This window comes from Schistocerca gregaria, chromosome X (assembly GCF_023897955.1).
Source record: "Schistocerca gregaria isolate iqSchGreg1 chromosome X, iqSchGreg1.2, whole genome shotgun sequence".
In the NCBI taxonomy this organism is placed as follows: Eukaryota; Metazoa; Arthropoda; class Insecta; order Orthoptera; family Acrididae; genus Schistocerca; species Schistocerca gregaria.
In genome coordinates this window covers 635,045,209-635,333,566 of record NC_064931.1, presented here as the reverse complement: position 1 = coordinate 635,333,566, position 288,358 = coordinate 635,045,209, and the positions used below count along the sequence as shown (strand labels likewise).

Here is a 288,358-nt window from a genome sequence, read left to right as displayed (position 1 = left end):
AGGTATCAGTACACAATACTAATTATCATCAGAATTATGCAGGCAGCTGATGTGTCAATTCCAGTGGCAGTGTTTGCACTGATAGGTTTTCACCTGATTGAGCAGGTGTTCCACTGTCATGTGACCATTTTCAGTGGCAATCATGTGATTGAAGAAAGGAAGAAGGGTCAGGTCTAGCATGCCATTTAAGTAGGGAGAGTTTTTGTTATGTAGGATTTTGAAGTGTGGGTCTGGCAGGTTGATTAACAAATAATTGGTGTTTAGGTTTGTGGTTCTGGTGATGGGGGCGTGTAACCAGAAAACAGACCTTGATATGTCTCATCATCTACTGCCCCTGCAGTTCTATTCACTGTGTGTCACCGAAATGACCTCATTCATAGGAGGTGCTAATGATGACAACTGGTTTGGCTCTGTGAACAGCCAGTGTGACACTGTTTTTTGAAAGAACTCAGTTTCACTTGTAATGATCTCTGTGGGGCACTTAGTCACATGATGCTGGTAATGAAACAGTGTGTACTCACATCACTAAGACAATGTGTGTGTCTGTTTTGTGGAGCAAAAAGTAATTTTCCCAGTTTGGTACTGCAATAATTCCATGGTGGAGGATAATACTCCTACAAATCCCCCACCATATTAAATGCCTGAACTGATCTACAAGATATCCATTATAAAGAATCATAATCTTAAAATTACATGCCAAAGTGTATCACATATACACACACTCATTCTCAGTTGCTAACCTACTTCCTATTGCAGTTCTGCACAACTACTTCTACATAAACTCCACACTTAGCAAAACAACAAATATACTACACCAGGTAACATTCATGTTTTCCTTCTAAACTGAAATATACACACAAAGGTGATAGTAACACTGCAAATCAAATTTCACCTGACAGTTATTGGAAGCTATTACCTAAATGAGAAGGTTTCCTTTACATTTATTTGTGAGCCCCTTTCCTGTAGGTAACACAAACACAGACATAGCAGTAATCTGTATAGACAAATGTTCCTAATTCCTCTTTTTTTTTTTTTTTGAGAGGATTGACAATCTGTCACATTGACCACTCCGCTACTGGAGCTGTTTAGCTCACAAGACCACTTCATAATGTTAAGGCATAGGGGTGTGTTGGAACAGCTGAAGGTGGCTTCACTTGGCTAGTTCTCTTATTTTCTCCAATCACTTCCTATCTCCTTCATAAGGAGCTAGCAGAAATTTAGGCAGTGCTTCTGGCTCACCCTTAACTCGACAAATTCTTCCTAAATCAACAATTGTGCTTCTTGTTGGAAGCTGTTGCTTGATGTTAACTGAATACGTCATCTTGGATACCTGATAAGGTCCTTGGTAATATGAGTTGAACTTCTTAGTTTTTCCTTTCAGCATATAAGGATTAGATAGCACAACCCACTGCCTGAAATGGCACTTAGGCAATTTTGCTTTCCTCTTGTTGGTGCCTTCCTGCCTTTATAGAGCATATTCATCTTTTTCAGCTGATGCCAGATACTTTTTAATGTTTTAATGAAGTTTGGAATGGGGATATATCTTCTCCCAGGGTAGGTTGCTATAATTTGAAATGGGAGATTATTTTTAGGGTAAAACCAACCCCATGACATGATAAGCCTTCATTTTCATAGATTTTCAAGTTATATGCTGCTACAGCATATGGTAGTAGAGCATCCCAATCATTATGGCCACTATTTACATAGTCTGTGTACTCTTCTAGTTCTGCCTTTCACTTGTTGATATAGTACACAAGTTCATAACTTCTTTATGCATCACAGTTGGCATAATTGCTTCAATAACTTGGACCTAAAGTTAGTGCCTTGGTCTGTATTATGGTTTCAGATGTTCTGAATTTCATTATCCATTGGTTAAACATATCCTGTGTCACCATTTCTGCCTGTTAATTTGGTATGCAATCATGACCAACAAACATGAGAAATGATCAACTACAGAGAATACAAATCAATTTCCTGCTGGTGTTTGTGCAAAAGAACCAAGAATGTACAGTCTGAACATTTGGAATGATATATCTGTCTCAGATAATCTTTTTAATGGGATTCGCTGGGGACTTATCTGGGCTCTTTGAACAACAGGAATGTAGATTTTTACATAATGTTCTAGATCTTGCTTCCTTTTTGGACACCAAAAATTTTCCACGACCTGGTGTTCTATGGCACACTGTGCCCTATGCCGTCCTAAGATGGGATAGTGAGCCTGCCTCAGTACTTCATTTTGCAAACTTGTTGACACAGCTATGTGGTTGCTGCATCTTGTTTGCTTGTGGAGCACTCTGTTATCAGAGCTAAACTGTGCTTTTCTCATAAACTGCTGACAAACTGGGCCTGAGCTCTGTGCCATTCTTCCATTCTTATCCTAATACACTCTGTGGCACATATTTTGTGACTAAGTCCATCTATGTTCCCACCAGATGATGCACAACCTCAAAATCAAATTCACTTAGCCAGAAAGGCCAGTGGGTGGGTCAAATGATTTGTTGGGTCTTTTAACTCCAGAACCCATTTCAATGCTGCATGATCTGTTATGACCTTAAAATGTCTCCCATACAGATAACAATGAAAACAGGTGGTGCCAAAAATTACTGTGAGCCTTTCTTTTTTCTTAGTTGATTAGTTCTTCTCCTTCTTATTGAGCTGACTAGAAGCATAAGCTATTGGATGTTCTTTCCCACCTATATCTTGACTCAAAAAACAACCTAGAGCATGATTACTGGTGTCACACAAAAATGTAAACCATTTCGGGTAGTCATGAAAAGCAGTGATGACACCAGTGGCCAGTAAATCCTTCAGTTGCTGAAATGCTGTTTCACAGTCTGGACTCCAGTGGAACTTAACTCACTTCTTTAACAAATATGAAATCTGTAAATTTTGCAACAACTTTTCTATAAAAACTAGCGATCCCAAAATATGACTAATTTCTTTACTGTGCTAAATGTTAGAAACCCTTTATGGCTTGTGGGTGGTTGATTTGTAGCTGTCATGGCCAATAATATAGTCGAACTCCTGTAATATAAAGTGGCACTTTCCTGAACTGAAGGTCAGTCATGTTACACATAACCAATCAAAGAACTTTCACAGATACACCACATGCTCCTGGATGTCCTTGGAGAATTTCATTGTTTCAGTTTCTGACTCATAACAAGTGTTGCAAAGTGGTCAGTGTATTTTTCATATCGAATTCCATCTAATAATAGTACTGGCCAAATTGAACCAAAAAGGTGTTTCAGTCAGTACTACCCTCTAATTGGTGGTACCCACTTTATAAATCTATGGTGCTAAAGTAATAGCATTGTCCCAGATAGTCTGTAATAATTGGCATGGGGTAGGCATCAGTTGTGGTCTGTTAATAGCTATATATTAACATCAGAATCTCTAAGCCTTCTTATCATCTGAGGACTTCTTTGGAATGGTGATGATGGGTTCTGACCAATGACTGGTGCTTTTCTCTATAATTCCACCCTTGAGCAGTTGATCAATGAACTCTTCCATTACTGGTTGTAGATGGTGTCAAACTTGATATTGCAGTGCAATAGTGGCATAGCCAGTAACACTCCAGGCCAGTTAAATAATTCTGTGTATTCCTCTAATAATCCCTCCATGTCTGCACTAGCTTTCAGATGCAGCTTCTTTCTCCTTAGTGCAGTTAAATGGACAGACTGCCCTGACTTCATGTATTCTACACCAAAATTGTTATTCAACTCACATTCCTCAGTGCCTTTTGATAGCCTCACCTCTTCCAAGCCAAAACTGTCACTACTTGGCTTCCGTCAATTTCCTGCACAAAGGAAAAACTTTGTCATAAGAAATGTTGTACCTGATCCAGTTCCTCATTCTCTGCAAGGTCTGTACTACACACAAAGTATTAATTGGTACATCAGCTCCTACATTCATATAAAGCAGCCTTCCTAGACCTTTCAATATTATTTCCTGTGAGCAAAGTCTAAGAGACTTTGTACACAGTTTAATTGGCTTACCTGGTGTCTCAGGTGTTCCTTCTGACAGTTTGGTTCTCTCAGCAGTAAAGCTGAAATGTAATAATGTCCCCTCCTGCTCCATTTCATGCAGTTGTAGACTGACTGGCATGATGCTTAGCTAGTAAGTCCTGCCCAAGAACAATGTCATAGCTTATAGCCACACTAGTTTTGGGGCCAAACACGCTCCGGCTAGCAATGATAACCTGTGATCCTGTATCCAACAAAATCTTAACACAACCAGATAAACAAATGTCTGCCACTGATTTACCACAAGGGTATTCTGTGGTCACACTTATTGGGAGCGTTGCGCAGTGATGACACCACTCCTGTCTCATTTAACCTAGGGGTGGAGTATTACCCTGATTCCATGTTCCACATGCCTGCAGGGTTTTTTGTATGAAGTGACCCCCTGTTTTGCACCTTTGACACTATGGCTTCCTACAAAACCACTGAATGTAGCCAAGAGAGCCACATATATAAACTATGTTCTCTGTATTAAAAACTCCTCACTTTTCTCTTGGCCTAGACAATGAGTCAGTATCAGACAAAACTATCATAGTTTCTGCTGCTTTGTCCAGGGTTTTTGGTTATTTCATGTGCACTTTTTGTGATACTGCTGCTGGTAGTCCCCACAAAAAGACTTCAAGTGCCCATTGTTCTGGTTTTTGCAGAATGGCCTTATGGCACGATTGTCATCCATCAGTTCATATGTACCAGTATTGATTTTCCTAATATAGTCTACAAAAATTTCTACCAGTTCCCAAAGTTTTTTAAATATACCATTAACTCATTCCTAATAATACCTCACAGAATTCTTTCTTCTGTAGTGATTTACTAACTCTTCCTGAAAGACACTGAAGGACTGAGCATCCTCCAACTTCTCACTGCACAATACATATGATCACTACTCCAGTTCCCTAACTTCACTGTAATATACAAATTATAAACAAAGATAAAAACATTTTCACTAGATCTACCTGAAAATGGGGCCATCAATGAGTCAGTACCAGCGTAAAGCATTGGAAGAGACATGCTGGAAGTTGACCATTCCCCCTCTTTCACCCTTTAAACTAATCAGCTCTTTATGTAATTTCACATTATTTGTCTGAAACTTTTCTATTTTATCATGCAACTCAGTGTTATCTATTTCTCTCCAAGACGAGTCACCTCACTCATAGTACTTGATGCCATGTTGCTCACTAACCACTACCACCACAAGCCTGCAATAAACACAAAAAGAAGAGAAAGGAAAGCAAAAAAAAATCACCCATCATGACTCGCCCAAAAGTCAGTACTTTTTTCAGTGATAGCCATTGCTGCTGCATCCTCTTCATTTACTTCCTTAGTTAATCTATTATTGCAGCCTCCAACATTTCTTCTGATACCAAGCATAAAGGGGTACAACAGGAAGGTGTGGGTGAGTGGCTCCTTGTTGGAGGTGGGTGGGGGTGCAAATGATGTAGGCAACCAGTCTGTTACCAAAACTCTTTATTAACAATCATACTCATACATAGAGCAGTGTATCTGCAGCAGGCAGACAATGTCCCTTGTACTGGAACAAGCTGGTATGAACACACTGGCAGCTTGAGAATGGACAACAGGCAGCAATGAGACAGCTGATAGCCAAGGTTAAGTGGGCATGCCCAGCAGGATTACCTGGTTGATGAACATGGAACTGCAGTTCAGAGTCTGCAGAGGACAGTGGCAGTCACCCATGGCATGATGGTGACTAGAGTGCACTGTGTGGCCCAGACTGTGAAGCAGAGGCTGCCCAGGCCCAGACAGCAGTCATTGGTTCATGGCCCAGACAGCAGTCGTGACTGTGTCGGAAGCACAAAGATGACTGGCGCAAGCTGTGTTTCATAGTATGACACAGCTGCACCATGGTGGTGGGCTGGGCCTGGGGATTTAAATACTGCTGTCCAGGGCTGGCTTTGCAGAAGGAACTGTGTTTTTGTGTCACATGGAAATGTCAGGAACAGAGGCCAATGACTGGTTTCAAGATGTTGTCATGTGGCATTTTGTCACTGTCCCAGACTCAGCTGATGGTATGCAGAAGTGGAAAGCATGAAAGAGGCAGCTTCTGATGATGGTGCTATGTAGGCTGGAGTGTTGACTGTTTGGCAGGCTGTGGCTGTGGCCTGACTACAGCTATAGGCTGTGTTCCATGCTACTACAGTTCTGTGTTGCTACACAGCATTTAAAATGAGAAAATGGTATTGAAATAATGAAAGCTGACACTATGGAAAGCCAAAGAAAAAGTCAATGAGACAGACAAATGAAATAATAGCAATTAGTGAAATACAAATGTGAAAAAAATAATTTGAAGTTTCTGTACTTTGGTTTACATTAATGAAAATGGGAAACATCCACAGCAACACTTCGTGGCATTCAAGGTAACAGATGCTGCCTCCATTAAAGCTCTTTTTCTGTCATGCATCTCTCCCCAGATGTGTCACTTGTTGTGGAAGCTAGCCCTATTTCAGGATTATTTGTCTGAGTCATTTGACGATGTATTGTTTAGTTCATATTATCAAAAACATACCTATGTAGTTTCCATGAGAATGGAGTTCTATCAGTACAGAAATCAACCCCATCAACTGTATCATATTTAGGGAGTGAAGCTGCAGGAGTTAAGTTTCAAGTGTCATTTCATTACTACACAATCTCAGGAATCTTACACAGACTCCTTCGTGTGGGATTCTATCATTTGGTCTGCCCCCAATAAGGAAGTCTGCCAAATGGCACAGCAATTCGAGCACCCCTCTTTAGAATTACTCATGACAGTGCAAGCATTTTGCATGACACTAGCAGACAATTGAATTCTTGGGCTGACATAGCCACAGTCAACTCCAGCAGCAACAGTCAAATCTGTTCTGAAAATAACTTCAAAAGTGGAGGTCATGGCAGTGCAAAATATTTGGCTGCCATGCTCCACATAAACATGGCCACGGCAGAAAACTCATACTTCTTGGTTCTGCTCCAGTCTTGCACTATTTTGTCATTTACAATAGACAGCAGATTCCTGTTCTTGGCCAGTTTACTGCAGAACTAACATAAAAGGCAGTGGTTTGGCCAGTTACATTTCTGGTAGTGGACAGCACATTTACAGAAAATTTGTTTGGTTTGGATACTTTCCAGACTTTTGGCTTTATAGTCTCTAGTTATGTTCATTTAATGATGGATTTTCTATGCTATCAAGAGTTGGATGATTTGCACAAGCAATATTTGGCCCTTTTTTCACCATGATGCATCAAGCCTACTGATTACATTGTGTTCATCACTCTCAAATCTGCACCTCGTCCCTGTTTTCTCTGTGCCGGGCATACACTACCCTCACTTCATGCTCAAGTGAAGGAAACATTGGACATATTGTCAGCATTAGTCATCATGGCACACATTTTGTCCAGTCAATGGGCTACACTATTAGTCATTATTAAGAAGTCAATGGGCAAACCCCATGGTTGATACATATCCTATTTGTCGGCTAGATGAACTTACATTGAAACTGGTGCAGAGACAATATTTTTCAAAACTTGATTTGTCAGAAGTGTATTTACAGTTGCCACGTCATGATGAATCATGTCAGCTTCTTGTCCTTAAAACACCATACAGCCACTACAGGTACCACAGAATAATTTTTTTTTATGTTGAAAGCATGTCTGTCATTTTTCAGCATTACTTGGAACAACTTACTCAGTGCATTCATTGTTGTAGAGAAGGCAACTGTTGCTGTTATTTGTGCTATTAAGGAGTTTTGTGTGCTTCTATGTGGTGTTAAGTTTCATTTGCTGAGTGATCACAAGCCAGTAGTGTGTCGCAGCCCACCTGCTTGACTAGAGAGCCCACAGATTGCAACAGTGGGCCCTGTTTCTTATTAGATACAATTATGAGATTCATTTCTGCCCTATGACTCAACATTCAAACAGAGATGCTGTTTTGTATCTGCTGATGTGGCCTGACCCTACTTGTGATCAACAGGAAGTGATTTGTTTTTAACTCAACAAGTAAGCTCACCAGACAATGGATGGATTTTCTATTACTAGTTCTCACATCACACAGACCATTGAATCTGACTCTGTTCTTGGAAAAATACAGTGATATGTTCATCAGCGGTGGCTCAAGCAACCTCCAGCTTGTGTATTGGACCCAATATGCAATTTTTTTTATTTTTTGCTGAGGCACAAACTCATGCTTGTTGATGGTATTCTCTTATTGTCTACAGAAAATGCTATTCCAAGGGTGGCTGTTCTGGCGGCTCTCCAGCGCGACACTGAAGATGCTACCTTGTCGCCCTCTCTATTGTCTTGTACTTAATTGTGGAATTGAACTTAATGAGCACTTGCTCTAAACGTGCAGCTCATCATGCCTCTCTTGGCAATTTTATTCACCTTGGCCATGTGAGTGGATCCATGTCAACTTTACTGACACCTTCTTGGATGCTCATGGTTGGTGCTCATTGACACCTACTCCCTGTTTTTTATATTGTCAACTGTCACTCCTCCACAATTGGTGCAACATGGCAAACTCTCATTTGGATCTTCTTAATCAGAGTCCTGCCCCGCACCCTGGTAATTGTCACTGTCCCTCAGTTCATCCCTGAGAGTTTTCATGATTTTTGTGCACACCAAGGTATTCAACATGTTTAGGCACCAAAATTACACCCTCAGTTGAATAGGGAGGCAGGATGTCTTGTCTGAACTTTCAAGATGCAAATGAAGAAGAATATTGGTAACAGATGAGGCACTCACATGCTTTCTAAAGGTTTTCCTACAGGTTCAGTTCTATCGGTGAAAAGAGCTCAGTGGATATCTTACACAGTTGTCAGCCATGTACAGTGCTGAATTTCCTACCTCCCACTCCAAGGCAACCCAGTGCCCCTCTGAAGTGCAGCTACATGCCTGGGATCCTAGTCTGGGCTCATGAATTTGGTTGTTGTGGAGGCAGTATGGAGGTTTGGGAGCAGCACACAGCAAACTTGGCTGTTGTCATGTAAGTGTACCTGGTGCCACTACTACTTGGTCAAGTAGCTCCTCAATTGGCATCATGAGGCTGAGTGCATCACTTTACAGTCTTCCCACCAAGGAAAAATCACTGGCAGTACCGGGTACCGGGAATTGAACCCAGGTCTTCCATATAATAATCAGCCATACTGACCACTCAGCTGTCCAGGAGAACATATTACAAACTAAGAAAGAGTAAGAAGTCTGAATTAGCAGTATAACCCTCCATCATTAGTGGAATTATACATAGCTTCTGATCAGAGGCACAAACTAAACTAAACCCCATCCAGACAGGCCGTGAATGCCCAAAGGTACTGACTGCAGTGTCATTTTCAGCCCACAGGCATCACTGGATGCGGATGTGGAGGGACATGTGGTCAGCACACCACTCTCTCAGCCACTGTCAGTTTTCCTAATTGGAGCCGCTACTTCCCCATCAAGTAGCTCCTCAATTGGCCTCACAAGGCTGAGCGCACCCTACGTGCCAACAGCGCTCAGCAATCTAGACCAGGGGTTCCCAACAAAATTTTCTCGAGGACCCCCCTCACCTTGTCATATCACAGTATCAAGTACCTAAAAAAGCCAAATTAAGAGTCTCTTTACGTGTTTTCTATTTTTGGTACTTACAAAAAACATTGGCATATTCATTATTGAAAAAAATATTGAGCTTAAAACTTTTTCAATTTAGCCATCATTGTTAGTGTTAAATTTTTGATTATTGCTCAAAATCTTTGTCTTCAAATCTGGGTGTTTAGTATAACAAACTCCCAAAAATAAATAAATAAATCAGTATGAACTGAAAATGACAGGAAAAACTTAAAACTGAGTGTACTGGTCTTTCAAGTGTACTACACTTGAGATTGCATTGAGTAGATGTGTGTGAAAAATAAGAAAACACTAATTTCATACACGGTAATATTAATTTGAAAAAATACAGTTACAACAGAGTACTCCATCAGTATAAAGATAGTTTTAATTTTCAGTTCTTAATGAAATGAGTTTAATCTGACCTTTGAGCCCATTATTTCTGACATATTAGGTTCCAAACTTGAAACTTTCACTCTGAAATCTGACCACATGTTGAGCTGATTCCTATATTTGTTTTCCATGAAACATATGGAAGAAAATGCTTGCTCACACCAATATGTGGTTGCAAATGGAAGGATGTTTTTCACTGCCTTATCTCCAAGTTTCTTGTAAGTCCTTGCGTGCTTATGCCCAGAAGTCTGTAATTTTATCACCGATGAAAATGTTTACCATCGTACCACAGCTGGACAGATCCACAAGTTGATCTTGCTCTTCTTCAGTGGGACCTTGGATTTTGTCTATTTCTTCACAGCTGAAGGGATTTTGAGTCCATTTCTCATCACGGTCAGATTCAGGGAAATGCTCTCTAAAAGTGATGGCTAGGCTGCGTAGATGCTCGGCTACATTGATCTTTATCTGGTCAGGCAAATTCTGCTCTGATGACTACAAGAACTGTTTCAAAGTAGAAAAGTTAGTTAGTGACTCATTTTCTGTCCTTGACATCCAGATCTGACACTTTTTGATCATAGCACTAATCTTATCCTCAACTTTGAACATGTCTACATTTTTTCCTTGTAAACTCAAGTTTAACACATTCAAGTGTTCAAACACATCAGCTAAGTAAGCAAGTGAGCAAAGCCAAGAGAAGTTAGTGAGAAAATCTGCATACTTTGTGTCAAGAAGGAAGACACAAACATCATCTCTAAGTTCAAAAAATCTTGACAAGATCCTACCTCGAGAAAGCCATCTTACAGCCATATGAATAAGAAGTTGCTCATGCTCACTGCCGATCTCTTTACACTCTAGGAAGACGCTAAACACAGAAGTTAGCATTCGCTAAAGCTCTGCTCATGCAGGCAGTGGCCTGAACAAAAAACCTGTTATCATATGAAATATATTTAATATGTTTTTTATTCTAATAGCATCTTGTGGACCCCTATGGCATAGCTCGTGAACCCCTGGGGGTCTGCAGACCACCTGCTGGGAACCACTGGACAGTCATCCATCCAAGTGCGTGCCAAGCCTGGAAGTGTTTAACTTCAGTGAGATAACAGGAATCAGTGTTACCGCAGCTGCAAGGCCACTGATGACCAGAGGCACAAAATGTAGGAAAATTATTTTCAAAATTATACAGAAGAAGATAAAATAAGGAATAAAAAATGATAGAATTCACATTGAGCTGGGCTCTACCAAAACTACAGTCTCATAATTTTGGTACACTACATAAATGATATAGTCAACGGTAGGATTGCTGGCCGCTGTGGCCGAGCAGTTCTAGGTGCTTCAGTCCAGAACCGTGTGACTGCTATGGTCGCTGGTTCAAATCCTGCCTCGGACATGGATGTGTGTGCTGTCTTTAGGTTAGTTAGGTTTAAGAAGTTCTAAGTTCTAGGCGACTGATGACCTCAGATGTTATGTCCCTTAGTGCTCAGAGCCATATGAACCATTTCTGAAATGGTAGGATTACTGGTAGTATTAGTAGCATTGGTGAACAGAGAAACATAAATGAATGTGTGAGGGAGGAACTAAGAGCCAAAAACTTCTCTTTGTATTTTGTTTGCTCATTTTTCACAAAATTAGAACAGCAAATCATTCAGTGTTAATCCATTTTGAATTTCATAGCCTTACAAAATGTAAACTGCATTTTATAGTAGCTGATCATGTAACTTCTCTGCTTTTATATAACCAAAGCTATTACTTTTGATGCAAGTACAATTTACACACACAAAGATAAAAAAATCTATATGATTACTGTTGTTATTTTGCACTCAATAGAATGTTCTTCATCATGTTCAAAGGCAAGAGTTTCCTGTTATTTTTGATAAGAGTGAAAGTAGTTTAGAAATAACAAAAACATTTTATATGAGCTTGACAAAGTGGTGAAGCAATGTTTGATATGTGTTTTTTATTTTTTATTTTTTAGGATATTGCGTTTTCTAGCACTAATGATAAACCAGCTTTTTAATTTTTACTACAACATCCTTCTGTTTCAAGTTACAAATCAATAATTTTTCAATAAAACCTGAATTAAACACTAAAAAATTCAATTTTCTTATAAATACTGTTTATTTTTAAATAACAGACAGGAGGATAACTATGTAGAACAAAAATGTTCCATAGGTTAGGCAGCCATTTTTATATACCCTCACTCAATTTCTAGATGGTCACGGCATCCTATTTCTAGGTGAATCTGGTAAGACATTGATCTCATACACAAACAAAGCAATCAAAATTAGGTAATGCCTTATAGGCACACAACACACCTAATGTACAGGTAATGCAGCTACAATCTTAGTTGACCAAAGCTACTAGCAAAACTACCATAGCCTATGCTTACTTATGATAGTTTACAGTAGCCTACTGTAGTCTTACAACTCAACATACACAAGAAAGGAGATTATTACTTGACAGATGATCTGCTCAGGTATCCATAATGGTTACATGCATTATTGCCCATTGACAAACATTCACCGGCAGGCCTACTGTGATGATTAGTGAGTGCACACTTCATCAAAATGATGATAGAGAAGGATAACTTGCATAGCAACTTTACAACAACATATCTGCTCCTGGCAAGACATCAGACAATGAAGCTACCTGCCAGCACCATGATGGAGGAGGATCTCTTGTGTTCAACAGGGACAACACAACAGTCAGGTGCCCAACAAATATTTGTAAAGTATCATGCACCTAAATTCAGGGGCCCATATGGAATATTTATTGGACACTTTATCTCCCACTCTGGGGAAGAGCCTCTGAGATGTACCACATAATTGTTTAATTTTCTAGTTTCACAAAAAATGCAAATTAATAACTTATTTGTGTGGTTTATTGCAGATGATCCTTCATGAGCCATTTTTCCTTCATGTGATCTGTTACCAGTCTGATACCTAACAATAACACAAATAGCTGGTAGAGCAAGAGAGTTATTATGTAATCTGAAGCCCAATGTAAGGCCTGCCTAGGCAAACCAATACATAATTTGGCACTCACCATATGGCTAAAAAAAGCAACCACTTTACTATATACAGGAATGAATCAATATTGACCAAATAAAAGGTTGCTGTGTAGCTTCGAAAAAAAGTCATTCCTCAGAAAACACACACACACACACACACACACACACACACAGAGAGAGAGAGAGAGAGAGAGAGAGAGAGAGAGAGAGAGAGAGAGAGTACTGTTATCTCTAGATGCTGCTGCCTAACCAGAGTGATAGTGGAGTAAGTGGTAAGTAAATGAATGATGTGTGGAGTGCAAAGAGGGAATAATGTGGCATGATAGAGGAAGGATAGATTGTGCTAGATTGTAAGATGTAGGTGGATACAGAAGCACATAACAGGATCAATAGGAATGACATTGAGAGAAAAAGAAAGCATACATGACACGATTGAGGATTCAGAGTAGTAGTAGTAGTAGTAGAAATAGTAGTATTTTTATTCATCTATAGACTACTCTTCCAAGGATATTGGACATGTCATGGTATTACAATTTAAGAAGAACAAAAATAAAGTAATTCACATGTACAGACATTTAAATACTTAGAGGTCTAGTAAGACCATGATGAGACAGGTAGTTGGCCTTGGCCTTATAACAGGAAGCATCCCAGCATTTGCCTGAAGTAATTTAGGGAAACCACAGAAAACCTGAATCATGATGACCAATTGCAGATTCAAGCCTTCTCCCTCCCAAATACAATTCCACTGTGTTTAAAACAATGTTACCTCACTGGGTTTATCCCTACTGTATAACACCATTTTACAAAGTGTAGCTAAAATTTTTGTTGTATTGCATTCCATTGAGTGTCCCAGGGAAATACCATGTTCTGCTACTGCTGATTTTAACTATTGCTGGAGATGGCTGTATCTTTCATGTTCTGTACAATGCTCCTGGGCAGTTGGTAGTGTCTGGTCTACATATGCAGCACCACACTCACAGGGAATTTTGTAAATGCCTCTTTTTTTTTCAATTCTGAGCCATCTTTAACACATCCAAACATGCCCAAGCTCTTTGCTGCTGGACAGAAGATAACCTTGATTTTATTTTTCCTAAACAAGGGTGAGGGAGTTCTCATCACTACAGATGCATCTGCCATAGTTGCCCAGGCTATATAGGAGGGATTTTTTGGTGTGGAAGGGGTGACAGCTGTCAAAGTGCAGGCACTGTTGGTGATTTGTGGGTTTGATGTGGACTGAGGTGTGGATGGAGCCATCTGAGAGGGGGAGATCAGCATCTAGGAAGGCGGCCTGATGGGTGAAGGAGGACCTGATGAGATGTTACTCCATTGAGGTGCACATTTCAAGTATGGTGTCCCACTATGATTAATAATGATTAATATTGGTATCTTGACCTGTTCTGCTGTAAACCATCTGGCCTCTCTACTCAAGCCATTTGTAGGTAAGTGTTCTCACCATATATGTAGTTATGTGTATTTTGCCAATGGCTCGAAGACAGTTCAGCTTAGCAGCTCAGATTTACTAATTAGCTTTGATATGGTCTCGTTATTTACCAAATTTTATTGCTAACTTATTCATTGCTGACCTGATGACCTTGTTTGAACATAGTCTCTCCTCAACCTACTTCTTATTTAATAATGAATTCTTTGAACAAACAGATGACATCGCCATGGGCAACCCTTTGTGCCCTATGGTGGTTAATCTTTTTATGAAGGACTTTGAGGAGAAAGCACTTGAGTCTGCTGTTTTAAAGCCAACAGTTTACTGGCATTATGTAGATGATACATTTGATATATGGCCTTATTGCATACAAGAACTGGAGAAATTCCTTTGTCACTTAAACTCATTACAAGAGAACATCAAGTCTATGATGGACCAGCACCACCTGCCCCAATCCCATCACAGGCCTGTCCTACACCATCAGAGGCCAGGTCACCTGAGAAAGCAGCTGGGTTATATACCAGCTCTGCTGCAGCTATTGCACAGAATTTTACATTGGAATGACAACCAACCAGAAAAATGTGAATTTACTCTTTCTAGACATGCTAGTATGCCATAAGTATGGTGGATCATTGCAACATCCTGTGTACAGAAAACCCATACACACAGATTTATATCTCCAAATGTCTAGCTGCCACCACCCCACACAAATCATTGGTGTTCTTTGAACTTTAATACATCAGGTGCATGTAATATTAGATGATGAAAACCTCCAAGCAGAATTAGAGCACTTGGAAAAGGTTTCTAAAGGTAATGGTTCCACGTCTCACCAAATAAGGAAGGCCATACACAACTATTATAACAAGAAGCAACACACTGATGATACTGATGATGACTATAAATCAACTGATTTTCTTCCATATGGCCTTCACAGACAGACAATACTCTCCAGACCTACTTCACGAACAGATTTCCACACACCATATCCTCACACACACATCTGATCCTCATATCCATCCCAAGAACCAACTACAAAGAAGTGCTCCCCTTGTCAACCAGTATAACCCCAAACTGGAACAACTGAAGCACATCCTTCATCAGGGATTAGATTATCTACCATCATGCCCTGAAATGAAGGACATCCCACCTAAGATACTTCAACCCCTTTCAAATTGGAGTTCCACTGCCCACCCAACCTCCACAACATCGTAGGCCGTCCCTATGTCACTCCAACCCTCATAATCCCCCACCACAGGGAGCATAACTCTGTGGAAGACTCAGATGCAAGACCTGCCCAATCCACCCAACCAGCACTACCTGCCCCAATCCCGTCACAGGCCTGTCCTACACCATCAGAGGCCAGGTCACCTGAGAAAGCATCTGGGTTATATACCAGCTCTGCTGCAGCTATTGCACAGAATTTTACATTGGAATGACAACCAACCAGCTGTCAACTAAAATAAATTGCCACTGCCAAACTGTTGACAAAAACAAGGTGGTCTACCCAGTGGCATAACATGCAGCAGAGCACAACACCTGGATCCTCCCCACCACTACCAGCTTTTTTGAGCTGTGCAGACAGGAGCTATCCTTACAGAACATCCTACGCTCTCGTAACCTTTGGTCTAAACCTAAAGTAACTCACTGTCCCCTCCACCCCCTCAACCCCTGTGCACCCAATAGTGAGTGTTTGTGTGCATGTGTTTGTGTGTAGGTGGGTGGGTGGGTTTTTGTGTGTGTGCATGTATGTGTGTGTGTGTGTGTGTGTGTGTGTGTGTGTGTGTGTGTGTGTGTGTGTACAATCCCCTGTCCCAGTACACAGGCCAATTTGTGCTCCTACCCCAGCTAGGTGTGTGCTGTTATGCCTTAGCTGGCCGGAGTGGCCGAGCCGTTCTAGGCGCTGCAGTCTGGAACCGCGCGACTGCTACGGTCACAGGTTCAAATCCTGCCTTGGTCATGGATATGTGTGATGTCCTTAGGTTAGTTAGGTTTAAATAGTTTTAAGTTCTAGGGGACTGATGACCTCAGCAGTTAAGTCCCACAGTGCTCAGAGCCATTTTTTGTTATGCCTTAGTCTTTGAAATTGCATGCCCAGCCATCTGACACATGCCCCTCCATCTGCACCCCTAGTTAGTCCACAGATGGCTCCCCACTTTCTCACAAGACACTAGATGTTTCCCCCAAGCCCCTCTCTGCTGCCTGCCTCTCTCTATCCCTCACTCCACCCCAATCCACATCCCCATCTCACCCCAGTACACTCAATGGGTGCCAATATAGAGCTGACAGTTGACTGAGCACAATGTAGGGAAACAGGCATGTGCATGTGAATGAGTGTGTGTGTGTGTGTGTGTGTGTGTGTGTGTGTGTGTGTGTGTGTGTGTGTGTGTGTGTGTGTGTGAGTGTGTGTGCGTGTTTTTCTTATAGCTTGCAAAAGAAAGTGCATTCCAAAAACTAGCCAAGCTCCACACCTTTAGGTTGTGCACCTATCAACGATGCAATGCTTCTGCCTTTTGGTAAGTTATTTTCTTTATTCATAAACAATTCATAATTTTTGAGCAGAACTTAAACACACGCACACACACACACACACACACACACACAGAGTTTCAGTATTATTTAAATATATGATTTTTTAATATTATTTCCCTATGCTTTCTAATCACTAAGGATCTTAGCACCACATTTTCCATTGAAATAAAAGAGTGATTACAATACCTTGCAGCATATCTATGAGCAGCAACTACAGCCCTGTTATTGTGTTCACCAAGGGCCAAAAGCATGTTGGGAAATACAGAGTTTGGATAACTCATACTACTGCCAACGCTGTTTTATGACAAACACAAGAAGAAAGTATGATTTGTGTATGGTTGTACAACGCAGTACATTATCTGTGTATTATTTTGTTCTCTGTCCATGGAAAATTGTTCCCAATGCACATCAACTCCTTACAGAATATCTGTAGTGGCATATTTGTATACAAAGTTATAGATATCAACTATGATTTTTTAAACTGAAATTTTAGTAGCAGTGCATACCTAGACAAAATAAATGATGTAAAAATTTTCAGTATATTTTGGCAGTGCTTTGATGATGAATAATTAATGGTTCACAAAATGGGTTGCATAGCCTATGGTGATCTGAGCCATAATGTCAAAAGTTCAGCTGTGTGTGATCAACAACTTATATAAGCATAAGTTTTGTTCTATGTAATTCAACAAAACACTGTCACTAAAGAAAGGTGTAATATTCCAGTTATATTGTTTTCCTAGCACCCCTATACAAGATTTCCCAAATATCCACCAATGTAGCCAATGATAATAAGAACTATAATAATAATAATAATAATAATAATAATAATAATAGTAAGTCACTACTTGATGACACTAAAAATGGTAATAGAGTTTCATAAGCTGTGAAGGAAACTGGGCTCAAATGTAGTAGAGGTAGGACAAAAAAGTACACTTAGATCATGTGGATATATGATCTGCTTAGTTGCAAGGGAACTACTTAAAATAAAAGAGAAAACTAAGAAGGAGAGTTATGGAGACTTTTTAAACTGTGGTAGGTGTGTAATTAAAGAAAGAAAGAAAAAAAGGCCAGTGCTGACAATGGACCAGAAAGCATGGAGTGGCATAGTGCATAGGAGTGAACAGTATAAATGTTTAAAAGCAAAAAAGTCCTTGAAAGTGGAATAATACTAATGACTGTACTCTCACTTTTGTGTTAGTATCAAATAATTGCACTATTTTGTAGAATACCTGTTGTAATTGCTGTATCACGGTCCAGAAGCCAGCTACAACATCACATAGTCTAAAATTAGAAAATAAAAAAATTGCCTCTAGACCCAGTAGTGAAATCTTGAAACTGAGCATTCTAATGAGAAACTCTACCACTGCACCAGCTGTGCACCACAAATATGGTGTGTTACATGAAGATACTTGCCATACATGTGTTGTTTGTTTGGCTTTCATTGACATCTATTTTCTACTAAAAATGTGCACTAGATGAAATTTTGTTACAGACCTTTTTCTATTGTTAGTATGCAAGGAACTGCACTGTGGCATCCAAGTGCCCAAATTTTGCTTCACCTTGTACATAAATTATGATACTATGAAATGGAGTTATACATACAACTAATAAGAATGAAGAAAGGTGTTAGCAGAGATGTCAATAACTACCAACCTGGTTCACTACTGACATCATTTTCCAAAATTTTTGAAGTGATACATTTTAAAATAGAATCTCTCCTGAGCACCAATAATACACTACTGGCCATTAAAATTGCTACACCAAGAAGAAATGCAGATGATAAATGGGTATTCATTGGACAAATATATTATACTACAACTGACATGTGATTACATTTTCACACAATTTGGGTGCACAGATTCTGAGAAATCAGTAACCAGAACAACCACCTCAGGCCTTAATAATGGCCTTGATATGCCTGAGCATTGAGTGGCATTGGCATTGAGTCAAACAGAGCTTGGATGGTATGTACAGGTACAGCTGCCCATGCAGCTTCAACACGATGCCACAGTTCATCAAGAGTAGTGACTGGCGTATTGTGAATAGCCAGTTGCTCGGCCACCATTGACCAGATGTTTTCAATTGATGAGAGATCTGGAGAATGTGCTGGCCAGGGCAGCAGTCAAATATTTTTTGTATCCAGAAAGGCCTGTACAGGACCTGCAACATGCGGTTGTGCATTATCCTGCTGAAATATTGGGTTTTGCAGGGATCGAATGAAGGGTAGAGCCACGGGTCATAACACATCTGAAATGTAACATTTACTGTTCAAAGTGCTGTCAATGTGAACAAGATGTGACCGAGACTTGTAACCAATGGCACCCCATACCATCACACTGGGTAATATGCCAGAATGGCAATGAGAAATACATGCTTCTAATGTGTGTTCACCACGATGTTGCCAAACACGGATGCAACCATCAAGATGCTGTAAACAGAACTTGGATTCATCCAAAAAAATGATGTTTTGCCATTTGTGCACCCAGGTTTATTGTTGAGTATACCATTGCAGGCTCTCCTGTCTGTGATGCAGTGTCAAGGGTAACCGCAGCCACGGTCTCCAAGCTGATAGTCCATGCTGTTGCAAATGTCATCGAACTGTTCGTGGAGATGGTTGTTGTCTTGCAAACGTCCCCATTTGTTGACTCAGGGATCCAGACGTCGCTGCACGATGCATCACAGCCATGGGGATAAGATGCCTGTCATCTCGACTGCTAGTGATACGAGGCCATTGGGATTCACCACTGTGTTGCGTATTGCCCTCCTGAACCCACCGATTCCATATTCTGCTAACATTCATTGGATCTCGACCAACGTGAGTAGCAATGTTGTGATAGGCTACAATCTAACCTTTCTCAAAGTCAGAAACATGATGGTATGCATTTCTCATCCTTACACGAGGGATCGCAACAATGTTTCACCAGGCAGCACCGGTCAACAGCTGTTTGTGTATGAGAAATCAGTTGGAAACTTTCCTCATGTCAGCACGTTGTAGGTATCGCTACTGGCACCAATCTTGTGTGAATGCTCTGAAAAGCTAATCATTTGCATATCACAGCATCTTATTCCTGTTGGTTAAATTTCGCGACTGTAGCACGTCATCTTCGTGATGTAGCAATTTTAATGGCCAGTAGTTTATCTTCAGAAAATTGCAGTTCTCCTAGATAAACTGAAGTTTGGGGGACTGATGGTATAGCCAACCAATGAATAATGCCATATCTAACCAAAAGAATGCAGAGTTGTTCTTAGTAATTCAACCAATGTAGTCCAAAGACACTATTCTGACAAGGGAGAAATCACGTACAGGATTTCCCAAGGCTCAGTCATAGGTTTGCTATTGTTCCTCACATATGTAAATGATCTTCCATGTAATACAGGGTGATTATAATTAAAGTTAAACTTTCAAACTGCTGTAGAAATAACACCACTGGTCAGAATGATGTAAAATTGCAATGGAATATTATCAGAGAAAGGGAAAAACATGTGGCAGAATAAAAATAAAGTTACAAAATGTAGCAATAAATCATGCTGTAAGGGTCATAATTTAATAGTGGTCAACTAAAAATTACAAACGAACCATACAAAAATGCCTAAGGTATACGTTTACATTAAACAAGCTGTACTACTCAGTGTGCATTAGTGTAAAGGTGTAATACTGTTAGTACCATCCACCACAGCCAGATCATATCACATCTGATGGGAAGAATCACTTTTTAATTGTCCTGAGGCCAAAAACCACATAAAAAGCATCACTCCCATCGATTTTTAATTGTCCTGAAGCCAAAAACCACATAGAAAGCATCAGCCAAAATCAAATTGCATTATTAATTTCAGTGTGACTGGTGCAAAACATGTTCAATATGCTGTCCACCATTATCTGCAAGAAGTTGAAATTGAGAAACAGCCTGTTTCACAACTGATCTAAGTGTTTCCAGAGTCACATTCAGAATGTGTTGCACAATGTGTGCTAAGTTTGCAATTGGAACACTGAATACAACATCTTTCACATAGCCCCACATCCAGAAGTCACATGGATTAAGATCAGGTGATAAGGGTGGCCAGGCTGTAGGGAAATGGTGGCTGATAATTCTAGCATTTCCAAAATGGCATTTCAGCAGCAGCTCAACTGGATTTGCAATGTGTGGAGGTGCGCCATCGTGCATAGAAATGATCCCACCCACACATCTACGCTGTTGAAGAACTGGAATGATGTGGTTGTGCAAAAGACACTCATAGTGCTTACCAGTTATGGTAGAAGTAACATGAACGGTAGCACCCATTTCTTCGAAAAAATGATAGTCAATGCCGTAAACCTGCACCACACAGTGACCTTTTCAGGATGAAGTTGTACTGGTTGATTTGCATGTGGATTTGGGCCATATTCAGCAATTCTGTGTATTGACATATCCTGTCGGATGGAAGTAGGCTTCGTCTGTCCACAAAATCATCCATGACCAATCATTGTCCACTCACATGTGAGTAAGAAATTCTAAGGCAACGGTCTCTTGTTCTGGCAGGTCAACAGAAAGCAACTCATGCACATAGGTAATTTTGAATGAATAGCAAAGAAGGATGTTTCATAGCATTTTATGTACCGTGCTCATGGGTACGTGAAATGTTCGGGCAGTTCTCCGTGCACTACACGTTTGCACACCCCCACTCATTTCCTCCTGCATTGCTGTGGCCACTGCTTCCACTGGCATTGAATCAATTCATTTCCTCCCTCTACCAGGCTGTACATGAAAAGAACCTGTCTGTTTTAATTTCTGAATAATTTTCTCCAGACTCACGACAGTCATCGGACCAACGCCTTTTTTCAAACCCTTCAGTGTCCGGAACTTCTGCAGAGTGCCATGTGCACAGCCATCATTCTTGTAATACAGCTTTACAAGCAGAGCATGATCCTCCATTGAGACAGTCATGGCAAATGTCGCAGATGCAAAAGGAGGAAAAGTCATGTGCCCGGCATGTTTATACCAACTTCAATGGGTCGTGCACATAACAGGTGTTTCCATTTACATATTCTGACACATACAGCACCAGCTATTGATCAGTTTTCACACTATTTTCTTTCTTCTGCCATTCATTTTCCCCCCTCTCTGATAATATTTCGTTGCAATTTGATGTCATTCCGACCAGTGGTGTAATTTCTACAGTGCTTTGAAAGTTTAACTTTAATTATAATCACCCTGTACTAGTAAGTATAATTGACTGGTTTTCAGTGAATGATTTCACCCTCAGTTTTAAAGAGACACAACATATTCAGTTCTGCACACCTAGGGGTACTACACCAATGATTAGTGCAACACATGGTGAGGAAATGATAAGGAGGGGAAAACTTCAAAATTCTTAAGTGTCAGTATTGATGAGAAGTTAAACAGGAAACTGCACATATTGGAGCTTCTAAAACAACTTCTTTCAGCCACATTTGCACTTAGTATTATTGCCAATCTTGGGGAGAAACAAATCCATAAGTCAAGATATTTTGCATATTTTCATGTTCTAATGTCATGTAGAATAATGTTCTGAATAAGTCATCTGATGCTCACCCATGATCATCTTATAGATAGCTGTGTAAGAAGTTGGGCTTTCTGACTACTGCATTGGAGTATATTTATTCCCTCATGAAGTTTGTTGTAACTTATCCAGTGGTACAAATGTCTGACAGATAGCAAAGAAATTTTTGTAAACAAACTCCTCCTATTCTGTATGAGAATTTCTATTATTGTAGTGTGCAAAATTTAGTAGGTAGGAATTACTAACTCACATTTATGTATTTAATAATAGTGATAATAATAATAGTAAAGGGTGGGGGATAGGAATTATTAACTCAAATCTCTATGTTTAATAATAATAATAATAATAATAATAACAACAAAATAAAAATTTAAATAACTTATAAATGTTCAGCATGTAGCAATATTTACAAATTAATTTGTGATATGCATGTAAAATTACTCATTTCACATCTTTATGATTTATCATGCAAATGATCCATGGAACATGAAGCTAACAAATTAACTATTAATAAACATGAATTTGAAGAAACGCACATGAGCACTAACAAAGGGAGAGTCTTCACCAGGTTAAAATCTTAGAGTGAAATCATCAGTATATTACAGTGTAACACCTGCCATCATAATGAAGATGGACAATGTTATCCTTCTAGAAACAATATCTTAGTCATTATGAAATTATATTGACTCAGATTTTCTGCAAGGCAAAGGGGAAGGAACAAAATACATGTAGATGACAATACACTGGTGATAGTGAGAGATTTTTTCCAACATGTATTTTTATTTTGTGAAATTAAATTATTACATAATTACACTCCTCTAAATGGAAAAAAGAACACATTGACACCGGTGTGTCAGACCCACCATACTTGCTCCGGACACTGCGAGAGGGCTGTACAAGCAATGATCACACGCACGGCACAGCGGACACACCAGGAACCGCGGTGTTGGCCGTTGAATGGTGCTAGCTGCGCAGTATTCGTGCACCGCCGCCGTCAGTGTCAGCCAGTTTGCCGTGGCATAAGGAGCTCCATCGCAGTCTTTAACACTGGTAGCATGCCGCAACAGCGTGGACGTGAACCGTATGTGCAGTTTACGGACTTTGAGGGAGGGCGTATAGTGGGCATGCGGGAGGCTGGGTGGACGTACCGCCGAATTGCTCAACATGTGGGGCGTGAGGTCTCCACAGTACATCGATGTTGTCGCCAGTGGTCGGCGGAAGGTGCACGTGCCCATCGACCTGGGAACGGACCGCAGCGACGCACGCATGCATGCCAAGACCGTAGGATCCTACGCAGTGCCATAGGGGACCGCACCGCCACTTCCCAGCAAATTAGGGACACTGTTGCTCCTGGGGTATCAGCGAGGACCATTCGCAACCATTTCCATGAAGCTGGGCGACGGTCCCGCACACCGTTAGGCCGTCTTCCACTCACGCCCCAACATCGTGCAGCCCGCCTCCAGTGGTGTCGTGACAGGCGTGAATGGAGGGACGAATGGAGACGTGTCGTCTTCAGCGATAAGAGTCGCTTCTGCCTTGGTGCCAATGATGGTCGTATGCGTGTTTGGCGCCGTGCAGGTGAGCGCCACAATCAGGACTGCATACGACCGAGGCACACAGGGCCAACACCCGGCATCATGGTGTGGGGAGCGATCTCCTACACTGGCCGTACACCTCTGGTGATCGTCGAGGGGACACTGAATAGTGCACGGTACATCCAAACCGTCATCGAACCCATCGTTCTACCATTCCTAGACCAGCAAGGGAACTTGCTGTTCCAACAGGACAATGCACGTCCGCATGTATCCCGTGCCACCCAACGTGCTCTAGAAGGTGTAAGTCAACTACCGTGGCCAGCAAGATCTCCGGATCTGTCCCCCATTGAGCATGTTTGGGACTGGATGAAGCGTCGTCTCACGCGGTCTGCACGTCCAGCACGAACGCTGGTCCAACTGAGGCGCCAGGTGGAAATGGCATGGCAAGCCGTTCCACAGGACTACATCCAGCATCTCTACGATCGTCTCCATGGGAGAATAGCAGCCTGCATTGCTGCGAAAGGTGGATATACACTGTACTAGTGCCGACATTGTGCATGCTCTGTTGCCTGTGTCTATGTGCCTGTGGTTCTGTCAGTGTGATCATGTGATGTATCTGACCCCAGGAATGTGTCAATAAAGTTTCCCCTTCCTGGGACAATGAATTCACGGTGTTCTTATTTCAATTTCCAGGAGTCTATTTATAATTCTGTCATAATAAATGTGTGTAATTACTTTTATACTTTACATTAATACTTGTAAAAATTGCAATAGCCAGAAAATCTGGTCTAAATTAATTGAAACTAAAAAAAACAGTAATAAGTAATTAATATTACAAAGAGCTGACAAAAACACAGGCCCAATGGCACCCTTTCATGACAAGAAGGCTCCAGGCTCATCCAGTAACAGATGTGAAACAGAGTGGAAATGTGAAAGACAGAGACATAAGGAGGCCTAGTGTCAGCATGTGAATGAACGCAAAGAAGGCAGAAAGTGTAGTGTCCTCACCAATGGATGAAACTGGAGCTGGCAGGTTGAGACAATTTCTGACTGGTGCCACATGCAGTCCTTTGAAGTTAACCACCAACCACAAGCACGGGCCAATCAGCAACCTCTGTGCCATCACCAATGAGATGGAGTTCTGCAGACAAGTGTTTACTACAGTGATTGACAGTGATGATTTTCAGGACGGACATAGTTTTGTATTCAGTAACACATGCCTTGACAGGCCACTGCTTAGTCATACCTGTCCATAAGCACAAACAATGAGTTGCTGCACAACTTTAGTTAAGTATTGTAGCACAAAAAGGGTATATTTATGTCACTAATTTGTCTGCACTGTCACAGTTTCTCTGTCCACCTTGGGGCACCTAAACCTAATGCAAAATATGTGCAAGCCATTTGTCCCAAATGACCCATACGCATTAGAAAGTTAATCTTAGGTAAATATGTTTGCCATGTCATGAAATTTTGGTCATTTTGGATGTGCTGCTATGACAGTCACACATGTGTGCAACTGGTGCATGAAAATATATTAAATACAACTACAAGCAGACTGTAAGGATTTGTTCAAAATGTTAGCTCATTGCTGGGCCATTTACTTATTGGTATAGATGATTTGAAACTGACTGCAGTAGACTGAGCTGGTCGCATGCATGTCAATCCACCAGTTTTGGCTCCTCTAAAACTGCAAACATCTCAGATTGATGTGGACACATGAATGTCATTATTCTTTTTCAGGGCTCAAAGTACTACCCCTCCTTCAGATAATTCTACATTCCTCATTTCAACAGAGCAGTATGTAATCATATGTGATGAGGTGTATGTAACCCTTCATTGAAGAATGACAGGTATCACTGTTTCCTTGACACAGATGTTCATGTGACATGTTACACATGGAACATGTCTGGGGTACAGTTAATTGGTGTGTTCTTTATAATAGTCCTGCAGCACTGATATTTTATTTTTTAACATATAATCTAAATCAAGGAAGATACACTAAGAACATAATTAGGTCCTCTTTTATTCTATGCCGTATGCAGTGGTACTTATAAGCTCTTACTACAAACCATACTGAATTTCTAAATTTGGAAACTGTGGTGTGCAATTCTATACATCTAATTATCTTGTCTGTTGTCATGTATGCCATCTGTTCATTTTAACCACTAGTATGTTTCTTGGTGTTACTATTTTCATAAATGCTAGTGTACACTTTTATTTACAACTTAAAAAATGTAAGGAAAGCAGACTGGTGTTAAACAGAATTTTCTCACAGTTCCAGCCACATCTAGTGATTCAAACTTTTTGAATTTTTGGTCAAGTACTCTCCAACCATTTGTAAATGGTACCTACTGACTGCTGAGAAGTTTACTACATAGATCTTATGTAGATATAGGGCATCAATGGTGCCCAGTTTAGTATCATGTAAAGCAATGTTTTCTTTCTCTGTCTGCTTCACCTGATGTAACCATCCTTATTGACTGAGTTTCCTGCTATCTTAACTTCTATACCTTTTTTATTGAATTATCTACAAAGCTGCTCATCTGTGTGATGGTTGTATAGCTGTATATAGCCAGACATCCATTTTCTATAATGTGTCATCTACAGTTATTTTTAAGGATAGTGTGTATGTGACAAGCCACCAGACTGAGAGAAAAACCCAAGAATTGAGGAATTTTTCTTCAGAATTTTATAACAGTATATTTTATGTTTCCAGTATTGCATTCTTTGATGAGACAATGGATGGACACGAGCAGGAGTGTACTGAATGTTACTCAATGTGCCCCTGCCCATGCCAGGTTCCTTTGGGTATTATTCCCAATGTGGGTGAAGATGACTGAAGATGTTATTACATGGTATTGCTGGACATAGGACACCTTGTGGTACTCTTCTGCCAGCCAATAAGAAAGTCAGAAATTGTCATGTGAGGGACATGGAGCAGAGCAGTGAGAAATACTTTGGACAGGTTGTTGCTCTCTCATCTGCCACCTCTCCTCCAAGTTAGAAGCATTTTTAGCTCCCCTTTTAGGGCACAATGCTCTCACTCTGGCTGTGGCAGCCTCCTGACACCATAGCTCATCTCTCTTGTTGTATAACTGTGTCAAAAGTTCAAATGGCTCTGAGCACTATGGGACTTAACTTCTGAGGTCATCAGTCCCTAGCACATATAACTACTTAAACCTAACTAACCTAAGGAGATCACACACACCCACGCCCGACGCAGGATTCAAACCTGTGACCATACTGGTCGCACGGTTCCAGATTGTAGCGTTTAGAACCCCTCGGCCACTCCGGCCGGCTATAACTTAGTAATAGGGCTCAGAGCAATAAACTCCAAATGTGGCACTGAAGTCCTTGTATTGTTTCTGATTTCAAGATATTCCCTAGCACGACCAGGCACCTTCATCATGCCTCCTATCCTGACTCAGTCTGCCCTGCACAATTTGGTGGGATAGAACTCACCATTTTACCCAGGTTAATGTGTATTTTGCAGATAGTCACCACTTAGTTTAGGGAGAGAGAGTGGGTAGGCAGCAAAATTCTTAGTGCTTGATGAGCTCTGTTGTGCCATGCTGCACATGAGTGCACATGGGCCATGTGGGCCGCTGGTACTGCCAAGCATCCGGTATTACCAGGCCCTTTCTTGCCACAATGATGGCTTCTTAGGCCTATCAGTTGCTGCCTGTGCACAGCCCACACCACACGCCATGCTGTTGTGGTAACAGGCACAGCACAGCCCTCACTGACTCCAGCAGCATCAAGGGAAGATGCCACATTTCCTCGTCACTGTGTGGAATACTGAAGGTGCATGCTGATACTGGCACCACTGTCTCCATTGTCACCAATGACATGTACTGTATTGCTGACGTGCTGAAGCTGCCACTGTCACTTCTTTCCACCTGACACTGGAAAGACTAATGTAAGTCTCGCACACTTGCTTCATACTGCATCTTTTCAGTGAGCTGCTACTGCTGGATGTCATTCTGATAGAGTTTTTTTTCGTGAATTAAATGCTGAGACCTTCTTTTCAATTTTAACACCTTTGGTCTCTAGAAATTTGTCCTAAAATTTTCTAACCATGCCTTACACATGTTCTGGAGTGAGTTGACCACAGGAATGGCAAGAAGCTGCTGCTGCTGCCAGTATTTCTCAGGTAGATAATGTCACTCTCATCCAATTGTTATGTTATTATAGAAGATAGAGTTAAAGGAACAGAATATTGACCTAGTAAATTGGTGTGAACCTGAAAGTAGACACGCAGTAAGTCAAACTACTGCAAATACCATGGCTAGCATCCTTCCTGTAGTTTCATTTGTCTCTTCTTTTTTTAGAAAACCCCATGAGAGTATTACCATCTTTCTGCAGAACTTCCATGACAGGGCTGTACTTGCTCCTTACCAGACAGTTTTCTCTGGAATGTAATCAATGATAAACTTTCAGGCAATGCTAATAGTGTTGTAGTCTATTGATGCCCTATGTGATGCTACGAGTTTTGATGTTCTGGTGAAAGATTTACCAGAGGTCTACTCCAATAAAAGAAGCATCAGATATTACTGAAATTGGTTGTCCACTTTGTGCCAGAAAAAATGGCAAGGATTTTGAGAGTTTCGCAGATAGAATACACACTGTGTCTTGCCTTACATACATGCTGGGCAAAGATGCCATATGAAATGAGATTCTAATTGAAGAAGCAAAACTGAAAGCTATTGATGTATTTATTCAGGGAATAAATCCACATTTAGATACTGAAGTTTAGACAGCATGACCCACCTCATTATATGAAACCATTAGATTGACTCTGTTACATGAGGAAGCAGGTCAATTTGTTTCCACTCCTGTGAGCAGCAGTGAACCATATCACATTTCTGTAAATGATGCAAATTCTCAGCAGCGTGGGGACCAAACTACACAGGGCTGCTACACTTCTTGTTATACAGAATGTCATACATCAGGGCATGGAATTGATAGCTGCTCACAAAAGCAGAGGCAGAGTTTTCCACGGAGGAACACATCACTAAGCTATAGACGAAATGAGAGGACACAGTGGGGAAACACAAATTAACAGTGGGGGAAACAACCGTGGCACAGGTCCTACCATGCACCCATGGCCCCTACAAGAAGAGTGAACCCAGTAAGAAAGGGAAAACTTAATGAGGTGGTGAATGTAGTCTTAGAAGGCAAGCTCAGAAGAAATACTGTCAAACTGCTAGTAGAAACAGGAGATCAGATTAGTATTTTATTTGTTTTACGAAGTGACAAGTGTGTGCTTAAACCACTATGCCACAACATCAGTGGATTAGGTGAAGAAATTATCAGTTCTGTAGGTACTTGTCTAGTAGACTCACAGACTGATAGGAGAAAGTATGAGTTTGACATGTAAGTGATTAGAAAACACTTACAGTATTTCAGTGACATTTTAGGGATCCTAATCTGTTTTCAGTTGGTGGAAGATTACTAGATATGGACTGTGGATTTCAGTGAGGCAATTGACCGTTTTGACAGAAAGAATGCACCTCAGGTGGGAGGAACCTGTGATGTGAGGCCTCCTCCACACATTCTTATACAACCATGCATGTGGACATTAAAAACTAGCATCCCCCTTTAGAATCAGTGGAGGAATAAGGAAAGTTCTCTGAACTGATGTCAAAACTCAGATACTCCAGAGATCACACTTTCTGGTTGATCCACTCAGCCAGAATGATGTTCTCAAACAATTACAAATCCATGTAAAAAATGAGCAAAAGTAAAACAGAAGCAGTAGGAAAGAAGATACAAGTACCTGTGTGTTGATAATGTTAGTCAGAGAGATGTGGAGATTCCACATGGAACTATATTGTCCAATGGAAAGGAAGTGATTGAAGAAGTGGTCCAATGCAAAAAACAGTTTAAGTAGGAAGGAGCAGTTGCCAGTGAGAAAGGTTTGCATAATTACACCTTTGCTAAGGAATCAGTTACAAGGGAAATTAGCACATTTGTCTGAGTCAGAGCAGAAACTTTTGTAGCCAATTCTGGAGGAATATGTGTGGTTATTCAAAGAACTGCAGTATATGCCAGCAACTGACCTTATACAGCACAAAATACCCATGGGAGACATTACACAAATCACCCAGAGACATACAGACTGCCATTTCATCTACAATCTGTAGTTGAAGAAACTATTCAACAGCTGCTTGATGCATGGATAATTCAACTCCCCATAAATCCTTGGTTGCTGTCTATTGTCATGAGCCCTAAGAGGTCAGTCAATGGAAAATTGACAGTGGCAACCAAGGTTACAACCTCTGATTTATACCCTCTACTCTGCAGAGTCTCTTTTTATTTCTTTCTTGTTATTCTTATTATTTGTCAGGCATGGAGAGCTGGGCTTCATGGGTTCTTCCCTTGGCTCAGAGGATGAGGTACAATAAAACATCCCTTACTCCAAGAGTTATTTATTGACAAACATTTCCTTGACAACAGTGCATTCAGCGGACTTCAACCGGTTTACTTTACTCGCTTGGTTCAGTGCTTCCGTAGCAACACGGCGAAGTGGCCTCGGTGCTGGCGGCGGTGGGAGATGCTAACGTGGACTGCAAGGAATGCCCCAGAAACAGCAGCTGACGATGGCCGCACGCGGCGAGCGCTGCTTACGCGGCAAGACTGTGTGCGGCGAGTGTACTGGCTTGCAATTCCGGGCGGCTGGCTGGCCACTGCGATGACGAAAGTTGCCCCATGCTAGGAGGGAACCCGTGTTCTCAGATTCGGCGGCTCTGGGCGGCGTCCATAGAACTGGAGTTCTTCCCAATTCACGGGTGACTTCACTGGTTCGGCCGCATACCTTCGTCCGAACCAGTCACCCGGGTTATTCACTATACGTCTTCCTCCGTTGCTATTGGTGAGACTTCGACTTTAATGACTTGGCTCATAACGAAGACTCGACTTCTGTGACTTACTGGCGAAGGGACGACATCTTCTTCTTTCTTCGTAAGTTGTGGTAACTAGACGCTGCTATCAGGTTTGATGCTGTCCTATGACCTCCATAGCTGCCGCTTCTTCTTCATGCGCACCGTCGGGAGTACATCAGCACGCCGAGCAAACGTCACGAGGCTTCCGGAACATGACAAGCGTACTCCATAAGTTGACCAGCACTTCCAGCAGACTTCGAGCAGACTCCGAGTAGACTTCAGAAGAAGCTGCAAACTTCGAGGGTGAGCTGCCTCTTTCCGGGGTATTTATTTCATGTTCTTGCTGACGGCGTGACGTTTGTAGCACAGTGACTGACCTCTGTGGTTCGATGCTAGAAGGTTCCCTCATGTATCGTACACGTGACTTATGCTGGCTGCTGATCCATCTGCCCTGCTTTCCTGCGGGGCGGGCAATGTCCTCCGGACGACGCCCCCAATAAACTGCTGACTGCTTGGTTCGCATACTCGATCGGACGATTACCTCTCCGCGGTCCTGCTCCACTTACGTGTATCTGCTAGCGTGCTTGAGTCCCAGTAACTTGCTTCAGATTAGAGATTAGATTAGATTAATACTTGTTCCATAGATCATGAATACGACACTTCGTAATGATGTGGAACGTGTCAGGTTAATAAAAGATGTCTGTACAAGAAATTACATTACACAAAATATTGCATGACACTAATGATTAAGTTTTTTTTTTTTTTTTTATTTTTTTTTTTTTTTTTTTTACTTACTTTATATCTAAAAATTCAGCCAATGAGTAGAAGGAGTTGTCATCTAGAAATTCTTTTAATTTATTTTTAAATGTTAGTTGGCTATCTGTCAGGCTTTTGATGCTGTTTGGTAGGTGCCCAAAGACTTTTGTGGCAGCATAATTTACCCCTTTCTGTGCCAAAGTCAGATTTAACCCTGCATAGTGAAGATCATCCTTTCTCCTGGTGTTATAGGTATGCACACTGCTATTACTTTTGAATTGGGTTGGATTATTATCAACAAATTTCATAAGGGAATATATATACTGTGAGGTTACTGTGAGGATCCCTAGATCCTTAAATAGATGTCTGCAGGATGACCGTGGGTGGGCTCCAGCAATTATTCTGATTACACGTTTTTGTGCAATGAATACTTTTCTACTCAACGATGAATTACCCCAGAATATGATGCCATACGAAAGCAGAGAATGAAAGTAGGCATAGTAAGCTAATTTACTGAGATTCTTATCACCAAAATTTGCAATAACCCTAATAGCATACGTAGCTGAACTCAGACGTTTCAGCAGACCATCAATGTGTTGCTTCCAGTTTAACCTCTCATCAATGGACACACCTAAAAATTTTGAAAATTCTACCTTAGCTACAGACTTCTGTTCAAATTCTATATTTATTACTGGAGTTGTGCCATTTACTGTACGGAACTGTATATACTGTGTTTTATCAAAATTTAAAGAGAGTCCGTTTGCTGAGAACCACTTAATAATTTTGTGAAAAACATCATTTACAATTACATCACTTAGTTCTTGGTTTTTGGATGTTATTACTATACTTGTATCATCAGCAAAAAGAACTAACTTTGCATCTTCATCAATGTGGAATGGTAAGTCATTAATGTATATCAAGAACAGTAAAGGACCTAAGACCGAACCCTGTGGGACCCCGTGCTTGATAGCACCCCAGTTTGAGGAATCAGCTGTTTTAACATTACACGAACCACTTATTTCAACTTTCTGCATTCTTCCAGTTAAGTATGAATTAAACCATTTGTGCACTGCCCCACTCAAACCATAATGATTTAGCTTATCTAAAAGAATTCCATGATTTACACAATCAAAGGCCTTTGAGAGATCACAAAAAATACCAATGGGTGATGTCCGGTTATTCAGAGCATTTAATATTTGATCAGTGAAAGCATATATAGCATTTTCTGTTGAAAAGCCTTTCTGAAAACCAAACTGACATTTTGTTAGTACTTTATTTTTACAAATATGGGAGGCTACTCTTGAATACATTACTTTCTCAAAAATTTTTGATAGAGCTGTCAGAAGAGAGATTGGGCGGTAGTTGTTGACATCCGACATATCCCCCTTTTTATGCAATGGTTTTACAATGGCATATTTCAGTCTATCAGGGAAAACACCCTGCTCCAAAGAGCTATTACATACGTGGCTGAGAATTCTACTTATCTGTGGGGAACAAGCTTTAAGTACTTTGCTGGAAATGCCATCAATTCCGTAAGAGCTTTTACTTTTCAGTGAGTTTATTATTTTACTGATTTCAGAGGGAGAGGTTGGTGGAATTACAGCTGTTTCAAACTGTGCAGGTATGGCCTCTTCTATTAATAGCCTTGCCTCTTCTAGTGAAGATCTAGATCCTATTTTCTCCACAACATTTAAAAAATGATTATTCAAAATATTTTCAATTTCTGATTGTTTGTTAGTGCACTTGTCATTCAGTTTTATTGCACTAAAGTCTTCCTGTGCTCTTGGTTGCCCTGTTTCCCTTTCAATAATATTCCAAATTGCTTTAATTTTATTATCAGAGTTACTGATCTCCGACATGATACACATGCTTCTGGACTTTTTAATAACTTTTCTTAGTACCGCACAATAGTTTTTATAATATTGAACAATTTCGGGGTCAGTACTCCATCTTGCTGTTAGATACAGTTCTCTTTTGCGGTTGCAAGATATTCTTATTCCTTTAGTTAGCCAAGGTTTTTTATATGTTTTCTTGGAATTATGTTTAACTATTTTCTTGGGAAAACAATTTTCAAATACCCTTAAAAATGTATTGTGAAATAAGTTATATTTCAAGTTTGCATCGGGTTCCTTATACACTTCATCCCAGTCTAGCTGCTGTAGGCTTTCCCTAAAGTTTGCAATATTTATATTGTTAATTGAACGCACTGCTTTGAAAGTCTGATTTATTATACTGCGTGGAGCTATGTCATGTACTATAACAAGCTGTGCACTATGATCTGAAAGACCATTCTCAACAGGATAAGCATTTATGTCCTTAAACTTATCTTGGTCTATAAAAAAGTTATCTATCAATGTACTGCTGTTCTTTGTTATCCGAGTAGGAAAATCAATGACGGAGCTCAAATTGAAAGAACTGAGTAATACTAAAAGGTCATTCTTCCTATCACCAAGTCTTTACTTAATTTTATAACTAATATTTACACATACGGTCACTACACCTATTACACTCATCCAACGTTCGTAAAAATTCGTCCTCGAATTTACACTATGTCCACCGTTTGGGAAATTCATCCTCCACAACACATCTATTTACTCACAACACTTTGTTCTTGGTTATTATTTTCGCAATACATTTTCACAATACTGTGACTACTGTACCTATGACATTCCTCCCTCTCCAAGAAATTCGTCCCGAATTTTTATCCTTAGCTAGCACAACAAAAGAGGAAATTACAAATAGAAGTACATAATGATAACCTTACTATAATATAATAATGTCATGTAATACATTTTTGTTCTAACAGAATGTAAGTAAAAGGGTAAGAAAAATTACAATTGTGGGCATTGTGTAGGTTTCAGCCATTCTGCCGGTATTTGATGTAGGACTACATTAGGGTTTGTTTTAATTTTATATTTGATGTACAGGAAAATAATACAAAGTATAACTATAACCAAGAAGCTTCCAGAAATACCTGTGCTCACAGTGATAAGTCGTATTTTATGTTGCTGCTGTAACTCTAACACATGCTGCATTATAGCATTGGTGTTAATTTTGCCTTGTTGTGCATTAATGAAAACGTCTAGGGATTGTAAGATAGAAGTATCTAGGGAATTATTTAGATATGACAGGTTTTGAGGAGGCAATAGTTGCATTGTTGTTTCTGGCCAATAGATTAGTGAGAAGTTTGAGGAAACAATAGTTGAACCGGTTACAGTTGCTGGTAAACAAAATTTTGAGCTGGAGAAGAAACAAAATGTACCATTTACTAACAATCCGCTATCTCGAAGTTCAATGTGCTGACTTACAGTAACTACTCCGTTATTGTAACATTGCGTAACCACGCTGTTTGGATGGTGTACTGCAGAAAGCCAATGATTTCCTATTTGTTCGAAAAAGAACGGTGTATCAGTTAGTACATCGCGTGCGCAATTTGAGGCGTTATTTCGTCGGAAGAATAACTGAGATCCACAACTGTCGGCGTTTACTTCTGTGGCACGTGATGGGCATATGATGAATTCCTCATGTATGCACTTATTCAATTCTGCAGTAGTCATTACTGCGGTTTGGTTCGATGCTTTCGAAACTAACAATACCTGGTTTGTGCGGAATTGTACAAATTTATTGATTTTACTCCACTTAACTGGAAATGGCTGTATTGTGTAACCATCAAATATATCAGTTTTACCAGTTACTGGCAAGGAAATATGGATTCTTAATTTTACATCGTCTGTATCGACAAGGATTTTTGCTAAGTGGTAATATTGCGGTAAATATTCCTTGCGTGGAGGAAAAATTAATTGGAGTGAATCTGATAGTTGTTTACGGATCTGGATCAAGGTTACTATGAATTTTTTTGGTGATATTAAAGTTGGTGATAAATGTCCTTGTATTGCATGTTGTACAGCTTCTTTGAGATCTCCTATTGCTAACCGCGCATCTATTAACTTATCTGTGAGTAACCGAAGTAACTTTGCTACTAAAATTTTCCGGTCCGCCCAATCTAGCCTGGTTTCGACGATCCGTAAATCCGTATTTAGTACCGCTGACGTAGTTTGGATATATTTATTTAATTCTTGCGTGACATTTCGAATGATCTTTGTGTTATTAAGTATTGATCGTTCTAAATCGTTCAGCCTTGTGGTATGCCACGCCATGCTAGCTCTATTGTGACTTACTGTTTCCATAATATCTTGCAAAGTATTATTTAATTGAATGATGTCATCATCGTCGGCTGTACCAAAAAGAGTTTTTAACACTTTCCCTCCAGCGATCCTCGCTTGACCCGTCTAACTGCATGAGGTACTAATTCTTCCAGTTGATGTAATTGATCTCGTAGTTGGTTATAAAAGTTTTGTAGATTTCTATACTAAATTTCTGTCTCGTTAAATATCTCTGCTTTTCGTGCCGTTGTGTTTAATGTACTGAACTCTACGTCTAGCTTCCTTAATTCATTGCGTATTTGCCATAGATTATATTCTAACACTATCGTCCACTGGTGATTGATTAATATTACCGGATTTTGGTGAACAAAAATGACGCCACTTGTCAACTGATGAATCTGCAACCCATCGGTCATGCATGTTACAAGTAATATTAGTACTGCTGCATGGTAGTATTCCATTGTAGTGGAAGGCGATACCTGTAAAAATATGGTTACTAAGTAAATTGGTATAAGTGATTAATGTATGTGAAGACCATGAGAAGAAAGGAGAAAGAGAAAAAAAATAATAAATCAATGGTTCTCAAGGCTGTAAAACCTTCATATCCGTGAGTAACCTTCAGGCTTACCTACTTCCAGTCCAATACATATTATCTATTGCTATACCAATAATCCATAACAATTAATTAGTATTTAGTATTGTATTTACACTCTTCCTTTCTTGCTATAAGATCCTTATCGCTACAAAACCTATATACAGTTTCATCAATAGTCTGATGGCCTGTGCAGTGGATGCTTATTTCACTGTGCGCGGTCGAAGACGATATGGTGCTGTATGTATTTTTTGTGCAGATGTGTCTGTTGTTTGTCGTTGTCTTGGTGCTACACGTTTATGTTGTATTGGTGGAGGTGTCGTATCTCCTTTGTAGGGTTTTACTCTGCTAGCATGTACTACAGTTGTTTTAGTTGGTAATTGCAACTTAACATTCACTGGTGATGTTATTTCTACTACTTGGTACGGACCCTGGTAATTTGTAACGAACTTCTTAGTTTTTCCTTTCGGAACGTAAGGTGTTGATAGCAGAACCCATTGTCCAATTTTAAAATTCGGATACTTGGCGTGTACGTTGGTTGCCTTTTCCTGTCGTTCCAAAGCTTTTGTGTTCGATTTTTGCACCTTTCTCCATACGTCTTTAATTATTCTAGCAAACTTCCTAACTGATTCTCCATTCTTTCCTTCTTTGGGCTTAATGACGTCGAAAGGTGATGGATGGCATCTTTCTGCCAAAGACTACTTCATAAGGAGACATGCCCGTTCCTTCGTGAATTTTGGTGTTGTACGCGGAAGTGCAGTAGGGTAAATAGACGTTCGAGTTTGTGTGTTCCTTATTTATATAGTGACTAAGCATTTTCCCTATAGCGCAGTGTACTCTCTCCGTTCGTCCGTTAGCCTGTGGGTGTAAAGGAGTGGTTCGTAACTTCCGTACTCTTAAGAGGTGACAAAGTTGCTGCATGATATCAGACATGAAGTTTCGCCCTTGGTCAGTTATGATAGCTTCCGGCACACCGAACTTCAAAATCCAATAATTTACTAGAGCCTGTGCAATAGTGTTCGCCTGCTGATCAGGTAGAGCGACCATCGTGAGATATCTTGAAAAATGGTCCAAAATAGTTAATACGTATTTATTTCCTGCTGCTGTTTTGTTAAAAGGGCCATAGACGTCTGTGCCGACGATTTGGAAGGGTTTTGAAGCTTCAGGGAGTCTTTGTAAAGGTATACGTTGACGGCAAACATCCGCTCGTTGTGCACAAGGTATGCAATTACGTACGTAGTGCGCGACGTCCAACTTTCTCGTCTGCCACCAAAAACGTTCGGCTACTCGTCGTTCCGTAGCTCTCTGACCTCCATGTCCTGATAGAATGTGTTCATGCGCCTCCCGCATGACTTCCTGTCTAAGGTGTTCGGGCACTACTATTCCAAAATTGTCTTTGTTTAGCATATTTTTTACATTCACCGTCTGATGACTGAGCTCTTTGCCATTCTTCTGCATTCCGACCTACGGCTTTTATCAGTGCAATCTTTCGACTAAGACAGTCAGCATTTAAATGATTTTTGCCTGATTTGTGAATGACTTCAAAGTCCATTTCTGATAAGCACAGGGACCAGCACATTAACCGACTCAAAGGGTCTTTTAATCCAAGTAGCCATTTAAGGGCTGCGTGATCTGTTATTACTTTGAATTTATTACCATATAAGTAATACCTGAAATATTTAATACCGTAAATGACACTTAGAAATTCCTTTTCTGTGGTTGAATAATTCTTTTCTGCTGTATTCAACTGTCTTGACGCATACGCTACTGGATGTTCTGCACCATTAATGTTTTGACCCAGCACCACACCAATCGCGTGACCAGATGCATCGCACGATAGAATGAATTCGTTACTGAAGTCCAGATAGATCAATGCTGGGCTGTGTATTAATTTGTTCTTTAAAGTTTGAAAAGATTCCTTGCATTCCGTAGTTCATTGAAATTTACTACCTTTCTTTAGTAACTGTGTGAGTGGTCGTGCTATTTCTGCATAATCCTTTACATACCTATGATAATAATTCGAAAGTCCCAGGAATTGTTGATATTAATCGAGGCTCTGTTTTCACTCCTTCTTCACTTATAACGTGGCCTAAATATGTAACTTCTTTCAGAGCAAATTGACATTTTTCTAAATTTACCGTGAGCTTGGCATCCCTCAGGCGTTGGAAAAGTTCTCGCAAACAAATCGCATGCTTGTTGATATCATTCGAGAAAATAATTACGTCATCTAAATACACGAGACAGTGTCGAGGTTTTAATCCACGTACCACACCATCTAACAATCTTTGAAATGTTGCAGGGGCATGTTTGAGGCCAAAAGGCATTCTTTTAAATTACCAGTGTCCACTAGGGGTAGAGAACGCGGTTTTGTGTCTGTCCTCTGGGGCTACTTCTATTTGATGGTAACCACTGCGTAGATCTATGGTGGAAAAATACCTACTGTTACCGAGATGGTCAATGGTGTCAGTAATGTGTGGTAATGGGTAAACGTCTGAAATGGTTTTGCTATTTAGGTGCCTGTAATCGCAGCAGAATCTGTATCGCTTCGTGCCGTCACCCGATTTTTTCGGAACAATGACAATGTTCGTGTTATACGGGGAGTCCGAATATTCTATGATACCGTCTTTTAGCTGTTGATCTATGAACTCATCGAGTAATGACTGTAATTTATGTGGAACTCTGTACGGTTTTCTGTAAACTGGGGCACTATTTCCTGTAGGAATTCGGTGTTGGGTTATATTTGTAGCTGGTAGTGGTCCTTGTGAATTAAAACGATCTTGAAATTCGTTTAACACTGTTTCTATTGCCTCTCGTTCGCTTCCTTTCAAATGAGAAATCCGCTGGCGCAATGCAGAGCTGTAGGCGGCTGGCTCAGTACTTCAATCTGACCAACCAAAATCATCCGCTTCCAGTGTACTTATATTAGCTATTAGCATTCCCTTCCTTAATCCTTTATCCTCAGACCCAAAATTATCTACATGTATCGGTACCTTCTGTACTCCGTCAATTTCTGTAACATGAACTACACTCCTGCGCACAAAACAATGTGCTGCGTCTAATTCGTCATTTTCTTCCAAAGGTTCCACTATGCATAGTGCGTTTGTGGGTGCGGCAGTATGAATGTCTACCCAAAGTATTTTTCCCGAACCAACCGGTATTGTATCCCGCGAATCTACCTTCAAGGAAATAGCGTGCAGTTTTGGTGATTCCTCATTCCGTGGTAGGAATCTTGCAGCTGAATTTCCTTGGCAACGGTTTCACATAGTCGAAACACGGTTCCACTAAGTTCCACGGTTTGTTGCCCGAGGTTGATTATGGCGTGATGTTTGTGCAGGAAATCTAACCCTAGGATAGCATCGTACTCGTCGCTCACCCTCGATACTACCTCCATAACTTCTTGGAATTTTACTCCATTTATGTGAAAGGACAGTGACGTACAGCCTGCTGAACGTATGTCGCTTCCGCCAATACTACTCAACTTATACCTTGGAGGGTCGTATTTCTTATTTACTGTACATTTCTTATAACAACTGACACAAAAGCTCCGGTGTCCACCAATAGACTACTTTCTTTACCATTAATAATGCCAGATAACCAGCATTCCGCCTTTGCATGCGCTTTGATATCATGGAATTTTACTGGGAACGCCGGGCGGCGGTTCCAGGGTTCCCTGATTCGTTTAAATATCCCCTATTCTCTGATCTCCTTACACTTCCACATTCCCGAAATTTGTGACCTATTCTGTGGCAAACTGTGCACTGTGGCTGCCTGCAATTTTTTGCAATGTGTCCCTGTCTGTCGCATCGACAACAGCGAACTCCTGTGGCGAATACATTTTTCTTTTCTTTGTATTTTGTCACAACATCGATTTCCTCGAAAGCGGTAGCAATGCTAAGTGCTTCGTTTAAGTTTTTCGGAAATTCTGCAAGGACACGGCGTGAAGATTCGGGTGGCAAACCACGTAAAAAAGTATCTAAAGCTCTATTTTCTGCTTCCATAAAAATGTACTTATTTGCTTCGTCGCTCGCTGTCAACTGGTATGTGTGACTATTGACTTACCGTATCATATCCACAAAACTTTCAAGTGTTTCATTATGTCTCTGAGACATGGTGTTTAGTTGTTCTCTGTAAAAACGGCAACTGTTCTGTTTTTTATATCTTTTTAACAAGCCTTGCTTCAATTCCTCAAATGTTAATGCATTCCGCAATTCCTCTTGGTATAAGTCGTGTGTCTTTGCTTCTCCAATTAATCGCAATTTTGTCATTTGTAGTAGCTGTTCATCAGTCCAAAACCCTAGTTTAGCTGCTGCTAATAAATCTGCAAAAAATGCTTCTATGTCCTCACCCGGCTTGCCAGAAAATGGGGCCACTAAGGTTGCTGCTGATGGGTCTAACATGGTTGAAGTTGCTTTGGAAGATGAACTACTCTGGGGTAATCTGTTTAGCAAGTCATTGTTATCTTGTTTTAACTGAGCAACTTGATTAACTAAGCTTTGTATAGCTTCGGTTGCGGAAACTGTTCTCGGATTCGGCGGCTCTGGGCGGCGTCCATTGAACTGGAGCTCTTCCCAATTCACGGGTGACTTCACTGGTTCAGCCGCATCCCTTCATCCGAACCAGTCACCCGGGGTATTCACTATACGTCTTCCTCCGTTGCTATTGGTGAGACTTCGACTTTAATGACTTGACTCAGAACGAAGACTCGACTTCTGTGACTTACTGGCGAAGGGACGACACATTCTTCTTTCTTCGTAAGTCGTCAGGTTATTACACAGACAACAAATAGAAATTTTGCAGAGAGATTACACCTACTTTGTGAACAGTTAAGGAACCAGAAAAGATAAGTTCTGCCTTCCATATCATCGATAAGTGCTACCTTCAATGGAAAGAGTATAAATGAAATACAGTTAACAAGAGAAACATTTGTGCTATATTGTGTAAAACCTTTTGATGCCACCCACCAGGAACTAAGTGTGGGGTTATGAGCTGAAAATTTTATTACATTAGCGACATGACTCAGCAGTATTATATTAGTTAGACTGACAGTTCACACCATGTAGGGATGAGAAGCTGACTATGGCCATTATAAGAGCTCAACCAACCGGAGTGGACCAGATAATGCACATCCTGACTTGGCCCACCACCTACCACCATACACCACATACACAGTGAAGAATTTTTTGAGTAATGCTATCAGCCAAGCTGGTGTTCAATCTTTGTGGTATTAGCCCAAATGGGAGAGTATAGTTTTGATTCCAGTGATATACATGATGAAGACTAGCTGAATAACATTACATGTTGTGAGAATGAGAATTGTCAAAAGCAATGCTGGTCTTTTCTGATTACCTGCCAATGTGAATGTAATAATTCATGTACACTACCTTCCAACTAACTACATACTCCTACCCGTTCTTTGTGGATTGTTCAGTGCTAAGGTTATACAGATCCTGGGGATATGTGTAATGCTAGTAATTGGTTTTTGCCTGCAATGGAATAAAGTGACTGATTCCTGGATGTACAATACTTTCTGACATCCCATCTGATTCCATCTAGTTATGATTCACTGTGTAGAAGCCATATGAGTCCACCAATACCTGAGTAATGGGTGCACCTGAAAACATGAAGTTATTTCCTTAATGTGTGTTTGGAGCATGAGTCAATTTTGACTAACCCTCTGAATACATGAGATATTGCCCCAACATTTTCGTAACAACATTGGCATTTCTGTCACCCCTTTTTCGACCATAAGCTGTCAACAACCTCACAGGTTCAAAGTGCTTTATGTATCATCCATAGCAGGATAAATTAGCTGAGGTTCATATGTTAGCAAGGCACCACTAGGATATGCATTTTCACATCTAGCCTGTTACATGGGAAGAGGAGCAAATTTCTACCCTTGAGTTCCTGAGCCTTATATGAAGTTGTTGATGCTACTCAGACTTCTATTAAACCCCAGCCATCTTTCCATCTTTACAAAAAAACATAAAGCCTGATACAGTACTTGCAATTGAAATCTGTTCCATGATTGTCATTTAACTGATGATCAATAAGGAAGTTGCCATACCACGGACAGACCACCAAAGATAGGCATGTTCTGATTGATATATTTCCAATGGAAGAACCATGTAATTGAAAGCAGTGCAATTCGGATACCAATTTTGATGCACTGAGCACCCAGAAACAGACACTGTTTTACTGTTGCCATGATCACCACTAATTAGTAGTTAACGAATTATTGAATTTTGGTATTGTACTCATATGCACAATTGTGCTAAGATGACCAACCTTAACATGTTACCATGAGCCATTTTTATAAGCCCCAAATGAGTGTTGCATTTTTTGATTTCAGGCAGATATGACTATTTGTCCACAGTTGAGTGCCACATCACATACTACCAGCTGAGTGCTGCCTAGTGTGGGCAAATTGCTGAAGCCACATACCTGAGCTCTGATAAGAACGTCTACTGTGTGACAGCTGCTCATTGCCTGTCACCATGGTGATGTATGCTTCATTTACAAACTCTTGCTATTATATCTGCGTGACTAAATTAGTGAACAACCCTTGTAATATTCCATAGTAATACACCTGTCCTCAAGTAGCCTCCACAGTCTCTTGCCTAACTGATGAAAAGAACTTTGTTGGCAACTATAAAATGGCTGTACAAAATCCTTAACCCAGATAACTCCCCCCCCCCCCCACCCCCACCCTTGCTGTTTGTATTTGTTCAGAAAATGCAGAAAATGTTTCAGACCACACAACTGAAGATGTAACACTAACCTGATGCCTCCCTTTGTGAGAAAGATTCCTGATGTGTTTTTCTGTTGCCACACCCTCTAGCCCAAGAAGATCTCACCAAGCCATGAGACACCATGCTGCATAAGGCTATCTGCTGAACCATACAACACTAGGAAAACTTTTTTTCCTACAAATAAGGTCTTAGCTTTAAACTCAAGATGCAATGACACCTGCTGTAGATTAGACCCAAAATATTCACATTTACAAATCTCCTCTTGCTACATGACACAAGAAATGCTAAAAAGCTTGCACAGCATAATCAAGCATATTATGTTAGTTTATGAGTAAGTATGCCACTGCCACAAGGCAAGCATGTGATAGCATTGAAGAACGGACTTTAGTCACCTAGCTCAGCAAGAATTTTAGCTGTTTCTCTGTTGTGTGTGCATAAAGTGCTGCTTACTCAGACACAACTCATATACTCATGACAGGCACAATTTCAATCCAACCACTAAAACAACAAGTTGTCCACTATATTCCCTCCTAAGAAAGGTACCACCTTTTTCAGAAGTTACCATTATGCAATTAAGAACTACTGCATTGTATCTAGGACTAAGAGTACCACAGGTAAGTATGACACAGAAGATGCTGCTGATGCTGTGTACCAAGATCACCAACCCAGTGTAGGGCCTAAAAGGTAGGTAAGAAAAATATGGGCAGGAAATGTACAAAACTAATCTGTTATGATTGAGAAATGGGACCTAATTAATTGTAGAGACGATATGCTATGCACCAATTCAGTAGCATCAATAACCCCACCCATTACTTACAGGAAGCACACGAGGGAAACCCTTGAGAGATATAGATAGCTCAAGACAGTGTCTTGGTAGCAACCTGAAAGAAGCAACCAGACACCAGTGTGAAGTCTGTTTTTGGTTAAATCTCTTTCTGTTGAGCCACTCATCCATCTGTTTCTCTCCTGCTCTTCACTCTTATCACCTGCAATTATGTGCATTTGGAATTATGACTCTAATGATTTTTCTTCTTTTTCATAAAATATTTTATTTCCTTCTCAGAGTGGTGTGTCTATGCTGGGTGTAGCCTTCTGCACTTTCATGATCTTTAATATATTGTTAATGCCTTGTTCTGCATCTTTGATTCTTTATTCCCAGTGGTGGCCTTGGTGCTCTTGTAATTTTTTTCTTCACCTGACATATGGGCCACCTAAGAAAATGAAAATTGGGGAGATTATGGTAACATTGCCTCCTCAAGTGTTGCTTAGAGGTAATCAGGTCACAGGAACCAGATGTCATGGGGCAGGTCCCTAGGACCAGGTTCAGTATTCTGAGCACAGTTCTGGAGGACAGTTGTAAAATACTCAGCTGCCGAGACCACCTCTCATTTGTAATGTTTCCATATGTTGAGGTTCAACAGCCATAAAGTATTTTATAACATGCATTTTCACCATCAGCTGTTTATTGTCCCATTAGTCATCTACCGGTTTTGGTTATTAACCATAATCCAGGACGTAGATTACAACAGATTAGTTCATCTTGTTTCTCCTGTGATGTTTGTATGTTTCACATAAAATATGACTGTCAGTATTCTAACAAATTGGTTTTACATTTGTGGGCAATTTCGATGCGGTTCAGCTTAAAAAAATATGAGATTTCTTAATTAATCTGTTGTGCACTACATCTTGGAAGATGGTTAATAAGCAAAACAGGTAGATGACTAATGGGGCAATAAACAGCTGATAGTTAAATTGAATTTTATAAAATACCTCTCATTTGTTCTGCATCTGTGGTATGTCCTCCAGGTGATGTATTATCAGGGTGTTATATTGCTCTCAGGTAGTGCTAGATGTTGTATTTGCATTGTCCTGTTTGGCTCTTCAGCATCAGCACATTCCAGGTCAATTGGGCTGCAGTCAGAGTCCAATTCATAAGAAACTGTGGGTGCACTTCTCCATGGCAGGCCCTTGGACAGGATATATCTAGGATATCCAGCCTGAACTGGGCATAGTAGGGAACAAGAACAGACTCTCCAGAAGAAATTACCCTCAGGGAGGGATCACCCCTGACAAACTGCCTCAGTCTTTTCCCAATGGCATTTATGGATGTTGCAACATCAGTCACCATATTTGGCATACAGGTCTCCTGCTACTATTACATGCTCAAAATTGCCAGTCAGTGGCTGGAGATCCTGTGCTACAATGTAGCTATGTGGAGGGTTGTATGCTGAAACTATTGTGAGGACATGGTTTTCTATTTTTAATTCTATACCAGCAGTATCGACTGTGGTCAGATTTCATGTATCAATTGTTCAGTGGCAAATCCTCTGATGCACAAGGATGTCTACTCCACCACCACAGTGCTGATGGTCAAACCTAAGCGTCCTGTGGATACAATATTTGTGCACCTTAAATTGATCAGTCAGTAATAGATGCATCTCTGTATTGCAGGTGACATCTACAGCATGCCAGTCTGGAAACGACTGCAGTTGTTTGTTTTAATTAGGAATGCTGTTGCCAGTCCAGTACAGGATCCCAAAGTTCCTGTGTTTAAGGTCCCTCAAAGAATTACATAGTGGCCTCTGCAATTAATATCACCTTGGCAAATTTATCTGGCTCAGTGCAGACCACTGTCATGGTTTCTTTGATATTTTTGATTATGCTGCTGAGGTTGAAACCAACAAATAGTGACCTAATCTCTTTGAGTTCTTGCATCAGGCTCACAAGCTCACTTACTGCACTTTGCAACTCCTGTTCGTTGTCATTGTATATTATGGGGTGACACTGTCAGCATCGCTGTCAGTAGATGGCTCCTGAGGTGGTGGGGGTTCCAGCAAGTTTATCTCCAGCACTGCTGGAGGCGACACCATTGCAGCAGAGTGGAGAGAAGAGGTCCATGGGTTCTATCTGGCCAGGAGTTCTGGAAAGTGCAGATGTAGTAGTAGCAGATGCCTCTGGTTGTGCACCACTTTTTGTTACACCTCACAACCTTGGTAACTGACTGAGTGTTTACCATTGTAGTTCACATAAATGGAATAGAATAGAATACTTTTACACCTCACAACCTTGGTAATTGACTGAGTGTTTACCATTGTAGTTCACATAAATGGAATAGAATAGAATACTTTTATTGTCATTAGGCCATTAAGGCAAAAGACAAATTCATACATATAATACAATATAATTCATGTTGCAATAGAACAATAGGTTTGTTATTACAGTGTAATATTACAATTGATGAAATCCTACAAAGTCATACTTATAACACAATATAATTCCTGTTGCAAAAGAGCACTGGATTTGTTATTACAGTATCATATTACAACTGACAAGGTCATACATATAATACAATATAATTCATGTTGCAAAAGAACAATAAGTATGTTATTACAGCATAATATTATTATTGGTGAAATCCTACAAAGTCATGCTTATAATATTATATAATTCCTGTTGCAAAAGAGTAATCAGTTTGTTATTACAGATAATATTACAACTGATGAAATCTTTAATGTTGTAGAATGGGTGGGTGACTAACCAGTCATACAGTGTTTGATTGAATTGTTGCTCTGGTAAATCTTGCCTAGCTAGTGGAAGTTTATTAAATAATTTGTGTCCCATTCGTTCATAACTGTTTAGTGATTTTGAGAGTTTGTGGAGTGGAGTATAAATACATCTATTTGTCCTAGTGTTGTAGCAATTTATATTTTCTCTGAATTTCGCTTTGGGTAGCTTCTTTTTCATATAGATTAAGACATAGTATATATATAGGTTTACTACTGTCATAATTTTTTGCTCAGAAAACAAAGGTTTACAGCATGCCTTATATGATGAGCCTGTAATTACCCTAGAGCTTTCTTGTGCAATATAAGGATGTCACACACACAACTGGAGTTTCCCCATAAAATGATACTATAGGTTATCATGCTTTGGAAGAATGAGATATAGGATATTCTAACATAATTTTTAGGTACAAAATGCATTAGTTGCTTTAACAGATAGATTACCCTAGACAACTTACCACTAAGATACTTGATATGTTGACCCCAAGATAATTTGTCATCCAAATATACTGCTAAAAACTTAACATAACTAGGATCATCAGATGGTAGCTTGTCTTTTAGAATAAATACTATCTGTTGAGTTTTATTTTCATTAAGCTAAAATCCATTTGCATTAAACCAGTATGATGTTTGAGCAATTGTCTCTGTAACACAAATTTGAAGGCTATTGTGGTCATTACTGCTGTTCACGAAAATTGTATCATCTGCATATAGTACAGTTTTTGATTTAATACATGACAGCAGGTCATTAATCATTATTAGGAACAGGAAAGGGCCCAGTACAGATCCCTGTGGGACACTTACCTTAACTAGTTCTACACTGGACAATTCTTTGTCAAAACAGACAGCGGGCTTACGGTTCTGTAAAAATGATCTTAATAGTTTAAGGCTATTACCTCTAAGACCATAGAAGTCCAATTTTTCAAGTAGTAGTGTATGTTATACACAGTCAAAGGCTTTACTTATGTCACAAAAAGTGACTTGAGTAAAGTCTTTATCCTCAAATACTCGATGGATGTATTTTACAACAGCGTCTATCACATCAATTGTTGACATGTTTTTCCTAAAACCATATCGAGATCCACTAATAATTCCTATATTATCAAAGTAATCAGATAATTGTTTGTAAATTCTGCATTCCAGAACTTTAGAGAAAGATGGGACTATGGAAATTGGCTGGTAACTTGAGGCACAGTGTTTATCCCCTTTTATATAAACTTAAACTACCCTAGACAGTTTAAGCTCATCATGAAAATATCCTTCAGCTAGACATTTGTTTATACAATGTGTTAAGGGGTACACTATACTGCCTATGACTTTCTTCAGTATGTTACAAGATAAGTCATATATGTCTACACTGTCTGCACCAAAAATACTTTAAAAACCTATCAAATAGTATATTTGCTGGCAAATTGTTACTTACAGTACTAGGTGCGTCTCCATAACACTGGGCAAACCAATCTCTGCCAGCAAGGGAATTACAATGAATTTTTTCATCTGAGACAGGTCTGGTGATCACAATTGTTGGGACAGGCTTAGTTATAGCAGTCTTATCAGGAGGGAGCCTACTCTTGTATAATTTAAGGTTACAGAACTATGATCAGAAAATGCAAACTCTGACACATCACATGATTCATCTGTTGTTTTAAAATTCACAAAATTATTGTCAAGACATGTTTGTTCTTTTGTGGGCCTATTATTCACACAGTGTAAGTTGGATTGTCTTAGTAGATTTTGAAGTTCAGTGACACTAAGTTTGTGTGTGGTTACATCAAAATCTGAATTCAGATCACCACCTATTAAAATATGATAATTTATCCATCTAGTTTTGCCAAGTACATGTAACAGATGGTCAATTTTCTCTAGAAATACACTGATGATGCCCTTATGTGATCTGTACAGAGATATTACCAATAACCTAAAACTGTCTAAAACTATACCAGCAGCTTCAAAGTTCAGTTCACATGCAGTAGCTATTGGCTACATTATAATTATCAAATTTAACAAATGTTAGGTCACTCTCAGTAGCCCACTGTTCACTCAAACACAAAATATATAACCCATTTCTATTCCAAGGTTATTGACAATAAGTTCCTTATCCCTCATTCCTTGAATGTTAAGATAGCATATTTTAAGATCAAACTTTTCTTTCCTCACAGATGTACCGTTATGATAAGGGGCTATTAATTCTACTGTATTATTTACCTTATGGGCTTCTCCTCCTTGCTGCCTTCAACTAAAAAATCATTTAGATCCTGTTCTCCCTGCATGATTTTTGCAAACTGGGCCTATACACTTCATACATCTTGACTTAAACTACAGTTTTTGCTGGTGTGGTTAAACCTCTGACAGCAATATCACTGCCCAGGACCAACAGGCTTATTGTGGTTTTATGTTCTGATCCAGAATCCTACTATATACCTGACTTACAAAACTCTCTGAATCACATCATTACTTAGAAGTACTGGTGGAAACTTCAACTCTTTCTTGTAGCTGTTTTCATCTTTCCCTTGCATAGCTGGTTTTGTGAACTGATGAATTATTACCTCAAAACCCTCTGCAACTAATCTGTCCTTTAATTCGTCAGGCTTGGTACCAATTGATAGATAATTGATAACCACCTGTTAAAGCAGTTCAGGTTCCACAGAATACAGATGGAACTCAACCTCATGCTTTTCCAACTTGCCCTTGACTTGTGGTAGTCTTATACCAATTCCACCTGCAATGTAGTTGTTCTTGTGTGGCACACTGTCGTGAGGCAGCCTTTTATTCCCCAATAATTCCTTAACCGGAGTAGACATCCTGTAAGTCATATAGGTTATACTGATGGTACATACTCCTTCTTGCATCTCACTAACAGCATCTCCCCTTTGACTTCTGCACCTGTACTTTCCAGGGCAGAAAATGAATTAGCAGTCAGTACATGAATTACTTCTTCCTGGTTGTGCTTTCCCCTTCTCCTGCGTCTTCCTTTCTCTCATCAGAAACAAATCTACCCTCAACCACTGAATTGTCGTTCTCCTCACACACAGACGTCAAACTCACCTTGTCAATGTCCTCTGCTGTTTTTGTAGGTCTACTCAGGTACTCTGATGGGTACTACAAAGGCATGTGGCTAAAGGTATCCTCATTGAATTCATCAAAGCCATGACTTCTGTCTGATGTTTGGATGCGTGTCTGGATTACAAATACACTAACACCAATGGAGGAGCAAAGAGGATGTCTCACGGTAGCAAGGAATGAAACAGGCATTGCAAGTGCAATGCCAAAATTAGCTCCTCAGTTATGCAAATCTTGGCTGCACTTCCACAGTTGTCAAGACACAAAAACTACTAATCATAGTTGTATTGTATTGTATTGTTTGTTAACCAGGAACCTAGAAACGACGGGGAGGCTACGACCACACCGCAGCCGCAGTGGTCCACAACCCCACGACGACTACCGCAGTCCACTTCACCCCTCCGCCGCCTCACACCGAACCCAGGGTTATTGTGTGGTTTGGCCCCTTTTGGACTCCCCAGGAAACATCTCACACCAGACAAGTGTAACCCTTATGTTTGCGTGGTAGAGTAATGGTGGTGTATGCGTACATGGAGAACTTGCTTGCGCAACAATCGCCGATGTAGTGTAACTGAGGCAGAATAAGGGGAACCAGCCTGCATTCACCGAGGCAGATGGGGAACCACCTAAAAACCATCAACAGGCTGGCCGGTCCACCGGACCTCGCAGACTGGCCGGTCCACCGGACCTCGACAAAAATCCACTGAGCGGATTCGTGCCGGGGACCAGGTGCTCCTTCCCACCCCGAAAGACCGCATGGCCAACCGGGTGAGCTAATCATAGTTAACTTTCATCACATACATTCATTTACCAAGGAAAAACCACCAACTCATCAATCAAACAGTTAATTATAAAAATCGTAACTTGCTGAGATGATCATGCAGTAATGTGTCAAGACTGTCCAGTCATCGAGAATAGGTTGTTTTGATCCAACTACTGGTGGGCAGAAGAAGCATTTCTGTCTTAGTTTCACTTTATATAAACAGAAAGCCTATGAAATACCATGTCTTCATTAGGGTATTAATACACAGATAAATTTCAGTAACATTTCATCCATCTGTAGATTTAACTAACATTCATCCTGTTTAGACATAACACATGCAGGAGAACTTCTAAGCAATAAAAAGGAATATTTCATATTATTTGTCTTTGCTGTTATTGTCACATTTATCACCACTCTGACAAAGAATTAGCCCCTCCTTTCAAGTAGTGCCATATCATGCTGCTACTGCTCACTCAGATCACTTCAAGAAAGGAACATTTAAAGCCATATGTTGAACAGGCTTTCATATCATACATACGCCAAATTATATTAAATGAAAATTCATAAACCAACATAAAGCAGCACTCCCTGTTGATAATGCTGTGACACACAGTTTTAGTAATTCACAGTGTACCATAGTAGAACAAAACTCATAGATGACAATAAAATGCTGCTTACAATTTTTAATATGTGAAATGTGGTATAATGAAGTAGAATAGTGACAAATGTATACTTGAAAAGTTTGAAACAACATGCAATGACCTATTACTTCCAGTATTTTAAAAATGTAGCAACGTCAAGTGTGTTTAAGCTGCAACAGTATTATTATTTTCAGTTCAGTATTGCTAACCCTCAAAATGCCCCACAAATACTGAGCAGTGCAGTCAAATGGCCCCTACATCTACATACATACATATTACATAAGCCACCTATAGTGCATGGTGAAGGGTACCCTGTACCACCACTAGTCATTTCCTTTCCTGTTCCACTTACAAATAGAGTGAGGGAAAAATGACTGTCTATATACCTCCATACAAGCACCAATCCCTCTAATCTTATCGTTGCTCAGATACACAAGATCTCCAACTTGATACTGTGGCACTGCTGCTTGACAGTCGTATTGTCTTGCTTCCTGAAGAAAGGATTGATGATTCTGCTGTTTCACTCCCCTCCATACTTCCTTTAGCTTGCATGCTAGATGCCTTACATGTTCATTGCTGCCTCTAGCAGTTGATCATGCAAAGTCCAAGGGTGAATGCATTCTTCTTCCATAGACGATCTCATATGGACTTGGGCCAGTTGAGCTGTGCATTTTGACATTGTAACAACTTACCAAGTACAGTAAACAGACATCCCAGTTGTCATGTTGGCTGCTCACATAATGGCTAACCATTTTAATAATATTTCTGTGGACACGCTTGCCTCTTCCATTTCCTTCAGGGTGTGTTGGTTTATCCCTTAACTGAGTCATTTGCATGAGCTTACAAGTCTGTTTAAGTAACTCACTCATAAAATTCGTTCCTTGATCACTAATTATACATAATGGTGATTTGAACTTAAGAATCCATTCTTTCACAAAAACTTTAGCTATAGTCTCAGTGCTCTGATCAGGTATTGGTATCATGAGAAGGTATCTACAAAAATGCTCTTACATTGTCAATATGTATTATTTTCCATCTTTAGTCTCAGGCAACAGTCCTACAACATCTAGTCCTACTCGTTCAAATGGTTCACTTGTTCCTGGCAATTCTTGCAATGGCACTCTACTTTTTCCTACATCGTTCCATCTGTTACAGGAATCACATTATGAAACAAACTCAACTTGGCCACCAAAACATTTGAACTATTTTAATGTTCGTTGCTTTTTTACCGCAATGTCCTGATAATAAAGAATCATGTTGCTCTCTCTCATGATCTGCTCTTTCATGCTTTCTGGGATAACTAGGCGGTTTCCTTTACTAGTGATTTTGTACAATAATCCATCTATTTTGACAAAATGTTGATCATTTTTAAATAATCTGCATTGTGGATCTTCTTCTTGAGCTGCCTTTAACTCTTCTTCTTGACTTATTGTAACACAAACATTGACTTTTCGACTCATTGCATCAGCATTCACATGTTGTTTACCAGGTTGGTGAATAACCTTAAATCGGTACTCACTCAGTCTTAATGCCCATCTTGTTAATCTGGAACTTGGATCCTTCAAGCTCAATAACCATTTAAGTGCTGCATGATCTGTAATAACTGTAAATTCTCTTCCTGTTAAGAAACATCTGTATGTGTTATACCAAAAACCAAAGAACAAAGCTCCTTCTCAGTAGTAGTATAATTACATTCTTCTTTGTTTAATTGTCTGGAAGCAAATGAGATTGGATGTTCATGACCATAAACTTCTTGAGACAAGATTGCACCTATGAAAAAATTGGATGCATCAGTTGAAAGAATAAAAGGTTTCCTGTAATCCGGATAGGCTAACACTTAGGCTGGATGCATCGGTTGATATATCGGTTGAAAGAATAAAAGGTTTACTGAAGTCCAGATAGGCTAACACTGCGGCTGTGGTTAGATCAGTTTTAAGCTCTTCCATTGCCTTTTTGCATTCTGTTGATCAATTAAATGTGGCTCCTTTCTTCAGTAGCTGTGTCACTGGACATGCTATATTCGCATAACTGGCTGTGAATTGTCTGTAGAAATTTGTCAATCTCAAGAATGATTGTAGTTCTTTCGAATTCTGTGGTTCATGAAAATTCTTTACATCTTCAATTAATTTTGGATCAGGTCAAACACCTTCACTGGTTATAACGTGATCAAGGTAGTTAACTTTACTTTGTGCAAAATGACATTTATCTATTGATAAAGACAGGTTTGCACTTCTTATACACTCAAAAACAGCTTGTAGCCTCTCAGTATGCTGCTTCATGTTTTCACCAAAAATTATTACATCATCAAGGTAAACAAGTGTTTGTGTTGGTGTGAGCCCTCATAAAACTGAATCAATCAGGCGTTGAAATGTAGCTGGAGGATTACGAAGTCCAAACGGCATATGAACATACTTGCATACTCCTGTTGCTGTTACAAATAAAGTTTTTGCTTGATCATCTGGATGCACTGTTAACTGGTGATAACCACTTGTTAAATCACATACTGAAAAAAATTCGACATCTGCCCAAGTAATCCAAGGTTTCCACTAAATTTGGTAAGGGGTAAATGTTGGGTGTGGTCACAGCATTCAAAGATCAGTAATCAACACAAAAATGGAACTGTGGTTCTCCTGAAACTGATTCCTCTTTACAATTACAACAGGGGAACACCACGCTGGGTCTGAAGGATCTCTTGGTTTTATAATTCCAGCTTCTAATTGTTCTTTAACCATGTCTTCTATCAACTCTCTTTGACTAAATGGTATTTGGTAAGGTTTCTGTGTGATTGGGGCTTCATTCCCTGTATGAATACGATGCTGAACTAAATGAGTGATAGGTAAATTGGCATGTTCTTGGAATAAATCTGCATACTCCAGCAAAACAGACATTAAAATCTTCTGTTCATCAACTGTCAAATGTTCTATCTTTTCCCAAATCTTGCACTTCAGTTGATTATTAAATTCGTCTCCTCGTTGCAATTTTGCGGTACTGTTACAAAAATCTGTGTTTATAACTGCAGCATTTGTTACCTCATCTGGAATCTGTATTATCTCATTTTTATATATGCTCGACACTTCAGCAATTTTTGTTCCTCATGGCAAAACAACATCCTCATTGCTCATATTCGTTATTGTAACCGGGCCTTTTGCGACATTCTGTCTCACCATTGTAGCAACACTACACTTCTAGCAACATAACAATGCATTGTATCCAATAACTCACTTTTCTTGGATCACTCAATTAATAACAAAGTTCCTTCCTTGCATTGGAGTGACTTAACTTCAATGTAGAATATCTTTCCTGCTCCCTTGGGAATTTGCTGAGGCTGATCAATTTGAACGTCGACTGGGACGGTTTGAACTGATGCATCGTTTGGGTGGTCCATTCCCATGACGTCAGTATTGCTGCTCCTTTGAGTACAATCTGAAGAACAATTTCCTAGGTTGTAGTTACTAAGGCCTAGTCTGATCTTTCTTTTTGCGACAAATATCTCTGCCTCATTAGCGGACAAGAAATCAAATCCAAGTACACCGTCATAACGTGTTTTGTTATTTGAAACTACTTGCACCCTTGCTGTGTATTTATCTTTATTTTCATCTTCATCTTGGTCTTGACCAAGAATTAATTCCATTTCAACTTCTCCATAGTTACATAGCTTTCCTCCATTTAAACCTAATAGCGGCAGCTTCAATTTATCCCGTTTATCTATGCAACACTACATTAATAAGGTCTGTGCTCCTGTGTCAATAAGTAGCTTGATGTCTCTCCCAGGATATACAGCACCTATCATGAGGTCATTTTCGGTCTTATTTTCGCTGCCACTAACAGGAGTCACTGTCTCTGGCAAGAGGCGGATGGAGCGGTGGCCTGTATGTCCCCGTACACATTTAAAGATCTGGCAGATTGTCTGTAGTTCACATTACCTTCCTTTTTGTTGCAACAATCTCTTGAAACATAACCCTGCATCCCACAATGATACAGACTCGATTCTCTTTACAATCCTTACAGTTGTGACCCAGCTTATTGCATCTGTAGCATTGTACTGTTGTATTGAAAACTATGCGTTCTTGTTTCTGCATCTCATTCGGTCGTCTTAGTGCTTCAAAGAAACCAACAGCTGATTATACTGCTTCCTGAAACGTTTACATCACCCCTATCTAACAGCTTTCCTTACTTCCTCTCCATGCAACCCATGAATGAATGTCTCCAAGGCACTCTGGTTCGCTTTGAAAAGCTGAATTTGATTTTCATTATCATCCTCTACTAACTCATACGTTTGAGCATTGATGTTTTGAATTCTGTTGGTGAACTGCTCAATAGATTTGTCTTGTCACTTTTGAAAACTGTGAAGCTGCTCTCTGTAATACTGATCGCATTTTTACGTTTAATTCTCTGAACAACAATCATTCTAAACTCATTGTAATCTTCTGCTTTCATGCAAGTAGGCTCCGTGCTAATGAAATCTTGTGCTGCTCCCTGAATTCTTATTTTGCAACCACTAGCTTATCATAATCTGTCAATGATCGTAAGAGGGCAGCGCCTTCAAGTTTATGAAAAAACACTTTCACATCATCTTCGGGTTTCCTGCTAAACACTGGTACTAATGGCAATAATGAAAAATTCTTCATTGTAGTTGTACCTGTACAGTATGAACTATCATTTAACATGTCTCTCAGAATGTTATGCATGCTTATTTCTGCTTTTAACTGCCAAATCTCTTCTTGCAGTTCATTAATAACAGTTTGTAGATCAACAACAATACTCTGACTGGATTGCGACAGTTCGTATAATTTAACACCAATGAGTCACTCAAATGTAAAATAAAAATCCATCACTGCCTTTCATATTCTAGCTAAACTGGAGTAGACCAACCTGGATTCCAGCGTTGGATGTCCCTGTGTAGTCGCAAGATGTTCACGCTGCTGCTGCTGACACCACTTCTATAAGGAGGTTAGTCTGTGTTGTTGGCCCAGATGTTGATTAAATGCATATTTTGTCAGGATTTGTAAGCGGTGGTCCTTGAGGTACAGCAATACGCGAACACGAGAAGTAAGTTTAAACAGTTTTATTAACAAAGGCGGATTACGAAACACGCACGCTACATGCACCCATCATCACTGTGTCTGACATCCTAACACTGGCTAATTACAGTTGTATCGAAAGGCTCCATGGTGAGCTAATAAAAGAGACATATTTGTTACCAAGGCCATGCTAGTTAATGCTGCCCACTGCACACAGTGGCCAGGCGCATACTCTCCATCACAGTGTGGCTGGACACGTGTCTACTGACCAAGTGAATCATTAGCATTCCAGACAGGTCGGCTGGCAAGCACACGTTAACATACCACACATAAACCCATACAATGACATTTTAAGCTGAAGAAAACCATATTGAATGCATTAAAGAAAATATGAAGAATGGTGTGGATATAAAAAAGAAGAATTCCAATCCAAAATTAAGATGTTATGAGTGCTCTTACATTTAAGGTGAAATCACTAAACACATTTGATAAAGAACTGTCTTGAAATCTAGAGATAATGAAATGGACTATGAGAAGAATACTGTGCTTCTTAGCTGCTATAATCAGAATTTGATGCAGTCAAGGTTAACATCATAGCTGTCATGCAAGGCAGAAACGTGGCAGTATGTGAATGGAAGCAACTCATATGTCCATACATCACAGAAAGCATGTTTTTCAGAGGTTATAATGGTGAAAAGACATGTTTCAAATTTTGAAGGTAACTAAAATCTGTAGCAGGGGAATATGGAGCACAATGGGCTCATTTTTTATTTTAGAATATTTTGTGATGAAATTTGATCATATTTCATGTAATGTAAGAAGCCTATATCATCTACTATCTATATTAATATTCATGGTTGTTATGATAAAACTTGACAAACAGGATAAATGGCAGCAAAGTCAGGTGAAAATGGCCACTCTACTCCTGTCATGGGGCACTTGGAGCATTGGAATGGGGCACAGTGAGCAACAGTGAAAAAAGAAAATCGTCTGACAAACTGGATATAAATTACCAAAGCTGCAATACAAGCACATAAAAGAGAATTCAAAGCCACAAAAGTAGGTATTCTATTAAAATATGTCTACTTTGCAATAAAAACTGTAAAGTCATATTTGTGCCTGCAAAGCATGCCTGTGTAGCGCTACATATAGGGTGGTCAGAAAATATGTGAAATAATTGTAGGGATGTTACAGGGCAGGTTGTGCAGAGACATAAATGTTAAGAAAGATATTCGATACGTTGCGCCATTTCCAAGTTATTTAGCATTGAAGTTAGCCAATCAGATCGTCGCGCGCGTAAATTCAAGTTTCAACTAAGGAGACAAAGCACTCATTGGGCAACACCGCACCTGGCAGGCCGCTTGAATGCGAGCACGCGACGCCCTGATTGGCTAAATTCTATGCTAAATAACTCGGAAATGGAGCAACGTATAGAATTTCTTTCTTAACATTTATGTCTCAGTACAACCTGCCCTGTAACATCCCTACAAGCATTTCACACATTCTTACCACCCTGTGTATTTGGCGGCAGAAGTTAGTTGTGGCGGCACCTACCAACATTTTTCGGAACTTCCGCCTACTTTGCACTCGATTCTAAGCTGCAGGCGGTTTTTTGGATTACAAAAACCGGAAAGAATTGCGGCTTAGATTCGAGTAAATATGGTAAAATCGTAGGTCAAAGGCCAGAATCAATACAAAAAAGACAAACATTTAGATTAAGTGATAAAAAGCCCCCTGCACAAATAAAATGGAAAACTAAGCCTGCCATAGCAGTGTCATCTTTTAAAAGGGCAGGGAGCGTATGAGGCTGTGCAAACGTCTGCCTGAACACAGTTAAAAGGAGACAGGCCAACAAAATGTGGACCACTGTCAAAGCTGACCCGCAGCGACATAGAGGCGGGTCCTCATGGCACAGTAAATGGCTGTGTGTCAAGCGGGTGTGGCCAATGCGGAGCCAACAAAGGACTACTGAGTCCCTGCGAGTGGCTTGCATGGATGACTGCCACATATCCGTCGTCTTCTTGATAGGACGGAGTTTGTTCGGCATGGTCAGGTTGCGCCATTCGGTGTCCCAAAGTTTGAAAACTTTGGGGCGCAAGATTGCTCACAAATCAGTCTCCAGGAGGCCAATGTCCAGAGATGGTTTACTGGTGGTCACAAGGACTTAAGTCCAGGGAGTATGGTGGATGGTACAGTACTTCCCAGTCCCATCGACCGAACAGAGCAGCCCCAGCTTGCGCTGTATGCGCCTGCACATTTTTGTGCAAAATGATGGGTGTGTTGCATTCCTCCATGGCAGACTGTCAATGCACACTATTAATGTTCATTTTTGGAGCATCACCTGTGACCAGCTTTTCGAAAGAAGCTGCGACACATTCTGTGCAACCCACCTATCATTATGCATGGCAATGTGTGGGTGCATCCAGCGAAGCTGTGGTTGCTCTGTTGGGTCGATGGCACTGGGAAGCACTGTACCATCCACCATACTCCCCAGACTTAAGTCCTTGTGACTTTGATTTGATTCCAAAGATGAAGAAACCACATCATGGCATTTGATTCAGAACTGTTCCAGCGATTCGACAGGCAGTAGACCACTCCATTCGCACCATCAACAGAACAGGCTCTGCTAATGGTATACTACACCTTCCACATTGCTGGCAATGGGTTCTACACAATGCTGGTGACTACTTTGAAGGACAGTAACAGGTGCAAACATGTAACTCTTTTGTATCGGTTGTGAATAAATAATTGCCCATATATAAGTTCCAACCCTCATATATACAAACACTTTTATCTCTAGAGGAATTGAAATAAGCTTCATTTGAGGCAAGTAGTACAGTTTTGAACTGGACTCAATTCCAAATGGAATGATGAGGCACCAGTGCACCCAACTGAAGGAAATCTTTAATTTTTAATAATACACTTGTGGCGACTATCGACCAGGTCGCGTGTAGTATCGTTGTTTTTGGCAAGATCTTTGCACCAGTCTGTGGTCGTGCGCGAAAGAGTACAGATGACGTGTACCGAGAATTCAGAATGTAAACAACTGTATATGTGTGCTTACGAGAAATAAAATAGTGTTTATTACATGTGGCGTAACGTGCATCATTCGATTCAGCAATCCTACAACGCTAAACCCATACTGGTGACCCCGAATTTTGTTCGCGAGTGCTACAACGAAATCTTATACTGTCGAGCAGTACACAATGGATCGCTTGCCGCCTGCTACACCGAACACGTGCCAACTAAGTGTTCCAAGGGACGCTTCGGCATGGTTTTCCAATTATCCACCTAGTGTCCGCAATAGTTCTACGCAGTTTCCGAACACATCGACTAGCTGTACTCAACAGGACAGTGTTTACACAATTCCACAGCCACGTGTGCCGGCATCATGTACGAATAATAACTTTCCATTACCGTACATGTGTCAGCCGTCGTGTGACAGCGTTCTGTACCATCAGAACGTTTTTTGCGCACAAAACTTTGAATATGAACGTATTACATCCAATATGAACTTTGCACGTGTTCCGAGTGCTCAACAGCCGACACAATGTGCTCAAACCCCAGTGACTATGTTTACAGGTTTCCCAAGTACAAGTGTGAATTTTCCACCCGAATCAGTGACTGTACAAATCGAGCCGGATGCTCAAGACAGGAGAGTTCATATTTCTGCCGGAACTCCGGATTTTGTGTTTCCGATGGCACACACCGTTCCTGCCTCGTGTGTTTCACAAACATTAGGTGATTTTAACTATTTTACTGCACCTGTAGGGGAGGGGCCCGGAAACGCACATGGTTTGCCTTGGTCGACCACGTCCTGCAGCTACACAGCGTCGCCGACGACAATTCAAAGTTCCTATGCTTACTGTGTCACCTCCATGACGAACTGGATCTGATCTGCGACATTGTGGCTTCGCCCCCCCGCTACGGACAAATATGCGTTCGCCCGACGCACCATCCTCGAGCGACTATCCACATCGACAGAGGAAGCTATCTGCCTTATCAGTCAGGAATCGCTGGGATTCAGGTCCCCGTCGCAACTCTGGCGTCATCTCCGCGCCATGATTGACTCGCATCACATGCCGGACATTACACTTTGGACCATCTGGTTGCTGAAACTTCCCCCGCAAGTTCAACTTCACCTTCTACATGTAACTTCGGCCCCACTAGATGCCAATCTGAAGATCGCAGACCAGGTTTACAACATTCTGCCCCCCCCCCCCCCCCCCGCATTCCCCTCCAGGGTGCCCTCAGGCCTCAGGGGTTGGCAAACCTGCGCGGCAGTTTCCAGTACAGAGTGCGCACGACTCGCTCCACGCATGCGTGCGGAGCCAACGCCGCCTGGCAACTGCCGCAGTAACTCCTCTCCTACCAGCACTACTGCAGCGCCGCCATCTGAGGGAACTACAAACAAGTCCCCCTCCACTGCCACTTTGACCTCAACCAGTGCGACGGACGACGCCACGCGCCGCCCCGCTTGGTGTTATTTCCACTCCTGCTTTGGCAACGCGGCTAAGAAATGTCGTTCTCCATGTGCGTTACCAAACTAATAACGCGACCCAATTCAGGCGCTACGGGCCGCGTTGCACCGCATAGACGCCTATCACTAAATACTTCTTCTCCTCACGCGCCAGGACACTTGTACGTGAAAGATGTAGTGTCTTGCCTTTCATTTCTAGGGGCCAAGGTTAGTGTGATACCTTTGTCAGCAGGTATTAAATTCGAGCTTCAGCCTTGCCCCCCGCTTCGAGCCGCCAATAATTCCCTGATCCGCTCTCATGGAATAACGAATTTAAGCCTTAAACTGCAGGACATTAATACGCCCTTACAGTGGACTTTCGTTATCGCGGATGTGGATGAACCTGTGCTTGGGGTAGATTTTCTCTTAGCCCACGCACTGTCACCCAACCTACAACGAGGTACACTAACCTTTAACTCGGGAGACTGTACCACCGGTTCAGATATCTTACCCTTCTCATCCGAAAGCGCCATTCTGCTGTGTGAGCTAGCGGAAACTGCTGTTGCAGTGATTTCTCTTAGATCACACAACGACGAACTTCGGGACAGCAATGAGGCCCTCTGCTTACGCATCGCCGCCGTGCAAGCCAAGCTCACGGACGCGCGTAAGCAGACCGCCCAGCTGTCGCACACGGCCACGCCCCCTACCCCCGCACCACTTCCTCGCACCTGCAGCCGACACCGCGTGACATTTCTACTGCCGGACGGAAGCTGTACCCGCGATGCTACCAGGTACCCCACCAAGCTCTTCAACAAGAACTACCAGTGGATCATCGCCACTGCTACTGAACTGCCGGCCTTGGACACACACACGTGTGCATTACAGGTTAGTCACAGTGCATCGGGTGCTCGTCCAGCATCCCCATCGGTGTTCGCAATCAATAACAGTACGGTCCACAGAATAAATACCACAGAAGGCCCACCGGTACGTGCAAAGGCTAGGCATTTAAATCCGGAAAAACTTAAACACGCCAAAGCTATTGTTCAGGAACTTTTAGATAATAAGACTATCCGCCCTTCTTCTAGTTGTTGTTCGTCACCCATTCATTTGGTGCCCAAGAAAGATGACACTTTCCGCCTCTGCGGTGACTATCGGGCGCTTAACGCCAGAACAATTTTAGATAATTATCCCATCCCAAATATTCAAGACTTTGCTTCCCAGCTGCATGGGGCACAAATTTTCAGCGTAGTCGATTGTCATAAGGCGTACCACCAACTGCCAATGGCACCTGAGGACGTTGAAAAGACCGCTATCATCACCCCGTTCGGGTTGTTCGAGTATTTATTTATGCCATTCGGCCTTAAAAATGCTGCACAGTCGTGGCAACGGTTCATCGACTCGCTGGTTGGAAAACTGCACTTTGCATATGTGTACCTGGACGACTTGTTAATCTTTTCTTCCTCCCTCGAGGAACATGAACTCCATTTAAATACAGTGTTCCAACTATTAAAAGCAAACGGTATCGCAGTGAACAATACTAAGTCACAACTCCGCCGCACCAGTGTCACTTTTCTGGGCCACGGAGTTTCTGGCGACGGCATCCGCCCCCTAACTGAATGGGTCGAGGCCATTAGTATGGTGCCTTTGCCCAAAGATTTTCAGGGCCTCCGCTGCTTCCTTGGACGCCACCGACATACAAGCCCCACTGACGGATGACCTCGCAAGAAAAAACACATCAGGGTCTCGGGTGGTCACATGGACTCCAGATATGCATCGCGCATTTGATAATCTAAAGTCAGCCTTCCAGATGGCTGTTACGCTTGCTCACCCCATTCCTGATGCTCCCATCTCGCTTACTACAGACGCAAGTGATACAGCAGTGGGGGCAGTACTTCAGCAATCCGTGGGTTCTGTTGTACAGCTGCTCAGATTTTTCTCCCACAAACTGACCGCTTCCCAACGTAAATGGTCAACCTTCGACCAGGAACTGTTTGCTATTTACACTGCTATCAAATATTTCCAAGACAATATCGAAGGTCGCCATCTCGTGGTATTTACCGACCACGAGCCATTGGTTTACGCTTTCCGTCACCCAGGTAAGGACTCATACCCAAGACGTTTTATGCATATGGACCTTATATGTCGGTTTATGAACGACATACATTACGCCAGAGGCGCAGACAATGTCGTCGCTGATTTTCTGTCTCGTGTGTCGGTTTTATCTTCACAACTGGACCTCAGTGACCTCCCTAAATTGCAGACAGAGGATACTGAACTCGCAGCATTGCATTCCGATATCAAAACAGGATTCAAACTAGAGTTACGGACACTTCCTGGGTTTTCATCACCCATCTGGTGCGACATTTCAACAGGACGCATACGCCCGGTGATTCCTGCACCTCTCCGCCGAAACATATTTAATAGTATCCACGACTTGGCACACCCTGGCATTCGTGCCTCCGCACGTCTGGTATCTGAACATTTTGTTTGGCCCGGGGTGATAAAACAGTGTCGCAGTTGGGTACGAGCATGTGTGGCTTGTCAGTGCGCAAAAGTAGGACGTCATGCACAGCCCCCCATGGGTACGTTCAATGTGGCAAAAAGAAGATTCCAGCACATACACATCGATATCGTCGGGCCCTTACCTCCCTCAGGCCCCTTCCGTTACATACTGTCCGCAATTGACAGGTTTACCTGCTGGGTAGAGGTAATTCTTCTCACTACTATCACAGCCGATGCAGTGGCCCGAGCCCTGTTGTTAATGTGGATCTTGCGCTTCGGCTGCCCAGTCACTGTCACCACCGACCAGGGCTGCCAGTTCGAGTCTGCGCTCTTCCAACAGCTTTGTGAACTGTGTGGGGTGAAACGATTTAGGACTACAGCATACCACCCCCAGAGCAATGGGCTTGTGGAACGCTGGCACCGAACGCTTAAAGCTTCCCTGATGTGCCACGGAGGTGAGTGGGCTGATGCCTTACCATGGGTAATGTTAGGCGTTCAGGCCACGTACAAAGAGGACCTTGGCACATCCCTGGAAGAGGTACTGTATGGAGAACCCCTCATACTCCCAGCAGAGTTAGTTGAGCCTTCACTTCCTCCAGATCAAATCTGCGACTCGACATTCGTCGGGCAGGTCAAGGAGCTAATCGCTAACATCCGCGTGCCTCCTCTTCGACCACACACGCCCCGTCCCGTATTTCTGCATAAGGACTTGGTGTCGTGCACTCATGTCATGGTGCGTGATGACACCGTCCGACCGGCACTCAGACCTCCATATACGCGCCCGCACAGACTCATATCACTAATGGCACGCCTCAAACGGTATCCGTCTGCCGCCTCAAACCTGCATGGTCTCTGGGAGAACTGCCCGATACCCCACCCAGTCAGACCCCATCCCCTGCTGCACCCACCTTGCACGAGGCATCTACCGACAGTCCATGGATGAGCAACGCCCATTCTCGCACGTGTGACGTTCCCCACTCCCAGTCGTGTGACAGTGCTACAGGTGCGTGTGACATTCCTATGCAGAGTGATGCGTGTGATGACTTACCCTCCTACAGACAGCCCCTCACCTCTCCCCTGTTAGGATTCAGTGATGTATCAGGGACCAGCCTCAGAGCGTGTGATGTCACCGATGACGACTCATGTGGAGATTCTGTCAACCTGTATAAGGAAGTGGTAGTGAATGTCAACACAGATTTTATTTGCAGCTCTAATGTGTTTTGTGTTATGCAGCCGGATAATGTGTACATCTTCTATCAACAAGCCAGCTCCCCCAATGAAAATTTAACTCACATTCATCTCCTCCAGTCTGTCCCCTTGCCTGTTGGTACTGACCCATCAACAGTCAAAGTCCTACGTACCGCCACAGGCATTCAGATCTGCTATCCCGGCCCCTCACAACCCACCATCCCCTCCCCAGATCCCTCAACTGCTGTACGAGGATTCACCCGGTCAGGCAGGACCATTCGCCCCCCTCGCTGGCTCGAAGACTTCAATTACTAATGTAGTGTAATGTAATATAAGGTATGGTTTCAGATTAAACATCCTCTCCCTCCCCCCTGGGTGTTCCCTTTACATGTATGCCCCAATATTTATGTTTGTGCTCCACACTTGGGAGGGGGGATCTAATGTGGCGACTATCGACCAGGTTGCGTGTAGTATCTTTGTTTTTGTCAAGATCTTTGCACCAGTCTGTGGTCGCGCGCAAAAGAGTACGGACGTGTACCGAGAATTCAGAATGTAAACAACTGTATATGTGTGCTTACGAGAAATAAAATAGTGTTTATTACATGTGGCGTAGCGTGCATCATTGGATTCGGCAATCCTACAACGCTAAACCCATACACTGTTTGATGATTTATATTCAGACTTATAGTAAGAGGCTAGAACAGTACCCACATATAATAGAGCAGTAGATGTCATAGGGTTGCATCAACTACTAAAGCAGAGACCTTCCAATGCATGTTGTTCCAATGCTAACCCATTGGCCGTAGGCAATTGTAAGTGCTCTTGCCTTGCTGTCACGCAGGCACAGCTAGCAGAGACAACCTCCCATAAAGTCTTATTGAGCATATACTGTGGGTGTACATGCGCTTGTTGGCTATTTGCCCCTCCTGTCCCATGGGCACCCTGCTGTCCACCGGTGGTCACTCGAGCTGGAGCGATGTGCTATAATGGAACAACAGCTGCTTGGGTCCTTGAAATAAAGAATTTTGCGAACTGCTCCAGCCAGGATGACTCAGTTTGAGAACATTAACTGGACAAAATTTTTAATGCAGGAGACAGTTTTATGCAAGCAGCACCTTGGAAAATGCCAGTGATACAATAGAGATGCACCATTCCAACACTTACACAAGTGTCATTCTGTAAGTCATATCTCAACTTTAATATGATCCACTGCTACAGAGTCATTCACACATTCTCAAGTGAGGCCCATTGGGGAAGTGTTTCATATACAATTGATTCTGATTTACTATTGAAAAATTAGAGTCCTGTTCATGGAGGATTTCATTACTTTTATTAAAACTTCAAGGTTCACAAGTACTACTTATCACCTGCAGCTGATGATAAAAACGCTGGGGGGAATTATATTCTCTGAAAAAAACATGTTTGTAAAGTTGTATGGATTTTTAAGTATTCTTAAGTTGCCTGAAAGACACTGTTGTCAATTTAATACATTCTTGGACTTCATGTAATATATTACAAAGCGCTGATCTGGTGGCTAAAAGAAAGATAACTGAAAGGACATACTTTTGGATTAAAGGAGAACACTCACCAAAAACCAGAAGCATTGAGCCATCAATTGACACACACAAAAAGAAAGCACAAAAGAAAACTTGCTAACTTATGGAGTAATCCTTTTTTGAGCTAGGGTGAAATAAATGTGTGTGCTGCATGTGTGTGTGTGGAAGGTTGGAGAGGGGGAGCTCAGAAAAGGATTAAATTGAAATCTAGCAAGTTTTCTTTTTTTCTTTCTTTTTGTGTGTGCATATCAACGACTCAACGCTTCCAACAACATTTATAATTGAAAGTACTGAATATTTTTAAATAACATACTGGCCGGAATGGAGTTAATGCCAAAAGAAGGGACTGCAAGGGGGGGGGGGGGGGTGTTTAAGAGGGAGCAGGAGAGAGGTGTGGAGGTGTGGAGGGGGGGAGGGGGGGAGGGGGGGAGGGGGGAGAGAGAGAGAGAGAGAGAGAGAGAGAGAGAGAGAGAGAGAGAGAGAGAGAGATATCTGACACTTATATTTGTATTTAGAATTAGTACGGATGATGGCCATAACATACCCTAATTAAGACAACAACTGTAACATATACATTTGATCCATAGTAATACCGTTGAAAATGGTGTCAGATGTCGAAACAGCCAAAAACAGCAGTTCATGTTTATATAACGATTTTTCCATTGCAATACTGTCATGATTTTTTGCAGAGATGGGAGCTTATCTACATCCACTCTTCATCTAGATGTGGACAGGGCAGTTGTCAAGCTAGACACCAAGTTAAAACATATCAGAGAACAAACCAGAATGCTATTTGCTTTTGGTCGCTGCAGTTTCACGTCATTATTGGAGCAGACACTACTGGTTTACATAATTATGAGGGGAGTTTTACGAAGGAAAGTGTGGATAGTTTTGGTTGATTTTCAGACCTGGTTCTGCTTCACACTATGATGCATTTGGACTGCTCTCTGCTACCTATTCTGATGGGCTGTGAGCAAGAAGTAACAGTTATGTCTAACTGTAATTATAGTCACATACAAAATAAGAAGACAGCTGCACAGAAAGAGGTAAAATACTTTGTGGAATTTCCGGTGTGTTCTCTATCTTCATCCCACGGCATAAACGCCAACAATTGCCTACCCTGGTAAATGGCAATTCTGAGGTAAACACCACATGGGGCCTTTTTTCTGCTTCTGGCTATCCCTACAAAAATGTATATGTTTGGAAGACTATCACTGTCATTTGTTAACATAATACTTGACTTGTTCACTTTAATGACACCCATAATAAACAGTACAGTGGCTAAGGAACTTCAGCAACTGAAACTAACATGAGAATCAGCTTTAGATGTTTCATGTGCACCCCCATGTGCATGGCACAACAGATTTGCGGTATTGGCTGGTGTGTCATGTGGTACACTGCCCCTTGCTACTATGTACAGTTCCATGATTCACCTTCTTACATGCAAAGCAGTCTAGTTATGGACAACCTGGATCATATCTTCCCTGAATAACTACAGCTTTTTAAAATTTTATAGCCCATAAATTATGCTTTGAGACACACTAATGGCAAATGCTACCTTAAACTGTAAATGACTAGTCATTATCCTAATTTATCATGTCAAAATCCAGTAAATGACACTGCTCAAACATTACTAATTTTAACTTAATTAAACAAACTCTGTTTTTTTTCCTTGTTCCACAAATTTTATTTTGGTTACTGCACAACTTATATTTTGAGTTTTAAATCCGTCTTAATGCAAAAACAGTGTTCACTTAATTAATTTGCAATGTTTCACCAAGAATGCACAGTTGATTTGATAAAATGATTACTGATTTTTTCCAATCACAGTGAAATTTGCACTGAACATGTATTATTTTTAAATATCAGTACTTGAGCAATGGCCCATTCTTCTCTTTCACACTAACATAATAGAAAAAACCCTCTTCTTGCTTTTCCTGTAGTAAAACTATGTGGTATTACTCAAAGTATCAGGGTATCTTCATTGTCAATCCTCCTCCACCCATACTGTGCTGATTGATATATGAATCTGTGTTGTTAAGCTCATCACTGACTGACAAAATTAAAAACTGTGTCCTTCCATTCATGTAAAAGATTTTTATTCTTATTTCAAACTACCAGTAATGAACACAAGACAACTTTAACTCAACAAGAATGACTAACTCTGAAACTCATCAAAGTAATAGAAACTGCCACTGAATCATAACAATGTACAGGGTTCAAATAAAGTTAGATGGCAGTTAAAAATTGACAGCAATGCTACTGCCCTTTGGATGTGGCTTATTTCTTTGATTCAACAGTGGCAGGAGGATAAGTACAAGCATTATACATCAATATATCAGCATTAATGACAGATTTTTATTTCCAGTGTACAATTGTGAAAGAGTGAAGGAAAGAACTACTTGGTTGTTCATCTAACTCCATTTAGGCAAAGTATTAAAAAAATTGGAATGGTTAGACAAAGACCTGAATCCACTTTTCACATGCACAAGTCCAATGTCAATTACTATTTTGTTTCAGTCAACATGTTTCAAAGAACATGTCCAAAGTTAAAAAAGCTTTTTTTAAGATTTGGTATATATTGGGAATTATTTTAATTTTATGCATGCAAAAAAGGATAGAATAAAGTGAAAGCCCCGAGTTGAAACTTTTTTCTTTTTTTAAAAAAAGAGAAAAATTACAATTTTTCACATTTACACAACACCTAATTAACTTAACTTCACAAAATGTTTCATAGTGACAGCAAAATACAGACAAACAGATTTAATCATTACAACCATCATAAACATGTGTCAAAAATATGAATACAAGCAAAATCATTTAGCAACATAGCTTAAGGCACCAAACAAATGGGTTATCGGCTGGAGATCAGTGTTTTACATACCACACCGGAAAACACAAACAACAATTACAAATTTATGAAACCAATCCTGTTTAAATATTTATAACATATTAATTTTTATTCACAATATAACACAAATTTGCCAATGTTCATCACTAGAACAGCTGGTAGAATTCTTCAGTTTAGTAATATTACTATTAATGTAGACTCAATGTCATTTTTTCTGCAGACTCAAATTTTTGTGTGTTTAAATGACACAGAGGGGTGTCATGGCAATTTCATTCTTTGATAATGTGTCCCACTGAATTCAGGTATCACAAATTTGTGTTATGATACAAATGTCACCTATTATTAACATATGCCACATGCAACTTCTCATTTATTTTCCACATTTTAAAAATTCTACCAGTATTCATTTAATTAACAATTCAATTCATAGCAAGGAAATGTTTGCAAATTAAATTTTCTAAGAGGTCATGATTTCTATTCTTCTTCTGTGACATTAAAACTGAGTTGTGTACCTTAAGAAAAGAACAATAATCTGGCTCCACATAGCGAGAGAGAATTCAAAGAAAACCACCTACAGTGATAAAAAGCTTTTTTTGAATACATCATCTGAGGTTTATTGATAAACTACACAACTCCTTCATATGTTTAGTTTTCTCATGACAAATGTTTTAAAAATGGATTTACAGCATGCAAAATACAAATAATATCTTTATGTTATAAATTTAGCAGCAACAATTACATTTACAGATGAGGTGACATAACTACTTGGTGAATGAACAAGCCAATCAAATAATGACACTTTCCTACTGATTAGCAATTAAAAATGTAACCAGGGTTTTAGGACATATTGAATTTTTCTGGTGATATGTATGGAAGCCAAAAAATATGTCATATCTATATACTCTTCATCACACACACACACACACACACACACACACACACACACACACACACACACACACAAGCATTTTGTACATCTTAGATATCAAGGAGCTCTTAACTAATGTCTTTACAAAAATAATCAGCAGAACATGTCGAGCACAACTTTTGTGTTCCTGACATAATAGATTGCTATCTTGATCGATTTTGTATAAAAGAGAACGAGAAATATAACAGATATGATGGTCTGAATTTGATAAAATATAACCTGCCAGTACCCTTGTGGCTGTTAATTGTGGTGCTGCTATATATTTTGATCTCATGTGTAACTAGGGTATTTCTCAATATTTCACTAGTATGCATTTTAAGAATTGTTTTCCCAAATAAATGGCAGAAATTCCCTACACTACTGATAGTACAGATTGGTCGAACCATCTGATGCTGGACTTTAGCTTTGACCCATGACATAATCATATGATGTGTGATGTTATACAGACACAAACAGAACATGGCAATATTTATTTTGCTTCAATATTATTTTTTGGAAAGTAGGCTCTGGTAATACAGTGGTCCATAGCATAGCCCAAGGGCAAGATTAGGTTAGAAGGTAACAGTTTGGACACAAGTTGCTGAAATCAATGATGTCATGAGAATAACTATAACTCTTGACATGGCATGTATTTCAGACATACTGGATTTTGATGAGTGGTTTATGTTCATTGTTTGTAGCTGCCATGAGTCAGAGCAGATGGGTGCTACTGGCAGGTTCAGTATTTCTTAAGGCAATGCTAACAAGGCCACAGGCAAGGTGACAATCTTCCTCCTTAAAGATCATGATCATCATCATTCTCATTTTCCTTCTTTCTGGGACTAGACCCTTCAGCCTCAATCCAACTTTTTCCTGGATCTCATCAGCAAATATGCCTGTATGACAGTATCACTTTCAGAATCCTTGTATTGCCCATTCTTTCTAAATGCTCTTCCAACCTGTTTCTGTGTTCATCTTTTTATCCTGTATTGCATGTATCTGTAACTGATTCCATACATTCTGGTTTTTCATTTTATCAAGGCGCATGGGTCCCAGTAGTGCCATGAGGAATAACATTTCTGTGACTTTTCTGTGGCTATATTCTTTCTGTCTTAATGTATGCTTTTCACTGCTGTATAGAATAACTGGCACTGCCATCATCTTGTACAGTTTCAGCTGTGCTTTGTTCTATGCTGTTTTCAGTGTTCTGTTTATTTGCTGCATAAGCTTTGTATTTAAAATTTATACCTCAAAATCAGAACCATGGTATTCCAGGGCTAACATCTAACAAGAGCAAAGATTATTTTTGTTGCTAAAATTTTAGAACAGGTTCAACATTTTAATTATTTAGGCTGCAATATCTGGTATGATTATGACAGAGATATAAATAATAAATTAGGAAACTACCAGGCAAGGTGTGGAACAACTCCTCATTAAGTATGGTGTTTAGAACCCTTTTAATAGTTCCAGAACAAAATCTATCAAGATAATCCTGAAAACACTGAAATTGTGCCCCATTCATATTTTTGATTTTACTTTCACAACCAATACATTTAACAAATGTTCTGCTCAAAAAGAAACTCTGCCTCTATGTGTGAACATGTGTGCATGCATATACGCAACCCCCCCCCCCCCCCCCCCTACACACAGTCACACACAGAGCAGGGGTAGGAGCAGGGGTAGAGGGAGTGGAAGGGGGTGGCAGAGGGGAGGGGGGAAGAGAGAGAAAGAGAAAGAAGAGAGAGAGAGAGAGAGAGAGAGAGAGAGAGAGAGAGAGAGAGAGAGAGAGAGAGCACACTTAAGCTTACAAGTGAAATTCGCAGCACCATAGAAAACACATTGACAGCTCATTTGAGCTGATTCAGTCCAATAATACACACACACAAGAGTTGTTATTAATCTTCATAAAATACATATACATATAATCACTGTGATATGAAAAGTTTTTCCATTTGTACATATAAATCTTCCAGTAACAGGACACAAGGAAAATTGCAGAGCAATAAAATCATGTTCACCTAGAAGAAGACAATAAAGTTGGTAACTACAAGGTGATACACAGTCAAATGGGCTTTGCAAACATTAACAGATACCTTTGTTTTGACTGGGAAAACAATAAATTTTCTTGGACCATTCTTCCATAAATTTAACATTGTAATTTAAGTTTCACAACTGATACAGTATTGCCTACTTGTGCAGTACTAGCAAACATCATAGTTGCTACTGGCAACACCAAACAAGACCAACATGATTTATATTTTCTTGGTACATTACAGATATGCTTGGTTATATGCCTCATAAAACAGCAACATTAATGAATGTGAAGTACAAAACAGATTGTGATTCACTATGGAACCAGAGCTAAAATATGTACTTACATACATACATACATACATACATCACAACAACCGGTTACACTTTAAATACTTGGAAGACACAAAATATTCTTCACAATGTCCACTATTAATTTGTTTTCCCAACCATAATTACAGCCGCAGTGTGCTACTGTATAATTTCTGTCTCTGTTATCAAAAGTCTTTTGAAGAGAATTTTTCTTAACACTATGTATATATACAACATGAGACTTTGTTGCATGACATGATACATTTTATCCTTTTGGAACAGATCTACACAGTAAAATTTGTTAATTAGACTTCAGTCACCAAAACTAAAATAATTTTATGAGGTTTTAAGTATTCTTTGTACATAAATGAACACGGTAAAGATAACATCATCACACAGCAATGGTCCTCCTGAAGTAAAAACAAATGGTAAGATTGGTCCTGCACACATTAAGTAAGATGTAGCAAACATTGCTTTCAAGAATTTGCAACAATCATCAGTTTTGAATTTTAACACATATTTTAATATTAATCAAGACTCTTGTAGGTCATCAGTTACAAGAGTTTAGTTGCTTCTGTGGCATTATCAATATGATAATAGATTTTCAAAACCAGGAAAAAGACTCAAAAATGCAGTGGCATCTACATACTTTATGTGTCTGATGGGAAGAGAACAGCTTTCTATAGAGTGTAAATACACTAATGTAGGTAAAACAGGGTACAGAGCACACAGTTTCACCTTCCAACCAGATATTCAGTTTTTTACATCCTCTTTTAGTTCAGAGGGAGTACATTCTGCTAGATTCTCATAGGAAACTTCACCTTTAAAAAAAAATCAGACGCAGTATTTTTCTGGTTTTAAGCTATTCACACAAATTCAAATATAATTTTTTACTGAAGTGGTGTACTGAGTTTATCCTGATATTATGGACAGCAGAAGTTCAAAACCAAAAAACAATAAGTACAGCTCCAAGGATTTACAGAGCCATCATCTGCAAAGTACTTCTGTTTTGCTTAAAAGACAATTTACAGCAACATAAGAAGTCAAATAATTTTTTTAAAAAAACCTTTCTTGAATTCAACTGTACATTGAAATCCTCTCAAAATGTAACACATAGGACTACTGTTATTAATTTTTGCCAGCTTTATGGTCTTGCAACATGCATTAAATAGTGGTGCTTTTATGTTTCATGTGTTTCTCTTACAGTGAACATCTGGTTTCAGATTTGTTGAATTTCTTATTACCACTGCTCTAATCAATATTGCCAGAATCATTACATAAAGATGTTGATGGTCAACTATTTTCTTAATCACTAATTGCACTAATCTAAAACAATTATTTGCAATTTATTTCTCACTTTCGAGAAAGCAAAAGCAGATAAAAGGAACTTACGGCAGTAGAATGCATTAGTATTATCACTTGCTAACAGAAATTACAGTGACGATGATGGTAAACAAACATCTTAATGAGGCAACAACAGGAAGAAGACTAATGAGGCAGCAAGAATAAAGGTTATGTGGAGAGAGATGAATTATACAAATGAAGTGCATATAAAGAATAGAAGTTCAAAAGATTAAAAACTGACATGAATGTGTCTTCAGTACTTATTTTGATTGGTTTAACTTATGAAAGGTACTAGTAATATTGTGTGTTCTCCAGTTTAACAACTTCAGGATGAAAACAAAATACAGAAATATCTCTATTACATTCAATCAGGGTAACTTTGTACTACTTTTACTATTTTTTGGAAAATACTGGACACAAGATAAATTACACAATGCAACACACATTGCAGCACTTTACATCTGTAGTTACTGAGTGCTTAGAAAATAGAAAATGTGTACTAATATGATCTATTTGAGTAAAATTTCAATTTTAATGTTGGTACAAAGTTACACTATCATTCAGGATAACTTTAGTCCAGTCTAAAAAAACTAAGAATTTTTCCTTTATCCAATGCTCTCAATAACACCAGAATGAAATCAGGTGTTAATAAGAAGTAAAAACACTGTTAACTCAGTACTGCAGGTTTACACCAAAATATTGAGATATTTTATCAACTTAAAACACTATCACCAGAAGGTTTCTTCACAGCCAGAGCAATTAAAGGATGATCACAAGCCCAAGAGCTTGCACAAAGTGGGACAGATAACTGAGACACTAACTAGAAATCACAGAAGCAATAAAAAATTACTTTTAGTAAAAAATAATGGCATTAGGTACAGCAGTAGCCACATCAAACAAAAGTGGTAAGTGGTACAAATATACCCTGATTGGTAAAAAGTTACCCTGATTGACTGTAACAAGAAGTGAATCTGTTTCTGTTACTCTAGAAAGCAGTGTGTACAATTTCCATAGCTCCAGTATCATGTCTGATATCAATTTAATAAGCAGCGATACCAAGTGAAATGCCCTTCTCTTTGATATATTACCTACTTCTTTAGCTTCAACTGTAGGAAATAGTGTTTCAAAAGCTTCAAAAGAGTGTAATTTTGACTATGATATACAGGGTGGTTATAATTAAAGTTAAACTTTCAAAATGCTGTAGAAATAACACCACTGGTCAGAATAATGTCAAATTGCAACGGAATATTATCAGAGAATGAGGAAAACATATGAGAGAAGAAAAAAAATTGTGTGAAAATTGATCAGTAGATGGCACTGTATGTGTTAGAATACGTAAATGAAAACACCTGTAATTTGCGTGACCCAATGAAGAGGTATAAACATGCCAGGTACATGCCTTTTCCTCCTTTTGCGTCTGCGACATTCGCCATGACTGCCTCAATGCAGGATCACACTCTGCTTGTATAGCTGCATTATAAGAATAATGACTGTGTACACTTTGCTCTGCAGAAGTTCTGGACACTGAAGGGTTTGAAAAAAGGCATTGGACTGATGACTCCTGTAGGTCTGGAAAAAATGATTCAGAAATTCGAAAAGACGGGTTCTTTTGGTGTGCAACCTGGTAGAGGGAGAAAACAAATTGATTTGACATCAGTGGAAGCAGTGGCCACAGCAATGAAGGAGGAGATGAGTGGTGGTGTGCAAATGTGTAGTGCACGGAGAGTTAGCCGAACATTGGACATACCCGTGAGCACGGTGTGTAAAACATCCTTCTTTGCTATCCATTCAAAATTATCTATGTGCATGAGTTGCTTCCTGTTGACCTAGCGGCAAGTGAGAACTTTGCTTTAGAATTTCTTGTTCAGATTGAAGTGGACAATGATTAGCCGTGGAAGATTTTGTGGACAGATGAAACCCACTTCCATCTGACAGGATATATCAATACACAGATGTGTTGAATATGGGCAATGGAAAATCCACACACAAATCAACCAGTACCACTTCATCCTGAAAAGGTCACTGTGTGGTGCGGATTTACGGCATCATTTATCATATGGCTATATTTTTTTGAAGAGGCAGGTGCTTCTGGTCCTGTTACATGTACTGTCATTGGTAAGTGCTATGAGTGTCTTTTGCGCAAGCATGTCATTCCAGCTCTCCAACAGTGCGAATGTGTGGATGGGATCATTGCAAGGTGGCGCACCTCCACACATTGCGAATCCAGTTAAGCAGCTGCTGAAGCACTATTTCGGAAATGCTAGAATCATCAGCCACCATTTCCCTACAGCCTGGCCATCTTGATCACCTGATCTTAAATTGTGTGACTTCTGGCTGTGTGGCTATCTGAAAGAGGTTGTGTTCAGTGTTCTGAGTGCAAACTTAACTGCATTGAAGGCAGGCACCGCGCAACACATTCTGAGCATGGCCCCGGAAACACTTCAATAAGTTGCAGAACATGCTGTTTCTTGATTTCAACTTCTTGCTGAAAACAGTGGACAGCATATTGAACACGTTTTGCACCTGTCACACACAAATTAATAATATGATTTGATTTTGACTGATGCCTTTTATGCAGTTTTTGGCCTCAGGACACTTCAAAACTGATTTTTCCCATCCGATATGACCTTGCCTTACATAACTAACAGTATCACACCTGTACACCCATGCAGACTGAGTAGTACAGTTTAACATCAAACATACAGCTTAAGCATTGTTTTATGTTTTATTTGTCATTTGTAGTTAACCACTATTAAATTATGATGCTAACGTCACCATCTATTGCTACATTTTGTAATTTATTTTTCTTCTGCCATATGTTTTCCCCCTTCTCTGATAATATTCCGTTGCAATTTGACATCATTCTGACCAGTGGTGTTATTTCTACAGTGATATGAAAGTTTAACTTTAATTATAATCACCCTGTATATAAAGGAGACTCAATTCTAGCATAATAATGCACCAAAAAGTTCCAGTATATTGATCAGAAATTCACCAAGGGTGCTGCTAAATGTAGAACTTTAGCACATATAAAAATTCATTTGGAAAGTTGTAAGCACTGAAAATGATAAATTATAACTCAAGTTTTGGTTTTTTTTATATGATTACTGTCCATTGAAAGTGATACAGTATAAAAGTATTAGATATACATTGTGTGTGAGTATGTAGCTTTACAGATATGGAGCAAATAGGATAATCTCATGATGGCTCCTAAATTTATTAAATTTGTACTTTTGTCATTTCCTCATGGCATTTTCAGAATGGTTTCCATCTTTCTCTTTTATCACTTATACTGAATATTTCTATAAAAATTTTGGATGATTCATACTTCACTAATTCTGAATTACAGCTTGGTGTTATTTCAGCAAGTCAATGACCTTGCCACAGTGGTAACACTGGTTCCTGTCAGGTCACCAAGCTTAAGAACTGTCAGGCTTGGTGAGCACTTGGATGGGTGACTGTCTGGGATTGTTAAGCCTTGTTGGCAAGTGGGGTGCATTCAGCCTTTGTGAGGCCAATTGAGGAGCTACTTGACTGAGAAGTAGCAGCACCAGTCATGAAAACTGACAACATCTGGGAGAGCAGTGTGCTGACCACATGCCACTACATACCTGCATCCAGCAATAACTGTTGGCTGAGGATGACACGGCAGCTGGTCAGTACCATTCGGCCTTCCGAGGCCCGTTTGAATGGAGACACTAGACAGAGTTATTTCAACACTGTTTGGATGATGGTGGTGGTGGTTAGTGTTTAACGTCCCGTCGACAACGAGGTCATTAGAGACGGAGCGCAAGCTCGGGTTAGGGAAGGATTGGGAAGGAAATCGGCCGTGCCCTTTCAAAGGAACCATCCCGGCATTTGCCTGAAGCGATTTAGGGAAATCACGGAAAACCTAAATCAGGATGGCCGGAGACGGGATTGAACCGTCGTCCTCCCGAATGCGAGTCCAGTGTGCTAACCACTGCGCCACCTCGCTCGGTGCTAACACTGTTTGGACGTATCCCGATTGGATACTATGAATATACCCAGAGGAGTCAGAGAAAAAAGCAAGTTATAAAATAATAAAACAAATAAAGGCAGAACAAGGTTACTGAATGTTTCAGATCTGAATCCCTGTCTCCTGGAAGGAAATGAGATAGTAATCCATTGAGACTCATAATTATTAAATTTGTAGTTATAGTAATAATGTAGCAACAATGCTTAGTAATAACAACTGTTGCAGTAGTGCAATAATTTGCAGACTATCAGTGGAAAACAGATACTCAATTTGACAAATAAGTACTGTAACTTCCATTTGTCCCCTAATTTTTGGAATTCTTACTGCATGAGTTACCTGGTAATGCAATAATAATTAAAACAACAACAAATTAAGAATACTGTTTTTCAAAATAGGTTCAGGACAGTGAAATAAACAAACTTTCAAAAAGATTGCTGCAAAATATGAAGGAAAGCTTTGTGAAGTTTGGAATGTAAGTAACAGAAGAAGTGAGGTGGTGTCTGTGAACTGCATGTTGTGCCTAGGAAGCTCAGTCTGTGAAACTGAGTGTTCTTAATGAGAGTCCAGCACAGAGTTTTAATCTCTTATGAAATTTCAGAACAGCACACACACTGCTGTAGAGTGAAAAAATAATTTCAGTGAAATAAATTATTTTATACAATTGTTCCTGCTGCATGGAAATTATATGTTACTGAACAAGAGAATCTATTCAAAATGATATTTATTCACTCACTACTACACCCCTTCCTTCTGCCAAGAGAATATAACTGTCTGTTCAACACATCTTTATCTGAATGGTGGGCTCCATGTGGCTCCCAAGTTGTGCAGTCACCGTAAACCATAAAATTACCAAATAAGCAGCAACCAGTCGCAAAATCATGTTTAAACATGATTTTGTGAGTGGTTGCTGCTTATTTGGTAATTTACATCTTTACCTGTCACTCCTTCTGTGTGTATAAAGACACTTGCTATAGAGGGGATACTTTCTTGAAATCAAAATGACTGTATACAGTTAAATAACTTGATTCCTTTTCAAAGAAGTATTCTAATGTGGTGAATTATTACACCAAAATATCTATTTTGGTGGATGTTGTAAACAGTAAAACATAATCCCACATGCATATTTCCTGCTGTAAAGGTAATTAATCTCATAAATTTAATAATTTGTCAAGTAGGAATCTTTGGAGCCTTCTTATGGGTAGCTGGATTATATCTGTGACTAGCAGGAACTTTAAGTTATACCTAGGTACCAACAGAATGTATGAGAAGCTGTGGCTCTGGATCCGAAACATAAAATTAACGGCCAAGTTAATAGCATGCTGACCACATGCTCCACCAATACTGCTGTTCAATGACACATGTTCCACAGTGATTACTTTAGCATTTCAGTTTAACTTCCCCACAAGGATTCTTTCTGATTATTTATTTGGCTTTATAAGTGGCTCAAAAGCTTGTAAAAGTTCTTTACTGGATGTAACACTACTAAGAAGAACTTGTTGTACTCTTATTTCTTTTTTCAGTGTTAAGATTTCTTTAGTCATGTCATTTAACATACTGTTTTACATGTTGTCATTTATAGTCTTCTCATTTAAACAACCTGAATTTTAATTTCTCTCATTACTTTCTCTAGCATTTTCAACCTTTTACACTCTCAAAAACACCCCTTATTACGTTTTGGTGACCAAAAATTCCTATTATATCTGTTCCCTCCTCCTTTTCCTTCCCACTCCTTACTGCCCTTGAGAAGTATAAATGGTACCTCAGTCTAAGGCAAGTCAGTGATACAACAACTTGAGCAGTACAACCTGGGCCTCACATAATACCTTTATGCAGGGTATTCCAGGAGGAGTGGTCAATATTCAGGGGTATGACAGAAACAATCATTTGAAGCACCAAAGTCTAGTAAACTTGGGCTCTAAAATACAGAACTTTAGAGCTATGAGCACTTGTTCATCTTCTCTACTATGATACACATCTCTTCTATTGAACAAGTGCCATAGCTCTTAAGGTACGCATATTGGAACCCATGTGTACTATAATTTTTTTCCCTTCTTATTTTGGTCTGTACTACCTTCTCCAAAAATATTAAAAGTAAGGAGTTGGCAGTAAAAGAGATTTGTTTCACAGTATCAAAGATGAAGAAGTGGACATAGTTCTTAAGGCATGTTTGCTAGACTTTTTTTTGCTTCCAATGATCATTCTTGTTATACCTCTGAATATTGACCATTCCACCTGGGATACCCTGTATAAAGTTTCTTTGTACAATAAAGTTGAAATTAAAAAAAATATTATTTCCACTTAATTATATTTTCCAAGCGAGAAGGATTGGAAAGAGAGACACTTAGCATCATGAGGCCACTTGAGAAATTATTTACAGCATGCGTATTGCCTCTGGTTTTGAGTGTCACTACCAATAATGTAGACAACAGTGTGTTCATCTCCTAACCCTCCAATGATATCACTCAAAGATACCTTATTTTGGGTATGATGTAGTGATTGATCAGGCGGCCAATATTCTGCAGGATGACAATGCCACAGAGATTAGTTGAAAAGGAAGGAACATTAGGATTTAATGTGTGCCATGACAAGATTAATAGAGAAGATTAATAGGTGAAGCAGGAAATGGCTCATGGGATTACTGAAGGAACAATCCAGGCATTTACCAGAAGTCATTTAGGAGAAGCATGGAAAACCTAAATCAGTATAGAGAGACAGACATTTGAAACCTGGGCATTTTTATTGCAAGTCATTTAAATTCACTTTTCTAAAAAGTTTACCTGCTCCATTTTACTATAGAGTCTACAATTAAATTACAAGCCATTGTTTCTAGTTAAATCACAATGGTCAAATGATACTATACACCATGCTGTACATTTCAGTAATGGTTATAAATTTTGTTCACAATACACAATAGAAAACACCACTGTGATATTTTTTCATGTTTTCTGCTTTTCCTGTTCTTTTCTGCTTCTTTGTTCTGTTTTATTTCTCAGTGATCCGACTCCAGCTTCCTCATTTCAGATTCCTTATAAGTTTCTTCCCTGAGGGTTTATGTATCACTGCATTCACTTACAGGCCCTGAAGCATCAGTTTCCCATTTCAAGTGACACTGGGTGATGCTTTATAGTTGACCAATTTCATAACCACACTCTTGTTTTATATCTCTTCAACCACGTGAAGGAGATTTACTCTGAGAATTTACTTCATAATTTTTAATGTGTCTATGCTGATCACACTCTATGTCATTATGTTCAATACACACACACATACACACACAAACATATTGAACTATATTCTGAGACACACAGTTGGCCAAAGCCCTGGACACAAACACCACTCTATAGTGTGATTAGTTGAAGCAAACATTCCCTGAACATTTCAGCTTTTTAAAAGTTAGGCAGTCACTCAGGCCATAGGTACACTTATCTGACTTATATGATTGATCAAAAATATATTCAATCACCAAAATTCATCATTCTGTTTTTCACTAGCCTTTCCAATGAGTTCCCTGTTAGGCCTTGTTCATTCACATCTATAAATACACTGGCATAACATAACACTGACATTAATACACACAAAATGCACTAAGTCTCTTTTTTAGTTATGTGGTTTTTCATAATACTTTCCAGCAATCAACTATTTCAGATGATTTTGTGATAACTGTACTTTGAATTACTTCAAAAACTGGACATACTTCCAACCAATTGCAAGCTTAATATGGGTTCTAGTAGATAACTAGAAATCTTGGCTCACTGATCTGATATACTTGATTCCAGAAACATAATGAAACAGTTTTCCACACAGTACAGTACTGTGGCTCAGTTACACTATACACAAACTTTTTTCTCTTTTACCACTGCACAATAAATTTAAGAACATGAGATATGTTCAGATGCTGACTGGAAGAAACACCGAAGTGAAACTTGACTATGAATAACTACAATTAATGCAGGCTGATAATTGTACACTCATTTTCTACACACAGAACAACATCTAATGGGTTTAATTTACAATGGTCTAGTCCTGAACAAATAAAAGTAGAAGAAGCAAAATGCATACAGTGATACATGTCAAATTTCACTTCCTCCTAGGTAGTTACTTGCATCATACACCATGCACATAAAATGTCTCATTTGATGCTACTGTTAGGACAGTCAACACATAAAAAAATTACCTTTTTTAACTTACTTCTACATTAAAAAGAGTGTTGGACAGATAAACATCTCATTCACTGTTGCTCTCACATTTGATGTAGGCAAGCTTGTTGGTCTAAATGGTAAACACAGGGACCAGCTAAAACTATAACTCCATGTTGCACACACAGAGCTATTTAAGTTTTGGAAGAAATACAGAAAGAGTAACATTCATAACATACAATTACATTCACACACACAATAATTTCAATCTACAAAAATGGTAGGATTTGTGAAATAAAATAATTATTTTCTTCAAGCCTCTTATGGACTCACAGACACTGGAGAGATTTTCAAGGCACCATTATTATCAGTTTACCAAGAGAGATTGCATTCCTCCAATGAGTCACATTTAATGTGCTTCTCTAGTCAGTGAGGCACAGTAGAAGTTTTGGAAGATTACAAACTTTGTACTGAAACAGATCAAGACACCATCAGCTCACTTTCAACACAGCCTTCAGATCCTCAGGTAGTGTACACATTATCTCAGACATTCTGTACCGCAGCTGTTCTTGTACATCATCACTTAGAGGAAGATCATTCGCTTTACACTGTTCTAGCTTCTGGCGAATCCTCAAGATCATATCAACAATTTCCACTTCTTGTCTGCCTTTCACCCACATCTTCAGATCCTAAAAACATTGATCACATATTTTGTGTAACAGATTTCATTTACTAATACGAGGGCTATCCACAAAGTATATTACGTTTTGGAATTAAAAATAAATAAACTATTGGAATTTTTTTTATTATATACAGATGAAAGCCACACTTAAATACTACTTTTCTACATAGTTGCCATTTCAATTAAGGCACTTATCATAGCGATGGACGAGCTTGGAAATTCCTTCGTCGTAAAATTCGGCCACCTGTGCCTTCAGCCACGTGGTTACCTCTTCTTGAAGCTGTGCGTCGCCATCAAAACGCTGCATAGCCAACCACTTCTTCATTGGTGGGAATAAGTGGAAGTTGCTCGGTGCCAGGTCAGGACTGTACGGCAGATGAGGAAACAACTCCCACTTAAAAGATTCGAGAACTTCATGAGTGGCATTTGCCGTGTGGGCCCGGGCGTTGTAAATCAGCAAGATCTTTGAGCCCAACTTTCCCCTTGTTTTGTATTGCTCTTCTGAGGTTGTGCAGAGTTTGGCAATACCTTTGAGAGTTTATTGTAGTGCCTCTTTCCAGGAAACCCACAAAAATCACACCTTTTCTGTTCCAAAAGAGGTAACCACGTGGTTGAAGGCGCAGGTGGCCGAATTTTATGACAAAGGAATTTCCAAGCTTGTTCATCGCTATGATAAGTGTAGAAAAGCAGTATTTAAGTGTGGCTTTCATCTGTATATAATAAAAAAATATTTCCAATATTTTATTTATTTTTAATTCCAAAACATAATATACTTTGTCGATAGCCCTCGTATAAATATACACTTAAATATTTCAGTTTAACACAGCATCAGCAGAAGAGTTAAAGAATATACTATTTGTTATTTCATGGCAATGAAAAGTTGTGTAGAATGTAAATCATTTAGAAGTAAGGGTGATGACTTTCACTGGGATTTAAAAATATTAGTTGTTATCTACATGTTATCTTTCACACGTGTCATTACTGAATTTCACATTGTCAAATTTTACATTTCCCAATAGTATATGAAGAATTTGTTTAATCTCATCCCATTACCAGACAAATAATTAGAGTACTTTCCAAATGTTTGTGCACAATGAAACTGAAATGTTGGCAATCTAGGGCACAATACATTAGTGTAGGAGTTTTACTTTGCTGTCAATGAAGACACATGGATATTTTAAATAGTAATAACAAAGGATTAGAGTTTCATCTTCCACATCACATCACTCTATAATTCATAAAACTTCTATACTATTGCCCATTAAGTCCCCATTCTCCCTTACCTCTTTAGACTGCAATCATTCAAGAGCAAAATTCAAAATATAGAATTAAGGGTGTAACATAATAGCAGTGGAAAGAACCTCAGACATCAGCTGAAGTTACTTACCCAAAATTATTACTTAGTACATAAACTACATATCACTTTCATGAGAAACATAAAGGCTAGCTGTAACATCGATAAAGAATAAAGAGTGACTGTGTAGCCAAGCCAACATAATTTCAAATGGTAAATTCTTATATTTAAATTTATTTTCCTCTTTTTACCTCTACTGGTCAGCTGCCTGTCTGGAAATTTGCATATGTAAAAATATGATTGTGAATTTCACAAAAATTCACAATTATACTTTACAAAACATCATGGTAAAAAGAAAAAAACCAACTCTAAAACCTAAAACTGATTTTTTCTTTCATAAAATCTCAATATAAGGATCAAACTGAAGTAAAAATATGTATAAAAGAAGACACACCACCTCACCCTATATGAAACTTCAGACAAGTGATGACTCGCAAATAGTTTTCAGCTGTAAGATGTGTCATGTTGATGATAGACAATGGAAATCCCGTAACTCCATCTGTCTGTGAAAACATCATAATTCCAACAACCATTAACTCTATTATCAAAGAGAGATTCGAAAGTGCATGGATTTCTCTAATCTGTCAATAACTAAGCTTCTACTATACAGTTATGCATGTAGTTACTTTAGCTGTATCACTTTATATTTTGTTAAGAAACCATTTTGTTTCTCCTTTAAAATGAAACAAAATGGAGTTACGGGATTTTTGTTGCTTACCATTGATATATGAAATTGTCATTGGAACTGTAATAATTTTAAAATACCAGATATCCAACAAAATGTGATACAAATATATCTAAAATAACATACAAAATACACAGGATGAGGGGAAACTGGGAGTGTAACATAAACAGAACCCACATTTTTCACAACATAAAATACGATGGGGGGGGGGGGGGGGGGGCATTTGATTGAAGATCCAAAAACAAAGAAAGAAGATAATCAAAGAAAGCAGATATATCAGCTGAATAATATTTTAATAACACTGAATAATACAATGCACAGAAGCACTGCAATACTTACACAAAGTCTCTGTGAAAACAGAGAAGATGCAATACATGGAAAGAAAGAACTACAACCACCAAGACATGTACACGAAATACGGAAAGGTTAACAGAAAGGAAAAATTCTAATATCTTGAGGAATATATACAAATAGGAGGATCAAACAAAGCATCTAACATGTCCAGAACAGAAAAACTTCAGAAAGCATACAAACTGGCATGGACACACTACAATGAAAGAAATATTTCAGGACAGGATCAATTCAAGCACTACAGTACAGTTGTACTACCAGAAGCACTCAACACATCAGAAATGACCACAGCTGAAGCATCAGGCACCACAGAGACAGAAAAATGAAAACATAAAACACACAGAAAAAATTTTTGGAGCAGTGCAAGGAGATGGTATATGGATGAGAAGACCATCCAAAGAATTATGTTAACACACAGACAGGACCGCAGACATGGTTACAACATGCCAACTAACATTATAGGGACACATACATAGAATGAAGAACAACAGACTCACAAAGAGGATTTTTGATGCAGTAAACAGTTCAATAAAAAAATGGCTTTGAGAAATAGAAGAAGACCTACAACAAGCAGACATCAGTACTTAAATGACAAATGAAAGATAGAAATTCAGAAACAAAATTATTAACATGAAATTTGAAGTAAGGCAAAGGAAGAAAATAGGCAAAATATGCATAGAGCAAAGGAAACAGGAACACATCCACAGAATGAAGACGTTTTGGGAAGAGAAAAAGAAGAAGGAAACAAAGAAAAAAATGAATAATGATGTAACATTCAAGTTTATCACTGTCCTGGAGACAAAAATGTGTAATACTGATAATGATGATGATAATAATAATAATAATAATAATAATAATAATAATAATAATAATAATAAATAATACACCTCAAATCAGTTGAAGTTAAAGTTAACAAGGCATTTTAGTCATTCAAAAACAGTAAAAAGTTTGTAAGGATGATAGGAGTAGGTGGGAAATACAGTTACTGTTTAGGAAATCAACATTTATGCATAAAACTGCTTGTAAGGCTAGCAATTCTAGACCATATCATGGAAAAAAATACTGTTGAGTTTAAAACTGTATGATGTGCTGCTGGTAAACTTTTCAGGATGTGAGGTCGTGGTCCAAGGAACTGTTCCATTCCTGACATTTCATCCAGGACTGTGCTGGACATCTTCTGAGGTGCTCCTCTGCTGAGTCTTGCTGGGAGAGTTTCTTGGACCATGACCTTACCAGCAGCTATGTCATCTGGTCAGAAAGCCTTCATTCTATGTATGAAGTGCATCAATAATGATATAAAAGGAGTCCAATATGTGCAAGGCCACAGAAACAGATAAATGTAATGTGCATTGACGGTTCTGATACAGAAATAGAAGACTGTATAAAAACATTGCAGAATAAAGCCTGATTAATGCCAAGAGTATGTAAATAAAGTTAAACTTTGATTCAAAATTTTAAAGAAGTTAATCAGGCAGTGACACTCAAGAATAGTTAGCAGTACTCAGAACAGCCATCACAAATAGACTTATACTTCAGTGCACAGAGCTCCTATCACTCAGTCTAGAAGAGAGCAGTATTATATGCTTTGATACACTCCGCCAAAAATTATTCCTAGTAAGGACTACATGGAATCCCAAATTGGATATCTCAGGACAGGGTTCCAAAGAATGGCTATGGTGTATGTGATATTAATATAATGCTCTTCAACTAACATAAAACAATCTATCTATGGAATTGTTCACTGCAAAATAATATATAGCAAAATAGGCCTAATTCTTGTGAGACAAAGGGTTATCAAACTGACTCGGTACATTAGGCAGCTTCTGCACACAGCTACAGACAATAATCACCATCAAAATACCTGTAATTCATACTACTCTTAGACACTGAGATAGCAGCAACATTGGACAATCCATGTGCAGTGTATCAGAGTGCTGTGTAGAACAGTAATGGAACACTGGCTACACAACCAAAATAACTGACAATTTAGCCAAATAAATATGCAAATACATCTACATGACTACTCTCCAATTCACACTTATGTGGTTGACAAAGGGTTCACAGAACCACCTCCAGTCTATATCTATACTATACCACTCTCAAACAGTGCATGGGAAAGTGAACACTTAAATGTTTCTGTGCAAGCTCTGATTCTCTCATTTTATTATGATGATCATGCATTGCTGTGGAGGTGGATGTCAACCAAATATTTTTGTAAGCAGAAGAGAAAGCTGGTAACTGAAATTTCATGAGAAAAGTTCCCACTGCAATGAAAGCCACAATGATTGCCACCCCAACTTGTGTATCATACTGGTGAAATTCTCTCCACTATTTTGTGATAATAAAAACAAGCTACCCTTCTTTGAACTTTTTTGACATACCCTATCAATCCTAGCTGGTAGCACTCTCACATCACAGAGCAATGCTCTTGCAGTTGAAAGACAACCATGGTGCAGGTAGTCTCTTTAGTAGATCACTTCCATCTTCTTAGTATTCTGCCAATAAAATGCAGTCTCTGGTTCACCTCCCAAACAACATTTTCTATTTAATCATTCCAATTTAAGTTGCTTTTAACTGTAATCCCTCGGCATTGAGCTCCATTGTCTGCCTTGAAACTCACATGATTTGCTGTGTAACTGATATTTAATGAATTCATTTTAGTACTCATGTGAATGACCTCAGGTTTTTATTGTTTACAGTTAATTGCTACTTTTTGCACCATACAGATATGTTGTAAAAATTATTTTGCAATTGGTTTTGATCTTCTGATGACTTTACTAGACAGTAAACAACAGAGGTGGGGGTTTGTAATTCAGTGGATTACTTCTATTTCGTTTCTAATATATTGGTGTGACCTATGCAACTTTCAAATACAAATTGCAACGCCCTCAAATACGAATCTTTCATTGAGCAAGCAGCTTTATGTATATGATTAATAAGTATGGAGTTCTTCTATCAGCGTACTCTGAAATGAATGTCACTGGTATATATGTTGAAGTCTGTACTAAAATTCAAGTTTCTGTAGAACATTACCAATCTTGAAGATTTTTTTTTTTTAAGTACAACAACAATAAAGAGACAAACTGTAATACAGAAAAGGAAGTGAAAATATATGCCAGCATCCCCTGTCTGGGACTCATCTCACAAAAAATTGCTAACCTGTAAAAAAAAGAAAGAAAGAAAGAAACAATACTTCAAAGGAATACCAGTTGTAGGAAGCATATAGGTACTCATTGTTAAAGGAATAGAGGTGATGCATTTAGGGTCAGCTGAACATTGGGGCAGGTGGTATTCAATGTAGGCAACATGTCAGGCAATGGAAATGATGGTGTATAAGGAAAGTGGTATAAATAGTGACATAGATGTGTTGGTAAAGAAACAAGAACTATGAAAAGCTGGTAGAAAAAGTCATTCATAGTAAGTAGCCTCGATGGGGCAACCTCAGTGGTTGGGCATGTGAATTTCAAAAAACATACAGGGTGAAGCGAAATTCATACACTCAGGCTTCGCAGTGCGACACCTCACATGCCAGCGATAAAAAAATGTCTGTTACAAAATTTCGTCCGAAGAGTACATCCAGCAGAAAAAGGACATTTAAAGAGTGGCAATCTGGCAACACTGTAACTACATGTATGGTAACTACCTCTGACAGCACATATTATATATGCTGTACAGTTGGTGCTGTGGATAGAGTTTCAGGTTAGCGTGCAGGAGGTCGATCGTTTGATCCTGGGTTGGTGTACATTTTTTTATTTGCTAATTTTTTTCTGATGTTTCGTACTGTAATACAGGGTACGTTCCGAAAGTAATGCAATTGAATTTCCCGCGCCGCTCCTAGTAGTCGGAGTGGGAGCGGGCCACATGGAGTAGGTGGGGGGGACGCTAAGCTTTGCCGCGAAACCAGTTTCAGTGCTCTCCGAGCTGTGGAAGCGGCAGGACATCTGTTATTGTAAACCTCTGCGCGCCGACCGTGTCACGGAAAAAATGGAATCGACGATCGAGCAACGTTACGCGATTAAGTTTTGTGCTAAACTGAACAAATCTTTTGAGGACACTAACAAAATGATTCGTGAGGCTTACGGAGACTCTGCTCTGTCCTACTCACAAGTTTCGAGGTGGTTAAAGGCCTTTAAGGAAGGCCGGGAAGAGGTTCACGACGAACAACGCTCTGGGCGGCCGTCAACCAGCAAAACCGACAACAATGTGGCTCGTGTGCGACAACTGTTGGACTCTGACCGTCGATTGAGTATCAGGATGGTTGCCAATGAACTGAACTTGTCGTCTACTGTTGTTTTTCGCATTGTTACTGAAGATTTAGCAATGAGGAAAGTGTGCGCCAAGCTGGTGCCCAAGGTGTTGTCAGACGACGAAAAGACCAACCGAGCGGAAATTTCAAGTGAACTTTTGCAACGTGTTGAAATTGACCTGATTATTTGGACAACGTCATCACTGGTGATGAAACCTGGGTTTTTGAATACGGCCCAGAAACAAAACGCCAAAGCTCTGAGTGGCACACTGATCAGTCCCCCAAGCCCAAAAAGGCAAGAATGAGCAAATCAAAAGTGAAAACAATGCTCATTGTCTTTTTCGACAGCAAAGGAGTGGTCCATAAGGAGTTTGTTCCTCAAGGACAGACAGTTAACGCTGCCTACTACGTGGATGTGCTGGAAAGACTCCGCAAAAGGGTCGTCAGGACGAGAAAGGACATCTCCGCTACCTGGCAACTCCATCACGACAACGCGCCTTGCCACAACGCGCTACGAGTCCGTGAGTTCCTGGCCAAACACCAGGTGCCAACGCTGCCCCCCCCCCCCCCCCCCCCTATAGTCCTGACCTCGCCCCAGCTGACTTCTTTTTGTTTCCTAGGATTAAGTCAGCCCTGAAAGAAACCCGTTTTTCGTCCATAGACGAGATCCAATCCGCCGTGACGAAGACCTTGCGAGAGGTCCCAGAAGACGCCTTCCAGGGCACGTACCGGTCATGGCAGAGTCGCTGGAAAAAATGTGTAGAAGCCCAAGGACAGTACTTTGAAGAATTTTAAGTGTTTGTGCAAATCTGTTCAATAAATTACTTTAAAAAAAAATAATTGCATTACTTTCGGAACGCACCCTTACATGCCGTTTCTTAGGTCACATGTTTCATAAATTTACAGCATTTTGTAACGCTGACAAATAAGAAGTAGAGAGTTGAAACAAATGACTTGTCAAAGGAGAGAGTAACTACAAAAACAATATCAATTTTGAGATGCTAAAGATGATAGCACTGTACAATAACACGACATCTATTTGTCATTTCTATTATGTATCATATGAGCACTCAGATGTTGCACATTAGCAACCAGTGACAATAATAATGTCCATATTAATGACTGCATGGCCTTCACAACAGAATACGTTGTCCTCAGAACAGCAGATGCTCAAAGTGACCTCCCTGCACACCCAAATATTGCGCAATCTGTCGGATCATACAGCTCTGGACCATTCGCTGCAAAGCTCCTAACCATTCTTCCACACTCATTGGCAGAGTAGAGTACACGTGCGCCTTCAGGTGTCCCCACAGGAAGAAATCCGGGACAGTTCTGTCAGGTAAACACAGTGGCCATACAACTGGACCTCCACATCCAAGCCAATTCCCCAGAAATTTTCTGTCCAAATACTGTCGCACATTAATTCCAGAGTGTGGAGGTACACTATCATATTGCAAGCATATCCTCTGGCGAACATGTAGTGGAATGTCTTTCAGCAGATCAGGCAGATAGTTTGAGAGGAATGCATGGTACCTTTGTGCAGTCAACCGGTAAGGCAACATGTGGGGGTCCAAACAACTGTTACCCAATAAGATGTCAGATACCGTACCACCTGGACTACATTTACCAAATAAAAAACATATGCCTCAATCCAGGATCGAACCATCGACCTCCTGCATGCTAACCCAAAACTCTTCCCACTGCATTAACTGTGCAGCAGAATTAATACGTACATACAGAGGTAGTTACCATATATGTGGTTACAGTGTTGCCAGATTACCACTCCTTGATGCCCTTTTTCTACAGGATGTGCTTGCTGGACCAAATTTTGAGAGAGAGATTTTTTTTATCACTGGCATGTGAGAAGCAAGAGTGCGTGAATTATGCTTCACCCTGTATAAAATATGAACTTACATATAAAAGCAGAATCATCATCTAACCTACCAACTTTGGAACAGTCACTGTATAGCAATCTACCTGAGTATTGTCATGAACCAGTTATCCACCCAGCTGGCCACTGCCAAATCATACTTGCAGTCAAGAGGCCCCTAGACTATACATTTGTATGACATGCTGTTAAGCAAATTTTTAATGGCTGCTTCACAACCAGTGTCACTTGGATCCTACCTTATCCCTTTCTCCACTCTTCAAATCAATACACAATTTCAAGAATGACACAAGTAGATGTGGGACCTTTCCCTCCAAGATATAATTCATGCCCCCCGCCCTATTGCTCTCAACTTCATTAGTTCCTTTCCTTCCCTGGAATCTGCCCCCAATAAGGAGTGGGGGTAGTGAGGAGGATCTATATGGCATAGTTCATGAAGCACTTGCTGAAGTCACCTACTTCATGCTGAGCAGCAGGTTTCAGCCAGTTGGGCTAGTTGGTCCTCGGCCACAGTTTGGCAATGCCATTCAGCAACAGTAAGATAACCTAATTCGGTGGTCGAAGTCCTCACACCAACCCCTGGTGCTTTTCTACTCTTCCTTCAAACACTAAATTTTCACTCCTTACTTCATGTGGATCCTTGTTGCATTATATTACTGTTGTTTCTCCTTGTGATCTGCTATAATAACACTGATTCACTGTGTAGGTTTAGCCATCTGTCCACTGTGCACCTACATCTTTCACACTCACATGATTTATCCTATCATCTTCCCCTGTAGTTTTTCCACCTCTCCATCCCACGCCTCTAGCACCTTCTCATGACACTCTCCAGTTCAGACTGCAGTGTGCCTCAGTTGGTTCATATAACTGAAAAAAGTGAGTAGCTGTGTGGACAAGTTTCTGTCTGTTAGATCGCTGACTTCATCTAAAAAGCTCAGTTCATAACCATTCTTCTGAGAAGGAAAACATGGTCCAAGTAGGCTGTATTATGCTTATTATCCATGCAACTGACCAATTTCAACCTTGGGTCATTTTAGATAATAAACAGAAAACAGTCTACTTGGACCATGTTTCCATTCTCAAAACACAATGAGGCTGTGGATGCCCCAAAAATAAAATTTTAAAAAGATTACTAGATATGACATGGAGTAAAATTACATACTATCAGTGGGTATTTACAAAAATGGTACAGTTGAATAAATATATCTGATTCAACAAGAAATGCCTACAGTTTGCAGTCATCCATTGGTGCTTGAAAATGACCCACAGTTAAAACTGCCAATTGAAAATAAACAGAATACAGCTACTTAGATGATGTTTTCGTTCCCAAAATATGTTAAGGGTGTGGACTCCCACAAAAATAAAATTTTAGATGGTAACCATTCTTTTCCATATCCCTCTTTATTTCTTAATACCACTTCTATTGGTGAATTGTGACCTATTCTCATACAGATATTTCCAGTTCACCCTGGATCTCCATTGATTTCTGTTAAGAGGTTCATTTAATTTTAAAATTATATAAATTTTGCACTTATTTACTCAATGATATACTAATCATATAACTACAAAGATTAAAGAAAATTTTGTAGGATACTCTTCCCACATCCAAGAAAGCTTACTGACACATTTCCAGGATTTCAAAATTAATAATCAGAAAACAGCAACTTTATTCCTGTCACTCTGACACAACTAGCATTTCATGGCAGCATTAGAAATATAATGTTGAGATACCGCTGGAGTACAGAATTTTTAAATTACGGTGTACTTACCACGCGAAAAAGATATATATGTAAAATAACTACCGCTCATAATTCATTACATTACTTACATCTTGACATACAAAGAGTGAAGCAATTGAGGAGCATATACTGCTTTTTAAATATTTCTGCAGAGCCATTACTTACAATACTTATAAATTTATTTAAGCCATAAGCAAGGTTTTGGTGGATTATACAAAGTAGAGCATTGAGAACTGATGTGACTGTGGTGTCTGGGGTCACTGTAAGGGTGGAAATGTTTATGAAACAGACTGAAAGGAAACATGGGAAGATTAGGGATTAGTATCTTGATAAAGATGAGGTCATTCCAGACAAGAGTGCGGCCTTCAGCATGGCAAGGGAGGGGGGAGGAAATCTACCATTTCCTCTTCAAAGGAACCACCATGCAATCAACAGAAAACATCCAGTAATTTGCAAAACCCATATAAAACCAAAATCTGCATTTCCAGTGTGGAATTTGAATGTAGCTCCTCCTCAATGCAGGTCTGGTGTCTCAACCATGTCACCACACGACACGTGATAATAGGCTGGAAAAGAGGGAATGTGAGTAAAACCCATACACCTGTGGCGAGAAGTATTTGACGACTATTATTTCAGCTCATCAAAAATGATAAGCAAGCAACAAACAACCACTTAGATATGGATACATTAGACAAAAAATTAGCTGGTGTAAGAGCCACTTGGGGATCACTGTTATTGTGGTTAATGGAGAGAAGTAGTACAACACAATATGTTATGATATTATGATGCCTTAAAAAAAGCTGTGTAAGTGTAGTTGGTAACACAATAAAGTGTCAAAGGCCACTGAGTAGGCAGCAAGATGAGGGAAGGTAGCTGTAATTGGCATGACATGCAGACAACTGTAGAAAAAAATAAGATAATGGGTGAGGCCAAAGCTAATGCTGGGCATATACAGAAAATTGTATCTACATGTACACTTAAAAAACACAACTGTTCACGTGTCTTGATAAGCTTGAGAACCTTTGGTTTTGTACAGCACACACCAGTGGGAACATAACAGCCACTGGCAATAGTGGCAACACCACATGTAACACACTTTTAACAGCATATTTCTTTTCTTATTATTTTAACGATTTCTATTGCAAAACTTTTTTGATTTTTGTGAGTGTGTACAATTACTGTATTTTGTTTTACATATGCACTATAAACACTTGCTTTTATCTGTTTGAAATTCTGAGAAGTTTTTGCTTTGAACAGATAAATAAGAGCAGAGCAGGATAGGTGTACGATAGCTGTATGGCACCATTTTAGGATCTGTATTTCCACAGAATTAATTTACATTTGCTTCCCTTAAATATCATATTTGTTTTTACATAGTATTGATTTGACACAATTGTAGGTTAGTTAATTGGGAATATATGTGAAATCATTGTAGTTTACATTTTATTTATTGAATTCATGTTACTTAACACTTAATACATGTAAATTTGAAAAAAGCTCAAATTCATCAATTTGAATAGAAATATAAATGGTGTCCTAATATGAGAAATGGCAACAGTGCATGGCGGCCTGGATGGTCACCCATCCAAGTGCCGACCATGCCCGACAGCGCTTAACTTCGGTGATCTCATGGGAACCGGTGTATCCACTGTGGCAAGGCCGACAATAATAATAATAATAATAATAATAATAATAATAATCTCTCCCTGACTGCCTCTTCAACATTTCCTGCATTAATTGTGCAAAAGAAGTGCAGTTAGGACACACAAAAGCTATTTTTAAAGTTGACATTCTTCAGGAGCCCAAGGATAGCATTCCATGCCCTGTGCCCAGTTCTCTCTGTTAGTCTTCAGAGAAATGACCACTGCAAAATATGCACTCAGTGTCTTCTCCTTCAGATTGCACAACTGACACATTGTCCTCAATTGAATCTGTATCCGACTATGGATGACTGGAAGATTATTTCCTACATTTTTCTATTTTTATTTGTCATAAATAAAATTTTTGCATCTCCTTTGATTCTGCTACAGCTCTCATCTCCTTGAATTGTTTTAAATGTTCCTCATATGGTGATAAAGTTAGTTACTTAACAGATTCATAATATGCTTATTTTACTAGAGCAGGTGGCTCTTGGTGTGGCTTGCGGATTTTGGGAGCTGGAGAGATACCAATTGGACTCACATTTACTCTGTTGTTTGCATATTTTATGTCAAATTCCTGGTGTTTTGCAAAGCTATTGCCTCTAAGTATATACCTGTTACATTGAAAGAGTACCATTTCCCAGAGGCCATTTATAACATTTTCCATTGTTACTGCTCTCAAGTAGTCCACACCAAATAATCTCCTAATAAAAATGAGGCTGCTACTTAACCTGGGTTATTTGCCCATCAGGTTTCTACACTCCTGGAAATGGAAAAAAGAACACATTGACACCGGTGTGTCAGACCCAACCATACTTGCTCCGGACACTGCGAGAGGGCTGTACAAGCTATGATCACACGCACGGCACAGCGGACACACCAGGAACCGCGGTGTTGGCCGTCGAATGGCGCTAGCTGCACAGCATTTGTGCACCGCCGCCGTCAGTGTCAGCCAGTTTGCCGTGGCATACGGAGCTCCATCGCAATATTTAACACTGGTAGCATGCCGCGACAGCGTGGACGTGAACCGTATGTGCAGTTGACGGACTTTGAGCGAGGGCGTATAGTGGGCATGCGGGAGGTCGGGTGGACGTACCGCCGAATTGCTCAACACGTGGGGCGTGAGGTCTCCACAATACATCGATGTTCTCGCCAGTGGTCGGCGGAAGGTCCACGTGCTCGTCGACCTGGGACCGGACCGCAGCAACGCACGGATGCAAGCCAAGACCGTAGGATCCTACGCAGTGCCGTAGGGGACCGCACCGCCACATCCCAGCAAATTAGGGACACTGTTGCTCCTGGGGTATCGGCGAGGACCATTCGCAACCGCCTCCATGAAGCTGGGCTACGGTCCCCCACACCGTTAGGCCGTCTTCCACTCACGCCCCAACATCGTGCAGCCCGCCTCCAGTGGTGTCCCGACAGGCGTCAATGGAGGGACGAATGGAGACGTGTCGTCTTCAGCGATGAGAGTCGCTTCTGCCTTGGTGCCAATGATGGTCGTATGCGTGTTTGGCGCCGTGCAGGTGAGCGCCACAATCAGGACTGCATACGACCGAGGCACACAGGGCCAACACCCGGCATCATGGTGTGGGGAGCGATCTCCTACACTGGCCGTATACCTCTGGTGATCGTCGAGGGGACACTGAATAGTGCACAGTACATCCAAACCGTCATCGAACCCATCGTTCTACCATTCCTAGACCGGCAAGGGAACTTGCTGTTCCAACAGGACAATGCACGTCCGCATGTATCCTGTGCCACCCAACGTGCTCTAGAAGGTGTAAGTCAACTACCCTGGCCAGCAAGATCTCCGGATCTGTCCCCCATTGAGCATGTTTGGGACTGGATGAAGCATCGTCTCACGCGGTCTGCACGTCCAGCACGAACGCTGGTCCAACTGAGGCGCCAGGTGGAAATGGCATGGCAAGCCGTTCCACAGGACTACATCCAGCATCTCTACGATCGTCTCCATGGGAGAATAGCAGCCTGCATTGCTGCAAAAGGTGGATATACACTGTACTAGTGCCGACATTGTGCATGCTCTGTTGCCTGTGTCTATGTGCCTGTGGTTCTATCAGTGTGATCATGTGATGTATCTGACCCCAGGAATGTGTCAATAAAGCTTCCCCTTCCTGGGACAATGAATTCACGGTGTTCTTATTTCAATTTCCAGGAGTGTATTTCTTGGGGATAATGCATTTTAAACAGTCTCATAAATTCCACCCAAGAGGCTGTATTTTATGAATGGATTGGGTGATAAACATATAATGTGCATGTGGTTTTATCTTGCTTTGTCTACCAACTTAAAGTCTGCTACTGTAGCCAAGTGGACGGCACACCAGCTTGTCATGCTGGGGACACAAGTTCGATTCCTGGCTGCGTTAGAGATTTTCTCCGCTCAGGAACTGGGTGTTTGTGTTGCCATCATCATCATTTCATCCTCATTGATGCACAAGCTGCCAAAGTGATGTCACCTCAAAAGATTTGCACCAGGCGATCAGATCTACCCACCGGGAGGCCCTTGCCACATGATATTTCATTTATCACTTTAAAGTCGATATGATACACATCAAGTATTAGCACAACCATATCATCATTAGACAGTTTCACAAAGTTCACAAATTGTTAGACCACTTAGTGAAAATACGAGTCTGATTAAAGCTACTAGGGTGGCAAGATAAAGTTACCCTAACATGAGACACCATGTCCTAATATGCAATATTGTCATGTATTATGCTACCCTGGTATCATGCATTAGAAATAAATAATTTTGCACTAAAAACTTAGCCTCACAAATATGCTGCTGGACTTTAAGGACAATTCATTATAGTGTGAGAAAGAGTAGTTTTTGAAGAATATAATGATATGAATGTAGTTGCAACAACTACTTAGCTTCAGATATTAAAGCACTGTAAGTGCACGCACTCAAAAAAACTTAAAAGTCAACATTATACAATCAGGGTCTCTTGACACTATCCGGCTTTCTAATGGTTTTATTTTCACTGCCCTACAACTCGGGCACTAGGTTCCGACTCCTCCCAACAGAGCTGAGCACTCACTCTAGTCAGCATCTAGCTTTTTCACATTAGCAAACTCTCCCATAATAGGCACTTATGCTCTATATTAAAAATAATTAGCAATAATGAATATATTTTATGAAAATTAAAAATAATGTCAAATCAGAACATAAATAGTGATTTTCTCAAATTTAATTCTTTTCGCAGTAAGACAAAGAGTAGTGCATTCAGTTACCTGATGTCTGCAGTTTCATACCCGCAGACCACTAAGATCATTGAATTCTATTTTACACGAGATTTATGGAGAAAGAAACCATACTTTTCTGCTGGAAAACCATATTGTACACTTGTCCTGTCAACTGGATGGTCGTGAAATTTTATACCTGCTTCTCTCTTTCAGATCATTCTACATGTCTGGCAGAATTTAAACATTTTACTCAGACCTGTTACAGTAAATAGATGGACTTACATTTCTCAGCATATTTGTAAATTGACTTGAACAAAATCTATGTGCTCATCACTACGCATTTATTCTCTATTACTGAATTTCATCTTAGTGGCTATTTCTGCTGCACTTACTTTCCCATTCTCTCTGCAACTCCTATGAATAGTTTTGTGTGTACAAATAAAACTCTTTTTGGCAACTTAGTTTGGCCCTGATTGGTTTTGAAATTGAGTGCGACAGTAAATTTTAATGTTCCCAAATAAAAGGAAAAAAGGATTTCTGTTGGGCTTGGTGCTAACATTTGATTGTTTAATTTGATGAAAAGTGCATCATTTCCAATTTCAAGAATTAAGGTTAGGGTTTAGCATCCCATTGACATCAAGGTCATTAGATGGATGGGGAAGGAAATTGGTTGTGCCCTTTCAAAGGAACCATACTGGCATTTGCCAGCAATGACTTAGGGAAATCACAGAAAACCTAAATCTAGATGGCTGATGTAGATTTGAATCATCATCCTCCCGAATGTGTGTCCAGTCATTTTCAGTTTCCTTCGTGTGAAAGAAATGAACAAATATTTGATTAGTTACTCTCTCCTACATTTCAAATATGAGCTTTGTAAAACATAAAATTTTGTTGGAAGGATGATTGGTTTAAAATTCACAGCCTAATAATATTCTCTCACTCCTACAAAACAAATGCCCATAAAATAACTTGAGTGAATTTTGTTTGAAATTTAGTGAGTTTTGTGTTACAGATTTTGTTAGCTCATACAATCATAACTCTTTTAAAGAGTACAAATGATATACACCAGTGTCATACTCATAAGGATGACAGAAGCTACCACAGAAAGTCTATTGGCACCTTCCACAGTCAGAACATAAAAAATATATAATGGCCACATAGTAGAACCAAACTCTTATTTGAGTGATGAGCAGGCACTTTGACTGTGAGCTACTTGCAGAGCAACACTTACACTTCCTTCACACAGCATCTAGTGCTGCTAGTCAAATCACTATGTATTTCGTTATCACTGTCAATGTCTTATGCTTCTGTATGTTATTTTTCATTGGTATTAATTTCCAAAGTGGTCTATAGTAGGTCTCATTGGTACGATAAAATGTTGCCGTCACAATGCAACATGGGCATTAATGAGGGAAAGTGTTGCTGTAAATTGTGACATGACTGTACGTCCTGAGAATGCCCTTAAGAATACTTAGCTGTTTTATACATGAACAGTTTTGTTTTGTCAACTGTATACATGACTACTCTGCAATTCACATTTAAGTGTTTGGCAGAAGGTTTGTACAATGACTTTCAGATTATTTCTTGACTATTCCACTCTTGAATGACATGTGGAAAAAAAAAGAACACCTATATGTTTCTGTGAGAACTCTGATGTGTCTTATTTTATTATGATGATCACAATGTTGATGGCAATCAACAAAATATTCTGGCATCAGAGAGGAAAGTTGGTGATTAAAATTTCATGATTAGATTTCTCCATAACGAAAAAAACCTTTGTTTCCATCCAAAAGTGCTTGTTGTATCCATGACTCTCTCTCCCTTATTACCCAGAAAAAAATGCTGTTCTGGCACGTTTTTTTAATGTTCTGGAAATTTGCAAGTTTCAGAAGTGCAGTCAAACAATAATGTAAGACCTAGCCAGTAGGTATTAAGAAATTCATTGGGTAGCACTGATGCCAAGCATTATTAGCAACAGAACAAAAAACTCTGGAAGCAAATGATATTCAGCTCACAGATGACAGTACTAAATTGGGCCTCTAAATTCCACAAATTCTTCCTAACAGTAGCTAAAACCACAGGAAGAAAAAATAGTCTATTGAAGTCACAGCCACTTCATTCACTTAGACAGACATTGCATACCCCACCACCAGACATCAGATGTATCAAAGCATCTTCAGAGGAATCAAAAAATCATTAGATCACTAAAAATCAGTAGCACTTCTGGCTATTTTGGTATCAACTAAAGTATGAAGAATCTGTGTTTACTTGGTACCATCCTCTTGAGTTACCTTTGTAACCAGTAAGACAAGTCATTGAGTATTTCATGTAGTAATAACATCCATTTATAAAAATGGAGATAGGCAACTGACCTCTCATTATAGACCTACATTCCACCTCCCTGAGAATAACCTTTTAACAGCAGCACAGTCTGCCAGGAATAACACTAAATTCAAAGTGGGAAAACATTTAGCATAACATTCCACAGAGAAAGCCACCTTAGCCTTCAGATTAGCTCATAAACTTGTGACTCTCATGTCACATAGTAGCAGCCGAGAGGTGCAACAGGGGAAGAGCCCCTGATAGACATTTGGCACAATGAGCCTCAGAGTTCCCACTGTGATCATAGTGCTCATAAGACTCATTGATAATCAAATGCTGTTTGTCACAGTGCTGTGAATATGAAGGATGGTTTTCTATTAAAGTTATGAGTTCAGGCATTCATTCCGATAGATAGATTCGACATAAGACAGGGTATTTTCAACGAGGATAATTTGTAGCTACTAGTTGTTTAATTTTATTGGAAATTTACACCATTTAATGTCAGATGAATTTTCTTGAATTTTCCTTATTTACTCATACCATAATTTGAAATGAGAATATCAAAGTTTATTTTCACACCTCTTGTGCACATATGGTAATGGTGTTGTGATGTCAATTCAAGTTTGTTTGCATTCTTTGAACTTAATTATGATGATTTTGAATTGAAACGTTATGAAATATAGTTTTAATCTAAAAGTACAGTCAACATACATATACTAAAAATCATATTTAGAAACATTATACTGCAAAACCTGTTTGTTATTTCCATTCAGATTAATTGAATGACTTAAGAAACATGTTTGCAATATAATCCTTTCAGCAATTAAAAATATATTAAGTTTTTTAAAACTTATGTATTATAGTAAAACTACAATTTCTGTGTTTTGGCAAAGTAAAAAATATTATTTCAACCTGTTTATTATTCTGAAATACTAGTAATGATTTATACATTTAAATTTTGTAATTTATACTGAAGAACTGTTTAACTTTTAATTGAAATCCCCAAACTAACTATGTTAAACAATGTAAACAGCTATGGTCCAGTTGTGAGAATGTATATAAAACCTCAGTGCCAACAGTCATAGTGGGGCGGTTTTAGATTACGATTTTGTGAGAGTCAATTTGATAACAGATTCTGAGACATTACTGCATCAGATTTTCAGTCATGTGTGAGGTTATGTTGTGATGCAATAAAAGCATTGTAAAACAGATGTGTGTGTTTTGGCTGCATACTTTAGGAGAAGAGTGATTACGCACAGATTGCCAGGCTAAATGGAGAATCCAGGATCTAATTTTCAGGTGGAGCAAGCTGCAGTGAACATAGACCCCAAATAATCACATCAAGAATCTACACTCTGATGGGAATAATCAGCATGATATTTTCATCTTTGCTCTTTTCTTGCCCTTGCAATCAAACAGTTGGGTGGTGGGCACTTCCAATTGACTTTGCCAGTATATTGACAGCTGATATTGGTCTATAGAAAGTAAATGCTTTGTCTGAAGAATTAGATAAAAACAGAAACTGAATAGTATTAGAAAAGCAATGGATATTTCCAAATAGTGTTTTTCTCCTAACCTACAGATATAAAACAATCTAAGGGTGGTGGCCAAAATTATCAATGTGAGGAGATTAGCATAGGTCATAATTTGTTGTTAGTATATGTTACAGAAGTGGGCAGCAGGGTCTGCTTCTACCTATTAGTGTATAACAAATATCTGAAGGTTCTGTTTCCTTCAAGATGGGAGTTATGGAACTCAAAGCATGAATGAAAGAGTGAATGAATGAATGAATGAATGAATGAATGAATCAACAAATCGATCAATCATTAAAAATGTGTGTGTGGTGAAAACAAGAATAGATTTAAATAGCTAGCACAGTTATGGAACTAGAAGGTGTATCACACCACCACTTCATACCACTACATACAAATTAGCTGGAATGTTCTGATAAAGTATTATGCTGAACTCTACAGTCTATGCGTATCTCCATAAGTAATATGGCTGACGTCAGCCTGCAGATGCCAATGCAAGTATGACTATTTGTAACAACATATCAAAAAACTGCACCACAACAACATTTCAATATGTATTTTGTTAATGACAGTAAAGTTTAGTGGCACAGAAGGCTCATTTGTAAGTCACTGACAGAAATAAAATTATTTTTTTCTTGTTTATTTCAGAGAGCTAAGAACAAATACCTTATCAGCAGACATCCGTGTAAGAAAAGTGTCTGCAATTCATACAACTGTGATCTTGATGAAATTTTGTACACTTTACCTTCAAGACAAGAGGTAGCTCATAGTTTGCATAACATTTCATAAACTGACTTGAAACATATATGTATGTAATGTACAAAAGGGAAAGGTTGTTACTAAAAATCTCTTAAAGTTCTTGGCCAATTTACTTCAAATTTTTTACACAATCCCCTAATGAATACTTGGGAGGATATAGGATATCTTTTTTTAATACATGCAATACATACATATATAATCACAAAGGAGAAATGTTGTTAGCAAACATCTCGGAAAGTACTCGAGTGATTTACTTCAAAGTTCTTGGCTGATTTACTTCAAATTTCTGCATTCAGATGAATCAATGAAGAAAAAAAAATAATGAAAAGTTGAATGCATAACAAATGAAATATATCATGATAAACTGACTGTATTTCTCATCACAAGAATAAATTACAGTGGCAACAGCTGTCTTAGAGATAGTACCATCAGACATCACTAGATCACAGGATGAGTGAAAGCTCAAGAATTTGACAGACACACAATTTCAAACTCTTATTCATTGATTAGTTGCCATTGTTACATATGAAATACACCCTATAAGACATTTTTGTCTGTGTTTTACAGTCATTTTTATTATTAAAATCAACAATGCCACACAAACACTAAGAAACGTCATGGATTTAGTACGGACAAAAATCACTAGGTCGTGGCAAGATCAAGAGATCTAACAGAACCTGGCATTTCCCAACTGTGACATAAACCGTTTGAGTAATTTGAGTCTTGCTCTGAGATAGCGCTACTCAAAACAGTGAAAAGTGAGATGAAACAATCGAAGACAAATTCTCCAGAAACACTATTGGATACTTATCACCAAATGTAACAACTAGTGGTACAATTAATCACATTTATAAACTTCGCAAATATTTGCTTGAAGAAATAAATTAAAAATACTAATACAAATTAGTTACTATCAAATATTGTCAGAAATATCAAAGTTCTGTTTATCAAATACTGATAACAAAGCACAACTGAATTTTCTCCAGAAGCAAAAGTTTTAAAGTGATTTACATCACCACTTCTTATTTGACTATTGCTTGGTGTGGTCATTAGGAAGTGTGTGTGTGTGTGTGTGTGTGTGTGTGTGTGTGTGGGCGCGCGCGTTAGCTTGGATTAATGTGTATCAGCTATGCTTACTTCATGCTAATTTTTAGCAGTGCTAATTTATTTATATAAGCTAGAACAACAAGAATATAAATTTAGTTAAGGTAGGTATCAATTCTTACCCATCGAAATGCCACCAAGGAAAAGAAGGTGTATTGGTCTGAAAAAAACCCTGCAGCTAAAAGACAAACACATGCATTGGAAACATATGAGCTATGGGAACTTTGTCTACACTATGAGCATATGAGAGCTTCTACATATAGGGCAAGGGAGACTTATGGGGCGGGGGGGGGGGGGGGGGGGAGAGAGAGAGAGAGAGAGAGAGAGAGAGAGAGAGAGAGAGAGAGAGAGAGCAGATATTAACCACTACAGGAAATGCCACACACTACAGCTAGTATCTAATAATATTTACTCACAGCACGTGATAATGCTTGAAGTTGCAGTGCTTGTAGTTTCTGACTCACTTCTCGATGTCGCATATTATACCAGCCATTGAAATTTGGTGAGCGGAAGAACCGGCGATACAGGCCTACCCAGTCTCCTTTGATGATGGAGGTAAGTTGAGGTCCTGAAGTCCCAAGGGTTGCCAGAAACTCTTCCTGGTTGAAAGGTCTCGGTGTGGGTGCAGCCTGCAAAATAGCAACATAGAATAACATAAAGTAAAAGCAATGCAAATAATAATTTGCAAGAAATCTCGCATATATTTTTACTTTGAAACAACAAAGAGCTGTATTACATCTGAACACAACACTGACCAAGGGGTATAAAGTCTTTCTGTTTTATTATCAATTAAACATTATGCGTCCTGTATTCCAAATACGACATTAAAGTCAGAAAAACAAAGCTATTTTGAAGCTTGATGTTGCAAGGTATAGTTCATCACATTTCATAACCATAAAAGAGAATTTCAGAGTGAAAATCAGTAGTGGCAGATGTAAACAAAATAACAATCTGTGTTTCAAAAAAAATATTTCTGAATGTTGGATTACATCATGATGTGATAAAATCACCAATACTTCAGTTACTACTGCAGGCAGCTTTCATAACGTATTATCACATTGTGACTGAAGCACACACGCAAAATAATTTTGTTGGAATGAACTCTGGTTATGAAGACTTTCGCTGCTGTATAACAATTCAGGGCATTTGTTTGAACTTGGAATAACTAGATATCTTGAAATATATACATCATATGGGAAAAAAGTTTCAGGTGCAAAGTAAATATTTTCAAAGCAGGCATCTGTGCTGAAACTACCATCCCCAACCCCCCCCCCCCCTCCCCCACACACACACACAGTCCTATGGGAGAGGGAGGGCCAACCTTTTATTTTCAAATGTGAACCACCCAGTTTTATTGCAGATTTAAATTCAACGCCAAAAAATACATAGGGTTTATCTGAAACATTCTTTTTTCCATTTGTTGTAGCTGGTGCTGTAATCAGCGTGAGAGTTATAGCAGTTGGATGGAAGAACACACTGAAATCAACCACCCTAATAGTGAGGTTCAAGGGGACTCACCAAAATCAAACACAACAATGCTGTGGAAACTCTCAGAAACCAATCCCAAAGGGAACAGAAAACTATGTTAGATTAAAAGTCACTTATTTGCCAGACTTCCAAATGTCTAATTGTGAAAGTTTTATTGTGGAACCAAATTTCAAAACTAAATTAAATTTTCAACACTAATATAAACTATTTACAATAAAAAAGTTTATTTTTTATCGAAAATGTGATATAGAATCAAATGAGATGGTTCTTAATTGCAAAAACCAGAAAACTTGAATTTTATTGATTACAGCATTATCTAACAGAAATAGAAAAGAAGTTTTGGGTAAACCTTTGGCATGTGTTTGCTGTATAATTTAAATCTGCAATGAAAATGGTTCTTAACACATTGTTACACCACATGCAAGATGCTTTAGATAGGGATATAAAATGTCATGATCTTTCACTGAATACTGTTACCTAGAAATGGAGGAGAACTTCATCATATCAGATTTATGATTTGCAGAATAGTATTCAACTACATATACGTCCAGACTGAAATGACCACACAAGATACCGCGTTAAAGGTCATATTTTGAAAACTGTTATTTCTCAGAAACAGATGAGCATATGAAAGATATCGAGTACACATATTCCTGTACTGCGTTGCTGAGATGTATAAACTAGTTTGAGCTGACCCAATTGTCTCCCTCTTCTAGCCACTTGGTATGTATTAAAGTAACAAAACAACTGCATACAGTTTATGATGTAACTTAAAATACATTATACTCCAGAAAACTTTATTTTAATATCCTTAAAGCCAGTATTCATAAATATAAAGCCTGGAATGATATTTACATAGATCTATTAACAGGCCCACAAAATTTATGTTTATTGAACCCAAATGTGACTCCTACTAATGCAAAACATTCTACCTAAAATATGTTATATATGGAAAGTAGCACAGAGTTGGACTTCTATGAATGTTACATGAACAATCTACTACAAGCACACATTTATCAACATGGCAGTTACTAAAAGTTAGGCTGTCACTATCAGAAAATGTCTAACAAAGCATTACATAGATTCATTTGTAGCTACTGAATTCTAAATACACACATAATAAAATTGCTGAAGTTGACAAAAATGATTTAAATTCCTTCCATATGGTCTACTGCAACAGAACTTGTTGCCATTTTCATAAGACTGTTTATGGATGCTGTGTTGCTCCAGTAAGGCCTTTTATAAAGCAAGCTTGGGGACTGTGCTCTTGTCGCCCAGTTACTGCTGCTTCATCACAGTGTTCTTATCTTACTTCATGCTGCACCTTCATTACCTCATATGTACAGTCTCATACCTTCGGAATATATAATTAACTACTGTTGTTTATCAGTTTCCTGTCAAGTCAGATTTTTAATGCTTCTTTATGTTGACAGCCCCCAAGGAAAGATGACATTCAGAATATTTTCATTTTTTATAGGCTATGGCATGTCTGGCTTCCAAGCTAATTTGGTGGATTGGTCGAGTACTGTATAGTTTTTATGGAATCTCTGCTTAATTGTGTATTCTGTCTCTCCAATACATACTTAGGCAGTGTCAGGGGATATGGTAAAATCATGCCTTGCAGAGGCCCAGATTGTGTTTCACAGGCCTGAATAAAGAAGAGGTCTTAATTGGTGAGTGGAGAACACACTTGATGTATTGCATTAGGATCGTGCTAGTCGTCTTTGGCACAGTTCCCATATGAGATGATCACTGTTGGCTGTGGGTAGGAGTGCCACAGAGTATAAGATGATACTCAAACGAGCCATCCTGCATTCATTAGTAGTTATTTGAAGATTACAGCTAGTCTCATTGCCAAAAATTGCAGAACCAATGACACAAACCAGCAGAAGTAGTATTTAAATTATAAATTCAAGAGGATCTTTGAGTAAAGAAAATCTAAATAAAGAAATCTAAATACATGGGGTTCATTTACTATACCTATTGCAAGAAACTGTGCATAAAGGAAACAAGTCAACAATATTACAGCAACAGACAGTGCACATCCCAAATCTAATCTAGATAAACAACGTTTAGATGTAAGAGGAAGATATGGTTACTCACCTTGAACGGAGAAATATTTTTCTGAAGTGGCATGAGGCTGGCCATATATCTCTCTAAAGGGATCATGAAACTTTGTGTAACTTCGAGCAGATGTCTTTTAAGCAAAGCTGTTTGTACCTCCCCGGGTCGTTTTGTCTGAATACCTTTCATAAGCTTCTTCAGAATCAACTTATCTTTGTGGAGAAATGGTCGATAGTGGGTATAAACACCAGGCTTTGAATCCAGCATCTTTATATTGCCTCCTTTTTTCAACTTGTGTTTCTGCACTGTCTCTAAGTAAAGAAAGTTACAATATTCATTGTACTCACAGAAATACTGAAGAAATATTTTAAACATACTGTACCAGAGAGAGAGAGAGAGAGAGAGAGAGAGAGAGAGAGAGAGAGAGAGAGAGAGAGAGAGATTTCAATTAATTCTGTGGACATTTATCTCACAGTTTTAATCATTACAGCAGTTGCTTCCATCAGGACCACAATACCAAAGAGCAGTCATATTCAGTTTTATAATAAAATAGAATTTCCACTTTGGCTATCAAATAATTGATAAATAAGTACACAAGTTTTCTTTTACATGCCTCAGCATTACGACTAAACATTGGCATGCATATTAGTGAACAGCTTTGATAGGGACAGTCATTTAGGAAGTATAAAAATTTCAGTGAGTGCTACATTTATCTTTCACTGTAAAACATCATGTAAATTTTTGGATTAACCCAAATGAGAGCAGGCAGGTATTTTACAACTTAATACTCACATCACATGAATAGGGATGGATAATCAGCCAAATAGCCAATTACAGTTACTTTGCTTAACATTTTACATTTCCATTTTTGCATATTCATTTATCGATTTCACTCTTTTACTGCACAGTCCTATGTGATATCGTTCACAGGCTTCGTTACACAGTTCACATACACATGTTGTGGTTGGGTCATGACAAGTTTTGTTTTTGTAAATTATATGATGAAATCTGTGAATTTGATACTTGGTTAAATTGTAGGGTTTTACTGAATACTTTACATCTCAGTCTTTAATGCTCATAATATCCAATTACCGTACAGTTTGGCTTCATGCAAAGAGTATCATAATTTGTATCTAAAAGAATGCTTGGGTCTCCACAGTATACGGTTTACCCATTAACAGGATCATGCTAAAAGCATTAACATGGCTAATGTTAATCCAACTCATTAGGTCTCACATCACCCATCACTAGGATGACTTAGAATTATTCTTAAGAAATACGGAATTTTTTCTTCCTAATTTTATCACAAGAATGGCATAAAACATGTATGTTAATGACTGCCAACTTATTTATTTAATTTATCAGAAAAAAATACATCATGAAATCAGAAAAATGTACAGATAATTTCAGTCTGGTATTACAAGCATTGCCAGATTTATACAAACAAATGCACATAGTAGCACACATTTTAAATGCTGTATGACCAATATTTAGCCTTCACAGGCTTTTCATGAGTAGCTGCCATCAATTCTTTTAGGAAGCATGTAGTTGGGCACAGCTTTCAGATATAGAGATGACCAACAGTTTGCTCTCCTCTAAGTTTGCACAGGGCAGAGTCACCAGAAAATCCCCACTTCTTCAGTTTGGTCTTACACTTGCCGACTCCAGATCATAGCCTGTTGTCCATATCAGCCAGCTTTCTTCTTGTTGTCTCAGTTACATCAGGAATTTAGCCTGAATGCTGAATGTTGTTCAGTGAGTTTCTGTAGTATAGAGGAAATTTTATCTTGATTTAAGTTGGGCAGTTGATGATGAGTACCCATACACAGAATGTGTCTCTAGCTTTATTGCTTTATCTCCTTCTAGTCGAGCATTAGATTTGCAGTGGGTGTCTGAGGAAGAGATACCTGCTAGACAGTAGACCTTTTGGAGTGGAATTGATCTCAGGCAGCCTGTGATGATTCTGTAAGCCTTGTTTAGGGCAACGGCAACCTGTCTGGTAGCTGTACCAGACATGACAGGAAAATTTTGCTGCACATTAATAGAGGGCTAAGGCTGATGTTCTCATAACATGAGGCTGTGTCCTTTGTTATAAGTACAGAAGGCTAAGTTTTATGTTCTCTTAACAACAGGCTGTGTCCCCCCCAGTTGTACCAGCTATTTTCTGGAGGATGTCATTTCTTGCTGATAGCTTCCTTTTGGTGTTCAAGCAATGGGTTCTGTAAGTTAGTGTTCAATCAAGCATGACTCCAGAAATATTTGGGTGTAGCACTGTGTTCTAATTTAGTGTCTTCCTAGGTCACCAGCAATTTTTTTTCTTGCTTGTTTGTTTGTTATGTGGAAGGCAAATATAGTGTTTCTGATGGATTGGATTTTTGGTTTGTCGTCTTGGTAGTAACTACTGAGGTCTTTTAGAGATTGAGACAGCTTCCTTTCAACATGTTTGATACTTGTCTGTCATACTGTTATTGCACCATCATCTGCATAGATAAAACTCCTTGTTCCTTCTGTGCAGGGTTGGTCATTGGTGTAGATGTTAAATAAGATGGGAGCTACGATCCTTGTGGGAGGCCATTTTTCTGGCTCTTCCGCCTACTTCTATGGCCTTGAAATTCAACAAAAAATCTTCAGTTCAGCAGCAGGCATTCTAATACCTGAGATAGTTTGTAATCCTTTGTTATTTCATACAGCTTCTTTAGTAGTAGCCGGTGGTTGACTGTGTCACATGGTGCTGTCATTTCAAAGGTTAGAAGTGTGCTTGTTCTCCTATAAGTACTAGTTCTATTATTTTGGGCAGTCTGTCTAATATCATTCACTCAAGAACTTTGTGTAGATGAGAAAACAAGGAGATCAGTCTGTAGTTCTCTGTATCATTCGCATCTTTACCAGGCTTCAAAACTACAATGACTATGACCTTTCCCCAAAGTTTTTGAATTTTACAGTTCCTTATGCAATATGAGAATTACCTAAGATCCATAAAGATAATGTCCCTTTAAGACCCATCATTAGTGCCATTGGATCTTCTACATACAGGCTAGCGAAATTCTTGGCTAATTTAATGACTCCCATAGTTGACCATTGTGAACACCACATCAAAAACTCTCAAATGTTTATTGAGTTGGTCCAAATGATATTTTAGTTAGCCTAGATGTGGTCTCGCTTTTTACCAAGGTTCCTATTGAGGACACATTGCAATTTCTGACAGAACACTTTCCTCCGGAAACTGTACAGTTGTTTCGACATGTCATGACGACCACCTACTTTCTGTATGGCTTGAAATTTTATGAAATGAGAGATGGAATGGCCATGGGTTCTCCGTTATCCCCTGTATTAGCTAACTATTTCATGGAACAATTTGAGGAACATGCACTAAATTCGGCTCCACTCCGTCCATCTATTTTTTATCGTTATGCGGATGATACGTTTTTGGTTTGGCTGCATGGCGCAGGAGCCCTCGAGAATTTTCTGGAACATATGAATAGTGTGCACCCGAATATTCAGTTCACTGCCGAGATAGAGAGAGAGGGAAAACTGCCATTTCTAGATGTACTGGTGCAAAGAAAAGCAGATGGGCGGCTTGGCCACTCTGTGCACCGCAAACCAACACACACAGATCTATATCTCGACGCAAAGAGTTTCCATCATCCAGCTCAGAAGAAAGCCGCTCTAACTACATTGATATATAGAGCAAGAACTGTGTCTGACAAAGACCATTGAAAATTCTGAAATTAATCACCTTAAATACGTGTTTCGTAGGAACAGCTATGGTTCACGGGATGTAAAGTCAGCGTTCTGCAAGAGAAAGAAATGTGAAAATAATGATTATTCACATGATAAACAACCTATCGTATTTCTTCCTTTCTTCGGTTCTATTTCCAGTAAAATAGGCAGGATCCTTCGTAGACGAGGTTTAAGACCAATCTTTCTACCTCCAAGGAAAATCAAGGGGATGTTGCATCCTGTGAAGGACTGCCTCGGTCTCAGGATTTACAAAATTCCTTGTGAATGTGGAAGTAGTTACATCGGTCAGTCAGTCCAGACCATTTCCGATCGCTGTACAGAACATCAACGTCACATTAAAAATAGGGAGCTGGAAAAATCGGCAATTGCAGAGCATAGCTTCACTAGGAAACATAAAATTTTGTTCGGTGAAACAAAAGTTCTGTCTCAGGTCTCCACATACTGGGACTCGGTAATTAAAGAGGCCATAGAAATTAGAATGTGCGATAACAATTTTAATTGTGACAATGGTTACAATCTTAGTGGTGCATGGAAGCGAGCGCTCAATATGGACAAGCGTCAGAGAGATTCGCCGCGGGTCTTCGATATTCCGGGAGCGACGGCGTCACCAGTGCAGGCGTCGACAACATCTGCGACACAGTGACGTATTCGCCGTCAAATCAGGAGCCGTCCAATCACAAGCCGTCCTGGGGCTACATAAGGTCCACCACAGCTGCTGTTTAGCCAGTCAGTTTCCTGACGATGACGACGGTGGTGAATATCGTCGAAAGGTCGAGGTTTTACCAAGATTTAACACGGCAAGAAGTCCGAGAATATTTTATTCAACAGTTCCTTATGCAGTTGGTTAGTAAATCTAAGAGCCATTGTTGGCTAATGGGACCAAATCTTATGAGTTGTCCAATGCAGACTTCATATAGGCCTGATGCTTTGCCATTTTTGCATTTATTATGGGTAGAAGGAGTGAATTTTTTTTTTATCAGATAATCAATTTTTGAGAAAATGCATTTTTGAAACATTTACAGTTTCCTTTTAAAAACTGTGTATAATATATTGATATGAAATACATAGAAGTATTTGAAATCATTGTTTGAAAATTGTAGCACATGATGGTTTTCACCTAGTTTGAGAGACTCTAAACAGGCCTGACACAGCTTGTCTTGCCAGAGATATAATTGAGCACAATACAGTTATTTTTTCTTTTTGCTACACTGCAAGAGAGTTGACCATCGATTTTGCACCATTTTTATTGTTTCCTCTGTGAGTATTTTCTTCCCTTCAATATGCAAAGGCCCAGAAAGCATGTACATCAATGTAAGTAAGTAATGGGTATTCAAAATTTATCTTGTGCATTGTCTACATCAGTATTTGATGTCCCAGAAGTGTCTAACTACTGCACTGGTAGTGATACATTGTGTGATATTGATGCCACTAAACCTGAAAGTGCTTCAAAGAGAGAACTAGCTATAATTCAAGAACAATACAAGAAACTAAATGCTGGGACTATAAAATATGAGAGAATTAGTGTGTCTATTATCAGGTGGTTTGGAGAACAATGTGTGATGCAAACAATGTGGAGAATGTGGTGTTTCACTAAAAACATTCACATATATAGGATTTGTTTGTTAATTAGAGTTGATATTATATTTTTCAATTCCTTGCATGTTACTGCAGATGCTGATAACCTATAGGATATAAACATTATACTGGTTTCTGGATTACAGTCTATAGGTAAGGGCAGGGCTGGAGGTGCCATGTTATGTGGTGTGATGTACCTCCCTACTCCACACTTAAATTTTGACAAATACTTCATTGCAATAGACTCTGCTATTGAAGAGGTATCACAGGAAAATATGAAAAATGCTGTTGAGGAAGCTGCTGTTGAAAATAATAATAACAGGCATCTGTCCATAGCTTTTGATGGGAACTGGCAGAGGAGAGGACACACATATCTAAATGGTGTTGTAACAGCTGCAAATGTGGACACTAGCAATGTAGTTAATTTGCCAATACTTTCCAAGCATTAAAAATAAACATTAAGAAGCGTGTACAGCAAGTTATTGTGGTTCAGATGGTAGTATGGAAGTTGCTGGAATGATAAGTATTTATCAGCATTCAGTAAAATAGTACAATGTTACGTACATAAATTACCTTGGAGATGGTGACTCAAAGGCATTCAAAAACTTGAGGAATTAAGGTCTTATGGAAACAATGTGAAAATTTGCAGACTAGAATGTGCTGGTTGCATTCAGAAAAGGATGGACTCAAGACTTTAAAACCTCTAGGCTAGCATGAAAGGCAAGGAAGTGACAGATGGAAAAACTTAATAGGAAAAACAGACTGACAAATGCTGCTATGGACTGCATTCAGAGGTGCCAGGATTTAGCAATTAGGTAGAATACAGCAGATGCAGAATTGATCAGAAGAGAAGTCTGGGCACCTTTTTTCACACAGCTCCATGCAATGAGAATCCTCAAATGGGCTATGTCTAAAAGGTGAAGGTAGCTGGTGCAAGCACAAAAGAGGCACGGCAACTGAACAACAATACAGTCACCATCACCATTTGCCACTTGCCGTAATGAACAACATAAAACCAAAATTCTGAGACCTTGCAGATATTAGTCAACTAAAGATTTGTCTTCATGGCTGGACTCAAAATCCAAAGAGTTAGTGAACCATATGAAATGGAACAGACAACCTAAAATGCTGTTTGTGGATATAAACATTCTTCGCTTTAACATTTATGATGCTGTTTCACAATTCAGTCAGGGCAATATAACAAAGTGCAAAGTTTTTGCATGGGATTATGAACTGCAGCAGCTATACTTTGTTTAGACAAGGAACACCTCAAGTCTTCAGATAATACAGTAAATATATATTCAAAGATGGCTAGACAACTTAGGAGAGCCATGAACAGGAAGCTGTTGGACAATTCTGATGATACTAGCTATGGAGCAGAGATACATTGAAGCATGCACTTTGAAGATCCTTACCTATAACTTTAGTTTTTTGGTATATAAGGGATATTTTCTCATAGTCTATTTATAGCAGAAAGATGAAATTTTCATGAGTTGTTCCTTAAGGCCTTCTATTACATTTGAATTAAAAGATTTGTGAAATTATTTTGTATTAAGAGATTTGTATTCTAAAATACTTGTTAAAATATATAATTTTTTAACAAAAATTAGGTAAATATAATATCACAAAAACTAAACTTTCTTTTTCCAAAGTGATTAATCCAGTAGAAAAGCAGACCATATGCCCACATTCTGTAGAATTCAAGAGTGTAGTCATAATAAATGTTCGCAATTTTTGGCTCAGTATAACATTATAAGCACAGGGCATTCCACATACCCTTAAATGCTCTATTAAGATCATTCATTATGAAAGGATCATGCAGAATGCTACTGATATGTTCATTAAATATTTCTATTTTTTTTCTCTCTTTTTCAGAAGTTTTGATTGGTTTGGCACTTTCAGTGAACTAATTTGCTATTTGGTTCACAGATATGTTCCTGTGGATTTTGCTCTTAGAAGGATCATTACTTTGGCATTTCAATAGCCTTATGTCTATTTTTACCTAAGTCTACCGCCTCCATTAACTGCGTGCATTTTGACTCGGAAATAAAGGAAATGACACATTGATTGATTCTGATAGTTTCAGTACTAAATGTGTTCATTTTGAAATGGTCTTTATATTTGTTCAATGCAGTGGATGTTTCTGGAGCAAGTCCCAGTATGTATATATATCTGCAGCCTCTAGGAATAGCTTTGTGGATGCAGAACCTTACCGTGTTTGCAAACTCTTCACATGTTCCAGACTAGGTTGAATAGTTTTTTCTGCACATCTAACATAGTGATTATTAAATTGGTAGGCATACTGATTTGATGCTTTGTTATGACAGGTTTTCACTATAACAAAAATAAGGCCAGGTTTGTAACCACAATGCCATGTGCCACAACTGAAAGATGGGGAGGGGGGGTAGTTTGTTGTCAATGAGAAGTGACAGCTCACAATGTCCTATCCATTCTAGAATGGCCCCTCCATTTACATTGCCTTCAGTGTATCCCCAAGCAGTGCTGTGGCTGCTGAAACCACCAATGAAAACAGAAGTTTTCAGAGAGTTGAAATTAGGAGCAGGATTGAAAGAACTGTACTAATATAATCCAGTGGCATTTTCTCCAGTATACAGTTTTTCGAGAATGAAGATGGGCTCCCCAGTATTTATATTTGCACAACTATATATGTCAGCGAGTTGTTTAATGTAAATATTAACATACGATGGGACACTACTTTTGAAATCAAATTTTTTAAGCTATTTTCTCATGATGCAGTCTCTCTGTGAACAATCCTAACATACATAAATGGTCTCAAACTTACCAATGATGGCCACTATATCATTTCTGCCCATTTACAACTGCAGAATCCTTGTTTCTGACACAGAAATTACTACATCCTATGGTCTCTACGAAAACATTAAAATACTCGCTGTTGAAGTGTGACACGTTTAGAAGCAGAGTGGCTACCTTAAGCATTGCCATCCTGTACAACTGTGTGTTGTGTTGCTTTTTCTTTTCCCCAAACCTTTTCAGTAACAATGAAACATTAACAGCCTCTGCTTTACTCACTTCTTAATTTCCTTATGCTGTTTCACATTTTCTATCTACATTTAATGTAATTGTGCATGACATTGCACAAACTATCTGCTAATCATGTATGTTTGTACTAATGATTCTAGTTTTCACAAATTTACATACAGGTAATGAATGAGAAACTGATTAATCTAGTCATGAACAACATTGAACTATGTGGAGGATTAAGAATTTGGTGCACTATACCCTTTGTATTTTCTGATAGCTATGTACAATAAGTAACTCCAATGGGAATTTTTAGTTGAAGCTGAACTGTATATTATCAGTTTTGCTGAGGTTTACTAACAGTGAGTTTGCTTCATATCACATCAGGAGTCCTCAAAGTAATTTTTTGGGATCAGCCTCCAGATCAGTGGACTCTTGTTATTTACTGCAATGCTAGTATTGTCAGCAACTTAGTGAACTTCTTCTTCTTCTTCTTCTTCTTTTTTTTTTTTTTTTACGAGAAAGGTAAATCATTTACATATATGAGAAATAGCAGCAAGCCAAGGACAGGTGTTTAAGGAAATTCTTGGAGTACAGTATGTCAGTCAGACTCTACTCCCTCACCTGCTTTGCTCCTCTCACCCAAAACCACCTTCTGCTTCCTTTCTTGGAGGTAGGATTCACCAGTTTGTAACAGAACAAGGTAGGAGCATTCTACTTGCTCTTATACCAATCCTGATTCCAATTTTATTGCTTAGTTTCCTTTTCCGATATATTTTTGTTAGTAGTGTTTATATGCTAATTACATGAAATAAGTAATTTCTTACTAATGCTGTATTTCACAAAACTTTATTATTCAGACTGCTGAGGCACATTTAGTTCCTATGGAAACATTTTATTTACAGAAATGGTCATAATTGACGATACATGTAGACCATGTACATTTCAAAATTCCATACTGCTAAAAACTGTTCATTTCAACTTTGCCATGGGTCACTTAAAAGTTCCTCATTCTCCACTTTTCAACAAACATTTGATTTTCTCAAAACCATGATATTTCCAGAGTTCTTAATGTTTAAAATTTTCATGTTCCAGAATGTTTGAATCTTAAAGTGTAATTCTTCCCAAAATCCAGTGACATAGTTTTGCAGCCCTGATTTTTCTGTCTCTAAAAATGTGTACTTTCAGTCAAATGACCTATACGTTTTTAAATTATCCAGATTATAATATTTCACTTTCACACAACTTGTTGGTGAAATTTGGGAATCCTTTGCACATTAAATTGCTCTCCCATAAAATAGTAGCAATAATTTTTCCATTTTTAACTATACAGCTTCACTTGCTTCACTTCATATTGTATTTTTATCCCTTCTAATTTTCCTGGATTTTATATTGATGTCTAAAATATAACAACTTAGTATATCACCAATTTGTAATTTTCTGTAATATTCATATTTAAAAATAGACATCATGCACAAAAGCCTGAGTCGGTTCAGGGCCAGTAGCTACAAAGTTCACAATCTACATTTCCATGAAGCAATTCTGATGAATTCACGTCTGCTAGTCAGACTGTACAGTCACTGTGTAATTGGTCAGTCTGCATCTAACTATTACGATGTAAAGTTCCTAACTCAGTTATCTATGCATTCACTTGGAAAATTCTTTTAAACCACCCAGAAGTGCAGATTTGTTACATATTAATTGTTAAAATTACTAAATAAAAGCTGATCATCTTAGGTTTAAAGCTATAAATGCAATGCATGAAATAAGAGAACTTGACTGTGTTGTGGTATTAAATCATTACTTACTTTGAAAGAACCTATTAGTTAGCAGAAGAAGGTTGGTGAAGATGGACATCCATGAGACTTATCAGGTCAAGTAACAGACTAGTAACGTTACAAGTTTGCCACTGCCTCTCTGACACCATAGTGGAATGCTCTATGAGAAAACCCAACTGGCTTCATTTTTTTAACTACGAGATCCCAGTACATTGTTCACTGATGATGTCAAACTTTTCAGAATGTCTCACCATTCTGTGATACAGTACTTTCTTGAGGACTCTCATCAACGTGTTAAAGAATTATCCAAAGTGACCCTGATTTTAACAAGATTTGGTTCATGCAATAAGGAGCTTGACCCCCTTAAAGCAGGAGAGCATTTGATGTCCTGGAGGAGCACTTTGGGGACCGTATTCTGGCTCCGGGGTACCCAGATGCCCCTGGCATGTGCTTCAATTGGCCACCAAATTCTCCGGATCTGAACACATGGGACTCCTTATTGTAGGGCTATATTAAAGACAAGGTGTACAGCAATAACCTGAAAACCATTGCTGAGCTGAAAACAGTCATTTGGGACGTCATCGACAGCATTAATATTCCAACACTTCAGCGGGTCATGCAGAATTTCACTATTTGACTGTACAACATCATTGCCAATGATGGCAGGCATACCGAACATATCATAACCTAAATCTGAATATCTGTAATGACATTTACATATTGAAGAAAGTGTGTGCACACTGTAGTTTGTAACTAGTTCACATTTTGTTTCATATAGTTCAATAATTGTCCTCCTGTACATTCTCCTGTACTAAATGAACAGACTTTTTTTTTCACTACTCAAACTACCTTTCAAAACTATTACTGTCATTAAAAACACTTAAAATAAAAAATCATAATTGAAGGTTTCAGAACTACAGGTTGTTCTTCATGGAAGAAAGAGGGCTAAATTAACTTCTCCCTCTCCCTCTCCCCTCTCCTCCCTCTCATCCCGTTTTTGCAACCTTTCTCACTCAGATTTTATGTTGAAGAGGAGCCACCTGTTGAAAGAATGAATAGGGACAAAGGTGAAGGAGAATGTATCAGAGAGAGTAAAGGAGTAGGGGGTCATAGACATAGTTCATTGGTAAGCACTGGAAACTTTAGATCAAAGATGATAGTAAGAACAGATTGAAAAGTACAGATGGATTACAAGAGGAATATAATTCAACAACAGAACAATAGAAAGAATAATGCAACTATGAAACCAAAAGAAATGGGGAAAAGAATGAGGAAATGTGTATGTGTGGGTGGGAGAGCAGGGGGCAGGGAGGTAGTACATGTAGACACTTGGGTGTGCATGCAACGAGTCTTTGAGGTACATGAGATGTGCACTATACTTTGATAAAATGGCAAAGGGGTCAAAAATGATTTTAAGTGGTCATATTTCCCTAAACATATGTTCTTTCAATGGGACTTCCACAATGAAGTTAAGAATTCAGCACAAATCCATATAGAAGAGTTTGCCAATGTTGGGTCCCCTTGTGTATGTTATTAACTGAGATTAATATTATGCATCAACAGGTGAAAAGGGAAACATATTACAACAAATCCCCCATTAACCTGATTTGATACATTAAAAATAAATTTTTCATTCCAGAATACAATGAATGATCATAAAAGTTCCTCTTGGATAAAAGCTGAAAATTCATTCAATATATGGCATAGGGTACCATTTTCAAGGAGGGAAGGGCAAAAAGGATGAGATTATAAGACATTTTCACAACAAGGTAAAAATAAAATAGACAATAAATATCCAGCAAAAATAAATATTGCTTACAGAGAAAAGTTTGGGAACATTAACACAAAAGAAATAATTAGAGCAGAAAAAAAAATTGTAGACAGGAGACTGATATATCCAGAATATAAAACAAAGTGATAGCTGATAGTGATAAATAGCCATCTGTCCATCTGATGAAGGCAATCTGTTGAAATGTGTATCTTTGTATCTCCTTGAAATTTTGACACATTTCTCAATCAAATTTCACTTTTAATGCTGTTGTAGCTGCATACTGTGAGCATGCACAATTAAATAGCACATGCCTACATGGTCGGCCTAAAGCTGCCAGTGCACATTGGCACAGAAAGCGCTGCCCCATGTGGTACACAATCATATATAAGGCAGCACAGTGTGGCCTTCAACAGACTGATGTTTATGTGATAGATGTATGCTCGATGTTAGACTGTGTGTTACTGTTCATCTTGGTTAAATATTTTAGTACAAAGTACTACTTAATTCAGTGTCTTAGAATCTCCCTGCATGTGGAAACAGAGTAAAGTTGGTTGGTTGGAATTGTGATATTGTGTTTGTGCAACATTAAAATAAATGCAGTTGCAATACTATTACTTCAGTACCAGACACTAAATATATTTCATTTACAAAGTCAGAATTGTCTCCTTTTTCATTCCAATAGCATATTCTCACAACTGGCCACTACGATAGGTTTAGAGACAAGACACTCAACATCACACATGCTAGAGAAATATACATATATAGAAACCATACCTGTATTGGATGGCTCACATATTCTAATTATGTGTGGCCAATGCTGCAGTGTTTTGGCAAAGAATGGATTTGTCACACCAAGAATGACATATGGAGGAGCATGAGCTTTAGTAGTATATTCTTTGAACTCACTGTCATGGATAGTGAAGTATGGTCGATAATCACCACAATATGTCAGTGGTGCAATCATGCTATAACCAGACAAAAATGTGAAAACAATTAGAATGCAAGTAAAGAACTTATTGTGTCTAACAATAATTTATAAAATATTCAATAATTAATTTAATGAATGTCAAACACTATGTAATTTATATTCAGAAACTATTACCCTGGGCTTTATTTCTCAACTGCACCAATAAGAAATAAATCTAAAATCATGAATCAGAGGTCCCACATAAAAGCAGATGATGCACTGTATATGGTTGTAATCACATAGTCATACACTTATGGAAACATTGGCTGGGAAAACAATTTTTGTATGATGTGTATCCCCCTTTATCTACAATTCAGCCCAGCAAACATGTAAAGAATCTTTCATATCTGGGTTTACAGTGTTTCACAACAAAAGCAACACAAGTAAAAGTAAAATTTATAGATATATATGTATGTATGTGTGAAGGAAAGCTGCCTAGCTGTTTACCTGATGAAGCACAAATTAACTTTTACAGATGCATGTTTCAGACTCGCTATTGTTCATATTTTGTATTGCACATTATTTCATGTACAGAATATGACAATTTTGTGACTGTAAGTGGACGAAAGTTAGCCTTTGCCCAGCTGTGACAGCATTCTTTTACAATGACAAGGTCAATATAATTTGCTACAGCAGCTGCAGAAAATGCCCAGTTGGCAAGCCAAGAACTCATGTTGGGTTGGAAGTGAACCCAATTTAACTGGTCTGATGCTGTTAATCAGGTGGTGTGTCAAACCGAATCTGTAGAAGCCATGGACCTCCACCCCAAATGTATAGACAGTAATAACGCCATAGACCCCAACACCATGATGCTTTGCACATCAGTGTATTTAATATTCCCTATCAGCAGCTACTCTCCTGGTTGACTTCACACAAGTAAATAAGCATCACCGATGCCAAGTCAGAGTCTTCTCTTATCATTAACCACAGTTTTGAATTATCCATCCCCACCACCTCCCAACCCACATGTGTGTGTTTAAGTACACTATAACAGGAGAGCTACACAGCAGCAAGTGTGAGAAAAAGTCTGGTGAGTGGCACTCTTCTTTTCAGCCCCACTTTCGGTAAGCAGTTCCTAGTGGTCCTCTCATTGCTATATTGGTGCTACTTTGTGTTTTAGCTGACATTTGATCAACAATGACTACTTGTACAACACTTCAAGCAAGAAAGTGTACGGTGCCACTACCAGAAATATAGCAATAAGATGGACATCCAGTCTCCCATAAGCCCACATATATGTCATCACTAAAGTTCAATTAATTACACAAATTGTGCTTTTGTATGTCATCCTGGCATATCTTCAATATTCACTAACCCAGTAGGATGTCAAATAGAGTCTCTGGAGGGTCACATTTTTCACACTCGGGACATGTTTCCTACTCAGTCCATAGCATGGTGGTTTGAATCATTCATTGCCTTCACAGCCCTTACTCCACGTAAATAAGGGAACTTCAGAAGTGCTCATTTTCCATTTCTCGCTACTTTGCAAAAGTAACACATCAATAGAAGAAATCACTAGCACATGTTACTGATAAATATCATTACAACTTGTCAGTAGTGTATACAAGCATTTTTTTTTTTTCTTCGAAAGGCCTCTCATAAATGGTTTACTGTTTGCAAAATATTTCAATTTGTGCTGCACATACATATCTATTTACAAAATACATTTTTCTCGGTTTAACATAACAATATTTAACAAAATTGGCAAAACAAGAATTAACAACAAATTCTAACAAATACCACAAACCACAGTTTCTCAGGATGTTCATCAGTAAATAACCGCCGTCTGCTTCACGTCTGCTGTGCAGCGAGCTACCTTAATTTAAGTATTAACTATATTTTTCTTACTTGTTACTTCTTCTTCCGTGTGTTTTTGCTTTTAGGAAGCTTTAATTTTCGAGTGCTACTAATAGTGTTCCATAGATTTCGTGTTTGTTTTGAATACAGTCAGAGAGAGTCCCTTTAGTCAGTCATAGTGCTAGTAGTGCTAGTGTTTGTTTTGAATACAGGTCAGAGACAGGTAGTGCTATTTTCATTGTTTTCTACAAGAAGTGGTTAGCAATCACAGTTTAGTCAATAATCAGCCGCCTTTAGTGAATTAGCAGTCTAGTTAAAAGTTGATTAAGTCTCTTCAGTAAATTGATTCCTTAGGATGGATAGGATGTGTGACTGCTGTGTACGGACGCAGGAGGAGCTCGCCACTCTTCGCGAACAGCTGAGCGTATTGATGGCCACGGTCAGCCATCTTCAGGCTGCTGCCTCGGAGTGTAGCGGCAGTGGGGAGTCTGGTGCGTCGCAAGGTACACCCCAGGTGTTACATGCTTCACCCACTGTCCCTGCTGTCGAGACATCTTCGTGGGTAGCGGGCGCGGTTGGGCCACCCTCTCCCCAAGGGGAGTGGCGGGTTCAGCGGTGTTCACGGCGCACGAGGCGGAGGGTCAATGTGGAGGCTGGCCGTGTGGCGTCGCCCGCTCTGCCTGTGAGTGGACATGTGGCTGCTCCTTCAGCAAGGTCCGAGCATGCACACGGGGGGAGGGGTTTATTAGTTATTGGTAGCTCCAACGTTAGGCGGGTGATGGAGCCCCTTAGGGAAATAGCGGAAAGGTCGGGGAAGAAGGCCAGTGATCACTCTGTCTGCTTGCCGGGGGGGGGGGGGGGGGGGGGGGGTCTCATCCGAGATGTGGAGGAGGCCCTACCAGCGGCGATAGAGAGCACTAGATGCACCCGACTGCAAATTGTTGCTCATGTCGGCACCAATGACTCCTGCCGTCTGGGTTCAGAGGTCATCCTCAGTTCGTACAGGCGGTTGGCGGAGTTGGTGAAGACGGAAAGCCTCTCTCGCGGGGTGGAATCAGAGCTAACTATTTGTAGTATCGTTCCCAGAACCGATCGCGGTCCTCTGGTTTGGAGCAGAGTGGAAGGCTTAAACCAGAGGCTCAGACGATTCTGCGGAGAGCTAGGGTGCAAATTTCTCGACCTCCGCTATCGGGTGGAGAAATGTAGGGTCCCCCTGAATAGGTCAGGCGTGCACTACACGCCGGAAGCGGCTACAAGGGTAGCGGAGTACGTGTGGAGTGCACATGGGGTTTTTTTAGGTTAGAGAATTCCCTCCCTAGGCCCGAAAAGACGCCTCCTGAGACGCGGCAAGGCAGGAGCAGACAAAATGCAACAGGGAATAACAATATTAATGTGCTAATAGTAAACTGCAGGAGCGTCTATAGAAAGGTCCCAGAACTGCTCTCATTAATAAACGGTCACAACGCCGATATAGTACTAGGGACAGAAAGTTGGCTGAAACCACATGTAAACAGTAATGAAATCCTAAACTCAGATTGGAATGTATACCGCAGAGACAGGCTGGACAGTGAAAGGGGGAGGCGTGTTTATAGCGATAAGAAGTGCAATAGTATCGAAGGAAATTGACAGAGATTCGAATTGTGAAATGATTTGGGTGAAGGTCACGGTTAAAGCAGGCTCAGACATGGTAATTGGATGTCTCTATAGGCCCCCAGGCTCAGCAGCTGTTGTGGCTCAGCACCTGAAGAATAATTTGGAAAATATTTCGAGTAGATTTCCCCACCATGCTATAGTTCTGGGTGGAGATTTTAATTTGCCGGATATAGACTGGGAGACTCAAACATTCATAACGGGTGGCAGGGACAAAGAATCCACTGAAATATTTTTAAGGGCTTTATCTGAAAACTACCTTGAGCAGTTAAACAGAGAACTGACTCGTGGCGATAACATATTAGGCCTTCTGGTGACAAACAGACCCGAACTATTTGAATCAGTTAATGCAGAACAGGGAATCAGCGATCATAAAGCGGTTACTGCATCGATGATTTCAGCCGTAAATAGAAATATTAAAAAAGGTAGGAAGATTTTTCTGTTTAGCAAAAGTGACAAAAAGCAGATTTCAGAGTACTTGATGGCTCAACACAAAAGTTTTGTCTCAAGTACAGATAGTGTTGAGGATCAGTGGACAAAGTTCAAAACCATCGTACAATATGCGTTAGTTGAGTATGTGCCAAGCAAGATCGTAAGAGATGGAAAAGAGCCACCGTAGTACAACAACTGAGTTAAAAAACTGCTGTGGAAGCAAAGGGAACTTCACAGCAAACATAAACATAGCCAAAGCCTTGCACACAAACAAAAATTACGCGAAGCGAAATTTAGTGTGAGGAGGGCTATGTGAGAGGCTTTCAATGAATTCGAAAGTAAAGTTATATGTACTGACTTGGCAGAAAATCCTAAGAAATTTTGGTCCTATGTCAAAGCGGTAGGTGGATCAAAACAAAATGTCCAGACACTCTGTGACCAAAATGGTACTGAAACAGAGGATGACGGACTAAAGGCCGAAATACTAAATGTCTTCTTCCAAAGCTGTTTCACAGAGGAAGACTGCACTGTGCTTCCTTCTCTAGATTGTCACACAGTTGACAAAATGGTAGATATCGAAATAGATGACAGAGGGATAGAGAAACAATTAAAATCGCTCAAAAGAGGAAAGGCCGCTGGTCCTGATGGGATACCAGTTCGATTTTACACAGAGTATGCGTAGGAACTTGCCCCCCTTCTTGCAGCGGTGTACCGTAGGTCTCTAGAAGAGCGAAGCGTTCCAAAGGACTGGAAAACGGCACAGGTCATCCCCGTTTTCAAGAAGGGACGTCGAACAGATGTGCAGAACTATAACCTATATCTCTAACGTCGATCAGTTGTAGAATTTTGGAACACGTATTATGTTCGAGTATAATGTCTTTTCTGGAGACTGGAAATCTACTCTGTAGGAATCAGCATGGGTTGCGAAAAAGACGGTCATGTGAAACCCAGCTCGCGCTATTCGTCCACGAGACTCAGAGGGCCTTAGACACGGGTTCCCAGGTAGATGCCGTGTTTCTTGACTTCCGCAAGGCGTTTGACACAGTTCCCCACAGTCGTTTAATGAACAAAGTAAGAGCATACGGACTATCAGATCAATTGTGTGATTGGATTGAGGAGTTCCTAGATAACAGAACGCAGCATGTTATTCTCAATGGAGAGAAGTCTTCCGAAGTAAGAGTGATTTCAGGTGTGCCGCAGGGGAGTGTCATAGGACCGTTGCTATTCACAATATACTGACCTGGTGGATGACATCGGAAGTTCACTGAGGCTTTTTGCAGATGATGCTGTGGTGTATTGAGAGGTTGCAACAATGGAAAATTGTTCTGAAATGCAGGAGGATCTGCAGCGAATTGACGCATGGTGCACGGAATGGCAATTGAATCTCAATGTAGACAAGTGCAATGTGATGCGAATACATAGAAAGATAGGTCCCTTATCATTTAGCTACAAAATAGCAGGTCAGCAACTGGAAGCAGTTAATTCCATAAATTATCTGGGAGTACGCATTAGGAGTGATTTAAAATGGAATGATCATATAAAGTTGATCGTCGGTAAAGCAGATGCCAGACTGAGATTCATTGGAAGAATCCTAAGGAAATGCAATCCTACAACAAAGGAAGTAGGTTACAGTACGCTTGTTCGCCCACTGCTTGAATACTGCTCAGCAGTGTGGGATCCGCACCAGATAGGATTGATAGAAGAGATAGAGATGATCCAACGGAGAGCAGCGCGCTTCGTTACAGGATCATTTAGTAATCGCGAAAGCGTTACGGAGATGATAGATAAACTCCAGTAGAAGACTCTGCAGGAGAGACGCTCAGTAGCTCGGTACGGGCTTTTGTTAAAGCTCCGAGAACATACCTTCACCGAAGAGTCAAGCAGTATATTGCTCCCTCCCACGTATATCTCGCGAAGAGACCATGAGGATAAAATCAGAGAGATTACAGCCCACACAGAAGCATACCGACAATCCTTCTTTCCACGTACAATAAGAGACTGGAATAGAAGGGAGAACCGATAGAGGTACTCAGGGTACCCTCCACCACACACCGTCAGGTGGCTTGCGGAGTATGGATGTAGATGTAGATGTAGAAAAACTCGGGGAGTCCATAGAGGCAATACCACCAAAGCTTACTAAATAAAAATTAACTACATAAAAGAGTTGAGATGATTACAGACAGAATAATAGGAAATGCATATAAGAGAAAGCTCGTTGACAACCTCTCCAGAAAAATCAAGATCATGGCAGTACCAACAGAAAATTGCAGCAATAAAATAATTAATACAGTTGATTTTAGCCTATTCCATTAGACTTTTACATAAACACACAACACAATCTTTTTTTTAAAAAATTGAATATTCACACATCTATACAAAAAATATTATAAGAGATACTACAAAATATTAGTATATGTCTAACATATATAAAATCAAAATAGAAGACTTTCATGTCAGCATACTATAGTTGAAAGATGTATCTGCCAGTAAAATACAATGAGCAATGTTCCTGAAACTGAAAGTAGCCTTGTTAGAGAATTGGGCTTCACCAGGGAAGACGAATGGAATATTCCAGAATTTGAAACACAAAGAGCTGCTAGCATGAGCTTCTTAGAAGCAGATACCTTAGGGGTTGTGAAGCAACTCAAATTGCTTGATACGGGCAAGTCTTCAGGTCCAGATTGTATACCGATTAGTTTCCTTTCAGATTACGCTGATACAATAACTCCCTACTTAGCAATCATGTACAACCACTCGCTCACCAACAGATCTGTATCTACAGATTGGAAAATTGTGCAGGTCGCACCAGTGTTTAAGAAGGGTAGTAGGAGTAATCCATCGAACTACAGACCTATATCATTGATGTCAGTTTGCAGTAGGGTTTTGGAGCATATACTGTATTCAAACATTATGAATCACCTCGAAGGGAACGATCTATTGATACGTAATCAGTATGGTTTCAGAAAACATCATTCTTGTGCAACACAGCTAGCTTTTTATTCACACAAAGTAATGGCCACTATCAACAGGGGATCTCAAGTTGATTCCGTGTTTCTGGATTTCCGGAAGACTTTTGACACCGTTCCTCACAAGTAAATTCTAATCAAGCTGCAGGCCTATGGAGTATCGTCTCAGTTGTGCGACTGGATTCGTGATTTCCTGTCAGGAAGGTCGCAGTTCATAGTAATAGACAGCACATCATCGAGTAAAACTGAAGTGATATCAGGTGTTCCCCAGGGAAGCATCCTGGGACTTCTGCTGTTCCTGATCTATATAAATGACCTGGGTGACAATCTGAGCAGTTCTCTTAGGTTGTTTACAGACGATGCTGTAATTTACTGTCTAGTAAGGTCATCCAAAGACCAGTATCAGTTGCAAAGTGAATTAGAAAAGATTGCTGTATGGTGTGGCAGGTGGCAGTTGACGCTTAGTAACGAAAAGTGTGAGGTGATCCACATGAGTTCCAAAAGAAATCCGTTGGAATTCGATTACTCGATAAATAGTACAATTCTCAAGGCTGTCAATTCAACTAAGTACCTGGGTGTAAAAATCATGAACAACATCAGTTGGAAAGACCGCATAGATAATATTGTGGGGAAGGTGAGCTAAAGGTTGCGTTCCATTGGCAGGACACTTAGAGAACATGCCTTACACTACACTCGTTCGTCCTCTGTTAGAATATTGCTGCGTGGTGTGGGATCCTTACCAGGTGGAATTGACGAAGGACATCGAAAGGGTGCAAAAAAGGGCAGGTCGTTTTGTATTATCATGTAATAGGGGAAAGAGTGTAGCAGATATTATACGTGAGCTGGGATGGAAGTCATTAAAGCAAAGACGTTTTTCGTCGTGGCAAGATCTATTTATGAAATTTCAGTAACCAACTTTCTCTTCCGAATGCGAAAATATTTTGTTGAGCCCAACCTACATAGGTAAGAATGATCATCAAAATAAAATAAGAGAAATCAGAGCTTGAACAGAAAGGTTTAAGTGTTCGTTTTCACCGCGCGCTGTTCGGGAGTGGAATGGTAGGTAGATAGTATGATTGTGATTTGATGAACCCTCTGCCAAGCACTTAAATGTGAATTGCAGAGTAATCATGTAGATGTAGATGTAGGTATGGCACATAGAAAGGGACAAACATATGTTGACACCAAAACTGAACTACAGTTCAAGAAGTTGTTGGAAATGGATACTGCAATGCTACATAAAAATTGTTATCAATCAAAGGGCAAACATGAAGAAGGCATACAAAATAGACAACTGATTTCCGGTTCTATTGTCTTAGAGATTTTGCATCATACCTCAAATCATTAATAAGTCTACACAGGCCTCCTTAAGAGTCCACTGAGCTCCAGGAGAAATGAAATTTAATTCAGAGGAGTCTAAATTATACGACGAAGTTGTCCATTCATCCTATCAGTAACAGTGGAACTTCGACAATCTCCAAGCAGTTCCACTGAAATGGAACATAGTGACAATTGCTTTGTGTTTGTTATCTGTCAGGAAGATGAACAACATATTTTGTACTTTCAAGTCACTGAAAATCATTTAAGACAACAGTAATATTCAGAAAGAGGGCATGTGACCATCCACAGAAGCATCAGACCTGAGGGTACAGTCGTGGATGGAGCCCTGTTGTTAATTACCAACTGGCAGAATGTTAATGAGTCTCATTCAGTTTCCTGAACAGAAATGATGCACCTACCTTTTGTAAACATCTCAACACATAAAAGATTGGTGAGAAGTAGTCAGTAAAATCAGTGACAATGCAGAGCCTACATTCAGATAATATTGTAAGAATATTTAAAATATGCAGAGCAATAGATAAATGAGACTCTGAGTCATGGACATAGTTTCACACGTCATCAGTCCAGAGAAATAAACAAATGAGGAACATCTACAAGCAGATATCAATGTTGCAGCTTCTGTGTTGACATAGGAATTGTGTAATAGATGGTGGAGCCAACACACAATCCTAATGAACTTCACAGTGCTTTATATTCTTTGTGATTTATTTGTGACTTATACAGTGTCATAAATTTAACACAAGTCATAAAGAACATATTAAGAGTTCTCACGAATGTTTCAGAATTATTACAAAATTATATTAATTGTGGTTCAGTAAAGAACTCCTGATTTTTACGTTATATATCAAAATAAAAGGGTGCTAAGAAAACCAATAATTAGTCTGTACTAAATGAAAGAGCATTTACACAATAATCACATTATCTTTAAAAAAGGAGGGGGGGGGGGGGGGGGGTGAGGTTCCCCTGACAACGGCTCTTAATTTTATGAGAGAAGGAGAAATTTATGGGGAATTAATTTATATCTTGAGAATTTTAATATAGGCAGTGTTAGTGTTTTGAAAGCTAGATCTGAAAAACACAACAGTTATAAACTGAGGATATCAAATACACTTTGTATCTAATAAGACAAATAAGAAAACATATTAATACTAATTAATCCACATTCCAATCATATATTATAGCAGCAAAAGTCTATGCAATTGAGAATTCACTATCAAATAATTTCTTAGTGAGTATATCAGGATTTCCGCTACATTACACAATACCAAATTACACCAGTAGTATTATAAGCAAACTTTATTTGTTTAACATACAAACAAAACACAGTGCGCTACTTTAACTGCATTAAAAAATACATACCTTACAAGAGCTTGCACCATTTCTGAACATGTAGAGGGAGATGAAGCCATTACCACAATTGGCTCACCAGTAAGTACTAATTCCCATAAGAGGAGTACATGTGAGACAACAGGTGAAAAACATCGGAATAAGTTTACTTCATGAATAGAGCGGAGGACAGTCGGTGGTGGCTGCACTAATGAATTCATTCTTGGAGGTGAGCCTGATGGAACTACACTGCATGGCTTTTTGCTTTGAACAGGAATATAAGCCTGAAAGGTCCAAAAATTTGAATTAACAGCATATACTATGTTACTGGTTAATAAACTCAGTTTCTACAAACAACATGTTTCCACTATAGCAATACCCACACAGAAAGTTTAAAATGACAGTGGGAAAGTTAACACAATACATTATTAAGTAAGAGGTTGGTGACAGAAATAATTCTTATGTATTGAACTGTATTTTCTTCCATACAATATTATTCTATTAACTGACACTATCAAATGAACTTAGCAGGTCATTCTGAAAGCATTGCTTGTGATCGGTTTCTGGCTCATTGACACACATTCAATAAAACTGTACAATAATAGCAAACATAATATATTATTGATACAAGTTTCAGCAATATGGCATCATTGGAAGAGATGTAGTGGCGGCCCTTAATGTTGTGCTCTAAATGATATTCAGTTCACAGTCAGCCACAAAGATGAGTTCAGAGCATTTGCAGGACATGACTTTTAATTTCAAAATGAGTTTGAGTATCAAGATCAGCCAAGTCTTGCGCAGAGGATCCATCCTGTCTGTGCAATTTAAGTAATTTATGGAAACCATTAAAACATAAATCTGAATTACCAAACAGGTATTGGAACCTCACATTTAGACCTGAAACATTTCCTACAAAAGAAAAGTTATTACCAATCAAGTAATTTAGGCAAGCGTTAGATCTTCCGCATGCCATAACCATTATGCTTGTTTGCAAACTCGACAGTGATTCCCCTGCAACTTTTTGCACATATTTGCTTGTTGTGTTACTTCAGGCACTGAAACCATCAGAAATGCAGTCTTTAAGTGTTTTATGTTTTGACTGATCCTCCGTAAGTAATCCCAAGGAGATTTTATTTGGATACAATTTGTACTTCCCTATGAGTCTGTCTAATATTTCTGAAAGATACATGAAACGGAAAGAGAAACATTCGTATAAATTTTTCTTCTTCTTTAACCTCTTTGTTTTTTGATTTTTTTCCCTTTAAAATTCTGATAGTACATTTCATTCAGTAGACTGAAATGTTAAAAAAATTAACTCAAAATTTAATTTGATAAACTTTACTGCTCCATATACTGTTTTACAATGCTTCACACTTTAGGTCTCAAGCAAAAAAACTTACTACAGTACTTGTAACAGTCAGTCAACATAAAAAAAGAAATATAGGGATGGGACTGCAAGAAACTGTAGTTCTCATATTAATAGTGTGTCAGCTTCTATATTTGTCAATTGAAGCATCCACTTACAGCAGATGGCAAATACAATCATACCATCTGGCAATTCTTTCAAATTATTTCACTGACTGTAATCTACTACATGACACTGCAGGCTAAAAATTGAACAAACTATAGCACATAGATGTTAACTGATATTTTATCATTATATATTATGATTCACAGACAAAAGTAAATGCCCCAATGCACTCATTCATTGTCATACCTGAAGCACTGTTCCAAACAGTGGCAGATTAACGTTTTCTCCAGGGACAGGACTTGGCCACTGGTCTATATCATGGCATGCAGCTTCTATACTTGGCTCACCATTTTCAAAATATTCAGGGGCGATCAGAGAACACACTTCAGTGAAGAGGCTCAAGAATGACAGACGCGACACAATAACCACACTCTGAAATACATATTACACAATTAATACAAAATGATAATACTGCATTCGTAATATAGAAAATGAAATAGTATTTCAAATTGTGTAAATTAATGTATTTTGCAAACAAAGAAAATGGACTGTGACATCAGAGCCAACAGATAATAAAATTACGTCTTCTTCTTCTCCTCCTCCTCCTCCTCCCCCCCCCCCCTCTCTCTCTCTCTCTCTCCCCCTCTCTCTCTCTCTCTCTCTCTCTCTCTCTCTCTCTCTCTTCTCCATTAATTTTATTCAGTTTTACAATGAGTGGATTTTTATACATCAATGGACATTTTATGCATTTCAGCTAAGACTCATTATTTCTTAAAGCAAAATTCAAAAATTTTGACAAATGCACCACACCAATAGTTAAAGCAAGTTGGCAATCATCATTTTGAGTTGTACTATTACCGAAATTAGATCAAAGGTTTCAGTAATGGTACTGACCTTCATTTATGTACATCATAAGGTTATAAACAGTGTTATCATACAAATCATTACTGCACATCATCACACAAATCATTACTGCACATCATCACACAAATCATTACTGCACATCATGATCACAAGACAATGCCCAATGACAGATGTCCATTATGTTGCTGTCTTCTTGTCAATACAACTAAAAAAGTACTTACTACTCTGATCTGCTTTTCATAATATATGTTGTTCTCTGTTCCGCATTTGTGTGACAATAGTATTTAGCAATAAAATTTTGACTTTCACAGCTATGCAAGTTGTATCTTAGAAACATCATAAATGTATCTCTAATCTGATACTGTGACCCACAATAGCTCTTTTTTCAGTTCAAGGCATGTTCTGGAAATATTGATTACATGGCAGTCATGCATTTTAAATTGGCAGATTAAAATAATTTACTTATGTTATTGTCAGGCATACACAGCATCCACTTTGTGCTCATTTCATGATGTTTTCATACTTCTGTACATTTCTGTGCTGCAAAAGCCAACAACACAATAGTCTTCACCCCAAGATACACAATACCCATTAACACTGCCCATGGATTGAGAAAGACTTTGAAAATTTATTGATATTGTATGTGCTGAGCTCAAAACTGAGTCTGGTAGTAAAGTTATCTGGACATGAGTAGCAGCCCTAGGGGTCACTTTATTCTGCCATAAGAATTGTACATAGTTAACGTTGAGCAGATATGCTTATCTAGAAGTGGCTACATTTGCACTGATTACATAACACATTAACATGCCATTTGCTTGTGCAGTGTGTTCCAATCATCATTTTATAGTCCTCCTCTGCAAGTATAAATTGTGAAGATTCATTGTGCTCAGTAGTGTGGAAATATCTAGATCATGCAGTATTATTTGGAGAGAACTTTAACCTACTGAGTATAGACTGGGAATTCTATGATTTCACTGTAAGTTGTACTGATAGACAGCATTGTGAAGTACTTTTGAACAAGTTTTCCCAAAACTGCCTTAAACAATTATTTAAACAACTCACATACAATGGAAATATGTGATACCTTGTAGCTGCAAACAGGCCTGAACTTATTGACAGTGTCATTACAGAGACAGATATTAGTGATCATGTCATCATGATAGAGATGATGATTACTAAAGTTAATAAATCCTTCAAGAAGGCTAGGTCAGTATTTTTACTAGAAAGAGTAGCTAAGCAGCATCCCATTCAGAAAATGAATAGACATCATTTAGTTACAATAAGTTTAAACTGACTGTAAATCATACTCTGGAGATGTATCAGCACAGCACGTGGATGAAGGATGGAAAATACTCTCCATGTTTTAATAACCAAATTCTGAAAACAATGAAAAATCAGAGACTGTTGCACTCTCACATAAAAAAAGAACGCAAAAATGTCTAAAGACAAAAGTTTGTAGAAATTCATGTGTCCCTAAGAAGATCAATGTGTGAAGCATACAACAACTTCCACCTTCATACCTTGGCAAAAGATCTCGCAGAGAACCCAAGAAAGTTCTGGTCATACGTGAAATCACTAAACGGATCAAAGGCTTCTATCCAGTCACTCTTCGACCATCCTAGGGTGACAATAGAAGACAGCAAAAGGAAAACTGAAGTTTTAAATTTCACATTTAAGAGAGCTTTCACACAGGATGATCATACAAACATACTACAATCTGACTGTCGGACAGATTCCCACATAAAGCACATAGAAATAGGCATCCCTGGCATAGAAAAGGCAACTGAAAAAAGTGAAAAAATAAATTGCCAGATCCAGATGGATTTAAACTTGGTTTTACAGAGAGCATTCTACAGTATGGGTCCCTTAATTAGCTCACATTTATAAAGGACCTCTTGCCCAGCACAACTGGAAAAAAATGCAGGTGATTATACATATGAGAAAGGTAAAAGAATGGACCTGCATAATTACAGACCAATATCCTTAACATCAGTTTGCTGCAAGATCCTTGAATGCATTCTGAGTTTGAATAAAAAAAAAAATAAAAAATAAAAAAAAAAATCTTGAGACAGGAAAGCTTGTGTCCACAGATTGGTACAGTTTAGAAAGCAGTGCTCCTGTGAAACTCAGCTTGCCCTTTTGTCACACAATGTCCTACACATCATGGACGAAAGACAATGGACAGATACCATACTCCTAGATTCCCAGAAAGTGTATGACATGGGGCGTAACTGTACACTGCTGACAAGGTCCAAGTGTATGCAAGTTGCTCAAAGACTTTTTAAGTAATAAAACTCAGTACACTGTCTTCAACAAAGGTACTGGTACCTGTATTGACAATATAGTTGTATCAAATGAGTTAATGCATCTCAAGTCAGAGGTAATTAAGACCTGGGTATCTGACCACTGGCCACTACTTCTTACAACAGATATAACAAGAAATTGTAACACTGACTCAGTGCACATGGCAGGAAAGAAAGTATGTGTTGTCAATTATGATAATCTAAATATGTTTAAGTCTCATATTGATAAAAGTAATTGGTTGCAGGTTTATTGAGAACATGCAATAGGTAGAAAGGTGGAAGAACTCATATCTACTCTTTCTGTATATGCTAAGATGTCCCTTCCCATTAAGTTACTAAATAATAAAAAGGCACTTAGAGTAAATAAGGTCAAGGATGAAAAGGTGTTGAAGATCAAGAGGGAGTGCGGTCAATATTATGACTGGTATAGAAGTACAGGTTCTCAAGTATTTAAAGACATGCTCACAGTGAAAAAGAAAAGTGTAAGACAGACCTTAAAGGAAGCTACGTGTAAAAAAAAAAAAAAAAAAAAAAAAAAAATGAAGATATAATACTAACATCTGAAAATAAGACACATGCAATGTAGAATATCAATAACAGTCAGTGCAACAGGAACATGACTTCACAAGCTGAAAGCGGTAATCTGAATGCTGCACAGTTAAATACATTCTTCACTGAGAAGGTGCAAGAAATAATAAAGGTTATTGGCACTTCCAATATAGCCACTGACCATAAATACTAACTGAGAAACACCACAAAGCCTGAAAGTACATTTAGCTTTAAGCTGGTCAAGGTACAGGATGTTACTAATATACTGAGGAAAATGAAGAACAGTTTTAGTAATGACGTTTATGGTTTAAGTTCAGCCATGTTAAAGTGTGAGTCAGTTCAATTGCCAGAATTGATAACAGATGTAGTAAATACATGTATTTTGGAAGCTCAGTTCCCAAAGGCACTAAAGTTTGTTAAAGTCACTCCAATACACAAAAAAGGCAGCCTCTCAAGTTGTGATAATTTTAGGCCTTTTTGAATAGTGCCAATCTTGTCTAAAGTGATAGAAGCTATATTAAATAATCAAATAGTAAAATATGAATATAATAGAGGGAAACATTCCACGTGGGAAGTAAAATACTTTGAAGAAAACAAAATCTTCACTGATAGTCAATTTGGCTTCAGAACAGGTTTAGGACCTGTTAAATCTGCCTTATCACTTTTAGCACAGTGTGTGAAGTAACTAGAAAGCAAGCTAGTGGTTTATCAAAAGCTTTCGACACTGTGTCTCATGAAATCTTATGGAACAAACTGCAATTCTACGGCTTTACAGGAAGTGCTCTGGAATTGATAAAATCTTATCTAAGTAATAGAGTGCAGAAGGTGGTTTTTAATGGTGCAGAATCAGATTACTTACCTGTGGGCATGGGTGCCCCACAAGGTTCTGTACTTGGCCCAATTCTATTTATTATTTATATAAATGACTTACCATGTAACATAGTTGGGCCATCAGCTAGGACTTACTTATTTGCAGATGATCTTGCAGTCTGTATAACTGCAGAAACAGCTCAGAAGGTGAAATATGAAGCAGACCAGTGCACTGTCAAAGTTGAAAATTGGTGTAAAGCTAATTCCCTTTGTGTCAAACGAAAAAAAATACAAGACCTGTATGTATCGTGGAATAATAACACCGAACTTGAGCAGAGCTCAAATGCTGTTAATTTCCCTGGAATCTCAACTGATTCAAAATTATCCTGGGGTAGCCATATAGAAAAAGTGGGAAACAGCATTAGCAAAGGAATATTTGCTCTAAGGAATCTGCGGCTTAGTCTAAATGTGCTAGTACTTAAAGTGGTTTATTTTGCTTTAATACACAGTCACATTTCCTATGGTACAATACGGTGGGGACATCAGAGCAAGGCAGCTAATGTCTTCAAACTACAAAAGAAGGCAGTAAGACTGATATGTAGCTTGGCAACCAGAGCTCACTGTAGGCCAAGCTTAAAAAAATTACAGATTATGACCCTGCCATCAATATTTGTACTACAGTGTGTAATGCATATTAAGGAAAACTATCTGAGTTATCAACAGTATGACATGTGACATAATTATAACACAAGAAACAAGCAGGACCTAGTTTCTTTCTGATGTAACAATAAAAAAAGAAACACAAAAGTGCTTCTTATACAAGTCGATAAAAATTTTTAGTGCCATACCCCAACATATCAGGGATCTTCCAATCCAGCAATTAAAAAAAAAGTTCTTCTTGAACTCAGCATTTATGAAACAGATGAATTTTTAAGGGAGGCAAAGAATATGGTATGGCTACACTTTGTGATCAGTTTTTACATGCTTCTATATATGAGTAAGTCTGTAATTGGCTAAATTTACTATGCTATATCAATTTGTACCATAAGTTTCTCTGTTTTGTATTTGTGTGAAGGTACCATAATTAGTTGTGTAATATTTATATTGTGTAATATTTTTCTTGTTTTTTGTAATTATTTGTGTAACATTTATACTGTGTAATATTGACTTTTGTAATGCCTCAGATGATCTCTGAGGTCTCTACAACAATAAAAATCAATCAATCAATCAATAGTGAGTGATCATCAGAGACAAGGGTACGATCAGGAGTGCCCCCAGGAAGAGTGATATGACCACTCTTATTCCTTATGTACATAAATGATCTGATGGACAGGATGAGCAGCAATATATGACTGTCTCCTGATGATGTTACAGTCTACAGGAAGGTATCATTGACTGACTTAGGAGGACACAAGATGACTTGCTGTTTCCAGAGGATGTGATGAATGGCAGCTTGCTCTACATGTAGAGAAATTTAAGTTAATGTGGATGAGCACGAAAAACAATCCTGTAATGTTCAAATACAGCATTAGTAGTGTGCTGCTCTACACAATCACAGTCACACTACAGCATGATATGAAATGGAATGAGCATGACAGGTTGACAGCAGAGAAGACAATTGCCCAACTTTATTTTATTGGGAGAATTTTGCGAATGTGTAGCTCATCTATAAAGAAGACAGTGTTTAGAATGCTAGTGCAACCCATTTTGAGTGCTGCTTGAGTGCGTAGGATCCCAACCAGACATGATTAAAGGAAGACATCAAGGCAATTCAGAGGCATGCTGCTAGATTTGTTACTAGTAGGTTCAATCAGCACGTAAGTATTATGGAGATGCTTCACAAACTCAAATGGGAATAGCTGGAGGGCAGACGGTGCTCTTTTTGCAAGGCACTATTTTAGAAATTTAGAGAACTGGCATTTGAGGCTGACTGCAGAACCATTCTATTGCCAGCAAAGTGCATATCATGTAAGGACAACAAAGATAAGATGAGGGAAATTAAGACTTGTACAGAAGCTTATATACAGTCATTTTTCCCTTGCTCTATTTGTGAGTAGAACAAGAAAGGAAAAGACTAGTATTTGTACATGGTACCCTCTGCCATGCACTGTACAGTGGCTTGTGGAGTAAGCTTGTAGGTGTGTGTGTGTGTGTGTGTGTGTGTGTGTGTGTGTGTGTGTGTGTGTGTGTGTGAGCAAATCAAACATTTCACATAATCTCAAAACTTGCACCACAACTATTACAGTGACAGCTAGAATAGAGAGCATATTTGCAGGTAAGTAGTGTCTGGCTTCTGGCCTGAATATAAAAACCAGTCAATTAAAATGGGTACCGAAGATGATAGTGCTGTTCTCTTACGTCTTAAAGTGGAGCATTATAACACAAAGAAGAAGTCTTTCTAAAATTTTTAATTACTGTGTACTGAAACTGAAAAACTTGTACTTTTCATTGTTAATATCTTTTCTTTCTCTACATCTGACAGTGTTATCAGTACTGATATAATTGTAACCTCAAGGCACACAAAATAAATCACACAGATTTGTCTGCAGTGATGGCTTCACAATGGAGAACAGCAATATTTGTGAGTCTATCTATGTTGACAGTTCAATGTCATCTGCAATGGGATGTATTCTGGGTACACATGCCATTCCATCAGTTTCCACTGCTTCTGAAACCACAATTGCCTCAGACTGCAATGAGCACATGAATGCCGCTGTTGGCATACTGAATGGCAAAATATAATGTTTTTTTCCAGTAAGTTCCCTCAACATTTCCTAAACTGATGGCCACATATGTGTCATCTATTACCATGGAAGCCTGCATTCATGAGCAGTACAACAGACAAATGTGATGGAGTCTCACTGGATAAAATATATGATTTTAACTCATGCATTAAGGACAATCTGAACAACACTGATTACATCTGGGAAGCTTTAGTGCCCCAGGAACATCCCCTCATTCAGATAATTCCAGATTCCACATTTTAACACAACAGCGTCAGGCCAGATTATTCAAAAGACACAATGCACATGGTAAGGAATGTGATTACTGTAAAGAATGATGTGTACCAGTATTTCATTATCTAGCAAAATTCACCTGACATGCCACACATAAAACTACTCTGAGATGTGGTCAGTTGGCAATGAGTTGTCACAGTCCTTCAGCATCTACTATGGATGTTTTGTGGAACTGTGTCCAGACATTATGCAGGGATATTCCCCACAACCACATAAATGCCAGTTTTAACTTAATGCTACAACATTTCTTTTCATTTCGTTATCTATATAAACGATTTGAGACAATGTGAGCAGCCGTGTTAAGTTCTTTGCAGATGACGCTGTCGTTTATTGACTAATAAAGTCATCAGAAGATGAAAACAAACTGCAAAACGATTTATATAAGGTATCTGAATGGTGCGAAAACTGGAAGTTGAACCTAAAAAATGAAAAGTGAGGTCATCGACAGGAGTGCTAAAAGGAATCCGTTAAACTTCGGCTACACAATAAATCAGTCTAATCTAAAGGCTGTAAATTAAACTAAATACCTTGGTATTACAATTATGAACAACTTAAATTGGAAGGAACTCACAGAAAATGTTGTGGGGAAGGCTAACCAAAGACTGCATTTTATTGGCAAGACACTTAGAAAATGTAGCAGATCTACTAAGGAGACTGCCTACACTATGCTTGTCCGTTCTCTTTTAGAATACTGCTGCGCAGTGTGGGATCCTTACGAGATAGGACTGGTGGAGTATGTCAAGAAAGTTCAAAGAAGGGCAGCGCGTTTTGTGTTATCACAAAATATGGGAGAGAGTGTCACAGAAATGATGTAGGATTTGGGCAGGACATAATTAGAAGAAAGGCGTTTTTCATTGCGACGGGATCTTCTCATGAAATTCAATGATCAACTTTCTCCTCCAAAAGTGAAAATATTTTGTCGACACCGACCTACATAGGGAAAAATGATTAACATGATAAAATAAGGGAAACCAGAGCTCGTACAGAAAGATATATGTGTTCGTTCTTTCCGCATGCTATACGAAATTGAAATAATAGAGAATTGTGAAGGTGGTTCGATGAACCCTCTGCCAGGCACTTAAATGTGATTTGCAGAGTATCCATGTAGATGTAGATGTAGATTTATGAGGGTACAGCAATGAAAAACAGCAATTTACATCAATAATACATATATTTTTCTATTTAGTAGCCTTTTAGGTAAATTAACTTTAATTAATATTTTTACAATTACTGGATTACATCCCCAATGTACAATTTTGCACATTCTGACACACATGTTCACCCCTACAAATGACATAAGCTCCTAATTGGACTGAGAACTTGTGCCAGCTGAGTATTTATTGAGATGTGGGAGATAATGGAAGTCAGAGAGTGCGCAATCTGGTAAATACACTCCTGGAAATTGAAATAAGAACACCGTGAATTCATTGTCCCAGGAAGGGGAAACTTTATTGACACATTCCTGGGGTCAGATACATCACATGATCACACTGACAGAACCACAGGCACATAGACACAGGCAACAGAGCATGCACAATGTCGGCACTAGTACAGTGTATATCCACCTTTCGCAGCAATGCAGGCTGCTATTCTCCCATGGAGACGATCGTAGAGATGCTGGATGTAGTCCTGTGGAACGGCTTGCCATGCCATTTCCACCTGGCACCTCAGTTGGACCAGCGTTCGTGCTGGATGTGCAGACCGCGTGAGACGACGCTTCACCCAGTCCCAAACATGTTCAATGGGGGACAGATCCGGAGATCTTGCTGGCCAGGGTAGTTGACTTACACCTTCTAGAGCACGTTGGGTGGCACGGGATACATGCGGACGTGCATTGTCCTGTTGGAACAGCAAGTTCCCTTGCCGGTCTAGGAATGGTAGAACGATGGGTTCGATGACGGTTTGGATGTACCGTGCACTATTCAGTGTCCCCTCGACGATCACCAGAGGTCTACGGCCAGTGTAGGAGATCGCTCCCCACACCATGATGCCGGGTGTTGGCCCTGTGTGCCTCGGTCGTATGCAGTCCTGATCGTGGCGCTCACCTGCACGGTGCCAAACACGCATACGACCATCATTGGCACCAAGGCAGAAGCGACTCTCATCGCTGAAGACGACACGGCGTGAGCGGAAGACGGCCTAACGGTGTGTGGGACCGTAGCCCAGCTTCATGGAGACGGTTGCGAATGGCCCTCGCCGATACCCCAGGAACAGTGTCCCTAATTTGCTGGGAAGTGGCGGTGCGGTCCCCTACGGCACTGCGTAGGATCCTACGGTCTTGGCGTGCATCCGTGCGTCGCTGCGGTCCGGTCCCAGGTCGACGGGCACGTGCACCTTCCGCCGACCACTGGCGACAACATCGATGTACTGTGGAGACCTCACGCCCCACGTGTTGAGCAATTCGGCGGTACATCCACCCGGCCTCCCGCATGCTCACTATACCCCCTCGCTGAAAGTCCGTCAACTGCACATACGGTTCACATCCACGCTATCGCGGCATGCTACCAGTGTTAAAGACTGCGATGGAGCTCCGTATGCCACGGCAAACTGGCTGACACTGATGGCGGCGGTGCACAAATGCTGCGCAGCTAGCGCCATTCGACGGCCAACACCGCGGTTCCTGGTGTGTCCGCTGTGCCGTGCGTGTGATCATTGCTTGTACAGCCCTCTCGCAGTGTCCGGAGCAAGTATGGTGGGTCTGACACACAGTGTCAATGTGTTCTTTTTTCCATTTCCAGGAGTGTAGAATGGATGTTCCAACAATTCATTCTTCTAAGCCCACAGATTTCCATTTCCAAACCACCCATCTGGGCAGGTGCATTGGCCAGAAGAAATGCAACTGTTTTCATTTCTTGATAAATGAAATTCTCTTTTCTATCATTCTTAATTAAGTTTGTCTATAATGTTTTCATATTATTAGTGAGATATGGTTTTACTGTTTGCATGATTATCAATATGAAGAATCCCTTTTCAACTATAAAATTCAGCTTTGGCTTCTACTCGGCACCTATTTTCACAGTTTTAAATTAAATGTAGTTTTTTTCACTTATAACTGATAAATAATTCGTTTTTTATTTATTACAGTCATAGCGTTGCATTATTACTACTCATCGTCCTGCAGAAGTGAGAAATAAAAGTATCCACACAGGCATAATTATAGGCAATAGTTCACCAAGTGAGGTGGTGCAGCAGTTAGCAAACTAGACTCACATTCGGGAGGATGACGGTTCAATCCTGCGTCCGACCATCCTGATTAAGGTTTCTTTGATTTCCGTAAATGATTCCAGGCTAATGATCGGATGGTTCTTTTGAAAGCTCACAGCAGACTTCCTTCCCTGCCCTTCCCTAATCAGATGAGACCGGTCTCCTCCCCCAAAACCAACAACAACAATAGGCAATGGTTCAAACAGTAAGCAAGTCTGAATGTTGTCCCTGTTATAAAGTACACAAATAATAATAAAACCACACAAAAACCATGATGGTAGCGTTTTTTATGGTTGTATGGTACTGTTTTCAATGATTATTTGTTCCTGGAATGATGTGAGAGATCTACTTGTATCTCACCCACAGTAATAAATTAGCACATAAAATCAGTTGCATTCCTCTTGAAATGATTCAAACATTTCTTAGAAATTCCTTCTGCATTTACTTATGGTCAGCATTCATCAAATGTGGAAACCATCTTGCACAGATCTTCCTCATACTGGATTCTTTATGTGAAACATGCCATACTTTCTCTTCTGATATTGCATAATTATGGTACTGCTAATGATTGCTTATCATCCTCACTATTTCATGGACTTTCTCAATATTTTCATTAGTGGTTGCAGCTTTGGGACATCATTCACATAGATCATCTTCATGATAAGTAGGGCTTCATTTCAATTCAGTCAGCAGTTTCTTAGTTATTGAACACTTTTGAATGAATTTCTGTTTGTGATAAATCAACCACATCAAAGAATTTTATAACTGCACAGTAATTTGTTTCATCCATCTGGGTAAGAAGGCACACTCACAACATGAATATTTTTAAGAGTTACATAAATAGAGTATAAACTTGACTCACATTACTGCACAACCTGTACCTACATAGTGAAAACAAAATTTGTTATATACCAATATTATCTCTGTAGAAGATCAAGAAGCTTTCTCTTATGTCTCATGGAGGTGCCCAAATGCAGACTGTGGGGACCATATTAAATTATGAAAGTCTGAGATTGTATGCGGTTCTGCAATCTTAATCATTTGACTGCTCAAAATTTGTCACACATTTCATGTCACACTGACTCTGTGGGAATACATGATAGCCGAAGTAAAGGTGACTCAGAAACTGTTTGGAAGACTGACACTAAATAAGTTACTTCAGTTAATGTACATACTGATCTCATGGTCAACTTTTTATCATATCATTGTTGGTTCAGATTTGACAAGTGTTAAGAGTCATTCTTTGATTCAAATTTCAATGAGACTGGAATTTTAAACTTCCTTTGTATCTGGCATCATAAACAACCGTACCTGAGAAACAAGATGTTAGCTGTTATCAATGCAAGACTCTCGAGTCCAGTGCAGCTTTGATGAGCCCGTGGACCAGTAATTTGGCTTCATCACCATCTGGAGCTGATTGTTTTGTTTTTCTGTAATCTGTAAAGTGTTCTAGAGAGGTACACACTATACATGCTGAAGGTTGTGATCAACATCTGCTAGGCTCATTGAATGGTTAGAGACTTTCTGGTGATGTTGATTTTTAGATCTCCCAGCGATTCCCCAAAGCTGTTGAAACATTGAGTTCTTTTAGTCAGTCAGTCCTCAGGAGTGGAATTGCACTGATTAAATAGGAAATAACCTTTGAGAAGTGTCAGTAGGAAGCAGCAGTGATATTATCTTGTGATGGAGATAATCAATTCTACTCCTGAGGACTGACTGCCTGAAAGATCTCAATGTTTAAACAGCTTTGGGGAATCGCTGGGAGACTGAAAAATCAAGGAGTGCTCCAGTAGCCCTCCTGGGTATAAGAGTCAAGTGGTGGGCATTGCAGAGTGGATGTTACACTTAAAAAAATTTATATTCCAAATTGGAAATTGGTGATCCCTGTAATTGACAAAATTATTCTTCAAAAACTGAAAGTTTAAAAGAATCCACAAATGCATTCCCACCATAGGTGATAAAGGAATTATTGATCATTTGTATCATTTAAATACTGCTGTCTGTAATTATGAGTGCAATTTTTATTTATTAGTGAATACAAAACCTTGTCTCGTGGGTCACTGCGAAGCTGGCGACGCTTATTGAGCCTGTTTCAAAATAGTAGCAGTGCCGAGTAGTGAAATACGTCACTAAATACGATTCTTTGGGAATCAGCGGTACCGGTAGCATTGTTATTAGCAAGTTTCATACGCTTCACTGCTGCTTTGCAATGTAACGCTACCACGGCATTTTAACTTTCCAATTTACCACGTGTAAGTTTTTAATATCTTCTCTGATGATTTCGAAGTAGAGTAATTTGTCTCGCGCGTCGCACGCTGCCGGAACTTCGTGCATTCCGGCCGCGAGAAAGATTTCGTGCAATGCCACGGCACTTCTCCGCGGAACGTTTCACTTGGTGAAACGTGACAGCACCACAATGTATCGCACAGAACTTCATTAACAGCAATTGGACGCGTTGACTGTAGGCTAAACGACGTAGTTTCGCGCAGTTTTAAACCTTGTTTTGGCTGTTTTCTCTTTAGGACTGCAGGTTTCTGGAATTATTACCGCGAGTTTACCGCTTGGTGGGGGAAGGTTTGAATAGGTAGCTAGCCGATTTTGTATGTGTATTTCAGTCGAGTTTTCGGAAGAGTAAGACAAGCAAATGACCACCGGCGTGATGCAAATATTGTATGGTGAGGGGGGGGGGGGGGGGAGAGAGAGAGATAGGGAGAGGAAGAGAGACGGAAAGAGGAGAGAAATAAGAGAGAAACTGGTAAAGAACCGATATGAACGAGAGACAGATGAGAGGAATAAAAGAAAGAGGACATTAAAAATATGAGGGTAAAGGAGTAAGTAAGGGAAGAAAACAACAGAAAATGATACAGCTAAATAGGAAAAACAGAAAATGCTGGAAGGGAGAGACTAGAGAACAAAAAATATAAGAAAGGAAAGTGAAGAGCAGAAAAACATAGAAGAATATACGTGGTTAGAAATAAAGCTGAGGATTAAGGCCGTAGGTCATCTCAATGACGATAAGTTGAAGGACCTGCGCAGTGTAACCAAGTAAAATAACAAGAAACCGATGAATGTAAAAGAATCTAGACCATCCTCTATTGGGACAAGTCAAGATTTTAATGAAAAGTCCAGACAGGAGAAGACAAACTACATATTTTGTGACTGTGATGCAGATGTAGACGAATATACTTCAGAAGCAGTATAGGACTACTCTTGAAAACCTTGTGGGAAAGGTATTCATCCAAATGTGAGTTACAAATACAGAAGTATAACACAGTATGAGTTTTGATGAGGAGTCTTACACAAAAGCTAGAACAGAATAAGAAGATTAATCTAAAGAAGCGAGGACATAATTTGAAATTGCGGGACATGTAGGATAATCAGCGCTAGATAATAGGGAGCTTTCAGGTATATGACCTTTTGCCATACCAGAGCTAGGGAAAGTGAATGGAATCGTGTCTATGTTACATCTTTCCCAACATGATCCCTGTGTATGCTGCCCGTATCATTAAGCTATTCGACAGAATCTGGAGAGGAATCGGAGGTTTTGGGTGAATAAAACTGTTAGCCAGATGTCAAGAGCGGAAGACGTTTGTGGAAATGTTCCATAATGAAAGGCAAGCATGATAATGAAACGAAGAAAATGAGTTGAATGGCACTGAGAATGGAGGGGGCAGAGCATACCACAATTAACATAGTCGTTACAATTCTAGCCGGACAGCGCTATTGAGAAAGACCCAGCAGCACGTGCAGTCGTTGGTACAAGCGCGACTTATTGAAATTTTTGCGCGGTTACGAAGCAAACGTCACACAGGTCGGAAATCGCAACCAAAAGCTGTTGCGAAGCTAAGACGACGCTGGATGAGGACCAAATTTCCATCGGAGCCGAATGGAACGAGCAAACCGCATGACGAAATTTCGAATCTTGCCCTACGATCTCTCCATACTCCAATACGCCAGAAGCGTCCTACCGATTGCCCGCAGTGATTCTTCTACGTGCGCCGAATATGCTATGCTGAAAATAATGTGAAAAATAAAGAGATGAGTGAATTGTCAGAGAAAGCGCATGTAAATGAGGAATGCCTTGTTTGTACAGGTGGTAGGTGCTACGCCGAGGGAGGTGGTTGGTGAATAATATTAACTAAAAAACGTAGATTTATTTTCTTTTGCTGCAATGATACACTCAATTGTTTCTACATGAGTTTACAGCAATAGCACCCACTTTTGTACGAATAAGTAGCTGTTTTTAATTTTCATCATTTTTTTTTAGTTACAGTAGCCTATGGATCTCAGGAGAATTCACAATTCTATGTTTGCTTTAGTAATGTTTCTTTGCTTTGTTATGGCGATTGTAATTTACCGGTACTGTTGCGAGAGGCAGTTTTAGATCTTCCTGTTAAGATACTTATTTCAGCTATCTACATATTTATACACATTTATAATCAACAGCATTCCAGAATTTCAAGCAGCAAGACGTGCTTGGTTTTATTATTATTGAATCTCGTGACTAACAGTATGTTGCGTCTTTAAAATATTTTAATCTGTTTCGTCTGACGCTGAACCTTTGAAAGTCAATTTCATGAATATCTGGGTATTTTAAACGATGAAAGCTGGAGATTTATGAGCGTTGTATAATTTCATATTCTCTTTGTTTCTGTAGCGAAATGGGATTTCTTATAGCGTGCTGTGATTTCATTTTCATTCACTTATTGCTAATTGCTTGACTTTAGAAGCAATAAAACAGAGTTTAATTATCCTGGCGTAATAGATGATCGTTCTTAGAAATTACTACAAATTTTTCTTTACAAGTATCTCGATTTTTGAGGAGGGTAGGACGTCAAACGGGCCGACTTGGAGCAGGAGAGTCACCACAGGACATTTTAATTTCTACTGTCTATACTTTTACAAATAAATACATAAAACTTTGTCACCATGACCAGGAAGGATTGAGGACTCACACTTATCGCAGTGGAAGTTCAAAAACGTAGCAAATTTTTTTTTTTTACATGCGAAATTTCATCATTAGTTCAATTATTACTGGCTGCATTTGTTGCTATAGGTACACTTTTCTTCCTAAGAGAGATTCTTCGATGAATTTTTCATAGCACACAAACAGTAGTTACAGGTGCATTTTCCAAATCTATTAAAAAACTATGGAAAAATCGACATAATTAACTATAAAACTTGAGTTTTTACTAAACATGAAGTTTAAAATGGAAAAATTCATTCATTTTTCATAAATTAAATAACTTCTAGAGTTTCATGCACCTGTAACTATGGTTTGCATACTTTGCAAAAGCCATCGAAGAATCTCTCTTACTTAGGAAGAAAAGTGCACCTATAGCAACAAATGCAGCCAGTAGTAAGTGAAAAAAATGATTAAATTTAACATGAAAAAAATGTGTTTTGTTACTTTTCAGCTTCCACTGCTATGAGTATGAATCCTGAATCCTCCTTGGTCATGCTGTCAAGGTTTTATGAATATATTTGTAAAAGAATAGACAGTGTAAATTAAAATATCCTGTGGTGCCTCTCCTGCTCCAAGTCAGCCCGTTTGACGTCCTACCCCCCCCCCCCCCGCCCCGCCCTTTTAATATATTTTATCATATTTGGTTCATAAAGTCATGATATCTGTATGCTAAACGCAATACCGAAGTGCATTTTAGGCGTTATTTTCTGTAAATGTTGATTTTCCTAAATCACGAAACAAGTGTGCTGTAGAACAGATACACCAGCATAGTTGCCTACTGAAGCACACTGGATACAACTGCTACTGGCGGGAGAATGGAATACCCAATGAAAACGCCAGTAGTCTGATGCGCAGGCCTTATTGGCTGAAGGGCCTCAAAGTTTAAACAATTTTCAGAAGTTGCTGGAAGACAACGGAAGCAACGAGACTGTTGGCAGACTTCGTAGGTATGTATTTCCAGTTTCATACGCACAAATGATTGTTCTCAACATGCTTCATTATCAAATAATGGACTAGTTAGCTAGCTGGAGGATGTGTTTGGTGAAAGAGATAAAACTGCGGAAAATTGATGAAAGTTTTCAACTCTTGTAGAGTTTTGTGCTTGAGAAGATGGCTGCGGATGTTGAAATAAGTGAATTTCGAGAAACCAGACAGGTAAATATTCAAAAATAAAAAATAAAAGCTTGTCGTATCTTGCTATATTTTACGTAACTAATGTTGGAATATTAAAGCCGAAGAATTATCAAATAATGGACTAGTTAGTTATAGGTTGTTTTCGACGAAAGAGAGAAAACTGCGCAAAGTTAATTAGAGTTCTTCAACTGGTATCAGAGTTTTGCATCCGTGAAGATGGTTGTGGACGCTGCAACACACCAGTTTCGTGACATTAGACAGGTTAATATTCAAAATTTTAAAAAAGGCCGGTCTCTCTCTTGCAATATTTTACGTAACCAATGCTGAAATTTTAAAACCGAAGGAAACTTATTACTAAAGTGATATTCTTGCTATAGAATAGAGGTACGTATTACACATAAAGCATAAATGACTTATGTCCAAAGATATTTGGACGAGACATAGCAGTGCCTATCTGCACACTGTTTAGCAGTGGATCACGCATTATGGAAAGGAACGAGAGCGCGTGTGTACCATACAAATTCAAAGAGTACACTTCTGCATTAAAGATTTTATCATTGTTTATTTTAGGCCTCATATTACTCTCAGTACCTAATATTAAAACTGTTTTAGCAATTCTCGAACATGAGAGCTCTGGTTTTGGCCCCATTGTCCACAAACAGTTATCCATCATGCTGGATATAGTACATTGTGTGCCGTTCTAGTAACATTTGTACCCGATCCTACTCCATTGATCGATGTACAGAGAAAATAAGTGCCTATATGCTTTCGTGGATCCCCGTCTATGATCTCAGAAACATTTGTTAAGATAAATTCTCACAATTTTAGATTTTGCCTTTGAAGTGGTTATTGTCTTTCTTATGGGATTTTCCTGAGTATCTTGATAATTATCATGTAAACGTGTCAAAATTCACAAGTTTTCATTTAATTTCTTTTTTCAATTTGTTCAGCCATGCTGTACTTTATGATAATCCCAAACACATAAGCAATACTAAACAATCAGTGAGAGAAATTTAGCACGGATAAAATCTTTTGCGGGAACGATGCACATCGTGGAAGTGTTTCGCGATTATATCAGATTGATACTTGTTCCATAGATAATTAATATGACACTTCATAACGATGTAGATCCTGTCAGTTCAACAACAGTTTCTTTACTTGTCATAATTGTCCATGTTTTTTAATAACTGTGTGATTACCAATTTATATCTAAAAATCATCTACAAGGCTTAGACATATTTAACTTGTTTTTGAATGGTTGTTGGCTATCTGTAGACTTTTGATGCTATTTGGTAAGTGACCAAATACTTTTGTGGCAGCATAATTCACCCCTTTCTGTGTCAAAGTTAGATTTAACCCAGTTTAGTAAAGATTGGCCTTTCTCCTAGTGGTGTAGCTATGCAGATTGCTATTGTTTTGTATTGGGATTGGTTATTAATAACAAATTTCATAAGTGAAGTAAGCTACTGTGAATATCCATGGTTACTAAAATAAATGTCTGCAAAATGATCTTGGGTGGGTTAAAGCTTTTATTGCGATTACACATTTTTATGCAATGAATAACTTTTTTCTTTAATTATGAATTACTCAAAAATATGATGCCATAAGAAAGCAGTGAATGAACATATGAATTTTAAGCTAATTTACTGATATGTTTATCACCGAAATTATCAATAACCCTAATAGCACAAGTAGCTGAAATCAAACATTTCAGTAGATTACCAATGTGTTTCTTCCAATTCAATCTCTTATCAATGCACACACATAAAAAAATTGTAATATTGTGCCTTAGCTACAGACTTATGTTTAAAGTCTGTATTTATTAATGGTGTTATACCATTTACTGTTCAGATCTGTATATACTGTGTTTTATCAAAACTTAATCAGGGTCCATTTGAAAGCCACTTACTAAATTTATTTACAATTTCTTAAGCTAAATCTTATTTCTTAGGTGTGATCAATATAATTGTATTATCAGCAAAAATAACTAGCTTTCCACCTTTGTGAATACAGAACGGCAGTTCATTAACATATAGTATGAACAAGAATGGACCCAAGACTGAACCCTGTGGGACCACATTCTTGATAGCTAACCAGTTTCAGGATTTTGCTGATTTTTGCACATTATGTAAACTGTTTATTTCGGTCCTATGTACTCTTCCACTTAATTACAAATTAAACCATGTGTGCACTGTCCCACTCATACCATAATATTTAAGCTTATTGAGAATTATTCCATGGTTCACACGATCAAAAGCCTTTAAGAGCTCACAAAAAAACCCAATGAATGATGTTCAGTTATTTACAGCATTTACTATTTGATCAGTGATAGTATATATTGCATTTACTGTTGATAAGCCTTTCTGAAAACCAAGTTGATATTTTGTTAGTAGTTTACTTTTATAAATATGTGTAGCTACTTTTGAATACATTATTTTTTCAAGACTTTTGGATAAAGCTGCTAGAAGTGAAACTGGGTAGTAGTTGTTGGCATCAGATCTATCAACCGTTTTTTATGCAATGATTTAACAACAGCATATTTCAGTCAATAAAGAAAAGCCCAGTTTCAGTTAGCCTTCACATATATGGCTGAGAATCCTTATCTGTCAGGAACAAGCCTTTAGTACTCTTTTGCAAATGCCTTCAATTCCATGCGAGCTTTTACTATTGAGTGATTTTTATTACCTTCCTAATTTCAGAAGGACAAGTGGCTAGAATTTCAATAATATCAAACTGTATAGATGTTGCTTTTCCCTACAGAGCCTTGCCTTTCCTAATGAATATCTGGATCCTATTTTCTCTACAACATTTAAGAAAATATTATTAAAGCTATTTTCATCTTTCTTTTTGTTAGTAAACGTTTCATTCAGTTTGATGGCAATACATTCTTCCTGTGCTCTTGGCTGCTCAGTTTTCCTTACAACAAATTGCTGATTTTACTATCAGAGGTGCTAATCTCAGACATAATACACATAATTCTGGACTTTTTAATAGCTTTCCTTAATACAGTACAGTATTTTTTGTTAAATTTGACTGTTTTCTGTCATTACTCTTTCTTGCTATTAGATACATTTCCCTTTTCCAGTTACAAGATTCCTAAAATTTGTGAAATGATAATTAAATGGACATCCTAGCTGCAAACAGGCGTTGATGTACTTCATTAGGGACATGTTTCCAGCTAGGGTGTCCATTTAATTACCATTTCATTTCTAGCAAAGCTGCATGGTCATCTACGGTAACTGTTCTTTCGGGAACAGATACTATCGTCATGTATATCTAAAATTTGTAACTGTTAAACTGTTAATTGAACACACATTTTGTAGAACTGTTTTTCGTTGCTGTATGGAGCTGTATCATATACTGTGAATAAATGTGAATCATGATCAGTAGGAACATTGTTAATCTATGAAAATATAATCTATCAGTGTGGTGCTTTTCTGTACTACCTGAGTAGGAAAATCAATAACTGATTTGAAACTGAAATATTAAAGTAACAATTCAAGATTATTCTTCAGACTCTATCAGAAAATATACTTTGAAAACCCCAGAAATAATAAATTCCTACCCTCTGTCTAACAGATCGCACAACAAAGAATCCAAGTTTTTCAGATATAGCTGAAAACTTCCCATTGGAAACCTGTACACAGTTACTGTTATAAAAGCATCATTATTTCATTTAAGCTCAAAAAGCACATTCTCTGTATGTTGCACCAAACAAAAATATTTAGTTTTTTAGATTTTTCACACTACGATAACTTTCAACACATATAGTAACCCCTCCTTTCTACATATTGCCTCTACTTACATGTTCTGCAAGGTTATATTCACTTACTTTTACCTTGTCCATATCTGTGACTGTATCTGTTCAGACAGGCATAATATATCTATAACATCCTCAGTTCTTAAATCTTCCAAACAAACAAAAAGCACATGTTCTTTGTTTTTTAATCTCCTGATAGCCTGATACAATATAATAACATTATTTTTTACTGTACTGTATGAGAATCTTGTGATACTGTAACATATTTAGTATCTATCTGTCTGAGTGTCTTATAAACTTAATTCTTTTCAATGATGAATCACTGGATACCAATCTCCACATATAAAAAGAGGTACTTCCATGAGTTGCATTGTCCCCCTCTCTCGTCCCCCTTCTAAGGGCTTTGCTATCAACCCAGCCAATGTTCCATTTCCTACCGATATGCAAGTGATGCTTGGTGAAATCTCATTGCCTATAGCATCAACAGGAACCAAAGGCATGTCTGATCCAGTAGCCACCCAAAGTAGGCAGTCCAACTCCATTTTTACTCTTCTTACAGGGCTGTTCAACTGGGCCCAATCATACCACATGAAAACAAGTACCAATCCAATATGTGTATGGTTTGTTGCAGAAGCAGTTTTTTACCAAGTCACTCTCAATATCGTAGCCCCCATCCATATCAATACAGTTTCCTGCTCCACTCACTATCACAATATGATCCTGTTTTGTGAAGCCCTTGCACAAGGATCCTACATCCTCTACCATTTGGCTAAGGCATACAGTGAACTTCTGTCTTTCATTGTGTTAGTAACTTCAGTGATCTGGCACTGATGATAAAGGGATAAACTACTGATGATACCTTCCCACAAACTTACCTGACCAGACCTAACAACTAAAAAAATTATAATAGTAATAGTAATTTTATTGTCATTTGGCCATTACAGCAATAGACAACGTAAGGCATATAATACAATATAACAGTCAATTGAAAGAAAACAAGAGGCATGTTATTAATACTACAAAATTATATTCCATTGGAAATAATCCTGTATGTCATAGAATGGGTGAGCAACTTGCCATTTTTACAGTTTTTGTTTGTATGCTTGTTCAGGTAGTTCTTGTACATATTACTGTAGCTTATTAAATAATTTGTGCCCCATCAGTTCATAGCTGTTAAGTGACTTCGACAGTGTGTAGTAAGGAGTATAAATGCATCTGCTCCTTCTCGTGTTGTAGAAATGTATATTTTCTCTATGGTTTGCTTTTGGTAACTTCTGTTTGGTGTGGAGTAAAATATAGTAAAGATATAGGTTTATTACAGTCATTTTTTTCACAGAACAATGGTTTACAGTGTGTGTTATATGGAGAACCAGTAACTACCCTAATGGTTTTCTTTTGTAGTATTAGGATGTCACACATTGAACTTGAGTTCTCACACAAAATAATAGCATATGTTAGGGTGCTTTGGAAAAATGCAAAAGTATGACGTTCTAACATAATTATGAGGTACACAGTCCATATGTTGCTGCAGCAAATACTTCACTCTTACTAGCAATAAATTGTACATGTTGACTCCTGGTAATTTTTGATCTATATATACCCCAAAAAAGTTAACACAATTAGGATCATCTGATGGAGGCCTGTCTTGTAGACTAAAAACCATCTGCTGCGTTTTATCATCATACGGTAGGAAGCCATTTGCTTTCAATCAGTAGGATGCTTGAGCCATTGTCTCTGCAAAACAAGCTTTGAGGCCACTGAAATCATTACTACAATGAAGGAAAGTTGTATCAACTGCTGCATATAGTACTGTCATGGACTCGATGAATCATGGTACATCATTAACCATTATTAGGAACATAAAATGGCCCGGTACATATCACTGTGATACACTTATTTTAACTAATTCAATACTGGACTTTTTTTTACTTACACGAACAGCTTGCTTGCGATCCTGTAGGTATGATTTTAATACTTTAAGGCTGTTACTTTGAATGCCGTAGTACTCCATTTTTTCTAGGAGTATTTTATGCTCTATACAGTCAAAAGCATTACTTAGATCACAAAAGGTGACTTCACCAAATTCTTTATCCTCAAACACTTGATGTATGTGTTTGACTACTGAGTCTATAGCATCAACAGTTGACAAGTTTTTCGTAAAGCCATAGTGTGACTCACTAGTTATTCCTGCATTTGCAAAGTACATGGTTAACTGTTGGTATATAACACATTCAAACACTTTAGAGAGAGCTGGGACTATGGAAATCGGTCTGTAACTTGAGAGTGAGTCAGTATCTCCATTTTTGTATATTGGGACTATCCTCGACACGTTTTACTCATCAGGAAAATATCCCTCATACATACATTTTATGCAGTATGTTAAAGGATGTACAATACAATCAACTACTTTAGAATGTTACAAGAAATGTCATGTAATGTCTACACTCTCAGATGATTTCAGATGTTTAACATTTTTAGGATGAGACTAGGTGGGACCTCAGAGAAGGTAAAGATACTTGTATCTACTAGTGGTTTATAGACATTTTTGAAAGAATCTCAGATGAGCTAATGACAGGTTTAGTGATAGCATTTCCTACTTCTTGTACTGATTTAATAAAGAAATCATTCAATTTCTGAGGGCATATACTGATTTTTTTATTTCTTTCATCTTTAGTAACACTATTAGTTTCCACATAGCTGTGCATTTATTCATGGAATTCTTAATACTGCTGAAGTTGTGTGCTGTTTTGGCTTCCACAGTGGCTTTTTTGTACTTATTCCTGCATTGAACATAGGCTGATCTGGCATGGTTGGTCTTCAGATTTTTATGTGTACTGTGCAACAACATAACTTGGTTTTTCAGATTTGTTAGTTGTGCAGTATACCATGAGTTTTGTCTGTTTATGTTCTTTCCTTTGGATGCTTTGCTGATTACTTTGCATTTCTTTATCATAATGCAGTCATTAAATTGTGTCATAAATGCTTTGAAAAACCTTTCAAATATTAGTTTTGCTGACAGATCTTTACATAGACTATAATTTGTGTCACCAGACCATTGGCCAAGCCAGTCTCTGTTAGTAAGGGACTTACAAAACCTGTCAATCTTCATTTGTGACCAATATAGTGACTACCATTTTTGGCAGAGACTTATCAGTGTTACTCTTATCAGCACAGAACCTACTTATGTAATTTAAAGATCCAGTATCATGATCTGAGGATGAGAATACTGTCCCATCACATGATTCTTCTGTAGTATCGAAATTGACAAAGATATTGTCAAGATATGCTTCATCTTTTGTGGGTATATTATTGATAAAGTGCAGATTGTACTGTCTTAGAAGATTTTTGAGCTCAGTGACACTATGTTTGGCTGTTGTTACATCAAAGTCTGCATTCAAGTCTCCACCTATTACAATGTCATAATGTAACAATTTTGTCTTTCTAAATACATCTAACAGCATATCCAGTTTTTCTAAAAATACACTAATGTTACCCTCAGGTCATCTGTATAAAGCTATTATCACTAATTTAAAACTGACACTAGCTATACCAGTGGCTTCAAAATTCTTCTCATCACACAAATAGTATAGATCCAACCTATTGATGCAGTGGCTGAGTGACTGGTTAGTATACAATGACACACCATCCTTTTTATGCACTTTTCTACAGTAACAATTTGCTATTTTATAGTTATCAAATTTGATAGCTTTAAGTTCACTCTCTGTTGCCCAGTGTTCACTCAGACATAAAATATCAAATTTATTCTCTAGTCCAAAATTATTTACAGTAAATTCTTTATGGTTCAAATGGCTCTGAGCACTATAGGACTTACCATCTGTGGTCATCAGTCCCCTAGAACTTAGAACTAATTAAACCTAACCAATCTAAGGACATCACTCACATCCATGCTCGAGGCAGGATTCGAACCTGCGACCGTAGCAGTAGCGTGGATCCGGACTCAGCGCCTAGAACCGCTAGACCACCGCGGCCGGCTAAATTCTTTATCTTTTAATCCTTGAATATTCAGGTATCAAATTTTAAGATAATAATCGTTACTGTCTTTAGAATGAACACTTTGGTTAGGACCTATAATACCTTTTACACTACTACGAATCTGTATCAAGAACAAAACTTAATTTGTTTATTAAGTGTAATATATGATAATTGGGTAATACGGTAGATAATTCAGAGACATCGCTGTCTGAAACACATCAGCATAAACTTCCAAAAGGTTGTAGTTCCTAATTAAAAAATAACAATATATTGATTTAAGCTGCGTTATGCGATACAGTTTATTTGTACTCCTAGTCAGACTGTGTACAACACAATGTTTTTGCATAAATCAAGCTCCAGCAAAGCCCCAGAACTTTAAACATTTCAAGTGCTAATAAGTCATATTACTACCATAACCCAAATGGTCTTACTGTGAATCTGCTGCCGGTAAAACTCAGGTTCCAGCATTCACTCGAGCTGTAAGAGAGCTGTACTCAGACCAACATTAGCAGTGCAGTAAAAAATTTTCCATTACTTTTATAATAATGTCTCCAGCTTGGTCAGTGTTTCTTTTGTGAATACTACTTTTCCGTAAAGGTAGTGGACACCTACTACAAAGTTCTTCCATATATGGGGATTATCTCCTTGCAGTGTATGAGAGTGTATAGGAGCAAACAAAGATCATGTTAAGAAACTTCCTGGCAGATTAAAACTGTGTGCCCGACCGAGACTCGAACTCAGGACCTTTGCCTTTCGCGGGAAAGTGCTCTACCATCTGAGCTACCGAAGCACGGCTCACGCCCGGTACTCACAGCTTTACTTCTGCCAGTATCCGTCTCCTACCTTCCAAACTTTACAGAAGCTCTTCTGCGAAACATGCAGAACTAGCACTCCTGAAAGAAAGGATACTGTGGAGACATGGCTTAGCCACAGCGCACACTCCGCTGCAGAGTGAAAATCTCATTCTGGAAACATCCCCCAGGCTGTGGCTAAGCCATGTCTCCGCAATATCCTTTCTTTCAGGAGTGCTAGTTCTGCAAGTTTCGCAGAAGAGCTTCTGTAAAGTTTGGAAGGTAGGAGACGAGGTACTGGCAGAAGTAAAGCTGTGAGTACCGGGCGTGAGTCGTGCTTCGGTAGCTCAGATGGTAGAGCACTTGCCCGCGAAAGGCAAAGGTCCCGAGTCCGAGTCTCGGTCGGGCACACAGTTTTAATCTGCCAGGAAGTTTCATATCAGCGCACACTCCGCTGCAGAGTGAAAATCTCATTCTGGAAAGATCATGCTGTTTTTGTTGTTGTTGTCTTCAGTCCAGATACTGGTTTGATGCAGCTCTACATGCTACTCTATCCTGTGCAAGCTGCTTCATCTCTGAGTAACTACTGTAACCTACATCCTTCTGAATCTGCTTAGTGTATTCATCTCTTGGTCTCAATCTACATTTTTTACTCTGCACACTTCCCTCCAATACTAAATTGGTGATCTGTTGATACCTCATAACGTTTCCTACTAACTGATCCCTTCTATTAGTCAGGTTGTGTTGATAATTCTTCTTCTCTCCAATTCTGTTCAGTACCTCCTCATCAGTTACATGATCTACCCATCTAATCTTCAGTATTCTTCTGTAGCATCACATTTCAAAAGCTTCTATTCTCTTCTTGTCTTAAACTATTTATCATCCATGTTTTGCTTGCATACATGGCTACACTCAGTGCAATTTATGTTCTCTCCACTTCGACCATCATCAGTTATTTTGCTTCCAAGATAGCAAGACTCATCTACTACTTTAAGTGTCTAATTTCCTAATCTAATTCCCTCAGCATCACCTGATTTAATTAGACTATATTCCAGTATCCTCATTTTACATTTGTTAATGTTCATCTTACATCCTGCTTTCAAGGCACTGTCCTTTCTGTTCAATTGCTCTTACAGGTCCTTTCCTACCTCTGACAGTATTACAATGTCATCGGCATATCTCAAAGTCTTTATTTCTTCTCCACGGATTTTGATTTCTACTCCAAATTTTTGTTTTGTTTGCTTTACTGCTTGCTCAGTATATGGATTGAACAACATTGGGGATAGGCTACAACTCTATCTCACTCCCTTTTCAATCACTGCTTCACTTTCATGACCCTTGACTCATATAACTGCCATGTGGTTTCTAATCATATAACAGAAATAAAGTGTATCACATTTCTGTTCATAAGTCATAACTTTATCATCAAGAAGCTCTACAAAGCTTGGCCTCTTGGATAAGATGTGAAACCACATAACATATTGTGGGTATTCAAGTCTCCTAGGAGTAGATCCATGTGAGGGAGTTGTGCTAAGAGATCTACATGTGTATTAAACTCATGAAATAATAAAAGAAAGTGAAATGTTGTGGCCTTGGATAAGTATACTATGAAGCAACGGTATTACTATTTCAACATGACAAACAGGCCAAAGTAGCTGGCTGTTTATCATTTTGAAATAATATAACAGGTTACTGACTATTCAACATCCCAGCATGCTGGAAATCTGTGTTACTATTTGTTGCAAAAAATACGTGTAAGGAGTGCTACCTGTTATTCTGATAGACATCCACTTCATTTTAGTCCTGTCCCAATGACATCTTTCCAGTGAATATTACGACCTCTAATAATGTAGGTGACAGAACGTTTAAAATGTTCTTCTTGTACTCATAAACAAGGTATTGCTTGTAATGTTGTTACTCAGTTAGAATCTTGACATCATTTAAATTGTTTTGCTGTGTGGGTGGCCATTTGTTGGTGAGTTATTTGCTTCACATTTCTTCAGCCTGAGGTGAGGAATCAAGGACAGAAGATCCCACCAATTACAGCGTAAGTCCCATTTCAGTTTCATCTTCTCCAAACGATGAGCATGTTTTCTGGATGCTGTTGAAAACTCCTATTTGCATATCTGTTGTGGTTTAATCTTCATGCTTTTCTCTTCTACTTTCAAGTTGGTACAGAAACGTGGAGCTTTTTTTTTTTCCTTAGAGAGAGAGAGAGAGAGAGAGAGAGAGAGAGAGAGAGAGAGAGAGAGAGAGAGAGAGAGAGAGAGTGTGTGTGTGTGTGTGTGTGTGTGTGTGTGTGTGCTTGTTGTGATTTAGATACCACATTAATGCAAATGATAGCAAACATCATGGACAATGCAAGTTCTTGATCATCATTTGACCTTAGCTTATGATTTGTATGTTGCTGCCTCCAATTTAGTTTCTTCCCCCCCCCCCCTTTTTTTTTTAAGATTCCTTTCTTTTAATGGTTCTAGTTAATTCACACACAGAACCAATTAGTAAATGTTATATGGAAAAGGATACATGCTGCTTCAACATAATACATTGTATCCCTAGATTTCCTACACATCATATTGCATATCCATCGTACTGTGGTGTGCCAAGCCTGTGGCAATTAAGACAATGCTTTTGTGCCTTGATAAAGTTTAGCAGTGCCAGTCCATGAACACTCACTTGTTTTCTCACAGGCCTCTGGGTTTCTGCTGTTTGATAAAAATAAAGCCACAATGCATAGTCATTCCTCTGCTGTAATTAAAACTGTTTGACTAAATTCAATGTGGTATCTCATTAAGCATGTCAAAGCAATCAAGCAGCAGGTGTCTCAGGGTTTACATGTTGCTGAATGGTGCACTTTGACACACAGATGTTGCTAGCCTTGAGGCTCAGGAGTGCTTTGTATAGAGCTCCCAGTATGCCAACATCACACTCAACAGTAACTGTTGAAAAGAAAGTGAAGTTTACAACTTGAAAGAACTCCCACCAATGACCAGTTTCTACATAAACATCAAAATATGACATATCTTTACAAAACCATTAACTGCATTTTTCCCTTTGGTGGTAACCCTGTAGCACCCTCTGTGGAGTACCTATTGCTTCAGACACATTATAGATATGGTGAGCATTATGCCACCCAAGGCTACTAATTTCCTGCAGTCATCTGCACAGCACATAGGACAAAAATGTCCATCACTATTCATCTCCCTGATACTCATCATCATCAACAACAACAACAACAACAACATCAAATGTTTTCTGCTCTGTTGCTAGGTCCTTTGCAACTTCATTTATGGTATTCTATCAGTTTCTTATTATTGCTGCTGTATGTACCGCAGTGTGTAACACATCATCAAGGATCTAAGATCATTTTCTCCCTTGCCACCAATTCACATGTTTGTCCCCTACCAAGAGTGTATTATAAGGACCTCTTTGTTCCTTTACATGTCTTATCTAGTTTCTCTTCCTTCTTTGAATTGCATTCAGTAACTCTCTCTCTCCTCTCACACTCCTCTCAGTATCTCCTCATTTTTTATGTCCTCTGTCACATCCACCACTTAAGAGACTCCACCCTTCATCCATCGTCCTGTTTCAGTGCCCACATTTCAGAACTGAATATGACACTGCGTAAGAATATTTTATCAATCTTTTCCTCAAATCTTTGTCCATAATGCTGCAGAACCCCCCCCCCCCTTTTTTTTTCCTTACAAAATGCCTCTTCTGGTACTGCTATCCGGGTCTGAATTTCCGTGCTGCATTTCCAGTCTGCTTCCTAAGTAGACGGTGTCTTATAATTAAAGTTCCAGTTTCTACCACTGCTCAGAATGACATCATATTTGAAATTTGAACAGCATGTTATTGACGCAGGAAGAAATGTCATGGGAAAAACGAACGAAAATTTGATCAATAGATGTTTCTGTAAGCGTTTTAACGTAAATAGAATCGGCTACAAATGACAGGTGAATCGCAATACGATGTCTGTTGTTTGGGTTGCACATTACACCATCCGTAGTGTTCAATGTGCATAACTGCACAAGTTCGGCAGAAACAGTTGTGGCATTGTTAGTTACGTAAGCCCCCGTCCACTTTTAGTTAGGCAGGCCCATCCATCACGTCAAAGTCGTTCCACATCGGATGAGAAAAATTGTTTTTTAATTCTTGTGAGGCCAAAAACCGCATAGAAAGCAAAATGACATACGTTTTTAATTTTCCTAGGGCCAAAACCCGCATAAAAAGCAAAGTGACATCTGCCCAAATGGCGCAAGACATGTTCCATATGCTGTCCACCGTTTTCTACCACAAGTTGAAATCAGGAAATTGCATGTTCCACAAAAGATCGCAGCGTCTCGGTTGTCACATTCAGAATAAATTGGGCAGTGCGTGCCTACGATTCAGTTACGTTCGGAATTGGAGCATTGAACACATCTTTCAGGTAAGCCCACAGGATGAAGTGCGGCGGATTAAAATCAGGTGATCTGGACGCCCATGCTGTGGGGAAATGACGGCTAATAATTCTAGTATTTTCAAAATGCCAAAGCAAAAACTGCTCCGCTGACTGTGCAGTGCGTGGCGGAGCGCCATCTTGAATAAAAATATTCCTACCCACAGATCCACGCCGTTGAAAGGTTGGAATGCCGTTGGTGTACTCTTGTCGCTTACAAGTGACGATACAGGTAACAACAGAGCTCCTATATAACATGCTGAATCGGCCGCCATGTTTTCTTCATCTCTGAAGATTGTGCAGTATTTAACTTGTGGGTGGTTAACCTATTCACGCAACTTTTCACGAGATTTCTTATAAAATATTTGACATTGCATGTACGAAATGAACCAAACAGTAATGCATGTTTATAGAGATATTAAGAATCCCCTTTTCATATAACAGAAAGATTGAAACGTAATATTACACGGCTACAGGTCTTCAAATACGGGTGTCAGGCCGTAAAAACCTGCGGCTGTTTATTAGTTTTGACTGTACATAGCCACTTGTAAAACATGTTTTGTTTTTTATTCAAAAGGAAGTACTTCAAGAAATGCCGTATCTTTATTGTGCAGAGATGGGAGAAAGTATAGTTTCGTCTTATAGTGAAACAAACGTTTATTAATAGTTTCAGCCATTATTTAACCAGTACTTGATGATAGGTTTGTTGCTTTTTGAGTTATGGTAAAAACTTTATTGTTTGAACGTTATGTCACAATAATCTGCTGTAAGAAATCTGAATTATCACGCGTTCTACGAAGTCTATATAAGAAATTGGGTTAAGTATTATTCAGTTTGTGTATATATGCTTATGATAATACGTATAAATACATCACAAACATTCCGCTCCACTTTCCCACTTGCGAAAATATGACAGGAATCGAAAAATTTTGAGACGAACTGCTTAAGTACAGAATGAGATTTTCACTCTGCAGCGGAGTGTGCGCTGATATGAAACTTCCTGGCAGATTAAAACTGTGTGCCCGACCGAGACTCTAACTCGGGACCTTTGCCTTTCGCGGGCAAGTGCTCTACCAACTGAGCTACCGAAGCACGACTCGCGTCCGGTACTCACAGCTTTACTTCTGCAAGTATCCGTCTCCTACCTTCCAAACTTTACTCAGTTGGTAGAGCACTTGCCCGCGAAAGGCAAAGGTCCCGAGTTCGAGTCTCGGTCGGGCACACAGTTTTAATCTGCCAGGAAGTTTCATACCAGCGCACACTCCGCTGCAGAGTGAAAATCTCATTCTGGAAACATCCCCCAGGCTGTGGCTAAGCCATGTCTCCGCAGTATCCTTTCTTTCAGGAGTGCTAGTTCTGCAAGGTTCGCAGAAGAGCTTCTGTAAAGTTTGGAAGGTAGGAGACGGATACTGGCAGAAGTAAAGCTGTGAGTACCGGACGCGAGTCGTGCTTCGGCAGCTCAGTTGGTAGAGCACTTGCCCGCGAAAGGCAAAGGTCCCGAGTTCGAGTCTCGGTCGGGCACACAGTTTTAATCTGCCAGGAAGTTTTGCTTACGTACAGTTTTCGACTAGGCAGAAACGCAATTGCATACAACTTGTTTCATGTTTACAACTACTTTCATTAACGTATATTTACAATACACAACTGAGCGCCCAGTGGTTCCCAATTGTTTATCTGGCGCCGGCCGGTGTGGCCGAGTCGTTCTAGGCGCTTCAGCCTGGAACCGCGCGACCGCTACGGTCGCAGGTTCGAATCCTGCCGCGGGTATGGATGTGTGTGATGTCCTTAGGTTAGTTAGGTTTAAGTAGTTCTAAGTTCTAGGGCACTGATGACCTCAGATGTTGAGTCCCATAGCGCTCAGAGCCATTTGAACCATTTGTTTCTCTGTCATTTTTTTCTTCATTCAGGGTTACTAGGAAATCCAAACATGCGGAAACCATTTTTGCAATAGTTAGTGCAGTTCACAGCTGAACAGTGATCCATATTTATGAGGAATTCTTCAATACGTTTAATTTGAAATCTCCACTCGCATGTAAACAAGTATGAATATCCTGTACGTTGCCTCAAATATGGCGGACAGTTCAGCTCAGGTTAAAGGAGTCTTAGGTAACAGGGCTCGCAGTACTCATCTCCTCGGGGGGGGGGGGGGGGGGGGGGGGGAATACGCCTCTACGTTAAACGATGCCGTCAACCCGCACCAGTGTCACCTTTGCAGAATGAAGTAGTACCGGTTGATGTGTGTGTGGATTTTCCGTTGCCCATATTCTGCAATTCTGCGAAGTGACATGTCTTTGAGAATGGAAATGAGCTTCGTCTCTCCACAGAATGTTCCGTGGTCATTCATTGTCCACTTCCGTGGGAGCAAGGAATGCTGGGAGGTCAGCAGGAAGCAACTCCTGAACATGGATGATTTTATATGGACAGCAATGTAGGATTTTATGCACCGTGCTCTCAGGCATGTCCAACGTTAGGGCAATTCCCCGTGCACAGAACCGCTCGACCCCTCCTGCAATGCTGTGGCCACATCTTCGACAGACGTCGGATCAACTGCTTTCCTCCTCCTGTCATATTATACTTCAACAGACCCGATCTTTTTGAATTTTGTAATCATTTTCTTTACGCCCTTATCAGAAGTCGGATCAATTCCTTTTTTCATATCCTTAAGTGGCCGAAACTACTCCAGGGCTACAGGCGCACAGTCACCATTCTAGTAAAAGCTTTTACCAGCAGCGCGCATCCTTCATGGAGAGAGTCATGTGAGGCATCTCGGACGCAAGCTGGGGAACAGCTGTGCGGTGTGAGTCTGTTGGTGTGCACATTCTGATGCTTACAGCACCATCTGTTGGTCAAATTTTCGCTAATTTTTTTCATTTAATAACGTTTCCCCCTGCGTCAATAACATGCTGTTCAAATTGAACGTCATCCAGAGCAGAGGTTCTCTTTCTACAGCGTTTTAAAACTAGAACATTAATTATGGACACCATACATTTAAAGCTTTGCTCATGTTCTAACGTTTCCCAATCAGCATTAATTTTGTTTCCTTTGCATTGACTTTTATTCCATAGCTCTTACATTAATGTAGAATGACATACACTATTTCCTGTAACTCATGTTCATCCGTTGCTAGAAGGACCATGTTGTCTTCAAACCCCAAACACCATGAAACTTCCTGTCAGATTAAAACTATGTGCCGGACCGAGACTCGAACTCGGGACCTTCACCTTTCGCGGACAAGTGCTCTACCAACTGAGCTACCCAAGCAGGACTCACGAGCCGTCCTCACAGCTCCAATTCTGCCAGTACTTACTCGCGAAAGGCAAAGGTCCCGAGTTCGTGTCTCGGTCAGACACACAGTTTTAAACTGCCAGGAAGTTTCATATCAGCGCACACTCCGCTGCAGAGTGAAAATTTCATTTCCAAACATCACATTTTCCTCCTTCCAATTGTTGCCCCCTTATCACCTAGTGGGCAGTTCTCCCAACAATTTATCAAACTGAAAAGGGCAGGAGACATTGCCTTATTTCTTTTTCTATTTCAGTCCCATTGCTACTTTCCCTCTCGCTTTCATTGACACTTATTGATATATTAGTTTATAAATCGCCAGTCCACTCTCTTTCCGGTCGTTATTGCTGCAAGCTTTCCAAGCCACATTGGCCTTTTCCAGGACTATAGCGCACATGCACACTGTTGTGAAAACTGAATAACGAAAGTAACTTCCGCAAGATCTGTCACTGTCAAGAAACATGGCGAGATGAAACTTGAATCAGACATGAAAAGAACTGCTCCAGTATAGTACACACGATAATTGAAAGATGAGATGAACAGAAATCACACTTTTATTCAAAGACACTAATTACGTTGAAGTCACAGCTACGTAGGATGGTCCTCTGGACCAAAAGCGGAACATGGTTCTTAATATGGCGTGTGATCACCGCGGACGGCAACGCATGCTCTGCACCGTGCTCCCATCCAGGCCAAATGGTTGTAAGAAGTTATCGTGGTAGAGCATTCCATTCCTCCACCAGCGCGGTTGACAAATGCTAGACGATCATTGGTGCACGTGGACGAGCTGTAGTATGTCGCCCCATCGTATCCCACACGTGCTCGATAGCATTTAAGTCAGGGGAACTGGTAGGCCGATCCATTTGCTGAGTATTCTGTCGTTCCAAGAGCTCCTTCACCTGTGCTGCCCTATTTGGTTGCGCATTGTCATCCATAAAATCGAATTTAGGGCCAAATACGCTCGAGAAAAGATATGGAGAAGGAGTACAGTGTCGCAGTAAGGTTTACCGATGAGTGTACAGTGTTCAAAGATCTGGAGGTCAGTAAATCCATGCAACAAAGATTCCATTCTTCGTTGGTTCAATCCCTATGCTCATGGCACCACCGCAAATGGTGCCGCTGATGTTCGGATATCAACGGAACTTAAAAGTACTGGTCATTCGAAAGAAACAACCCACATGTCTTCACAGTGCACTGTGGAGCGATATTGTGTGCCTTGTAGTCCTATTAAATGTGGTTGGTATTGCACCCGCTGTGTGACGAGGATCCTTTCTTGCCTGTTGTACAATATAGTGGTCATCTGCTGCTGTAATTGACCGTTGCCGAACCACATCCTCTCCTTCGAGCAGCTTTGCTTCTAGTTCGGAACGCTCCCCATGCACGTGAAACACTGCTGTTAGAAATACCAGACTCCTGGGCTACACTCGTCACACTTCGCTCTTCTGCCAGTTTCCCAATGACTCCTCCTCTTCTGATATCATGCGAATGTTTCCGTGTCATGTTGTATTGAACACCGCCAAAGTGCACCGTAACTGCTCGCTTATTTACACAGACTGTCTTTTCCCTTTCCTTCAACTGCATCATGTTGCGGGGCCTCGGCGCTGTAGTCAGCTTATCGTGGACATGTGATGTCCAGTTTTCTGCGCACAAGTGGGACTCATATGGAAACATGCTCCCGCACTTTCATTCATTTCTACCAACTTGGCCGGCCGCTGTGACCGAGCTGTTCTAGGCCCTTCACTCCGGACCCACGCTGCTGCTGCGGTCGCAGGTTCGAATCCAGCCTCGGGCATGGATGTGTGTGATGTCCTTGGGTTAGTTAGGATTAAGTAGTTTTAAGTGTAGGAGACTGATGATCTCAGATGTTAAGTCCCATGGTGCTCGGAGCCATTTGAACCATTTTTCCTATCAACTCGTCAATATGCTATGATACTTTATTTTTCTCATCCTTAAGGTTTGCTCCTCGATAAACGTCTCTCCCAAAAACTGCAAGAGTCCTATTGCATCTCCTGTGCCTGTATTCCTTCTAAAACCAATTCGGCCTTCAACCAAATTCCCGTCCATCACATTTCTCAGCCGACTCATGATTCTTAACGTAACTTCGGTTGATGTGCAATGGTGCTGGCTGTTGTGTGCTCAGTACAATACATGGTTCCCTGTGTTTTTGACACGGGAATCATCATCATTGTAAAAAAAAGTCCTCTGGCCATTAGCCACTGTCATGCATCATCTAACACAGGGCTTCCCAACCTTTTCAGCTGGCGGACTCCTTCTTCAGTCGAAAATCCATGGCGGACCCCTAGTCAGTCAAGAGCACAGTAACTTCACATTTCAAAGCTAAACCCATGGGAACTGAAAGCTTCTTAATGCAGGTGCCATGTTCACAATGATCCCCCCTCCGAAGTATCAATAGTCTTTGGTTTAGAGATGAATGAAAACAACTTGAAATTAACGATCCAATTTGAATTGCCACTGTATCCAGACACTTACTAGTGGATTTACTCCCTTTGTTCAACACACTATAGCCTGATTAAAATTACTTGGTAATTGAAATTTCACACGATGGAGCTTTCTTCCTCCAAGAGCAATCAACTTCACGACCAAACTGTTCGCTGTTGACAAGCTGTTGCTTATGGTCTGTTAATTTCCACTATTTGGCGACTGTTGTGTAAGGAGCATGCATATTTCGTAACAGTCTCGTGTGTGTGTGTGTGTGTGTGTGTGTGTGGTTTTTCGTGAAATCCGAAGAAAAATGCTCAAATGTATATCTAAAGTCTTCCTTTGGTCGTCCTCCCTCCTCATTCATTTCAACTGCGCTCCACACATGCGTAAAAGGTTTCAGCGCATCTAGCGCCGTGAGCCAGCGCACAAACGTCCCCTGTATTGTTGCTAAACAGTCGATCAGAGAAGCCGCATTCTCCGGGCACTAAACTGTGTATACGTTCTCACTTAGGAACCGCAAAGGATGCTTGGGGATACGACCTGAAGTAAAAGTACACATGTTCTTCACATGAAAAAAATAGCGATGAATTTGATTTTTACATTTTTATTCAATAATTTTACTGATTATTTTACACGATTTGGTGAAAGATGGTCGCGGACCCCCTAGAAAGAGCCGGCGGACACCTAAGGGGTCCGCGGACCACAGGCTGGGAAGCCCTGATCTAACATATTATACAGGAGTACCCAAAAGTCCGTTAACATTTGAAAAATCCATAGTTCACGGAAAAATATAGGTACAGAGGTAAAAATTGACACGCATGCTTGAAATGAGATAGAGCTTTATTGAAAACAAAAGAGTGAAAAAAATTACCGACAGATGGCGCTTCATACGAAACAAAAACAATAATTGGCGTAGTGTTGTTATGTTGCGGTCTTTAGTCAGAAGAATGGTTTGACGCAGCTCTCTATACTATTCTATCCCACGCGCGCCTCTTCACCTCCGAATGACTGCTACAATCTACACCCTTCTCATTCTGCTTACTGTATTCATCTCCTGGTCTCCCTCTACGATTTTGACACTTCCCTCCAATACTACATTGGCGATGCCTCAAATGTGTCCTATCGACCGATTCCTTCCTTTGGTCAAGTTGTACCACACATTTCTCGTCTCACGAATTCTGTTTAGTATCTCTTCGTTAGTTACGTGATCTATCCATCAAATCTTCAACATTCTTATGTAGCACCACATTTCGAAAGCTTCTATTCTCTTTTTTTCTAAACCGTTTACCGTCCATGCTTCACTTTCATACATGGCTACATTCCTGACAAATATTTTCAGAAACTACATCCTAACACTTAAATCTATATTCGATGTTAACAAATTTCCCTTTTTCAGAAATGCTTTTTATACCGTTGCCAGTCTACTTCGGCCATCATCAGTTATTTTGCTGTCCAGATAGCAAAACTCGTGTGATACTTTAAATGTCTCGTTTCCTAGTCGCTTCAGCATCACCTGATTTAAATCGACTACATTTTTGATGAAGTTCGTCTTATATACTTCTTTCAAAACAATGTCCATTCCGTTCATCTGCTCTTCCAAACCCTTTCCTGCCTGTGACAGAATTACAATGTCACCTGCAAACCTCTGGGCTTTTATTTCTTTTCCTTGAACTTTAATACCTATTCCAAATCTTTCTTTGTTTTCCTTTACTGCTTTTTCAATGTACAGATTGAACAACTGCGGGGATAAGCTACAACCCTGCCTCACTCCCTTCTCAACCACTGCTTCCCTTTCATGCTCACCGACCCTTTATAACTGCCGTCTGGTTTCTGTACAAGTTGTAAATAGCGTTTCGCTCCCTGTATTTTACCCATGCTACCTTCAGAATGTCACAAGCAATATTCCAGTCAACACTGTCAAAAGCTTTTTTTAAGTCTGCAAACACTATAAAAGTAGGTTTGACTTTCCTTAACCTATCTTCTAAGATAAGCCATAGGGTCAGTACTGTCTTGCAGGTTCCTATATTTCTCCGGAATACAAACTAATCTTCCACAAGATCGGCTTCTACAAGTTTTTTCACTCTTCTGTATAGAATTGGTGTCAGTATTTTGCAACCATAAACTGATAGTTCGGTAATTTTCTCACCTGTCAGCAACTGCTTTTCCTTTGGGACTGGAATTATTACATTCTATTTGAAGTGTGAGTGTATTTCGCCTGCCTCATACATCATTCATACCAGATGGAAGATTTTATCACAGCGGGCTCTTCCAAGGCTATCAGTAGTTCTGACGGAACATCGTTTACTCCGTGGGCCTTGTTTCAACTTATATCTATCAGAGCTGTGTCAACTTTTTTTTGCAGTATCGTATCTTCCATCTCATCTTGATCTACGTCCACTTTCCTCTCTACAATATTGCCTAAAAGTTTTATCTCCTTTCTATAGACCCTCTATATACTCCTTTCAGCTTTCCCTTCTTTGCTTAGAACTGATTTTCCACCTGAGCTCTTGCTATTCATACAGCTTCCTGCCTTTTCCTCAAAGGCCTCTTTAATTTTCTGTAGACGGTATCTACCTTTCCCCTACTGAAATATGTTAAATCCTTACGTTTGTCCTCTAGCCTTTCATGCTTAGCACTTTTGCATTTCCTGTCAATCAGATTTTTTAAATGTTTATATTCCCCTTCACTTGCTTCATTTGCTGCATTTTTATATTTTCTCCTTTCATCCGTCAAATTCAGTACTTCTCGTTATTCAACAGTTTCTAGTAGGACTTGTCTTTATATCCATTTGATCCTCTGCAGCGTTCACTATTTCACCTCGTAAAGCTACCCATTCGTTTTCTATTGTATTCCTTTCCCCTGTTCTAGTCAGCTGTTGCCTAATACTCCTTTTGAAACTCTTAACAACCTCTGGTTCTTTCAACTCCTTAATTTCCTATCTTTTCCAATTTCTTCACTTTTAATCTACAGTTCACAACCAACAAATTGTAGCCAGAGTCTACATCTGCCCCTGAAAAAGGTTTACAATTTAAAATGTGGTAATTAAATCTCTGTCTTACTGTTGTATAATCAACCTGAAACCTTCTGGTGTCTCCAGGTCTCCACGATGATTGACTTATGCTCTGTGCAAAACTCTACCAGTGGATTTATAACAAATGCACAATATGGCGGCCATAATTCATCAACAATACCTGTAGTCCACGGATAATGTTGTAAACAGCACTGTATAGCATATGTGTAGTATGGTAAGAAATTGCCGTCGGATGTCGTCTTTTAACATCCCTAATGAGGTCGGACGATCTCAGTAAACTTGCGACTTCATCAACCCTACCAACGGCGTCCATACGATAGACTGTGGGGGCGGGGGGGCTAGACTTGTGGGTATGAGATGATGTTAATATTTTGAAAGACGAATGGCGACTTGTAAGTAGCCATAAAAAAGTTCCAGTTCGACTCTCTTAGAAACTTACGTAATACCTGCCCCCCCCCCCCCTCCCCGTTGTATGGGCGCCCTTAAATCCTACAATCAATAACCACATGGACTAAGATTTGAGGACCTGTTAAGTAAAGCATGGTGGCAGTGGCGGCTCAGCGCGCGATCCAAAACATGTGCGCAAGACATCTTTCACATGTGTAAAAATATGGGTTGGAGCGCCATCTTGCATAAAAGTCGTGCCTTACAACAGGGATTTATTAGCCAGGCTAGGAATGATGCGATTCTTTAACACATTGGCGCACCTCGCACCCGTCACGCTGACAGTTTGAAAAGCAGCATCAGCATTTCCTCGAAGAAAGCACCATCTGCTGGCCGGTTATTGCACTCGTTTTAGGTTTCAGTAAAAACCCCATGTCACTTCTGGCGCGTGTATCAAGTTTTAACTCTCTACCAACGTTATTCCGTGAATTGGTGCATTTTCATATGTTAACGGATTTCAGGGTCACAGTGTGTAGGTCATACATTATATCAAACACTAATTCCAATTAAAACTCTGATTCATAAGCACTCATCTACGCAGTAGACTCTTTAATTGAGTGAGGGGTGTTCCTCATAGGTATCTGATACAGCCTATTGATATTATAGACACTCATACGACATAACTTATAGCACTTACCTTTTGGAAATAACCACGCGGAAGAGTTTTATCTTTCACTTGTCGGAAGTAAACATAACCGTAATAATATCCAGGATCGATTTGTAAATATACAGGGCATTTTTGATTGTAGTACTGATGCTCTGGCATCAATTCAGCATTGCCAGCAGATCTTCGTATACGAACGTGGAACTGAGTATCACCCATACATCCTGAATTTGAGTCAGGAAATGCTAAATAGCAAATATTAGATTTTTCTTGCTCCGAGAGATTTATGTGCCCTGGGTAAATTATCTGCAAATAAATCATAAAACAAAACCGTTAGTACAAAATAGTCACTACTGTAAATATCAAAATAAAAAGATATAGACGTATTTTCATGAATTCAATAAAATAAATGTTTAGAAAACTAACAAGGGGCATCATCAAGTTTCGGTAGGCGTTAGATCAGTTGGTGAATCGAAGCGGAAACTTTCGACACAACTTTCTTTTTTTTTACTTTGATAAACTTTAATTCAACAAAATTCATTCAGCAGCTTCACAGATGCAAATACAGTGGTCGCGGAATTAATTGTCTTCATTTCAGAAAGGTTTCCATTAGTATTCCCTACTGCCGTTCAATAAATGTCATACGCATTCTCCTATAACATATGCGACTGGATTGAGGAATTCTTGCCAGATAACCTATGTAACGTTCTGGACGTAGACTTCTCACCAGAAGACAATTAAGCATCAAATGTGTGTGTGCATGCACGAATCCACAGTTCCGCTCTTAGATAGGTCACATGTTACAATCATACTCTCCCCTACCCTCTTTCCGAGTTTAACTTTACGTAACCTCAACTTTTACTGTGACACAGGCGCCTGCGACGACGAAACTTGCGTTGGCCGCGACTGCGTCGACAAAGACTGCACCGACGGCACCAATGTCGGTGCCTTTCGCTATGCCGCCGGCAATGACGGCACCCACGATGCTGATGCCGCCCATGCTGCCGTGGACTTCGATGCCGCCGACAACGCCACCGCCGCCTCTACTGCCAATGCCCATGCCCATGCCGACGTTTGTAGAGATGAATATGGTTTCGACACCGTTGGTGTCTATGATGCCGCCGCCGATAGCACCAACGCCCCCGGCGATGATGATACCGATGCTGCAAATGGTAATGCCTATAACGGCAATGCCTATAACGGCAATGCCTATAACGGCAATGCCTATAACGGCAATGCCTATAACGGCAATGCCTATAACGGCAATGCCTATAACGGCAATGCCTATAACGGCAATGCCTATAACGGCAATGCCTATAACGGTAATGCCTATAATGTCGACGCCGCCAATGTGGATGCAGACGCCGTCGATGTCGGGCGTCGACGCCGACGCCGTCGATGTCGGGCGTCGATGTCGACGCCGAGGCCGAGGCCGGCGATGTCGGGCGTCGATGTCGACGCCGAGGCAGGCGATGTCGGGCGTCGATGTCGACGCCGACGCCGCCGATGTCGGGCGTCGATGTCGACGCCGAGGCCGGCGAAGTCGGATGTCGACGCCGAGGCCGGCGAAGTCGGATGTCGACGCCGACGCCGGCGATGTCGGGCGTCGATGTCGACGCCGACGCCAGCGATGTCGGGCGTCGACGCCGACGCCAGCGATGTCGGGCGTCGAAACCGACGCCAGCGATGTCGGGCGTCGACGCCGACGCCAGCGATGTCGGGCGTCGACGCCGACGCCGTCGATGTCGGGCGTCGATGCCGACGCCGACGCCGAGGCCGGGGATGTCGGGCGTCGATGTCGACGCCGACGCCGGCGATGTCGGGCGTCGATGTCGACGTCGACGCCACCGATGTCGGGCGTCGATGTCGACGTCGACGCCACCGATGTCGGGCGTCGATGTCGACGTCGACGCCACCGATGTCGGGCGTCGATGTCGACGTCGACGCTGCGTCTGATACCAATGACGCCGCCGCCTATGATGATGCCGCCCATGACGACGATGATGACGCCGCCGATAACGACAGTGTCTATTATGCAACGGCCGCGGCGACGACGACGACATCGACAACAGAGAAGACGTTTTCCCGTTGCCGCCAGTGATGGTGATGGTGAGTACTTGCTACATATTTTTATAATAAGTTTTAATAAATTGCAGTTCATAGAAATACAGCATTTTAAAAATAACTGCCCGAAAATTGGTAAGTACATTATTAGAGCTATTATAGGAAAGCGGTCACAACTTTGACAACCTCAAAGTTTACACGCCGTAAAACACCTTGTTGCTTTGGGATGTTGGGCAGTCATTAGTACACAGATGCCAGTTGTGCATCAATGTATACGGCAGACATTTTCAGCACCATCTGTAAACCAATATTTATAACCGTCCGTACACATAACTAGCGTCAAAATCTTCAAAGACCCCTACTGGAGAAACTATGCCCCTGTGCCATTTTATCCTCATAAAAGGGTCTCTCTATCTCCTCCAAACACTAAAACTTTTTACGTGTATATATATTTACACGCTGTATTTCACTTAGCTGTACGATTGTGAACACAGATGTACACACTATGGCTATGCGAACGTGTAAATGAGGGGACTTTCTGATAATTTTGAGAGGGGGTTACTGGCATTCCAACTGCTACGCCCCTATTACACTCATTGGACGTGGTAGATCTTAGGCTAGGCGCAAATTGAGAAGCGTATAGCACGTGCGACGTGACACGACACTACAGCGCGACACGCACAGGTCGCGCGGGTCCAGCGCATATTGCGACGCGTACACCATATTTCGCACGCGCCGACTGGCGATGCTCTGCGCTGACTGAACCCTAAGCGCGCGCAACCTCTCATCTTTCTCAAACGATTTTACAGAAACTATTCTCTGAAAATATATGACAATTCTTCTTGTGATGTACACATTTTAGTAAGACACTACGCAAAACTCAAAAAGTTTGCAACGAAAATTAGGGGTCGCTATGATTTTGCGTTTGGTGCGTAATACACCGTATGTTGCTGCGTATGAAATTTAGCTAGCATGCTGAATTTTTGTTTAGACTTGGGAGGAGATCTCTATCTGCCTCCGATCTCGAGAAAATGGATCCCATGTAGCGCACTCACTTTGATCTCACGCCCTTGAGAATGAAATACTCGCAACATCTCTCGTATCTCCTAAACCACTCGAGACATCGAAACGAAAGTTTGGCGAATTATAGCACACAAGGAGGAGTGTGTTTTGCCAATTATTAAACACACGGAACTTTCTTGTGTATGGCGATATATCACTACTTATACTTCTTTTTTTATTTATTTCACTCCAGTGACTAATTTTTTAAGAGTTATCGACAGCTAGCGAAACAAGAGCCTCCTAGTATGAAAGTAAACATGAAATTCCTTCTGTTATGTTACTGCAAACCGATACTATGAGGTTTTTCGTAAGCTATTGAACTCTGTGATTGCCAATTACTTGTTTAATGAGGCCCTCCGTTTCGGAATTCTGTCTCAATAGCTGCTGTGAGATGAGTTGGGCAAATTACATTGTGACAAAGGAAGTACAATTAAACCAGTCACCAAGAGAAATGGGGCCTTTACTCATAAATGGTGATGCTTCTTCGAATGAGAAAAGGTTAACAACTCACACAAAAACAGATTGGCAATTCTGTTGGAATTTTGGTGGAATCCCCGTAACCCATCGTATTTTTAACACTGAGCGACTGGAATGGAAATTTACCAAAGGATTTTATTCCCTCTCTTAATCTGAGCAGTATTAAAATAATGACGATCGTTCCTTCAGGCGGAATGATAGGCACATGCCAGATACTGGTTACTCACCTAGGGCTTTCCAAACTGACAATGCGTGATCGCGAATAAAATAGTTGTTATTGAGAAAAATAAACAATTGGTCTGTCGCACGACACAATGGGCAGTCTATTGTCAGCAGCGAAGGATAATGCACGCGACAGGAATGCACAAGCTAGCCATGTGTGCCTTGTGAGATGGAGTTCGAAAAACATTGTCATGAAAGTAGATCTGCCTTTGTCAGCAGCACATTTCAACAAATTAAATATATCTAATCATAACACTCTTTTAGGATATTCCAACTTTCGTAATAATACCGACCATTTTCTTCATTTGTGTAGCCTGTTGTATAATTAGTTTATCAGCATTAATAATGTCCATGCAACAATTGAAATGCTTTTTCTCATAAAGACGAACCAATTAAAACATCGTTATTTGTGACTGCTTTTCGAATGTTTCTAGCTTGCAGTGGAAATATGTTGTTCACATGCATGTAGTACAGTGTGTCGTATTACATTATTACATCCATATCAGATTAATCACAGTGAAACTTCTATACCACAAGCACAAAGGGATCACACCTGTGGAGATGATCCCTTTCTAAGATTTTGTAACAGATCTTACAGATACGCTAACTTACTAGGCAGCGGAAACATAACCTTGCCTTACTTCCCTGCCTTGATTCTTAATCACATGATTTTATAACATTCCTTGCTTCCTTATTCACTACCTTCTTGCGATCTGAAAACATCGCGGAGGCATATCGTGCAATTCCAGCGGCCAATGGCTCATCTGTTACTGAAGTATACATTTTTCTTGAAAGAAGAAAAACAAAACAAAACTATGCAGATATAAATAACAGAAAAGTATAACGTGCTAACGAAGAAAGCTGGAGCGTTTAAATGGCGAAAAACGAATCACTACCCAAAGGCAATAAAATTCAGTACACAGTAAGGCAAAATTTATCGTATTGGCAATACTAGCACTCCTGATATGGCCGGGCCACTTTTCCGCTCCCCGCCTCAAATTTCCCACGGTGCTAGCGAGGCAAGCGCGACGTGCGGCGCGAGAAACTGTGCCTCAACCACAACGCCGCGCGACCTGGCGCAGGCGCGTGTCGAGTCCCAGTTGCGTCGCGTCGCAACTTACGCGGTCCCATTTGAACCTGTGATGTTACAAAACACGCGCTGCGCTGCGTCACGCCACACGCGCTATACGCGTCTCAATTTGCGCCTAGCCTTACTGTACTCGTGACGCGTCAACGACGGAGAATTTTGTTAGCACCATAAAGTAGCAGGGCAGTGGAAGGAATTATTACCGCTAGAATTTTGCCGACAAAGGAAAGAGAAAAAACAGTGCTCAGATCCTGTTCGTGAGACTACATCTAATATAGTTTCACTTCACAGGGTCTTATGGTTTTTCGATTCGCTGTTGACGGATACGCGACGGTCGAACGGGAGCTACTTGTTCTGCGGCCACTTCAGTGCTATTCCAGGCCTGTGCCATGCGCAGGTTCCAGATTTATTTGTCATTTTCAGAATCATCCACAACACTGCACTACACTACACTGTACTGCAAGAATCACTCATTCAGATCATAAAACTACTCACAAATAGGAGAACGTTAAAAGAAAATCACAAGGAAATGTCACTACCTGACCCATTTTAAGGAGTATAAATGCACACTAACAATGTATCAGCCCCACCAATCAACCTCACGCGAACATTTGGACCATGATCCCGATAGTCTGCAGTTATATCTACATCGTTGCTCTGCATTTCACACTTAAATGCCTGGCAAAGGATTCATGGAACCATTTTCATATTACTTCTCTACCATTCCACTCTCGAATAGCGCGTTCGAAAAAGGAACATCTAAATCTTTCCGTTCGAGCTCTGAGTTCTCTTATTTTTATTATAATGATCATTACTCCCTACGTAGGTGGGTGTCAACAATATTTTTTCGCATTCGGAAGAGAAAGTTGGTGATTGAAATTTCGTAAATAGATCTCGCCGCAAAGAAAACCGCCTTTGTTTCAGTGACTGTCATCCCAACTGGCGTATCATATTAGTGACACTCTCACCTCTATTGCGCGACAACACGAAACGATCTGCCCTTCTTTGCACTTTTTCGATGTCCTCTGTCAATTATACCTGGTAAGGATCCCATACTGCGCAGCAATATTTCTGCAGAGGACGGACACGTGTATTGTAGGCAGTTTATTTAGCGGTTTTGTCGCACGCATCTTCTAACAAGGGAACCTCTCCATTGCACCACCCTCAGATTTAATTATAAGTTGGCACAATGGATAGCCCTTGAAAAAATGAACACAGATCAATCGAGAAACAGGAAGAAGCTGTCTTGAACTATGAAAAAAATAAGCAAAATATACAAACTGAGTAGTCCATGTGCAAGATAGGCAACATCAAGGTTAGTATGAGCTCAGGAGCGCCGTGGTCCCGTGGTTAGCTTGAGCAGCTGCGGAACGAGAGATCCTCGATTCAAGTTTTCCCTCGAGTGGAAAGTTTATTTTTTTTTATTTTCGCAAAGTTATGATCTGTCCGTTCGTTCATTGACGTCTCTGTTCACTGTAATAAGTTTAGTGTCTGTGTTTTGTGACCGCACCGCAAAACCGTGCGATTAGTAAACGAAAGGACGTGCCTCTCTAATGGGAACGGAAAAAATTTGATCGCAAGGTCATAGGTCAAGCGATTCCTCCACAGGAAAACACGTCTGATATATTCTATACGACACTGGTGACGGCATGTGCGTCACGTGACAGGAATATGTTGTCGACCCACCTAACTTGCACACTTGGCGAATGGGTAAAATGATTCTTCTACCTTGCCCGATTTAGGTTTTCTTGTGGATGTGATAATCACTCCCAAAAAAGTGATGAAAACATAAGAGTTTGATACATAAACTGCAACAAATGAATGCTCTGTCAAAACATATGTTTTTAACGTTTTCAAATTTTTCCGTGTGTAGACCGTCAAATCCTACATATGTTCAAGCAAATCTGAACATGTCCTGGAATTTTGGAGAGCGAAGTTGATTATGTGTGAGTGCCTGAACTTTGATAATTGTCTGAAAATAAAAAAAATTAACTTTTCACACGAGGGTAGACTTGAACCAAGGACCTCTCGTTCTGCAGCTGCTCACACTAACCATAGGACCACGGCGCTCCTGAGCGCACACTATCCTTGTTGTTGCCTATCTTTCACATGGACTACTCAATTTGTTTATTTTGCTTATTTTTTCATAGTTCCACACAACTTCCTCCAGTTTTCTCGATTGATCTGTGTTCAGTTTTTCAAGGCCTGTCCACTGTGCCAACTTATAACTAAATCTGAGGGGAGTGCTATGGGGAGGATCCCTTGTAAGTGTTCTGCTAACAAAGCGCAGTCTTTGTTTCGCCTCCCGCAATATTATCTATGTGGTCTTTCCAGTTTAAGTTGCTCGTAATTGTAATTCCTAGGTAATTAGCCGAATTGACAGCCCTTAGATTTGTGCGATTTATCGTATACCCAAAATTTATAGGATTTCTTTTAGTACCCATGTGGATTACCTCGCACTTTTCACCGAGCGAGGTGGCGCAGTGGTTAGCACACTGGACTCGCATTCGGGAGGACGACGGTTCAATCCCGTCTCCAGCCATCCTGATTGAGGTTTTTCGTGATTTCCTTCCCCATCCTTCCCTACCCCGAGCTTGCGCTCCGTCTCTCATGACCTCGTTGTCGACGGGACATTAAACACTAACCGCCTCCTCCTCCTCCTCCTCCTCCTCCTCCTCTCGCACTTTTCTTTGTTTAGTGCCAATTGCCACTTTTCGCACCGTAATTGGAATTGATCGTCTGATGATTTTACTAGATGGTAAATTGCAGCGTCATCTGCAAACAATCTAAGGGGGCTACTCAGATAATCATCTAGATAATTTATGTAAATCAGGAACAGCACGGGGCCTATGACACTACCTTGCAGAACGCCAGATATCACTTCTGTTCTACTGATGATTTACCGTCTATCACTGCGAAGTGGGACGGAATCACGAATCCAGTCACACAACTGAGACGATACTCCGCATGCACGCAATTTGATTAATAGTCGCTTGTGAGGAACGGTATCAAAAGCTTTCCGGAAATCTAGGAATGTGGAATCGATCTGAGATCCATTGTCTACAGCATTCTTTACTCCATGGGAATAAAGAGCTAGCTGTGTTGCACATGAGCGATATTTTCTGTATCCGTGTAGGTTATGTATCCATAAGTCATTTTCTTCAAGGTGATTCATAATGTTCGAGTACAGTATATGCTCCAAAATCCTACTGCAAATTGAGGTCAGTGACATGGGTCAGTAATTCAATGGGTTACTCCTATTTCCTTTCTTGAATATTTGTGTGACCTGTGCTACTTTCCAGTCTTTAGGAACAGACCTTTCGTCAAGTGAACGGTTGTATATGATTGCTAAGAAAGGCGCTATTGTTTCTGCATACTCTGAAAGAAACCTGATTGGTATACCATCCGGCCCGGAAGACTTTCCTTTCTTAAGTGATTTGAGTTGTTTCGCAACACCTAAGATGTCACTCATGCTAACAGCTGTTCTGGTTTCGAGTTCTGGAATATTTACTTCGCCTTCTTTCGTGAAGGAATTACGGAAAACTGTATTTAGTAACTCCGCTTTAGTGACACCATCATCGGTAACATTTCCATCGCTATCGCGCAGTGACGGTATTGACTGTTTTTTGCTACTGGTGTACTTTACATACGATCAGAATTTCTTTGGGTTTTCTACCATATTTTGAGACAATGTGTCATTGTGGAAATTATTAAAAGCATCTCGCATTGACGTCCGCACTAAATTTCGTGCTTCCGTGAAACTTAGCCAGTCTTGGGGATTTTGCGTTCTTCTAAGTTTGGCATGCTTTTTTCGTTGCTTCTGCAACAGTGTTCTGACATGTTTTGTGTACCATGGTGGATCAGTCCCGTCTCTTATTAACTTAGGCGGTATGAATCTATGAATTGCAGTCGATACTGTATCTTGTAATTTGAGCCATATCTGGTCTACACTTACATAATTAGCTTGGAAGGAATGGAGACTCTCTCTTAGGAAGGCATCAAGCGAATTTTTATCTGCTGTTTTAAATAGATATATTTTGCGTTTACTTTTAGTGGTTTTGGTTGATATGGTTTTAAATCTCTCTACAATTACCTTTTGTTCACTAATTCCTGTATCCGTCATGACGCTCTCTATTAGATCAGCATTATTTGTGGCTTAGAGCTCAAGTGTGTTTTCGCAACCATTTACAATCTTCTGAAAGTACAGCTTTCGAACTTTCGCACGTTCTGGTTGTTTGTCGCTCGGTCCGCCCCACTGCATTGCCCTACTGCTCGGCCGCGAAGTACTGTCCAATGTCATAGGTTTGTGAATTACTGTTCTCACATCGGTAACATGCTTTGTTTATAGTGCCAAAATGCGCCAATTCTAACCTGTACTGTTACTGATGTCAGAAAGATCTCTCTGCTTTGAACAATTTTATGTTGCAATTCGCAAATGCAGTGTAAATGAAAGAAACGAATTACATGCAGTTTTCGTTCCGTAGACACAAAAATGAGATGAGTTCCGTGGGTGTTGAACATGTCAGAAAGTATAACATAAGAACAACATAGAACATTTGAATATAATACTCATTCCCTGATCATCTGTCAGTAGATTTTCAAGATATGTGGATACAGTACAGTAAACTGGAACTGCTAATATTTACAGAATAAACATAGCTGCCCGCTTTTAATCAATTTATCATACACGACATACCTAATGCTGACTGTTCTGACCAAGTGCTGTCGAAATTGAAATTTAACAGACATTTTTACTTAAACTGGTCTAACAGTCCCTGTTAAGTTATTCATCTATAAAGCGGGAGGAGATGCCTTAAAGAAAAGTCTTTAAAATTCAGTTTGAACTGTGCTTTATCTGAAACCAAGTTTTTAATGGTTGCTGGCAATTTATTGAAAATGTGTGGACCTAAATGCTGGACCCCTTTTTTTTTTACCAAGGTAAGTGATTTTAGGTCTTTATGTACACTCCTGGAAATTGAAATAAGAACACCGTGAATTCATTGTCCCAGGAAGGGGAAACTTTATTAACACATTCCTGGGGTCGGATACATCACATGATCACACTGACAGAACCACAGGCACATAGACACAGGCAACAGAGCATGCACAATGTCGGCACAAGTACAGTGTGTATCCACCTTTCGCAGCAATGCAGGCTGCTATTCTCCCATGGAGACGATCGTAGAGATGCTGGATGTAGTCCTGTGGAACGGCTTGCCATGACATTTCCACCTGGCGCCTCAGTTGGACCAGCGTTCGTGCTGGACGTGCAGACCGCGTGAGACGACGCTTCACCCAGTCCCAAACATGCTCAATGGGGGACAGATCCGGAGATCTTGCTGGCCAGGGTAGTTGACTTACACCTTCTAGAGCACGTTGGGTGGCACGGAATACATGCGGACGTGCATTGTCCTGTTGGAACAGCAAGTTCCCTTGCCGGTCTAGGAATGGTAGAACGATGGGTTCGATGACGGTTTGGATGTACCGTGCACTATTCAGTGTCCCCTCGACGATCACCAGAGGTGTACGGCCAGTGTAGGAGATCGCTCCCCACACCATGATGCCGGGTGTTGGCCCTGTGTGCCTCGGTCGTATGCAGTCCTGATTGTGGCGCTCACCTGCACGGCGCCAAACACGCATACGACCATCATTGGCACCAAGGCAGAAGCGACTCTCATCGCTGAAGACGACACGTCTCCATTCGTCCCTCCATTCACGCCTGTCGCGACACCACTGGAGGCGGGCTGCACGATGTTGGGGCGTGAGCGGAAGACGGCCTAACGGTGTGCGGGACCGTAGCCCAGCTTCATGGAGACGGTTGCGAATGGTCCTCGCCGATACCCCAGGAGCAACAGTGTACCTAATTTGCTGGCAAGTGGCGGTGCGGTCCCCTACGGCACTGCGTAGGATCCTACGGTCTTGGCTTGCATCCGTGCGTCGCTGCGGTCCGGTCCCAGGTCGACGGGCACGTGCACCTTCCGCGACCACTGGCGACAACATCGATGTACTGTGGAGACCTCACGCCCCACGTGTTGAGCAATTCGGCGGTACGTCCACCCGGCCTCCCGCATACCCACTATACGCCCTCGCTCAAAGTCCGTCAACTGCACATACGGTTCACGTCCACGCTGTCGCGGCATGCTACCAGTGTTAAAGACTGCGATGGAGCTCCGTATGCCACGGCACACTGGCTGACACTGACGGCGGCGGTGCACAAATGCTGCGCAGCTAGCGCCATTCGACGGCCAACACCGCGGTTCCTGGTGTGCGCGCTGTGCCGTGCGTGTGATCATTGCTTGTACAGCCCTCTCGCAGTGTCCGGAGCAAGTATGGTGGGTCTGACACACCGGTGTCAATGTGTTCTTTTTTCCATTTCCAGGAGTGTAGATTGTTCTTATTCCTAGTATTGTTACAATGTATTGAACTATTGGCTGGAAATAGAGACATATTTGCAAGAAATTTCTTCACTGAGAAGCAGTGGTTATTATACCCAGTTCTCTGGAACAGGTTTCTATATGATGTTCTTGAATTTACACCACAAGTGAGCCATCTTACATGCGTTTGCACTCAAAAAATTTTTGCTGAGGTTGATGATTTACCCTAGAATAAGATTCCGTGCGACATAATAGAACGAAAGTAATCAAAGTATGCAAGTTTTTTTTTTTTTTTTATATCTTCTGTATCTGACATCATGCGCACTTGTTTTGGCGCTTCAGCAATTCTGCCGTATGCCCTTCCCAACTGAATTTATAATCGAATTGTAATCCAGAAATTTGACCGCTGCCAACCTTCATATGTTACACACATGCTAAAGATATAGCGTATCGCTGTCTTAATTATTAACATCGCTGTTGTGCGTTACTTTCTTTGGATTTTTGAGCTGACGCAGTTAAAGACAAATACATCTGCAGAAGACGTGCTTTTAACCAACGTGATTGGCATGACTGAATTCTACGTCGAAAATCATTAACTTCATTTCCAAATAGTTCTTCAGTTATTTAGGTACATTCATTTTGATTTTAAGGTGTATACACAGTTGCAAAAAATCAGTCGAGATTATTGTTAAAATAATATTGTACATATATGTTCATCAGGTTGATGTATTAAACACTCAAACTAATTGCAGTACTATACTTCGTCTACAGTAGTGTGTCCTCGAAAGAGATTTAAAAAAAGCTTGGGCAGATATGTCCACCTCCCGCCTCTCCTTTTTGTGATAACAAAGCACGTGACTCGAACGCAGCCTTGGTCGGCTAGTGCTCTTGAATGGTGTTCGCTGGGATCGTAAAATTTTCAACTTAGATTTCTGTAAAGCGCTTGAGAAGTCCGTCGTACTTCATCATCTGTTATATCTACACTACTGGCCATTAAAGTTGCTACACCACGAAGATGACGTGCTACAGACACGAAATTAAACTGACAGGAAGAAGACGCTGTGATATGCAAATGATTAGCTTTTCAGAGCATTCACACAAGGTTGGCGCCGGTGGCGACACCTACAACGTGCTGACATGAGGAAAGTTTCCAACCGATTTCTCATACACAAACAGCAGTTGACTGGCGTTGCCTGGTGAAACGTTGTGATGCCTCGTGCAAGGAGGAGAAATGCGTACCATCACGTTTCCGACTTTGATAGAGGTCAGATTGTAGCCTATCGCGGTTGCGGTTTATCGTATCGCGACAATGCTTCTCGCGTTGGTCGAGATCCAATGACTGTTACCAGAACATGGAACCGCTGGGTTCAGGAGGGTAATACGGAACGCCGTCCCGGATCCCAATGGCCACGTATCAGTAGCAGTCGAGATGACAGGCATCTTATCCGCATGGCTGTAGCGAATCGTGCACCCACGTCTCGATCCCTGAATCAACAGATTGGGACGTTTGCAAGACAATAACCATCTGCACCAACAGTTCGACGACGTTTGCAGCAACTCTGAGACCATGGCTGCGGTTACCCTTGACGCTGAATCACAGACAGGAGAGCCTGCGATGGTGTACTCAACGACGAACATGAGTGCACGAATGGCAAAACGTCATTTTTTCGGATGAATCCAGGATCTGTTTACAGCATCATGATGGTCGCATCCGTGTTTAGCGACATCGCGGTGAACGCACACTGTAAGCGTGTATTCGTTATCGCCATACTGGCGTATCACTGGCCTGCTGGTATAGAGTGCTATTGGTTACACGTGTCGGTCACCTCTTGTTCGCATTGATGGCAGTTTCAACATTGGACGTTACATTTAAGATGTGTTACGACTCGTGGCTCTACCCTTCATTCGATTCCTGCGAAACCCTACATTTCAGCAGGATAATGCACGACCGCGTGTTGCTGGATACAGAAAATGTTCGAGATGTCTCACCAATTGAAAACGTCTGGTGAATGGTGGCCGAACAACTGGCTCGTCACAATACGCCAGTCACTACTCTTTATGAACCGTGGGATCGTGTTAAAGCTGCATGGGCAGCTGTACATGTACACGCCATCCAAGGTCTGTTTGAGTCAATGCCCAGGCGTATCAAGGCCGTTATTACGGCCAGAGGAGGTTGTTCTGGGTACTGATTTCTCAGGATCTATGCACCAAATTGCGTGAAAATGTAAGTACATGTCAGTTCTAGTATAATATATTTGTCCAATGAATACCCGTTTATCATCTGCATTTCTTCTTGGTGTAGCAATTTTACTGGCCAGTAGTGTAAGTACGTACTATAATCGTGGAGCAAAATGGGTGCGCTGTTGGCTGCATGCTCCCGTTGTAAGTCGCTGAGTGTACAGATTCAGTAAGAGGGGCTGCGCCGCTCACTATACTGAAATTTCATACCCACTATCTGATTCAAAGAATCTAGACACCTATCATTGGACATTAGTAATGGACATGTTCACCCTTCGCTGTTATAACGACTTTAACTCTGTTGGGAGTAGTTTCAATGAAGTGTTCGAATGCCTGTGGAGGAATGGCAGTCCATCATCTTCGGATGATGTTGGACGCTGAGGTATGGGGCGAAGACGACGTCCAAACTCACCCCAAAGGTGTTACATTCGCAACTCTGGGCAGGTCAGCCCATTTCAGGAATATTATTGTCCACAACCCATTGCCTCACAGATGGTGCTTTATTCAAAGTGCACTGTCATGCTGATACAACCATCGTTTCAGAGCTCCTTCTCTACCGTACCCAGTACACAGTCCTGTAAAGTGTCTCCATATCCTTCCACATTTAGCGTTTTCTTAAGCACAGAAATGGAACCACACCTTAACAACGAAAAACATTCCCATGCCCTAACACCGCATCCTCTGTACTTCACAGTTTGCCGGCCGGTGTGGCCGAGCGGTTCTAGGCGCTTCAGTCTGGAACCGCGAGACCGCTACGGTCGCAGGTTCGAATCCTGCTTCGGGCATGGATGTGTGTGATGGCCTTAGGTTAGTTAGATTTAAGTAGTTCTAAGTTCTAGGGGACTGATGACCTCAGAAGTTAAGTCCCATAGTGCTCAGAGCCATTTTTGAACTTCACAGTTTACACTACACATGACGGCATTCGCCAAACCCAGACTCTGCCATCGAATTGCCACAAGGTACAGAGTGATTCTTGACTCCAAATCTCTGTGCAGTACCATTGATCTTTACACCACCTCCAGCATTGCTCAGCAGTGACTTCAGAAATTGTGCCTTATGAGCTGCTTGACCATTGTACACCATCCTTGTTAACTCCCTATATGCACAGTCATTGTGCCAGCTGGACTGCTGGCACCACTTTGGAACTCACGGATGATATCTTCCGCTGATTTCGTGAGATTTTTTACAACCCTCCTCAATGCTCGACAGTCTCTGTCTATCAGTACATGAGGCCTGCCTGTTCTTGGTTTACCTCTGATTGGTCTTTCGCGTCTGCACGTAACAGTCACATCACCAACAGTCAACTTGGGCTACTTTATAAGGTTGAAATGCCCCTGATTGATTTGTTACTCATTGTAATGTGACAACGAATGACTAGCCCACGATCAAAGTCACTGAGTTCTACCGACCGAGCCATTCTGCTGTTACGGCATCTCTACTGACAACACAATACTCGCCGCCTCTGGTGATGACATCTAGTGGATAATTTCGCATTACATAGCGGTGTCTGGATAACCCGCCAGGTTAGACGAGCGCGATGACGCGCTGCTTCCTAGACTTGGGTAGCCGCGCCGCCCCCGGATCGAATTCGCCCGGCGGATTAACGACGAGGGCTGGTGTGCCAGCCAGCCTGGATGTGGTTTTTAGGCGATTTTCCACATCCCCTAGGTGAATACCGGACTGGTCCCCACGTCCCGCCTCAGTTACATGGCTCGCAGACATCTGAACACTTTCGCACTATTCCATGGATTACACTGGTCGCAGATGGTTGGGGTACACTAATTCCTTCCCGGGGGATACGGGGTGGCGTTAGGAAGGGCATCCGGCCACCCCTTCAACTAACATTTCCACATCCGATTAACCATGCCGATCCTGTATATCCGCGGAACAAACGGCACACGCGATAGAAAGAAAGGGGTGTCTGGATACTTTTGATCCTATAGTGTACATCGACAAATAAGGAACACAAATTACTACTGTGTATATCCTTGCTTGTACTTGCGGGTCTAGACAGACCAAATTTCAATTTTAGACTCATTGGAAATACATAAAATTTTTATTACGCAGCAATAAATAACACTGTAAACCGTCTCAGTGACAATAACATGCAGAAAAAAAACGAAAATGATAGACAAATGGCTCAGAGCTATTCCCAGTGACTGCATGTTAAAGTCGCTGAGATAAGGGAAGAAACTGAATTGGGGATCAAACTTGACATAAGAATAGAGTGACATAACAGATAGAGGAAACGCCGAAAGACTTCAAAATTCGAATATGTTGCGTTGTAAAACTGGAATATATTATTACCTAGTGCGTTAATAAAAACACTTTCTACAATAGAAAAGATCAGTGTTTACCCTCATGACAGGTGGTACGAAAAGGTAAATATTGAAAACTTATATAAAGTTTGCCATTCTTCCGTGTGTGCTATGACTGTTTGACAAGTGTAAACAAGTTAGTTGGCTAATGATCAGAAACGTTACCAGTTGTTAGGATAAGCAACAACTGGAATAGCAGTTCCTGAGGTGGTGAAGAATCCACAGAGATGAAGTGCCCTATCGTATTTATATGTTCGTGTTAAGTGTAGTACGATGCAAACATTAACAGTTGTATTCCAAAGGATCTCGTATTCTGAACATTTTTCCAGACAGGTCTACGAGAGATACAACACAACTTCATCTCCGTCTTAGTACTAAACTTGTAACCCGCCAACATATATAATCGTCATACTCCAGACGCAGTTACACACACTCAGACAAAAGAAGAAGAAAAAACGCACCATAAAGGAGTTATCCAAATGAGACGGAAATAGTTCAGATGTGGTGTACATGTACAGACAAACAAATCATTACAATTTCAGAAAAATTGGATGATTTACTCAAGAGAAGGAGCTTCACAAATTGAGCAGGTCAATAACTTGTTGGTCCGATTCTGATGCTTCTGTAAGCAGTTATTCGGCTTGGCTTTGACTGATAAAGTTTTTGGATGTCCTCCTGAGGAATATCGTGCGAAATTCTGTCCAACTGGCTCGTTGGATTATTTGAGGGCCCGCCCATAATGCTCCAGACGTTCTCAACGGGGTAGGGTTTAGAGAGCACAAAGGCAAACAGTAGACTCTCGCTGTGTGCGGGCGGGCATTATCTTGCTGAAATGTAAGCCCAGGATGGCTTGTCATGAAGGGCAATAAACGGGGCGCAGAAATATCGTCGACTTACCACTGTGCTCTAAAAGTACCACAGATGACAGATGATTCTAGGTCGATCGCTTCCTTCTTGACGCTGTGATGGGCCATGGTTCACCCATTCCCGCCAACATCATGGAACAGCAGCACAGCTGTTACTCAGATGTCAACCGATTCTCCAATTACGCCAACCAGCTCCTCTGAACCCAACTACACTTACTCCCTTAAATACTGACATCGGCGTATATAGTTCACGCGCCTGCCTGCGACACAAAATTACTGTCCAACTGAGTACAAGGAATTAAATTCGCAGACACTTTATGCCCTTGTATTTACATGTCCCTCGTGTATTATCGTTGCTAGCTGTGCGGTGAAATTGCGCTGCAGCGGTACACGTTCAGCCAATTGGCCGTCAAAGTTAACCGTTTTTCATTTTCCATCGATACCTGTATGAGCAGTTTGTGTAACTCCTTCATGGTGTATCGTTTACTTTCTTTCCTTAGATTGTATATACATACGCCTGAACTGCAAGCAGATTTATTGTAATATCTGCTGTGGAGTGATGATAGTAAGGTCCAACTCCAGCTAAAATGTGCACAGCTCTGTGCATTTTCTTGTTAACTATCAGCATCAAGCGCCTGTTCCACACAGTTCTGAGCGTAGAAACCACTGTACCGTTTGAATTTGTTTCTGCTCATGTGATTAGAGAGTTAATAGGTGACTGAGAAGAGACTTATAGATGTTCTATGACACAAAAATGTTGCCCAATTTATCTACTTATTGGGATTACATCTTCAACATTGCCTACTCTCAAACATTCAGCTGAGAATTACGTGCGGACGCTGCAAGCGTACTCCACTGCTATTACTTTACGTATGACAGTTTTGTGTTGCATTATTTTAACACTAATTTCGTGTGCCTCAACGGTATGGTGTAAGTCTTTCAAGCGGACGTTAATTCGGCGGCTTTTGTGTCCCTAACTTGGCCTTGTAATCCTACCGGGGAAGGTAGACCAACCATCTAACATGGAATCCGAACCGCGTGTCGTTCCTCGTGAATCTCCGTATCATTGAAACGCGAAGACTAGGTTAAAGCCAGACACATATCTACATACATACTCCGCAATCCACCATACGGTGCGTGGCGAAGGGTACCTCGTACCACAACTAGCATCTTCTCTCCCTGTTCCACTCCCAAACAGAACGAGGGAAAAATGACTGCCTACATGCCTCTGTACGAGCCCTAATCTCTCTTATCTTTGAGGTCCTTCCGCGAAATGTAAGTTGGCGGCAGTAAAATTGTACTGCAGTCAGCCTCAAATGCTGGTTCTCTAAATTTCCTCAGTAGCGATTCACGGAAAGAGCGTCCTTCCCTCTAGAGACTCGTATCCGAGTTCCTGAAGCATTTCCGTAACACTCACGTGATGATCAAACCTACCAGTAAAAATCTAGCAGCCTGCCTCTGAATTGCTTCTATGTCCTCCCTCAACCCGATCTGATAGTGATCCCAAACGCTCGAACAGTACTCAAGAGTAGGTCGTATTAGTATTTTGTAAGCGGCCTCCTTAACAGATGAACCACATCTTCCCAAAATTCTACCAATGAACCGAAGACGACTATCTGCCTTCCCCACAACTGCCATTACATGCTTGTCCCACTTCGTATCGCTCTGCAATGTTACGCCCAGATATTTAATCGACGTGGCTGTGTCAAGCGCTACACTACTAATGGAGTATTCAAACATTACAGGATTCTTTTTCCTATTCATCTGTATTAATTTACATTTATCTATATTAGAGTTAGCTGCCATTCTTCACACCAATCACAAATCCTGTCCAAGTCACCTTGTATCCTCCTACAGTCACCCAACGACGACACCTTCCCGTACACCACAGCATCATCAGCAAACAGCCGCACATTGCTATCCACCCTATCCAAAAGATCATTTATGAAGATAGAAAACAACAGCGGACCTACCACACTTCCCTGGGGCACTCCAGACGATACCCTCACCACCGATGAACACTCACCATCGAGGACAACGTACTGGGTTCTATTACGTAAGAAGTCTTCGAGCCACTCACATATTTGGGAACCAATCCCATATGCTCGTACCTTAGTTAGGAGTCTGCAGTAGGGCACAGAGTCAAACACTTTCCGGAAGTCAAGGAATATGGCATCCGTCTGATACCCTTCACCCATGGTTCGCAAGATATCATGTGAAAAAAAGGCGAGTTGCGTTTCGTATGAGCGATGCTTTCTAAAGCCGTGCTGATGCATGGAGAGCAACTTCTCTGTCTAAAGGAAATTTATTATATTCGAGCTGAGAATATGTTCGAGAATCCTGCAACAAAACGATGTTAAGGATAATGGTCTGTAATTTTGAGGATCCGTCCTTCTACCCTTCTTATATACAGGCGTCACCTGCGCTTTTTTCCAGTCGGTCGGGGTTTTACGTTGGGCAAGAGATTCGCGATAAATGCAAGCTAAGTAAAGAGCCAATGCAGTAGAGTATTCTCTGTAAAACCGAATTGGAATCCCATCAGGACCTGGCGATTTATTTATTTTCAACGAGCAGCAGAGGGTGTACCAGAAGGTGCAACTCATATGGGAAAACCCTTTGGTCCTCGACCATCATCTACAGGGAGTGGACAAAAATATGGAAACACCCAAAAACAGAACACATGCCTAAAACGGTTTAGGAAAGCCGTTGGCATTCAAAACAACTTCCAGTCGTCTCGAAATGGAGATACACCGGTCCTGTATGCTTTTCAAGGGACTTTTATACCATTCTTCAAGCAAAATAGGGACAAGTTCAGGTAATGATGATGAAGGAGGTTAACGACCACTCACCTTTCTCTCCAAAGTATATCACAGAGGCCAAATACGAGATCTGGTGATCGTTGTTGCCAGGGAGATGCGGCAGTTCATCTTCGTGCTCACAAAAATCAATCCTCGATGATGCGAAATGTGTAAACAGGGACCTTGCCGTCTTGGAACACGGCGTCGCAATTGGGGACAAACACCGTAGCATGGGATCGACCTGATCAGCCAAAAAGGCCCGTAATCCTTGGTAGAAATGCGATGTTGCTGAGTATCCATGGGGCCCATGGAATATCACAACATGGTTTCCCAAATTACTCTCATCAGAAAACATTACTCTAGTCCAGAAGTCTTCCTTTTTGAATATATGTTCCATCGCAAAATGAAGACGTTTCTTTCGATTCTGGTCACTGACCCAAAATTTCTTGCGTGCTACCCGGCCGTGATACCCATACGTTCTGAAGGTATTTCTGATTGTGTTAACACATACCTTCATTCCCCTAGACTAACTCCCCTGCCAACTTAGGAGCAGTGATTTTAGGTTTCTTCTTCATTTCCCTCATGGTAAATCTCAGGTCTGCATCAGTCAAAGTGTGAGGGCGTCCGGTACGTGGTTGGTTTCTTAATGATTTTATTGCGCAATATGGTCGATCTATTATCGACTGAATCGTCGATCTAAGTCTACCGACTATTTTAGCAACCTCGTAAGAAGATCTGCACGCATTATGTAAAGCGCAGAATACAAGATGTTTCAAAAATGTCAGGTATATTTGAAACGGCAATAAAAACTAAACGAGCAGCGATAGAAATACACCGTTTGTTGCGATATGCTTGGGACAACAGTACATTTTCAGGCGGACAAACTTTCGAAATTACAGTAGTTACAATTTTCAACAACAGATGGCGCTGCAAGTGATGTGAAAGATATAGAAGACAACGCAGTCTGTGGGTGCGCCATTCTGTACGACGTCTTTCCGCTGTAAGCGTGTGCTGTTCACAACGTGCAAGTGTGCTGTGGACAACATGGTTTATTCCTTAGAACAGAGGATTTTTCTGGGCTTTGAATTCCACCGCCTAGAACACAGTGTTGTTGCAACAGGACGAAGTTTTCAACGGAGGTTTAATGTAACCAAAGGACCGAAAAGCGATACAATAAAGGATCTGTTTGAAAAATTTCAACGGACTGGGAACGTGACGGATGAACGTGCTGGAAAGGTAGGGCGACCGCATACAGCAACCACAGAGGGCAACGCGCAGCTAGTGCAGCAGGTGATCCAACAGCGGCCTCGGGTTTCCGTTCGCCGTGTTGCAGCTGCGGTCCAAATGACGTCAACGTCCACGTATCGTCTCATGCGCCAGAGTTTACACCTCTATCCATACAAAATTCAAACGCGGCAACCCCTCAGCGCCGCTACCATTGCTGCACGAGAGACATTCGCTAACGATATAGTGCACAGGATTGATGACGGCGATATGCATGTGGGCAGCATTTGGTTTACTGACGAGGCTTATTTTTACCTGGACGGCTTCGTCAATAAACAGAACTGGCGCATATGGGGAACCGAAGAGCCCCATGTTGCAGTCCCATCGTCCCTGCATCCTCAAAAAGTACTGGTCTGGGCCGCCATTTCTTCCAAAGGAATCATTGGCCCATTTTTCAGATCCGAAACGATTACTGCATCATGCTATCTGGACATTCTTCGTGAATTTGTGGCGGTACAAACTGCCTTAGACGACAGTGCGAACACCTCGTGGTTTATGCAAGATGGTGCCCGGCCACATCGCACGGCCGACGTCTTTAATTTCCTGAATGAATATTTCGATGATCGTGTGATTGCTTTGGGCTATCCGAAACATACAGGAGGCGGCGTGGATTGGCCTCCCTATTCGCCAGACATGAACCCCTGTGACTTCTTTCTGTGGGGACACTTGAAAGACCAGGTGTACCGCCAGAGTCCAGAAACAATTGAACAGCTGAAGCAGTACATCTCATCTGCATGTGAAACCATTCCGCCAGACACGTTGTCAAAGGTTTCGGGTAATTTCATTCAGAGACTACGCCATATTATTGCTAGGCATGGTGGATATGTGGAAAATATCGTACTATAGAGTTTCCCAGACCGCAGCGCCATCTGTTGTTGACAATTGTAACTACTGTAATTTCGAAAGTTTGTCTGCTGAAAATGTACTGTTGTCCCGAGCATATTGCAACAAACGGTGTATTTCTATCGCTGCTCGTTTAGTTTGTATTGCCGTTTCAAATATACCGGTCATTTTTGAAACACCCTGTAAGTTTCCTTTCGATCAGCGTCGTCTCACTACCCTTACGGCCCATGGCGCTAATTGCACTGTATCAGCGCCGTTCAGAACCACAAAAGGCGATAGAGTGGGGCCGCGCACGGTGGACTCTAGTGTGTGCCTTGGGTCAGTGCTACAGTTTAATAACTGCGCGCAGAATTTCGGCATGTTCAGATGGTGGACGAATACTTTATGAACTACCTCTTGTATTACATTTTCTATTTTGTTACCCTTGCTGTCGATTTGAATGTATTTCTTTCCTTGCTATTCAACAAAAAAGACTTACCGAGGTACTTCTTACATGACTGGCTCTTTAGATTTTGTATACATTTCTTTTTACGTTACACAGACTTTGTTTTCTAAAAGATATGCAGGTACACGAATAGTTTTTGAACTCACTGTAAATCGCAGTGCAATCTCACTGCATACTACTTCGGTTCGCATACCACATTTCTCAACAACACGGGCCACAAACAAATCAATTTTTCAGTACTATTTAATTAGTTTTGACGCACTGAAGGCATAATTTTTATCTGGTATAGACTGTCGGCATAAGGACAGGTGCAGACAATTTTACAGAGTTCCGCACTCAAGTTGCCACGTAATCGTGGCTTACTCAGTTTCACAATAGAAAAAAGGCCTTTCAAACAAATATGTCGATCGAAATATTGTAGAAATTTAGCAACCTCGTTATGGAGACTTGGGAACTATGCCTGAGGAAAGTAATGTAGACGTCCTAGACAGATTTAACGCGAAAAGGCTTGTCATGAAAACCGGAATTACCTTGGAGCTCAATCAGTTACATTGGCACAGGTACAGCGGCGATTTCAATTGAAACGGGTTCATATGGCTGAGCACTACGGGACTCCACATCTGAGGTCATCAATCCTCTAGAACTAAGAACTACTTAAAGCTAAACTAACCTAAGGACATCACATACATCCATGCCCGAGACAGGATTCGAACCTGCGTCCATACCGGTCGCGCGGTTCCAGACTGTAGCGCCTAGAACCGCTCGGCCTCATCGGCCGGCTCTGCCTTCATCAGAATGTGTACTTTCTACAATGCAATTTTCCTTTTAGATGCATCGCCATCAAAACTGAAAGAAGTTACCTTGCAACGTCTTATTGTTTGCTGTGTACAGTAAAGTCTACTTAAAATACGAAGTCTTCGATCCATTCTAGATGTTCTAATTTTCGTTCCTGCGCTCCTTATTCCTTAATAAATTCAACAATAGCGAGTTTTAAATGGAAAAATCATTCTAGTCATGCCAAAGAAAGAGCCTTTATCACTTAGCTACAATATAGCAGGTCAACAACTGGAAGCAGTTAATTCTATAAATTATCTGAGAGTACGCATTAGGAGTGATTTAAAATGGAATGACCATAATAAAATTAATCGTCGGTAAAGCAGATGCCAGACTGAGATTCATTGGACGAATCCTACGAAATGCAATCCGAAAACATAGGAAGTAGGTTACAGTATACTTGTTCGCCCACTGCTTGAATACTGCTCACCGGTGTGGGATCCGTACCAGATAGGGTTGATAGAAGAGAGAGCAGATCCAACGGAGAGCAGCGCGCTTCGTTACAGGATCATTTAGTAATCGCGAAAGCGTTACGGAGATGATAGATAAACAAAAGTGGAAGACTGTGCAAGAGCGACGCTCAGTAGCTCGGTACGGGCTTTTGTTGAAGTTTCGATAATATACCTTCAGCGAGGAGTCAAGCAGTATAATGCTCCCTCCTAAGTCTATCTCGCGAAGAGACCATGAGGATAATATCAGAGAGATTAGAGCCCACACAGAGGCATACCGACAATCTCTCTTTCCACGAACAATACGAGTCTGGAACAGAAGGGAGAACCGATAGAGGTACTCAAGGAACCATCCGGCACACACCATCAGGTGGCTAGCGGAGTATGGATGTAGATGTAGATTGATCTGACTAATCATTTTGTTCAGGTCCACTGAAAACGGTTGCAACTAACAATGGAATAATGCGTGCGCCTTCAGAAATTTTACTATTCCTACCATCGATTTCTCACTTTCTCCAAGCCTGCAAATGTAACACTAAGTCCTTTTTTAGGTACAGAGCAATGAATCCCCTGTGTCGATCGTTATGTAATTTTTTGCGCTTTGATTGTCAACTAAACCTACAAATTCTTTCTGTATTGAATTGTAATGTTGCTTCATAGCAAATATGCGGTACCTGTCGCTTATGCGAATCGAGAATTCTCATCCCTCTGTGACTCCCATTCATTTGAAAGGGCATTTGATCGCTAGACTGCCTCTTTTTGTGCAAATACCCACTGGACTTGTGAAAGTCCTTCATACCACGAGCGATTGCGAAGGTATCACTAACGAATAGCGAAGGTTAAACAGCGCTGACAGCACGATTCTGCCGAGCTCAGAGACTTGTGCCGACTGGAAAATACCGCATCACAAAGCTAAATGAAATGTCGCCCTGTACAAGGTACTTTCCAGGAGAACCGAACAAAGCCAAGTGACACGGCGGGCCTTGGCCCGCCCCCGCGCTCCACACACGTTGCACACTAAGTTTGGCACGGCGTGGCCGGCCTTGATCTACGCTATGGACACAGCTGACGCAACTGTATTTGGCGGGCCACTTGAATTTGCCCGCGCAACAGCCTAAGTGGCTAACTTCACTGCTAATTAACTCGAAACCGGCGCAATATGTCGAATATTTTTCTTAACAATTTTTTTCTCGGCACATCCTATCCTACAACGCCATTAAAAGTTTTTCAGACTGTTTCTGACCACTTAGGATACCCGCATCGCAGGCGTACTACGTTGTATATACGCTGCAGCAACGCGCTCAAACGGAAACTTTTTGATCGTCCCCTTATAACATATAAACAGCAAGGGTCCCGACACACTGCGTTGGGGCACACTGAAGCTGCGTCCTCCCTACAAAGAAATATTCAACAAGCGTTGGTGTGATGCTAAGTGAAATGCTTTTGGGAAATCAAGAAAAACTGCCTTTGTGGTAAGAATGTACCTCAACAAATATTTTTATATTCGTGTAACGATTACACGCCTCATTTAGTAAAAAAAAAAAAAAAGCCTTCGAAGAAGGTAGATCAAGAGTTTCAACGTCTCAGCTGAGCAGAAGGAACACTGGATGAGGGAAGTAAGATGTGGTTGATTGGACATGGCCTCGCTGAAGGGACGATCACAGCATTCGTATAAACTAATTGCAGGAAATCACGGATTATGTAATCTCTCTCTCTGTACAGTAGGACATTCACAAGATAGTCTAGGCCTAATCTGTCGGTGAATCTGAGATAGGGCTTCAGTGCAAAGTGGTGACGGGAAATCTATGCAAAAGTCATCCAAAACGACAGTGGGTGGGAACTTTTATGATACTGTGACCGTGTAGATTTTGCGAAAAGATGTTAGTAATTTTTGGGTGAAAAGTTACTACAATTTATATATCTGAACATCCTGCGGACGATAAAGTCTTCGCCGGCCTGAGTGGCCGAGCGGTTCTAGGCGTAACCGATACGGTCGCAGGTTTGAATCCTGCCTCGGGCATGGATGTGTGTGATGTCCTTAGGTTAGTTAGGTGCAAGCAGTTCTAAGTTCTAGGGGACTGATGACCTTAGAAGTTAAGTTCCGTAGTGCTCAGAGCCATTTTTGATAAAGTCTTCAGGGACGGAGTACAAGCTCGGAAAAGGGAAGGAAATTGACCATGACCTTCTCACATGAATCATCTCGGCATTCGTCGTAATCGGTTTAGGGGAACCACAGGAATTCTTAATCAGAATAGCCGGACCCCAAAATCTATGTGCTAATTTTTGAGCCACCTTTCTTCAGCAGCTGATGCACCTCAAATTTCCATATATTATTATTCTAACTCCCACGCTAATGTGCATGCATTCAGTGCAGTATAAATGTTTGTCCAGAAAACTTATCACTAAATAATTAGCTTTCCACTGAGCAGCTCGATTCCTTAATTAATCGAACATCCCAATATGGAACCTAACAACTCGAGGATAATATGCAGGGTGATTTAAAATTGCTGTTACTCGCTTCTAGGGGTTGTATGGGGAGCATAGCAGATGAAGTTTTGATACGAACCCATGTCTGGAAATGTACCGTTGGGATGTAAAATCATTTTGAGGATCGCATCACTTTTAAATCTCCCGCTTGACGATATGTACACAGCGGAGACGAAGGTGTTACGTAATGTGATAATTACAACAGGGAGAGACGACGTCACACTGTTGTCAGTTTGTGTGCTTGCCGTGAAGTGGGAGATTTGAAAGTGATCCGATCTTCAAACTTATATTATATCCAAACGGTACATTTCTGTGCAACGGCTCGTTATCAAAACTTCATCTACTAGATTCCCCAAACAACACCCTAGAAACCTGTAATAGGAATTTTAAACCACCCTGTAGATGATGCTCCCAATGTTGTGAGCTGTTGTTAGTGATTGCCAAATGAGGTTGGTTTGTTAACATCTGCTGATGTTTTGTTACTAAGAGATCGGAATTTCTTTATTGTTCCAACTTTTACTAACAAAGTGAGTAGCTGCTTGCAATACTACCAGTAAACTAGCAAACAGTTAACTGTATGGTGGACTGCACGAGCACGAGTTGTGTGTTGTATGGTTGTTTGTGTGATTTAAAATAATGTTTGGTTTTACGAGGTGCATTCAAGTTCTAAGGCCTCCGATTTTTTTTTTTTTTTCTAATTAACTACTCACCCGAAATCGATGAAACTGGCGTTACATCTCGACGTAATCGCCCTGCAACCGTACACATTTTTCACAACGCTGACGCTATGATTCCATGGCAGCGGCGAAGGCTTCTTTAGGAGTCTGTTTTGACCACTGGAAAATCGCTGAGACAATAGCAGCACGGCTGGTGAATGTGCGACCACGGAGAGTGTCTTTCATTGTTGGAAAAAGCCAAAAGTCACTAGGAGCCAGGTCAGGTGAGTAGGGAGTATGAGGAATCACTTCAAAGTTGTTATCACGAAGAAACTGTTGCGTAACGTTAGCTCGATATGCGGGTACGTTGTCTTGGTCAAACAGCACACGCGCAGCCCTTCCCGGACGTTTATGTTGCAGTGCAGGAACGAATTTGTTCTTCAAAACATTTTCGTAGGATACACCTGTTACCGTAGTGCCCTTTGGAACGCAATGGGTAAGGATTACGCCCTCGCTGTCCCAGAACATGGACACCATTTTTTCAGCATTGACGGTTACCCGGAATTTTTTTGGTGGCGGTGAATCTGTGTGCTTCCATTGAGCTGACTGGCGCTTTGTTTCTGGATTGAAAAATGGCATCCACGTCTCATCCATTGTCACAACCGATGAAAAGAAAGTCCCATTCGTGCTGTCGTTGCGCGTCAACATTACTTGGCAACATGCCGCACGGGCAGCTATGTGGTCGTCCGTCAGCATTCGTGGCACCCACCTGGATGACACTTTTTGCATTTTCAGGTCGTCATGCAGGATTGTGTGCACAGAACCCACAGAAATGCTAACTCTGGAGGCGATCTGTTCAACAATCATTCGGCGATCCCCCAAAACAATTCTCTCCACTTTCTCGATCATGTCGTCAGACCGGCTTGTGCGAGCCCGAGGTTGTTTCGGTTTGTTGTCACACGATGTTCTGCCTTCATTAAACTGTCGCACCCACGAACGCACTTTCGACACATCCATAACTCCATCACCACATGTCTCCTTCAACTGTAGATGAATTTCAATTGGTTTCACAACACGCAAATTCAGAAAACGAATGATTGCACGCTGTTCAAGTAAGGAAAACGTCGCCATTTTAAGTATTTAAAACAGTTCTCATTCTCGCCGCTGGCGGTAAAATTCCATCTGCCGTACGGTGCTGCCGTCTCTGGTTCAAATGGCTCTGAGCATTATGGGACTCAACTGCTGTGGTCATCAGTCCCCTAGAACTTAGAACTACTTAAACCTAACTAACCTAAGGACATAACACACATCCATGCCCGAGGCAGGATTCGAACCTGCGACCGTAGCAGTCGCACGGTTCCGGACTGCGCGCCTAGAACCGCGAGACCACCGCGGCCGGCCTGCCGTCTCTGGGACGTATTGACAATGAACGCGGCATCGTTTTAAAACAATGCGCATGTTTCTATCTCTTTCCAGTCCGGAGAAAAAAAAATCGGAAGCCTTAGAACTTGAATGCACCTCGTAGTTCGCCTGTAACTGGAAATCTGGCCAGTTGTTGCAGTAAAAAATTGCGTGGTGTTTGAAATAACCTTTGTCTCTATTTGAGTGAGTTTTGGTAGTCTTTTTAACTAGTTCGCAGCAGTTGTATGAAGAAAACTGGAACATTCATGATTTTGAAGTCACGGAGAGAAATCAGTAGGAATTCAAATGAAGCAACAACTGAGGGAATTCCCACAGTAGAGAATTACCACAGTAGAGAATTTAGAAGCAAGAAACTCTAGCAAGAACACAGGTATAAATATTCGGTGAACTGTTACAGATCGTGTGCCCCTTAATCGATTATGCCGTGTCTCAGAAAGAGATAAATCCCGGAGCCGTAACTCAACCGAGCAACCCATAGGAAAGAAACAAAAGCCCAACTTTTGTCAATATTGAAGGAAGGTACAGACCGAATGGAGTAGCGGTTAACCAGAACATAACATCGACAGCTGACAATAGTAAACTGCATAAAGTAAGCTTCAGTGCACCAGCTCACGCGGAAGCGCAGTTAACTGAAACATTACATCAGCATCTGACTGAATAGTTAAAGCCCACGAATGCGCAAATAAGTTACACGGTTTCCACCGAGTCAAGCATTGAAAAAGACATCACTGCAGCAATTACATGACCCGCTGAAACGAATAAAAATGTTCAAATGTGTGTGAAATCTTATGGGACTTAACTGTAAGGTCATCAGTCCCTAAGCTTACACATTACTTAAATTAGCCTAAGGACAAACACACACACACACACACACACACACACACACACACACACACACACACACACACACACATGCCCGAGGGAGGACTCGAACCTCCGCCGGGATCTGCCGCACGGTCCATGACTGCTGAAACGAATAATCAACCGCCTGTGCACGAGAAGAAAGCACACCCGGAAGAGAAAGAGATTACGCTTCATGATTTCACAGCGGAAGTCTAAGGCCCGAGGGAAAACACGTCGAAAGGTAGCGAAGCCACAGAACGTGATATTGGCAAAGTGGAAGAAAGCCAGAAACGAAGTGTGAGCGGTTTCTGCGAGGGAATCGTGGACTATATGGTAGGGACGGCGGTTATCGCTGAAACAATTGGTTTTCGATTATATCGGTTTTCTTTTTCAATGTCAGTTTAACCTGAGTGTTAAAATCGCTCAAAATAACCAGTTTCTAAAATATCAGATTTCCGCTCTTAATTTCTATTATTTCCTGTAAAAAAAAAGGTATAAATCGAAGAAAGACTGAAAATTTTTTACTCCCTCAGTTTCATGATACATTGAATCAAAATATTAAATTAAACAGGCAAATAAAAGAAAACTAAGTCCGTCCATTGTTCGCCGATTTTTTTGAAAACTGGTAAGTGGTTGAATACTACAAAAAAATTACGAGTATTCTCCTACTGATTCTAATTTTTTGAATTCGTGCTCAAGAATCATGTTGTAATCGAGAACCACACCAATATTTGGGCATTACGAATAGTCAGTGCTATAGGGTGAAAACAGATGGAAGAACTATTTTTCATGTTAATTTGTTTTTAGAAGCTACTGCCAGATAAAGGCATATTACGTAGACACAGGCAACAAATCAGCCACTTTCTATTTTTATTGTAAACTACGAATGAATTGTTAAATTCTCTCCTTATATGACGAGGCAAGTTTGTTGTGGCTCCTTCCGATCTCAATCTTTTAAAGCAGATGGGGTGTTTTACTACAATGATAGCGCACTTAGTAAAATACTAATGTAATTCTAAATGGTGCCATTCTGTAATACAACTGATGTCCGATGACAACAGCGAGAAGCTACCACACAGATAAGATGGGGCAAGTGTAGCACACTGCATGTACACGCGTATCATTCAATAGGCCACGCCACATGGTACCATGTACATTAGTCTCTCAGCAATGCTGTATCAATTCTCAGCAATGCTATACCAGTTCTTATGCCATGTGTTTCTTGCTCGTTTCTGTTGACAGTATTATTAAAAAGGCACTGATCGTTTTTCCCATTTTCTATAATAACGCATTACTTCAAACCACTGGAAATCCTACGAATAAAAATTACTGTTTTTAAAAAAAATATGTATTTAAAAATCCATAAATTTAGCACTGCTGCTATGGTTAGTTGATAGTTCGGTTTTTATCCGTTTTTTTTAAAAAAAAGCACCTGTTATATCCGTGGTCTAATAAATTCAGAACTAAAATACCGGTACTGGTTTTAACCGGTTGGTTTTTCCCATCCCTACTATGCGGCAAGATCACTAGGCTTCCGCACAAATCAAACAATAATCATACTGCAAGAAGAGGTTGTGCCGCAAGAGGAAGTCACAAGTGCAACAACCACAGTATTTCCAGAAAGAATCTTTGGATCGCAGTGGAGTGTGCGCTGTTATGAAATTTGGTCACGTATTAAAACTGTGCGCCGCTTTCGCGGACAGTGCTCTAACCCAGCGTTTCCTAACCTTTTTAGCTGTGCGGACTCCTTATTTTGTAAAAAAGCTTAGAAGCCCAGTAACTAAATATACAACTAAAAGGATAATGACCCAAACACAGAACATATATACAGTTTAAGTATACGTTGAACAACAGTATCCCTTTGCCACAAAGGAGTATTCCGAGTACGTGGATTTGACGGCGAGACTCTGTTCAATCATTTTCAAATAATATTGTCAATCAAAATGAATAACACTGCTCTCTAAACAACAATAGATTCACAACGGCTATGGCGCGCAACACTGTTACGTAGCTATAGCTGGCACAGAGTATAAACATTTCGGTGACACATTAAGTCAGCAGAACTACCAAGATAAATATTAAAAAAGGGAAGCCTTCGGCATGACAGAATGGACCATTGCCCTTAATCGGGCAGGTAGGCTAGAATATTTAAAAAGGGAAATGGATAGGTTAAAGTTAGATACAGTGGGAATTAGTGAAGTTCAGTGGTAGGAGGAACGACTTCTGGTCAGGTGAATACAGGGATATAAATACAAAATCAAATAAAGGTAATTCAGGAGTAGGTTTAATAATTAAGAGCAAAATAGGAATGCGGGTAAACTACTACAAACAGCATAGTGAACGCATTATTGTGGGCACGATAAATACGAAGCCCACGCCTACTGCAGTAGTACAAGCTTATAGACCAACTAGCTCCGCAGATGACGAAGAGATTGATGAAATGTATGATAAGATAAAAGATATTATTCAAATAGTGAAGGGAGACGAAAATTTAATAGTCATGGGTGACTGGAACTCAATAGTAGGAAAAGGAAGAGAAGGAAACGTAGTGGGTGAATACGGAATGTGAGTAAGGAATGAAAGAGGAAGCCGCCTGGTAGAATTTTGCACAGAGCATAACTTAATCATAGCTAACACTTGGTTCAAGAATCATGAAAGAAGGTTGTATACATGGAAGAAGCCTGGAGATACTGGAAGGTCTCAGATAGATTATATAATGGTAAGACAGAGATTTAGGAACCAGGATTTAAATTGCAAGACATTTCCAGTAGCAAATGTGGACTCAGACCACAATCTATTGGTTATGAACTGTAGATTAAAACTGAAGAAATTTGCAAAAAGGTGGGAATTGAAGGAGATGAGATCTGGATAAACTGAAAGAACCAGAGGTTGTACAGATTTTCAGGGAGAGCATTAGGGAACGATTGACAAGAATAGGGGAAAGAAATATAGAAGAAGAAGAATGGGTAGCTTTGAGAGATGAAATAGTGAAGGCAGCAGAGTATCAAGTAGGTAAAAAGACGATGGCTAATAGAAATCCTTAGGTAACAGAAGAAATAGTGAATTTAATTGATGAAAGGATAAAATACAAAAATGCAGTAAATGAAGCAGGCGAAAAGGAATACAAACGTCTCAAAAATGGGATCGTCAGGAAGTGCAAAATGGTTAAGCAGGGATGGCTAGACGACAAATGTAAGGATGTAGAGGCGCATGTCACTAGGGGTAAGGTAGATACTACCTACAGGAAAATTAGAGAGACCTTTGGAGAAAAGAGAACCACTTGCATGAATATCAAGAGCTCAAATGGAAACCCAGTTCTAAGCAAAGAAGGGAAAGGAGAAAGGTGGAAGGAGTATATAGAGGGTCTATACAAGGACGATGTTCTTTAGGACAATATTATGGAAATGGAAGAGAATGTAGATGAAGATGTAATAGGAGATATGATAATGCGTGAAGACTTTGACAGAGTACTGAAAGACCTAAGTCGAAATAAGGCCCCGGGAGTAGACAACATTCCATTAGAACTACTGACAACCTTGGGAGAGCCAGGCCTAAGAAAACTCTCTCATCTAATGAGCAGTATGTATGAGACGGGCGAAATACCCTCAAACTTCAAGAAGAATATAATAATTCCAATCCCAAAGAAACAAAGTGTTGACAGATGTGAAAATTACCGAACTATCAGTTTAATACGCCACGGCTGCAACATACTAACGCGAATTCTTTACAGACGAATGGAAATACTGGTAGAAGCCGACCTCGGGGAAGATCAGTTTGGATTCCTTAGAAATGTTGGAACACGTGAAGCAATACTGACACTACGACTTATCTTAGAAGATAGATTAAGGAAAGGCAAACCTACGTTTCTAGTATTTGTAGACTTAGAGAAAGCTTTTGACAATGTTGACTGGAATACTCTTTCAAACTCTGAAGGTGGCAGGAATAAAATACAGGGAGCGAAAGGCCATTTACAATCTGTACAGAAACCAGATGGCAGTTATAAGAGTCGAGGGGCATGAAAGGGAAGCTGTGGTTGGGAAGGGAGTGAGACAGGGTTGTAGCCTATCCCCGATGTTATTCAATCTGTATATTGAGCAAGCAGTAAAGGAAACAAAAGAAAAATTCGGAGTAGGAATTAAAATCCATGAAGAAGAAATTAAAACTTTGAGGTTCGCTGATGACATTGTAATTCTGTCAGAAACAGCAAATGACCTTGAAGAGCAGTTGAACGGAATGGACAGTGTCTTGAAAGGAGGATATAAGATGAACATGGACAAAAGCAAAACGAGGATAATGGAACGTAGTCGAATTAAATCGGGCGATGTTGCGGGAATTGGATTAGTAAATGAGACACTTAAAGTAGTAAAGGAGTTTTGCTATTTGGGGAGCAAAATAACTGAAGATGGTCGACGTAGAGAGGATATAAAATGTAGACTGGCAATGGCAAGGAAAGCGTTTTTTGTGTTTGTTGACCGAGAGGAAACCGCGACAGAACTTCCGAAACAGGAGACGTGGCCTGTAAGGACACACGAAGGAGAGTACACAATGCTGTAAAGTGTGTTCATATCCAGCCACGTTTAGCATTTTCTTAAGCGCAACAAAGTGACTACACTATTACCACCCAGTCCTCCGTATTTCAGTGTTGTCACCACACATCATGGCGTGTAACGTTTTCTAGACATTCACCACACCAAAAATATTCTATAAGGTTGCCAAATGATTCAAATGGCTCTGAGCACTGTGGGACTTACTTAGAACTACTTAAACCTAACTAACCTAATGACATCACACACATCCATGCCCGAGGCAGGATTCGAACCTGCGACCGTAGCGGTTACGCGGTTCAAAAAAAAATAAATAAATAAAAAAATGGTTCAAATGGCTCTGAGCACTATGCGACTTAACTTCTGAGGTCGTCAGTCGCCTACAACTTAGAACTGATTAAACCTAACTAAACTAAGGACATCACAGAAATCCATGCCCGAGTCAGGATCCGAACCTGCGACCGTAGCGGTCGCTCGGCTCCACACTGTAGCGCCTAGAACCGCACGGCCACTCCGGCCGGCTTGCGCAGTTCCAGACATCAGATTGCCACAAGTGACTCACCACTCCAAATCAGTCGAGTCCAGTCATAAACTCTCCACCTCAAGCGTCGCTTACCCCTGAGTACAGAAATGTGCGACTTACGAGAAGCTGTTCCATCACTGTATCCCATTCTTTTTAACTCCCTCCGCAAAGTCATTGTGTTAGCTGGACTACTGGGAGCACTGTGGAACTCGCGAGTGATTCCTTCCGCTGATTTCATGAGATCTTCCTCAATGGTCGACAATCCCTGTCCGTCAGTACGTGAGGTCTACATGGTTTTGGTGTAGCTATGATCATTGCTTTTCGTTTCTACTTAACAATCACATCACCAAGAGTCGACTTAGGCAGTTTTAGGAGGGTTTAAATGTCCCTGATGAATCTGTTACTCAGGTGATATCCAGTGCCTACTCTACCTTCGAAGTAACTGAGCTCTCTTGACCCACCCATTCTGCTGTTTCTGATTCTATACTGCCAACACGATACTCCTCCGCTTCACGTGACATCAACTGATTTACTCCTCATTACATAGGAGTGTCAGGATACATTGTATCAGATAATGTGCAGAGTTGACAATACGGAGAACGGATCAAATCTTCTACAGTGTGTCTCCGAATCTGATCAAAAACGACTGAAATTAATGACAGTTTATGGCACGACTTTGTCCAGACTGTATACTGAACAATGAAATGAAATGTCGATTTGTGAATTTGGTGACTGCGGAAAAGTAAATAACATAATATACACATGGGTACGTGACAAATGCTGGAACTTAAAATAATTATGTACTTGACGCCGAGGAACCTTGCTTTAATCTGTTTTAATGTTACTCCGTGACGTGAAGATCGTCGCACGGCGGATAATGTTATGTGTGTAATAAATATACGTTGCAGCTCATTTTGGTGGATGCAGTGAAGTTGTGCGCCATTGTTTGCAGAACTGGTCACATGCATAACAGATCGGAAGTGATTGTGATGTCGTTAAGTCCTTATATTAATAGAAAATATAAAAGAAACACGATACCAAAAAAATTCGAACAATCTTTCAGCAGATTAACTAAAAGAATCGACAACAGATTCAGTTTACCAGTAATGTTTATAACTGTTAACGATACAATACCAAAAATGACTTTAGTGATTCTCGCTCTCGCAAGATGATGAAAGTATCGGAATTCATCAGACCACGCAACGCACCGCCACTGCGCCAAAATCCAGTGTCCATTTCATCCGTAGTTGCGGATACCGTGATGTTAACATTGGCAAATGCTTGAGTCGTCGGCTACGGACGCCCATAGTGACGTGTGTGTGGTGCACAGTGTGTTCAGATACCCTTGTACTCTGCCCAGCATCTTAGTTCCGCCACAGTCTGCCGCCTGTTCTGTTTTGCGACTCTGTCAAGCCCACCTCGTCCGACGTTTGTAATGGCGGGTGGCCGCCTTCCCCAATCTACACACGTACAGCACGCTCTCTAACAATACACGCACCGTGTGTGTGTGTGTGTGTGTGTGTGTGTGTGTGTGTGTGTGTGTGTGTGTGTGTGTGTGTGATTAGAAATCATCCCACGCCAGGTGCTGCTGCTGTCACTTAGATGGGTTTATATCGACAGTAGGTCGTGGTCATGTTTTCTGGCTGATCAGAATATAAATGTATTGGCAACGTACAGTGGCGGCTGGTGCCTAGAATGGTTGGGGGTTCACTAATTTCGCTACATTCTGCAATTTACCTTCCCGAATAAATTAGTTTTTTTTTACAGTACTTAAAATATTTCGGTAGCTCTGAATTTACCTTAAAATGAGCCTGACCATGTACATGAGGTTGAATCTACTGTAAAGGCATATTTATAGAGGAAGTCCATCCCCCGTTCCCTTTTCGTGGCTAATCTGTCTATGAATCTCTCGTTGAAATATGGATCCTTTCCCTTTCAATATATTGCACGGAAAGAGCAGACAGCCTACCTTCATTCATGGTATTTATAAGAAATGATTTGATCCGCGACGATGTGAAGAAACACCTCTCTTCTTCACATGTTGTCATTGTGATAGTAGCCACTGATTTCAACAATTTCATAACGTCACCAAGAGGTGCAAGCACATTATTTTCAATTAAAAACTTCAGAAGGACTTTGCACTTTTCATTACTTGAAAATAATCTCGAGAATGATGGATCTGTAATTCTGTTTTTAACTTAGCTTTTTTTTAAATGGTTCAAATGGCTCTGAGCACTATGGGACTTAACATCTGTGGTCATCAGTCCCCTAGAACCTCGAACTATTTAAACCTAACTAACCTAAGGACATCACAGACATCCATGCCCGATTCAGGATTCGAACCTGCGACCGAAGCGGCCGCGCGGTTCCAGACTGAAGCGCCTAGAACCGCTAGGCCACTCCGGCCGGCTTCATTTAAAAACTGATGTGACTGTACAACAGCAGAAGTAATTTTTTCACGAAATTTATTTTTCAATGAAGGGAAGAAGTAATGCCCACTTAATGCTGTCAGCTATTTTGGAAACAACATAGTGATTTTTCCTTACGTTCTCTTTGTGTCTGTCTATATTCTAAGCCAAGTTGTTGTCTAATTTCTGTTTTTCCAAGGACTAATAATTAAGCAGTCTTATGTACAACAGATTCTTCTGTTACTAACCTTCTGTGTTAGATACTTAAGCTCTGACACGCCAGCGAATTACTAGCTTGTATCTTTACTGTTGGCAAACAGCAAGCGCGGAAAACAAAATAGTTTATTTGTAGAAATGCAGCCAGCAAATCCACGTATTTCTTTTATTATTATTATGTGCATATGGACCCTGTCGGATCAAGCATTACATTTATGTTTCGCCTTTCTAATGGAGCATATCGCTTTCATTCTATCGCTATGTGCTTTCTTACTTTCTTCTGACAACTTAGTCCCTGATCTTTTAGGGACTAAATTCTCTGGCTTTACTACACACCCATTTATCTTCTGCCGGTAAAGTTTCCTGTCCAGTATGTCCGATGTTCCTATCTGTGACTTTCTCTAGTCATATTTGACTTCTATCCATGGAATGTTCTTCAGTTTTGCAGTGTATGTCAAAATCTTGTGAGTTAGCCTTGAAGATGGGAGTCTTTGAATGTGTCCGTAGAATTTCTGCCTTCGTTTCTTAATATCTGCGGCAAGGTTGGACAGTTCTTCTGTTGCTTCGCGCGATTTGAGTCTATATCCCTCTTCTTTTTTATCTGGTCCCAGCATTTTGCTCATGATCTTTCCTCCTTTAAGATGTTCTCCAGATCGCCTTCTCTATTAAGTACCAAGGTTTCGCTAGCGTACAGCACTTCAGGTTTAATCACTGTATTATAATGTTTGATCTTTGTATGAATGGAAATACATTTCTTGTTGTAGATTTCACGCGATCTCCCATATGATCGTTTGAGCTTTTGTAACCGAACTTTCTGTGCTTCCTTTTCCAACCCCGTTGGTTCTATCATCTCACCGAGATATTTGAAGTGTGAAACTTGTTTGATCTGTCCATATTTTGTGTTCAGTTCCTGAATGTCGAATTTAGTGCAGATGAACTTGGTCTTCTCGAATGAAATTTGTAGTCCAGTTTTCTCAGCGCATTCCTTGAAGACTTCAATCTGTTTGACCGCTGTTTTTTCGCATGCCGCTAGTATCGCCAGGTCGACTGCGAAAGCTACACAACTGACCTTGATGCCATCATTCTTTCATCCGAGTTGAATGGGTTTCCAGTGGTCCTGGTTTTTTAATTATTTCTCCCATTCTCGGATGACTTTATCCAGAACAAGGCTGAAGAACAGTGGTGACAATCCATCACCTTGTCGCACACCAGTCTTTATCTCAAAGGGCTCTGACCTTCGCCCATGAATTTCACGTTTGACTTCGTGCCCGTGAGTCTTTCCTTGATGAGTCTTAATGTCTTTCGATCAAGTCCTTGTTCTACTAAGACGTTGAGGAGGGACTGTCGATCGACAGAATCATATGGCTTCTTGAAGTTAAATATACAGGTGATCACCGACCCTCGGGTTGCTCTACATTTGAATAGCATCTTCAAATTGAAAATTTATTCAACACAAGAACGTCCCGGTCGGAAACCGGATTGATAATCACCAATTTTGTTTTCAATCTGTTCTTGTGTTCTTAGAAGAAGGCACGCATATACAATTTTGCAGGTGACTTCAAGGAGGAAAATCCCTCTTTAGTTACTGACATCTGTTCTGTCACCTTTCTTGTGTAACGGATGGATGAGTGCAGATTTCCTGTATTCAGGTATCTTTTCCGATTTCCAGATGTCTGTGATGATTTGTATGTACTCCTCAAGCGTATGCGGGCCTATGTTCTTCAGTAGTTCTGCAACCATACCATCTCCTCCAGATGCCCTGTTATGCTTGATTCTGAAAATGTGCCTGTGGATTTCTTCTTTGGTAGGTGGTAGAGATTCTGGGTTTACTTGTGCGGGAGTCACTTTGGGCCATCTTGATGTGCCCTCCTGACAATTGAGTAGCTCTGAGAAATATTGAGCCAATTTCTTTTATGTATATATTTACATTACAGGACCTGCAGAGTGTCGTACTTCGGTTTGCTTGCCCTTGTTTTTATTCGAGCTGAGGCATTGGCCTACCAAGCATTTTTATGTCACACTTACCTTCCAAGGTTAAAGCTGAGAAATATTTTTCTAAACATATCGAACACTGTTTATTCTTCTTTGAAAACAAATACGAAGAACAGATGGATGTGGGTAGGAACACTAAACTACGATAAATAACTGACTACACTTTTAAGTCATTGCAGGAAAATAACTCAATTACAATAAAAGAGACACGTGCTGACGCGGTGGTCTCGCGGTTCAGGCGCTCAGTCCGGAACCGCGCGACTGCTACGGTCGCAGGTTCGCATCTTGCCTCGGGCATGGATGTGTGTGATGTCCTTAGGTTAGGTTTAAGTAGTTCTAAGTTCTAGGGGACTGATGACCACAGATGTTAAGTCCGATAGTGCTCAGAGCCATTTGAACCATTTGAACCAAGACACGTGCTAACTGCTTCGATTGTGAACTACACCCTTTCACATCGGGTCAGTTCGTGCGTTTCCGTCGGAGCCAGATTCTCTTTTGAACTGAATCTTGCACCAAAGCAAATGTACATACACTATGTGATTAAAAGTATCCAGACATCCGCAAAGAGTACGTTTTTCATATTAGGTGCATTGTGATGCCACCTACTGCCAGGTACTCCATATCAGCGACCTTAGTAGTCATCAGACATCGTGAGAAAGCAAAATGGGGCGCTCCGCGGAACTCGGGGATTTCGAACGTGGTCAGGTGATTTGGGTGTCACTTGTGTCATACGTCTGTACGTGAGATTTCCACACTCCTAAACATCCCTAGGTCCACGGTTTCCGATGTGATAGTGAAGTGGAAACGTGAAGGGACACATACAGCACAACAGTACAGGCCGACCTCGTCTGTTGACTGACAGAGACCGGCGACAGTTGAAGAGGGTCGTAATGTGTAATAGGCAGACATCTATCCAGAACATCACACGGGAATTCCATACTGCATTAGGATCCACTGCAAGTACTGTGACAGTTAAGCGGGAGATGAAAACTAGGATTTCATGGTCGAGCGGCTGCTCATAAAACACACATCACCCCGGGAAATGCCAAACGACGCCTGGTTTGGTGTAAGCAACGTAAACATTCGACGACTGAATAGTGGAAAAACGTTTTGTGCAGTGACGAATCACGGTACACAATGTAGCGATCCGATGGCAGGGTGTGGGTATGGCGATTACCCGGTGAACGTCATCTGCCAGCGTGTGTAGTGACAACAGTAAAATTCGGAGGCGGTGGTGCTATGGTGCGATCGTGTTTTTCATGGAGGGGGTTTGCACCCCTTGTTGTTTTGCGTGGCACTATCACAGCACAGGCCTACACTGATGTTTTAAGACCCTTCTTGCTTCCCACTGTTGAAAAGCAATTCGAGGATGGCGACTGCATCTTTCAATACGATCGAACATATGTTCATAGTGCACGGCCTGCAGCTGAGTGTTTACACGACAGTAATGTAATGGCCTAGCCTGCACAGAGTTCTGACCTTCGGGATGTTTTGGAACGCCGACTTCTTGCCAGGCCTCACCGACCGACATCGATACCTCTCCTCAGTGCAGCAGCACTCCGTGAAGAATGGGTTGCCATTCCCCAAGAAACGTTCCAGCACCTGATTGAACGTATGCCTACCAGAGTGGAAGCTGTCATCAAGGCTAAGGGTGGCCCAACACCATACTGAATTTCAGCATTACCGATGGAGGGCGCCAGGAACTTGTAAGTCATTTTTAGCTAGTGTCCAGATGCTTTTGATCACAGTGTATTACTGGCGACGTTTCTTCTTGATCCTCCGTGCCGAAGGAACACCCACAAGCTTTCTCATGGACGTTTAGAAGAGACACTGAAATTCGGTAGATAATGAGCAGCGCTTTGGCAAGTATGCGTTCTATCTGAGCGACTTAAAAAGTTTTCCATACGATAAAAACACTTCGAAAATGCGGATAAAAAGACCTAATACGAGAAAAAGATAATGAATGATTCGTTAAATATGTACATGTATAACTTGCACAATCAGCTTTTTTTCTGGAGGTTCATTGAACCACTGAAAATATAGGACGCACCAGTATTGACAGTGTATATTATTGAAATTTTAACATGTTTCTATGTAAAATTATCTATTTGACGTCCCTTGCTACACAGGTGCATTTGAAAACGAAAGTTTTGTTTCAAAACCGATCAGTCTCTAAGAAAGTACTAAATAAAGTAGCCGACGGAGGTGACCAGCGGTTCTTGGCGCTTCAGCCTGGAACCGCGCGACCGCTACGGTCGCAGGTTCGAGTCTTGCCTCGGGCATGGATGTGTGTGATGTCCTTAGGTTAGTTAGGTTTAAGTAGTTCTAAGTTCTAGGGGACTGATGACCTCAGAAGTTAAGTCCCATAGTGCTCAGAGCCATTTGAACCATTTTTTAAATAAAGCAGTAGTTTATTTTCGCCCTGGCCAGGAGCATAGAATACGACATAATATGAAATTTTATAATGAATTATTAGTCAAGCTTCGAATAGTTTAATTCGTAATACTTCTTCCGTACAGTAAGCTTATTTCGGCCATGGCGCCATTCTCGAGTAAACGTCCAGTTGGAATAGACGCCCGTATTGCATCAGTGGGTAAATTGTCGACTGTCTATTTATTGCTATATTGTTGTAGGTCACGTAATTTCTGTCTGTGAAGAATTTTTTCGTGAAATATTTTTGACAGTAAGATTGATAGTTTATTTTCGTCTAGCTATGAGTATGTCACGGAAAAATCTACAATAACAGGAATTTCGTGACTTCTGACAATCTAGCAATAAACAGACAGTCGACAGTTTACCTACTGATGCAGTATGGTCGTCTATTCCAACTGGATGTTTATTTGAAAATGGCGCTATGGGCGAAATAAGGTTATTGTAAGGAAGAAGATCTACTAATTAAACTATTTGTAGATTGACTAGAAAAAGCCATCTCAAATAAAGTAGCCTACTGCAAGGAAAGACAGTTCTCCATCCTCATCGAGATGGAGCAAATTATGTTAGTGACATTTAGTTGATAATGCAAGTGTCAGAGCTAGGGACACTCTGACGTACACATTACGAGGGCTATGACCGGCGCCGTCGATTGACAAACAGGCCATTGATTAACGCAATCCATAATGCCCTCGCGTGTCCCTGCCGAACAGCAGAAAAAACAAAACTGATTAAAACTTAAACGGGGTTTTGAACGCCTTAAGTACGACCGCCCAAAAACAAAATTCCAGCAGCTCTTCAATTATCTCATGATGTTATGTGATACTTTCTGACTTAGGTGTTCAAATCGGCTGTCCTCCAGGCTTGTGAATATTATACGTATTACGTAAAAAGCAGCATACGTACAGTTTTGGTGAGAATGATATGGAAAGTCAAGATATAAATGTCGGGAAATGAAGATCAATGGAACAACGGTGCATTTTCTGGAGACAGTAAACAGCGTTAAAGCTTAAATGGAAAGGAGGGAAACAACACAAACAAAATATGAGCATACAGTATATTGCAATAATGTCAGCGCTTTTATCAGTGTCTATATAGCTGTCTATGAACGGCCTCAATCCCATAATATCTTGACACGGCTCTAAATTCATGGTGGTCTGCCATTGCTTTCCTCCGACCGTAATGAGAATGAATAATAATAATGATGATGAAGACGACACAACAACACCCAGTCATCTCGAGGCAGGAAAAATCCCTGACCCCGCCGGTAATCGAATCCGGGACCCCGTGCGCGGGAAGCGAGAACGCTACCGCAAGACCACGAGCTGTGGACTGATCCCGTAAAGCTATTCGCAACAGAATTTCAATGTGATTCTCCATGTGACCTCCGACGGAATTTTGCCACAGTCACACAAAGATTTGTGCTAGACTACGCAGGAAACGGCAAGTTATATACAGAGCTTATGAAAATGACTTGAAGCCATAAAACGCGAAGGTAAACTGCCTGTCCAATAGACTACATTCAAATTCCAGTAAAATCATTTTGTGTATTACGCCACATCATTTCAAAACACTAAAACAATTAAAGTGCCCAGGTTTCGACCAACTTTGGAGCGGACTTTTCAGGAACTGGCATTTTAGTTGTTTTGGTTTTTGGTGTTTCAAAATGTCACAGCTTAATACCGAGAATAATTTTATTCAAACTGACACTGCCCGCTCTCTCTCTCTCTCTCTCTCTCTCTCTCTCTCTCTCTCTCTCTCTCACACACTCACACACACACACACACACACACACACACACACACACACAGGGTGAACATTAATCTTCTTTTGCTACTGCCTTTGTCCCGCACCGTGCGCCGGGTCGGCAGGGTTAAGTACGGATTTGGCATGGTTAATTGTTTAGGCGTGGCCTGATGCCCTTCCTGACGCCACCCCATACAGCCAGCTGTCTGCGTCTAGTGTAAATCACGATATAGTGCGAATGTGTTGCAAATGTCTGCGAGTCGTGTAACTGAGGTGGGACGTTGGGACCTACCCGGTATTCACCTAGTGGGAAGTAGAAAACTGCCTAAAAACCACGTCCAGGCTGGCATCGTCGTTAATCCGCCAGACGGATTCAATGAGGGGCTGACACGCCTATCCGAGACTAGGAAGCAGCGGATTAGCACCCTCGGCTAACCGGGTAGGTTATAGGGTGAACCGACTAATTGACGGGGCGGATTCGTGACAGGAAATGGAGGAATAAGCGCTGGTATGAACATGTGTCCGGAAGTGGACGGTTGCGTGCAATGACAACAAAGCGTCCCGGAACAAAATCCTTCCCGTAGAGGGAAATCCGCTGCTGATAAACCTTGCACTCGTTGCAGGTTACAGGCATAATAGCGGTTGTCATGCTGGATACACAATCGTACTTTGGCTTACACCTTGCTGGCGGGCGACTTGGCTGAAGGTTTGCTAGGGTTCGTCTCAATGTCCTATAGAACTCGGCCCTCCAGATTTGGTGTACCCACAGTCAGCCGCCTCCCTGCACGTTCGTCTGTCTGAGAGGACCCACGATCATACAAAAGCCCAAAAAGGACTTGAAATGTTGTATGATGTGGTTGGTGTCTCTGAGGATACTTATTTTGGTACAGCCGTGCTGCCTCTCGAGCGTTTCCATCAATTTGACCGTACACAAACACCATCTCGGCTTGTTCCCAACATGTATACACGACCATTCTGCTGCTCACAGCACCCTGCGTCAGTCACACAGCCAGCAACACACAAGGAAGACATGGCACGTGGTCAGAGGAACTTTCATTCATCAGCCCCATCTACCGTGGCAATGATCCACTTCGAGACACATATTCATAGGGCCTTTTTTTTTGTACATTTCCAGTCAGGAATCGGTCCCTGCAATTCGACGGTTTTATTAATGTTCACCTTGTACATATCAGTTTCTATATTTCGAAGTTCTTTCAGTAAACAGACACACCATATGAAAAAGCAAGAAGCCGTTCAGGATACAAACTTCTCTGAGCATGGCTTACCTGCAAGCAATAATAGTTTCCTATACAAAGTACTGCAAAACATTACTATATACCTGAGGTGGGGCGTTTCCTGTTTCGCTTTTAGAGGGCCCGCAGAGATCACGCAAGTCTGCGTGCGCGTGGCAGCAGACTAAGCAAAAAATACACACAAAACGACAGCCACTGTTTCAGCCCTGTGCCAGGCGATCCAACAGCTGTTAGCTTACATACAGAGCCCTGCAGTATGAGAAATGGAGAGTCAAATACATATACTCGGCAAAGTGAGAAGCACGGGAATGGAAGCGTCATGCAGGTTTGACCGGTTAGGTAAAACGATTAAAAATTGCATTTTCCCCCTCCATTATGGACAACAGTTAGTCCTTGTACTTCACATGATGCACACAGCATATTCATTTGTCAACTCCTATTCGTTATTTGCCAGTTGCATATTTTTCCACGATAGTATTAGTTTTCGTGAGCACGTTATAGCAGCTCTTAAAACTTAGGAATTATTTCCACAAAGCCTGGCAGTGATGCTATGCAACAAGTTAGGGTAAAGTGGGCTCGTGTCAGGAAGCCCTAGCTACTTCCTCGTTAAAATTAAGAGAATTCGAAGATAAATACAATTTCCAACTTTCTTTTTGGTTAAAACAGGCACTTCATTTAGCATCATTGGCCAATTTCGAGCCATAGCTCACTTTCAAATGTATATACAAGCATAACACACCAAAAAAGAATAGAATTCAAAGATGCAGAAGTCTCTAAACACAAAAAGAACTTCAGCGTATATTGCGCTAACGATACTTTTCCAGAACTGTAGTAATAATTTCGTCGTTGCGCCTGTACTCAGGAGAGACATTTCTACTTACGTAAATGGTATATTTTTTGAGCAGATATTTCACAGGAATCCGCCAGTATCTGTGCACAGAAACAGAGCAGCATATGGGGTTGATTCAATACCCTGTAAGTGTTGGAGATTGATCTTTTTCTTACTTCTATGACAAGAAGAGTATTCACACTAGTTACCACACAAAGCTCAGTTACAACATTTGATGAAAGGCAGGCATAACAAAGAAATGACCAATATTATTGCTCGCAGCACTTGACGAAGACAGCTAGGGCAGTTCCCACACTACTGTATCGAATGAAACGAAACAAAAAGGCGTGTTGTCCAAAAATCTATTTGCTGTCACTTCGAGAAAAATTGGAAGATGAAATTCACATCGTGGATTCTCACTCATTCCATGAGGATACCACGAAGTGCCGTTCGGAAAAATCACCAGTCGCCTCGATCCTTGTAGCCGATCCGTTCGTCATTGGTTTGCGGACGAATATCCTGTTGTGAGCGGTTAAGTTATAAGTTATATAAGTTATATCCTGTTGTGAGCGGTTAAGTGTTATGTTCCTATGACAGATGATACAACATTTTAAGCTAATAAGTGTGAGGGAGTTTATTATTTTACGCGGAATAAGAATCACTGTGTGGCCGGCTTTCCTGATATAGTCTTGAGAGAGGTTAAGCCCACATTGCCTGAAAATGCCAGGAACTTTCTACGGCAAGTCTAAATGTACAAGTATCTAAGTTACCAGACGACGCCCACCTGACTAGCCCTGCGGTCTAACGCACTTTTTTCCCGGCGGGAAGTCGTGTTGGCCCCGGCACGAATCCGCCCGGCAGATTAGTGTCGAGGTCCGGTGTGCCGGCCAGTCTGTGGATGATTTTTAAGGCGGTTTTCCATCTGCCTCGGCGAATGTGGGCTGGTTCCCCTTATTCCGCCTCAGTTACACTATGTCAGAGATTGATGCGCAAACACTCTCTCCACGTACGCGTACACCATAATTACTCTACCACGCAAACATTGCGGTAACACTCGTCTGGTGTGAGACGTTCCAGGGATGGCCACTGGTGGCCGAACCGCACAATAACCCTGGATTCGGTGTGGAGCGGCGGTGGGGTGAGTGGACTGTTGTAGCCTGTTGTGGGGTTATGATCCACTGAGGGCTATGGCGCGGACGAAGCCTCTCCTTCGGGTCCCGACTTCCATACAATAGAATACAATACAATACAGTACCAGATGACGCCAGATATTTACACCGCGACTGCGGCAAGAACAGCTGAGAGAGAAATCACATATTTCATATAAAGACATGCGCGGAAAAACGGGCTAACCGTCAAGTGTAAGAGGTTGGAAATAAGTGTTGCCATCTGTTGCTGGGTACTGGAAGTATCAAAATTGACATTGGTCTCACCCCTAAATATCACTCAGGGGTGAAACCATCGTCAATTCTGACAGCTCCCGTACATAGCAACAGATAGCAACACTTACCTCTTACATTTGATGGTTAGCCCGTTTTTCCGCGCGTGTATTCATATGACCATGCTTCTAAAGATAGCTTTAACTGGGACCGGAACATAGAACACGTCAGTTTCATAACGGCAGCACACCGTCGAAGATGGAAGAGGCTTAATGAAGCCGCAGATGTGCAGCTGTTACCTAACTGCACGTCTTAGAAAATATGGATCCATCGTGGGCTTCTCTTGTACATGTGACGTACGTTGTTCGTGACGAAAGCAGGATAGCAGGTGCGCACGACTGTTCTTGCTTTACGCACCACAGCAACTTGCCTATCAAAAACTAATTCCATTTCTGGCAGTCCCACGGGTGAAAACGTTAGCGCAATACCTGTAAATGTGTTACAGAAGGCTTTTTCACCATGCTGTACGACGCTCAATTCTTGCCACATAACTACCAGTCCCACTGCCTGCCCCTCACCCCTAGATGTCAAGTGGCATCTCGATATGTTACGCGTACTTCTTTTGAATACAAGGATAATGATTTCTTGATCACACAGAAAAGTGTGCTTCTATTCTAATCTAAGGAAATTAGTCACAAAACTGCAGAAAATTATGTACCTCGCTCATTTTGTGCAATATTTACGCCTATAGGGCATTCGTCAGTTCGACAGGACGATACGCCAGACGAAAATCTAATCGGTGGGCCATATTAACCTTAGAGTATTACTCGTAGTCGATTCGACGAACACATTCTCCTTCAATAACCCCTCTATCGTTGTGGACGGGAGTACGCGCCGTCTTCGCAGCAGGGCGAGGGTTTATAATTCTACCGTTGCGTCGCTGTTGGTAATTTACCTGGCCAAATCTAGATGTGGCAGTAGAATCGACAAAGGAATAGATATAGAAGGGTTCGAAATTGGTATAGAATTCTAGGGTTAATAGTGTTCCATGTGGTACCTCTACTGCGCTGTTGAAGTTTATCTAAGTCTACATATACATGCATACTCCATAAGCCATCGTACGGATAATCGTCTGGTAACTTAGATACTTGTACATTTAGACTTGGCACAGAAAGAGCCAGGCATTTTCAAACAATGTGGGCTTAACCTCTCTGAAGACTATATCAGGAAAGCCGGCCACAGCGATTCTGATTCCGCGAAAAAATGATAATCTCCCTCACACTTATTAGCTGATTCCGACGCTCGAATTGACAAACTTGCAAGAACGTTTTATGGAAACAAAATAAATGCATCAGCAGCTGTTATTGTATTAGAGGAGTTGTGGTATTACAAACCTAATTTGGAGCAGTTATTAACACAATTTAGAGAAGCCTACCGAGAATATGTGTTTATGCCTAATGGCATAAGATGCGCTAATAGTTACTATGATTTTAGGCAGGGCCGTTACCGACCTCTGTGGTATACATATTAGAGCCTGTATGAGTAGAAACGTCAAAAGTCGTACGTCATACGAACAGCCGAAGGCCATTCTAGAAAATTGCATTTGAGGACTGTGAAAGTCGTCTGATTGTCCTCGTTCTCGTTGCATCACTTTCAGTGCTGTGTTACCACTACTAATTATTTCCTTTTCTGTTTCACTCGCAAATACAGCGAGGGAAAAGCGACATCTATACACCTCCGCATGAGCCTTTCTTTCTCGCAACTTGTCTTTGTAGTCCTTACGCAAATTCTATATTGGCCCCGAGAACGATTAAGTTACCGCTTCATGTCCGATACATATTCAATTGGCGACGGATCTGGCGATCTTGCTGGAAGGGTATTTGTACACCACGAAAAGCATGTTGAGTCACGGCAACCGTATTTGGACGTGCATTGTCCTCCTGAAAAAGCAGATTACATTCCTGTCGAAGAAATGGCAGTAGACTAGGTATAACATCCTGTGCAAAGAAGTGGGCACTGATTACTGTACCTGCAGAAACACAACATTTGACCACAAGTTGTAATTGATGGTCCCACGCAATATGAAACGTGAGATGGGACCTGTGTGTCGGGGCGAATGCACTCTGGAATGGGCAGCTGAACGTGTCTACGCCTTACGTGGGTACATCCATCACTCGCATACAGACAAACTATTCTTATCACTGAAGGCAACAGAGCACCATTCCACTCTCCAGCCAACTCTTTCACGGCATCAGAGTAGCCATGCTTGGCGATGTCGTTGTGTCAGTGGTCTCCTGACAAGAGACACACGTGTTGTTAATCCTGCTCCAAGTAGACAGTTTCCAACGGTTCCTGGTCAAACAGCAGGTACAACACGTGCCCGGATTACATCCTCGCATGATATTCGGTGGCCGCCGCTATTCTCACAATGCATCGATCCTGACCAGCATCTGTGCTACTGGAACCTCCAGAACCTGGTCAACAGTTGTGGGAATGTTCCATGGACCACTGCCGAAAGGAATGAACCACCGAAACACTGTGCCCAACATCTGTAGCAAACTGTCGATACGTCCATCCACCTTCCCGCAGGCCCACAATGCGACCACGTTCAAGTGGCTGGAGCTGTTCAACAGGAGCCGGCTGGAGTGACCTAGCGGTTCTAGGCGCTACAGTCTGGAACCGCGCGACCGCTACGGTCGCAGGTTCGAATCCTGCCTCAGGCATGGATGTGTGTGATGTCCTTAGGTTAGTTAGGTTTAAGTAGTTCTAAGTTCCAGGAGACTGATAACCACAGGCAGTGAAGTCCCATAGTGCTCAGAGCCATTTGTTCAACAGGAGTACGAACACATCGCTAGGGCATAGTTGTACCCTAGAATGAATGTTGCAAACACTGCTCACCTGTAAACTCACCACAGACACTGCCTGCAGAGTCAAAACAGATATTGCACATAATGGCCTCCTGTGTGCCATCTGCCCGCCGGTGTCCGTGTCAAATGAATCACTAACAACACCCCAGCAACTCAGTATGCACATACTATAGCTGGTGCTGCTGAGCACAGTCATTGAGGATGATCCTTTTTTTTCTTCAGCGTAGTTACGGGGCAGCGCCGATGCACCGTAAGACAAGGGTAACGGGTTCGAGTCCTGCCTCGGCCATGGAAAAGGGGGTGGGGATTAAAATGTGGCGTTCCGCTGTCCATCCTACATACAGCTATGGCGTATGAAATAAAATAATGAATCATGTATTCCGTATGTTCAAAGCAGGTATTGAGACTTACCTTACGCGGGATTAAGTGGCGGTAAGAATGGAAAAAAGTCATTAAAAGCTTTTCTTAATTTAGCAGCACAAAAAACGCAATTATACGGTAGCAGCACAGGCCGTTTTATAAGCTAGGTAAGAGGCAGTAACACATCAGCCAATACGGTTATTCATGCAGTACATTTAGAAATGGCTGCCTGGCAACATTGACGCAATGTTTGTTGGGTTTAGCGAGCCGGAAAACAATAAATTAAAACCAAAATACTCCACTGTGTGTTCTTGTTAGCAGTTAATGGCATGGGACTGCCCCTTTCTGCAAAGATAATTGCCACTTTATTGAAACACAGTTCGTACCCGTAAACCGAGTGGTACAACGTTGCTAGAGATATGGGTCCGTCATCGGCGGAACAAAATATTCACAAAAAAGTGTGTTGTGTCGGCGCTAACTCTAGCGACAATCCCGCGGAAAAACCCAAGATTCTTTTATAAAGAGACATGTTAATTTTCTGCTCTGTTAATTTCGACTGCTTTTCATTCAACACGAGGACAGTTTAGTTTTTTCTTGCGTTGCGTTTCCCCCAGGTGTTTATCGATGAATACCTGCAACTTATCTTTCATTTCATCCACACATAGGAGAGCAGACACAGGTCAACAGTCACACAATAACGCTCGGTTTCCTGCCGCTAGCACGTCAGTGAGACTTTCATGTAAGCAGCAGCTGCGTATTACTTTTTCAGGTATTGCGAATGCCGTGAACACAGAAAGCATCTGGACGCACATTTCATACTTTTAAAGAAACTATTAAGTTTGTGAGTAGTGGATTACGGTGTGGGATTTGTTCATAGTTTTTTATTGGGGGGAATGCAGTGGGGAAGCCAGTGGTCATCTTAGGGAGATCCTCTCCTCGGAATGTAGAATCTGTAGTAGAAACAAGTTAATAGAGGAGCAGGAGCGTAAGATCTGTGCCCTTCAGGTGCAGTTACAATGCGCAAAGGAGGAACTAGATAGGTTTAGGAGGGTGAAGGGTGGTGGGGAATGGGAACTGGCAGCTGGCAAGAAGGTAGCTAGGGAGAGGAGGTACTCAGACAGTTTTACTTTGCATACATGCAACAGATACGACCAACTGTCAGAGTTGAGTGGAGCGGAGCCTCGTGTAGCCGTAGATGTAGGTAACTTGCAGCAGTCCTCAGCAATTAGGAGACCTAGGTTAGTTGCAAAGTCTATCAGAAAGAAGGTTCTGCTGCTAGGTAGTTCCCACGGTAGAGGTGTGGGCCAGCAGTTGCAGGAAGTGTTGGGGAGTGAATACCAGGTCACCAGCATTGTGAAGCCTAGTGCAGGGTTGGCTCAGGTGACTGAAAGCATAGGAGAGTTACGTAAGAATTTTACGAAAGAGGATCAGGTAGTGATAGTGGGTGGAGCAGGGAACAGTCTCGATAGGGACGGGGAATATGATGTCAGTGGCGACTTGGTTAAGATAGCTACTCAAACTGGTGGCACTAATGTGCATTTCGTGCAACTGTTTCAGCGTCATGATCGGCCTCACCTTAATGCGGCTGTTAGGCGCGTTAATGTGGAGCTGGGGATGGCACTGATGGCGGAGGACATGGATCACATCTCAGTGGTGCCAGTTGGGTCTATCAGTAGATGGGGTTTCACTAGGCATGGCCTGCACCTCAATAGGTATGGGAAGGGGAGGCTGGCTAAGCTTATAGGTGACAGTGTAGTGGGTGGTGGTGGTGGTGGTGGTGGTGGTGGTGGTGGTGGTGGTATCACTCATGGAAAAATTCCCATAGTAGTTGGTGTTAGAGCTGCACCTTTTATAGACTGAAGTCAGCTGATAGGTATACCTGCTTAAAGGAAGTGCCTCTAACTAAGGGCTCACGTCCAGAGGATATAATGTTTCCAAGTAGAGAAGGAATTAGCTTATTTCATCAAAATATAAGAAGTATTAGAGATAAAGTTAGTGAACTGCTAATAGATGTTAACTCTGAAATTACTGGTATATCAGAGCACCACTTAAATAATTTGACAATTCAGAGGCTTCTTTTACCAGGCTACAGATTAGCTGGCTGTTTCTCAAAGAGTTCCTTGCGGGGTGGGGGAGTGGCTCTGTACGTAAAAAACAGTATTTCATTTGAGTCCATAGACGTATCACGACACTGCACTGAACAGATATTTGAAAGTTGTGCAGCATTAATTGAATTTAGTGAAACTAAACTTCTAGTTGCTGTTGTTTATAGGTCCCCTAACTCCGACTTCAGAGCATTTTTGCTTAAGCTAGAGAGGGTTCTTGATTCACTTTGTAGGAAGTACCAGAAAGTAGTTCTATGTGGTGACTTCAATATTAATTTTGTACATGATTCTGCAAGAAAAAGGATGTTGGTAGATCTCCTAAATTCATATTATCTGATGCAAACTGTGTTTTTTCCAACTAGGGTGCAAGGGAACAGTAGCACAGTCATAGACAATATTTTTATTCATTCTTCATTACTAGACGGGGATTCTGTTAGTGAAAGGGTGAATGGCCTTTCAGACCATGATGCACAAATTTTAACACTAAAAGGTTTTTGTACTCTAACCAATGTCGTATTTAATTACAAACTACGTAGGAAAGTTAATCCAGCAGCAATAGAGAGTTTTTCAAAACTTGTCAAGGAACAAGAGTGGCAAGACGGTTATAGTGCCGATAATATAGATGATAAATACAATGCTTTCCATAACACATTTCTCATGCTCTTTGAGAGTTGCTTTCCATTAAAACATTCTAAACGGGGTACTTGCAGTAATGGACATCCCGGTTGGCTGACTAGTGGGATAAGGATATCATGTAGAACAAAGCGGGAATTACATCAAAATGTTAGAAGTAGTCACAATCAAGCTACAGCAGCCCATTACAAACAGTATTGTAAGGTGCTTAAAAATGTTATTAACAAGGCAAAAAGTATGTGGTATGCAAATAGAATAGCTAATTCACAGGATAAAATTAAAGCCATATGGTCAGTTGTGAAGGAAGTGTCTGGTCAGCAGCACAAGGTTGACGATATAAAGTCAGTTTGCAGTAATAATATTTCTGTTACTGATAAATCAGATATATGTACAGTATTTAACAACCATTTTCTGAGCATTGCTGGTGAATTAAATAAAAATTTAGTATCTACAGGAAATCATATAAATTTCTTAGCAAATGCCTTTCCGAGATTGACGTCTGAAATACTCCTCTGTAATACAGACAAGAGGGAGATTGAGACAATAATCAAATCACTAAAGACTAAGGACTCTCATGGTTAAATGGAGTGTCTAGTTGAATATTAAAGTACTGTGCTGCACATGTTAGCCCTGTATTTAGCCATATTTGTAATTTTTCCTTTAGGAATGGTCAGTTACCTGAGCGATTAAAATACTCAGTAGTAAAGCCGCTTGATAAAAAGGGAGAAAGGGATAATGTAGATAATTTTAGACCTATTTCTATGCCATCAGTGTTTGCACAAGTTATCGAAAAGGCTGTGTATGTAAGGTTAATTGATCATTTTATATCACACGATTTGCTGTCAAATGTACATTTCGGCTTTAGAAGTCGTTTGACATCTGAAAATGCTATATTCTCTTTTCTCTGTGAGGTACTGGATGGGCTAAACAAAAAGTTTCGAACGCTTGGCGTATTTCTTGATTTAACAAAGGCATTTGACTGTGTTGATCACACAATATTCCTCCAGAAGTTGGACCATTACGGAATAAGGAGAGTAGCTCACAATTGGTTCACCTTTTACTTTAGCAACAGGCAGCAAAAGGTAATTATTCACAATGTTGATAACGGCTGTGATGTGGGATCTGAGTGGGGTACTGTCAAGTGGGGGGTGCCCCAGGGATCAGTGTTATATAAATCAGTGTTATATAAATGATATGCCCTCTAGTATTATGGGTAACTCTAAAATATTTATGTTTGCTGATGACACTAGCTTCGTAGTAAAGGATGTTGTGTGCAACATTGACTCGGTTTCAAGTAGAGCAGTACATGACCTCAGTTCATGGCTTGTAGAAAATAAACTAACGTTAAATCACAGTAAGACTCAGTTTTTACAGTTCCTAACACACAATTCAACAAAACCTGACGTTTTAATCTCACAGAACGGGCATATGATTAGTGGAACTGAACAGTTCAAATTGCTAGGTGTTCAGACAGATAGTAAGCTGTCGTGGAAAGCCCACATTCAGGATCTTGTTCAAAGACTTAATACTGCCATTTTCATTATTCGAACGGTATCGAAAGTGAATGATATTTCGACACGTAAATTAGTCTACTTTGCTTATTTTCATTCAATTATGTCGTATGGTGTTATGTTTTGGGGTAACTCTTCCCATTCTAGAAGGATATTTTTGGCTCAGAAACGGGCGGTTCGCGCAATAAGTGGTGCGAGTTCACGAACCTCTTGTCGACCTCTTTTCACGAGTCTGGGTATTTTGACATTGGCCTCTCAATATGTATATTCCTTATTTTCTTTTCTTGTTACCAATATTAGTTTATTTCCAACAATAAGCAACTTTCACTCGGTTAATACTCGGCAGAAATCAAACCTCCATTTGGATAGGACTTCCTTAACTCTTGTGCAAAAAGGTGTGCAGTATACTGCTGCATCCATTTTCAATAAGCTGCCACTCGAATTTAAAAATCTTATTAGTAATCCACACGCTTTCAAATCGAAACTGAAGAGTTTCCTCATGGGTCGCTCCTTCTATTCTGTCTAGGAGTTCCTTGAAAAATTAAGCTAATTCTTATTGTATTGCTGATAGCGTTCACTTAAACGTATGGACTTACTTTTTTCAGGTTCATGAACATTTATTTTTCTCTGTTAGTACTTTTGTTGTAAGTCATGCGGATAAGATGCCTGTCATCTCGAAAGCTAATGATACGAGGGCGTTGGGATCCAGCACGGCGTTCCGTATTACCCTCCAGAACCCACCGATTCCATATTCTGCTAACAGGCATTGGATTTCGACCAACGAGAGCAGCAATGTCGCGATACGATAAACCGCAATCGCGATAGGCTACAATCCGACCTTTATCAAAGTCGGAAACATGATGGTACGCATTTCTCCTCCTTACACGAGGCATCACAACAACGTTTCACCAGGCAACGCCGGTCAACTGCTGTTTGTGTATGAGAAATCGGTTGGAAACTTTCCTCATGTCAGCACGTTGTAGGTGTCGCCACCGGCGCCAACCTTGTGTGAATACTCTGAAAAGCTAACATTTGCATATCACAGCATCTTCTTCCTGTCGGTTAAATTTCGCATCTGTAGCATGTCATCTTCGTGGTGTAGCAATTTTAATGGCCAGTATTTTAAGTTTCTAACTGTACAGGTGGTGCATAAATAATGACTATACTTCTGGCTGAGTTGTACACTGAAAACATGACCTTGGCCAATGAAACTTTATTCTTAAAATTGCAGCACACATCAGAGCTATACACTATGTAGTCAATATCTCAGCACACATTACTATTCCGCGATCGGATGATGTCCTGGCGGTAGTCGACGTCCGTCCATGTACACAACGTTGAATCGGTAATTACCATACAGAATACATCAGAAATGCTTCCTCGTCTACCGCTGATATACCGTTTTTATCCTTTGTACTACTTTCTGGCTAAAGCCCCAAAGGCAAATAGAAAAATGAAAAACACACGCTGATTTTGGGGGAACGAGGTGGACATGCAGTTGCGTTCCATCGGATGATCCAACGACGTGTGTCCACCGACTTACTGAAAAAATGCATTGGCCACATTGTGACTCCTGAAATATGTGCAACTGTTGTCTAACTCCACTAGAAGCATGGGAAGTCGGTTCATCCTTACAGCTTAACAATGACAGTATGTAGGTACCTCCTTGAGAGCGGTTCAAGATGTCTACGAAATGTGGACTACCATTTAACTGACACTTTAGTATCTTATACGCGTAGATGCGCTGACATTTGTGAAGAACTTTGTGCACCGGTGCTCGTCGCATGCCGAAGTTCCGACTGGCAACATGGACCGACTTCTTGGGGGCCTCCTTGCTAAAGACTCATGTAACTCTTCGGCACTTCGATGCGCAAACTTAACACAGTTGCCAGTCAGACTACCTGCAACAGAGAGAGTATATGTCATGTCGTTGTAATTTTCCCATTAATTTTTTACGCGTCGTTTCCGTTACCTCTGATTTACTGGCTTTGTGCATAATCAGTTTTTCATTCTGTAGCAGAAGGTATTGCCATACTAGGGACGCAGGTCCGTATCCTTAATACTATACAGAACGTAAAAAGCTCGACAGCCCCCTAACGTTGCATATCAATTCATCGATTGAGTACACCACACTCACAAGAACCGGACCACCATTTGTTGGGGGGGGGGGGGGGGGGGGAAGAAACACGTCATCTGTTGGTATTTTCTAGTAAAGATCACGCTGTACTGCCCTCTGCAGTATGTGTGTAATTTAACACTGTTATGAATGCTAAAACATAATGCTATGTGTGCTGAAGTTCACTATGTTTCAAATCTCTTACACAGTGATAATCAGCAACACTATTCGTAGTACTCAGGACACTTGGCTCTTATTTGGGAAAGCCAGTCCAAATTTCGTGTTTTCAATCACTTGCAGCTAATGCTAGGACATGACATTTCCTGGAAGATTAAAACTGTGTGCCAGACCGAGACTCGAACAGAAGAGCTTCTGTGAAGTTTGGAAGATAGGAGACGAGTTACTGGTGGAATTAAATATGTGAGGACGGGTCGTGAGTCGTGCTTGCGTAGCTCAGCTGGTGGAGCACTTGCCCGCGAAAGGCAAAGGCCCCGAGTTCGAGTCTCGGTCCGGCACACAGTTTTAATCTGTCAGGAAGTTTCATAAGAGCGCACACTCCGCTGCAGAGTGAAATCTCATTCTAAATGCTAGGGCAGTTCGTTCAATTAAACCCCCAGATGGTACCTCTCCTTACTCTTGCGGAACTGAATGAGTAGTCCGTATATTGTTTAATGATCTCGACATATTTTTTCACTCTTGGTGCTTGTCATAGTATACTAAGTCTCCAGCACCTGAAATTCCCAATCTTCTCTACACGTCAGTGCTACAATAATAATAATTAGTCTGTCTACAATGCCTGTAAGCGTTCGAAGATATTTTGTCCATTTTAACACGATAATTTGTTCCAGACAGCCTTCAAAGTATGGAAACCTAAATATTCAAATAGTTTATATGTGTGTTCTTGCGCTCCTGGAGCACAACTACGTTTGTGACTTTACCTATTTTTACGCTATGAATATTTCGTATTTTAATTTTTGTACTGAATATGCCGTCTTGCTGGCAACTGAAGCATGATGTTAGTTCATGAACCCCCATCGAGAAGCATTTAACAAGCTCGCGATTCCGAAACTAACATGTACAGTCTTATGACAGTTTTATATGCATGCACTCGTTAAAAAGGAATCTGTCTCTCTCTCTCTACTCAGTGATCGTAAAACAAATAAATGATCTGTATGTGGGATGTATATCCGTATCTATTGTTGAGGAAAATTTGTTACTTTCCAGCATAAATTTTCAACCCCTATATGGTAGCTCTGAATGTAGTCAGTTGGAGATTTCCCTCTGGGAAAACACTTATTATCGGCAGGCACACTCAATGTCCGTTTGACTATCATTATTGATATTACTTAATAAAGTGGGTGGAATCTTAGAAGCAGTATGCTAGTAACAATAAGTCATGATTTTTATCTTGTCCAACCACCCTGATTTGACTTTTTTATGGTTCCTGCAATTCTTTATATCTAAATGTCAGGTTGACTTCTAACTATAGGTATTACTAACATTAGGCTCAAAATTCGTTAGTAGTAATTATACATTACAACAACGACGAAGGCAGTTGCATGTTTTTTCAGCACTTGTGGAAAGAGGAGTGTAACATCTGTCTCTGAAGTGTGTGGTTAGCTGATAAGGCAGCTTGATTACTGCTCTACAGTAGCCATTCGAAGGACAAATCACGGCCTAAGAAATAAATTCAACAGCGCACAGTGCCTTATATTTATCGTGCTACGATCTGTGGCTTATCACACGGTGGGTAATTATTGCAGACTGAAGAGAGAGAAAAGTATGGTAGGAAACCGTATTCTCTTGTGTAACGCGAAGTAATCTAACAAACAATATGGAATTTTCTCTCCCTTTTTGGCATGCGGTGATGGCATAAATACACAGTGGCAGATAGAGACATCACCCGGAATGATGTATAGTTACCACAGAATATCAACTGTGCTTTCGCTTGACGCAAAATCTGTAGACACTACTGTGTTCATACTGCTTACCTTTGCACACAATTTCCGTCTGGGAGGCATATTCTACCCCCAAGATATTTTACACAACGACAAGACATACATTTTAAATGCACGTTGGCACTTTGGAGATTACATTGACGTTTGTAAGAGAGAGCGAATGGCTGGAGGGCCACAGAAAAATAAAGTGACGGTTCTCACCAGCATACAGTAACACACAAACGGTGTCGGAGCGTTATCTCATGAAAGCTGGGCTACAGGTCAAGGAGATGGTATAAAATACCGTTTGAAGGTTTCACGTAAATCTCTCAGAAATAACAGTCCAGCGATCCATCCTTCGTTGGTGTGTTGAAGAGTATTCTTGAATTAGGAACAAGACTGCAAAATCTCTCACTGCTTCAGCCTTCAATGATATATTTCTGTACGTTGTGTACAAGAGATTTGAACAAACGAGAAATCTATTTTTGGAAACTGTGCGACGATCACACATATTTTCATCACATTCAGAAAACTGCACAATGAGAAAACCCGTGAACCTTAAATGAATTCAATAAGACCAATGTAGTAGTAGTAGTTAACACTCTTACACTTTCTGATGTTCCATTACATCACGTAATTCAAATGGCTGGACATAAATTTAAGCTGGTTTCTCCCTAATACTAATCAACAATCTTAACCACTGAACCACATCAAACAGTTTCAAAGATAAACACCCCTTCTGCCAGGCACTTAATTGTGAACCTGCAGAGTAATCATGTAGATGTATATCCTTTGCTTGATGAGTCAGGATACTGCAGCACCCGCCTGCTATGCTGCAGTCAATCTATAGTAAGCTGCAAGTACGGTCCGTTTTTTTTATATTTTATATTTTATTTTTAGGAGACAGGAACTGGTTACTAGAGAATAAAGGAAAATGGGTTACAGATCAACATCTAATACATCTACTGTACATACCATAAACGAAATAAAAGACGTTAACTGCCTCAGTGAGAATCCATATCGATAGTACTGTACTTATCCGCTGAAGGATACAAAGAAGGATGTAAACTTAAGACGGAAGTCACTTCGTGCAGCCAATAGCATAAACACTCCTCCTTAGTCCGCCGCTCCTTGTCTCACATTTAGTGCACAGCCAGCATGCCGCTATCAGACGGCGTTTTGAATTATCATGTTACCTCTATACAAAATAATTACGTGTTCAGCAACCTCACACAAACAAACGCATAGACTCCACAGAAATGTGTGTTTTAATCATTACCGACCAATGTAAAGTGCATCGGAAAAACACGTACATGTACATTCGGTGTGCTCATTATGTTGTTGAAATCTAGAATGAGGTACCAAGTGGTGCCGTGCACCTATTAACCATGTATACGTCTCAAGTTTTGTGCATACAATCAAGCTAGTTGTCTTGAGATTGTACACGAGGACAGAGTTCATCAACAGCTCCACATTTTTCTTTTTTACAAAATTACTTCCTGCACTCTGTGAGCTCGTGGTCGTACGGTAGCGTTCTCGCTTCCCACGCCCGGCTTCCCGGGTTCGATTCCCGGCGGGGTCAGGGATTTTCTCTGCCTCGTGATGACTGGGTGTTGTGTGATGTCCTTAGGTTAGTTAGGTTTAAGTAGTTCTAAGTTCTAGGGGACTGATGACCACAGATGTTAAGTCCCATAGTGCTCAGAGCCATTTGAACCATTTTGAACCTGCATTCTGTGAAGTTTATACTCTGTGTTAAGACTCACAAAGCAGAAGAATCAGGAAAGCATTCTCACAAAAGTGAAAAATGTTTGCAATGTGTAAATTATTTCGAAGAAACGTTTTAAAAATTAAAGGCTACTTTTTTTTCTCTGATGAAACAACGTCTCTTTGTGCTAAGGAAATTGTTATTTTGTAGCTCTTTGCCTACTCTGTTGATAGAGAAGTGACTCCCGTGGTGCACTGAATGCTGGAATTCCTAATAAACAATAAACTTATATGACTGTTGCTAGTAAGATTATAGGTCAATTTAGTTTAAACTGTATCAGGGTGCCGTCTTAAAGATAGTGTCATACACGTACACGCGCTCGCCTTCATACACCAAAGATTCGAATTTCGAAATAAAGTAGAGTAGTACATGCTATGTACGACAATTGTCTATACAGTAGAAACAAGAAACCTATTCTGCACCACCAGCATACGGTTAAATATAGTTTATAATGGGGAGAAGATTGAGCACCTAATTGATTAAGACTCCGACAACTCTCTTAATTGAGCGAACCGTATGCTTCTGCATCACACCGTCTTATGATGGACCCTATTGTCACTAATAGTCGATGGAGCAACATGTGCAAAGAAAGTGATAATGTAAAAGGGAGGAAAGAAACAATCAGGGTAGGTACGTGGAACAACAAATGCAGATGGTTTTCAAAAAAGTTGCAACATCCAAACGAAGGTTACTAACGCACTGTTGAATCAGCCTTAACATCTTTTTAAGAAATCTGCAAGGTTCACCGTTAAAAAACCAAAATGCAGCTATTCTTTGTTGTTTGGATCGTGCGACTGGCCAGACTACTAAAGCGCTGAAGTCCATTTGCATTCTCATAAAACCTGGCCTCAACGGGACTAGCACTCGTCCACACAATCCTTGACCGTAAATCTTCCTTGTTAGGTAACAACAGAATACAAAGATACTGGATCCAACACTCGCAAAACCACCTGCATGCTTAACAGTAGAAAGTGCGCAGTCTGACGTAGGCCTGTGTACGTCTAACGTTGTAGTAAGAATAAGTTACGCATTACTTTTGGGATAAATTCAGCCGTGTTTGGCGATGTAGACAACAGAGTCTCAGTTTTCTTCTTATTGATTTTAGCTGATAATGTCTTGCTACGAAGAGCTTCCGTCGGCAGTTTTGTGTACTGCAGATGCCTATGCTTGTAATACATAGGCAGACAATAGTTATTTCAGGTGACTGCATTCCAACTATAGCTGTCATTTAAAGTTTTCTTTTTCTTTTTTTGTCTCGTGTCTGCCTGGCAAATTGTCTGAGAACCGCCTACAGCGCTGCAAAATACAGGGTGTATCAAAAGGAATCATCCGATTTGGCAGTCTATATTTCTGAATGTAATAAACATATAGAATAAATTTTGTTTCTTGATGAACGGGAAACGCAAAAAATTTTTTTTTCTTCATACCTTTTCATAGGTGTTCAATATGCTCCCTTGAGATGCACGGCATATGTCTACGCGGTATTCAAATTGTTCCCACACTGCAGCGAGCAGTCTTGAGGTACAGATTCCACAGCTGCTGTACAGTCTTTTATAAACCCCCACAAGAAATAATCGCATACAGAGGTCCGATGACCTTGGCGGCCAGTAATGTAAGGTTGAATCATTTGGTCCCGTGCGACTCAGCCAGCGTTCAGTAGTCCTTTGTTTTAAAAATTCTCGCACTTCCAGATGCCAGTGTGGCATGTAAGGCCTAACTATGTAAAACTCGAAAGTTTACTCTTTCCAATAGTACGTCGTTCATGCACATATCTCAAATAATATAATAGTTCAGATTTTGCTTTTAATCGGAGGATTCATTTTTTATACACCCTGTACATTATCTGGGCCAACGGCCTTGCTGCAGTGATAACACCGGTTCCCGTCAGATCACCGAAGTTAAGTTCAGTCGGGCTGGGCTAGAACTTGGATGGGTAACCATACGGTCTGCCGAACGCTGTTGGCAAGCAGGGTGCACTCAGCCCTTGTGTGGCAAACTGAGGAGCTACTTGATTGAGAAGTAGCGGCTCCGGTCTAGTAAACTGACATACGGACGGGAGAGGGGTGTCCTGGCCACATGCCCCTCCATATCCGGATCCAGTGACGCCTATGGGCTGAGGATGACGCGGCGGACGGTAGATACCGTTGGGCCTTCATGGCTTGTTCGGGAGAAGCAGTAGTAGTAGTAGTAGTAGTAGTAGTAGTAGTAGTAGTACATTACCTGATCAAAAGTATCCGTATACCCAAATGCAATGCGAAATTGACCACTAGACGTCATGAGAAGTGGACCCGCTAATATGAGACTGGAAGTATTGTGTTATTAGTAGAGAAGCAGTGACAGCTGTGCGCAGGGAGTTAAAAAGAATGGGACACAGTGGTCGAGGTGCTCCTCGTAGGCCACACATTTTCTGTGGTCAATGTCAAGCGAGGCTTGAGATGATGTAAATAGTGACGCCACTGGACTGTGGATGACTGGGGACAAGTGGTGTGGAGTGATTTATGATAGCCGCGCGGGATTAGCAGAGCTGCAGTCATCGGCTGTGCGACTGGTCCCGGCGGAGGTTCGAGTCCTCCCTCGGGCATGGGTGTGTGTGTGTGTGTGTGTGTGTGTGTGTGTGTGTGTGTGTGTGTGTGTGTGTGTGTTTGCACTTAGGATAATTTTGGTTAAGTAGTGTGTAAGCTTGGGGACTAATGACCTTAGCAGTTAAGTCCAGTAAGATTTCACACACTTTTTTTTGTTAATGATTCTATATACCTTGGGGCAATCCGATGGAAAGGTCTGGGTTTGGCTAATGCCTGAAGAACGTTACCCGCTATCATGTATATTGTCAGTAGTGAAGTACAGAGGAGACGGCGTTCGATATGGAGGTGTTTTTCGTGGTTGAAGTGGTCCCCTTATTGTGCTTAAGAAAACGTTAAATGTGGTTCAAAAAGGCTCTGAGCACTATGGGACTCAACATCTGAGGTCATCAGTCCCCTAGAACTTAGAACTACTTAAACCTAACTAACCTAAGGGCATCACACACATCCATGCCCAAGGCAGGATTCGAGCCTGCGACCGTAGCTGTCGCGCGGTTCCAGACTGAAGCGCCTAGATCCGCTCAGCTTAATGTGGAAGGATATGAATACATTTTACTGCATTGTGTAATGCATACAGTATAGGAACAGTTCGGAGGCGATGATTGTATCAGGGTGACAATTCACAATGTCATAAAGCAGCATCCGTTAGGCAATGGTCTGTGGACAACATTCCTGGAACAGACTGGCCTGAAACCTTTGGGGTGAGTTACAAAGTCGACCCCGGTCCAGATCCCAGCTTCCCACATCATTACCTTCTCTGGTTTCGGCTCATGAGGAATTTAAGGCTGCCATTCCTTCACTGACATTCAGGCAGCTCTCTGGGAGGGTGCGCGGCAGAGTTCAAGCCTTCGTAAGGACGAAGGGTGAACACACTCCTTATTAATATAGATTAACATGTTCCCCGATACTTTTGATCAGGTGGTGTACATAAACGCAAGTCGCTACAGAAACAGTACTCTATAAGTGACATTCGGAGCGAACAGATTCACAAGAGTCATAAATGGGCTGTTGGTTGGAAAAAGTTAACCATTTTCGTGAAGCAACATATGTTGACACATTCAGTACTTACATAATCATATTTCCCAATGAAGTAGTTGTTGTATTGACGTATGTTCTTCCCTTATTCGTCATCGAAGTGAAGAAGTGGAGTTTCAGTGAAGTGATTAAAACACAGCGGAACAGAACAGTCTACACGCTTGCCAAGGACAACATATGAATACGCTACATCATTTTCTGTGTTCCCACAGAGCAGAAGTCCAATATCAAAAGCCGCATTATTCACATTATCAAATCATGGAACAGGAAATCATCTTCGTAACCAGATCATTGTCAGGTATATGTTACAACAGCTCTGTATTTCGATCTCGAAAGGTGATTGTATGGTGGTAGTACATGTATCTGTAAGTGAAGTCGGCACAGTAGCTCAGCGTGTTCGATCAGAGAGCTGGTTGGCCTCTGTAATAAAAAAACTGAGTGGAAGGATCAACAAACTAACTTTAACGGATGTCATCTGACGTCTGCATCGACCAAACACAACGATCAACGACGAACAAAATGAAAAAGTGGCTAGCGTTGCTGTCTCTGGATCACGGGGTCCCACCGAGCGAGGTGGCGCAGTGGTTAGACACTGGACTCGCATTCGGGAGGACGACGGTTCAATCCCGCGTCCGGCCATCCTGATTTAGGTTTTCCGTGATTTCCCTAAATCACTCCAGGCAAATGCCGCGATGGTTCCTCTGAAAGGGCACGGCCGACTTCCTTCCCCAACCTTCCCTAATCCGATGAGACCGATGACCACGCTGTCTGATCTCCTTCCCCAAGCAACCAACCACGGGGTCCCGTGTTCGATTCCCGGCCGGGTTGGGGATTTTTCTCTGCCCGGGGACTGGGTGTTTGTGCTGTCCTCATCATTATGATCATCATTATCATCATTCGTGACAGTGGCTAGATTGGTCTATGAAAATACTGGGACCTTGCATGGGCGCTTATTACCGCGCAGTTGAGCGCCCCATAAACCTATCATCATCATCACTCTCCAGTAGGACAGTATTACTTGTGTCCTGGGCAGGAATCTTGAAGAAATAGATCTGTCTCAGCAACATTTTCACCGAGGACTGAATATATAATGCTTTTTCATGGGTTCTTTAGCCATTTCTCCCCTTTTTACTCGCTTGAATATGGATGTTCCATCGACACATTTTTGCTACACTGGTCTCCAAAATTTAAGCAGCAAACCTCTATTTCCTCGTCCTGTGTTTAATTCGCGAAATAAAATCGCCGTGTATACAATCACTGATGGTGCAGCATGGTACAGAGAAGACGCCTACCAGACACTCTGCGGTGGAGGGCCATAGCACAGTCGCAAACTGTGGCCCGATGGCTTAATGTGAATCGTTCTGTTGTTTCTCGGATGTGGCGACGGTTTAGAGAGACCGAAACTGTATACCAAAGACCAGGGCATGGCCGAACACGTGTGACATCACAAAGAGAGCACCGGTTTTGGCTGTAAAGGCACGACGATACCGCCTTAGTACTGCATAACTGGTATCTGACCTGGTAGCATCCACTGGACGTGTCGTATAGAAGCAGACGGCCTACAGAAGGCTTCAGCAGAGTGGACTTTATTGTCGGAGACCTGCTGGATGTATACCTCTGACGCGTCTTCACAGAAAGAAATGTCTCGGGTGGAGTCGTCAACATGCCACCTGTACCTTCGAACAGTGGGCCAATATTCTTTTCCATATGAGTCCCGATATGGTCTGAAGAGTGATTCTCGATGGATTCGGATTTGTTGTAAATGTGAAACATGATTTTCGGACCCAAACATTGTGGTTCAAATGGCTCTGAGCGCTATGGGACTTAACTTCTGAGGTCATCAGTTCCCTAGAACTTAGAACTACTTGAACCTAACTAACCTAAGGACATCACACACATCCATGCCCGAGGCAGGATTCGAACCTGCGACCGTAGCGTCGCGCAGTTCCAGACTGTATCGCCTAGAACCTCTCGGTCACTTCGGCCGGCCTCAAACATTGTGGGAAGAGACCGGTAACGAGGAGGATCCGTAATGGTGTGGGCAGGGACTATGTTGACCAGTCGAACACTTCTCCATGAAATTCTACGGGTGAATCAGCAAGGTTTAACTGCTGTCAGGTATCGTGACGAGATCTTCGGACCTCCTGTGTGGTTGTTGCGAGTAGCTGTGGGCTCAGACTTCGTTCTGATGGATGATAATGCTCGACCTCATATAGCACAGGTGATTGATGTTTCTTTGGAAACGGAAAATGTTACACGCACGGCGTGGCCTACTCGCTCTCCCGATTTGATTCCCATAGAGCTTGACTGGGATGTACTAGGGAGCATTACGTTAGCATCAGCAGAATATTCTCCAAAATTTGCGAGCAGCTCTGCAGGAAGAACGGGCGTTATTGCCTCAACATGACACTGATGAGATCGTTCGCAGCATGCTCCGTCATTGTCAAGCCTGTATTGCTGCCAGAGGTGGTCACACTAACATTAACCAGTTGTCAGAATGTGTGTGCAAATCCGACAGGTTGGAAAAAAAAACAAACAAACAAAAAAAACATAAAAAACGAGGAACATGATTGTCTACCGACATGCGTGTTGCATTTTTTGTTACATTTTTACTATCATTTGTTTATACTATTTTGCAGCAAAATAAACGTCACCTTGCAAAATTTCCGTTTGTTGCTTTAATTTTGGACACCAGTGCAGTTGACATGCAACTCGCGCAATAAACGTCCCCTGTTTTTCCTGCAAACAAACGATAACTTCGTTCGTCAGCCTAGCATTCGTGGACATCTATTGTGTAACTGTGTGAACCTAGAACACTATTGACCTCTCCCCCATGTCACAGTGTCAAAGAAGACTATAATTCAGTACATAAAAAAGGCGTGTCAAATGTTTCTTTAGTTTGTTTTATTTCTTACTTTTAGACAAATTATTTCACAGAGCTTTTGGCCATTTCTTTTCATACCCTTTTTTTTAATTTTCAAGTTTTGTTCAGAAACATGACGTATAATATACACTCCTGGAAATGGAAAAAAGAACACATTGACACCGGTGTGTCAGACCCACCATACTTGCTCCGGACACTGCGAGAGGGCTGTACAAGCAATGATCACACGCACGGCACAGCGGACACACCAGGAACCGCGGTGTTGGCCCGAATGGCGCTAGCTGCGCAGCATTTGTGCACCGCCGCCGTCAGTGTCAGCCAGTTTGCCGTGGCATACGGAGCTCCATCGCAGTCTTTAACACTGGTAGCATGCCGCGACAGCGTGGATGTGAACCGTATGTGCAGTTGACGGACTTTGAGTGAGGTCGTATAGTGGGCATGCGGGAGGCCGGGTGGACGTACCGCCGAATTGCTCAACACGTGGGGCGTGAGGTCTCCACAGTACATCGATGTTGTCGCCAGTGGTCGGCGGAAGGTGCACGTGCCCGTCGACCTGGGACCGGACCGCAGCGACGCACGGATGCACGCCAAGACCGTAGGATCCTACGCAGTGCCGTTGGGGACCGCACCGCCACTTGCCAGCAAATTAGGGACACTGTTGCTCCTGGGGTATCGGCGACGACCATTCGCAACCGTCTCCATGAAGCTGGGCTACGGTCCCACACACCGTTAGGCCGTCTTCAGCTCACGCCCCAACATCGTGCAGCCCGCCTCCAGTGGTGTCGCGACAGGCGTGAATGGAGGGACGAATGGAGACGTGTCGTCTTCAGCGATGAGAGTCGCTTCTGCCTTGGTGCCAATGATGGTCGTATGCGTGTTTGGCGCCGTGCAGGTGAGCGCCACGATCAGAACTGCATACGACCGAGGCACACAGGGCCAACACCCGGCATCATGGTGTGGGGAGCGATCTCCTACACTGGCCGTACACCTCTGGTGATCGTCGAGGGGACACTGAATAGTGCACGGTACATCCAAACCGTCATCGAACCCACCGTTCTACCATTCCTAGACTGGCAAGGGTACTTGCTGTTCCAACAGGACAATGCACGTCCGCATGTATCCCGTGCCACCCAACGTGCTCTAGAAGGTGTAAGTCAACTACCCTGGCCAGCAAGATCTCCGGATCTGTCCCCCATTGAGCATGTTTGGGACTGGATGAAGCGTCGTCTCATGCGGTGTGCACGTCCAGCACGAACGCTGGTCCAACTGAGGCGCCAGGTGGAAATGGCATGGCAAGCCGTTCCACAGGACTACATCCAGCATCTCTACGATCGTCTCCATGGGAGAATAGCAGCCTGCATTGCTGCGAAAGGTGGATATACACTGTACTAGTGCCGACATTGTGCATGCTCTGTTGCCTGTGTATGTGCCTGTGGTTCTGTCAGTGTGATCATGTGATGTATCTGACCCCAGGAATGTGTCAATAAAGTTTCCCCTTCCCGGGACAATGAATTCACGGTGTTCTTATTTCAATTTCCAGGAGTGTATTTAAATGTTGACCGATATTCTGTTGTTATTAATAGTATATAAATTAGGAGAAAGCAGAGGAGTTTAAGTTTATGCTGTGATTTGATGTTTTTTGACGTTTTATTTACATCGCTAAGAGCAGACGTTCGTGAAATATTTGTTTCCCCTTAAATCACTATGTGATTTTTCTTTATTACCCTGATTACTTTCAACCAATTGAATCTTTGTGTGCAAAACTAGACCCACACTCCTACCGAGCTCCACATATTCATATAATTGATTCGCTTCGATGGGCAACGAATCCACCTTCTTCTGTGGGGAGGCACGATTACGTCTGGCCTCCTGCGGGAATCTCCAAGTGGCGACCACGGGGGACCTGGACAGGGACTGAGGACAGGTGGCCCTCGGTGGGAATGTGGGTCAGCCGAGAGGCATGCCGAGGTAGTCCGCGCAGTTACGGTGAACACTGTGTCCGAGTGGCGCAGTGGTTAGCGCAAAAGCTTAGTAAGCAGGAGATCCCGTGCTCGAATCCCGGTCCGGCACACATTTTCACTCATTGCCGCTGATTCCGCGTCATGTCCCGATGCAGCTGACACTAATAGTCCCTTTCTCCTCCCCTCATTTTCCGTTCACATTTAATGACCTTGTTCACTTCTGCCGCGAATGTATAATGATACGGTTTTAAATTTTTTACGAGCTATGACTAAAGGGAAATCTTATGTTCTCCTTTGAACGCTTGCGAAAGTCTGAGGAGCTTTAAAGTTGTCCAGAGGAAGTGCTCTACGAGCTTCCAGAGGCCACTGTTGAATGTACCAGCTGCAGACTACTGAACTATTGAAACTTTCTGGTAGATTAAAACTGTGTGCCGGACCGAGACTCGAACTCGGGATCTTTGCCTTTCACGGGCAAGTGCTCTACCAACTGAGCTACCCAAGCACGACAACCGCCTCGTCCTCGCAGCTTTAATTCCGCCAGTACCTCGTCTCTTATCTTCCAAACTTCACAGAAGCTCTCTTGCGAATCTGCCAGGAAGTTTCACATCAGCGCACACTCCGCTGTAGAGTGCAAATTTCATTCTAGAAACATCCCCCAGGTTATGGCTAAGCCACGTCTCCGCAATATCGTTTCTTCCAGGAGTGCTAGTTTTGCAAGGTAAGCAGAAGAGCTTCTATGAAGTTTGGAAGGTAGGAGACGAGGTACTGGCGGAATTAAAACTGTGAGGACGGGGCGTGAGTAGTGCTTGGGTAGCTCAGTTGGTAGAGCACTTGCCCGCGAAAGGCAAAGGTCCCGAGTTCGAGTCTCGGTCCGGCACACAGTTTTAATCTACCACGAAGTGTCATATCAGCGCATACTCCGCTGTAGAGTGAAAATTTCATTCTACTGAACAATTGTTTTCAGCTCTGTCGAACTGTGCTTTCCCAAATTCTTTGAAAGCCTTCAGTTCTTGTGTTTGTCTCCCCTGAAGTAACAGTAACAACTATTAAAATACATGTCATGAATATTTTCACATGTTCGGTCTCATGTCATCAGTACTACACATCACACTTGTTCGTTTCATTTTTTTGGATGAAGATGTGTATTCCTTATAGTTCCTTCAGTTGGTGGCTATACAGTTTCAGGATCGTTGAAACTCTCGTACCCAAGCGTTGTTCCTTTCTCCTTATTAAGTTTCCTTGCTAATTAGTGACGCAGTATGTCGCTTATTTGTACCGTGCGCTACTCATCGCAGAATTGCGTCATTTCCGGCCGCGGAAGTGAGTGAGAGATCGCACGACGCCGTGACATCACGGTGAATGAAGTCGAGGAACGTGGTCTGTAGCACGCCAGTTAGTAATCTCTTCCACTGCCAAATTTAGGACAGACGGTCAACACAGTGTATCATGGTCCACGGGTTGCAGCTAGACGTTTCACATTGCCACTCTATGTCCATCTTGGCTGTATATTTTCATGATATCACCCACGCACACAAATATCCTGTCCTTAACCGCGCTTTTCGACGAATTTCAGTGAGCCTCTGCCTTCCCCCCCCCCCCCCCCTTTCCTCACCACCACCGCTAGCTCAACTCCCAAGAAATTTTTTGTTGTTGTTGTTACTATATCTTTAGGGCGCTCAACATCGCAGTCATTAGCACCCGCACGCTGACGGTATGAGACAAATGGCACTAGAGCACACGAAATGAGGACAGCCTATTGCAAGTCGAGACCATCCGAGCCCGCAGAAATTTTTGCAAGGGGCGACAAAATTCTAAAATTGCCAATTTTCATATAACGAGTCGGTGTGTTTGGAAACGTGTCGGGCCCCAATGACTAAATTTGACAAGAAGTACACACAATTTTTATTACTTCAAACGACTGTCAGTTATCAACTTAGCATTTTGGGGTAGATTGCTTTGATACCTAAACGATGAGCATATTTCAAAGGTATATGCAAAGCACACATTTTTACATGACTAGAATAAATATGGATGCCACATTTTTGATCCAACGATCGGAAATTAGACCCTCATACGATTACATCCATGGTATCCAAATAGTTATGAAATAACTCCACAAAATCCACAAAAACTTTATTAAAATTCCCATAATTTTATGCGGAAACTGAAAATAAAAGAATCTGCTACAGAAAAAAGACAGAACAATACAAAAAATAGCAAATTAATACTCCTCGAATTTGAGAAATAGGGAATAAACTTTATGAAAGGCTTATTCAAATTTGATAGCATGTACAAACTTCGCATCAGATGACGTTAATTCATTTATTCCTGGTTTCTATTTTTTATGTTAACTGGCGTAGTTAAAATTGAACAAAATGTGTTTAGAAAGCTATATTATTTGCGTTGGCCAGTAGCCTAGGGCCACTATACCCCAAGACGGACGTTGGAAATCGACCAAAATCATGCTCCAATCGGATGGTAGAAGTGACCTCCAGCAGCTAAACCAATGAAATATTCTAGTTTTTGTACGTCCATTGTTTTGGCAGGAGGTCTTTGGGAAGACGAGCGTTTACTATTGGGACAAAATAAAACACCTACAACCGTCCTTACCAATTTATTGTATCCTCTTGCATCCAGTTTCAGCCATTCAGTGCGCCATCTTCAGGCTGTAGTTGATGCGGAACAGGTTGATATGATCCCTATATACATCGTATCAGTTGCCAGCATAACCTAGGATGGTTAGAGTGCTGACACATTATCTGCGTATCCAGTTATGCTGGCAACTGATGCGATATATATAGGAATCATATCAACCCGTTCCGCATCAACTACAGCCTGAAGATGGCTCATTGAAGCGCTGGAACTGGTTGCAACAAAATAAAATCATAAGGACGGCTGTAGGTGTTTTATTTTGTCACAAATGCAATACTCGTCAGAAGTTTGATACATTATTCTCTAGCCAAGGCAACTTGATTGCAGGGTTCGTCGGTGTGCATATGGCATTGGGCTACACCCAACTGAATTTTAGAAGGTCTCAATTCATGGAAAGAAGAGGATTATTCTGTAATCTGCACCTGCGGACGCCTATGGTCGAGACATGAATGAAACTGTTCCTTATCTCGCATTCTACTCACCCCTTGGATATACTATGCATACGTTCATTAGAGCTAACAGACCTAATAAATGCATATTTTCATTGAAATAAACCTCTTGAGTCAAAATTGCCTCACAGAAAGAACTACAAACTGCCCACAATCGGTATCAGCCTCCACTCTACCTTTCTTAGCTTGTGTAATCGTGCGAACACGTTGTCCTAATGTAAACCACAAACATACACTGCTTCCCACTAAAGCTGAAGTTCAATGAAGGAAGCAAGCAACAAACGTCAAACTGGCGTGAAGTGTACAGTAAGCTTGGAAATGCAAATGATTATCATTCCATTTCAGCGGAAGTAGATAAGTGTAACGCTGTCTACATTCTACAGATAAGAAAAGCTTACGCTGCTGGTTTCTCATTCAGACATGGTAAAAGTGTTGGTGGTCCGGGAGAAGATGATGCTATGCATCGTATAAAAAGCCACAGTTCGACAGTGGTGGAATCGTGGACTATCGAGACTGCTGTTTGGTAGAGATCTCGCAACTGTCATAAAACATGGAAACGATAGTTTCTAAAGGGGCATACATGACATCAATGGCCCCCACACGACTAGCACCCGCGAGGACAGACATATTGTCCACTCGGCCGTGCAGGATTGTACACCCACGTCGCGAACATTTAGTCATGAAATGGGATTGTTTGCAGCAAGGAAGTACCCGCGCAAAAAGCGTGACACTGCCTGCAGCACCGCGGACTGTCAGCATGGGAACCATTTTTGTGACCATCTTTGCGGTAGCAGAAGACGCGGCGAGAACTGCACAACAATGAACGTAGGAGTGACACCACAGAGCCTTTTCAGACGAGTCCTGGATCAGAGTACTGCATCACGCACGTGCATGGACGTTCTGAAGAGAAAGAACGTTGCCAGATTGCATTCGTCGTCGTCGTCATACGGATCGATCACTTGAGGATGGGTTGCCACTCTGTACACATCACGATCACGTCTCGTTCGATATCTGGTAATGTGTACAGAGGCGCTAGATTTGTGACATGTTACGGTCGGTGCCTGTGCCCTTTCTTCGAGATCAGCTTAATATCACCATTCAACAACAAAACAACTCATGTTGCCCATTCTGTAGTGATCTGCCTCGACAAGAGTTGCAGAAAAATTATCACGGCGCCACTCGCCAGCCCCGTTGTTTATTGCGGCCTAAAGCAAAACAAAACCAAACCACTCGCCATCCACTACGAGTGATGAACTCTGGCACAGAGTTGAAGCAACATGAAGTGACGTATCCCGTATCTGCCATGCAAGATCAGTGTGATATGATACGCAGCCGGCGTAGAGTCGCTGCTGCTAGAGGCGGCAGTTCTGTATGCTAAAGTTTCGGACCTTGTGTACCCTCAAACTACCTACGAATTTAATCACATTTGTCCTATTAGACTGTATATGCTCAATAACTAAAACTGCGTTATTTGATACCATTGGTGATACTGATATTGTTTTTATGGTTGGTTTGTGGGATTAAAGGGACCAGACTGCTATGGTCATCGGTCCTTTTTTTTTTTTTTTAATGGCCAGCAGTGCAGATGTGCAGAGCAACACGTCATCTGTCGTAAACGTGTCACGCCTTTTAAAGTCGAATATTATGACCATGTAACTCTTAGCATCTTCTCATAATACACCCTTAGGTTACATTCTTAAAGACATATACGCAACAAGCCAACTAGACTAAAGTAAAATACGAGGGTGTGATGAAAAGTAATTCTTCCGAAACTTTTATGTGACAACTCTTACAGATTCTTAATAAAACAAACAAATATTCTGTATCTTTATTCTTCAGGTCTATATGTTTCAGCCCTCTGGCGCTGGAGGACTCCGAATTGGAGAGAGTAACATGGGGACGTGTAACGTAACTATGTCGGTGCGTGAGAGACAGCGTGCTGTAATCTAGTTTCGGATTCGAGGTTTTCGTCCACACATGGAACATCCTCTCCTTCAGCATGAAAATTCCGGATCACTCACGAGCGCTGCGACGTCTGCAGCAATCCAACGTCTTAGGCTCACTGTCATACAGTCCCGACTTGGTCCCATCCGATTTTCATGTTTCCAAAACTTAAAGAACACCTTCGAGGACTTCCCTTTGATAGTGATGAAGCGATGCAAGCAGAGGTGAGGTTGTGGTTGTGGTTCCGTCAACAAAGTCAAACAATCTACAGTGACCGTATCAACAAACAGTTCACTCGTTGGGAGTAGTGTGTTCGTCGCCAGGGTAACTAAGTTCAGAAATAAATATATAGACATGAAGAATAAACATGCAGATTGTTAGTAAGATTTGTTTCATTTAAAAAGCTTTAAGAGTTCTCACATACAAATTGGAGGCATTATATTTCGGCACGCCCTCGTATATACTTCCTGCTACATATTCGGTATGCACAATAGCAGAATTTTGTTATTTAATATCCTTGCTGATGCTGCATTAGTTTAGTGGCCAGCAGTGGAAATTTGCAGAACAACTCGACATTTGACATAAACGTGCCACGTCTGATTTTGTGTCATAATATGAGCACGTAACTGCAAACATCTGCTCATAATACACCCTTAGGTTTCGCTCTCCAAGGCAATCACAACCATCTGGCCAGGCAAGAGAAATATATGACTTTGAAACTTGATAGTGACATTGTGCGACTGGATGCTTAAAAACACTACTGCACCAAACAAAAGCGCTTATTTCGGGACGGGGAGATGCGCCGGTCCCGGATTGAATCCGTCCCGCGGAGTAATGATGAGGTCGACGTGCCAGAGAACCTGGATATGATTTTAGGTGGTTTCCACATACCACTAGGTGATCTCTGGGCTGGTACCCAAGTCTCGCCCCAGTTACGCGATTCCAAAACATTCAGAAAACTTCCGCTCACTTACACATGAATAACACTGCACGCAGGCTGTTGGGGTACACATATTCTGTTCGGGGCCGGGGATAACGATGGCGACACGAAGGGAATCCAGCCAACCCTTAAACTAACCATGCCACATCTGTTAATAGTAACCGCGACCCTGCGTCGATCTGTGACAAAGGCACAAGCAAAAGAAGAAGAAGATTGTAACAACAATTAGACAACGTAACATAAGAGCTCACGATCAAGCACAAAGCTTTGTAAGACAGACACCTTCTTTTACGTAAAAATTTGTGAGATTGGACATCCGGTTTCCTGGATGGCAGTTTACTGATGAACAATAGTAAGGTGGCTTACAGAAGCTTTCAGTTAAATCCAGCCGCCGAACGCCTGTAAAGAATATAGAAACCTGCGGCACAGGGCATCGCATAACGGCCTCAACTTCAAGGTCAGGCACGCCCATGCACTTTTGCACAGCGACGTGGGTCCCGTTACTAAGCGGAACAAACTGGAGTATAGGTGTCGGATACACATACGCTGTACCTGTGTCGGGAATTTCAGTACAAGGTTTTCGTATATGTCGGTCCATACGATGCAACAAATGATCCCTCTCAGCAGACACAAGAATGCATTCTCAGAACAGATGAATTCCACCTTACACATGTTACAGTAACACACATGTGAAAATGCATAATTAAACCTCACGGACGGAAATGAAGGGAAGAATTTTCTTGAAACGCCAATACTGATATTGAAGGATACATTCAGCTTTTCCGCTGCGTTTGGCGTATATTTCTCCAAATGCGAACAAAGCATAATCCGTTCTATCCTTAGCAATGATAATCTAAAATCACTTACAGCAGGCCAATCTGAACTTAACGTACTCCGACGAAAGTTAGAATTTAACGTACTGTAAGGGAAACCTTAGGTCCCGGAACCCAGACTCGGATATGTAGACGCAATCGCACCTCGGCTGACACTGTTACGAGCATAACTCTGTCGAGATTTAACACTGTTTAAAGCGTTTATGCGTCCCACAATTTTCGGGCCCTGGCAGAATTGTGTACCACGGGTAGGGCTGCCTGAGGCTCTACTGATACCTGCGAATTCCTGGTACGTTCATGTTCCACCCTAGGTGACAGAGACTACAGAAACGAAGATTTGACGAGGTAGTCAGAGGTGGATCATGGGCTCAGGTAATACAAGAACGGGGAAAGGAACCATCGAGGCTTCATCCCACTCCTCCCAAATCCCAGTCCTGTTTGTTAAGCATTGGGTCACTTCGCTCGGGTGCGTTATAAATATGTTCGCGAACCAAACCACAGATAAAAAGTAGCCGGACGCATTGTACTGTCTACGTATCAGAAAATTGTTAGAGTTCCCTGAATCGAATAAGAGAGAGAGAGAGAGAGAGAGAGAGAGAGAGAGAGAGAGAGAGAGAGAGAGAGAGAGAGAGAGCAATGGTTAATGCACTGAAATCGCATTCGCGAGGACCAGTATTCCCCGAAGTCGATTAGGACAAAGTCTCTGGCGTTCCCAAAAGGAATTTTCAAAGTCGATGAGGATAACGTCTCGGGTGTTTCCAAAAGGAATTTTCAATCTGCAGCGGGATGTGCGCTGATACGAAACTTAATGGCAGATTAAAACTGTATGATGGACCGGGACTCGAAACCGGGACCTTTGCCTTTTGCAGGCAAATGCTCCACCAACTAATCTACCGAGAACGACTCACCTCACAGCGTTTCTTCCCCCAATACCTCATCTACTTTCCAAACGTCACAGAAGTTCTCCTGTGTAACTTGCGGGGCAGATACTCCTGGAAAAACGGAGTGCTACTCCCACAAGTTACGTAGCTATGAATGTGAAAACTAAGTCACTAACAAATTAAGTAAGTTTTGAAATGATATGGGGCACAATACACGCAATACTGGGCTAAAGCACTAAAGAATGCCAACTTTAGTAATTTAGAAATAGATATCCTTAGCGTAGCGAAGCAACTTAAATCACTTAATAAAGGCAAGGCCTCCAGTCCCGATTGTATATAAGTCAGATTCGTTTCAGAGTTTGCTGATAACAATAGTTCCATACACAACCGCTCGTTCGTCGAAAGATCCATACCTAAAGAGTGGAAAGTTGCCCAAGTCACATCAACAACCGAGAATGGAAATAGGAGTAATCCGCTGAATTTCGAAGGGAGAAAAAAAAAACGGTTTACTTACAAGCAGTTAACACGGATTCTGAACACATCGTTCTTTTGAAACACAACTAACTCTTTATCTTCACGAAGAAATGAGTGCTATCGACAAGGGATGACAAATTGTCTCCATATTTTTAGATTTCCAGAAGGCTCTTCACGCCATTCCACACAAGCGGCTTTTAATCAAATTGCATGCCTACGGATTATCGTCTGAGTTGTGCGACTGGATTATTGATTTACTGTCAGAAAGGTCACAGTTCGTAGTAACTGACAGAAAGTCATCGAGTAAAACAGAAGTAATATCTGGCCTTTTCCAAGGAAGTGGTGCAGGCCCTCAGGTGTACCTGATTTACACAAATGATTTAGGAGACAACCTGAGCAGCCCTCTTAGATTTTTTGCTGGCGGTGCTGTGATTTATCGACTTGTAAATCATCGGATGATCAAAAAAATTGCGAAACGGTTACACAAGATATTAGCATGATACAAAAAGTGGCATTTGACTCTAAATAATGAAAAGTGTGAAGTCATCCACATGAGTACTAAAAGAAATCAGTTGAATTTCGGTTACACTACACATCACACAAATCAAAAGACCGTAGCTTCCACTATATACTTAGGGATTACAGTTACTATTAACTTAGACTGGAATGATCACATAATGTTGTGGGGAAAGCAAGCCGAAGACTGTGATTTATTGGCAGAACACTTAGAAAATACAACAGGTCTACTGAAGAGACTGCTTGCTTGTCCGCCCTCGGTTGGAGTATCGCTGCGCAGTGTACGATCTTCATCATATACGATCGAAGAAGGGCATGGGAAAAGTTCAAAGAAGGGCAGCTAGTTTTGTAGGGGAGTTAGTACCACGGATATTATTCGCGGACTGGGATGGCAATCATTAAAAAAATGCGTTTTTTTTTTGCTGCGGCAGGGACAGCTCTTGAAATTTCAATCACCAATTTTCTCCTCAAAGCGTGAAAATATCATTTTGACGTCCACCTGCAATGGAGGAGGCTCTGATCACTATGGAACTTAATACAGTGGAGGAATGATCAGTATGACAAAATACGAGAAAACAGAGCTCGCACATTTAAGTGTTCGTTTTTCCCACGCGCTGTTCGACAATGGAATGGTAGAAAAATAGCTGGAAGGTGATTCGATGAACCCTCTGCCAGAAAATGAATTATGAATTGCAGAGTAATCATGTAGATGTAGATGAAGGATAAAAAGTTAATATTTTACAAAGTAATGGCTACCTTTATGGTAATATATAGAATCCTATCGTGGACATCAACTGAGGAAGAAAAGAAGAATACGGTCAGCTGCAACGAAATTTTTTGAGGTGAGTTAAATGCAAAGCAATATTATAAGAGAAGAATCTTATATGCAGGTGCGCCAGGAGAAATGTTCAATATTCAGGAATATGACAGGAACGATCAATCAAATCAAAAAGTGTAGGGCACGAACTCATTTCGATTATGTCCCATAAACGTTTGACGGGATTCATGAGGGGCGATCTGAGTGGCCAAATCATTCGCTCGAATTCTCCAGAATGTTAACTATTTCGGCCCGGTGACATGGCGAACTGTCATCCATAAAAATTCCATCGTTGTTTGGGAACATGAAGTCCATGAAAACTGCAAATGGTCTCCAGGAAGCCGAACATAACAATTTACAGTCAATGATCGGTTCACCTGGACCAGAAAACCCAGTCCATTCCACGTAAACACCGCCCACACCATTACGGACCCACCAACAGCTTGCACACTGCATTGTTGACAACTTGGATCCATAGTTACGTGGGGTCTGCGCCACACACTAACCCTACCATCAGCTCTTAACAACTGAAATCGGGACTTATCTGATGATCAGACCACGGTTTTCTTGTCGTCTAGGGTCCAATCGATATGGTCACGAGCCCAGGAGAGGCGCTGCAGGCAATGTCGTGCTGTTAACAAACACGCTAGCGTCCATCATCTACTGCCCAGTAGGACCAAATTTCGCGGCAATCTTAGGAACGGATACGTTCGTCGTACGTCCAACATTGAGTTCTGCGATTATTTGACGCAGTGTTTCTTGTCTGTTAGCACTGACAATTCCACGCAAACGCAACTGCTCCCAGTCTTTTAGTGACGGCTGTCGGCCACTGTTGTGTCCGTGGTGAGAGGTAATGTCAAACTGTGGAGCTCGGAATATTGAGTTCCCTAACGATTTCCTAAATGGAATGTCCCATGCGTATAGTTTCAACTGCCATTCTGCATTCAAAGTCAATTAATTCCCGTCCTGCAGCCACAACACGTCGGAAACATTTCCACACGAGTCACTTGAGTACAAATGACAGCTCCGCCATTGCACCGCCCTTTTATACCTTGTGTTTGCGATACTACCCCCATCTGTATATGTGGAATCGCTATCCCATGACTTGTCACTTGAGTGTATATAGGAGCTAGACGGATACGCCCGGAGCATTACTGCTTGGAAGATGCCAGTAAGTGCCCACGGCGAGTGTCACGCGGTGTTAAGTGGGTTAATTAACGACGTTGCGGGTTTAAATTTTTTGTGACTCTTCCAGAACTGTGCAGCACAGACAAAGGACAGACAGCTCTGTTCTCAGGACGCCACGATGTGCGTGAACAGTGTTAACACAACTCGTCAAAATCTGGACAGGCGGAAAAAAAAGTTTTCCACAGTCGACAGCAGGGACAATCGAGACTAGGCAAGGAATGGAGTATACGAATGGACCGATGAAAAGCCCGAGTATTAAAATGTACTATGGTAGAGAAAAGGTAGAAAACGTAATTCATCGTAACTGAAGAGGTTTTAAATCGCCCTCCTTGCGAGGACGAGTCACGAGTCTTTACGCTCTACCGCCTCCCTAGGTAGAACGGCTTCACTACTTTAAACCGGGTGGTTATAATTGAAGTACAGCTGCTCACGGAAGCCCAGTGTGGGTTGTAACTATCGTATGGCAACAAAACTTGGTAGATATGATAGCGTGTTAATGCCGAACCGATTAACGCTGGAAAAAATTAGTTCCAATTTCGGTGCAACCAACTGCAAATCTGGCGCTGTATAGCAACTCGTCGACGTTTCCGATGCTGATATGGACCATATTGACCTTTTCAGCCCACGTCGCGTTCCTAATCCATTACGTATGGAAATATTTGTATACATCTTTCTTAGTTTCGCTGTCATACGATAATTGCAGCCCGTACTGGACCTATGTGAGTAGTTGCACTTTTAATTATAACCACCCAGTATATACAAAGAAGGTACTGTCACGTAGCTATAATTTCAACAACTGGTAGTATCTAGAAAGTGTCGCTGTCGCCAAAGCCCCCACGTTGTTGTTGTGGTCTTCGGTCCTGAAACTGGTTTGATGCAGCTCTCCATGCTCCTCTATCCTGTGCAAGCTCCTTCATCTCCCAGTACCTACTGCAACCTACATCCTTCTGAATCTGCTTAGTGTGTTCATCTCTTGGTCTCCCTCTACTATTTTTACCCTTCACTTTCCCCTCCAGTACTAAATTGGTGATCCCTTGATGCCTCACAACATGTCCTACCAACCGATCCCTTCTTCTACTCAAGTTGTGCCACAAACTCCTCTTCTCCACAGTTCTATTCAATACCTCCTCATTAGTTATGTGATCTACCCATCTAATCTTCAGCATTCTTCTGTAGCACCACATTTCGAAAGCTTCTATTCTTTTCTTGTCTAAACTATTTATCGTCCATGTTTCACTTCCAGACATGGCTACACTCCATACAAATACTTTCAGAAACGACTTCCTGACATTTAAATCAATGCACGATGTTAACAAATTTCGCTTCGTTGCCAGTCTACATTTTATATCCTCTCTACTTCGACCATCATCAGTTATTTTGCTCCCCAAATAGCAAAACTCCTTTACTACTTTAAGTGTCCCATTTCCTAATCTAATTCCCTCAGCATCACCCGACTTAATTCAACTACATTCCATTACCCTCGGTTTGCTTTTGTCGATGTTCATCTTATACCCTCCTTTCAAGACACTGTCCATTCCGTTCAACTGCTCTTGCAGGTCCTTTGCTGTCTCTGACAGAATTACAATGTCATCGGCGAACCTCAAAGTTTTTATTTCCTCTCCATGGATTTTAATGCCTACTCCGGATTTTTCTTTTGTTTCCTTTACTGCTTGCTCAATATACAGATTGAATAGCATCGGGGAGAGGCTACACTCCCTTCACAACCACTGCTTCCCTTTCATATCCCCCGACTCTTATAACAGCCATCTGCTTTCTGTACAAATTGTAAATAGCCTTTCGCTCCCTGTATTTTACCCCTGCCACCTTCAGAATTTGAAAGAGAGTATTCAAGTCAACATTGTCAAAAGCTTTCTGTTAGTCTAAACCCCCACATGAAACGAGAAACAAAACATAAAACTGTAGAGTGAATGTTACCAACACCATATCCCACTTTCGTTGCATAAAACACACACACACACACACACACACACACACACACACACACACACACACACGGTAAGGCATCTACCAGTGGATTACATGTACATCTGCATGACTACTCTGCAATTCATAATTAAGTGCCTGGCAGAGGTTTCATCTAACCTCCTTTCTCCAACGTTCCGTGCGAGCTCTGATTTATTTTATTATAATGATCATTGCTCCAACAAAAATTTTCAAATTCTGAAGAGAAAGTTGGTGATAGGAAGATCATGCGAAGGCCTTTGTTTTAATGCCTGCCACCCCAATTCGCGAATCATATTCGTAGTTGAATTTACAGCCTTTAGATTGGTTTGTTTTATCATGTAACCGAAGTTTAGCGGATCCCTTTTAGTACCTTACGTGGATGACTGGAAACTTTTCATTATTTAGTATCAATTGCTGCTTTTCGCACCTTGGTTGATTGGTTGGTCGATTTGGGGAAGGGGACAAAACAGCGAAGTCATCGGCCCCATCGGATGAGGGAAGGATGGGGAAGCAAACTGGCTCTGACCTTCCAAAGGAACCATCCCAGCATTTGCCTGAAGCAATTTAGGGAAATCACGGAAACCTAAGTCAGGATGGCCGGACGCGGGTTTGAACCGTCGTCCTCCCGAATACGACTCCCGTGTGCGAACCACTGCGCCACCTCGCTCTGTTTTCGTAGCTTGTCTAAATTCTTTTGCTATTGGTTTTGATGATCTAATGACTTTATAATACAATAAATCATAGAATTATCTGCAAATAATCTATGAGGGCAGCCCAGATTGGCTCCTAAATCCACTATCTAGATCAGCAAAAGCATGGGCCTATAGAAATTCCTAGGGGAAAGTCAGATATCAATTCTGTTTTACTCGAACGTTGTATTCGCCTTTATCTGCAGCATGAACGCTAGGTGCTCTCTCACTGACGGTCTAACCGACTCCTAAATTTTCTGTAACAAGTGCAGGTATCACAATGTAGTTTTCTCGATCTTTTGGAATGTAAGGGGGAGTGTATTGAGCTGTACTGTTACCGCTAAATTATTTCATTTACCACAATAAAAAGACAAATTCTGTAACTGGAACAATTCATATTGAACTGCATTCGAGAGCTTGTAGTAGAGGACTATAGCTGATATAGTTGGAAGCTTTGCTAAACGTCTGGTCGAAGTCCGTCAACACAGAGATTTTTCTGTTCGACTTCCTTGCAAACATGGGCGTATGAGGCTGAAAGAAGTGTGCTGTGTCGGTAGCTGCCATGGACATATGAAAATGACTCTAACCACTTCTTACGACCTCTGTAACGTCGTTAAAGAGTACATAATTCCACTTAAGAAAACATTTCGAGTGATAACCATACAGCAAAATACTCACCTCCTTACGTACAACAAAATACTCGACTCCTTATATACTGCCATTTTGCGAAAACCTCTTTACGATATCTGCAACCCTTGCGGGAATCTTCGCGTTTCTACGTCATATCCGAAATACAAAATGTGTGAAACGAGATGTGTTAGGTACAACTCATCAAGGGATTTCCGAAACTTGAAGGAAAATTACATGTCATTTGCAGGCAGCAGGCGCCACAAGTAATCAAGTAATATTCTTCTGCATGCTACCGCGTCTTTTTACTACGGCTGTAGCGAACACAACATTTACATAACAGTTAGAAAGACGCTTTTAGTAACTCAGAGACTTCAGTTTAATGAAATCGCTTAATACCTATGTAGCGTAATTGACAACCCTAACACAGATTAGCCATTTATTGGAGATATGAATACATACGTACAATTGACAAAAAATATGGAAGACGTATATATTTGCCTGTTACTAACAGGAGACAATACTTGGTTAACAATATCTAAGTATGCATAAAAGTAGTTAGTCGCCGAAGAGGGAAATGATATGGAACTTTCACTTCAGAAACCTGGTAACACGACAATTTCTCGCCAGTGAGCGGCTTAGAAAGACGCAGGTGACCCCCACTCACTGACGTTAACACTAACTACAGTTTTGCTACACAAATACAATTTTAGATAAAAGTACTGGTCTTAGATGGTACAATGGTAGTGATTTTATATTAGAATCCGAAACTGTGAAATGATAAGTAACCACTCACAGTCTGTAGAGGTCATGTCTTTAGAAACTGAGACACTAACCTATAATAGTGTGCCACGTAAACGTGTTCGCTTGATTACTCGTCCCTCTCACTTGGTTACAAAGATGTTTAATTCATACTCCTTATGACTTTTTAGATTTTTATCATTTCAATTCTTCACATTCCAACTATGAAGTACACAACATACGACTGAAAAACTCTGTAAAAATGAAAATGTCGTTGTTTGCTTTATTCAAGGTGTAGTTTCAAAAGAATAGAGGAAAACTTTGAGTGTGATCGGGAAGAAAATTTCGTATCTGGCTCTAGCCCTTGAAATCTAATTAATGAACTATTAAAGTCCTCAGACAAGCTGATCAAATCCTCACCCTTCAGTTTCCATTTATCCTGCTGCTCCTAATATGCAGGGGGCGGCTGTTATTGACACAATATGTGCTGTTCAACGCAGATGTTACATTTGGTGTACCAATCACACAATGTACAATTTCTAGTTGTTCACTACGTGGTAGCCATAGTGGAGTTTTTAGTGTCTACTAAAAATAATAGGGCAAACATACAAAAAAAAGTAAAGAGTGGAACGGTCATTAGCGTGAATACATGTTTAAGAGTGTTGCTCTTCACTACTTCTCACGAGAAAAAATTGCGAAATTAAGAAAAAACGATGAATATGCGACTATGGTGATAGCGACTCGTACTAACGGTGACCTGGGGTATTCCGTTAACTGATGGAGAAAGAACGAAATCTATGTCGAAGCGTAATACTCTCTAACCAACAACTACTGAGCAATAATTGTCTTTAAAATTTTTTGCTATGGGAGATATTGTGACGAAAGTTTTTGAGGTGGTGAGATAGACAGTAGCAGCTAGGGAAATATTTAAGGGAGCACAGCTATTTTTTCGACACAAATTCTTGCAAAAAACTCATTTTTGTTATTCAGTTCTGCTAGCATGTCGATTGGCACAATTTAAACCGAGTTATTGCAGATTCATTCCAAATGCCGACCATAATGCTTACGGATATTTGAAATTAATAATAATAATAATAATATATTATTATTATTATTATTATTATTATTATTATTATTATTATTTTTTTTACAAACTACAAAAACTATGAAGATTTAAATCTTTCACATTAGTTTGTGGAGAGGACGTAAATCTGAAAACCTACGCAGATGAAAACTATGTGCGGAACGGAACAAAAAACTCGATGCTTGGACTGCAAGCGTGGATAACTCACCAAGTTGCCCTGAAAGGAAAGGATCTGAGTAGTATTCTGTTTGATACATTTTTTTATCCACAAGGAAAAATACACCGTACACCCTGCTGCTGTGTAAAACATTTAATTTAGAAACTTACATACAACTTCATGGAAAATTTGTATCAGTCATCTTCATCTCAATTTCTTTCCATAACTTCATTAGCCATGTAGCTTGCAAAACTACATCATCTCATTACCGAATTCGACTGGAATTAGTCACTCGTTTACGACGCGTTACACGCCTGACTTCGTCGAAACCAGTAATGAAATGATATAGGGTGAGGGTATCTTGACTACTAACCAATTTGTCACAAAATTGACCATCATAGCAAGCAACGATTACAGGATAAAACTTGAAAAAAGTGAAGAACTGCTTTAAGGTGCTGGTTTTCTCATTGGGAAATAATTTCAAAGTGTTTCACAAAATTAATCTTTATCATCATAGTAAGCAATGAATACAAGAAGAAATTGGCAAATAGTAAAGAGTCAGGTGTACCAATGAGGTGGTTTTCCTTTTGAACCACTGGGACATACAGTATTCAAGCACCCACCATTTCATGAGATATATTTGAAAGCAATCTCACATCTCGAAACTTCCATGAACTCATACTGCCTAACACAAACTACAGTCCTAAATAATAATCAAAAATGGGCCTAAAATTTAATAAACTTATATCAAAAGTACACACTGCCCCAGTGGTTTCATTTCGAAACCATTGACAAAAGCAGTACCACAAACTCAAATTTACGGTACAAGAACTTTAGATTTACTTACAAGGGTAATCCCAAAAGTAAGGTGGTCAACTTTTTTCTTTTTTGTTTGTTTGTTTATAAGTACAGAACTCTGTTTGTGTGGTAGTAGGTCACACTGTTATGAAGAGTTCATCACGCGCTGTGTGTAAACATGCGCACGCCACGCTGAGGCGTTGGGAATGGAGCTCCCGTTGGATATTACCGCCAAGTGCGAATTGTGCGCAGTTATTCGGTTTTTGAACGCAAAGGGCACTACGCCGATTGAAATCCATCGCCAATTAACGGAAGTGTGAGTCGTGCATGGATGTCAAAAATGTTCGTAAGTGGTGTAGAAGGTTTGCACCTGGTCGGACCGAAATCCACACCGAACAAAGGAGCGGGAGACCGTCAATTTCTGAGGAGACAGTGTTGAAGGTTGAGCGTAAAAAAATAGGAGACCTTACTTTTGGGATTACCCCCGTACTTTTACTGTCAATAATCTCCTCAATATGATTACTATGCAAAGAGTCACATGTCGCAGTCTCCTACAATGCACTACATTCGTCGAAGTAACCCGGCGTACGACTAGATGCCTCCGTCTTCCAATGATATTGGTGGTTTCGTGCGAAAGGCACTGCTACTTCAAAATGAAAGTAATAAAAGTGTGGTTCCAGGCAGAGACTACTGGAGCTCAAAGAGTTAATTCTTAAATCTTGCTGCAGAAAGTGACTAAAACAGCAAACACACTTTTGAATTACTTCACTGGTTTATCGATGATGGTTTATCTTTTATCGCAACCGGGAACAAAAGACGTCAAACATGAAGTTAATTCCGGAGCACGACTACTACACTATTGGCAATACTGGAGGCATGTCTCCGACCAGAAGATAAATCAAGAATTAGCCGCCGCCGCCGCCGCCAACAACAACAACAACAACAACAACAACAACAACAACAACAACAACAACGACGACGACAACGACGACGACAACGACGACGAAGACGACGACGGCGCCGCCGCTTCCAGTCAACGACGACGACGACGACGACGGCGCCGCCGCTTCCAGTCAAAAGCTAGTACCTACCGGCAGCCTGCGAACACAGCAAAGAGGAAGCAACAGCATTTCACGTATTGTCCAGCCAACACACGAGGCACCGCATGTTCGCGGTACTGTTCTGTTGTGGTCACATACAAGCGCGGCCAAAACCAGTTATGATTCTTGCCGTACCTTATCAGCTTCGGGTATTGGAGGACTTAGTTTACATCACTGTGACTTTGACCTGCATCTGGATTTCTGACGCTGTTGGTCAGCGTGCTGTGACGAGCGAGTGTCTCTGCAGACTGCTTACTGCACTACACACGACGACTGCCGCGCTTGTATCACTGCGTCTACTTGGTTGAGAATACTTCATCAAATATGGTACCCACAGCTAGAAATGATTTATAAGTTTCTCTAAGTTTGGAGAAATGATTTTCCTCATCTTGCCTCTATTAGTACCTGCATTTATCTCAGGACACAATCATGCAAAAACTGAAACATTCAAGTAAACTATTATACAGTTATTTGCAAACTAGAATGTTTAGTAGCTGCAAGGAAACGAAGGACAAAATCTGATGCTCATGATTGTATCTATACTGGGTAACAGTAATACAGCTACAAAGTCCATAGTGTGACTAGTTGACCACAGCGAGGCCTGAATTTCATTACAATATTCTTCTAGCCATGTATAAGACGGTCTGGTTGTGTGTAATGGTAGACTGTTAGGATGAAATACAGTATAATTATTAATGAGCATTATCTTTACGGCCAAGACCTGACGTCATATACAATGAGTCCTGGGGGGAATTGTCAATATTCAGGGATATGATAGAAACGATCATTCGAAGCAAAAAAAAGTCTAGTAAACATGGACTCTAAACTGCATTCCTTAAGAGCTATGAGTACTATTTCATCTTCGCTACTGTGAAAAACATCTCTGTTGAACAAGTGCTAATAGCTCTTAAGATACGCATTTTAGAGCCCACGTAGACTAGACCTTTTGTATCCCTGAATATTAAGTATTCCTCCTGAGACACCCTGTCTATTGCATTCGGGTAGTACAGCAACTTTTCGCGACACTTATTTTCATCTAGCGACACGCCCCGGCTTCTTACGGCTGGCACTAAGTATCTACGGCCGGACGATTTGGTTGGCGTAGTGGTAATAAACTGTGAACGTTAACATTCCGGGTGAATCAGTTTATCTATTCGTAAAAACCGTATTAAAACCCCTACGATGGTTTCTGAGATTAGCCATCACACAAAGAGCGAAAAACGCGGCAGGAGACTTTATAATACATGTATGTATTCGGCCATGTTCAGTCTCACCCCGTCTAATCCTTGCGAATGAGCGGCAGCATAGCGGTTATTGACTAGGATGGCTCTCAAATGAAAGGAGATGCTACAGGCTAGTAGACACGTGTGTCTAATTCTGTTGCTCACGCATCCATTAGTATAGACAAGGTACCCATTGACACACAAGATAAATGAAAAGTCTTTCTAACAACTAGGCCAACTAAATAGATGTTAATAATCTGCTAAGTTATGAACGAACTACTAGTGACTTGACAATTTTCACTCCACAGCAAAGTGTATGGTGATTGGAAATTTCCAGTTAGATTAACAAAGTGTGCCGGACCGGGAATCGAACCTGGGACACCGTTTTAATCTGCCAGGAAGTTTAATTAGTAGCTTGTTGCACATAGGAGTACGAAATTCACTGTATTAAATGTTGTATAGCGGAAGAAAATGAGACGCGATAAAACAAACGACCAACATAATGAATAAATGCTGACTAGTCATTAAAGACAAAACATTCACAGCAATGTTAATTTGAATGGGGTGGTGCGATCTTGTCTTCCACCGACCAGCTCACATCTCCGAATACAAGACCACTTGAGATGGAGTACAACCTCAAATTGGACAAGGTTTGAAGAAATAAATACGAAAGTTACTTTTCAAACGAATGTCATCTCTTACCTTATGTAATTTAGGAAACCACGTAAAACCACATTATGGAGGTCGGCACAGGTAACTGAGCCCTTCCGAATGCGGATCTAGTCTCTTACACCAACCCCTTAATCAATTATATATGTGGGGTATTCATAGAATAGTACTTGGAAAATCGTCTTTCACAAAATTAATAATATTAATAATAATAATAATAATATAGCAGGACGTAATCTTGTGCAGTGCTTACCTATTTCCGACAGTGCTCGAAATTTGAACTGTAAGAACTGTTGATAACAAGCCATGGAGCCCTACAGTCGAATACACTACCTTATCAAAAGTACCCGGAGACACATATGTAATGTTGAGTATTTACCAGTAGATGCCACGTGAGGCGAACCCGCCAGTATAAAAAAAGGCGCCGAGTATTGTGCTGTCAGTAGAGAAGCAGTAACTGCATAGTAAGTCGGGTCGCTCCGGAGAGCTCAGTGACTTCGAATGTGGAGTAGTCATCGGATGTCACCTGAGTAACAAATCCAGCACGGACTTTTCAACCTTGTAAAACTATCCAGGTCGACTGCCAGTGATTTGATTTCGAAAAGGAAACGCGAAGGAACAACCAGAGCTACACACACCAACCGACCCCACGTACTTACGGACAGTAAGCGTCGAACTTGGCGGAGGGTGGTTGCACTCATGAGTTCCAATCCAAAGTACTACCAGTAGTCCAGCTAGCACAATGATTGTGGGCAGGAAGTTAAAAACAATAGGACGCGGTGGTCGAGCGGGCAACCCGATGGAAGCGTTATGTTTGACAAATGCCTGGAGAACATTACCTGCCATCAAATGTAGTGCCAACAGTGAAGCACATAGAACGTGGTGTTACGGTATGGGGGTGTTTATCATAGTTACGGTCTGGTTCCCTTATTGGACTTAAGAAACGCTTAATGAGGAGGGATGTGAACACATTTTACGACAGTGTGTAATGCGTACAGTATACAGTATAGGAACTTTTCGGAGACAATGCATCCTGTTATAAAGTAGCGTTTGAGAGACAATGGTTTGCGGAGTGCCCAGAATACCGACCTGAACCCAATGTAACACCTTTGGAATGAGTTAGAAAGTCGACTTCGCTCCACATCCCAGCGTCCAACATAGCTACCTTCTCTGGTTTCGACCCTGAGGAAAAATGGGCTGCCATTCCTCCACAAGCATTCAGACTCTTCATTGAAACTGCTCCTAGTAGAGCTCAAGCCCTCATAAAGGAGAAGGCTGGACACACCCCATATTAATGTCCAGATACTTTCGATTAGACGGTGTATCTCCTATGTGTCCACTACAGTGCTATAACATGACAGACGTCGGCACACGGACCGTGCATCCGATCGTTGAGCGTGCCGAGTTTCTGACGTCATAGCGTGGAATAGCACGTTCGGGAGTCTTTCCGAAAGTGCAGAGCAATATCTAGCATGTGAGATATTCTGAACGTGCGTCTGAGCGTTGACCAATGAGTTGGCAAAACGCCACCTACATCACATGCACGCCATCTCATTTCAGCATTGAGCTGTGAGGCGCCATATTGGTATTCAGTTCAAGCCTATACGTATACGTTTCTGAGCACCAGCAAATTGAAGATCGCTTGAAAACCCGTTGTTAACTGCGTGATTCGTTGCAATAAAATAATACGAGATATCATATTAGTGGCAAAAGAATTATTCTAACTTGCGTATTATAAGAGTATGTCATTTGAAGGTAGAGGCACACCAGAAACACATTATTCTTGGTACAATTTGTTATAATTAAATTTCAGTTAGTAACATAGCTACGATTAAAGCATGTAACAAGTGAGAAGATCTTAACTTTGACCAGAAATCAATTGTTGTCACTGTTGCGTAGTAACTAGCGTTGAAGATTCATGAATAGTTACGACAACTGATGCCGGTTCGCGTCTCGCTAGATCTAAATATTTTTTTTCCCTAACATTCGCGTATATAATAGATTCTGATGCCTTATTATTAGTTTAATGTAAGTATATACTACAATATTTGATGTTACGTAAATATAAGTTCACCTTTTTTTAGGAGTTTGTTCGATTAGCTTAATCTACAGTACAGCTTGCGCCACTTATATAAAGACATTTTGTTCCTTTTCCTTTTGAGTTTCGTAATTTACATGTTGTAAAGATTCTGCTACTGAGTAGGAACAGTGATGAAGTAAGAATGAACGTAGGGTTTTACTAAAATGTGGGAAAGGTAAAATAGTGTTTATCTTATGTGAAGAACTACTGCAAATTTGTGTCGCACTGTTTGTACCGGAACTTTTATACGCTTGTGTCCTTATTGATTGGACATGGTACTTCCCTCTTTGTCTTGAAACATGTACATCGATATTGAAGTTTCTATTTGTGTATATTACATATAGAACAACGTGACTAGGATATGAACAACGGAGGAAATGTTTGTTTTGATAGAGGTAACGTGGGAATTTTACGCGCGCCTGTTGAGTAAACAGTGTGATTTACGAACTAGAAACATCCCACAACTGCCGCTGGAGTACGTTGCGATCGCGTATATCACGCTGGCCCCCACGTACCGTATGCACAAGTCGCATATTTCCTGAGCGTTCAGCAGCACGTTGAACTTGGCACTCTCAACGTTAACGTTCGACAGCACGGACCGTTTTCCGACGGCTTAAGGCTACAGCAAGTACGTGTATACAGTCAATGCCGTGCCAGTTGCCAACAAACCTTGAGTCTCGCTTACCGTTAACTACAATGATTTCCGCATGCGGATCAAGCGACTGCTAAGTATCTGCGCACACTTTTGAGCGTAACACCAGATCACTGGCAAGCATGATGGTGCAGTTTTGACTTTGATTTCATCCACAGTCTCGGCTACTAAGACTCGGTGGTGTTTAAAACGGCAATCGCGTTTGTTAGGTGTGATACAGCGTTAAGATGTACGCTTACTTCAACACATGCTTGAGTATGTAATCCTACGACCGATCGCTTATCGACGTTAATCACGTCCGGCATAATTTGTATACTCTTGTGTTTCCTGCATTCGAGAACAGTACAGTTCTGTCATTTTTTCAAAAGGTAAGAGCGCCAGATTCATGTTACGAGAGTATTCGTTAAATCAACTGTGAGATAGTGTTCATGGCGCTCATCAACACTCTGATATTTACAGGTTTTTGAAACAACTTAGTTACTTTCCCATCCACTAGACACGAATGATTCAAGAACAAGGATTTGTCGAAGCAAATGAAACCAATAGTGTTACTAAAGGCAATAAATAGGAACAGTATCGTACGCTACACTTTTAAGCTACCTGAATTCACTGCATACCTGTGACTCTATAACCTACTTGTCGAGAAGCCAAAGGCTAAGCATTTTATATTGTGTGTCACACTGTTAAAATGTGCGTAAATTATGAAATCTTAATTTTTGTTTCACGGGTAAACGGCATGAAAATATTGTATTGACAGTATCAAATTCATCACACAATTTCGGCTTGAAATAGTTACGAAGAACGGAGGGAACAAAGAAAGAAAAAAGTTCAACATCAAATCGACGACGTGTACAAGACCTGGTTAGTGAAGGATGGGGACACAATAGGCTGTGCCCTTTGCAAAAAAAAATTTGGTTCAAATGGCTCTGAGCCCTATGGGCATCAGTCCCCTAGAACTTAGAACTACTTAAACCTAACTAACCTAAGGACATCACACACATCCATGCCCGAGGCAGGATTCGACCCTGCGACCGTAGCAGTCGCACGGTTCCGGACTGCGCGCCTAGAACCGCGAGACCACCGCGGCCGGCTGTCCTTTGCAAAGATATCATCCTGTCAATTACCTAAATCTAGCTGGTGGGGCCTGGATTTGTGCCATCGTCCTCTGTCAAGTCCATTGTCTTACCACAGCACTACCTCGCTTGGTGAAGCAAATTAACGAATATAGTTTTTGTACGAAAGATAGTATTTTCACAGGAATTTTGTACTTTCATTACTGGCAATACTGTAGCGTTTGATATGTCACACGTGATGAAACAAGGTTTCCAAGGCCTCACAAAAAATTAAGTATTTCATGATGCAGTCGAGAAAATAGCTGTTATTGCAAACTCGGCGCAAAGAATGTTGAAACAGCTAACTCATAACTACGAAGAAATTCTACGGTTCGGAGTGCATCAACTTCTCGTTCAAGAAATAGTTTTGCGGAGACAGTTTTTGGAAGCAACGTGGAACCAGTCACAAGACAATTCAGGTATGGCTGATACATTTTTGTTAAAGTAAAAAAGAAGAAAAATTAAAGATTAGCGATAGTATACCCAAATAAACACATCACAGCGAATTGCTTCAAACGACTGCAAGGCTCTTCCGTATAAAATAAGAAGTTCGCCACAATGAAAGCTATCGACGTAGATTTGAAAATCTGGGTTTATCATTCAAATTTTTCAGCTAGGAAGCTATGTGAAAATGGAACCTCTAAAATAGCGCACAACTTTTTATGCAAAATTTAAGTACAGCCAAGAACCAATCGTGTTTCACTCGAGGTGGATGCCACAATTCCTTTTGAGTGCATCCATGTTATTAACCACAAATCACATGAGGGAGTATACATACAGCGGTAGAAAAGATAATATTTCGAAACGCCTGAACAATAGTCTGCAGAAATATACAGATTTATAAATCCCGGCCTTGAGACATTTTCATTCATTGCCTCGGCCAGTATTCATTATCATAGATAAAACTGAGACTTCAGATGTCTCTGGGACATGTAATTTCATCCGATTAATAGTCTACAAGTTAGCAAACCGACGCCGCACATTGTTCTAACCGCTCTATGCGAAGCTACATCTACACAATTATTCTGCAATTCACAATTAAATGTCTGGCAGAGTGTTTTTCGAACCACCTTCTGAGTATATCTCTACCGTTCCACTCTCTTAAAAGCGCGTGGGAAAAATGATCAGTTAAACCTTTCCGTACGAGCTCTGTTTCTCATAATGTATTACGGTGATCACTTCTCCCTAGATAGGATGAAGACAGCAAAATATTTTCGTATTCGGAGAACGAAGAACACATTTCTCCCAAAGAGAGACCAGTTTGTTGATATCTTCACTGTAGAATGTTTGACTTAGTTGAGAGAGTCGCGACCTCACCTCTGCTTGCACCGCTTCAAAAATTTTCAAATGGCTCTGAGCACTATGGGACCCAACTGCTGTGGTCATCAGTCCCCTAGAACTTAGAACTACTTAAACCTAACTAACCTAAGGACATCACACACATCCATGCCCGAGGCAGGATTCGGCCGTAGAGGTCGCGCGGTTCCAGGTTGAAGCACCTAGAACGGCTCGGACACCAAGGCCGGCAGGGGACTCCAAGAACGAAGCCTTACCTGAACAAAATGCAGAGGCAGGAAAATATGCAATGGGCTTAGCACCTACGGAGTGGACGGATTTGAGTCATTTTGAGTGATGAGGCTAAGATCGGCGTTGTTGGAAACGATGAAATTAAGTTCATTCGTAGTCGACCAGGCGAAGATTTGCTGCTTGAATGCACAACTGGCAATGTGTAGACGCCCATCTCTGCCATGGTGTGGGGCCGCATGCCTTGACATGGCACTGAGTGTCTGCGTAAGTCTTAATGTTGAAACTGCTGCCCTCTAACCTGATTTGTTCCAAGATAACAATCGGCAGTGCATCTTTCAGTAAGACAGTGCGGCGTGTCGTAGAAAACCGAAAGCACAAATTCGAAGAGATTTTATTTAAAAAGCTTTAAGAGTTTTAATGTAAAAGATTCAAAGGCATTATTTTTCAGGGCGACCTCGTGTATTCAGCGATGAGCTGACGAACCTGTTCACTGTTCGCTTTTGTGACATTGTTGGATGTATTCTGCTCCTGATCCAAGCTTAAAAGGACTGCTTGTCAGTTGCATCTGGCAACTGAAGGATTTAAAGGCCACAACTCTAAAGGAACGCAATGTAACTAAATGCTTCAGCCACGAGACATGGAACCCAGTCCGAGCACGTTTGCTCCAGCACTCAATGCTTTCAGGCAGCCACGATCTGACTATGGATGCACAGTTTACAGTTCCGCTTAATCGCAGTACTTGAAAATAATCGATGTCGTTTGTGGGTGAGAGCGTTAGGCTGGCAACAGGTGCATGAAAGATAAGCCCGATTCCCAGCCATGTGTTGAAGTTAGCCACTCGACCGTGTGCTAGGCGTTTGTGTCCACCGTACTTTTGTCCCCCTGCACACAAATATGTAGCATAAATCTGCAGAATTTGATGAATTTTTTCGAACGCAAAACTCTCCTTGGAACACCATATATAAGAAAAACACCTGACAAGTATAAAAAATAAGGTTGTGCTTCCTGGAGTATACCTGCAACAATATGCGACAAGCCGGGTCTAACATGCTTCACTCTAACCCGTTAGTGGCACAGATAAGTATGCTAAATGGACGACAAACAACTAAAGCGGCAGCTGACAACATGAACACGTGACAACATGTAGTATTTACATTTTTAGTACAGTAAGTAGAGTGGCTAACGACAGGCACAGTAGCTATTAGTAAAACATTCACTTATGTATTAAAGAACACAGATATGTACACTACTGGCCATTAAAAATTCTAAACCACGAAAGATGACATGCTACAGACGCGAAATTTAACCGACAGGAAAACAGGAAAAAGGTGCTGTGATATGCAAATGATTAGCTTTTCAGAGCATTCACACAAGGTTGGCGCCGGTGGCGACACCTACAACGTGCTGACACGAGGAAAATTTCCAACCGATTTCTCATACACAAACAGCAGTTGACCGGCGTTGCCTGGTGAAACGTTGTTGTGGTGCCTCGTGTAAGGAGGAGGAATGCGTGCCATCACATTTCCGACTTTGATAAAGGTCGGATTGTAGCCTATCGCAATTGAGGTTTATCGTATCGCGACATTGCTGCTCGCGTTGGTCGAGATCCAATGACTGTTAGCAGAATATGGAATCGGTGGGTGCAGGAGGGTAATACGGAACGCCGTTCTGGATCCCAACGGCCTCGTATCACTAGCAGTCGAGATGATACGCATCTTATCCGCATGGCTGTAACGGATCGTGCAGGCACGTCTCGATCCCCGAGTCAACAGATTGGGACGTTTGCAAGACAACTACCATAATTACAAACAGTTCGACATTTGCTGCGGCATGGACTATCAGCACCTGGGTGCACGAATGGCAAAACGTCATTTTTTTGGATGAATCCAGGTTCTGTTTACAGCATCATGATGGTCGCATCCGTGTTTGGCGACATCGCGGTGAACGCAAATTGGAAACGTGTATTCGTCATCGCCATACTGGTCTATCACCCCGCGTGATGGTATGGGGTGCCATTGGTTACACGTCTCGGTCACCTCTTGTTCGCATTGACGGCACTTTGAACAGTGGACGTTACATTTCAGATGTGTTATGAGCCCTGGCTCTACCCTTCATTCGATCCCTGCGAAACCCTACATTTCAGCATGGTAATGCACGACCGCATGTTGCAGGTCCTGTACAGGCCTTTCTGGATACAGAATATGTTCGACTGCTGCCCTGGCCACGGTTCTAGGCGCGCAGTCCGGAACCGTGCGACTGCTACGGTCGCAGGTTCGAATCCTGCCTCGGGCATGGATGTGTGTGATGTCCCTAGGTTAGTTAGGTTTAAGTAGTTCTAAGTTCTAGGGGACTAATGACCACAGCAGTTGAGTCCCATAGTGCTCAGAGCCATTTGAACCATTTGCCCTGGCCAACACATTCTCCAGATCTCTCACCAATTGAAAACGTCTGGTCAATGGTGGCCGAGCAACTGGCTCGTCACAATACGCCGGTCTCTACTCTTGATGAACTATGGTATCGTGTTGAAGCTGCATGGGCAGCTGTACATGTACACGCCGTTCAAGGTCTGTTTGAGTCAATGCCCAGGCGTATCAAGGCCGTTATTACGGCCAGAGGAGGTTGTTCTGGGTACTGATTTCTCAGGATTTATGCACCCAAACTGCGTGAAAATGTAATCACATGTCAGTTCTAGTATAATATATTTGTCCAATGAATACCCGTTTATCATCTGCATTTCTTCTTGGTGTAACAATTTTAATGGCCAGTAGTGTAACTCTAGAATCGGGATCTACAGGTTGGTACAGCCCTAAATGTGAACCCCGGCATAAAAGAGACGGCGCGATGGGCAGAAATTACAACACTCTTATCTCTGGGAGCTGGTGGGAATGAGACAAATTTGCGTCATTTAACTCCTCATAAAGAAACAGAGACTGAAGCAACAACGAAAACTATTCAAAGAAGAACTACAAATAGAAAGTTATCAGAAATGAAGTTTCAAAACATCCGGAGTAAATAAATTTGACTTTTTTTTTTTTTTACTAACAAGGGTGAGGTCGTCAAGGTTAGAGTAATGGCTTACATTTCTGAAAGTATTTACAACGAGTCATGTGTAAGAAGACGTGTATATCAAATGGACAACGATGAGATAAGGAACTAGCCATGGTTTGCCATTCCGGCATTTGCATAGAGCCACGTGGTGAAAGCACAGAACATTGAAGTTAGGATGGCCGTACGAAGAATTGAACCCCTCTCCTCTGCAATATGAATAGAGTGTCCTGCCAACTCTGCTTGCCGACCGGAGTGGCCGAGCGGTTCTAGGCACTACAGTCTGGAACCGCGCGATCGCTACGGTCGCAGGTTCGAATCCTGCCTCGGTTATGTATGTGTGTGATGTCCTTAGGTTAGTTAGGTTTAAGTAGTTAGAGCTCAGATGTTAAGTCCCATAGTGCTCAGAGCCATTTGATTTTGAACCAACTCTGCCACTTCTTTATGGTCCATTTTTAGGTAATGTCCAACACGTGACACGTGAAACAGTAACAGTGTCATCCATAGATTCTGCTGCTACACCCGTGCTCCAACAATAATTCTAAGAACGGCGCGACGAATAGGCAGTTTTACTTATTGCCGTTAAACAGGAGGCTTTAAAGCAACGAACTTTAATTCTGTACCATCAGCAGCTACTCTGTCTTCAACCAGACAGAAACTCGGTCTCTAAACATTGCTAAGAAAGACCATGTGCGATAGCTCAGTCATTTGTGCTTCGGGACAGAATAAAAGAAATGCATGTAGCAGCACTTACTGTTGTCTCAGATTCTGATTATCTAAGCATGTGGGGAGAGGAAATTAATAGATACTCCAGTGCCGAGGAGGAATGTATGCTTATCAACTTAAATGGAAAGGTTTGGGATACGTTGTTTTTCTGTGCCATGATCGCCAGAAATTGGCAACACGTCTCATTTACTTAGTCTCGAAACTGTTTATCAGTATCTTGTTAGTGTACAACGTCTATTTCTAGGGCCGAATAGAAGGTTCAAGGAGCACCAGGATGAGTTTACCGCTCTTCCCTGCCACCAAACGCTCCTTCCCCCGGATTGAATCGTATTAGAGAATCTGTGGGACGACCAGCTCCATCGGGATTTAGGTTCCATGAATCTCAGCCGAGAAACCTAGCGCAGTGCGCCACGGCACTGGAGTCAGCGTGGGTTCACATCACTGTCGGTATTTTCCAGAAGCTCCTTGACACTCTTCCTGCACGTCGCGAAAGTGGCTATTCAGGCTTTTGACAAGTGGTCACATTATTGTGTCTGGGCAGTATGTCTGATGATGACTTTCTACGAAGTCTAATTGGGTTCTGACACAATTTGTGTTTACTTGGAGCTGGAAAACTACAATGAAAGAATTTTGTTTACAAGGCAGTCATTTTGTTCCTAGTAGTCTATGTAAGTTAATTGCTTTTACTGGCTACGGTACTGTCATTTCAGCTCTGTTATTTGCCTAGTTCCCTCTGAGACTGAAAGGGTGATAACACTTAGTACACTACATCAGAAAGACTTGACTGTGGTATGCAGACACGGTGTTATTGCAAGGCGAAAGTGCGCAGACAGTGTCACGGCAGTGGCACTGACCCCGCGTGGGATTCTTGCCCGCCCCCTCACTTTCACCCACTCACCAACGCTCTGCATTCGCCGCCTAATGGCATTAACGTCGAGAAAGCGACACAGGATTGTCTCGGAAACCTTAAGACCAGTCAGATGGTTAACGTCTCACTTTACCTATCACTTTGACGTGTCATTTTAAACCGTTCCTCAATACAGCGAGTCCAAAAGGTATTCGTCTAGGAGCATATTTATTTTTTAAAAAAACTAAGTCTGTGGCACTTGATGAATACAAAATGTGAAGAGCCAGTCCTGTGGGAAGCAGCCCAGTAAATCATCTTCATAGAGAAAAAGGAACTAAATACGTTCATAGGGACAACAAGGTTAACAAAATTTCTTACTAAAACTGCTTCATAAAGGATTTGTCCACCATATGGATATATCTAAAATTCTACCTGGGACAACACCTTAATGTAAAAGCACGGCACGCACTAGCGACAACCGTCCGCAACTGTAGTCGTTTTGTGCGGCGCCGTGACAGTCCAGTTTGCAACATTGGCCGTATGGGTAATGAGAAGATCCAAACTGAAGAAAAAAAATTATTCTACGCTTACATAATCAGTGCAAATCCTCTTACGCGGTCACTAAAGTAGTCAGTTTTGCGAACCAAAATCACTGAGAAACCAGTCACGGACGGGACGTCCTTACTCACAGACTGATGCAAACGTGAGGTTTATCGCGCGGAAAATCAAGAAAAATCCTAAAATCAGCGATCCAAAGTTGACTGGGCAGTTAGGGTCGAGGGGCAAGAATGTATGTGCCAACACAGTGAGAAATACTAGCAACAAGTACGGATATAAGGGCCGTGTAGCTCGAAAGAAATTTTGTGTCAGTGAATAGAATCGTAAGAGAGGTCTCGATTTCGCCCAGGAACATAGATTAAAAAAGGAACACTTATGGAATAGTGTTATATAAGTAAATATAACATATTCGAGTCAGGTGGCAGGCGAATGAAGTGGCAAAAGAAAAACACACTGATATGGTGCAGAATCTTTGTATCCAAGTGGGTTCCCCAATTGTGTGGGGGTGTATGAGTGGTGCAGTTGTTGGAAAACTGCATTTTGCAGACGATACGACAGGTCACAAAACGTATAACATCTTAAGGGAAAATGTTAACGCTAGTGCCACAAAATTAGGTCCCCGAGGGCATTACGTCTTTTAAGAGGACAATGACCCGAAGCATACGGCTTTAAATACGATTATGTGGCTCCTATACAACATACCGAAACAACTAAGTACCCCTCCTCAGAGCCCAGATATCAATCACATTGAATAACTTTGGAAAGTGCTGGAAGCGATCATCACAAAAGACAAACTTCTAACAAGACAGACTAAAAACAAGCTCTTCACGAAGAATGAGGTAAAATTCCATCCTCTGTGACAGCAAACTTCGTCAGCTCTATGCCCAGACAACTGCAGCCACTAATAACTGCAAAGGGAAACTCCACAAAAAGCAATTTTTGTAATTTGAACGATTGTTTTAGGCTCTAAATGTCAAAAGACATGAGTGAACGAATACTTTAGGAAGCAGTTTTTGTATGAAATTTTCTATTTTGTTAATCTTGTTATCGCCAATGTATTTTCTTACTTGTTTTTCGATGAATATGAATTACTAAGGTTACTAAGATTTTGTTTTCGCTTCTTTCATATACCACAGATTTTTTTAAAGATATACAGGTAGACGAATACTTTTTGGACTCACTGTATGCTTTACATGACAGTGTCATTTTATTTCTACAAATAATTTCGTCGGCTCCGTAAGACCAGCATGTAGAGACTGAACTAACTTGTTGATTTTAATTCGGATGTATAACGCAGTTTCTCACTTGATATGACAATGACTCCAGGTGGAAAGTCAGCAAGAAACTAAAAAAGTGCACTGGTCTGACGCATTCTTATTTTAATTCGAAAACTGTATAGATTCGCTACAAAACCACAACCAGACAGACATCTGAATAAACTTCTGTGACCAGGCACACACAATAACATTTGTAACGATTTGGTACGCACACGATGATTACATACTGAAGTGCACACATTCAAACTACGTTTTATTTCAGTTGACAAAGGACACGTGGCCTCTGACTGTACAGACACAACAGTATAATCTTGCTGTGTTCAGCATACATGGTACAACACATTTGTATGATAAATGGCTAAAAATCTGTTCGGTAAATAAGATACAGCTCAACTAGCAAATGCATTCATTTTACTTTTTTTAAATGTAACAGAGAGAGAGAGAGAGAGAGAGAGAGAGAGAGAGAGAGAGAGAGAGAGAGAGGGGGGGGGGGGGGGATATTAACAAGTGATTTCTTCTTGAAACGTGTTAATGGTCTGCCACTAAACATTTTTTTCTTAGACGTACAGAAATTTTGATATGAAACTGCCATTTAGAAAGACGTGGAATGTAATGTGAATAATTTAGCAAATAACACCAGTAGGTCGGATACGGAAACCATATTACCTCTTTAACTGCAACAAAACACACAGTTTTACTAACACACGATTGTCTTATAATCATTCAGATTTGAACATCTGAATATAAATGGGAAACTTTTTTGGAATTCATAATCTTATACACAAAAGAAATGCCGTATATTCACCATCATCATAATCAGCAAATGGTTCAAATGGCTCTGAGCACTATGGGACTTAACATCTATGGTCATCAGTCCCCTAGAACTTAGAACTACTTAAACCTAACTAACCTAAGGACATCACATAATCAGCATCAGCATATCGTGGCACAGACGAGGAGACGTGCTTGAATTTGCTTATATTCAATATCATGTCTTATGGCTTCATATTCTCCATTAACTCTATGCATCCATGAAAGATATTTTTCGCCCAGAAAATGGCTGAAGTATGAGTTAGCCAACTTCGTGTATGTGCCTGGCAACAAGAATTCTGTAACACAACATTTATAGCCGATTTGGCACTTTCATGTTCTACACTATGCAAACAGGTACTGTATAGCGGCATGTAATTCTGTCGCATACGCATATTTTTTTATAATTAAATTTTTCTCTGAGACATTTAAGTGACTGAAATTTGTGCTACAGCTGGGACTCAACCCCGGGTATTTTGTTTACTAGGCAGAAATGCTAACCATTACGTCCAACGCTGGGGTGCTGTTCCAATGCCGGAGAGCCCTGGCAGTAGTGACAGTGTAAGGGGAAAATAACCTGAAGATATGAACTGAAATTTGTAGTGGGGAGGGCACTCGACTTGGAAACTTCTTGCAGTAATGTTGACGATAGTGTTGCGGTTGCGTAATGGTTAGCATTTCTGCCTACTTAACAAGAAGACCCGGGTTCGAGTCCCGGCCGTAGCACAATTTTTAATTCATTTCTTCTGCTTCAGTCACTGTCATTTTTTTTCAGGAATTTCTAGAGACACTTCAGTGCCTTTCGGTGCAATACAGAGTTCATGTGTATTTAATACCACCAATTTAGTGTCTTTTTTTTTAATTTCTAGAGACACTTCAGTGCCTTTCGGTGCAATGCAGAGTTCATGTGTATTTAATACCACCAATTTAGTGTCTTTTTTTTTAATCACGCTTGTATGCAGTAATTTAGCTTTGAGTAGATAGGGCGCAGGAACACAGTGAATATCCTGCAAATTGGCGACAGGTCGCTCGCTTACCTTGCGTTACAGCGACGCCCGCATACGACTGTGGTCTCATTATGTATACAGGCAGGCGGTGAGACAGAACTAATGGCAGGCTTACTGGTGCGGTGCGTTTTCTCGTGATCTATCTACATCATTACAAATACCAAATGTTCCAAATCCAAAATTGTTGTTACGCGCTGGAAGACGCAGAGGGCAAAATCATGGCCTTCCTTCAACAAATATCTCGCCCCTTATTCAAAAACAAACAATTGGCTTTCACATATTTCCTGGTGTGTGGAAAGTTTTATCGCAATATAGCGTACGTCGCAGGTTCGAATTCTGCCTCGGGCATGGATGTGTGTGATGTCCTTAGGTTTGTTAGGTTTATGTAGTTCTAAGTTCTAGGGGACTGATGACCTCCGATGTTAAGTCACATAGTGCACAGAGCCATTTGAACTACACAACAAGTAATAAACTACCAACCCGAACTGTGGCTAGATAAAATATTAGTATGGCAGCCCTGGGTATCGCTCATTCGAGAACGAGAGACTGGAGCACTAATGACTATTCGCAACGGACGTTGGCTCAAGTTGGGTCAGGTAACTGGTGCTTTGACAGCTTGAAACGACATTACCAAGTCAGATGAAGCTATATTAACGTTCTCAAATTATGAAAACAATACGAGAGACGAAAAAGCATTACCTAAACAAGACAGTAAATAAACAGCAACTATATAATTGCGTAGGCTTCCGCGGCCAGAGTCGACATTAAAGTTTTCTGGGTATAGTACCGCGTCATAATGTAAAAACTACTGCTGCTGGAGACCCAGGAGGAGGTCGCTGCAGTCGTCGCCGAAACGTTGGTTTTTCTCCAGCAGCAGTAGTTTTTACATTATGACGCGGTACTATACCCAGAAAACTTTTATGTCGACAAACAGCAACTAGTCACTTCCAAGCAGAGGCATATAAATCGACTAAACTAGGTATTTTATAAAAATTAAGTATTGATGCCAATGACAAAACTCAAGCTTTTTGTCAATGAAGTAGACATATTAGTTGGGAACTTCAACCCTAATACTTGTATCACCCTAGCCAAGAGTGATATTAATTTTTTTTTCTGACGAGGCTGATTCACTGTTTTTGTCCAACAGTGCTTTGCAATTTATCTGGTGAAGGACCTGATGCATACCACTTTATTTCGAATCACTAATCTGTAATCGCGTTTGATTGCATAGCCTGGGATTAATTAAAAAGATACTTGTACGAAGTGATTTGTTCCAGTAACGATTATTCAAATCTGTGACTAGGTGTTATTATCTTTTACGATTAATAAAATGCAATACTCCACTGTTTTAAAAATTCTACGCACAATGTAAGCCACTACACCAAACTACAGCCTCCTTACGACGTCCTTAGGCAGATACAAAAGTTCATACACCTAGTGCGAATATATAGCTTCCCGGCATATGTTGCGTATAGAATGCTTTCGCGTTTGCAGACGGGTGGCAACGATGAGACTTTACTCAAGTTTTAGAAATTTTATTCTCATTACATTTTGGCGAAATAATCTTGCATGTGGCGACACTGGTGTTCCACTGCAAAGATTCGGAAATTTTATATGTGGTTACTCCTCTCTAAGTGAAAATCTAATTCGTCGTTTATCACTTTCTGTATCTTTAGTTTCCCGTTATCGGCAGCGGTGAGAAGCCTTGTGTAGCGTTTAACGTGTGGATAACTGCTTCTGAGCGCTCTACAACTTATTCTTTAGTTGATTTACATAAAGTAATGACAGTGGTGCGACCAACATACAATAAACATATCTCGAAATCATATGCTAATTTCTTCTGTGTGGTTCAAATGGCTAAGCACTATGGGACTTAACATCTGAGGTCATCAGTCCCCTAGAACTTAGAACTGCTTAAACCTAACTAACCTAAGGACATCACACACATCCAGGCCCGAGACAGGATTCGAACCTGCGACCGTAGCAAGCGCGCGGTTCCATACTGAAGCGCCTACAACCGCTCTGCCACGGCGGCCGGTCTTCTGTGTGAGCCCATCTCCCCAGAATTAAGGTCTTCACTGTAGATCGCCGGCCGCAGTGGTCTAGCGGCTCTAGGCGCTCAGTCTTCCTGACTTTCATGTTTTTAACTGCTGCCAGTTGCAACGTTGAAGCAGATGCATAGAATCTGCTCGGTGAACTCGTGACCAGTATTAATTAATAAAGCATTTAAAGATGAATGAAGATATTCATAGCCCATCGGGGGTCACGTACAATTCCGGCTTCCTGATGAGTTAGGAAAAACAAAGCACGATGTGACATGAGACACGAAGTTAAATGCTTAGTAAATGCTTTAAATGTTATTTGTATCCTACTCACTGAGTTGTATTATGCTGCGATTTAATACACGTGTACTATTTTCAATCGCCCGTGCCGACTTCTTTCAGTGAATTTAGAAAATCCCTGGGAGGTGCCAGAACGCCGTTCCGACCGAAGTTAAGCACTCATTTAGGTATATATAAGTCTGAATGGTTCAACAGGGATTTGTAACATGTTCCTTCAGAATACGAATCCACTGCTACGACCATTGTGCCATTCATTTTAAGCATTGCTCTTTTTAAAAGATAAATTGATAGCGGTAGTAGTGAGTAGACTACATCTACACTAAAGTGTCTAAAACATAGGGTGAGGTGCTGGGGTTGCACTATTTGAAAGACAGTTTATTTATATGTGCGGTGCTTTCTTTAAATCGAGACATACGGAGAGGCGTTCGACGTCCCCAAACGTCATCTTCTGCAGGTCTTCCGACACTTTGCTGCTATTTCCTACCATTACGAGAGCGTGTTGAAAAGTAATACCACCGATTTTTTGTGAAAACTCTTGAAAATTTTTAGCATTGTATATATTCTTCATGTTTACGTATTTGCTGTCCTCTGCCCGTAGAGGTCTCCTAAGCTTAGTGTGTAATGTGGTGTGTGTAACGAAACTATCTCGGCGCTGAGAAACAGCGTGCCGTAATCGAGTATCGAATTCGAAGAGTTCGTCCAAAAATGGAAAACCCTCTCCTTCAGCATGAGAGTGCCAGACCACACACCAGCGCCGCGAGATCTGCAACAATCCGACGCCTTGGGTTCACTGCCATCGATTATCCTCCTTACAGCCCCGACTTCGCTGCATCCGGATTTCAACTGTTTCCAGAACTTAAAGAACATTTTCGAGGACTTCACTTTGATAGTGATGGAGTGGAGAGAGAAATTGTGGTTGCCTCAACAAAGTCAAAGATTCTACACTGGCGGTATCAACAAAAAGTCCCCTCGTTCTCTCGTTTGTAAAAATTTGTGGTATGATCTTGTGGGACCAAACTGCTTAGGTCATCGGTCCCTAAGCTTACACACTACCTAATCTAACTTAAATTAACTTACACTATGGACAACACACACACGCATGCCGGAGGGAAGACTCGAACCTCCGACGGAGGGAGCCGCACGAACCGTGACAAGGCGCCCGAGACCACGCGGCTCATTAGTTTGGAGGAACGCGTTCGTAGCCAGGGTGACTAAGTTGAGAAATATGTAGAGATGGAGAATTAAAATTTAGAATGTTAATAACTTTTGTTTTATTTAAAAAGCTTCAAGAGTTTTCACCTTAAAGAGTCAGGGGCCTTACCTTTCAGCACGCTCCCGGATTGGATTGATTTGGGGGAAAGAGACAAAACAGCGAGGTCATCAGTCTCATCGGATTAGGGAAGGATGGGGAAGGAAGTCGGCGTGCCCCGTCAAAGGAACCATCCCAGCATTTGCCTGAAGCGATTTAAGGAAATCTCGGAAAACTTAAATCAGGATGGCCGGACGCTGGATTGAACCGTCGTCCTCCCGAATGCGAGTCCATTGTGCTACCACTGCGCCACCTCGCTCAGTGCACACTCTCGTCCAACACCGTCAAGTCTCATGGACTTCTGACGTTGTCCACCACGTCATTTACATAAACTGCCCACATAAGGTTTGGTTTCACTCTTATGACGGGCATAATTGATGTAGTTTCTTTTTTGTACCGGAATATTCTTCTGAAAACGGCAGATCGCCACGTGCAGTAACCTGTATCGAGCCAAAATAGTTCCACACCCAGAGAATGAGTGCAGGGAAGTAGATGCAGGACTCTTGCATCGTCAATGTAGGCAAGGTCCTGGTGGAGGTGTTTTTCCATTGTCTTCCACCGACCTGCCATTGTGTGTCACGCGTGTATCTGTGTCGTGTGGGTGGCAGTTCAAATGGCTCTGAGCACTACAGGACTTAGCATCTGAGGTCATCAGTCCCCTAGAACTTAGAACTACTTAAACCTAACTAACCTAAGGACATCACACACATCCATGCCCTAGGCAGGATTCGAACCTGCGACAGTAGCGGTCGCGCGGTTCTAGACTGAAGCGCCTTAGAACCACTCGACCACACCGTGGGTGGCAGTGATCATTGCTTGTACAGAGTAGTGGTGGGTTTGTGCTGTTATCAATGAATGGAAGGGAGAGGTGAAATCCGATGCCGGCAGATATCTCATTTCTCTCGAATGGCACCAAGATGGCTGCTGAGCTTAACGTTCCCATCCAACGGACGGATCACCATCAACTGTGTCAGATACCCTCACTTCATGGAACACTGCGGAGAAGCTCTGAATGTAGTGCAGCCACCTGTATAACGGAGGCAAAAGTAAAACTGCATTCCCAGTAGATTGCACTCCCTCTTCACTCATGAACTGGGACAATGCAGCTTGTGTACGTTGTTCAGCTTGTCTACATGGGTCAAATTGCTGTGCCAAGCGTAGGCCATACAGTGTCACGTTACGGCAAGACGAGTTGTCAGCACATGAAGTTACCGACCGAATTTGCCCACACCACAGCGGCGTCATTCGAACCTTCAACTCTTATCGTGAGACACAGAAACTGAAGATGTGCCCCGTCGTCGTAGCCCGCGGTCACCGGCACCAGCTGATGACTGCTACTTAAAAATTTTGGCTTGTTGTTACCACGAGCAGAATGCAACAGAGCTGCGTACTGCTCTTTTGGAGTTAACTCGGAGGGCTGTGTCGTCACAGCCACCTTTCAAGAAACCCTGACTGGACACCTTCACGATTAAAGTTAGAAAAATGCTACCTAAGCAAAGGGAACTTCACAGAAAAAAATAAACATAGCCAAAGCTTTGCAGACAAACAAAAATAACAGGAAACGAAATATAGTGTCAGGAGGGCTATGCGAGAGGCTTCCAATGACTTCGGAAGTAAAGTTCTATGAGCTGACTTGGCAGAAAATCCTAAGAAATTTTGGTCTTACGTCAAAGCGGTAAGTGAATCAAAACAAAATGTCTTTTTCCATAGCTGTTTCGCAGAGAAAGACTGTACTGTAGTTCTTTCTCTAGATTGTCGCACAAATGACAAAATGCTGGATATCGAAATAGATGACAGGGGGATAGAAAAACAATTAAAATCACTCGAAAGAGGAAAGGCCGCTGGACCTGATGGGATACCAGTTCGATTTTACACAGAGTACGCGAAGGAACTTGCCCCCTTCTTGCAGCGGTGTGGGTCTACCGTAGGTCTCTAGAAGATCGTACATCCCCGTTTTCAAGAAGGGACGTCGAACAGATGTGAAGAAGTATAGACATATATCTCTAACGTCTATCAAATGTAGAATTTTGGAACACGTATCATGTTCGAGTGTAATGACTGTTCTGGAGACTAGAAATCTTCTCTGTAGGAAATTAGCATGGGTTTCAAAAAAGAAGATCGTGTGAAACCCAGATCGCGCTATTCATCCACGAGACTCGAGGGCCATAGACACGGGTTCCCAGGTGGATGCCGTGTTTCTTGACTTCCGCAAGGCGTTAGATACAGTTCCCCACAGTCATTTAATGAACAAAGTAAGAGCATATGGATTATCAGACCAGTTGTATGATTGGATTGAAGAGTTCCTAGATAACAGAACGCAGCATGTCATTCTCAATGGAGAGAAGTCTTCCGAAGTAAGAATGATTTCAGATGTGCCGCAGGCGAGTGTCGTAGGACCGTTGCTATTCACAATATATATTTATGACCTTGTGGATAACATCGAAAGTTCACTGAGGCTTTTTGAGGATGGTGCTGTAGTATATCGAGAGGTTGTAACAATGAAAAATTGTACTGAAATGCAGGAGGATCTGCAATCAATTGACGCATGGTGCAGGGAATGGCAACTGAATCTCAATGTAGACAAGTGTAATGTGCTGCGAATACATAGAAAGAAAGGTCCTTTATCATTTCGCTACAATATAACAGGTCAGCAACTGGAAGCAGTTAATTCAAAATGGTTCAAATGGCTCTGAGCACTATAGGACTTAACAGCTGAGGTCATCAGTCCCCTGGAACTTAGAACTACTTAAACCTAACTAACCTAAGGACATCACACACGTCCATGTCCGAGGCAGGATTCGAACCCGCGATCGTAGCGATCGCGCGGGGACTGTGGCACCTAGAACCGCTCGGCCACTCCGGCCGGCCAGCAGTCAATTCCATACATTATCTAGGAGTAGGCATTAGAAGTGACCTAAAATGGAATGACCACATAAAATTAATCGTCGATAAAGTAGATGCCAGACAGATTCATTGAACGAATCCTAAGGAAATGCAGTCCGGAAACAAAGGAAGTAGGTTACAGTACACTTGTTCGTCCATTGCTTTAATATTGCTATCCGGTGTGGGATCCGTACCAGATAGGGTTGACAGAAGAGAGAGAGAAGATCCAACGGAGAGCAGCGCGCTTCGTTACAGGATCATTTAGTAATCGCGAAAGCGTTACGAAGATGATAGACTCCAGTGGAAGACTAATGAAGAGAGACGCTCAGTAGCTCGGTGCGGGCTTTTGTAGAACTTTCGAGAACATACCTTCACCGAGGAGTCAAGCAGTATATTACTCTCTCCTACGTATATCTCACAAAGAGACCATGAGGATAAAATCAGAGAGATTAGAGCCCACACGGAGGCATGCCAACAATCTTTCTTTCCACGAACAATACGAGACTGGACCAGAAGGGGGAACCGATAGAAGTACTCAAGGTACCCTCCGCCACACACCATCAGGTGGCTAGCGGAGTATAGATGTAGATGTAGAAAGAGAATGAAGAAAATACTAATGGTTCATTGCGAATATCATAAGTAATACAACCAATTCGTCGTACCTATCTCTAAACATATCAAAATTACTTTTAATATTGTGTTACCACAAAAAGAAAGAAGAAAGTCTACTGCTTTTCATTCTTATTTATTATGTATGGATATGGCTTTTAAAGATGAAATGCATTTTGGAATGAACTTCTACAAGCAATATCATAAGTTTAATGCAAATTTCAGATTTAAAAAGGGAGGTAAAAAATCTCGAAGAAAATGTCCAACAGTAACACGACCACTTTCTGAAAAGCTTACTTTTGTTTGAAATTCTCTTTTCACAAAGCTCATGGACATCCGATTTCTTTTTTCTGATCAGAAGTTCTCCATCGTACTGAAGATTCTTTCAGCAAATGAGTTACTTGTAGGAACTAAAAATATGTATAAGCCTGTGCAGTTGAGAATGAGAGATGTCAATTGTGGTCTGCTGCTTAAAGAAATCTACTCAAATCTGGTCTCTTGCTTTGCTTTTATCAAGTCCGGCACATGCATTCATGAAATCACAGATTTCATTGTATAATTGATGTTCGGTCAGGTTCAGATTAAATTTGTTGGTAACCTTTAAAACATACTGCAGCTGCAGAAGAAAATCTTCTTGCCTGTCAGCGACGAACTTGTAATGGTAAGGAGATTGAACACACAAATAATCAGTGCAAAGTGACGAGAATAACTGTGCATTGTTTTCAAAACCCAGCCTCTGTGTTTTTGGTATTTCTTCCAGGCCTTCATCAACTTTTTTCTTAACAATTTATCCTGTTTGTCGCTTGCTCTTAGGGTCCTTTACTGTTATGTCCAACTCAGCACAAATAACTGAGCGCTGTTCCACTCTTATTTTTTCTCTCTCCCAACGGTTGTTTCAAACAAGGGCAAAATATGCTGCAGAAAACGTAGATAGCATTTCAGAAAGCGAATGTTCAGTTTCTTAGGATCATGCTTTCCATTTGACCTCATATACTACCAAATCAATCTTGAACAATCTTAATCGCCCTCGTGCACTGTACCTTCTCCAGACAAACAGACAAATGTTGCTTCAAGAAAAAGTTGTAACTGTTTTATTTTTACGACACTGCTGTTGCACCAGAACGTGTTTTTGTGTCTTCTAATGAACCACTACAATTTTTCTTCCTTCAAATTTTGTCGAAAAATTGAAGGGATAAATCACACACTTTGGTGTGAAGTCGTTTTCGTGCGGCTGGTCCCGGCGGAGGATCGAATCCTCCCTCGGGCATGAGTGTGTGCGTTTATCCTTAGGATAATTTAAGTTAAGTAGTGTGTAAGCTTAGGGACTGATGACCTAAGCAGTTAAGTCCTATAAGATTTCACACACATTTGAAAATTTTTGAAGGAGTTTTCGTTTATGAACCACATGGAAAAATCTTTTTCTAACTAGCCTTTGTTGAAAGTCATATTTTTTAACTTTCTTCTTCGGAACAGACAAACTCGATGAACCGTGCCTCATCATAAGAGGAATGACGAAACACCTTTTTCAAATGCTGACCCTTTATCATTGTGAAATGCTCATACTGGACCTGAAACGTGCGGGCAACTTAACTACTCTATAATCCCTAATTTAACAGGCACATGTGTATATTGAATCATGCATTGTGATTGGGGGAGGAAATCACACATCATTCTATCTCTTCGTTCACATGATTCGCAAATTCGGCACAAGGCGGGATAGAAGTGCGTCCCAAGTACCTTTATCCCCTGGACAGCACTTAAAATTCCGGGGCAATCCCGTCGAAATCTGGACGGTGGTAGCCCTAGACAGTACATACCAGGCTCCACACGATCAGTTTGGCATTTATGCGTACATTAAGAACAGCAGAAACCCGCAAGCAGCGTGGTGCGAGAAGGTGGGCAAGAGGACACCTGGAATGGGACTTGGATCAGTAGCTTCGGGTTCTCTTTCCCGAAGAGCGTAGGATTTGTCTGGCGCCTGTTTATCATCGTCGAAGATCGGGTACCAATTTACGCCTCAGGCAAGCAGTCCACGCGGCTGAGAGCCATGTTTCATGCCGATGTAATACGGATGTCTGGCGCCTCTGGGTCGCTATGGTAATTTGGGGGCTGTGCCGTATTGGAATAGGGTTATTCAACCAATTGTCCCACACTACATTTCGGCTGTTGGCGTTTGTCAAGTATAAACAAGCGTGGCCACTCTTCTCTCGGCATAACCATTTGCTTCAGATTTTTTTCGAAAATTCGTAGTCAATAGCAGTGTTGGGTGAGTTGTAAATTTGGTACTTAACCTTACAGCGACACATGTCCTGTACAAATGAGACACGGAATCAGCAATAATTAATCACAGATTTATTCGCAGGAACCAATTTGAATGCAGTTTTACTATCCAATAAGTCAAAATACAATATTTCCATTCATCTTTGGAGAAAATTACGTGCAATTAGCCTAGTCAAATAAAACTGTTGAACCAACAGAATTATTGCTTAATATTTAAAAGATTAGTTACCGAAACAAATGCTATAATAATATTGTCATGTTACTGACTGAGCGACGAACATCATGTCTACAATTATCTATAAATTTCACAAGATACATCATAACAAACCAGTTCACATAATTTCGACATGTTTATGATGCAATCTCATGAGTTGTTTCATTTTACACAGTGTTTACGAGGACTTATTCATTTAATAATATTGGACCACACTAGAACCTTATTCTGCTACATCTTAACAGCATTAGAAATACAACACATGTCACATTGAAATTACGGTCCTGAGTGATTTGATACCCTTTTTATCCATATTACAAGTAAATATTTTGAATATGTTTATGAACAACAGAAATGGACAAGCCCTCTATCTATCTTTGCCAGTTTGATTCGGCTATGATCATTTACATGTATAATAATGTATCTGTGCGTGTTGTAATTAATCTAATCTTGTCCTCAAGATCCCTATGGGAGCGATGTGTAAGAGGTTGCAGTATAGTCCTAGAGCCAATATTTAAAGCTGTTTCTTGAAGATTTGTTAGTAGACTTTCTCGGAATAGTTCCCGCCTATCTTCAAGACTCTGCCACTTCAGTTTTATCAACATCTCTGTGACATTCTCCCGCGGGTCAAGAAACCTGTGATCATTTGTGCCGCTCTTATCTGTGTATGGGTCCCACACACTACAGCAATGTTCTAGAATGGGTTGCACAAGTGATTTAACTGACTTCATGAATATAATACTTACTTTGATTTTATGCATACAACAGGTTAGGTTTAAATAATCCCTACACTACTCTCGTGAAGAATGTTCTGGAATGCATCCAATAACGTTTTCCAAGCTACACAAACGCCGGTTTCTAGACGCTAGAGTTACACCACAGGCGCAACGTATAAGCCAGGTGGGAGTGAAAAGGTGGCTGCAACTACTTTAATTCCCTACAGACGACAGGAATCGGTCCAGTCTCCTATCACAAATAACCCTAACACGACGCACTCGTTTGCTTCGTAGTGGACTTGAGGTCGAAGCCATACACATACTGTAGAAAAGGCTTCGACTACTGAGCTTCCAGAAAAGCATTGTATTCAGTATTTAAAAAAAAAAAAAACTCTACCAAATTCAAAAGGGCTGATTCAAACTCCAATTCGCACTATTTTTAAGTCGTGGCTTTCACCACTATTAGTGTTATGTGTTACACCTGTGAAAAGTTTAAACTCATCCTGTACGTTGGATTCCACGTTTAACTGCGGGCCCTGTTACATCTTGTTGGGTGTGCCAGTTCTGGAGTCAATTAATTGACCTACGGATTGATCGTGCTATACCTAACATGCCTCAGTTCATCACCGGGGCTGGGCAACCCAACTTCCAGATGACTTCCGCGACATTATTGGGAGGTACAGGGCGTTTTCTCGAATTTTCTATGTATGTTTTTCTATGATTTGGAGGCATGTCATGTCTGTTGATAAGCTCCAATCTGGACGACCACTGCGAAATAACTTTCCAGTTGGGGAGAATACTTGAACGAACTATTCACTACTGTACACGGTGAACGAGCCTGAATTCAGTACCCCCTCAGAGTCTGGGGAGTAAACAGCAACACTCCGAGGAATCTCAGTTGAGTCCATGCTTCTTACACTACGCCCTAATCACGCAAATGGTTCAAATGGCTCTGAGCACTATGGGACTTAACATCTTAGGACATCAGTCCACTAGAACTTAGAACTACTTAAACCTAACCAACCTAAGGACATCACACACATCCATGCCTGAGGCAGGATTCGAACCTGCGACCGTAGCAGTCGCGCGGTTCCGGACTGCAGCGCCTAGAACCGAATCTTGTTATTGTGAATGCAGCCGTTTCCATTTTATACTCCGCAACTACAAATGCTGCGTGTCACATCGGGATTTACTGTATTATTTTCAAACGTTCCCTCTTAGAATCCTCAAAACAGGAGGTCAGTAAATAATAAAATTAGACACATGAAGATCTTTGAGATAAGGTATTGAAACTGGTTAACTGATCTACATTTACTGATTTCTCGGGACAGAACACTCTGCAAAAAGTCATATCTCAGACAGAATGTATCGATTATACAATAACATGAAATAATATCTTCTCCCAGAGAGGGCATAAGCACAGTGCCATTAAACGAAACACACTGTCATCCACAAACGAAACCGGTGACAAAAGTATCCTTAATCGAAGTAAAGGTTTTGAATAACTTCTCTTTATCACAGATGTATGCATTTAAATACGGATAGGGGGTTGGGGGGGGGGGGGGGGGGGGAGATGGGAGGGAGAGAGCACAATGTGAGAGCAGAATTCTTTTCTGTCAAAGCGTTTGTAAGTATAATTTGATGTGTTGTAGGTGAGCATAATATTGGGGTAATTAATTAGTCTCTCTTTCTCACAAACACTTCTATCCCACCCACCCACCCTCTCTGTACGATTCCGTGCAAATTACTGGGCTCTGTCTCAGTATTTAGTCACGAATTAATACCACAATTCCATATCACTTGCATGCCTCTCACACATAGTAAAATTTATCTGAACTTAGGCTTACCTGTAAGGATGGGCGTGAAATAATATTAATGTTCCACAATTGATGGAAAGAGTATGTTTTTATTCACTTTTATTTCAGACTAAACAAAAAATTCTCATAAGCAGTCTGCATTTACTTTTTACTAATTCTGCAATGAGTTTTCAGTCATGACTTCCTCAACAAATGTTAAAGTGTATGAAGTTCAAGTGAGAGCCAATGTGGCAAGGGAAAAGAAAAGTATATACAAGTTAGGCGAAGTGTAACCTTATTCGAATATCTTTGTAAAGATACAAATGTGGAGTCCAAAAAATATCATGAGATAAAACACAGAATGCCAGGGGAGGGAGAGGAAGAATTGTAGGAGGTGCCAATGAGATGAATATAGTCAGCAGGTCCAAATTGATGGAGGTTGCAATTGTAAGTGAAAGATGATGAGGGCATAGTGTGGAGAATTGCATCATACCAGCATTCAGAGTAGCGACAACAACAACAACAATATGCAAATATTTCTACCACTTAAGATAATACAGCAGTATTAATGTTCTGCAACACTGGTTCCTGAGGTCAAGTCCTGGTATTATTCAGCTATTATTGCATGACGGGCATAGTGTAGTTTCAAAAGGAACAACTAAGCCCCACAAATTATTTTAACTTGCACTATGCCAGTGTATCAGCTGAAAGATAAAAAGTTCTGCAGCAACTTTTAGGAAAATAGCCAGATAATACAAACAAATGACAGAGAAGAACTCAATAATAATCAGACTAGGAGAGATTTTTTTTTATGAAAAGTAAGTGGCACACAGTTGCTAACACATTAACTGGACCTGGAGAAAGTCTCTATAATTACTGAGTATAAGGTGACTTAAATGAAACAACAAACCTTAATATCTGACATACATTTATGAACAGAAAGCAAAGAAAGATTTCCCTTACAGAACCAAGTACATATATCAATCTGACTTTCCACAACCATGGCACTCTACCACCAGATGCCCACTGTATAGGAATCCTACAATGCTACTCTAATATTACATATGTTTATGTAAAAAGGTAATAATGTCCTCAATCTGACGTGTATTTTGAAATCAAAACTGCTTTTCTACACCTTCCTTCAACCTGAGCACTGATCGAATTATTACAGGCTTCAGAGTTAAATGTAGAATGCAAATTATGGAGCAACTAATTTATTTCACACACAGATTGAATCACAAACCTTTAAGATTTATAAATTTACTTCTTAAACGACTGTGCTTGGTTCACAGATACTGAAGGACAAGTTATTTTTTATGAATATATACTATAGCCCAGGTGCATAATTAATTACTAGGCACGATTTCGACTAAATATATATATTTAGATTAAGGGCGTTGCAGAATGAAATGAATACGAAAAGTGAACTAAAGATTTGTTGCCTAAAACAAGAATTCTGAGTGAATAATTAGAAACTTGCAAAAGTTCTAACAAGCTACGGAATTACCGTGACTAATACTTCTTGTAGGAAACGAATACAAAACTATTTACAGAAAAAAATCTGTGCAGAAACAGACTCACAGACACCGTTCAATAATATTGGAGTTCACATGAACAATGGTTCACGTCACAACAGTTCAATAGCTTATAAAAAGGGCCAAATTCTTCTCTTCTAATCAACTGTATTTATTCTTGAGGGTACACCATTTTCTGCTAGGCAATGGCGTCAAATCGCAACGCCTATGCTTTCTTGAAGAGCTTCAGTATGAAAATTGTCATACTTCAAGAATAAATTTATTATCTCAGTCGTAAATCACATGAATTACATGACAACTTTTAACTTCGAATTTCATTCACTGTTCTTGGCCTATTATAAATTCGTTGTATAAATATTTCCGCCGTCAAGGCAACGTATTTCTGTAAACAGCTGATCCGCATACATGCATTCGTTCTCAAAATAATAATAATAATGTGCAACAACACTCCAGAAAAGGCTCCACAATGTACAAAGGAAGTAAGTCATATGTAAAACGATATTAATTCCTCAGATCTGGATAATAATATTAAAGAAGATAATGAAAATATAGTTGGAAAACATCTCACCTCTAATGCTTGTCCCAGTTCCAAATCGAATGTAACAACACATATACAATGAATCCATCGCGAGAATCTGTCCCAGGGCAACACAGCTGCAGCTGGAATTGTGCGTCCAGTGTCATATTCCTCTAGTTGTGGAACGTCATTATCTTTTATAAAATTTTCTTCAGCCATGCTGCACTTTTTTATAAAACACTTTTCATCCACTCATCGTTCCCGATCTAGATCGCACTCACACACACTGTCACATACTTCACTCACCACTACCACGGCAACACCAGCATATCGCTTGTCGTTATAAGTATGCTGCGTGAAATACGCCTACTACTGTTATACGAGCATCTTCCGCGGTCAACAGTTACTTTCATCGCTGCACCGTGCACCAAAACACTACTGTATCGATAACATTTCGACCTATTGTCTTGGTCGAGGCAACGGCGCCTGTGAAGATCGAAAACAACAACCTTATCGAATGCTGACATATTACGATCGTATAAAGTAAAAACAAGATACTGTTTATATTTGTTACATTTCTGTATTCCACCCCCCCCCCCCTCCCACCACATCCATCTGCCACCGTGTTTCCTCTTATAGTCCAGTTTTAAATGAGTGTTCAGTGTTTTGCGTCCCCTTTCCGTGTTGCGAACACACACCAAACTGTCGCTAGGTGTTTTTCTTTCTTTAAAACTTTTGCGAACAGAAACCAGACTGTCGCCGAGTTTTTTAATTGTGCCTGTTTACTTACTGTATGCCTTCATTCGCATCGTCAGCCCCGTGTTTTTATACTTAAACTTCCACAACTTTCCGCCATTTTACAGTATTTTTAAAACGAGTCACCGTTTTATCGCCTGTTTTTATTGTTTGTTATATTCTTATCCTGTTTTTAACTCTTCTGTAGGTTGTGGAGCGTCCTATTACGCAGCTGCCAGACCGGCCCGCTCTGGAGGGGAATCGAAATGCAATAAAGGAAAAAAATTCAGTATTTCGGATGATACGTGAAAAATACTCAAGTCCACAGATTCCGTATTACACAAAGAGAGATTTAACTAGGTCACAGTCTAACATAAAGGTCGCGACACTTCGCCTCAATTTTGTTGCCTACCGCGCCAGCAGCGCCCCAAGCGACCGGTAACTTAAACTGTGAGTTCGACGCGATTGTGAAAGCGAATAGTGGTTGTTTATTTCGATTTCTACAATGGTTTTAACAAGCGGGAGTGTTTGTAGCGCAATAAATTGCAGCAACAACAGGAAGTAGACACCACAGCTGTCTTTTTTAGTGTGTACCATCACGTTTCTAAACTGTATCGTCAGGATTCACTTGCAAACTACATGTGTATTAATGTTCAGTATTTCGTTTTAGGAGCAGGAAAAGGCTAGTTAATAGCAGACAAGAATACCTTATGAAAAAAAGAACCAGTTTATATGTATAATAATATTAGGTTTTATTCGCTACATTTCGAACAAAACCAGTTCATGAACGCAGAGAATAATAAACTCTTGTGGAATGCAGTACCCACACTGTTTGACATCACAAATAAACCACCTCAACTGACGATGAAGAGGAAACTGCCACAAATATTCGACAATCCATCTAATGCTGTAAAACAGTCCTATGGCACAGAAGCAGCCAGTTCAACTCTTCATGTATCAGTGCCAGATTCGTGTGAATCGTTAACACTGACCTGTTTTGACGATGAAGTGGGTAGATTAAGTACAGTTATTCGTGTCTTAGAAAAGCGTAATGTTTGGTGTGTATTTCATTGACTTCTGTTGTTAGTCACTTAATTTTCCTTGCTTCCTTCGTGTGATGACATCATTTTGTTAGCCCCTTGTTCACTGACAGATTGTTTGAAAATTATTCAAATATTTGGTTTTGCGTGAAATGTAATGTAATCAGCTCATTATAATGTTTCAACATATTTCTCACACTATCTGGTAGTTGCTTGTGTCACTTAGAATAATATAAAGCTGAAGGTCGTATTCTGGCAACAGGCGACAATGTCAAACACAGAACGATAAATGAGCTCTCCCAGGTGTTGTGACTTTTCTTAACCGGAGCTGCTACTTCTCAGTCAAGTAGCTCCTCAATTGACTTCACCAGGGCTGAGTGCACCCAACTTCCCAACAGCACTTAGCAGACTCAGACAGTCATCCATCCACAGGATGCCCAAGCTCAACCGCTGACAGGAGCCTGTGTTACTACTGCAACAAGCTGTTGGTAGAATGATCATATTCAGAAGTTTCAAGATTGATTCATTTATGAGTAGGGGATCTTGCATGGACTGGTTCCGCTGGGTGGGGGAAGTAGTGGGGGTCTCAGGAAACGAACTGATGCTGCAACAGTTGCCTCTGCAACCCTGGAGAGTACGCAGTGTGAGTGCATGTCATTGACCTTGATCGAAAAGTGGGAGAGGTGAAAATGGATCAGCATTATGTGATTAAGTTTTGCGTACGACTGAACAAAACCGCTACGGAGACTCTCAGTATGATTCAAGAGGCGTTTCAGAAAGAAGCCATGACTATGCAATGATTTTCATGTGGCACAAACGATTAAAAGATGGCCACGGGCATGTTGAAGACGACGACTGCTCTGGGCGGGCCATCATCAAGCCAAATGGATCAAAATGTGGAAAGAGTGCAGGAACTTTTAAACAATTACTGTCGTCTTAGAATTAGCTTCATTGCTGATGAACTGGGACTCAGTCAGAGTATGGTGTGGAGGATTGCGATGGAGAATTCTGTGATGCGAAAAGTGTGTGCCAAACTGGTGCTAAAAACTTTGTTGGTGGGTTACAAGAAACGGCACATGACTGTTTACCAAGAAATGCTCCAACGGTTGAATGTTGATCCGAACCTTCTGGTGAAAGTGGTTACTGGTGATGAGACCTGGGTTTACA

The 288,358-nt window shown here is 40.9% G+C and overlaps 1 protein-coding gene across 1 annotated transcript; it reads right to left on the bottom strand.

Annotated features, from left to right (window-relative positions):
- Positions 1 to 68,235: 68,235 nt before the first annotated feature.
- On the bottom strand, positions 68,236 to 285,867 carry LOC126299621 (protein DENND6B). Its single transcript, XM_049991663.1, has 8 exons — positions 285,468 to 285,867; positions 170,019 to 170,291; positions 130,600 to 130,785; positions 128,916 to 129,166; positions 119,178 to 119,368; positions 106,578 to 106,849; positions 103,403 to 103,615; positions 68,236 to 82,166 (listed from the first exon to the last, which is right to left on the bottom strand). Exons 1-8 carry the CDS (start codon positions 285,633 to 285,635, stop codon positions 81,969 to 81,971), a joined length of 1,752 nt encoding a protein of 583 aa, XP_049847620.1. The 5' UTR covers positions 285,636 to 285,867; the 3' UTR covers positions 68,236 to 81,968.
- Between the last annotated feature and the right edge of the window lie 2,491 nt (positions 285,868 to 288,358).

Excerpts from the sequence above, each read along its gene's own strand:
- LOC126299621 (XM_049991663.1), bottom strand. The coding sequence starts at position 285,635 with ATGGCTGAAGAAAATTTTATAAAAGATAATGACGTTCCACAACTAGAG. Across the intron at positions 103,616-106,577 it reads AAAATATTTCTCCGTTCAAG|GCTGCACCCACACCGAGACC; the intron begins GTGAGTAACCAT and ends GCTATTTTGCAG. Across the intron at positions 82,167-103,402 it reads TTCAAGCATTATCACGTGCT|GATCTGAAGATGTGGGTGAA; the intron begins GTGAGTAAATAT and ends CAATGTTTTTAG.